The following is a 277,772-nucleotide window of genomic DNA, read 5'->3' on the forward strand; positions in this document are numbered from 1 at the left end:
GTCAGACTCTAAGGTCTTTTCTTATTCTAGTGTTCCTGGATTCTACCCTAAACATGTGGGACAGCTATGTTGCTAAGAATTCAAATGAAAAGTAACTACTGAACAATATTAGAAAAAAGTCTCAATTTGTCCTTGTGTTCAGCTATGATCTTCTCACTCCTGGAATGATGGCTGCTGAGGCAGTCACTCACAGCAATCTTTAAATTTTTGAAGAGTTTTCAAATGTAAGAGGGATTCATTATTTTCTACTTGGTACCAAGAGGAGAACGTGATGAGAGGAAAACTATGTAGGGATATATTTAAGTAGCTATTAGGAAAATTATCCTGACAATTAGAATTATTCAGAAATGTACCATTCTTCCTCCACAGATCTCACTGAAAGTTTTTAAGCAGACACATAAGTTATTTTAGAAGGGATTTATATCCTTGTAAAGTGTTGTGTGTGTATGTATACATATAGTATATATGCATATATATATATATATATATATATATATATAGTGTGTGCATATACATACATACGTATTTGTATATATATATATATATATATATGTATATATATATATATATATTCTATAAATTTCCATCCATCTGTGAAATTCAAACAAGTAAAGATATAGGAGAATTTGCACTGGCAAAAATAATATTATAAAGTGTGTCTCAATTTGTGAATGACTAAAATATACAAAACTACACTTTAAAAATGTATTGATATTATACTTTTACGTTTCAAGCATATTTATAGGAAATTTTATTCATAGGGTTATTTTATTTTTACTTACAGATATTTACAGATTATAGATTACTCCTGATGAGGGCTGGCTGGAAGTGGGGTGTGAGACTCCCACAAAGACTGGGGTACCAGGGGCAGGTTGCCTGGAGAAGAATTTATGGACTCAAGCGTTGCTGAGGTCATAGCAAAGATTTATTATGCTTTTCAGTGGGCAAGAGTTCTTAGGGAACCTACAGGTAAAGTTTATATAGGATAAGATATATGTGCCAAATACGCTACCTAGATGTTTTGGGGTTGGATTAGGGAGTGGATAAGGAGTAGCCAGTTCTTAAAGAACATGCATTTTTGGTATCTACTGCACAGGTATTTTACCCAAAATTCACTGAGAAATAGCCAAAGAGGGAGGCTACATGCAGGTGTAGTTTTAGGCCTGAAATGTCACTAAGTCAACCAATGATCAGGGTTGGCTCAGAAATACCAGGTTGCTGTCATCATTGTCTTGTTAGACAAGACAAATGTAAAGGAGGATAGGTATGTCTAAGTCTAGGATACATATGACTGGCAAGTGAGTAGTAAATGTCTCCATGACCCAGTGCACAGCCCATTCATTCAGCACAAAACTGATTCAAAGTAATAAATTCTGTAGGTGCAGCTGACTGCTGTAATAGGAAGGGAGATAACAGTTGCTCCTGGGACAGGCTGTGTCTTTGGGTCAGGGAGAAAGTGCCTAGGATAGTATATTGAGGCTAGGGAGAAATGTGATTTTTAAAGAGAAATATGATTTTAGAATTGGGGTCCAAGCACATGCACCTAAGCACCCCATCACTCTCACTTCACAGAACATCTCCCATAACAAAATTAAACTAATAATTCAGTGATTTTATTTGAAAATTCATTCAGCACTTAGCATCTGTGCCATCTCTATCTCTCTATTTAAAAAAAAAATAGAAAATCCATTGTCTCTCCTTCTCTCTTCCTAAACTCATTGAAAAAAAGAGAAGATTCCTTTCTCAAATGTGTATAAAAAGCAAAACAAATTCCTTAAAGACAATATGCATAGATCATATATGCGTATACCTGTATATACCTATATATATGTGTATGTATGTGTATACATATGCATATAATTAATACACAATAATTAAAGGACATTCACTGTTTAGCAACTTCTGATAATTTCAAACTGCTTTCCAAAACAGATTTACCCACTTGATGCACCAATTTCCCCACAACCCCCTACTGTTCATTATTTTCTTTGACGCTATGATGAGTGAAGTCGAATCTCAAAATTGCTCTGATTTGCTTTTTTCCTAATTAATAGTGAATTGGAGTTATTTTCATATTATCATAGCTTTTCTGAGTTTCTCCTTTGAGATCTTTCTCTTAATATCTTAGTCCATTTGTCAGTTGAAGAATGCTTTTTTTTTCTTATAAATTTGAATCAATTCTTTAGTTATTTGGAAACTGGAATTTTGTAAACAAACTTATTTAATGAGATAATCTTGCTGTAAATATTTTTTCTTGTTAATTACCTATCAATCTTAGTTTTATGAGATGTACTTGTATATATCTTTTACATTTTATATAATCACAGCTATTCTTGTTATCAACACTCTCTTCCTTGTTTAGTCATGAACTTTATGCATATGACAAATACTTTCCCCCACATTTTTTTCTGATTTGTTTATAGTGTGATCTTTTATAATGTAGGTCATCTAACTATTTGGAGCTTATCTTTGCATATTGTGTGAAGTGCAGGTCTAAATCTAATTTTTTTTATAGTGCTGTTCAATTTTCCCATCAGTGTTGTTGTTCTTAAATAATGAGTTCTCAACTCAGCAGCTAAGTTCTTTGTGTTTCTGGATTTATAGGAGGCAACTAGGTACCTCAGCTGATAGAACACTGGGTTCAGGAACCGGGGAGAACATGTATTCAAATGCAGGCTCAGACACTTACCAACTGTGTTACCCTGGGCAAGTCACATAACCTCTGCTTGCTTTAAACCACTGGGGAAGGAAATGGCAAACAATTCCCATATATTTGAGAAGAAAAGCTCATGGAGAGTGTGCTCCATGGGGTCATGAAGGGTCAGGCATTAGTGAACAACAAGGAATTAGATATATTTGCTTCTCTGTGTTATGTACACAATCTGTTCCACTGATTGCTCTTTCACATTAAAAAAAATAGTGTCAAATTACTTCTAAACTATTTATTTATTTCTGATTAGATTTATCTAAGATTGATAGGACTCAATTGAAATTCCTCCATTATTATCATTTCACTGTTTTTTTCTCCTCTTAAATGCATTTAGATTTTTCTTTAAGCATTTAGAAAATATGGCATTGGATGAATATTTACTGTGTATTGAAATAAATTCATTTTACCTTTCAACAAAATACAGTTTACTTATTTAACTCTCTAAATTAGGTCTACTTTTCTGATGTCTGTCCTGAAATTATAAGGGACACCTCTGCCTTTCTGTGTTCATCTGAGATATAATGGACTTTGCTTCAAACCTTTATTTCAACTGTATATATTCTTTTGTTTAAAATACATTTATTAGAAAATAATTTTTTAAAAAAATTCTTTTCTAATTAATTCTTTTAGTCTTTTTTATTTTATAAGTGAGTTCATTCAAAGTACACTTCCAAGTATGATAATTGTTTACTCCTCTCCATTTTACTCTCTTGAGCTTTTTCATCTCTATATTCATTTCTTCTTGTTTATTTAAAGTTATTACTCTTTTCCCCACTTTAAACCTTCTCCTTACTATCCTCTCTCCAGGCTTAAAGTTTGTTATATTTAAAAACAATTAACTTCCTGATTTATACCTTCCCATTTTTGTTTTTCCTCTCTCTCTTCCTTTTTTTCATTTGTATCCCAGTTCAGTTGAATGTATTTATACACTAAATTCAATCTGTGTTCTGCACTCTTTTGACCAGTTTAGATTAAAGTCTAATTGAAAGGACATTGAATTTCCCCACTCTATCCAATTTATACATATGTCTACTTATAAAAGCTGATGATGTCTTAACAAAGCTACCATTTTTCTACCATTTCCCTGTAATGTACACTCCAACTTTTCTCTTTTTTCTTCCATCTTCAAAGCAAAATTATTTATCACTCTTTGTCTAAGTTGACTTCCTCTGTGATACCTGTGATCATACAGTTCCAAAAGAAATCTTTTAACATTCTCTTCAATCTCCATTAGAATATAAACAGTTCTCTATTTCAAAGTTCTTCAGTTCTATTTTTATCAAGAATATTTGAAAGTCTATTTTGTTCAAAGTCCATTTTTGTTCATAGGATATAATATTTAGTTTTACTGAGTAAGATATTCTTGGTTGTAGATCTTTGTATTTTTCCTCAGAATATTTGACTCTGTATTCTGCATTTCTTTGAAGTGATAGCTCCTAAATCTTGTTCATTCTTGATTTTGATTCTTCAGTATTTTAATTATTTCTTTCTCAGTGCTTGTATTTTTTTTTCTTTTTTCCAGAAGCTCTGGATACTTGCAATAACATATCTGGGAGTTTTCACTTTGGGGTTTCTTTTAGGAAGTCATCCAACTATTCCTTCTATTTTCAATTGTCCCTCTCATTCTTATATATTTGGACATTTTCTTTAATGATTTCTTGAAAAATGATATCTAAATTCCTTTTTTGTTTTGGTGATGAAGTTGAGGTCATCCTGTTGTAACTGGGCTCAAGAAGGATAAGGCAGATTTGAAAAAGAAGGTCCACATTTTTGTGAATCTCAAAAATCACACTGCTACTCTGAGTGAAAAAATATCTCCACACCCACACACAATTGTGGGCTTATCTCCACTAATTTTCTTTGCGAAAAATTATAATAAAGTTATAAATAAAAAATAAATAAATAGATAGATGAATAAATAAATAAATAAATAAATAAATGAAGTTCCAGGGGAACTTAGTGACCCATCAACTACTTTCTTGATAATTGTTGCAAAAAAAGTCTTCAGTTATCTCACCTTGATCTATTTTCTAGTTCAGTTATTTTTTGATATCAAATATCTCACACTTTCTCCAATGTCATTGTTTTAACTTTATTTAAAAAATTCATCTTGCCTCATTGCATCATTAATTTTCTTCATTTTGATTTTTAGTGAATTTTCACTAGAGTGTTTTTTATACCTCTTCTGTTAAACTATGGGGTTTTAATTCCAATTTTTTGCTCCTCTTCTTGAAGGCAACTGGTGGGGTAGTGGGTAAAGCCCTTGGTTTGGAATCAGGAAGCCTTGCGTTCAGATTTGGCATCAAACACTTGCTAGTTCTACAACTCCAGGGAAATCATTTGACTTTTGCTTTGTCTCTGTTTCCTCAACTCAAAATGTGGATAAGCAAAGTATGTATTTCTCAGGGTGTTGAGAGAATCAAATGACATAATATTTGTTAAAAGTGCTTAGCACATGGTAAGCCATGGTAGCCACTAAATATATCCTTATTCCTTTCCTTTCGATAATTCTCATTTCTTTTATAATTTTAAAAAGCAACATTTTTTTCTGAAGAATTCTAATTGTTCTTGTGGGAATACTTTTTTTCTTTGAGTCTTCTGATTACAGAGTATTTTTTTAAATTATTTTTTTGTCTTCTGGGTTGGTGCTTTGATCATTCTTGGAATAATAAAAATCTTTGTTTTTCTCTGATAATTAATTTTTGTTGCTGCAACCTCAGGAGTTGAGTTCTAGATCTCCCTTTGCAGATGGAATCAAGTTGAGTACAGATGGATAGCCAATTGCTATGCCTTTTGCATTGTCACAGTCACCAAAGTTTTCTAGTACAATCAGCCTTAATTGAAGTCCTTTTCTTTGGATGAGGAGAGAGAGTAAGGAGAGGCCTTTTCTTCACTCCTCAGTGAAATCAAAGAAAGGTCTCTTGTGGTATGAGATCTAATTGAGGCCTTTTCATTGCACCTGAAGTCTATCAAATTCATAATAAAAATTAGAATAAGTCTCACTTAGTTACTTGACATCAGAGAGAATAGGCAACCACACTTTCAAATGAATTGTCTCTTAGAATATATCTTGGCAACAAAATTCTGTTCTCAAACCATGGATCTGACATGCTTCTGGCACTTTAAATGTTTCTGTGCTATTCTTTGGACACATTGTGACTTTTCTTCATTAAAAGTCTTCAAGGGGGTGGAGCCAAGATGGGAGAGTAAAAGCAGGGACTTTCTTGATCTCTCCCCCAAACTCTTCCATATACCTGTAGGAATAATTCTAAATAAATTCTAGAGAAGTAGAACCCACAAAATGACAGAGTGAAACAAATTTCCAGTGCAAGACAACCTGAATGTTTGAGAGCAAAGGACTGTTGCAAGTCTGAGAGAGGAAGGTAGTCAAGCCTGGGCTGGATCAGCACAGATGGGGACCTAGCAAAACTGTAGCAGGTCCCAAGGCACTGAATTCCTGGCAGCTGCAGTGGTTTCTAGACTTCTCAACCTACAAACACCAAAGACAACTTAGAAGGTCAATACAAAAGGTCAGTTGGGTCTGGATGAGAGAGGAGCAAGGTCTAGCCCTAGATCTAGCTCTAGGGTATCAGATTTGGTGGCAGCAGCTGCTACTTTTTTGAGCTCTCAGCCTACAGATAGTGGGAGGATTGAGTGGCTGATCAGAGCAGGACTGCAAGAATCTCTTTGCTGTCATCAAGACAGGATTCTTTTGTTTTAGTCTTCTTTAGATCTAGGGCATAGTCTTGCAGTCCTGGGGTGAGGAGGAGCACTTGGTGTGGTGAAATTTGTGGCATCAGTGAAGAGAGAATCCTCCTCACAGTTCCAGGGAAAGAAAGGGTGCTTGTGGTCACTCACACACCAGAGCACAGGGCAGAAGAAGGTTAAATTATAAAACAGTTGTGCAAATCCCCTGAAGCTTAAGACAATATACCCTGCACACTGAAAGCAGAGCTCTGCCTTAAATAAAAGCTAAAATACAAGTAATTTGCTGAAGACATGAGCAAACACTGGGAAAAATCGAATGATAGCTTCTTACTTTGGTGACAAGAAAGATTAAAACATATAACCAGAAAAAGACAACAAAGTCAAAGCTCCCACATCCAAAGCTTCCAAGAAAAATATGAATTGGTCTCAGTCAATGGAAGAGCTCAAAAAGAATTTTGAAAATCAAGGAAGAGAAGTGAGGTAAAAATAGGGAAAAGAAATGGGAGTGATACAAGAAAATCATGAAAGACATCTCAATAGCTTGCTAAAGGAGACCCCAAACAATGATCAAGAAAACAACTTCAAAGATAGGCTAACCAAAACAGCAGAAGAGGTTCAAAAAGCCAATAAGGAGAAGAATGCCTTAAAAAGAAGAAATAAACACATGAAAAAAGAGGTCCAAAAGTTCACTGAAGAAAAAATTCCTTAAAAATTAGAATGGAGCAAATGCAAACTAATAACTCTATGAAAAATCAAAAAGTTATAAAACAGATCCCAGAAAATGAAAAGATAGAAGATGATGTGAAAAACCTCACTGGAAAAACAGCTTAGCTGGAAAATAGATCCAGGAGAGATAATTTAAAAATTATTGGACTATCTTAACTCCATGATAAAAACAAAGAGCCTAAACATCATCTTTCAAGAAATTATTAAGGAATACTGCCATGATATTCTAGAACTGGAAACTAGAATAGAAATTGAAAGAATACACTGATCATCCCCTGAAACAGATCTAAAAAGGAAAACACCTAGGAATATTATAGCCAAATTCCACAGTTCTAAGGTCACAGAGAAAATATTGCAAACAACCAGAAGGAAATTATTCAAATATTGTTGAAATAAAATCAGCATAACACAGTATTTAACAACTTCTATATTAAAGGATCAGAAGACTTTGAATATGATATCCTGAGTTCAAAGGAGTGAGGATTAAAACCAAGAGTCACTTACCCAGCAAAACTGAGTATAATACTTCTAGGGGAAAAATACACATTCAATGAAATAGAGGCCTTTCATGCATTCTTGATGAAAAGACCATTGTTGAATAGAAAATATGACTTTCAAATACAAGACTCAAGAGAAGCATGAAAAGGCAAATAAGAAGAGAAATCATAAGAGTCTTTTAAAAGTTGTACTGTTTACATCCCTGCATGGAAAGATGATTTTTGTAAATCATGAGATCGTTCTCAATATTAGAGTAGTATGAGGGAATTTATCTATCTGTCATTATATTGATATATCAACATCTATGCCTATATATCTATATATTTACACACATACATATATTTACACACACATCTATACATTTACACACACACACACACACATATATATATAAACACATGGAGAGAGACAGAAGGCACAGAGTGAGCTGAATATGAAGGAATGATATCTAAAAAAGTAAAATTAGGGGGTAAGAGAAAGGAATGTACTGGGAGAAGGAGAAAAGGAGAGGTAGAATGGGGTAAAATATCTCACATAAAAGTATCAAGAAAAAACTTTTACAGTGGAGGGGAACAGGGGAGAGGTGAGAAGGAATGAATGAGCCTTACTCATTGGATTTGGCTTAAGGATGGAATAATATACACACTCAATTGAGTACGAAAATCTATCTTACCCGATAGGAAAATAGCGGGAAGGGAAAAAGAGAGGGGAGGATGATTGAAGGGAGGGCAGAGGGGAGGAGGGTCTAATCAGAAGCAAATACTTTTAAGGAGGATTTGGGTTACAGAATAAACAGGGGGATAGGATGAAGGGAAATATAGCTAATCTTTCACAATATGACTTGTATGGACATATTTTTCATGACCACACAAGTGTAACCTATATCAAATTGCTTGCCTCTGAATGAGGGTGAGTGGTGAGGGGGGAAGGGAGAGAATGTGTAAATCAAAGTTTTAAAAATGAATGTTGAAAATTTGTTTTACATGCAACTAGGAAATAAAATATATAGGCAATTTGGCATAGAAATGTAACTTGTCCTACAGAAACTGGAAAGGAAATGGATAAGAGAAGAGGTGGGTGATGGAAGGGAAAGTAGATTGGGAGAAGGGGTGATCAGAATGCCCACTGTCTTGGGTGGAGGCAGAAGAGAAATGGGGAGAAAATTTGGAACTCAAAATTTTGTGGAAGTGAATGCTAAAAACTAAAAATAAATTAATAAAATTTATAAAAAATTAAAAATAATCTTTAAGAAAACATGTAACCAGGGATTTCACTGGTACACCTAAGAGCACATCCTGAGGTCAGGAACATTGCCTCACCGGAGAAATGATGTGTAAACTTGCCCAGGCTGTGATTCTTGTACAAGTTTGTTTCAAAGATATTCTTAAGCCGCTTCCTTAGCTGTATCACTTTGCCAAATGGCCAATTATTTCCTAAGAAATGAACATAACTTATTGAGTGCTACTTTCACATCCTTGTTTCTCAGGGAGTAGATCATAGGATTCAAGGCTGGGGTCACTACGGTGTAAAACACTGAAGCTAGTTTGACTTTGTTCAGAGACAGACCAAAAGCAGGAAGAACATATATATACATTACAGTGCTGTAATACATAATGACCACAGTAAGATGGGAGGAACAAGTTGAAAATGCTTTCTTCTTCCCTTTTTTTGTCCGGATCTTTAAGATGCTGGAGATGATGAAACCGTAGGACACCAGGACCAGTAGAAAATTTAAAAAAGCAAACAACATGCCTGATACAACGACCATTACATCATTGACATTGGTTGAGGAGCAGGAGAGAGGCAACAATGGAGGAATTTCGCAAAAGAAATGATCAATGACATTGGGGCCACAGAAAGGCAAGGGAACAATCATGATGATGTGCACTGTTATATTGGACCCACTGATAGCCCACACTGCAAATGCCATGAGACAGCAAGCTGTCTTGTTCATGATAGTGGTATAGTGGAGGGGCTGGCAGATGGCTGTGTATCGATCATAAGCCATGGCTGTGAAAAGCAAGAGCTCAGCCCCCAAACACCAAGTTAGGAAATACATCTGAGCTATGCATCCACCATAGGAAATGGTGTTCTTGGTTATTAGGTTTTGCAGCAACTTAGGCACCACAGTGGAAGAGAAGAAAATATCCAGGAAGGCCAAATTTGCAAGGAAAAAATACATGGGAGTGTGGAGTCCTGGATTTAGAGTAATCACAGTGATAATGATTGAGTTACCTGTGAACACCATTATAAACAGTCCTAAGAAGAGACCGAAGATAAGAATCTGAACCTGAGGATTTTCAGAGAAACTTTGTAAGATAAACTCAGTCACTGAGGAATGGTTGTTTGATGCCATATGAGAATGTTATCAGGTTTTCTTTTTCAGTGTATGCCCATAATAGCCAACCCACATTAGAACATTTTTCTCACTATAGAAAAGAAAACAAAGATCTGAATTAAAATCAGGCAAGTTGAAATGTTTTGATATTCCAAAATCAATTTTTGACAGTCATATGACTATTACACCAAAATTAGAGAAACCTTATTTGGTTAGTGAAATCTCTTCTCATTGAATTCTTTCTTCCAACAAAGATAAATAAAGCACTCGCCCATCCACCCACCCTCACCCCTCACACATATCATTATTATCATCTTCCTTATGGAAATTCATGCTCTTTTTCATTTGACATTTTCTAGCACCTTCAGTGTTTTAGTTGAAAATTTCCTTTACTACCCCAGGCATGGGGTGAGTCCAAATAACTTTCATTGTGTAATTCATTTATCAGATTCTGGGGTGTGATGAATGGCCATAATTGGGAATTCTCTGAACTATTTCTGTCCAGAACCAAAATTGATGCCCAAAATATAGATAGTGGAGTTACATGCCTGGAAAGTTGTGGAAAGTAGTGTTGTATCTGTAATGGAAAGTGAATAGGAACCAAGTTCAGAAACACAATTGAAGTTTCATACAAAGAGATTTGGCTGAAGGTTAAGTAGTTAAGAGGAACAGTGGATAAAGTTCTGAACCTGGAGTTAGTAATACCTAAGCTCAAATCTAGCATCAAACACTTATCAATTATATTACCTGGGCAAGCCCTTAATGTCTATCTGCTATTACAATCTGCATTTTTATTTAAATACTCAGTTATTTGTAAATATTATTCCCCTTTCTCTTCTCAGTTAAATATACATAGATAAAATGTAATTTTAACCTTGAATTTACTTAGTGTTCTACTCAGGTATTGCATTTTTATGGCTACCCATGTGGGACAAGTTCCCTTTTTCAGTTTCCTCTATGTCACCATAGCTGGATAATAGCTTCTGAAGTCTGAAGTCATCACTATGCATGACAATGGTCCTTTGGAGTGGCAGAAATTTGCATTGGCACTAACCAATCTGAATAACCAAAAAGAGTCTTTAAAATGTAGTTTATTGATATTCATTCTGAAGTAATTGCAAACACGATCTAGGTAAATAAATTAAGTTTTACCGCCCAAGGATTTCCCTATGCCATTTTAGCTCAGGTTGATTAGCTTTCCATTTTTTCTACTTTTTCTTGGTGACGTGCTCAGTGTCTGATGTGACATTGATTTGACATGAAATGAAGTTATCGTTTTACCTGTATAATGGACCCCATTATACATAAAATATTCACATTTCAACTACCTGTCCTGACATCATAAAGACAGAGTTTGTATACAAACTATCTTCTGACAAATCATTAGTTGAAAGAAGGCACCATTTTTTAATTTTTCCTGTAAGCCAAATAGTAATGGGAATGGACTTTAATTATATCAAGGGGATAAATTTCATGTAAGAAAAAGTACATAAACAATATAGATAATTGACCACTGGACAAAAAAACACAGGGAAAAGGGGTGGGATCATATCAAAAATCTGTCAGCCTTTATGTAGAGTCAAGTGAAGTTCTTTCTCATCCTTCAGGGAACTCCTGTAATTGGTCAGAGCTACCTCAACTTTCTATTTCTAGGCAATCTTTCCTTTCAACATTGAAAGAAGATTGACTTCCTGAAGGCTTGAAACCACCAAATTATGATTTTGATCACAAAATTAAGAGAGAATTTTGCCTTTCATCAAATATACTTTTGAAAATTGTTACCAAAAACATACTGATCATTTGTCCATAATTCCGTGTAACCACTTCATAAGATCATTTTTCATATGGGAACATATATATTAAAGGGCTCAGTAGTGCAAAACCTAGTGTAAGATTATTATACCAACCATATTACTACTGATCCTGGATTCTGCTCCACTTGTGGAAAAAATGTTGATATTTAAAGGATTTTTAAAAATTAATAGGGAAGCAGGTGGATAAAGAACTACCTCTAGTAATACCATCTACCACTTTCCCTCCCACTTTTAGTCTTTAAGAAATGTCTACAACATTGATTTGCTCTGGATCACAGTCCTGGTATGTGTCCAAGATAGGACTTAAATTCAGACCTTCTTAGCATTAAGTTCAGGTTTTTACCATTATACCACACAGCCTTTCAATGCCAAAGGAAGTAGAAGTATTAGCAGAACTATAGAATGTGAAAGTTAGAAGAAATTTGAGAGCTCAGAAGTTTACCATTTCCTTTGACAAAGTATTAAACAAGGGAGAGACTTATCCAAGGTCACACAAAAGGTTAGACTGAATAGGAATTAGAACCCAAGGCTTCTGACTGATATTCTGCTGCTTTGTATAGTTCACCAATTAAATGCCAGTTTGGAATGAACATTTTCAAAATCGGAAACCATACCTTGTTGAAAGCAATTCCTGATGTAAAAGAAATTGAAAGGACCCACAAATATTCCTAAGAATAGAAATGCAGCTATTATACCTTATGGAATCTCAAGACAAGAAATAAGTATCTAAAAATATTTTTGGAATCCAACTCCTTTGCTTCTGTTGGAAGAATGTATTGCAAGTTTCAGGCCTCTCTCCTACAAAGACAGAGAGGCAGAGGTGGGTATCTTATTATCAAGAGAATGAGAAAGTGAGACTAGATGATCTCTAATGGGCTTATAGTTCTAAATCCATGAATAAAAATTCTACTTTAGGATAAATATAAAATAGTGATTTTGAATATGGTGCTGAGGACCTTAGGATGTCTTCACACTATCAATCAAATGGCATTTCTTTAGTAAGTCTCATGTACCAGGTTTTGGGCTAGGTGCTGGTGATAAAAAGGCAGAAATTTGAAATAATTAACAATAATAGTAGCTGGTATCTAGATACATAGATACAATACTTATTAAAAACCTACTATGTGCCAGACTCTATGTCAACCTTTGAGGATTGCAAGTAAAAGCAAGACATTCCCTTTTCTCAAGGAGCTTCTAATGAAGAAATCTTACAAATGTTGATGGTGAAAATGGTGGGTTAAGATAGCCAAAAGGGGTCATAACGTAGAAATAACTGGGAAGTTGGTAGAATGATCTGGGCCTTGACAAATTAAGGCCAAACCTCATATAACAGAACCCACAGACCCTGAAGGATAGTTTATATTTCCATCACTGGTAGAATAGGAAGATGTGGACAAAGAGTGGGATCCCAGTATAAGATTCTGAACTTCAGTCCTTAACCTGATTGTGTAGACTCTGTACAAGTCACTTATGTTCTTTGTCCTAAGCACCATTCTAAGGCTATATGAAGATGGATTGATATTCCCTGGTAAAAGAAGTGCTTCATCATGAAATTCTTATGCTTATATTTGTGATGAAATAGAGAAAAAGAGAGAGAAAGAAAGATAGAGAGAGATATAAAGACAGACAGAGATACAGACACAGAGACACCATGTCCCTCTGAGAATCCCTCCAGCTTACCCTCTATATATCAAGTTTATACATAATTGTTACATGTTGCCTTCTTCATTAATATCTGAGTTTCCAGAAGAAAAGGGCTCTTTTTGCCTTTCTTTGCCTTCCCAGCACCTGGTACACAGTGCTTAATGATTACACAATTCAAATGCTTAATATTGGCTGACTGTCTCATGTTAGGATATTTAAAAAATCATTGTCTTATGAGTATTAAAAAAAGCAGTAACTTGAAGAAACATGAAATAATAGCTAAATAACTAGTTTGGGAGCCTGGTAAAATCTGAAAAATCTGGAGCCTGCTGGAAATATGGAAAGCTTGCTTCCATATTTAACTGACTCTGGGAATATTGGTGAGTTTTTTACTTTATCTCTATGAATCTCATTGTCCTTATCTGCATAACGAGGATAAATACCACAGATGCATGGCACAGGAGGCTGTTATAAAACTCCAATGAGAAAATGAATGAAAAATAATTCACAAACTTTATAGTGCTATATATAAAATCAGTTATCATTATAATTATTCAATATAAGAATGATGAAAATAAATTTTAGACCCTTGCAAATGAAGATGATGGTAGAAACTGAGGGAAAGAGAAATAAGAAAAAAGGATTTTGTATACATTATTTCATTTGGTCTGACTAGCAGTACCATGATATTGATAGAACATACGTTATTATTCTCATTTTGAAGCTGAAGATATTTGAGAAACAGGGAAGGTAACTGACAATTTACTGCCTTTTGACCTGAGGCAAGTCACTTGCATTGTTCATCTTTTAACCTCCTCTCCCCACCCCTGCCTCATAAAATGAAAAGGTTGGAGCTATCAGAAGATACAAGGACTTATAGATCCTCTACAAACTCTATTACCACTCCAAATTTTGGACCCTGACCTAATCAAACTCTCATAGCTATCCTATGATAAAGCTGAGCAAATAGGTTTCTTGATTCAGTTTTCCAACTCTTAATTCAGTACATTTTAGATGTCATTGCAGTATGCAGTTTTAGTATTATGATGGTGATTTTCTTGTTTTGTTTTGTTTTTTCCTCAATAAGACATGCCTACAGTTTGTCTTCCCCCATTAGGATACAACTTCCTTGATAGTGGTGGCTTTTTTTTTCTGCTTGTATTCTCAGCTGTTACCATGTCTGGCACATTGTAATCCCTTGAAAATGCTTGTAAACTTGGCTTTTTGACTTGACTTCTATACTATCTGTTCTAGGCAAGCACATCAGCTGTGGCAGCTCCTCTATACCATTAAGACAACAGAATCACAAATATGGTCATGGTGCTTTTATAAATGAGAAGGTTGGTACAGACTATATTCCCATTTGAAAATGACAACTTTCCTGTCCTGAATGTGTTTCTAAAGGTGTATCAATTTCAAGTCATTTCTTACTGATTAGTGAGTCCTAATTCTCTTCCCCTTTACCTTAATACAGACACACACACACACACACACACACACACACACACACACACACACACACACATCACCCTCTGTCTTCATAATCTCTGTCCCCAAAGTGCCAAAGAGGTCAGTTAAGATTAGATACTTGAGCAAAGATTTGAAACTGACAAGGCTGGTGAGTTTCCAAGACAATGGGTTTCCAAAACAAAGAAGTAGGATTCTTTGGTGTCACTTACCCTGTGTGATGAAGCAATGCAAAGAGGGGAGGGGAGAAGGTGGACCAGCAGTAACTGGCATTTTTTTTCACTTCTCACCTCTCACTCTTTATCTGTCCTTTGTGATCCCCATGTCTGGATCCATCTCTTGGCATTTTCCTCATCAAAGAAGACCCAAGGAATTAGGTAAAAGCAAGAGTTGTAACTGCATCAATACAGAAGGGCCCGCTCTAAGCTTCTGGTAGTTGCTAGACTGAAACAAGTTATATTAGGACATTATTGAATGAAAATTTAGGAAGAAAGAGTTAACCAATTCTCTATCAAAACTTCCTAACAAAGACGAAACAAAAAGTTCCTGGAACTGTCGGGTTATCTCTCTGCTAATAAAAGAATCAAGAAGATTCTTTGAAGAAATTTGAATAAATCTATAAGTCTGTATAAAGTACAGTTTTGTACAGCTTTTGTTTTCATCCTCACAAAGTCCTGCAAAACATGGGGCACATGCTATTCACTTTGGAAATAAGAAATCATGCTGACAGAGCTCAACCAATTTCTCTAACAATGGAAATAAATGGCAAAGCTAGATCCTTCTGATTCTAATTTCTAGTCTTATCAGTTTCTACTGTAATTACATGTAATCAGATCTGATCAACTGTAGTTTTAATGAGATCCTTATTTTTCTGAGTTCAATACTCTTCCTACTCTAACAGACAGTTTTTTTCAGAAATAAGGGATTTAAACAGCGGCATGATTGTATAATCCTATCAAGGGGATTCTTTTAACTGCAAAACAGTAATTGCCATTTTCTAAACTTAACTAGATATATTTTTAAATATTATTAATAGAGTATAAATATAATACATAGATATAAATGTATTATGTATTTATCTGTATTTAAGCATAAAAGTATTATCCATATATAATAAAGTGTCTACATGTATCTATCAAATTATTATATTGTGTTGTAATATATACAATCTTTTTCTGTTTTTTATGATGTTCATCTGCATAAAGGAAATTATCAAGTTTTAAAGGAGGAAGATATACCACTTACAATTTATACTAAAACCATATAGAAAAAATATCTTTGATATTTTCAGAATGTTGGGAATTTATAATATATTATTTCCATGAATTCATATATGATGAGGGAGGCAATGCAGAATGGTAGACAGAAGACTACTACTATCAGAAAGAACTGTATTAAATACTACGTCTGACACATACTTGAATAAGTCAGGGACATAATACTTAGTACTCCAGGCACCTAAGACAGCAAGTTACAGCAAGTACCAAACTATATCAGTGAAACTAATTTCCAACCTAAATGCTCTAACTGGCATGAAATTATTAGTCTGGATAGCTGTAGTAGTAGTAATAGTAATAGTAGTAGTGGTAGTACTATTGATAGTGGTGGTGGTGCTGGTGCTTGTGGTTGGTGGTGGTGGTTAACAGCAAATTACAGTTAAAAAAAATGCCAGACAATAATTTCCTGTGCCTGATTCTTTGATTCAGTTATGAACTTTAAGATGGAATTTTAAAAGGAAAACAAAAATCATACTTTTATTTTTATCAATTAAATGATTTCCTATTTTATTGAAAATTCTTTCTCTGCCTCTATATCTCCTGTCTCTTCTTCACCTGTCTCTCTCTCCCTCGCTCTCTTTCTATCTATCTCTATCACTTCTACTTTTGAAAATTTACATGTATATGAAGAGATGTCATAAAAATGCAAACATACTTAAATTTTAAACATGAATTTTTTTCCCTTCCCTGCTCTTATGGTCAGTTTTTTTTTTCATCTTATAACAAAGGAAGCACTATTTCTCATTTCTTAGTCAACTTACCTTGTTCTGCTACAGGGTAATAACTGAAAGATTCTTTTTTTTTCTAGAAAACCTTCAGTGCTCATTAGTTTGTGTATTCATTGGTCTATAAGTAGGAATGGAACAGGGATCCAGTAATGCCCAGTCCTTTTCCAAAGGTCAGCTAAACAGAGCCCTGGGAAATGCTGTCATCTTAGTCTCTAGAGGAACAATTAAACTATGACTTCTCTTGAACTAAGTTGAAGCTAAGACACTATAATTCTAGTCAAAAGAAAATGTAAGTACTAAGTTCTCGTTTGGTTTACATGGCACTAAACAACTAATGAGACTGATGTTGGGGGCGTATTTCTCCATGAATGAATTAACAAAATGAATTGACTATAATAGTAGGATGTCGGAGAATTAAATAGATAAACCTCTAAGACCTGGTAAGTAAACTAACACATATTATGACTTCTTTACACCTTAGAAAATAAAACAAATGCATAACAAAATATAACAACAACAATAAAATTCAGAATCTAGAGAATACCTAAAAAAACTGCTAAGTTGGCCACCAAAAGTTTGCAAAGGAGCCTTTGTAAACCAAGACAAATCTCCTTACTACAAATACAAACCTCAAAACATCCTTGAAAATTCAAGAAATCTGTGATGGAAATGGAGTATCAGTAGAAACAGAAATGTTTCCTACTGCTACCTGAATATAACTGGAATTTGTAAGTACTAAAGAACAAAATTCTTATTAGGTGCTGCTATATCAAATATCCAAAATTTCTGAAGTATTAAAAAGAAACATCTTTCAAAACATGGAGATGAGACTTAGAAGAGATTGAAACTGTACGATCAAAGGGTTGTATGAATGTCATCTATACCATCCCATCTACTCTTGGAGATGTTCTAAAGTTAATTGAACTGAATCTTCAGAAGAGCAGTGTACATTCTAGTAGTATTATTTAATTACAAACGACATTCATTTTATCTGCCTGTACAAAAGTCCAAATTTATTCATTTTTCAGTTGTGTCCAACGTTTTTTGACCTTATTTGGGGTTTTCTTGGCAAAGATAATGGAGTAGTTTGGCATTTCTTCCTCAGTTTGTTTTACATATGAGGAACTGAGTCAAACAGGGTTAAATAATTTGCCCAGGGTCACACAGGTAATAGGTGTATGAAGCCAGATTTGAACTCATGAGTCCTGACTCCAACTCCAGTTCTCTATCCATTTTGCCAGCTAGCTGCATATATATATATATATATATATATGTATGTATGTATGTATATATATATTTATATATATATTTATATATGTATGCATATATGTTTAGGTATGTAGTATAATTAAAATGTATCATTAATATATGGTCAATAAAATGAGATGGGAAGAGGAGAATGCTCTCTTCTCCCCAGTTCTCTCTAGATTTCAATTATACTATAATGAACACAAATGACACCAAAATTTTCTTCCCCCAAGCAACATCAAAATAAAATATTATCCACCTATTTCTTTTGTGATGCACGGTAAATCACCTTTCCTCAAACTCATTTTTATATTTTGTGAAGGGAGACAACTATTTATTCTGCCTATCTCATGGAGTTGTCAGAATAATCAAAGGAACTAAACCATTCTGACATGCATTCCCTTTTATTGAGGGTAAGCAATGTTACAATGAAAGTGCCTGGTCCAATTTTATCAGTGGAAAAATGGAGGCAGAGAGATATTCAATAGCATTCATTAATCTACAAAGTAAATGAATGGTAAAGCTTGGGATTTCATACAGATTTTGTCTCTATATTCTGTAATATGGAGACTGTTCCAGGGTGTCTCCTTTAAAAAGTGAAAATGCTTTAAATACTACACATTTTGTTCATTCTGTGCAAAGACTGTAATTATTTTAAATCATTGTCTTTTCTAGCTTTATAAAGTAATTCTTTGGTAGATCAATTGTCATGGCACAAATTAAGTAAATAGATTTAGGTAGTATAGCATTTTTACTATGTTAGCTTCACCTACCCTTGAGCAATTAAAATTTCCTCAATTTATTTCTATAAATAAAATTTTGTAGTTTTATTCATAAATTCAGGTAGGGAGGATAGCAGGAGAGGTTCAAGTTTCATTCTTTGCAAATAAAATTACAAGTGTTTTACTTTCTGTATTTTAAAGGGAATTTCACTTTCTATCTCCCTCTTCTGGAGTTTTTTGGCAACATATATAAATGCTGATGACATACATAAGTTTATTTTTCCAATCCAATAAATATTGTTTCAACACCTACTATGCACCAGGCACTGTGTTAAGCTCTGGGCATATAATTAATAACAAAGAAAGACAGTCCCTATGCTCAAGGAGCTTACAACTAATGGGAGCAGACAACACAAAAACAGATAGAAAAAGAGTGGGAGGGACATTGAGACCAAGGACATCATTTTCTGTGGAGTTTAAAACCAGGCAGAGCAGCAGATGCAAAGTGAAGAGTGCTAAAAATCCAGTGTCTACCCTCTACAAAGGAAGGCAATGGAAAGGGTTTCAAATCCACCTTGCAGTCCTCCAATCAGACTGGATAGGAAGGTGAGGGACATGGTTTCAATCACAACATGATTTTAGTTGCATGATTATGGGATTATTAATGATGCAGTTATCCTGGGATGAAGATCTAGTTCCAAGGAGTTGGAAAACAGGCAGAATAGCAGATGCCAAGGGAAGTGTAAATACTGAAACTTCCTTGAAATTTTTTATTATTTCTATTACTTTTGGTTCATGATTTTCTAAGTAAATATATCATTTGGAAAAAAGTAATCATTTTATTTCTAATTGCATTTTGCTTATTCTCTTAATTAAAGTTTAATTGAAATTATTTTTTTTTTAATTATATTCACAGATTATATTATGCCCGCTCCAGGGGAACTTGCTTTTTTAGGAGAGGTATCAAGGAAAATTTATTAAAATAGAGTTCAGAGGAGAGAAGACTTTCTATGTTTATTCCCTTGAATCAAGGACTTGCTATGTTTATTCGCTTGAATCCATAGTTTCCAGTAAGTCTACAAGAACAATGGAAGTTTGTATAGTGTTCCGAATTTTGCACTCAGAGTGCTACCATTCCCTGGACATGTAACTTCATGTTCTCCTCTCAGATAGGCTTTCCCTCAAGTAGCTCATCAAGCCTGCGCACAAGTTTCTGACCTTTACCTGACCATGCTAGATCACAATCCTGATCACCTAAAACTGTGGAAACAGAACTTCTCGTTTCCCACGTTTATACTACTTAAAGCTATCAGACAGATATTGTACTTTTCTAAAGGGCTCAGGTTGTAACTTTTTCTCTATTTCCTTTCAAATCACTCAAAAATTAAGTACATTTGTTGAGGTCTAGGGGTGCTAGAACCCCAAAATTCAAGTGTATATGGCTCAAACTTTCTTTCAGCCAGAGACACGGTTTATTAGAACACATCAGGGTTAGCAAGATTTTAAGAATACACTCTTTTTACCAGACTCTTGAGGAATATGAACAATTTAATGGGGGGACAAGATGGACCTCATGTACAGAAGACTGTGGGAAGGATCTAGGGGTGGCCAAGTAGTCTGAGGTGACTGAGAGGGAGCAGAGAATGACCCAGAAGACGCGGCCTGCCCCTAGGAGGAAAACCAGGGACTTGGACCATGGGGGAAAGTTCAGGGGCTTTTCCTTTTCCTGGGGTGTAGATGCTAAAGACATGTCCTTTCCCTTTGAGCTGTTCAGATCCTTTACCACATTCCCTCTTCAAGCAAATGGGCCCAAAATGCTTTTGGGGTAATAGTGAAGGTCTTGGCTTTTTTAAATTGCTTCCTGCTGGCAAGTAGTAGTAGAGCTGTCCCTGCCTGGTGGGGTGGACTTTCCTTTCTCTTCCTTCCTTCCTTCCTTCCTTCCTTCCTTCCTTCCTTCCTTCCTTCCTTCCTTCCTTCCTTCCTTCCTTCCTTCCTTCCTTCCTTCCTTCCTTTCTTTCTTCCTTCCTTCCTTCCTTCCTTCCTTTCTTTCTTTCTTTCTTTCTTTCTTTCTTTCTTTCTTTCTTTCTTCTTTCTTTCTTCTTTCTTTCTTTCTTTCTTTCTTTCTTTCTTTCTTTCTTTCTTTCTTTCTTTCTTTCTTTCCTTCCTTCCTTCCTTCCTTCCTCTCTTTCTTTCTTTCTTTCTTTCTTTCTTTCTTTCTTTCTTTCTTTCTTTCTTTCTTTCCTTCCTTCCTTCCTTCCTTCCTTCCTTCCTTCCTTCCTTTCCTTCCTTCCTTCCTTCCTTCCTTCCTTCCTTCCTTCCTTCCTTCCTTCCTTCCTTCCTTCCTTCCTTTCTTTCTTTCTTTCTTTCTTTCGTTTTCAACATTTATTTTCACAAGGTTTTGAGCTTCAAATTTTCTCCCCATCTCTCCCTTTCCTCCACCCCCAAAACACTTTGCACTTTGATTACTCTTCCCCCAATCTACCCTCCCTTCTATCATCGCCATCCATTCCCTTATCCCCATCTTCTCTCTTTTCTTGTGGGTCAAGATAGATTTCTGTACCCAATTAGCTGTATTTCTTATTTCCCAGTTACATGCTAAAACAATTTTCAACATTTGTTCTGAAAACTTTGAGTTCTAATTTGTGTCCCTCCCTCCCTCCCCACTCATCCCCACTGAGAAGGCAAACAATTCAATATAGGCTACAAATATGTAGTTTTGCTAAAGACTTCCATAATTGTCATGCTATAAAAGACCACCTATATTTCCCTCCATTCTATCCTGCCCCCCTATTTATTCTATTCTCTCTTTTCACCTTATCCCTCCCCAAAAGTGCTTACTTCTAATTATCCCCCTCCTCTCATGTGCCCTCCCTTATGTCATTACCCTCTCATCCCACTTGTCCCCTTCTCCCCTACTTTCCTGTACTGTAAGATAGATTGTCATACCAAATTGAACGTATGTGTTATTCCCTCCATAAGACAAATGTGATGAGAGTAAGTTCACTGGTTCCCTCTCATCTACACCCTTTTCACCTCCATCCAAAAAGCCTTTTCTTGCCTCTTTTATGAGAGATAATTTGCCCCATTCCATTTCTCCCTTTCTTCTCCCAATATAACTCTCTCATCCCTTAATTTTGTTTATTTAGATATCATCTCTTCCTATTCAACTCACCCTGTGCTCTCCATATATATATATATATATATGTATATGTATATATATATGTGTGTGTGTGTGTGTGTGTATAATCCCTCCAACTATCAAAATACTGAGAAAAGTTTCAAGAGTTACAATTATTATCTTTCCATGTACGAATATAAACAATTCAGCTTTAGTAAGTCCCTTCTGATTTCTCTTTCTGTTTACCTTTTCATGCTTCTCTTGATTCCTGTGTTTGAAAGTCAAATTTTCTATTCAGCTCTGGTCTTTTCATCAAGAATGCTTGAAAGTCCTCCATTTCATTGAATGACCATTTTTCCCCCCTTTTTATACCCAGTTTTGCTGGGTAGGTGATTCTTGGTTTTAGTCTTAGTTCCTTTGAATTCTGGAATATCATATCCCAAACCCTTTGATCCCTTAATGTAGAAGCTGCCAGATCCTGTGTTATCTTGATTGTATTTTCACAGTATTCGAATTATTTCTTTCTGGCTGCTTACAATATTTTCTTCTTGACCTGGGAACTCTGGAATTTGGCTCCAATGTTCCTAGGAGTTTTTTTTTTAGGATCTCTTTCAGGAGGTGATTGGTGGATTCTTTCAATATATTTTTTTTTTACCTTCTTGTTCCAGAATATCAGGAGAATTTTCCTTGATAATTTCATGAAAGATGATATCTAGTCTCTGTTTTTGATCATGGTTTTCAGGTAGTCCCAAAGTTTTTAAATTGTCTCTCCTGGGTCTATTTTCCAGGTCAGTTGTTTTTCCAATGAGATATTTCTCATAGTCTTCTATTTTTTCATTGTTTTGATTTTCTTTTGCAATTTTTTTGCTTCTCATAAAGTCATTAGCTTCTGTCTGTTGCATTGTAATACTTAAAGAATTATTTTCTTCAGTGAGCCTTTGAACCTCTTTCTACATTTGACTAATTCTGCTCTTTAAAGCATTCTTCTCCTCATTGGCTTTTTGGGCCTCTTTTGCTATTTGAGTTAGTCTATTTTTAAAGGTGTTAATTTCTTCAGCAGTTTTTTAAGTCTCATTTAGCAAGCTGTTAACTTGCTTTTCTTGCATTGTTCTCATTTCTCTTCCCAATTATTCCTCTACCTCTCTTACTTGATTTTCAAAATACTTTTTAAACTCTTCCATGACCTGAGACTATTGCATATTTATTTTGGAGGGTGTGAATGCAGAAGCCTTGACTTCCTCTGATGGTATGCATTCTTCTTCCTCATCTAAAAGGATGGAAGAATATAACAGTTCACCAAGAAAGTAACCTTCTATTGTACTATTATTTTTCCCTTTTGGGGGCATTTCCTCAGCCAGTTACTTGATTGTTGAGTTGTTTGTCAAGGGGAGAACGTACTCCAGGGACCTGTAAATTCTCAGTTCTTCCAAGGTTGCACAATCAAGGGAGATATGTTTACTCATCTCCTGGCCTATGTTGTGGTCTGTGAGCAGGATTTCCCTCTCCAGAGCTTCCACTAGCTCTACCACCCCAGTCAGCACTGCTCCTCATCCCTGGGGGGCCACTCAGGGCTGAGATTCAGATCAACAGCTAAATTCTCCTGGGGACTTTAGGGCCAGGGCCCCAATAATAGAAGTTACCACTGCCTGGGGCCAGGGCCAGACCACCATGTTCCTTTCTCGTCCTAGTGAAAGAGCTTTCTCACTGACCTTTGAAGCTGTCTTTGGCATTTGTGAGTTGAAGAGTCTGGGACCCACAACAGCTGCTGGTGGCATCCTGAAGACCTCTCCACTCCTGTCACTGCTGTGCCATGCAGCCCAGGCTGTGCTACGCTAGGTTCTGAGCCTGATGTGATAGGCCTTTCCTGTAGGCCTTCCAGGCTGCTTTGGGCTGGAAATCTTTTTCACTCTGTCATTTTGTGACTTCTGCTGCTCTAGAAGTTGTTTGGAGTTATTTTTATCAGGTATTTTATGGGCTGTGGGAGGAGAGCTTCTAGAGTTGCATCCTTCTACTGACTACTTTTCTTAATAATCTTGTTTAGACCCCACCCAAGTGGGGAAGCTAGGGTGTTCTACTCAGGTTTGAACAGTGATAATTCTTTGAATGCATTACCCAAGGCTGAGAGTACCTTAGAAGTAGGGAGCTTGCTTTTAACAGAGTAAAAGAAGTGAAATTAGACATATAGTGCCCTCATAAGAACATATATTCACAATTCCACAACTGTATGATGTGCACCTTATTTTCATTAAATTGTATTTTAATTAACAGAAATTGAGAGAGAGAGGGGGGTGGAGGAGGGAGCAATAATACTTCTACCATACTAGTGACAGCAATTACTCTTCCATGGTGCTCAGCCTCTACAAGATGCCACATCCATGACCTGGAATAAACTCTGATATTTTCTAAGAATTAATACCTGGACAGCATCTTTCCTCATTCACATGATGTTAGGTCCCTCACCCAACAGATAGTATTTTTCTTTATGGTCCCACTTTTCCTTTTCCTTTACTATTTGGTTAAAATATACCCTATCACCAAAATAGTGGAAGTGAAGTAAGCTCCAAACACAGAATCACAGTACCTTGGAGGTGGATGGTACATCAGAGACCATCTGGTCCCCACCCATATCTGAATAACAATTCCCTCTATGATATAGCCAACAAGAACTTATATGATTGAGTCTATCTCTATCCACTCTCCCAGACTTCTTATGAAAGAAAAATTGAAGTTGTAAAAAAGTACCTTAGCCAACACTTGCTTTGTGAAGTATATTGCATAGAACTGATCAGCCTTCTTCCCTGGCATTCCAAGGCTGAGGTGGGCTTCTTCACTGATCGATAAACCCCATCCTTTCTGGCAAATCATAGAGGAAGGTCATCACTAAAATATTCGTTCATTCACTAAGGGCTAAGAGAAAGGAGTAATTCCTTCTCTGCCACATGAGCCTTAGCATTTGGCTACGGAATTTTCTCCCTCTTTATCTATATTGATGTGGCTGTAGTAGTCAAACTCTAAGGTCTCTTCCAATTCTAGTACTTCTGGATTCTACTCTAAACATGTTGGACCACTATGCTGCTAAAGACTCCAATGAAAAACAATTACTGAACAATATTTTCAAAAATCTCATTTTGTTATTGCATTCAGCTATGATCTTTTTACACCTAGAATGATGACTGCTGAGGCAGTCCTTCATAGGAAACTTTAAATTTTTGAAGGGCTGTCAAAAAAAAGAGGGATTAGATTTTTTTCTACTTGATACTCAGAAGACAAAGAGATGGGAGGGAAGCTGTTTAGAAATATATTTAAGTAAACTATAAGAAAAATCTTCCTGACAACTGGAACTCTCCAGAAACATATCAGGCTTCTTCTGGGGAATCTCATTAAAGGTTTTTAAGCAATCAGCTAAGTTGTTTTAGAGAGGATGTTTATGTAGGCACAGTGTGATATACATAATCTATAAATTACCATCCATCTTTGAAATTCAAATTATTAAAAATATAGAACTAATTTCCACCCATGAGACTGCACTGGCACAAACCACCCCCAGTACTGAAGAGTTTGTATCAGATGGTGAATGGCTAAAATATAAAAGATGATTCTCTTTAAAAAAGTTCTTGATATTCTATTTTTGCATTTCAAATATATTTATAGACAATTTTATTCATAGGTTTATTTTTATTATTATTTGCCAATATTTATTGATTACTCTCACTTCATGAAACATTTCCTGTAACAAAATTAAACTAATAATAAAGTGACTTCATATGAAAATTCAGTAGCATTTAGCATCTGTAACATATACACCGCTCTATAAAACAATAATTTAAAAATTCATTGTTTCTCACTCTCTCTGACTAACCTTATTGAAATAAAGAGAATATTCCTTTTAATAACTACATATAGTAAATCAAACAAATTCCCTCAATGCCTGTATACATATATATATATATGTTTATAAATATATACATGTATTTATACAAATAGGCATATAATTAATACAAAATATTCAAAGGATATTTTCTTTTTACTAATGTTTCATAACTTCAAACTGCTTACCAGAATAGTGTTACCCTCTCAAAGGTACACTGTCAATCCACCAATGGACCAATTTTCCCACAACCTTCTCCACTGTTGATAATTTCCTTTTTTATTATCTTTGCTATTATGATGAGTGATGTGGCATTTCAAAATTGCTCTGGTTTTCTCTTTTCCTTATATTGAATTGGAGTACTTTTCATATTACAATTGCTCTCCTGAGTTTCTCCTTCAAAATATGTCTCTTAGTATCTTAGATCATTTATCAGTGGGGGAATGACTCTTTTTTGCAGATTTGAATTATCTTCTGAGTTATTTGAAAATTTGAATTTTTATAAACAAATTAAATTGATGAGATAAACTTACTGTAAATGTTTCTTATTAAACACTTATTCCTTTGTTTTAGTGTTATGAGATTTATTTTTATATATGCACTTTGTGTTTTTATATAATCAATAATATTCCCATTTTCCCCTGTAGCACTGTTGTTGCAGTGATTGGTGTTGATTGGTCATGAACTTTCTTCTATCCATAGATCTCACAGATAATTTTCCCCATGTTTTTCCAGTTTCTTTATAGTGTGACCTTTTATATGTAGGTCATCTACCATTTGGAGTTTATCTTTCTATATGGTATGAGGTGTTAATCTAAATCTTATTTCTTTCATAATGTTATCAAATTTTCACATCAGTGATGCTGTTGTTGTTAGTGTTCTTAAATAATGAGTTCTTATTTCAGCAACTAAGGTCCTCATGTTTCTTCATTTATAAGAGGTAACTAGATGGCTCAGCTGATCAAGCACTGGGCCTAGAGTGAGGAAGATATGAGTTCCAATCCAGCCTCACACACTTACCAGCTGTCTGACCCTGGGCAAGTCACATAACTTCTGTTTGCCTTAATCCACTGGAGAAGAAAATGCTAAACAATTCCAGTATATTTGCCAAGAAAACCCCATGGACAATATCATCCCCAGGGTCATAAAGAATCAGGCATGAATAAACAAAAATAAGGAAATAATACATTTTCTTCTCTGTGTTAGGTACATAATCTGTTCCAATGATAGCTCTTTCTCTTTTTTAAAAAACAGTGCCAAATTTTTTTAATACTTATTTCTGGTTAGATTTGCCTCAGGTTGTTAGGAATCAACTTGCATTCCTCCGTTATTATCACTTCATTGCTGTTTTTTCCCTCTATAATGAATTTAGACTTTTTTTAAAGGAATTTTAGAAAATATGATGGGGGTCAAGTTGGGCAAGTAGAAGCAGAGAACTGTTTCTTGAACTGTCCCCCAAAGCCCTCCAAATACCTGTAAAGGTGACTCTAAATGAATTGCTGAACAGTATAACACAGAAAATGAGAAAGTCAAGCAGATTTCAAGGTCAAAACAGCCTGGAAAGGTGAAAGAAATGGTTTATTGCATAGAACTGTGAGCAGAGCACAGTCCAGGGTGAGCTACACTGGCACATATGTGACCTAAGCAGATCTCAGGGCATGAATCATTGGCAGTTATGGCAGTTTCCATGCTTCTCAACCCCAAAACACCAGTGATATATTAGAATAGTAGGAAAAGTTGTTTGGACCTGCATGGGAGAATAGTGGACTCACGCCCTAGCCCTAGCATGGTGGCCACAGCACCAGCAGCTGTTTCTGGAGCTCTAGGCCCACAGATTGTGGGAGGATTGAGCAGCTGATGAGAGTGGGATTGCAGGTATCTTTTTGACAGTACTAAGGCTGGATTATCTTGCTTTGCTCTGCTTGAATCTGGGTCACAGTCCTGGGTGGTGGCCCTGGTGCAAGGAATGCTAGCACGGTAGAGCTTGTGGCAGTGGTGGAGAGGGAATATTCCTCACAGTTCCCAGGCAGAAAATATTGCTTGAGGTCCCTCACAGAGTAGAGCACAGACCAGGAGACAAGTAAACACCTGTCCTTTGATCTGTAATCTTGGAAGAACTGAACATTTCTACATCCCTATAAGTATCTCTGAAAAGAACTGCACAAACCCTAAAAGCTTCTGAGAGTCAACCATCATGGCCTGACTGGAAGGAGAGACCTACTTTCACAAAGAGCTCAAAAGTCAATTAATTGTGTGTGGAAAATGAATAAACACCAGAAAAAAATTCTGAATGTAGCATCAGATCAAAACATGAAACCAGAAGACAACAAAGTCAAAGCTCCTACATTCAAAGCCCCCAAGACAAATATGAATTGGTTTCAGGTCATTGAAGAACTCAAAAAAGATTTTGAAAATCAAGTAAGAGGAAAAATAGGGAAGAGGAATGAGAGTGATGCAAAGAAATCATGAAAAAATGAGTTAATGACTGACAAAGGAGACCCAAAAAATGCTGAAGGAAACAATACTTTAAAAAATATGGTAAAATTGGTGCAAAAAGTCAATGAGGAGAAGAATACCTTAAAAAGAAAAATTGGTCAAATGGAAAAAGAGGCCCCAAAGATCACTGAAAAAAAGGAATTCTTTTCTAAATTTTTTTTATTTTTCAAAATTCTTTTAAATTTTTAACGTTTATTTATTTATTTTTAGTTTTCAACATTAATTTCCACAAAATTTTGAGTTCCAAAATTTTTCCCCATCTTTTGCCTCCTCCTACCCCAAAATGCTGGGCATTCTGATTACCCCTTCCCCTACCTAACTGGCCCTCTCTTCTATCATACCCCTCCCTTCACTTATCCTCATCTTCTCTCTTGTCTTGTAGAGCAAGATAAATTTCTAAACCCCATTACATGTATTTCTTATTTACCAGTTATATGCAAAACCAGTTCTCAACATTCATTCCTAAAACTTTGAGTTTCAACTTCTCACCCTTCCTCCCTACCTGCCCATCCCCAATGAGAAGGCAAGAAGTTCAGTATAGGCCATACATGTATAGTTTTGCAACTGACTTCCATAATAGTCATGTTGTGTAAGACGATATCTATCTCCATCCTTTCATGACCCTAATTAATTCTATTCTCTCTTGTCCTTCCCCAAAAGTGTTTACTTCTAAATGCTCCCTCCTCCCATTTGTCCTCCCTTCCATCATTCCCCCAACCCCATTTATCCCATTCTCCCCTACTTTCCTAAAGGGTAAGATGGATTTTCATACCAAATTAGAGTGTGCATGCTATTCCTTCCTTAAACCAAATGTGATGAGAGTAAGCTTTATTTTTGCTCTCTCACCTACTCCCTTTTTACCTCCATTGCAAAAGGTTTTTCTTGCTTCTTTTATGAGAGATAATTTGCCCCATTCCATTTCTCCCTTTCTCCTCCCAATATATTACACTCTCACCTTTTAATTTTACTTTTTTAGATATCATCCTTTCCTATTCAACTCACCCTGTGCTCTGTGTGTGTGTGTGTGTGTGTGTGTGTGTGTGTGTGTGTGTGTGTGTGTATATATATATATATATATATATATATATACATATATATATATATACATATATGTGTGTGTGTGTGTGTGTGTGTACAGAGAAAGACCAAGAAAGGGAGACAGAGGGCATAGTGTGAGTAGAGTATGAAGGGATGATATCTAAAAATAAATTAAGGGGTAAGGGAGAAGAATATTCTGGAAGAAGGAGAATTGGAGAGATAGAAAAGGATAAATTCTTTCATACAAAAGAGGCCAGAGAAAACATTTACACTGGAGAGGAATAGGGGGTGGTGAGAGAGAATGAGTGAACCTCACTCTCATCAGATTTGGCTTAAGGAAGGGAAAACATACACACCCAATTAGGTTTCAAAATATATATTACCATACAGTAAAGTGGGGGGAAGGGAATAAGAGACTGGAGGATAATAGAAGGGAGGGCAAATGGGAGAAAGGATCACCACAATCAAAGACTTTAAAGAGGGTTAGTGTCAAAGGATATAATAGAATCAATGTGGGGGAGAGATAGAATGGAGGGAAAGATAGTTCGCCTTTTACAACATGACTGTTATGGATGTGTTTTGCATGACTGCACATGTATAGCCTGTTTCTATTTCTTGCCTTCGCAATGAGGGTATGTGGAGAGTTAAGAATGGAAAGAATGTGGAATTCAAATTTTTAAAAATAAATGTAAAAAATTGTCTTTACATGCAAATAAGAAATAAGACTTATAGGTAATTGGGCATAGAAATGTATCTTGTCATATAGGAAAATAGAAAGAGAGGAGATAAGAGAAAGAGTAGGTGATAAAAAGGAGGGCAGAGTGGAGGAAGGGGTAATCTGAATGTCCACTGTCTTGGAGTAGAAGGAGGGGAGAGATAGTGAGAAGACTTGTAACTGAAAATCTTGTGGAAATGAATGTTGAAAACTAAAAACAAATCAATAAAAATCAGGGAAAAAAATTATGAACAATCTTAAAGAAAATATATAACCAGGGAGTTCAATAACAGCATATCCTGAGTTTAAGAGCATTGACATTCTTGATTGAATTTCCTGAGCTGTATCACTTTGCAAAATGGCTAATTATTTCCTAAGAAATGAACAAAATTTATTGAGTGCTACTTTCACATCCTTGTTTCTCAGAGAGTAGATCATAGGGTTCAAGGCTGGGGTCACTACAGTATAAAACACTGAAACTAGTTTGGTTTTGTTCATAGACTGACCAAAAGCAGGAATAATATATACATATATTATAGTGCTATAATACATAGTGACCACAGTAAGGTGGGAGGAACAAGTGGAAAATGCTCTCTTCTTCCCTTCCTTGGTTTGGATCTTCAAGATAGGATACAAGGACAAGCAGAAAATTCAAAATAGCAAAGAACATGTCTGCCACAACTAACATTATCTTGTTGACATAGGTTGAGGAACATGAAAGAGGCAATAATGGAGGAATCTCACAAAAGAAATGATCAATTACATTGGGGCCACAAGACAAGCAAGAAATCATGAAGGTGTTTAGTGTTGTATTGAGCCCACAGATAGCCCACACTGTAGATGCCATGAGACAGCAGACTGTCTTGCTCATGATAGTGGTATAGTGTAGGGGCTGGCAAATGGCTGCATACCGATCATAGGCCATGACTGTGAAAAGCATGAGCTCTGCCTCCAAACACATAGTTAGGAAATATATCTGAGCTATGCAGCCACCATAAGAAATGATGTTCTTGGTTATTTGGTTCTGCAACAGCTTAGGCACTACAGTGGAGGAGAGGAATATATCCAGCAAGGCCAAATTTGCAAGGAAAAAGTACATGGGAGTATGGAGGCCTGGATTTAGACCAATCACAACAATAATAACTGAGTTACCTATGAATGACACTATATAAACTCCTAAGAAGAGGCAGAAGATAGTCATCTGAACCTGAGGATTTTCAGAGAAACGTTGTAGGATGAACTCAATCACTGAGGAATGATTATTTGAAGCCATATGAAGAGGTTGTCACATTTCCTTTTGTCAGTGTATGCCCACAATATCCAACCCACAATAGAATATTTTGCTCACTAAAGAGAAGAAAAAAAAATCTGAATTAAATTTGGGCAAACTAAAACACTTTGTTAGTTCAAAATCAAATTTTGACAAAGTTATCTAATTTTGTTACATCAGAAACAGGGAAACATTATTTGGTTAGTGAAATCTCTTCTCAATGAATTTTTCTCCCCCAAAATTAAAGAAAACACATATTAACCCACCCTTCCCCTCTTCATATACCATCATCATCATCTTCCTTCAGGAAAGTCATCCTCTTTTTCATCTGACATTTTCTAACACCCTCAGTGTTTTGTTGAATATTCCTCAGCCATGAGGTGAGCCCATTGTATAAATCATTTATCTGATTCTGGGATGTGACGAATGGACATAATTGGGAATTTGCTGAACTGTTACAGGTCAGAACCAAAATTCATGCCCAATATATAGATAATGGAAGTGCGTACCTGGAAAGTGGTGGAAAGCAATGGTGTATGTGTAATGGAAACTGAATAGGAACCAGGATCAGAAACAGAATTGAAAGGTCATAACAAGAGGCTTGACCCAAGGTTAAGTAGCTAGGTGATACAGTGGATAAAGTGGTGGACCTGGATTTAGTAATACCTCAGTTCAAATCTAGCATTAGATACTTAGTTATATAACTTGGATAAGCCATGTAATGTCTGTTTTCTCTTCCAATATTCACTTTCCTTTAAACACTCAGTAACTTCATAAATATTATTCCCTTTCTCAGTTCAATATAAAGATAAAATGTAATTTCAACACAGATTTCACTTAGTGTTCTACTCAGGTTTTGCTATTTTTATGCCTGTCCATGTAGGACCAGCTCTATTTTTCAGTTTCCTCTAATCTCAACATAGCTGGACAGCTGCTTGTAAAGCATTCATTGCTATGCATTACAATGGTTCTTTGGAGTGGCAGAAATTTACATTGGAACAAATCAATCAGAATAATCAAAAGGAGTCTTTAAAATATAGTTTATCAACATTCACTCTGAAGTAGTTGCAAACATGATCTAGATAAACAAATTCAATTTTACCCCCAAGGATTTCTTATGCCATTTAAGTTCAGGTTGATTAGTTTTCCTTTTTCCCTACTTTTTCTTGGTGATTTGTTCATTATCTGAGATGATATTGATTAGACACGACATGAAGTTTTTCTTTAACCTGCAAAATGGGCCTTATTAGATATGAAATATTCACACTTCAATTACCTGTCCTGACGTTATGTAGATAGAACTTCTACACAAACTCTGTTCTAGCAAACCATTAGCTTAAAGAAGGCATCATTTTTATTTTTCTTGTAACCCAAAGAGTAATGGGAATAGGCTCAAATTATTTCAAGGAGGAAAATTTGATGTAAGAAAAAAATATGACCAATATAGATAATTGACCATTGGACAAAAAAAGAAAAAACTGGAAAACAGGTAAGATCATATCAAAAATCTGCCAGTCTTTATGTAGATTTCAATGAAGTTATTTCTAGTCCCTCATGGAACTCATGTAATGACTTATCAGGTTCTCATTCTTCTAAGTCTAAGAAATCTTCCCTTTCCAGCAATGAAAGGATATTAACTTCATGAAGGCTTGAACCCGTCAATTTTATGATTATGACAACAAAATTAAGAGAGAATTTTGCCATTCATCAAATATGCTTCCTAAAATTGTTACCAAAAACATACTGATCATTTGTCCATAATGCTGTATAGCCACTTACTTCATAAGATTAGTTTTCATATGGAACAAAGATATATTAAAGGGCACAGTAGTACACAAACCTAGTGTAAGATTATAATATCAACTATAGCCACTTGGTTCTATCTGTGGCAAAAGTGCTGGAAATTAAAGGTTGTATTTTATTGATGTAGGAAAGTGGTGAGTAATGAAACTGCCTCTACTAATACAGTCTGGTGCCTTCTCTTCCATTTTTAGTCTGTGTTAGTTGCTTAAAATGTTGATTTGCTCTGGATTATAGCCCCTGTATGTGTCCAAGATAAGACTTAAATTCAGGTCTTAGCTTAAGTTCAGTCTTTTACCATTATACCACATAGTTGCTCAATGCTAAAGGAAGTAGAAGTATTCACAGAGCTACAGAATATCAGAGCTGGAAGAAACTTGAGACCTTATTAATTTTTTAATTTCATTTGACAAAGAGGGTATTAAACAGGGAAGGAATTTATCCAAAGTCTCACAAAAGGTTAGGCTGAGTAGGAATTAGAACCCATAGCTCTATATTACTATCCTGCTGTTTTATATACTCCAGCAAATAAATGAAATTTTTAAATGGACATTTTCAAAATCTGAAAAGCAAAACCTGTTTGTCAGATACTATGTCAACCTTTGAGGATTGTAAATACAAGCAAGAGAGTCCCTTTTCTCAAGGAGCTTATAACAGAGAAAACATACAAAGGGATGATGGTGAAAAGGGTGGGTTAAGATAGTCACAAGGGGTCATAATGTAGAAATAACTGGGAAATTGTGAGAATGGTCTGGGCCCTGACAAATTAAGGCCAAAGCTCATATGAAAGAACCTTGAGTTCCATGAGTGTAGTACAAATTCTCATCATTGGTAGGATAGGAGGATGTGTACAAAGAGTTGGCCTTCCAGTACAAGATTTCTTACTTCAGTCCTTACCCTGATTGTGTAGACTCTGCACAATTCACTTATGTTCTTTGTCCCAAACAACTCTTGCTCTCTAAGACTGTTTGAAGATGGATTGATATTCCTTAGTAAAGGAAGTACTGAATCATGAACTCCCTATGCTAAAGAAACCACATGTGCAAAGCAGGAGGGGGGGGAGAGAAAGACAGACAGAGAGAGAGAGAGAGAGAGAGAGAGAGAGAGAGAGAGAGAGACACGCAGACACAGAGGTAAGACAGCATCTCCCTCTGAGATTGTGTCCAGCTCTCCCTCTATATATCATGTTTATATATAATTATTTGCATATTACCTGCCCCTTTAGTATCTGAGCTTCCAAAAGGTAAGGGTTATTTTTGCCTTACTTTGCATTCTCAGCACTTAGCACACAGTACCTGGCACAAAGCAAGTGCATAATATTTGCTGACTGACTCAGGTGAGGATATTTTAAAAATCTTTGGCTTGTGAGTATTAAAAAAGCACTGAATGAAGAAGTACGAAGCAATATTTGGATATGTAGTTTTGGAGCCTACAGAAATCTGCATTTGAGGTTTGTTTCTTCAATTAACTAGCTACGAGTATATTGGTGAGTGTCTTACTTTTTCTCTATGAATTTCATTGTCCTCATCTATAAAAGAGGGATAAATATCAGTGATGCCTGCTACAGGAGGCTGTTATAAAACTCCTATGAGAAAATGAATGAAAAACGATTCACAATCCTTAAAGTACTATATAATATGAGTTATAATTATTGTTATTCAGTGGTAATAATGATGAAAAGAAATTTGAGACCTTTGCAAATGAGGACAATAGAAAAAACTGAGGGAAAGAGAGCGATAAGACTATTTAAAAAATAATTCATATCCATTGTTGCATTTATTTTGGATGACAATACGATGATATAGATAGGACACATATTATTATTCTCACTTTGAAGCTTAAGATGCTTGAGAAACATGGTAGCTAACTGACAAGTTACTGCTTTTTGACCTTAAGCAAGTCACTTGCATTGTTTATTGTCTATCCTCTTCCCCCTCCTATGCCCCTTTAAAGAGAGAAGGTTGAACCTATAAGAAGATATAAGATATCAGCATTTTTAAATAATCTATAAACTGCATTGCCACTCCAAATTTAGGACCTCTTACTTATTCAAACTCTGACAGCTCTCTTATGACAGAGCTGGGCATAGTTCTGGGTTTCTACACTCCCAGCTCTTAATTCAGTGCATTGCAGATGTCCTTGCTGAATGCAATTTAGTATTAAGAAGAGGGTTATCTTGTTTCCTTTAGGTTTTTCTTCAATAAGACATACCTGGAGTTTGTGTTTTTCCTTAGGATTTAAGTTTTTTGTTAGCAGGGGTTTCTTTTTTTTTCTACTTGTCTTTGTATTGTTGGCCCTTAGTATAGTGTCTGAAACATTGTAATCCCTTAAGAGTGCTTGAAAACTTCACTTACTGACTTGACTTACTGTTCTGAGCAAGTACATGAACTATGGTAGCTCCTGTATACCACCAAGAAAACACAAGGACAAATATGTTCATCGTGCTTTTATAAATGAAAATGTTAGTACAGACTATATTCCCATTTGAAAATGACAACTTTCCTGTCCTGAATATGTTTATAAAAGTGTATCAGTGTCAAGTCCTTGCTCACTGACTAGTGAGTTCTAGTTCCCTTCCTCTTCTACCTTAACACCCACATCACTGTCTGTCTTCATATTCTCTGTTCCCATAACCCCAAAATACTAGCAATCAATTGAGAAGAGAGATTGGATACCTGAGGAAAGATTTGAAACTGATAAGCCTGATGAGTTTCCAAGACACTGGGATTCTAAAATGAAGGAGTAGGTTGCTTTGGTGTCACTTACCCTCGGTGATGAAGCAATGCCAAGGCGGGTGGGAGAAGGTAGGCCAGCAGTAATTTTTTTTTATCACTTCTCATCTTTTACTCCTCACCATTCTTTTGTGATCCCTATGTCCAGATTCACCTCTTGCTGTTTTTTCTCACAAAAGAAGACCCAAGGAATTAGATAAAAGCAAGAGTTGTAGACACATAAATGCAGAAAGATCCACTCTATGTTTCTGGAAGTTGCTAGACCGAAACAAATTATATTGGGACTTTATTGAACAATAAGTTAGGAAGGAAAAGTTAATCAGCTTTCTATCACAACATCCTAATAGAATGCAACAGAAAATTCCTGGAGCTCTCAGGTTATCTCTCTGCTAATAAAAGAATCAAGATTTTAAAAAAATCTATAAGTCTGTGTAAAGCACAGTTTTATACAGCATTTGTTTTCATTCTTACACAGTCCTGCAAAACGTGGGACAGATGCAATTATCTTCACTTTGGAAATAAGAAATCATGCTTATAGACCTCAACAAATTTGTCTAACAATAAAAATAAGTGGCAAAGCTAGATCTTTCTGATTCTAATTTCTAATTAGATCAGTTTCTAATCTGATTAGATCTAATTAGATATAATCAACTGTAATTCTAATCAGATCCTTCTTCTTTCTAAGTTCAGTTCTCTTTCTACTATGCCAGTGTATCTTTTTGGAAATAAAGGGTTTAAACACTGTAATGATTCAATGATCTCCAAAAGGGGAATCCTTTAACTGCAAGACAGTCAATGCCTTTATCTGACCTAAGCTACATAAAATAAATTTTAAAAATATTACTAATAACTTAAAAATGCAATATTTAAAGATACAAATATATTATATATTTACACATAATATGTAAGCGGAATACACTTTTATATGTAATATAAATGTCTATGTACATCTATCATAATATTATATTATATTTTGCTATAACATATCCAGTGCAATCCTATACTGTTCTATCCTATTATAATGTATGTTGGTATAAAGGAAATTACCAAGTTTTAAAGGTGAAGTACATAGAACTTACATTTTATACCAGAACACATAGAAAAAAAAATCATCTGATTATTTCAGAATGTTGGGAGTTTTCAATATATTACTACCATGAATTCATATTTGATGAATTCAGAATGGTCAAAGAGTACAGGTCTCATTCTCAGGAAGAACTGAATTGAGGTCTTTCACATATTTGAATGGGTCAGGCAACTAAGACAGAAAGTTAACAGCAGATGCAAAACTACATCAGTGAAGTAAATTTCCAAACTAAATATTCTCTACTCTCATGAAATTATTGTTCTGAACAATAGTAGTAGTAGTAGTGGTAGTAGTAATAGTACTGGTAGTAGAAATAGTAGTAGTAGTAGTAGTAGTAGTAATAGCAGCAATAATAGTAGTAGTAGTAGTAGTAGTAGTAGTAGTAGTAGTAGTAGCAGTAGCAGTGGTGCTAGTGGCAGTGGTTGTGATAGTTGTGGTAGTGGTAGTGTTATTGGTAGTGGTAATAGTAAATTATGCTTAAAGAAAAATCTGATAATAAAGGATTTCCAGAGCCTGATTCTTTGAATCAATCACAACTGTTAAGCCGAATTTTTAAAACTAAAACCAGAAATGGTACTATTTATTCTTATTAACAATTAAATAATTTCCTATTTTATTAAAAATTCTCTCTTTCTCCCTGTCCCTCTTGTTCCTTTCTCCTTCCCTGCCTATTTGCATATCTCTCTTTTATCTGTCTGACTCTCTCACTCTCTTGATCTCTTTCTATCTCTCACTCTTACTTTTGACAATTCACAGATAAAAAGAAATCTATCATAAAAAGATAAAACTTTAATATTAAACATGCATTTTTTCCCTTCATCTTGTGGTCAGTTTTTTCATCTTATGACAAAGGAAGCACTATTTCTCATTCTTTAGCAAACTTACCTTGTTTCTGCTAGAGGGTAATAACTGGAAGATTCTTTTTTTTTTTCTAGAAAACCTTCATTGCTCATTAGTTTGTGTGTTCATTGGTCTATAAGTAGAAATTGGACAGGGTCCAATTATGCCCAGTCATTTTCCAAAGGTCAGCTAGAGAGAGCTTTGGGAAATCCTATCATCTTAGCCCCTAGAAGAACAATTAAATTATGACATCTTGGACTACATTGAATCTATGACACTATAATTTCAAACAAAAGAAATTGCTAGTGATCAGTTCTTCTTTGGTTTACATGGAACTAAGCAACTGATGTGACTGATGTTTGAGGGTGTATTTCTCCACTAGTGACTTAAAATGAATTGACTATAATGACAGGATGTTGGAGTCTTAAATAGATTAGCCTCTAAGGAGTGCTAACAGAACTAACACATATTGTGGCTTCTTTACACCTTAGCAAATAAAACAGAAATATAGTAAAATATAATAGCAACAATAAAAATCAGAATCTACAGGTTCCCTAAAAACATGATAAGTAGGCCATGAGAAGCTTGCAAGTGAGCCTTTATAAACTTAGACAAATCTCCATGCTACAAATGCAAACTGCAAGTCATCTTTGAAAATTCAAGAAATCTGTGACGGAAGTGGAGCATAGGTGGAGACAGAAATGTTCCGAACAACTCCCTGAAAATAACTCTAATTTGCAAGGACTCAAGAACAAGATTCTTAACAGGTGCTGTCCTGTCAGGTATTTGAAATCTCTCAATTATTGGAACAACAACAAAATAACCTTTCAAAGCATGGAGATGTTACCTAGAAGAGACTGAAACCCTATGACAAAAAGGTTATCAACTTTTGATTAGATGCAAGGCTCATGTAATCCTTATAGTTTTTTTAGCCATTTTTTAATGATGTTCAACACTTTATATCTCCTTTTGGGGTTTCCTTGGCAAAGATAATAGAATAATTTGGCATTCCCTTCTCCAGTTTGTTTTACAGATTAGGGACTGAGTCAAACAGGGTTAAATAATTTGCCCCGGGTCACACAGCTAGTAAGTGTCTGAGGTCAGATTTGAACTCATGAAGATGAGTGTTCCGAACTCCAAGTCCAATGCTATATCCACTTTATCACTATATCACTAAAGTGTTACATATGTATAGTATAATTGAAATATATCAGTGGTAGAGTAGAAAGCTCTCTTCTCCCCAGTGCTGTCTGGATTTTAATTATACTATAGATAATGAACACATAGGACACCAAAGTAAGTAGGAAAAGTACCATCCCATAGAAGGCATCAGCCAAGACAACTGTTGCATAATTTATAAAAGAGGTAGTACATGAGAACAATAAGTGATGGAGTGGGTTCAGGGAACTTCACAGAAAATGAGCAAAAGCACTGGGTTAACAATAGGAAAGTTGCATTATCAGAGCACTACTTATTGAATAAATAAAGGCACAGCTGTAGCACACTATAGACACCAAGACAATAGAGTGTATTTCTTAAAAATCATGTTTTTCCATGACAGGGAAAAGAATCAGTTCAGATGATATAGACTATGTAGAGAAGTAGAGAAGGATCATTTATACTTGACTATGCAAAGTGCTATTGTGTATATATGATGGGGTGTAGGTGTGGTTGTGGGTGTGAGTGTTTCTGTGTTTGGTTGTTAGCATGGCTTTATTGGAAAAAAAGTTTACGTTGTTTATCTAGACATTTTGTGACCCTAAACAACATAAAAAAAAATATCAACCACCTATTTCCTAAGTGACCCTGGGCCAATCTCCTTTTCTCAAACTCATGGGCTACAAAATTCCTAGAAGTTTTTCTTTTTTGATCTCTTTCAGGAAGTGATAAGTTGATTTATTCAATATTTATTTTACTCTCTGATTCTAGAATATCAGGGCAGTTTCCTTGATAATTTCATGAAACATGTCTATGCCCTCCCCTCCGTTTTTTTGATCATGGCTTTCAGGTAGTCACATAATTTTTAAATTGCCTCTCCTAGATCTATTTTCCAGGTCAGCTGTTTTTCACATGAGATATTTCACATTTTCGTCTACTTTGTCATTCTTTTGGTTTTGTTTTGTAATTTCTTGGTTTCTCATAAAGTCATTAGCTTCCATCCGCTCCATTCTAATTTTTAAAGAACTTTTTTCCTCAGTGAGATTTTAAACCTCCTTTTCCATTTCACTAATTTTGCTTTTTTACAGCATTCTTCTCCTTATTGGCCTTTTGGACTTCTTTTACCACTTGAGTTAGTCTATTTTTAAAGGCATTATTTTCTTCAGTATTTTTTAGGTCTCCTTTATCAAGATGTTGACTTACTTTTCATGATTTTTTTGCATGGCTCTCATTTCTCTTCCCAGTTTTTCCTTCACCCCTCTTACTTGATTTTCAGAATCCTTGTAGAGCTCTTTCAGGGCCTGAGACCATTGCATACTTATTTTGGAGGTTTTGGATGCACAAGCCTTGAGTTTTGGGTCTTCCTCTGACAGCAATCATTATTCTTCCTCACCTGAAAAAAACAGAAGACAATACCTGTTCACGAAGAAAGTGAATATAATCTTATTTTTTTCCATTTTTGAGGCATTTTCTCAGCCAGTTACTTGATTTTTGAATACTTTTTCAAGATGAGGGTATACTTTGGGTGCCTGTAAGTTCTCAATCCCTCCAAGCTGGCACAATCAAGGGAGAGGTGTTTACTCCTCTCCTGGTCTGTGCTCTAATCTGGGAGCTACCAAAGCTTTTCTTCCCAGGATCTACAAGTAGAATTCCCTTTCCAGATCCTCCACCAGCTCCACCACACCACCACTCTTCCCTTACCCCAGAGCTGCCACTCAGGGCTGAGATCCAAATTAGTGCCTCCATTCACCCAGGGCCTATAGACTGAGGGCTCCAAAAATGAATGCTGCTGCTGCTGTATCTGCCTCGGACTGGGGCTAGGGGAGGACCCTGCTTCCTTCTCACCTAGGTGAGAAAGTTTTCTTACTGACTTAGAAGTTGAATGACATTTCTGAATCGAGGGATCTGGGAACTACAGCTGCTGCTGGGGATTCCATCCCTGAGGCCTCTTCTGGTCCTGTTCCTGCTGGTGTTGCGTGGCCAAGGCTGGGCTGGGCTTGGTGGGCTGTGCTTCACTCAGAATCCCATGTGGTAGGCCTTTCTTGTCAGCCTTCCAGGCTACCTTGGACTGGATACTTTTTTTCCCTCTGTTCTTTTGTGGCTTCTACTGCTCTAGAATTTGTATGGAGTCATTTTGTACAGGTATTTTATGGGTTTTGGAGGAAGAAATAGAGTTGGTGTGTCTTTCTTCTCTGCCATATTGTCTCTGCCCCCCAGTCAAACCTTCTTGGGAAAACTAAGCCCCTGAAAAGGAATTTTTTAAAACTTGCATTTTAATTAATTCTTCAACCCTCTTTCATTTTATAAGTGAAGTCATTCCAAGCTATATACTCATAGCTATGATAATTGTTTCCTGCATTCCATTTTATTCTATTTTCCTTTTTTTCTCTATACTCTTTTCTTCCTATTTTTTTGAAGTTATTACCTTTACTCCATTTTTAACCTTTTCCTTACTGTCCCATCCACAAGCTTCAGGTTTGTTATGTTTAAAAATAGCTTCCTTAATACACCTTCCAACTTATGTTTCTCCTTTACCTCTTCCTTTTTCTTTTTTGTATCCCTGATTAGTTGAATATATTTTTAGATCAAACTTTCTGTGTGTTCAGCCCTTTGGCGAGTCTAAAGTCTAAATCAAGGGACATTCAATTAACTTACTCTATCTTGTTTGTACATTTGTCTACTTATAAAAGCTGATTATGTCTTGACAAACTCTCATTTTACTACCATTTCCTCATAATATAAATCTTCCAACTATCTTTTTTCTCTTTTTTCTTACATTTTTAAAACAAAATTATGTGTCAACCTTTGTCTCACTTGACTTCCTCTATAACTCCTGTGATAATAGGGTTCCAAAAGAAATCTTTTAACATTCTCTTCTATCTGCATTAGAATACGAAAAGTTCTATATCTATATTTCAAAGTTCCTTTACATTTGCATTTTTTCAAGAATATTTAAATATTTGATAAACCCAAGGACCCCAGCTTCTGGGATAAGAACTCATTGTTTGACAAAAATTGCTGGGAAAACTGGATAACAGTGTGGCGGAAATTAGGCATAGACCCATACCTGACACCGTACACAAGAATAAAGTCCAAATGGGTACATGATTTAGGTATAAAGATTGATACCATGAATAAACTGGAGAAGCAAGGAATAGTGTATTTATCAGATCTATGGAGAAGGGAAGAATTCTTTACTAAAGGAGAGATAGAATGCATTATGAAATGCAAAATGGATAAATTTGATTACATTAAACTGAGAAGTTTTTGCACAACCAAACCCAATGCAACCAAAATCCGGAGGGATGTAGTCAATTGGGAAAGAATTTTTACAGCTAAGCTCGGGGATAAAGGCCTCATTTCTAGAATATATAGAGAACTGATCCAAATGTACAATCATACAAGTCATTCCCCAATTGATAAATGGTCAAAGGATATGAACAGGCAATTTTCAGAGGAAGAAATTAAAGCTATCTATAATCATATGAAAAAATGCTCTAAATCACTATTGGTTAGAGAGATGCAAATCAAAACAACTCTGAGGTACCACATCACACCTATAAGATTGGCAAACATGACAGAACAAGAAAATGATAAATGCTGGAGAGGATGTGGGAAAGTTGGAACACTAATTCATTGTTGGTGGAGCTGCGAGCGCATCCAACCATTCTGGAGAGCAATTTGGAACTATGCCCAAAGGGCTACAAAAATGTGCATACCCTTTGACCCAGCAATATCGCTACTAGGACTATATCCCCAAGAGATCATAAAAATGGGAAAGGGTCCCACATGTACAAAAATATTTATAGCAGCACTCTATGTAGTTGCCAAAAACTGGAAGTCAAGGGGATGTCCATCAATTGGGGAATGGCTGAATAAATTATGGTATATGAATGTAATGGAGTACTATTGTGCCATAAGAAATGATGAACAAGAAGACTTCAGAGAGGCCTGGAAGGACTTATATGACCTGATGCTGAGTGAAAGGAGCAGAACCAGGAGAACTTTATGCACAGCAACAACCACAGTGTGTGAGAGTTTTTTCTGGTAGACTTAGATTTTTGTAATAACACAAGAACTTCTTACCAAAAAAAAAAAAAATCCCAATGGAGGATCTCAAGGCAAAATGCCTGCCACACTCAGAGAGAGAAATATGGAAGACACTCACATATTGTAGCAGATCATGTTTGTGTATGTGTATGTGTTTGTGTATCATGTTCTGATTTGTTATACGATTTCTTTCATTTATCTTAGTCTGACTACATAGCATGACTATGGTGAAAATATACTCAATAGGAAAGTATATGTAGAATCTATACAGAATTGTATGCAGTCGTGGGGAGGGAGGGGGGGAGTGGAGGGTAGGTGGGGGGGATAAAATCACAATTGTATGGCAGTGACTGTTAAACATTACAAAATAAAAAAAAAGAATATTTAAATATCTATTTCATTCAAAGTTTATTTTGATTGATAGATATAATATTAAATTTTCCTGGGTAAAATATTCTTGCTTGTAGATCTTTGTATTTTTCCTCAAAGAACATTCCTCATGTTCTCCATTTCTTTGAAGCAATAGCTGCTAAGTTTTGTTCAGTCTTGATTGTGGTTCTTCAATATTTTAATTCTTTCTGGTTGTTTGTAATTTTTCTCTTTTTTTCCAGAAGCTCTGGATACTAGCAATGACATATCTAGGAGTTTTATTTTGGGATTCCTTTTAGGAATTCATCAGTGTATTCTTTTTATTCTCACTTTTCCCTCTGATTCTTATATTTTAGATATTTTCCTTAATGATTTCTTTTTTTTTTTTTAATTTTGTAATGTTTAACAATCACTGCCATACAATTGTGATTTTATCCCCCCCACTTACCCCCCACTCCCCCCCTCCCTCCCCACGACTGCACACAATTCTGTATAGATTCTACATATACTTTCCTATTGAGTACATTTTCACTATAGTCATGCTATGTAGTCAGACTAAGATAAATGAAAGAAATCGTATAACAAATCAGAACATGATACACAAACACATACACATACACAAACATGATCTGCTACAATATGTGAGTGACTTCCATATTTCTCTCTCTGAGTGTGGCAGGCATTTTGCCTTGAGATCCTCCATTGGGATTTTTTTTTTTTTTTTGGTAAGAAGTTCTTGTGTTATTACATAAATCTAAGTCTACCAGAAAAAGCTCTCACACACTGTGGTTGTTGCTGTGCATAAAGTTCTCCTGGTTCTGCTCCTTTCACTCAGCATCAGGTCATATAAGTCCTTCCAGGCCTCTCTGAAGTCTTCTTGTTCATCATTTCTTATGGCACAATAGTACTCCATTACATTCATATACCATAATTTATTCAGCCATTCCCCAATTGATGGACATCCCCTTGACTTCCAGTTTTTGGCAACTACGTAGAGTGCTGCTATAAATATTTTTGTACATGTGGGACCTTTTCCCATTTTTATGATCTCTTGGGGATATAGTCCTAGTAGCGATATTGCTGGGTCAAAGGGTATGCACATTTTTGTAGCCCTTTGGGCATAGTTCCAAATTGCTCTCCAGAATGGTTGGATGCGCTCGCAGCTCCACCAACAATGAATTAGTGTTCCAACTTTCCCACATCCTCTCCAGCATTTATCATTTTCTTGTTCTGTCATGTTTGCCAATCTTATAGGTGTGATGTGGTACCTCAGAGTTGTTTTGATTTGCATCTCTCTAACCAATAGTGATTTAGAGCATTTTTTCATATGATTATAGATAGCTTTAATTTCTTCCTCTGAAAATTGCCTGTTCATATCCTTTGACCATTTATCAATTGGGGAATGACTTGTATGATTGTACATTTGGATCAGTTCTCTATATATTCTAGAAATGAGGCCTTTATCCCCGAGCTTAGCTGTAAAAATTCTTTCCCAATTTACTACATCCCTCCGGATTTTGGTTGCATTGGGTTTGGTTGTGCAAAAACTTCTCAGTTTAATGTAATCAAATTTATCCATTTTGCATTTCATAATGCATTCTATCTCTCCTTTAGTAAAGAATTCTTCCCTTCTCCATAGATCTGATAAATACACTATTCCTTGCTTCTCCAGTTTATTCATGGTATCAATCTTTATACCTAAATCATGTACCCATTTGGACTTTATTCTTGTGTACGGTGTCAGGTATGGGTCTATGCCTAATTTCCGCCACACTGTTATCCAGTTTTCCCAGCAATTTTTGTCAAACAATGAGTTCTTATCCCAGAAGCTGGGGTCCTTGGGTTTATCAAACAGAAGGTTGACATATTCCTTGCCTACTGCATCTTGAGTGCCAAGTCTATTCCACTTGTCTACCTCTCTGTTTCTTAGCCAATACCAAGTGGTTTTGATAATTGCTGCTTTATAGTAGAGTTTGAGGTCTGGTAGCGCTAGGCCACCTTCCCAAGCATTTCTTTTCATTAGTCCCTTTGATATTCTGGACCTTTTGTTTTTCCAAATGAATTTTGATATTATTTTGTCCAGCTCTAGAAAGTAATTGTCTGATAGTTTAATTGGTATGGCACTAAATAAGTATATTAATTTGGGTAGAATTGTCATTTTTATTATATTAGCCCGGCCTACCCATGAGCAACTAATGTTTTTCCACTTACTTAAATCTGACTTTATTTGTGCAAAAAGTGTCTTGTAATTGTGTTCATATAATCCCTGGGTTTGTTTTGGCAGGTAGACTCCTAAGTATTTTATACTGTCTACCCTAACTTTAAATGGGATTTGTCTTTCTATCTCTTGCTGTTGGACTTTGTTGCTAATATATAGGAATGCAGAAGATTTGTGTGGGTTTATTTTGTACCCTGCAACTTTGCCAAAGTTGTTTATTAATTCTAGTAATTATTTACTTGAATCTCTGGGATTCTCTAGGTAGATCATCATATCATCTGCAAAGAGTGATAACTTAGTTTCTTCTTTGGCTATTTTAATTCCTTAGATATCTTTATCTTGTCTAATTGCTTCAGCTAACACTTCTAGTACCATATTAAATAATAGTGGTGATAATGGACAACCTTGTTTCACCCCTGATCTTATTGGGAATGCATCTAGCTTATCCCCATTGCATATAATGCTTGCTGAAGGTTTTAGATAGATACTGCTTATTATTTTATGGAAAGTTCCCTTTATTCCTACATTCTCCAATGTTTTTAGTAGGAATGGATGTTGTATTTTGTCAAAAGCTTTTTCTGCATCTATTGAGATAATCATGTGGTTTTTGTTAGCTTTGTTGTTGATGTGATCGATAATGCTAATAGTTTTCCTAATATTGAACCAGCCCTGTAGTCCTGGTATGAATCCTACCTGATCATAATGTATTAATCTCGTGATAAGATGCTGTATTCGTTTTGCTAGAATCTTATTTAAAATTTTTGCATCTATATTCATTAGGGAAATTGGTCTATAATTTTCTTTCTCTGTTTTGTCTCTTCCTGGTTTGGGTATCAAAACCATATTTGTATCATAGAAAGAATTTGGGAGGACTCCTTCTTCCCCAATTTTCAAGAATAGTGTATGTAGTATTGGAATTAACTGTTCTTTAAATGTTTGATAGAATTCACTTGTGAATCCATCTGGCCCTGGAGATTTTTTCCTAGGGAGTTCATTGATGGCTTGTTCAATTTCTTTTTCTGAGATGGGGTTGTTTAAGTATTCAACTTCCTCTTCTGTTAATCTGGGCAATTTGTATTTTTTAAAATATTCATCCATCTCGTTTAGATTATCGAATTTGTGGGCATAAAGTTGGGCAAAGTAGTTTCTAATTATTGTTTTAATTTCCTCCTCATTGGAGGTGAGTTCACCCCTTTCATTTTTAATATTAGTAATTTGGTTTTCTTCTTTCTTTTTTTTAATCAGATTGACCAAAGGTTTATCAATTTTATTAGTTTTTTCATAAAACCAACTATTGGTTTTATTTATTAATTCAATAGTTTTCTTAATTTCAATTTTATTAATCTCTCCTTTGGTTTTCAGTATTTCTAATTTGGTATTTACTTGGGGTTTTTCAATTTGTTCTTTTTCTAGCTTTTCAACTGCAATCCTAAGTCATTGATCTCCTCTTTCTCTATTTTATTTATGTAAGCATTCAGAGATATAAAACTTCCCCTAATAACTGCTTTTGCAGTATCCCATAAGTTTTGGTATGTTGTCTCACTATTGTCATTCTCTCGAATGAAATTTTTAATTGTTTCTATGATTTCTTCTTTAACCCAACCCTTCTTTAGAATTAGATTATTTAGTTTCCAATTGATTTTTGGTTTCTCTTTCCATGGCCTTTTATTACATGTAATTTTTAATGCATTATGATCTGAAAAGGATGCATTGATTATCTCTACCTTTCTGCACTGGATTGTGAGATTTTTATGTCCTAGTACATGGTCAATTTTTGTAAATGTTCCATGTACCGCTGAGAAAAAAGTATATTCCTTTCTATTCCCATTTAATTTTCTCCAAAGATCTATCATATCTACCTTATCCAGAGTTTTATTTACCTCCTTAACCTCCTTCTTGTTTATTTTGAGGTTGGATTTATCGAGTTCAGAGAGGGGGAGGTTGAGGTCCCCCAGTAGTATAGTTTTGCTATCAATTTCTTCCTTCAACTCCCCCAACCTCTCCTCTAAGAATCTGGATGCTATACCACTTGGAGCATACATGTTTAGTAATGATATTGCTTCATTGTCTATGGTGCCTTTTAGCAGGATATAGTTTCCATCCCTATCCCTTTTGATTAGATCTATTTCTGCTTTTGCTTTGTCTGAGATTAGGATTGCTACTCCTGCCTTTCTTAGATGAGCTGAAGCACAATATATTCTGCTCCATCCTTTGACCTTTATCCTATGTGTATCCCCCCGTTTCAAATGTGTTTCTTGTAAGCAGCATATTGTTGGATTATGGCTTTTAATCCATTCTGCTATCCGTCTCCGTTTTATGGGAGAGTTCATTCCATTCACATTCACAGTTATGATTACAATCTGTGTATTTCCCTCCAACCTCTTTCCCACCATTTGTGCTTTTAGCTCTCCCGTCTCCCTTCCCCTCCTCAATAGTATTCACTTTTCTCCCCCTCCTCTTGCAGCCTTCCCCTCCTTCTTTTGACCCCCCTCCCTTTTAGTCCCCTTTACTCTTATTGCTTCTTTCCTCCCTTTTGGCCACCCTCCCCTTTCTTCCCCCTTCCCCTCCTACTACCTATAGAGCTAGTTAGGCTTATCTACTTAAGATTATTGTTCCCTCCTTTGAACAAATCAGATGAGAGTACCTCTCAAACAATGCTCATCTCCCTCCCCTCCTTCCCTCTACTATAGTTTTGTACTTCTTCCTGTGATATAATTTGCCATTTTCTGCTTCCCCCTTTCCACACCTCCTATTACATTCCCTTCTCATACTTAAATCATATTTTTGCCATGACATCATTTACTTTATGCCCGTTCCCTCTACATATATCCCTTTTATCATAATAGCTGCACAGTTCTCAAGATTAACAGGTATCATCTTCCCTTATAGGGAGGTAAACAGTTTGCCCTAATTGAGTAGCAAGTTTTTGTTTTTGTTTTTTCCCCTCTGTTTACCTTTTTATGATTCTCTGGAGACCTGCATTTGAAGATCAAATTGTCTATTGAGTTCTGGTGTTTTGGTCAGGAAGCTCTGGAAATCCCTTATTTCGTTGAATGACTTTCTCCTTACCTGAAATGTTATGCTGAACTTTGCTGGGTAGTTGATCCTTGGTTGAAGTCCCAACTCCTTTGCCTTACGGAATATTGGGTTCCAGTTCTTTCGATCTTTTAATGTAGAAGCTGCAAGGTCCTGTGTGATCCTGACTGTGTGTCCTTGATATTTGAATTGTTTCTTTCTGGCTGCTTGTAGTATTTTCTCCTTCACTTGATAGCTCTGGAATTTGGCAACTATATTTCTTGGGGTTTTGAGTTTGGGATCCCTTTCGGGAGGGGAACGGTGGATTCTTTCGATGACTATTTTGCCCTCTGAGTCTAGTACTTCTGGACAGTTTTCCTTGATGATTTCCTGGAAGATATTGTCCAGACTCTTTTCTTCATCATGGGTTTCTGGCAGGCCAATAATTCTTAGATTTTCTCTCCTGGATCTATTTTCCAGGTCAGTTGTTTTTCCAATTAAATATTTTACATTTTCTTCTATGTTTTCATTCTTTAGATTTTGTTTGACTGATTCTTGTTGCCTCATTGAGTCATTAGTTTCTACTTGCCCAATTCTAATCTTCATCGTAGTGTTTTCTTCAGTTAGCTTTTCCATCTCCTTTTCCATCTGACCAATTTTTCCCTTTAAGGAGCTATTTTCTCCATTTAATTTTTGTACTTCTTTTTCCATTCGACCAATTTTCCCAGTTAGGTTTTGGGTTTCCTTTTCCATCTGATCAATTTTCCCAATTAGGTTTTGGGTTTCCTTTTCCATTTGATTAGCTCTTCCTTTTAGGGAATTATTCTCTCCATTTAATTTTTGAACTTCCTTTTCCATTTCTTCAATTTTCTTTTTCAGGGTGATGTTCTCATCAGTGAATTCTTTTTTTATAGTTTTAAAATCATTGGCCAGTTTTTCTTTTATATCCTTCTTCAGACGTTCCAGGTAATCTAGTTGTGCTTGCGAGAAATTCATAGTCCCATCTGAGGTTTCAGATGGAAGTACAGTCTCAGCTCTAACCTCTTTGGTGTTTGTGTTTTGGTCCTTATCCCCATAGAAAAATTCTATGGTTTTTTCACTTTTTGTCTGCTTTTTCCGATTCATGATGTTGGCTGAGTGTTGTAGCTTTTGGTTCTTTCAGTCAGAAGGTACAGATCTTTAAGTTGAGCTGATGTGTGTCTAGGCTAAAAGCAGGCTTTTGTTTTTTGTTTCCCCGATCAACCCTGGAGTTAGCTTGTTAGGTATGTGGGAGGGGTGGTCTGTCCTCAGGATATCTCCTCAGCTGACTTGAGGCAAAGGCAAGGTCAGGGGATGGTGATCCCACCTTCCCTATTGTCTTCTCTTTTCTCCTGGAGGGCTGGGGCACGCCTAGAAGCTAACGCGTGTTCCCGCCCCTCCTTGGGCTCGTCTCCCGGCTCTGAGGCTTGCCTGGGCCTCAGTGCGAATTTTCTCTGCCCTGGGTCGTCTGTCCCTCCAGCCGTCTCCGCTACTGTAGGGAGAATCCCCCTTTGCCACTTTTCCAGCCTCTGGTGTTATGAGACCACCCTCCCCCTTCTGCTGTTACCGCTGATCCAGGATTAATCTGGGGAAGAATTTTATGGTTCCCTCACGGTCATCAGGGGGGAGGAGAGAGCACTTACTGATCACTCTGCCATCCCAGTTCCTGGAAGTTCAAGTAGTGACCCACCGAAGTCCGTCTTCAGGCTGAAGATTTCAAAGGCTGCTGCGCTGATGTCTGGCACTCAGCGGCTCTCACCGGCTCGGCCTGGCTTATCTCCTGCACCGCTGGTTTTGCCCGCCACTCTCGGGCTCCTCTGGTCCCCTCCGCCCTGCCGCGCCGACCGCGCTGCGCTGTGCGCCGGGGTCCTACCCCCGCGGAACAGATCCCTCCCGTGGACCCTCCGGTCCAGCCTGGGCTCCGAATCCATCAAAGTCCGTCACCCACTGGATTCTACACCTCCAAAATCTGGTCAGACTCTCCCCCCGGAGATATCCAGAGGAGTTTTTCCAGGAGCTTAGGTGAGTCGTTGCTTTCACTCCACCATCTTGGCTCCGCCCCTCCTTAATGATTTCTTAAGAAATGATATGCAAGTACATTTTTTTTGTCTGTCAAGTTCAGGTCATCCCAGCTCAAGAAATATTAGACAGATTTTTTAAAAAATGCTCACATTTGTGAGAATCCCAAAACTCACACTGTCACTATGAGTGAAAAAAATGTCTCCACCTCCACCCACAACGAAGGGCTCATATCCATTTAATTTGCTTTGTGAAAAACTATAAATTCCAGGGCAATTTTTGACCCATAAATTACTTTTTTTTTTTTTATAAAAGCATTTTCCCAAATTTTAATTGTTTTTTGCATGATTCTTCTTTGGTCTTGTGTTATGATAGTAGGCAATTAGAATGGGTTTTAAGACAGAACCAGGTTGCTTAGGTTCCTGGAAGATGTAGAATTATGTTTAGCTAATTTAATTATTTTTTAGTTTCCAACATTCACTTCCACAAGTTTTTTCATTGAATTATTTTATTTGTTTCCAGTGTTTCATATGCCTTAGATTCTTTTCCACTCCCTCCTTCTTTTCTGCTCTCCCAACCCACTCCCTCCCTGAGACACTGTACAATCTTATATAGGTTCCGCATGTGCATTCCTATTAAAAACATGTTGCATAGAAGAATTAAAATGAATGGGAGAATCCATGAAACAAAACAAAATATAGTACAAAAGTAAACGATCTGTTTCTATCTGCAATCAAATTCCATAATTCTTTCTCTGGATGTGGAAGGCTTTTTGCCTCACGAATCCAATGGAAATTTTTTAAGTCCATGTATTTCAATTAAGTGCTAAGTGTACCAGAAAAATTGCTTGCACACTGTGCTTGTTGCTGGTTACAAAGTTCTCCTGGTTCTGCTCCTTTCACTGAGCATCAGTTCATATAATTATTTCCAGGCTTCTCTGAAGTCTTCCTGTTCATCATTTCTCCTAGCACAATACTATTCTATTGCTTTCATAATACAAAACTTGTTCAATCATTCCCCAATTGATGGGCATACCCTCAGTCTCCAGTTGTTGGTCTCTACAAAAGGAGCAGCTATAAATATTTTTTTGCATTTGAGTCCTTTTCCCATTTTTATGATCTCTTTTTGATACAGATTTAGAAGTGGTCACAGGCTATGCATGTTTTTATCACCTTTTGGGCTTACTTCTACATTGCTCTCCAAGATGGCTGGATCACTTCACAACTCCACAAACAATGAATTAGTGTTCCAATTTTCCTGCATCTTCTCCAATATTTATCATGTTCATGCTTTGTCATGTTAGCCAGTCTGATAGGTGGGATGTGTCTTGATTTGTCTTTCTCTAATCAATAGTGATATGGAGCATTTTATCATATGACTATAGATATCTTTAGTTTCTTATTATGAAAATTGTCTGCTCATATTTTTTGAACATTTATCATTTGGGGAATGACATGTATTCTTATGGATTTGACTCAGTTCTTTCTATATTTTAAAAATGAGGCATTTATCAGAGACACTAGTTGTAAAAATACTTTCCCTGTTTTCTGCTTCCCTCCTAATCTTGGTTGCATTGACTTGGTTTGTGCAAAACCTTTTCAATTTAATGTAATCAAAATGATTCCTTTTGCATTTTATATTGTTCTCTATCTTTTGCTTTGTCATAGATTCCTTCATTCTCCATATACCTGACAGATAAACTATGCCTTGCTTCCCTTCTTTGCTTATAGTATCATCCTTTATATCTAAATTGTGTACTCATTGGACTTTATTATGGTATATAGTGTCAGATATTGGTCTATGCCTAGTTTCTGCCATGCTATTTTCCATTTTCCCAGCAGTTTTTGTCAAATATTGTGTTGTTATCCCAGAAGTCGGGGTCTTTGTGTTTTTCATACACTAGATTATCATAGTCATTAACTACTGTGTTTTGTGAACCTTATCTCTTCCATAGATCTACCCCCTATTTCTCAGCCATTACCAAGTAGATTTTATAATTTCTGCTTTATAATACAATTTAAGAACTGGTGTGGCTAGATTGCTTTGCCTAGCATTTCTTCTAATTAAATCTCTTGATATTCTGGACCTTATGTTGTTTTAGATGAATTTTGATATTATTTTTTCAGGCTCTATAAAATAATTTTGTAGTTTGTTTGGTATGGCACTGAATAATTAAAGTAATTTAGGTAGAATTGTAATTTTTATTATATTAGCTTGGCCTAACCATGAGCAGCAGATGTTTTTCCAATTATTTATACTTGAGTTTAATTGTCTGAAAAGTGTTTTGTAATTGTGGTTATATTGTTCCTGGGTTTGTTTTGGCAAGTAGACTCCCAAACATTTTATAATGTCTTCAGTAACTTTAAATGTAATTTCTCCTACTATCTTTGGCTATTGAGTTCTGTGAATAATATATAGAAATGTCAGTGGTTTGTGTGGTTTCAGTTTATATCCTGCAACTTTGCTAAAGTTATTACTTTCAGTAGTTTTTTCCTTTGTTCTCTAAGTTTATCATCATATCATCTCCAAAGAGTGAGAACTTAGTTCCTCCTTTGCCTATTCTAATTTCTTCAATTACTTTTTCCTCTATTTCTGGTAAATCTAACATTTCTAGTACCATATTGAATAACAATGGTGATAATGACCAACCCTGTTTCACCCTCCATCTCACTGGAAAATGATCTAGCTTATCCCCATGACATATAACGCTTGCTGATGGTTTAGGTAGATGCTCCATATCATTTTAAGGAAGTCTCCACTTACCCCTATGTTCTCTAGAATTATTAATAGAAATGACTGTTGTATTTTGTCAGAGGCTTTTTTTGAGATAATCATATGGTTTCTGTTAGTTTTGTTGTTGATGGACTCAATTATGATGATAGTTTTCATAATATTGAATCAGTCCTGCATTCTTGGCATAAATATTAACCTGATCAAAATGTATTAGTCTCATAATAATGATAAGTTGCTATAATTTTTGCCAGTATTTTATCTAAGCTTTTTGCATCTTTATTCATTAGGGAAATTGATCTATAATTTTCTTTCTCCATTTTTACTTTTCCTGGTTTAGGTATTAATACCATATTTGTATTATGAAAAGGATTTGGTGGGACTCTTTATTTGCCAATTTTCCCAAATAGTCTATTTAGTATTAGAATTATTTGCTCTTCATATGTCTGATAGAATTCACTTGTAAATTCTTCTGACCCTAGAAATATTTTCTTAGTGAATTCATTGATGACTTGTTCAATTTATTTTTCTGAAGTGGGATTCTTTAAGCATTTTATTTCCTTTTCTAGAAATTTGGGCAATTCATATTTTTGTAAATATACATCCATTTCAGTAAGACTGTCAAATTTATTGGCATCTACTTTGGCATAATAGTTTCTAATTATTGTTTTAATTTCCTCTTCCTTGTGGTGAATAAAGCCTTTTCTTTTTGATACTAGTAATTTGATTTTATTTTTTTAAATCAAATTAACCAAAGGTTTATCTATTTTTTTCATAAAACCACTTCCTAGTTTTGTTCACTAGTTCAATAGTTTTCATAATTTCTCTTTTATTCGACCTCTCTTTTGATTTTCAATATTTATAATTTGTTATATTATTGAGGGCTTTTAAATTGTTCTTTTTCTAGCTTTTTCATTTGCATGCTCAATTAGTTGATTTCCCCTTTCTTTATTTTATTAATGTAAGCATTCAGAGATATAAAACTTCCTCTAAGAACCAGTTTTGCTGCATCACTTAAGTTCTGGTATATTGTCTCATTATTGTCATTCTCTAAAATGACATTATTGATTGTTTCTAAGATTTATTGTTTGACCCACTCACTCTTTAGGATTAGATTACTTAGTTCACAATTAATTTTAATATATCTTTCCATGGTTCTTTATTATACATAATTTTTATTGCACCATGATCTGAAAAAAGATGCATTCAATATTTCCATCTTTCTGAATTGGATTATAAGGTTTTTATACCGTAATACATGGTCAATTATTGTGTACATACCATGTGCCACTGAGAGAAAAGTACATTCATTTTTAATCTGATTCAATTTTCTCCAGAAGTCTACCATATCTACCTCTTCTAAAATTCTATTCTCTTCCTTAACCTCTTTCTTGTTTATTTTGAAGTGAGATTTATCAACTTCACAGAGGAGGAGGTTCAGTTCCCCCACAAGTTTAGTTTTGCTGTCTATTTCTTCCTATAGCTCCCTTAACTTCTCTAAAAACTTGGATGCTATACCCCTTGGTGCAAATATGTTTAGTAATGATTTTACCTTATTGTCTATGGTGACTTTCAGCAAGATATAGTTTCCTTCTTTATCTCTTTTAACTAGATCTATTTTTGATTCTGCTTTGTCTGAGATTATGGTTGCTATCCTTTCCTTTTTACTTCAAGTGAAGCATTATATATTTTACTCCAGCTTTTTACCTTTACCCTGTGTTTCTTGTGAACAATATATTGTAGGATTATGCTATTAATCCATTCTACTATCCACTACCATTTTATGGAAGAGTTCATCCCATTCACATTCACAGTTATGATTATAATCTTTGTCTTTCTTTCCATCCTATTTCTCCTCCTTCCCCTTTATACTTTGATTTCTCCCTTCTTCCTTTCCTCCTCAAAAGAGTTTTGCTTTTGATCACCACCTCCCTCCATCTTCTCTCCCTTCTATCAACCCACCTTCCTTTTCTTTCCCTTTTGACTGACAACCTCCATTCTAATGACTTGCTTCCTTTTCCTTCCCCTTTCCTTTCCTCCTGCCTGCAGGGCAAGGCAGATTTCTGTACCTGAGTATGTTATTCTGTACTTGAACCAAATCTGAGAAGATAAAAACTCAAACAATGCTCATTTCTCTCTCTTTTATCCGTCTACTATAATACATTTTTTGTGGCTCTTCATGTGATGTAATTTTCCCTTTCCTACCTCCTCCTTTCCTTTTATCCCATTATAATTTCTTTTCACCCCTTAATTAGGTTATCATCACATCAGTTAGTCCCACATCCTCTGTTTACATATATCCCTTTAAATATCTTTTTTTTTTAAATTTAGTTTTTAACATTCATTTTCACAAAATTTTGGGTTACAAATTTTCTCCCCTTTTATCCCCTCCCCCCCCAAACACCAAGCATTATAATTGCCCCTGTGACCAATCTGCTCTCTCTTCTATCATCCCTCTCTGCCCTTGTCTCCATCTTCTCTTTTGTCCTGTAGGGCCAGATAGCTTTCTATACCCCTTTACCTGTATTTCTTATTTCCTAGTGGCAAGAACATTACTAGACAGTTGATCCTGACACTTTGAGTTCCAACTTCTTTACCTCCCTCCCTCTCCACCCCTTCCTTTTGGAAGGCAAGCAATTCAATATAGGCCAAATCTGTGTAGTTTTGCAAATGACTTCCATAATAGTTGTGTTGTATAGGACTAACTATATTTCCCTCCATCCTATCCTGTCCCCCATTACTTCTATTCTCTTTTGATCCTATCCCTCCCCATGAGTGTCGACCTCAAATTGCACTCTCCTCCCCATGCCCTCCCTTCTATCATCCCCCCCACCCTGCTTATCCCCTTATCCCCCACTTTCCTGTATTGTAAGATAGGTTTTCATACTAAAATGAGTGTGCATTTTATTCTTTCCTTTAGTGGAATGTGATGAGAGTAGACTTCATGTTTTTCTCTCACCTCCCCTTTTTCCCTCCACTAATAAGTCTTTTGCTTGGCTCTTTTATGAGAGATAATTTGCCCCATTCAATTTCTCCCTTCCTCCTCCCAATATCTTTCTCTCTCACTGCTTGATTTCATTTTTTTTAAGATATGATCCCATCCTCTTCAATTCACTCTGTGTACTCTGTCTCTATGTATGTGTGCGTGTGTGCATGTGTGTGTGTGTGTAATCCCACCCAGTACCCAGATACTGAAAACTTTCAAGAGTTACAAATATTGTCTTTCCATGTAGGAATGTAAACAGTTCAACTTTAGTAAGTCCCTTATGTCTTCTCCTTGCTGTTCACCTTTTCATGGTTCTCTTCATTCTTGTGTTTGGAAGTCAAATTTTCTTTTCACCTCTGGTCTTTTCATCAAGAATGCTTGAAAATCCTCTATTTCATTGAAAGACCAATTTTTCCCCTGAAGTATTACACTCAGTTTTGCTGGGTAGGTGATTCTTGGTTTTAGTCCTAGTTCTTTTGACTTCTGGAATATCCTATTCCATTCCCTTCGATCCCTTAACGTAGAAGCTGCTAGATCTTGTGTTATCCTGATTATATTTCCACAATACTTGAATTGTTTCTTTCTAGCTGCTTGCAGTATTTTCTCCTTTACCAGGGACCTCTGGAATTTGGCCACAATGTTCCTAGGAGTTTCTCTTTTGGGATCTCTTTCAAGTGGTGTTCTGTGGATTCCTTGAATACTTATTTTGCCCTCTGGTTCTAGAATCTCCGGGCAGTTTTCCTTGATAATTTCATGAAAGATGATGTCTAGGCTCTTTTTTTGATCATGGCTTTCAGGTAGTCCCATAATTTTTAAATTGTCTCTCCTGGATCTATTTTCCAGGTCAGTTGTTTTTCCCATGAGATATTTCACATTATCTTCCATTTTTCCATTCTTCTGGCTTTGTTCTGTGATTTCTTGCTTTCTCATAAAGTCATTAGCCTCCATCTGTGCCATTCTAATTTTGAAAGAACTATTTTCTTCAGTGAGCTTTTGAATTTCCTTTTCCATTTGGCTAATTCTGCTTTTGAAAGCATTCTTCTCCTCATTGGCTTTTTGAACCTCTTTTGCCAATTGAGTTAGGCTAGTTTTCAAGGTGTTATTTTCTTCAACATTTTTTTGGGTCTCCTTTAGCAGGGAGCTGATTTGCTGTTCATGCTTTGACTTCATGTCTCTCATTTCTCTTCCCAGCTTTTCCTCCACCTCTCTAACTTGATTTTCAAAATTCTTTTTGAGCTCTTCCATGGCCTGAGCCCATTGCGTGGGCTGGGACACAGAAGCCTTGATTTCTGTGTCTTTGCCTGATGGTAAGCATTGTTCTTCCTCATCAGAAAGGAAGGGAGGAAATGCCTGTTCATCAAGAAAGTAACCTTCTATAGTCCTATTTCTTTTCCCTTTTCTGGGCATTTTCCCAGCCAGTGACTTGACCTCTGAATATTTTCCTCACACCCACCTCACCTCCTGATCCTCCCAGCCAGCGTTTGGGGTCTGAGATTCAAATGCTGCTTCCAGCCTCAGGGCTTTTGGCGGGGGCAGAGCTGCTATTCAGTGTGAGATTAAGTTCAGATGCTCAGGTCAGGGCAGGGCCGCCTCTCAGGCTCAGTTCCCTCAGGGAGTTTATGCACAGACCTTCAACAATGGATCCAGGCTCCTGCCTGCTTGGGGAGCCCCTGTCTGCTGCCGCCCCTCAGCTTCTGTCTCCCGAGGGGGCCCGAGCCATGGGGCCACCCCACTCCCCCCTCGACCCGCCAAAAAGACTCTCTCACCAACCTCCATCACCTGTCGCTGGAGGGACTTGTGTGGCTGCTGGAGATCCTGTCCCTGAAGCCCTCTCGGATCTGTTCCTCTTGGTGCCATGGCCGCAGCAGGGCTGTACTCAGCTCCCAGTCCTGACGCCCAGTCCGCAGCATGAAGGACCTTTTGCGAGAGGTTTGCAGGTCTCTCCAGAACAGAAATCTCCCTCGCTCCAATGTTCTGTGGCCTCTGGGTGGAGAATTCTCCGTGAGTTACTTCTTTGTAGTTGTTCTATGGGTTGTGGGTTTGGAGCTATGTGTATGTGCGTCTTTCTACTCCGCCATCTTGGCTCCGCCCCTAAATATCTTAATAAAGATACAGTTCTCAAGATTCATAAGCATCATCTTCTCATGTAGGGATGTAAACAGTTTGCCCTTATTGAATAAAATGATCTTTTTTCCTGTTTCGCTTTTTATGCCTCTCTTGAGTCTTGTGTTTAAATATTCAGTTTTCCATTGAGCTCTGGTCTTTTCCTCAGGAAGTTCTAGAAATTCCCCTTTTCATTGAATGTCAATCTCCTTGCTGAAAAATCATACTTAATTTTGCTCAGTAGTTGATCATTTGTTGCAACCCAAGTTATTTTGCTTGATGTGATCCTGGCTGTATTTCCATGATGTTTGATTTGTTTCTCACTGGCTGCTTGAAGTATTTACTCTTTGATCTAATACTTCTTGAATTTCACAACAAAATTCCTTTGGGATCTCTTTCGGGACGTGATCAGTGGATTCTTTCAATGACTATTTTACCCTCTGGTTCTTGGAAATCAGGGCAGATTTTCTTGATGATTTCTTGGAAGAATACTGTCCAGGTTTCTTTTTCCACCATGATTTTCTGGTAGACCAGTAAGTTTGTAGCTATCTGCTTTGAATCTATTTTGTATGTCAGTTGTTTTTCCAGTGAGGTATTTTATGTTTTTGTCTATTTTTTTCATTCGTTTGAATTTATTTGCCTGATTCTTGATACCACATAGAGTCCTTAGGTTTTACTTCTCCAATTCTAATTTTTAGTCAACTGTTTTTCTTCAGCTACCTTCTATGTCTCCTTTTCCACTTGGCTAATTTTACTTTATAAGGAATTGTTTTCTTTAATGAATTTTTTTTTTCCAATTTGTCAATTGTACTTTTAAGGAAATTGCCCAATTTTTCCTCTGCCTCTCTAATTTGATTTTTAAAATCCTTCTTGAGCTCTTCCAAGAAGGATTTTTGGACTTGAGACCAGTTCATATTCCTCTTTGAGGTTTTAGATTTGGCTATGTTGATAATGCTTTCCCCTTCTGAATTTGTATATTGACCTTCCTTGTCCTCAAAGTAACAATCTCTGGTCTTTGCTTTTATAAATTGCTTTTTTCTTATTGAGTTTGCTTTTTTCCTGGCTTTTAATCTGCTGTTGGGGACCAGGGTGCTCTGTGCCATGCTTTTTGTGCTGCGAACTAGGGGCCTGATTACTGGCTGGGGCCTCTGGTTCTAGCAGCTAGAAGATGTATAATAGTGTAGGTTAACTGGTGCTGAGCTGGAGCTGCCTGGTTTGTGCTGAGTTCAGGTGATGTCTTTCTGCATTTCCCTGGGGTTACAATAAAACTTGAAGCATGAGGTGTGAGGGAAAAGTAGTCTGGCTGCTGGAGTTCTCCCCTTCTCCAAGGGCTGCACAAGATCATATGTAAGTTCAATAGCTGGTGGACACCAGCTATTGTCTATGGTGCAAGTGCTGGTTTTCTATACTGATGTCTCCCAATTTCCCTGATCGTGCAAAATCCCATGAGGACCATGGTGCTGGCACTTACTGGCTCTATCACCCTGGGGCTCAGGATCTCCTGCTGGTTTGTTGAGATGGGGTCTGCTGCTGACTTACCTGGATGCTTCTTGTCCTGTACTCTTTTGCTTCAGCCATAGCAAGAGGGACCTTTCTTATTAATCCCCCAAGTCTCTCAAGCTAAAAAACTGCTGTACCATATCTTTCTGTTAGCTCTACTATTCCAGGTTTTCTCCTGGGGTCATATTTTCACTTTTTTTTTCAAGGTCAGTAAAGGAGAGTGAGAGTGACTTGATGCTTACTCTGCCATAATAGCTCCTAGAAGTCCCCCAACCAACAGCTTTCTCAGTAATTGTTACAGAATAAGCCTTCAGCTATATCACCTTGATCTATTTTCTATGTCAGTTACTTTTTGATACTAAATATATTACAGTTTCTTCAAATTTATTCGTTTGACTTATTTTAAGAATTTATATTGACTCCTAGAATAATTAATTTGGTTCATTCAGATTTTACTAGAGCATAGTTCTGTATCTTTTCAGTTAAACTAAGCCATTTTATTGTCAATTTCCTCCTCTTATTGAAGGCAACTGGTGGAATAGTGTATAGAGCACTATTGGAATCAGGAAACCTGATTCCTTAAGTTCAAATTTGGCCTCAAACACTATCTAGTTCTATGGCCTTGAGCAAATGATTTCACTTCTCTTTCATCTCTGTTTCTTCAGCTGTTAAATGTGAATAATTATAGCATGCATATTCCAGGTTGTTGAAAGAAACAAACTAATTGACACTTGTAAAAAGTGCTTAGTACAGTTCCTAGAAGATAGTAGCTAGTATACAAATGTTCATTACTTTTGCTTCCATAGCTGTCATTTCTTTCATAATTTAAAACATTGCATCATTTTTCTGAAGAATTCTATTTTTCTTGTGGACATACTTTTTTCTTTGAAGGCTCTGATTATTGGGGATTTGGGGCTATTTTTGTTTGTGGGTTGTTTCTTTGATCATTCTTTTCATAATGAAATTCTCTTTTATCTGTTTGATAATTCATTTTTGTTGTTGAAGCGTAAAGAGTTTAGTTCTAGATGGAATCAACTTGAGGACCCATCTTTCATAAAGGTAGCCTTCCCTTAAGCATTTTTTCCATTGCCACCATCACCAAAATTCTCTAGTAGAATCAGCATAGCTGAAGTCCTTTACTTTGGATGAGGATACAGAGAAGGAGAGACCTTTACTTTATGCCAAAGTTAAATCAAAATAAGTTCCCTTGTGGTATAAGAGAATTTACTGAGACCTTTTCCATTGTGCCTGAAGCCCATCAAGTTCATAATAAAAATTTAAATAAGTCTCATGTACGCACCTATACCTTCAAATGAATTATCTTTTGTATTATTTAAATTTTTATTTATTTTCAGTGTTCTACAAACACTACATATTAGCTTTTCTTCCCTCCCTCACCATTTTTCCTCCTTACTTCCCCCTTCCCTCCTTGAGACGGCATACAATTTCATATAAGTTCTACACATAGATTTCAATTAAATACAGTTTTGCCATAGTCATTTTACATAGAAGAATTAAAATAAATGGGAGAAATCATATAACAAACCAAAATCGTAATACAAAAGAAAATGACCTACTACATTCTGTGATTGAATTCCATAGTTCTTTCTCTGGTGTGGAAGGCATTTTGCCTTAACAGACCATTGGGAATTTTTAAAGTCCTTGCATTGCAATGAAGTTCTAAGTCTACCATAAAAAAATCCTAACACACTGTGGTTGTTGCCATGTACAGAGTTCTCCTGGTTCTTCTCCTTTCCCTCAGCATGAGATCATATAAGTCTTTCCAGGCCTCTCTGAAGTCTTCCTGCTCATCATTTCTCATAGCACAAGAGTATTCCATTACATTCATATACCATAATTTACTCAACCATTCCCCAATTGATGGACATCCCTTTGATTTCCAGTTTTTGGCCACAAAGAGAACTGCCACAAATATTTTTGTACATGTGGGACCCTTTCCCATTTTTATGATCTCTTGGGGATACCGTCCTAGAAGTGGTATTGCTGGGTCGAAGGATATATATGAATTATCTCTTTAGAATATGTATTGGCTACAAAATTCTGTTCTGCTCCAACCATGGATCTGACATGGTGTGGCAATTCCAATGTTTCTGTGAAATTCTTTGGACATTTTCTGCCCTTTTCTTCATTACAAGTGTTTGACAAAAAAAATATAACTAGGGAGTTAGCTGGTTTACCTAAGGGTATATTCTGATTTGAGGAGCATTGCCTAGTTGCTGCAGGCTGTGATCCATGAAAACTTTTGTGATTCAAAGATATTCTTAATGCAATTTTTTTGAACCGTAATTATTTCGTAAGAAAGGGACATAACTTATTGAGTGCTATTTTCACATCTTTGTTTCTCAGGGAGTAGATCACAGGGTTCAAGGCTGGGGTCACTACAGTATAAAACACTGAAGCTACTTTGCCTGTCTTCAGAGACTGACCAAAATCAGGAATAATGTACACATAAATGATAGTGCAATAATACATGCTAACCACAATAATGTGGGAGGAACAAGTGGAAAATGCTTTCTTCTTCCCTTCCTTGGTTTGGATCTTCAAGATGGAGGAGATGATGAAACCATAGGACACCAGGATGAAAAGAAAATTGAAAACATCAAAGAATATGTTTGCCACAATTACCAATGCATTGTTGACATCAGTTGAAGAGCAAGAGAGAGGAAATAATAGAGGAATCTCACAAAAGAAATGATCAATGACATTGGGACCACAGAAAGACAAATGAACAGTCATGATGATTTGTATTGTTATATTGACCCCACTGATAGCCCACACTGTAGATGCCATGAGACAACAAACTGTCTTGCTCATGATAGTGGTGTAGTGGAGAGGCTGGCAGATGGCTGCATACCGATCATAGGCCATGACTGTGAAAAGCAAGAGCTCAGCTCCCAAACACAAAGAGAGGAAATATATCTGAGCTATGCAACCACCATAGGAAATGGTGTTCTTAGCTATTAGGTTCTGCAGCAACTTAGGCACCACACATAAGGTGGAGAGAACATCCAGCAAGGCCAAATTTATAAGGAAAAAGTACATGGGAGTATGGAGGCCTGGATTTAGAATAATCACAGTGATAATGAGTGAGTTACCTGTGAACGCCAGTATAAAAAGTCCTAAGAAGAGGCTGAAGATAAGGATTTGCACCAGAGGATTTTCAGAGAAATTTTGTAAGACGAACTCGGCCACTGAGGAATGATTATTTGATGCCATATGAGAAAGCTGTGACATTCTTTTTGTCCATGTGCCCACAAAATCCAACTCACAAGAGATTATTTTATTCACTAAAGAAAAGAAAATCTGAATTAAAATTAGGCAAAGTAAAAATGCTTTGATATTCCAATATCAAATTTTGACAAATTCATCTAATTTTATTGCACCAAAAATAGTGAAATACTGTTTGGTTAGTGTGATCTCATGTCAGTGAATTCCTTCTCCCCACAGGGTTAAATAAAGCACACCTCCACATCCCCAACCACTCACACAAATTATCATCATGATCATGATCATGATCATCATCATCGTCATCATCATCATCATCAAAATCATCTTTTTTCTTCTTCTTCCTTCAGGAAACTCATGCTCTTTTTCATCTGACATTTTATAGCACCTTCAAGGCTTTTGTTCAAAGTTCTCCAAAATACCCCACCCATGAAGTGAGCCCAACTAAGTTTTCTGGTATGATTGATTTAAATGAGTACTTGCAAAGAGAGTATTAAACTGAGGAGGGACTTATCTAATGTTGAACAGAATGTTAGGCTATGTAAGAATTAGAACTCAGGGCTCTTAACTCTCACATTTTGATACATTATATACACTACCAAATAAAAGCTAGTGTGGAATGTACATTTTCAACATCTGAAACCAGACCTTCTTGAAAGCACTTCCTGATGCAAAAGAAATTGAAAGAACTCACATCTTAGAAGCAGAAATGAAACTATTATATCTCAAGGGATCTCACAGTAGGAAAATAGTATCTAAAAATATTCTTGAAATCCAACTCATTTATGTCTGTCAGAGCAATGTGTTGCAAGTTTCAGGTGTCCTTCCTACAAAGGCAGACAGAAATGGATATCTTTTTATCAGCAGAATGAGGGATAGGTGACCTCTGATGAGCTTATATTTCTAAATCCTAGGAAAAAAAATCTAGGTTGGGATAAATAGAAAATGGTGATTTTGAATATGATGCTGAGGAATTTATGGTGTCTTTACACTATCAATGAACTGGAATTTCTTTAGCAAGTCCCATGTCTCAGGTACTGGGCTAGGTGCGGTTGATAAAAAAGACAGATATTTGGAATGATTAACAATAATAGCAGGCAATTGATAGATAGATAGACAGACAGACAGATACATAACATACATACATACACACATACGTAGAAAGTTTACTAAGAATCTCCAATGTGCCAGATATTGTTAAACTTTGAGGAATAAAAATACATGCAAGACAGTCCCTTTTCTCAAAGAGCTTATAATAGAGAAAATACATGAGGGGATGATGGTGAAAATGGCTGGGTAAAGTACACACAAGACACCATAATGTAGAAATAACTGGGAAGTTATGAGAATGGTTTGGTCTCTGACAAATTAAGGCAAATGTTCATATAACAGAACCTAGAGAACAAGAGGTGTAGTACAAATTTTCATTACTGGAATGATAGGAGGATGTGGACAAAGAGCCGGCCTTGGAGTTAGAGAGTCCTGACTTCAGTCCTTCCTCTGAATGTATAAACTCTGTACAAATCACTTATCTTCTTTGTCCCAAGCCACTCTCACTCCAAGATTATTTGAAGATGGATCGATCTTCCTTGTAAAGGAAGTCCTTCATCATGAATTCCCTATGCTCAAGAAACCACATGTATGATTAGAGAGATTGAGAGAGACATAGAGACAGAGATACAAGCAGAGAGTGAAAGAGGTCATCTCCTCCTGAGATTACCACTAGCTCTCCCTCTGTGTATCAGGTTTATACATAATTATTTTCATGTTGCCTCTCCCATTAGTATCTGAGCTTCTAGACAACAAGGAGTATTTTTTTCTTTCTTTTCCTTTCCAACACTTAGCATACAGGGCCTGGCACTAAGAAGATGCTTAATATTTGCTGACTGATTCATGAGGGGATATTTTTAAAAATTATTGACTTATGAGTATTAGAAAGTAATAAATTGAAGAAGTATAAAATAATAACTAGATAACTAGTTTTGGAGCCTGGAGAAATCTGCATTTGAAGTTTGTTTCTGTATTTAACTAGCTCTGGGAACATTGATGAGTCTCTTACTTTGTCTCTATGAATCTCATTGTCCTCATCTGCAAAAGAGGGATAAATACCAGGGATATCTATTGCAGGAGGCTATTATAAAACTCTATGAGCAAATGAATGAAAAATGATTCACAAACCTTAAAGTACTATATAATATCAGTTGTTTTTATGCAAATGTAAGAATTATGAAAATAAATTTTAGACCTTTACAAATGAGGATGATAGAAGAAACTGAGGCCAAGAGAGAGAAGATTATTGAAAAAAGATTTCATATATACTGTTTCATTTTGTCTGAATGACAATACCATGATATAGATAGGACATATATTATTATTCCTTTTTTGAAGCTAATGGTACTTGAGAAACAGGGTAGTTAACTGGTAATACACTGTCTTTTCTAAAGCAAGTCACTTGAACTGGTTATTCTCTATCCTCTTCCCCACAAACTCCCCTCCATGCAAAATGAGAAGGTTGAACCTATATGAAGTTATAAAATATCAGAACTTAACAATAATCTATAAACTCCATTATGACTCCAAATTAAGAATCCCTAACTTACTCAGACTCTCACAGCACACCGAACTGGGCATAGATTCTTGGTTTTTACACTCAGTTTTCCAAATCTTAATTTAGTGCATTCTAAATCTCTTTGCTGAAGGAAATGTAGTATTAACATGGTGTTTTCCTTGTTTTGTTTTGCTTTTTCCTCAGTAGGACATTCCTAGAGTTTGTCTTATCCCATTTGGATAAAAGCTCCTTAATAGTAGTGACTTCTTTTGTTTCTACTTGTCTTTGCATTGTGAGCCCCAATTATAGTGTCAGGCACATTGTAATCCCTTTCAAAATGCTTGTAAATTTGACTTGCTGACTTGACTTCTATACTATCTGTTATGGGCAAGCACATCAGCTATGGTAGCTCCTCTATACCATAAAGACAACATAATCACAAATATATTCACGGTGCTTCTATAAATGAAAAGGTTAGTACAGACTGTGTTCCCTTTTGAAAATGACAGCTTTTCTGTCCTGAATATGTTCCTAAAAGTGTTATCAATGTCAAGTCCTTGCTCACTGAGTAGTGAGTTCTAGTTCCCTTCCTCTTCTCCCTTAACACACACATCACCCTCTGTCTTGTCAATCCCTGTCCTCAAAGTCCCAAAGTATTAGGAGTCAGTTGAGAAGGGAGATTAGATACTTGATAAAAGATTTGAAATTGACCAGCCTGGTGGGTTTCTAAGACAATGGGTTTTAAAAACAAAAGAGTAGGTTTCTTTGGTGTCACTTACCCTCTGTGATGAAGCAATGCAAAGGGAAGGGGTAGAAGGTGGGCAGCAGTAATTGGCATTTTTGTCACTTCTCATCTCTCACTCTCCATCCTTGCTTTATGTTCCACATGTCTGAGTCCACCTCTTGCCATTATTCCCAAAGAGTTAGCTAAAAGAAACAATTGTAGAAGGGTCCACTCTATGCTTCTGGTAGTTGCCACATTGAAACAAATTGGATTAGGAACTTCTTGAACAATAATTGAGGAGGGAAAAGTTAGCCAGTTCTCTATCATAACATCCTAATGCAACATAATGCAACATAAAGTTCCTGAAACTCTCATGCCATTTTTAGCTAATAAAAAATTAAAATTTGAAGAAATCCATGTGCCTGTATAAAGCATAGTTTTATACATCATGCCTTTCCATCCTTACACAGTGCGATAAAACATGAGACAGATGTAATTATCTTCACTTTGGAAATGAGAAATCGGGATTATAGACTTCAACTCACTTGTCTGACAATGGAAATAATACGTGGCAAAGCTAGATCCTTCTGATTCAAATTTCTAATCAGATCAGTTTCTAATCTGATTAAAGCTAATCAGATCTAATCAAGTATAATTCTAATTAGATTCTTCTTTTTCAAGTTCAATTCTCTTTCTAGTCTGTGAGGCTGTCTTTTATACGTAAGTGGTTTAAACCCTGGCATTGTTGTGTGATCCCAAAGAGGGGACTCCTTTAATTGCAAGTCAGTAATCACTATTGCCTTACCTAAACTAGATAAAATTTTTGAAAATATTATGAATAAAGTACAAATATAATATATACATATAAACATGTTATGTCTTCATATATTATAAATATAAATACATTACACAGTTATGTTATATAAAGTCTATATACAACTATCTTATTTTTGTATTATATTATGTTATACATATTCAAAACTATCCTTTCATATTCTATTGAATTATAATGTATACCTGAACAAAGGAAATTACCAAGCTTTAAAGGAGGAGGACCTAGAACTTACACTGTATACCAAAACCAGATTAAAAAATTTCATTTTTGATGATTTCCAAATGTTAGGAGTTTGCTATATAGTATTGCCATGTATCATATATGATGAACAAGGCAGTGCAGAATGGTAGACAGAAGGCAGGTCTTACTCACAGGAAGAAGTGGATTTAAATCCTACCTCTGACACTTACTTGAATAGGTCAGGGACTTAATGCTTAGTACCCCAGGCAACTAAGACAGCAAATTACAGTAGGTGAAGTAAATTACTGAAGTAAATTCCCATACTATAGCTTCCCTGTTGTCATGAAATTATTGCTCTGTACAATAGTAAAATTGCTTATATTGATAGCAGCAGCACCATCAGTGGTAGTAGTAGTAGTAGTAGTAGTAGTAGTAGTAGTAGTAGTAGTAGTAGTAGTACTAGTAGTAGCAGCAGCAGCAGCAGCAGCAATATTATTAGTGGTGGTGATGATGGTGGTGGTAATAGAAAATTATGGTAAAAAGAAATACCTGAAAATAATGAATTCCATGAGCCTGATTCTTTCATTCAGTCACAAACTTTAAGGTGGAATTTTTAAAGGAAAAACAGAAATAATACTTTTCATTCTTATCACAATTACATTTCCTATTTTATTGAAAATTATCTGTCACTGCCTCTGTTTCTCCTGTCCCTCCCTGTTTTGCTCCTTTTTTCTCCATCTCTGTCTCTGTCTCTGTCTCTGTCTGTCTGTCTGTCTGTCTGTCTGTCTCTCTCTCTCTCTCTCTCTCTCTCTCTCTCTCTCTCTCTCTCTCTCTCTCTATATATATATATATATATATATATATATATATATATATATATATATATATATATCTGCCTCTTCATCCCTCATTCTTTTTACAATTTATGTAGATATAAAGATATTTACTGTAACAATGTAAACACATTTAAATTTTAAACAGGCATTTTTTTCCTCCCCTACTCATGATATTGATTTTCATTTTCATTTTATACGAAAGGATGCACTATCTCTTATTTCTTAGGAAACTTACCCTTCTCTGCTAGAAGGCAATAATTGGAAGATTCTTTTTTTCTAGAAAACCTTCCTTTCTCAATAATTTGTGTATTTATTGGTCTGTAAGTGGGAATTGGACAGGGATCCAATTACACCCAGTCCTTTTCCAAAGGGCAGCTAGAGAGAGCCTTGGGAAATGCTGTCATCTTAGCCTCTAGAGGTATAATTAAACTATGACTTATCTTGGACTAAGTTGAAGCCATGACATTAATTCCAGTCAAAAAAAAATGCAAGTGTTAAGTTATTGCTTGCTTTATATGGCACTAAGCAACTGATGTGATTGATGTTTGGAGGTATACTTTTCTACTAGTTAATTAACATGAATTGACTAATAATAGGATGTTGTAGTCTCAAATACACAAGCCTCTAATATTTACAAACAGAACTAAAACTTATAATGAGTTCTTTGTACCTGAGAAAATAAAACAAAACATAGTAGAATATAATAACAACAATAAAAACCAGAATCTGCAGTTTCCCTAAAAAACCTGATAAATAGGCTACCAAAAACTTGCAAGTGAACCTTTTTAAACTATGACAGATTTCTATGCTACAAATGCAAAACTCAAGCCATTCTAGAAAATTCAAGAAATCTGTCATGGAAGTGAAGCAGCAGTAAAGACAGAAATATTGCGTACAACTGCTTAAATAGAATTTCGATGTGTAAGTGCTTAAGAACAAGATTCTAAATAGATGCTGCCATATCAAGTACTGATAATCTCCAAAGTATTTGAAAAAAATACCTTTCAAAACATAGGGATGAGACTGAGAAGAAATTAAAACCCCATGACAAAAGGGTTATAGGAATGTCATCTATATCATCTGAAAGGCTTTTGGAGATGTCCTAAAATTAATTTCATTGAATCCTCACAGGAGAAGTGCACATTCTACTGGTCTTATTAGATTACAAAGGGCATTCATTTCCTCTGCCTGCAGCAAGGTACAAAATGTATTAAATATGAAAGAATAAAAGCAACATAATGCCTTGAACATTTCTGTCTGTATTCCATCAAGAAAGATAATAAGTGATGACAATGATGATGGTGATAAAAACTTTTGATTAGGTGCTAGCCTTATGTAATGCCTATATTTTGTTTAGTTATCTTTCAGTGATGTCCAACTCTAGTGACCCCTTTGCTCTTAGCAAAGGCAATGGAGTGGTTTGACATTTCCTTCTCTAGTTTGTTTTATAGATGAGGGACTAAGCCAAACAGGGTTAAGTAATTTATTCAGAATCACAAAACTCTTAAGTGTCTGAGGCCAGATTTGAAATCATGAAGATGAGTATTACTGACTCCAAGTCCAGTGCTCTATCCACTGTTCCACTTAGCTGCTTAAGTCCGATATATGGGTAGTAAAATTAAAATGTATCAGCAATATATTGATGACACAATAAGATGGGAAAAAGAGAATGCTCTGTTCTTGCCATTGCTGTCTAGATTTTAATTATACTATAGACAATGACTACAGAGGACACAAAAATAAGCAGAATATGTACAACCCCAAAGGAGGTATCTGCCAAGAGAGTTGTAGCATCACTTATAAAGAAGGAAATATATGACAAAAATAAGAAAGCAGTGGGGGCAGGGAATTTCACAGAAGATGAGTAGTGGCATTGGGTTCACAATAGGAAAGTTTTATTATTTTATTATTATTTCCTATTTTATTGAAAATTCTCTGTCTGCCTCTGTCTCTCTGGTCCCTCCCTCTTTCCCTTCCTTTTTTCTACATCTCTCTCTCTCTCTCTTCATGTGTGTATCTGTCTCTTGATTTCTCACTCATCCTTTTGACAATTTACATAGATAGAAAGAGATTTATAATAAAAATGTAAATATGTTTAAATTTTAAACAGGCATTTTTTCCTTCCCAGCTCATGATGTCAGTTTTGATTTCATTTTATAACAAAGGAAGCAGTATTTCTCATTTGTTAGGAAACTTACTCTTTTCTGGTAGAGGATAATAACTGGAAGATTCTTTTATTTCCTAGAAAACCTTCATTGCTCAATAGTTTGTGTGTTCATTGGTCTATAATTAGGAACTGAACAGGGATCCAATTATGCCCAGTTCTTTTCCAAAGGGCAGCTAGAGAGAGCCTTGGGACACCCTGTCATCTTAACCCCTAGAGGAACAATTAAACTATGACTTATCTTGGACTACATTCAAGCTATGACATGGTAATTCCAGTCAAAAGACAATGCGAGTGCTAAATTCTTCTTTGGTTTGCAGGTCACTAAGCAACTGATAAGACTGATGTTTGGGGGTATATTTCTCTACTAGTGAATTAACAAAATGAATTGACTAATAATAGGATATTAGAATCTTAAATAGACAAGCCTCTAAGATGTACTAACAGAACTAACAGATATGATGAGTTCTTTGTACTCGAGAAAATAAAACAAAACATAGTAGAATATAATAACAATATAAACAAGAATCTACATTTTCCTTAAAAAAACTAGATAAATAGGCAACAAAACAGTTGCAAGTGAGCCTTTATGAACTATGACAAATCTCCATGCTACAAATGCAAACTTCAAGCCATTCTAGAAAATTCAAGAAATCTGTCATGGAAGTGGAGCAGCAGTAAAGACAGAAATAGTGCCTACAACCGCCTGGATAGAATTTCAATTTGTAAGCGCTCAAGAACAAGATTCTAAATCAGTGCTGCCATATCAAATATTGAAAATCTCCAAAATGTTTGAAAAAAAACTTTCAAAATATGGAGATAAGAATGAGAAGAAATAAAACCCTATGACAAAAGGGTTATGTGAATGTCATTTATATCATCTGAAAGACTCTTGGAGATGTTCTAAAATTAATTTAATTGAATCCTCACAGGAGAAATGCCCATTCTAGTGGTCTTATTCAATTACAAAATGCATTCATTTAATCTGTCTGCACCAAGGTCCATAATATATTAAATATGAAAGAATAAAAGCAACATAATGCCTTGAACATTTCTATCTGTATTGCATGTAGAAAGATAATGTGATGATAATAACAACTTTTGATTAAATACAAGCCTTATGTTTAGTTATTTTTCAGTGATGCCCAACTCTTGTGACCCCTTTGCGGTGTTCTTTGCAAAGAAAATAGAGTAGCTTGATATTTCCTTCTCTAGTTTGTTTTATAAACAAAGGACTGAGCTAAACAGAGTTAAGTAATTTATCCAGAGTCACAGAACTCTTGAGTGTCTGAGGCTGGATTTGAAATCATGAAGATGAGTATTACTGACTCCAAGTCTGGTACTCTATCCACTGTTCTATCTAGTTGATTAAGCCTGATATATGTATAGTAAAATTAAAATGTATCAGCTATATATGGATGATACAATGAGATGGGAAGAGGAGAATACACTCTTCTCACCAGGGCTGTCTGGATTTTAATTATACTATAGACAATGAACCCATAGGATACCAAAATAAGCAGGAAATATACAATCCCAAAGAAGGTATATGTCAAGAGAGGTGTGGCATGTCTTATACAGAAGGAGATACATGACAACAATAAGAGAGCATTGGGGGCAAGAAATTTCACAGATGAATACTGGCATTGGTTTCACCATGATAAAGTTTCATTTTCAGAACAATACTTACTGAATAAATAAAGACACAGATGTAGCATACTCTAGACACAAAGACAATATAGAGTATTTTGGCCATCATACTTTTCCACATCTGGGAAAAGAAGTACCTCAGGTGATGTTGACTGTGTGAAGAAGAAGGGATGGGTCATATATGCTTGATTGTGTGAAGCACAGTTGTTTGTGTGTGCATGTGTGTGTTAGGGGGTTTTTGTTGGAAAGAAAACTTACTTTCTTTATCTAGACATTATGTGCCTCCAAACAACATCAAAACAAATATGTCAGCCACCTATTTCCTTTGTGATGCAGGGCAAATCACCTTTTCTCAAACTCATTTTTATATTCTGTGAAGGGAGAAAAACATTTATTCTGCTTATCTCATGGAGTTATCAGAAAAATCAAATGAGAGACACCAGTCTGACATGCATTCCTTTTTATTTAGAGTAAGTAATGTTGCAATGAAAATACTTGGTCCCATTTTATCAGTGGAAAAATGGAAACAGAGAGATGTTCAGTAGCGCGCATTAAGATACATATTAGGAGGGTGGAGCCAAGATGGCAGAGTGAGAACTACTACTCACCTAAGCTCTTAGACAAATTCCTTCAGATACCTCTAAAAAGAGAATCTGACCAAATTTTGCAGGTGCAAAATCTAAAAGGAGACAGACTGTGGCAGATTCACAGACCAGGACAGACTAGAAGCTCAACAGGAAGGATCTATTCCATGGGAGTGAGCCCACAGAACACAGCCCAGTGCATCCCTCCACAGCAAAGCCGAGTGGAAACCCCCCAGGGCAACCTGAGGCAGCAACAGCAGGATGGCAGCCCAGGGAAGGAGACCAGAAGGAGCAGAGTGAATAACATCCACTGAGCCCCAAGTATCAGCTGCAGCCACTGCTGAGACTTTCAGCCTGCAGATTAAATGTCTGTAAGTCACCTACTTGAACTTCCAGGAGCCACAATGGCAGAGTGATTGTTAAATAGTCTCTCCGTCTCCCCTTACTGACCTTGAAAGAACCATAAAATATTTCCCCAGAAAAATCCTGAATCAGTGGGATCAGCAGAAGGGGTAAACAGTCTTGTATACCTGAGTTTAGAAAAATCAGTAAAGAATATTCCTTTTACTGTGGCTGACTCAAATAGGAAGGACAAGAGTCTGGGGGGGGTGGAAACTCACACTAGGACCCAAGTGTGCCTAAGCACTACAGAGGAAACAGGAAAACACTACAGCAGTTGGGATCACCAAGGACTGAGCTTCCCTTTGATCGAGCTCCACTGAGGAGATCTCTGGTGACCAGACCACCTCTCCCCTCAGTTTACAAGCTAGCCCCAGGGCTGATCCCCAGAAACACAAAATAAAAAGAAAAAAAGGCACCTGATCTTACTTTTTACACCAGTCAGTTCAACACCAAATTTTCCAGCTTCTAACTGAAAGAACCAGAGGCCACAACACACAAAGCCTCACCATCATGAGCAAGAAACAAAAGAGTAAATAAAAGACCATAGAATCTTTTTATGGGGAAAGGACCAAAACAAGAATACCAGAGAGGTCAGTACTGACACAGTACTCTCATCTGAAACTTCAGAAGGGAATATGAACTCTTCCCATGCACAAAAAGCTCTCCTGGAACAGCTGAAGAAGGAAACAGAAGAAAAACTGGCCAATGACTATAAAAGTATGAAAAAAGAATTCATTGAAGAACACAACTCTTTAAAAAGGAAAATTGGACAAATGGAAAAGGAAGTACAACAACTAACTGGAGAAAATAATTCCTTAAAGGAAATAATTGGACAGATGAAAAAGGAGATGCAAAAGTTAACTGAAGAAAACAATTTGATGAAAATTAGAATGGGGAAAGTAGAAGAGAATGAGTCTATGATACTTCAAGAATCATTCAAATAAAATCTAAAGAGTGAAAAGATAGAAGAAAATGTAAAATATCTAATTGGAAAAACAATTGACATGGAAAATAGATCCAGGAGAGAAAATTTAAGAATTATTGGCCTGCCAGAAAGCCACCATGAAAAAAACAGTCTGGACAATATCTTCCAGGAAATTAACAAGGAAAACTGCCCAAAAGATCCAGAGGGCAAAATAGTCATCGAAAGAATTCACTGTTCACCTCCCAAAAGGAATCCCAAACTCAGAACCCCAAGAAACATCACTGCCAAATTGCAGAACTATCATGTGAAGGAGAAAATACTACAGGCAACCAGAATGAAACCATTCAAATATCGAGGAGCTACAGTCAGGGATCACACAAGACCTTGCAGCTTCTACATTAAAAGATCGAAGGAATTGGAATTCGATATTCCATAAGGCAAAGGAGATAGGACTACAACCAAGGATCAGCTACCCAGCAAAGTTCAGCATAACATTTCAGGCAAGGAGATGGTCATTCAGTGAAGTAAGGGAATTCCAGACCTTCCTGACAAAAATGCCAGAACTTAATACAAAATTCGATCTTCAAATGCAGATCTCAAGAGAGGCATAAAAAGGTGAACAGGGAGAAAAAAACAACAACAACAAAACCTTGTTACTCAATTTGGGCAAGCTGCTTACCTCCCTATAAGGGAAGATGATACCTGTTAATCTTGAGAATTGTATATCTCTTATGAAATATAAAAGAGATATTCATAGAGGGAATGGGTAAAAAGTAAATGATGTCATGTTAAAAATATGATTTTAGCATGTGAAGGAATTGTAACAGGAGGTGTGAAAAGGAGGAAGCAGAAAATGTTAAATTACATCACAGGAAGAAGTGTAAAATTACATTGCAGTAGAAGGAAAGAGGGGAGGGGGCGGAGCCAAGATGGCGTAGTAGAAAGACGCACATACACATAGCTCCGAACACACAACCCATAGAACAACTACAAAGAAGTAACTCACGGCGAATTCTGCACCCAGAGGCCACAGAACATTGGAGCGAGGGAGATTTCTGTTCCGGAGAGACCTGCAAACCTCTCGTAAAAGGTCCTTCGTGCTGCGGACTGGGCTCCGGGACTGGGAGCTGAGTACAGCCCTGCCGTGGCCGCGGCACCGAGAGGAACAGATCCGAGCAGGCTTCAGGGACGGGATCTCCAGCGGCCGCACAAGTACCTCCACCCACAGGTGATGGGGGTCGGTGAGAGAGTCCCTTTGGCGGGTCGAGGGGGGAGTGGGGTGCCCCCTCGGGAGACAGAAGCTGAGGGGCAGCGGCAGACCAGGGCTCTCCAAGCAGGCAGGAGCCTGGATCCATTGTTGAAGGTCTGTGGATAAACTCCCTGAGGGAACTGAGCCTGAGAGGCAGCCCTGCCCTCACCTGAGCATCTGAATTTAATCTCACACTGAATAGCAGCCCTGCCCCCGCCAAAAGCCCTGAGGCTGGAAGCAGCATTTGAATCTCAGACCCCAAACACTGGCTGGGAGGATCAGGAGGTGAGGTGGGTGTGAGGAAAATATTCAGAGGTCAAGTCACTGGCTGGGAAAATGCCCAGAAAAGGGAAAAGAAATAAGACTATAGAAGGTTACTTTCTTGGTGAACAGGCATTTCCTCCCTTCCTTTCTGATGAGGAAGAACAATGCTTACCATCAGGCAAAGACACAGAAATCAAGGCTTCTGTGTCCCAGGCCACTCAATGGCCTCAGGCCATGGAAGAGCTCAAAAAGAATTTTGAAAATCAAGTTAGAGAGGTGGAGGAAAAGCTGGGAAGAGAAATGAGAGACATGAAGTCAAAGCATGAACAGCAAATCAGCTCCCTGCTAAAGGAGACCCAAAAAAATGTTGAAGAAAATAACACCTTGAAAACTAGCCTAACTCAATTGGCAAAAGAGATTCAAAAAGCCAATGAGGAGAAGAATGCTTTCAAAAGCAGAATTAGCCAAATGGAAAAGGAGATTCAAAAGCTCACTGAAGAAAATAGTTCTTTCAAAATTAGAATGGCATAGATGGAGGCTAAGGACTTTATGAGAAAGCAAGAAATCACAGAACAAAGCCAGAGGAATGGAAAAATGGAAGATAATGTGAAATATCTCATTGGAAAAACAACTGACCTTGAAAATAGATCCAGGAGAGACAATTTAAAAATTATGGGACTACCTGAAAGCCATGATCAAAAGAAGAGCCTAGACATCATCTTTCACGAAATTATCAAGGAAAACTGCCCTGAGATTCTAGAACCAGAGGGCAAAATAAATATTCAAGGAATCCACAGAACACCGCCTGAAAGAGATCCAAAAAGAGAAACTCCTAGGAACATTGTGGCCAAATTCCAGAACTCCCAGGTGAAAGAGAAAATATTGCAAGCAGCTAGAAAGAAACAATTCAAGTATTGTGGAAATACAATCAGGATAACACAAGATCTAGCAGCTTCTACATTAAGGGATCGAAGGGCATGGAATAGGATATTCCAGAAGTCAAAGGAACTAGGACTAAAACCAAGAATCACCTACCCAGCAAAACTGAGTATAATACTTCAGGGGAAAAATTGGTCTTTCAATGAAATAGAGGATTTTCAAGCATTCTTGATGAAAAGACCAGAGCTGAAAAGAAAATTTGACTTCCAAACACAAGAATGAAGAGAACCATGAAAAGGTGAACAGCAAAGAGAAGTCATAAGGGACTTACTAAAGTGGAACTGTTTACATTCCTACATGGAAAGACAATATTTGTAACTCTTGAAACATTTCAGTATCTGGGTACTGGATGGGATTACACACACACACATGCACACACGCACACACACATAGAGACAGAGTGCACAGAGTGAATTGAAGAGGATGGGATCATATCTTAAAAAAAAACAAAATCAAGCAGTGAAAGAGAAAGATATTGGGAGGAGAAAGGGAGAATTGAATGGGGCAAATTATCTCTCATAAAAGAGGCAAGCAAAAGACTCATTAGTGGAGGGATAAAGAGGGGAGGTGAGAGAAAAACATGAAGTCTACTCTCATCACATTCCACTAAAGGAAAGAATAAAATGCCTACTCATTTTGGTATGAAAACCTATCTTACAATACAGGAAAGTGGAGGATAAGGGGATAAGCAGAGTGGGGGGGGATGATAGAAGGGAGGGCATGGGGAGGAGAGTGCAATTTGAGGTCAACACTCATGGGGAGGGATAGGATCAAAAGAGAATAGAAGTAATGGGGGACAGGATAGGATGGAGGGAAATATAGTTAGTCCTATACAACACAACTATTATGGAAGTCATTTGCAAAACTACACAGATTTGGCCTGTATTGAATTGCTTGCCTTCCAAAGGGAAGGGGTGGAGAGGGAGGGAGCTAAAGAAGTTGGAACTCAAAGTGTTAGGATCAACTGTAATGTTCTTACCACTAGGAAATAAGAAATACAGGTAAAGGGGTATAGAAAGCTATCTGGCCCTACAGGACAAAAGAGAAGACAGAGACAAGGGCAGAGAGGGATGATAGAAGAGAGAGCAGATTGGTCATAGGGGCAATTATAATGCTTGGTGTTTGGGGGGGGAGGGGAGAAAAGGGGAGAAAATTTGTAACCCAAAATTTTGTGAAAATGAATGTTAAAAGCTAAATAAAAAAAAAAGAGAGAAGGAAAGAGGGGAGGGAGATGAACATTTTTTGAGAGGGACTCTTGTGATTTGGTTTGAAGACTAGAAGGGAGACTGGAGAAGTAAAAGCACAGTGGGAAACAGGATGCAGGGAAAGACACAGATTGTAATCCCAATTGTGGATGTGAATGGAATGAACTCTCCCATACAATGGAGACAGATAGCAGAATGGATTAAAAGCTATAAGCCAACAATATGTTGTTCACAAGAAAAACATTTGAAAAGGGGGGATACACACAGGGTAAAGGTAAAAGGTTGGAGAAGAATACATTGTGCTTAAGCTGATGTAAGAAAAGCAGGGGTAGCAATTCTAATTTCAGACAAAGCAAAAGCAGAAATAGATCTAATCAAAAGAGATAAGGAGGGAAATTATCCTGCTAAAGGACACCATAGACAATGAAGCAATATCATGATTAAACATGTATGCTCCATGTGATATAACATCCAAATTCTTAGAGGAGATGTTGAGGGAGTTGAAGGAAGAAATAGACAGCAAAACTCTACTAGTGGGGGACCTCAACCTCCCCCTCTCTGAACTTGATAAATCTAACCTCAAAATAAACAAAAAAGAAGTTAAGCAGGTGAATAAAAGTTTGGATAAGATAGATATGACAGATCTCTGGAGAAAACTGAATGGAGATAGGAATATATCTTTTTCTCAGTGGTACATGGCACATATACAAAAATTGACCATGTTTTCGGGCACAAAAACCTCACAATCCAGTGTAGAAAGGGAGGGATAGTGAATGCCTCCTTTTCATATCATAATGCAATAAAAATTATATGTAATAAAAGGCCATGGAAAGATAAAACAAAAATTATTTGGAAACTAAATAATCTAAGAAGTGGGTTAAACAACAAATCATAGAAGCAAGCTTCATTCAAGAGAATGACACTAATGAGATAACCTACAAAATCTCATGGAATATTGAAAAAGTGTTGCTTAGGGGAAGTTTTAGATCTCTGAATGCCTACATGGATAAAATCGAGAAAGAGTAGATCAATGACTTGGACATGCAGCTGAAAAAGCTAGAAAAGGAAAAAACTGAAAATCCCCAAGTAAGTTATAAATTAGAAATACTAAAAATCGAGGGACAGATCAATAAAATTGAAATTAATAAAAGTATTGAATTAATAAATAAAACTAATAGTTGGTTTCATGAAAAAACTAAAAAACTTTGGTCAATTTGATTTAAAAAAAAGAAAGAAGAAAACCAAATTACCAATATAAAAAATGAAAGGGATAAACTCACCTCCAATGAGGAGAAAACTAAAACAATAATTGGAAATTACTTTAATCAACTTTATGCCCATAAATTAGACAATCTAAATGAGATGAACGAGTATTTAAAAAAATATATAAATTGCCCAGATTAACAGAAGAGGAAGTTGAATACTTAATTAACCCCACCGTAGAAAAAGACATTGACCAAGCCATCAATGAACTCCCCAAGAAAAAATCTCCAGTGTTGGATGGATTTGAAAGTGAATTCTATCAAATACTTAAAGAACAGTTAATTCCAATATTTTACAGACTATTTTGGAAAATGGGAAGAAGGAGTACTCCCGCATTCTTTTTATGATACAAATACAGTTTTAATATCTAAACTAGGAAAAGACAAAACAGAAAAAGAAAATTTTGGACCAATCTCTCTAATGAATATAAGTGCAAAAAAATTTTAAATCAGATTTTTGCAAAAAGAATACAGTAACTTATCACGAGAATCATACATTATGATCATGTAGAATTCATACCAGGAATGCTTGGCTGGTTCAATATTAGGAAAACTATTAACATTATCGTTCATATGAACAACAAAAGTAACAGAAACCACATAATTATCTCGATACAGAAAAAGCTTTTGACAAAATACAACACCCATTCCTATTAAAACATTGGAGTGCATAGGAATAAATGGTACTTTCCATAAAATAATTAGCGCTACCTACCTAAAACCTGCAGCAAGCATTATATGCAATTGAGATAAGCTAGATGCACTTCCAATAAGATCAGGAGTGAAACAAAGATGGCCATTATCATCATCATTATTCATTATGGTACTAGAAATGTTAGCTGTAGCAATGAGAAGAAAAAGGAATTGAAGAAATTAGAACTGGCAAAGAAGAAACTAAGTTATCACTCTTTCCAGATGATATAATGACATACTTAGAGAATCCCAGAGACTCAAGTAAAAAACTACTTGAAATAAACAACTTTGGCAAAGTTGCAGGTTATAAAATAAACCCACACAAATATTCTGCATTTCTATATATTAGTAACAAAGCTCAACAGCAAGAGATAGAAAGAGAACTGCCATTTAAAGTGAGAGTAGACACTACAAAATATTTGGTAGCTTACCTGTCAAAACAACCCATAGACTATCTGAACACAATTAAAAGACACTTTTCACACAAATAAAGTCAGATCTAACTAGGTGGAAAAGCATCAGTTGCTCATAGGTAGGCTGGGCCAATATAATAAAAATGACACTTCCGCCTAAATTAATTTACTTATTATTTCCATACCAATCAAATTATCAGATAATTATTTTCTAGTACTTGAGAAAATAATATCACAATTCATCTGGAAGAACAAGATGTTCAGAATATCAAGGGGACTAATGAAAAGAAATGTTAGGGAAGGTGGTCTAGAGCTATCAGATCTCAAATTGTATTATAAAGCAGCAATTATCAATACCACTTGGTACTGGCTAAGAAACAGAATGGTACACAAGTTGTATATGCTGGGTACTCAAGACAGTAGGCAATGATTATAGCAATCTACTCTTAGATAAACCCAAGGACCTCAGCTCCTGGCATAAGAACTCACTGTTTGACAAAAATTGTTGGGAATAGTAGATAACAGTGTGGTGGAAACTAGGCATAGACCAATGCCTGACACCACACACAAGAATAAAGTCCAAATGGGTACAAGACCTAGGTATAATGATTGATACTATAGATAAATTGGTGGAGCAATGAATAGTGTATTTATCAGATTTATGGAGAAGGGAAGAATTTTTGACTAAAGAACAGACAGAAAGCATTGTGAAGTGCAAGAGGGATAATTCTGATTACATTAAACTGAAAAGTTATTGCAAAACCGAATGGCATGTAACCAAGATTCAGAGGGATGCAGAAAATTGGGAAAATGTTTTTGCAGCTGCTGTCTGTGATAAAGGCCTCATTTCTAGAATATATAGAGAACTGAGTCAAATGTACAAAAATACAAGTCATTCCCCCACTGATAAATGGTCAAAGGATATGAACAGGCAGTTTTCAGAGGAAGAAATTAAAGATATCTATAGTTACATGAAAAAATGTTTTAAATCACTATTGATTAGCAAGAAACAAATCAAAACAACTCTGAGGTACCACATCACACCTGTCAGATTGGCAAACATGACAGAACAGGAGGATGATAAATGTGAGAGAGGAAGTGGGAGAATTGGAACACTAACTCGTTGGTGGAGCTGTGAGCTGATCCAACCATTCTGGAGGGCAGTTTCAAAATATGCCCAAAGGGCTACGAAAATATGCATACCCTTTGATCCAGTGATATCGCTTCTAGGACTGTATCCCCAACAGATCATAAAAATGAAAAAGGGTCCCAAATGTACAAAAATATTTGTAGCAGCACTCTCTGTGGTGGCCAAGAACTGGAAATCAAGGTAATTCCCATCAGTTGGGGAATGGCTGAATAAGTTACGGTATATGAATGTAATGGAATACTATTGTGGTATAAGAAATGATGAGCAGACTTCAGTGAGGCCTGGAAAGATTTATATGAACTGATTCTGAGTAAAAGGAGCAGAACTAAGAGAACTTTGTACACAACCATGACCACAGGGTGTGAATGTCTTTTCTGGCTGACTTGGAACTTCATTGCAATGCAAAGACTTAAAAAATATTCCCAACGGTCTTTTAAGGCAAAATGCCTTCCACATCCAGAGGAAGAACTATGGAATCCAATTGCAGAATGTAGCAGATCATTTTCTTTTTTATTACTTTTTGGATTGTTAGGTGATTTCTCCCATTCATTTCAAATCTTCTGTAGAGCATGACTGTGGTGAAAATGTATTTAATAGGAATGTATGTGTAGAACCTATGTAAAATTGTATACCATCTCTGGGAGGGAAGTGGAGGGTAGAAGGAAGGGAGGGAAAAAGAAATCTACATTATATGGTAGTGATTGTGGAACATTGAAAATAATTAAAATTAATAAAAAAAGAAGATACACAGTAAATGAATGGCAAATATGGGAATCTGGTATAGGTTTTGTGTTTTCGTATTCTATCAGATTTCCACTGTACTAGTGACACCTTTAAAATTTGAAAATGCTTTAAATACTACACATTGTATTCTTTCTATATAAAGGTTATTATTACCTTTAGAAGTTATTGTATTTTCCAGCTTTTATAAAGTATTCCTTTGGTAGGTCAGTTGGCATGGCTCAGAATAAGTAAATGGATTTAGGTAGTATTGCATATTTATTACATTGGCTTGGCCTACACTGGAACAATTGATATTTCCCCAATTTATTTCTACAAAGAATATTTTGTATATTCATCAGTTCAGGGGCTGAAAGAGAGCTTCAATTTGATTCTTGACAAAGAAATAACTAGAATTTTACTTTCTGTAATTTTCAAGTGAATTACACCTTGACTGGGCATCTCCAGTCATCCTGATGAATATCTGGTCACTGGATTCAGATGGCTCTAGAGGAGAAGTGAGGCTAGTGACCTGCACAGCCCTCCCTTACTCAAAAGAAAGTCAAGTGCAAATCATTATATCATTTCTCTGATGGCATGGTCTTCTTCAGCAACAAATGAAGAACAGAAAAAAATGCTGATGACTTATTTAAGTTTATTTTTCCAATCCAATAAATCTTTATTAAACACCTACTATGTACAGGTCCTGTACTAAGCATTGGGGATATAATTAATAAAAGAGAAAGACAGTCCCTACCCTTGAAGAACTTAGAACTGATCCGAAGAGACAACATAAACAGAGGAAGAAAAGGGTTGGGAGGGACATTGAGAGCAAGGACATCACTCTCTGTGATATTCAAAACCAAGCAGAGCAGGATGTACAAAGTGGAAAGTGATAAAATTTAGTGTGTGCCCTCTACAAAGGAATTCAATGAGAGGGTTTCATATCCACCTTGCAGTCCTCCAATCAGAGAGGTGAGGAAGCTGAGGGAAGTAGCTTCAATCACATCATATAGTTGCATGATGATGACATTATTAGTGATGCAGTTTTCCTGTGAGGAGGATCTTGTTACATGGAGTTGAAAAACAGGAAGAAAAGAGGGTGCCAAATGGAGTGCAAATCCTGAAACTTCACTGGAGATGCTAATTGTGTCAATGATTTTTAGTTCAGAATTTTCTAATTGAATATTGATATCAATTGTAAAAAATAATAATTTTGTTTCTACTTGCCTGTGCTTATTCTCTTAATTAATGGTTAATTGACATTCTTTATTTTTAAATTACAGACATTTACAGATTATGCCCATTGCAGGCACGCTTGCTTTTAGCAGAGGAAAAGAAGTGAAATTTACTGTGCAGTGACCTCACAAGAAGTATATTTACCATTCCACTTCTGTAGCACCTACAAGTTATTTTTTTTTTATTAAGGTGGTTTTGTTAATTAACAAATATTAAGAGGGAAGGGACAGAGAGAAGGAAGTATTACTTCTACCATGCTATTACCCCTAGTCACAGCTGTTACTGTTCCATGATTCCCAAAGTCTACAAGATGTCCTATACAAATGCCTGCAATCAATTCTCAAATTTCCTAAAAATCAATACCTGGGCAGTGCCCTTCCTCATTGCCATGATGTTAGGACTCTCCTCAAGAGGAAATTATTTTTATGGTTCCATTTTTCCTTTTGTTTAACTAACTGGTTATAATTAACCTTTCACCAACAGAGGGGAAGTGAAGTCAGCTCCAAACTGAGAATCACAGAACCTTGCAGTTGGGTGGGACATCAGAGAACATCTAGTTCCCACTTATATCTGAATAAGAATTCCCTCTATAACATAGCTAACAAGTGCTATCTGCTTGACGCTATCTCCATCCACTCTCCCAGGTTTCCTATGGGAGAAAAATTGAGGTTGTAAGAAATACTTTAGCCAACACCTGTTTTGTGAAATATACTTCATTGCACTGTTCAACTGGCTTCCCTGGCATTCCAAGGGTGAGATGAATAATTAAGCTATCCAGATGTATCATTGAACTCTTAACTTCTATACTGACCTGCAAGCCCCATCCTCTCTTGAAAATGATAGAAAGGGTCATCACTAAAATAATGGTTCACTGTCTAAAACTTAAGAGCAAAGTGCAATTCCTCCTCTACCACATAAACCACATGAACCAGAGCACTTTGCTATGGAACTTTCTCTCTCTGTGTTTCCATGTCTTCGTCTATATTGATGTGATTGTACTAATGAGACTCTAAGGTCTCTTCCAATTATAGTATTTCTGGATTGTACCCTAAGCATCTTGGACCACTATGCTGCTAAGAACTCCAATGAAAAATGGTTACTGAGCAATGTTAAAAAAAATCTCATTATGTGATTGCATTCAGCTATGATCTTTTCACACCTCGAATGATTGTTGAAAGTGTAGTCTCTCACAGCAATCTTTGAAGTTTGAAGACCTGTCAAAAATAAGAGGAATTAGATTTTTTTCTACTTGGTACCTGGAGGACAAAGTGAAGAGAAGGAAGTTGTCTAGAGGTATATTTAAGTTAGCTGTAGGGAAATCTTCTCCACAATTTGAATGTCCAGAAATTTACAGGCTTCCCCCACAGATCTCCCTCAAAGTTTTTACCAGACACCTAAGTTGATTTACAGAAGATTTATATGCAGGCACAATATGAAACATAATCTACAAGTTTCCAATCAACTCTAAAATTCAAACTAGTAAAGATATAAAACTCATTTCCCTCTACGAGTTTGCACTGATAAAAAAAATGATTGAAGGATCTGTATCAATTTGTGAAGGACTACAGTGTACAAGACAACTTTTTAAAAAACATTAATAATCTATTTTTACATTTCAAACATTTATAGACAATTTTATTTATATGTTTATTTTATTATTATTTGCATGTTTATAAATTACTCCCATTTTGTGAAACATCTCCTGTAAGTAAATAAAATGAATAATATAGTGACTTCGTATGAAAATTCTTGCAACATTTGGCATCTGTAGGATTACCACCTCTCTATTAAAAAAATTAATAGAAAATCCATTGTCTCTCCCTCTTCACAACCTAATTGAAAAAAAGAACACTTTTCTTTTAACAAATATGTATGGTAAGCAAAACAAATTCCATCAATGGATATTTGCATATATTATACACTTGTACATTTATGCATATAATTAATATACAATATTAATATGTAATATTAAAAAGGCATTTGCTGTTCAGTAACTTTTGATAATTCCAAAATGCTTTCCAGAAGTGTCACCTTCTCACAGGAAAACTGTTAGTCTAACTATGAACCGATTTTCCCACAACCTCATCCCCTATTGATCATTTTCTTTTTTTGTTATATTGGCCACTATGATGAGTGAGGTAGAATCTCAAAATTATTCTGATTTGCTCTGTTCCTAATTAATAGTAAATTGGAGTGATTTTCATATTACCAAAGCTGTCCTGAATTTCTCCTTTGAGATCTGTCTCTTAATATCTTAGGCCTTTTATCAATTAGGGAATGTATTTTATTGTATTAATTTGCATCAGCTCCATAGCTATTTGGAATCAAGAAATTAATTAATTTATTGAGATGAAATTATTATAAAGATTTTTCTGTTAATTGCATCTCAATATTAGTTTTGAGATTTAATTGTATATATTCACTCTCTTATTTGTTTAGGCATGAAATTTCATCTATTTATAGATAAGGCAGATAATGTTCCCCATGTTTTTCTAATTTGTTTATAGTGTGATCTTATACACGTAGGTCATCTATCCATTTGAAGATTATCTTTGTCTGTGGTGTGAGGTGTTAATCTAAATCTAATTTCTTAATTTTTTCATCAGTGCTGTTGTTGTTATTCTTAAATCATGAGTCCTTATCTCAGCATCTAAGGTTTTTGTGCTTATTGATTTATAGGAGGCATCTAGGTGCTTCAGCTGATAGAGCACTGAGCCTGGAGTCAGGAAGAATGTGAGTTCAAATCCAGCCTCAGATACTTACCAGCTATGTGAGGCTGGACAAATCACATAACTTCTGTGTGCCTAAATCTGCTGGACAAGGAAATGGCAAATAATTCCAATATATTTTTCAGGAAAACTCCATGGATGTCATGGTCCGCAAGGTCATGAAGATACAGGAATTAATGAGGAACTGGCTATATTTACTTGTCTGTTCCACTGGTTGGTCTTTCTCTTAAAAAAAAAAAAAACTACAGAAATATATTGCTTTTTAAACCACTCATTTATTTCTGGTGAGACTTACCTAGGGTTGATAGGAATCAATTGAAATTCCTCCATTATTATCATTTTATTGTTTTACCTCCTCTATGATACATTTAGAGTTTGTTTAAGAATTTAGAAAATATGTTGTTGGATGAAAACATATTAAGTTTTGCAAGAAATTCATTTTGATTTTCAACAAAATTCAGCTTACTTGTTTAACTTTTAATGAAGTATATTTTTTCTGATCCCTTTCCTGAAGTTATAATGGACACCCCTGGTTTTCTGTGTTCATCTGAGGCATAATGGATGCTACTCTAATTCTTTATTTTTTCAAGTGTATATATCTCTTAGTTTCAAATATCTTTATTGGAAAAGAATTTTTTTTTTTTATTTTACTAGTAGTTCACTTCATATTTATTTTCTGCAAAGAACTGTACTAAGCATTTTGCATACAAAGATAAAATGAAATCAGCCTGGCTCTCATCCCTTCCTATTCAACTCACCCGGTGCCCTCTGTTTCTCTGTCTCTGTCTGTCTGTCTCTATCTCTCTCTAGTATATATATATGTATGTATGTGTATATATATATATATATATATATATATATATATATATATATATATATATATATATATATATATATATATATATATACACACATATATGTCTCTCTCTCTCTCTCTCTCTCTCTCTCTCTCTCTCTCTCTCTCTCTCTCTCTCTCTCTCTATATATATATATATATATATATATATATATATATATATATATATATATAGTTGGAGGTAGTTGGAGGGAGTATATGTGTATGTATACACATGCATATACTCCCTCCAGCTACCCAACTACTGAGAAAAATTTCAACAGTCACAAATATTATCCTTCCATGTATGAATGTAAACAGTTCACCTTTAGAAAGTCCCTAATGATTTCTCTTTCCTGTTTACCTTTTCATGTTTATCTTGTTTCTTGTCATATTTTCTATTCACCTCTGGTCTTTTCATCAAGAATGCTTGAAAGTCCTCTATTTCATTGAATACCCATTTTTTACCCTATAGTATTATTATACTCAGTTTTGCTGGTAGATGATTCTTTGTTTTAAACCTAGTTCCTTTGACTTCTCTATCATATTTCAAGCCCTTTGATCCCTTAATGTAGAAGCTGCTAGATCTTGAGTTATCCTGATTGTGTTTCAATAATACTCAAATTATTTCTGGCTGCTTACTCCATTTTTACCCTTTTCCTTACTGTCCCCTCCACAAGCCTCAGGTTTGTTATGTTTAAAAATACCTTCCTTAATACATATTCCAACTTATATTTCTTCTTTCCCCCTTTTTCTTTTTTGTATCCCTGATTAGTTGGTTATATTTATAGGTCAAACTCTATGTCTGTTCAGCCCTTTTAACCAATTTAGATTAAAGTCTAAGTCAAGGGACATTCAATTTATTCACTCTATCTTGTTTGCACATATGTCTACTTATAAAAACTGATTGTCTTAATAAAGCTCTCATTTTTCTACCATTTCCTCATGATATATATTTTCCAACTACCTCTTTTCTCTTTTTTCTTACATCTTTAAAACAAAACTATGTACCAGTTCTTGTCTCATTTGATCTACTGGAAAACCCCTGTGGTAATAGGGTTCCAAAAGAAATCTTTTAACATTGTCTTCCATCTACATTAGAATATAAACAGTCCTATATCTATATTTCAAAGTTCCTTTACATTTGCATTTTTAAAGAATATTTAAAAATCTATTTCGTTCAAAGTCCATTTTGATTGATAGATAAAATATTGTTTTTCTGGGTAAAATATTCTTCGTTGTAGATCTTTGTATTTTTTCTCATAGAACAGTCTCCATTTCTTTGAAGTGATAGCTACTAAACCTTTCAGTCTTGACTGTGGTTCTTCAATATTTTACTTCTTTCTGGCTGTTTGTAATTTTTCTCTTTTTTTCCCAGAAGCTCTGGATACTGGCAATGATGTATTTAGGAGTTTTATTTTGGGGTTTCTTTTAGGAAGTCATCAGTGTATTCTTTTGATTTTCAGTTTTCCCTCTCAGTCTTATATTTCTGGACATTTTTTTATGATTTCTTGAAAAATGATATCCAAGTCCCTTTTTTGGCTTTCAGGTTCAGGTCATCCTATTATAACTCAGCTCAAGAAACATTAAACAGGTTTTTAAAAGAATACCCACATTTTTGAGAATCCCAAAACTCGTATTGTCACTGTGAGTGAAAAAAATATCTCTACCCCCACCCACAATTGAGGACTTTTCTTCATTTAGTCTGCTTTGTGAAAAACTGTAAATCCAAGGGAGATTTGGGGCCCACAAACTCTTTTTTTTTTAATAAAAGAATTTTTCCCAGTTTTAATTCTTTTTTTTTGCATGATTCTTCTTTGCTCTTGTGTTATGATACTAGGTAATTAGAGTGGATTTTAAGACAGAGTCAGGTTTCTTAAGTTCCTGGGGGATATAGGGTTTCGTTTAGTTAATTTAATTATTTTTCATTTTCCCAACATTCACTTTCATAAGTTTTTTATTGAATTATATTATGTGTTCAGTGTTTTACAATCTCTTCCATATGACTTAGATTTTTTTTCCACTCCCTTCTCCTTATTCCCCGCTCTCACACCACTCCCTCCCTGAGACAGTGTACAATCTTATATAGGTTCTACATGTGCAATATATATTAATAAATATATGTTGCAAAGAAAAATTAAGTTGAATGGGAAAAACAATGAAACAAAATAAAACATAATACAAAAGAAAGTGGTCTGTTTCTATCTGTGATTCAATTCCATAGTTCTTTCTCTGGATGTGGAATGCATTTTGTCTCAAGAGTCCATTGGAAATTTTTTAAGTCCATGCATTTCAATGAAGTGTTAAGTGTACCAGAAAAATTTCTTGCACACTGTAGTTGTTGCTGTGTACAAAGTTCTCCTGGTTCTGCTCTTTTCACTCAGCATCAGTTCATATAAACCTTTTTGGGCTTCTCTGAAGTCTTCCTGTTCATCATTTCTTCTAGTACAATAGTATTGTACTACATTCATATACTGTAACTGGTTCAGTCATTCCCAAATTGATAAGTACACCCTCAGTCTCCAGTTCTTGATCCCTACAAAAAGAGTTGCTATGAATATTTTTTTACATTTGAGTTCTTTTTCCATTTTTATGATCTCTTTGGGATACAGGATGAGAAGTGGTCACAGGGTTTGCATGTTTTCATCACCCTTTGGGCATACTTCTACATCTCTCTCTAGAATGGTTGGATCACTTTGCAACTCCACCAACAATGAATTAGCGTTGCAATTTTCCCATATCTTCTCCAACATTTATCATTTTCATGTTTTCTCTTGTTAGCCAATCTGATAGTTATGATATGTTTTCATTTGCCTTTCTCTAATCAATAATGATTTAGAGCATTTTATCATATGACTAAGATACCCTTAATGTCTTCCTCGGAAAATTACCTGCTGGTATTTTTTGATTATTTGTCTCTTGGGGAATGACTTGTATTCTTATAAATTTGACTGAATTCTTTCTATATTTTAAAAATGAGGCTTTTATCAGAGACACTGGTTGTAGAAATTCTTTCCCAGTTTCCTCCTTTCCTTCTAATCTTGGTTGCATTGGCTTTGTTTGTGCAAAACCTCTTCAATTTAATGTAATCAAAATTATTTCTTTTGCATTTCATACTGTTCTCTATCTTTTGTTTTGTCATAAATTCCTTCATTCTCCATATATCTGACAGATAAACTATTCCTTGCTGCCTTAATTTACTTATAATATCATCCTTTATATTTAAGTTGTGTACTCATTGGTCTTTATTTTGGTATATGGTGTCAGATATTAGTCGATGCCCAGTTTCTGCCATGCTATTTTCCATTTTCCCAGCAGTTTTTGTCAAATATTGAGTTCTTATCCTGGAAGCCAGGGTCTTTGTGTTTATCAAACAGTAGATTATTTTGTGAATCTCACCTCTTTCCCGGATCCAGCCCCTGTTTCTTAGCCAATACCAAGTAGTTTTGGTAATTGCTGCCTTATAACACAATTTAGGAACTAGTATGGGTAGGCCACCTTCCCTAGCATTTCTTCTAATTAAATATTTTGATATTCTGGATCTTTTGTTCTTTTAGATGAATTTTGATATAATTTTTTCTAGTTCTATAAAATAACTTTTGGTAGTTTGCTTGGTATGGCACTGAATAAGTAAATTATTTTAGGTAGAATTGTTATTTTTATTATATTAGCTTGGCCTAACCAAGCTGATGTTTTTCCAATTACTTATACCTTAATTTCTTTGTATGAGAAGTGTTTTGTAATTGTGCTTATATTGTCCCTGCACTGGTTTTGGCAGGTAGACTCCCAAATATTTAACAATGTCTTCAGTAACTTTAAATGTAATTTCTCTTACTCTCTTTGGATGTTTAGCTTTGTGAATAATATATAGAAATGTCAGTGATTTGTGTGGTTTCATTTTATATCCTGCAACTTTGCTAAAATTATTATTTCATGTAGTTTTTTACTTTATTCTCTAAGTACACAATCATATCATCTGCAAAGAGTGGTAACTTAGTTTCTCCAATGCCTATTCTAATTTCTTCCATTTATTTTTCTTCTATTAAAGTTAAACTAAAATTTCTAGTATCATATTGAATAACAGCGGTGATAATGGCCATCCCTGTTTCACTCTATATTTTGCTGGAAAATCTTCTAGTTTATCCCCATGACATGTAATGTTTGCTGATGGTTTTAGGTAAAGGCTCGATATGATTTTAAGGAAGTCTGCATTTATTCTTATGTTCTCTAGAGTTTTTAATAGAAATAGGGGTTGTATTTTCTCAGAAACTTTTTCTGTATCTATTAAGATAATTATATGTTTTCTGTTAGTTTTGTTTTTGACAGGCTCAATTATGATGATAGTTTTCATGATATTGAACCAGTCTTGCATTCTTGGCAAAAATTTTACCTGATCAAAGTCTATTATTCTTGTGATAAGTTACTACAATTTTTGTTAATATTTTATTTAAGCTTTTTGCATCTTTATTCACTAGGGAAACTGGTCTATAATTTTCTGTTTTTAGTCTTCCTTGTTTACATATTAATACCATTTTTGTATCATGAAAAGAATTTGGTGAGACTCTTTATTTGCCAATTTTCCCAAAGAGACTATTTAGTATTAGAATTATTTGCTCTTTAATGTCTGATAGAATTCACTTGTAAATCCTTCTTACCCTAGAGATATTTTCCTAGTGAATTCAATGATGACTTATTCAATTTAATTTCTGAAATGGAGTCCTTTAAGCATTTTACTTCCTTTTCTAGAAATTTGGGCAACTTACATTTTCGTAAATATTCATCCATTTCAGTAAGATTGTCAAAGTTGTTAGCATCTAGTTTGGCAAAACAGTTTCTAATTATTGTTTTAACTTCCTCTTCCTCGGTGGTGAATAAATCATTTTCATTTTTGATACCAGTGATTTGGTTTCCTTTTTTCTTTTTTTTGAATCTAATTAACCAAAAGTTTATCTGTTTTGTTGTTTTATCATAAAATCAGCTCCTAGTTTTGTTCATTAGTTCAATAGTTTTCTTTACTTCAGTTTTATGGAGCTCTCTTTGGTTTTCAGTATTTCTAACTTGGTATATAATTGAGGATTTTTAATTTTTTTAATGTTCTTTTTCTAGTTTTTTCATTTGCATGCCCAATTAATTGATCTCTTCTCTCTCCATTTTTCATGTAAGCCTTCAGAGATATAAAACTTCCTCTAAGAATCAGTTTTTCTGCATCACATAAGTTTTGGTATGTTGTCTCATTATTATCATTCTCTTAAATGACAATATTTAGTATTTCTATGATTTATTGTTTCACCCACTTATTTTTTAAGTTTAGATTACTTAGTTTCCAATTAATTTTATTTTCTATTTTTTAAAAATTATTTATTTATTTAACTTTTAACATTCATTTTCACAAAATTTTGGGTTCCAAATTCTCTCCTTATTTGTCCCCTCCCCCCACCCCAAAACACCGAGCATTCTAATTGCCCCTATAACCAATCTGCCCTCTCTTCTATCATCCCTCCTTTCCCTTGTCCCCATCTTCTCTTTTGTCCTGTAGGGCCAGATAACTTTCCATATCCCTTTACCTGTATTCCTTATTTCCTAGCAGCAAGAACAGTACTCGACAGTTGTTCCTAAAACTTTGAGTTCCAATTTCTCTTCATTCCTACCTCCCCATCTGTTCCCTTTGGAGAGCAAGCAATTCAATATAGGCCAAATCTGTGTAGTTTTGCAAATGACTTCCATAATAGTGTTGTGTAAGACTAACTATATTTCCCTCCATCCTATCCTGTCCCCCCATTGCTTCTGTTGTCTCTTTGGATCCGGTCCCTCCCCAAGAGTGGTGACTTCAAATTGCTTCCTCCTCCCATTGCCCTCCCTTGCAACCTCCCCCCCACCCTGCTTATCCCCTTCTCCCCCACTTTCCTGTATTGTAAGATAGGTTTTCATGCCAAAATGAGTGTGAATTTTATTCCTTCCTTTAGTGGAATGTGATGAGAGTAAACTTCATGTTTTTCTCTCACCTCCCCTCTTTATCCCTCCACTAATACGTCTTTTGCTTGCCTCTTTTATGAGAGATAATTTGCCCCATTCCACTTCTCCCTTTCTCCTTCCAATATATTTCTCTCTCACTGCTTAATTTCATTTTTTTGAGATATGATCCCATCCTATTCAACTCACTCTGTGCTGTGTGTGTGTGTGTGTGTGTGTGTGTGTGTGTGTGTGTGTAATCCCACCCACTACCCAGATACTGAAAAGTTTCAAGAGTAACAAATATTGTCCTTCCATGTAGGAATGTAAGCAGTTCAACTTCAGTAAGTCCCTTATGCTGTTTACCTTTCCATGCTTCTCTTCATTCTTCTGTTTGAAGGTCAAATTTTCTTTTCAGCTCTGGTATTTTTATCAAGAATACTTGAAAGTCCCCAATTTCATTGAAAGACTATTTTTTTCCCCTGAAGTATTATACTCAGTTTTGCTGGGTAGGTGATCCTTGGTTTTTGTCCTAGTTCCTTTGACTTCTGGAATATCCTATTCCACACCCTTCCATCCCTTAATGTAGAAGCTGCTAGATCTTGTGTTATTCTGATTGTATGCCCACAATACTTGAATTGTTTCTTTCTAGCTGCTTGCAATATTTTCTCCTTGACCAGGGAACTCTGGAATTTGACTACAATGTTCCTAGGAGTTTTTGTTTCTGGATATCTTTCAGGTGGTGATCTGTGGATTCCTTGAATACTTATTTTGCCCTCTGGTTCTAGAATATCAGGGCAGTTTTCCTTGATAATTTCATGAAAGCGGATGTCTAGGCTCTTTTTTTGATCATGGCTTTCAGGTAGTCCCATAATTTTTAAATTGTCTCTCCTGGATTTATTTTCCAGGTCAGTTGTTTTTCCCATGAGATAGTTCACATTATCTTCCATTTTTTCATTCTTTGGTTTTGTTTTGTGATTTCTTGGTTTCTCATAAAGTCATTAGCCTCCATCTATTTCATTCTAATTTTGAAAGAACTGTTTTCTTCAGTGAGCTTTTGAACCTCCTTTTCCATTTGGCTAATTCTGCTTTTGAAAGCATTCTTCTCCTCATTGGCTTTTTGAACCTCTTTTGCCAATTGAGTTAGCCTATTTTTCAAGGTGTTATTTTCTTCAGCATTTTTTGGGTCTCCTTTAGCAAGGTGTTGACCTGCTTTTCATGCTTTTCTTTCATCTCTCTCATTTCTCTTCTCAGTTTTTCCTCCACCTCTCTTACTTGGTTTTTAAAATCCTTTTTGAGCTCTTCCATAGCCTGAGCCCATGGTATATTTATTTTGGATGTGTGGGATACAGAAGCCTTGACTTCTGTGTCTTTCCCTGATGGTAAGCATTGCTCTTCCTCATCAGAAAGGAAGGGAGGAATTATCTGTTCACCAAGAAAGTAACCTTCTATAGTTTTATTTTTTTTTCCCTTTTCCGGGCATTTTTCCAGCCAGTGACTTGACTTCTGAGTTTTCTTTCCACACTCACCACGCCTCCAGTTGCACCCAGCCAGTTCTTGGGGTCTGAGATTCAAATGCTGTTTCCCAGCCTCAGGGCTTTCAGCGGGGGCAAGGCTGCTATTCAGTGTGAGATTAAGTTCAGGTCCTGAGGTGGGGGCAGGGCCGCTTCAAGGGGCTCAGTTCCCTCAGGGGGTTTATGTGGAGACCTTCAAAAATGGATCCAGGCTCCTGCCTGCTTTGGGAAGCCCTGTCCACCGCCACCCCAGCTGCTGCTTCCCAAGGGGGCCTGAGTTATGGGGACACCCCACTCCCCTCTTGACCAGCCAAAGAGACCCTCTTACCGACCCTTGTCACGTGTGGGTGGAGTGACCTGTGTGGCTGCTGGAGATTCTGTCCCTGAAGCCTGCTCGGATCTATTCCCCTCGGTACCGCGTGGCCAAGCAGGGCTGTGCTCTGCTCTGGGTCCGGGGTGTGACGGACCTTTCACATCAGGTTTTCATTTCCCTCTGGAACAGAAATCTTGCCCACTCCATTATTCTGTGACTTCTCCTGCTCCAGAATTTGTTGGGAGTTCTTCTTTACAGATATTTTATGGGCTGTGGGTTAGGAGCTAGCATATGTGTGTCTTTCTACTCTGCCATCTTGTCTCCTCCCCCCTCACTTTTTCTTCTACTTCTACAATTTGATTTTTAAAATCCTTCTTGAGCTCTTCCAAGAAGGATTTTTGGACTTGAGGAAAGTTCATGTTCCACTTTGATGTTTCAGATGTGGTTACAGTGACAATGATGTCCCCTTTTGAATTTATATAATGTTCTTCCTTGTCCCCATAGTAAGAATTTCTGGTCTTTGCTTTTCTAAATTGCTTTTGCTGATTGGGTTTGATTTTTTCTGGCTTTTAATCTGCTGTTGAGGATCAGGGTGCTCTGTGCCATGCTTTTTCTGCTGGGAACTAGAGGCCTGGTTACTGGCTGGGGCCTCTGGTTCTGGCAGCTAGAAGCTGTATAATGCTGTAGGTTAACTGGTGCTGAGCTGGAGCTGGCTGTTGTGTGCTGAGTTCAGGTGGCATCTTTCTTCATTTCCCTGGGGTTACAAAAACTTGAAGCACAAGGTGTGAGGGAAGAGTGGTCTCACTGCTGGAGTTCTCTTCTTCCCCAAGGGCTGCACGAGATCATATGTAAGTTCAATAGCTGGTGGACACCTGTCTATGGTGCAAGTGCTGGTTTTCTATACTGATGTCTCCCAATTTCCCTGATTGTGCAAAATCCCATGAGGACCATGGTGCTGGCACTTACTGGCTCTATCACCCTGGGGCTCAGGATCTCCTGCTGGTTTGTTGAGATGGGGTCTGCTGCTGACTTACCTGGATGCTTCCTGTCCTGTACTCTTTCACTTCAGCCATAGCAAGAGGGACCTTTCTTATTAATCCCCCAAGTCTCTCAAGCTAAAAAACTGCTGTACCATATCTTTCTGCTGGCTCTACTATTCTAGGTTTTCTCCTGGTGTCATATTTTCTCTTTTTTTTCAAGGTCAGTAAAGGAGAGTGAGAGTGATTTGTTGCTTACTCTGCCATATTAGTTCCTAGAAGTCCCCCAACCAACAGCTTTCTCAGTAATTATTACAGCTTCACTTATATCAGCTTGATCTATTTTCTACATCAGTTATATTTTGATATTAAATATATTACACTTTCTTCAATTTCATTCTTTTGACTTTATTTTAAGAATTCATGTTGACTCTCAGAAAAATTAATTTGATCCATTTTGATTTTACTGTAGTTCTGTATCTTTTCAGTTAAAAGGGGTCTTTATTTTCAATTTTCTTCTCTTTGTGAGGGCTACTGGTGGAATAATGGGTGGAGCACTATTGGAATCAGGAAACTTTATGTTCAGATTTGACCTCAAACACTTACTAGTTCTGTGACCCTGAGCAAATAACTTCACTTCTCTTTCATCTCTTTTTACTCTATAAATGCAAATAATCATACCATGTATATTTCAGGTTGTTGAAAGAAACAAAATTAGTGACACTTGTAAAAAGTGCTTAGTACTGTTCCTGGAAGATAGTAGCCACTATACAAATGTTTATTTCTTTCCCTTCCATAGCTCTTATTTTCTTTATAATTTAAAAGATTGCATCATTTTCCTGAAGAATCCTAAATTTTCTTGTGAGCTTACTTTTTTGTTTGAGTGTTCTGATTATTGGGGTTTTGGGGGTATCTTTGTTCTGGGTTATGGCTTTCATAGTTCTTATAATGAAATTCTCTTTTTTTTCTTTTTAATCATTCACTTTTGTTGCTCAGGCCTCAGGACTTTAGGTCTAGATGGAATCAGCTTGAGGGCCCATCTTTCATACTGGTAGCCTTTCATTATGCTTTTTTTTCACTGCCACAGTCACCAAAATTCTCTACCAGAATCAGCATTCATGAAACCCTTTTCTTTGCATGATGAGAGAGAGTAAAGAGAGACCTTTAGTTTGCTACAAATTAAATCAAAAGAAGTTCTTCTGTGGTATAAGGGAATTAACTGTGATCTTTTCCATTGTTCCTGAAGCCTATCAAGTTCATACTAAAAATTCAAATAAGTGTCATGTATGTGGGTATAAATTCAAACGAACTGTTTCTTTAGAATATGACTTGACTACAAAATTCTTGTTTGCCGAAACCACGTATCTGACATAGTATGGCAATTCTCATGTTTCTGTGCCATTCTTTGGACATATCCTGAGTTTTCCTTCATGAAAAATGATCACAAGAAATGTAACTGGGGACTTAGATAGTTTACCTAAGGGCACATTCTGAGTTCAGGAACATTGTCTACCAGGAAAGATAATACATAAACTTGTTCCTGGCTGCGATCCATGAACAATTTTGTGATTCAAAGACATTCTTGAGCCAATTTTTCTGAACTGTATCAGTTTGACAAATGCTCAATTATTTCCTAAGAAAGGGACACAACTTATTGAGTGCTATTTTCACATCCTTGTTTCTCAGGGAATAGATTATAGGGTTCAAGGCTGGGGTCACTACGCTATAAAACACTGAAGCTACCTTGCCTGTCTTCAGAGACTGACCAAAACCAGGAATAATGTATACATAAATGATAGTACAATAATACATGGTAACCACAATAATGTGGGAGGAACAAGTGGAAAAAGCTCTCTTCTTCCCTTCCTTGGTCTGGATCTTCAAGATGCTGGAGATGATGAAACCGTAGGACACCAAGATGAAAAGAAAATTGAAAATAGCAAAGAACATGTCTGCCACAACTACCATTGCATTGTTGACATCAGTTGAGGAGCAGGAGAGAGGCAATAATAGAGGAATTTCACAAAAGAAATGATCAATGATATGGGGGCCACAGAATGACAAGCGAAGAGTCATAATGGTGTTTATTGTTGTATTGGCCCCACTGATAGCCCACACTGCAGTTGCTATGAGACAACAAACTGTCTTGCTCATGATAGTGGTATAGTGGAGGGGCTGGCAGATGGCTGCATACCGATCATAGGCCATGGCTGTGAAAAGCAAGAGCTCAGCTCCTAAACACCAAGACAGGACATATATCTGAGCTATGCAACCACCATAGGAAATGGTGTTCTTGGTTATTATATTTTGCAGCAGCTTAGGCACCACAGATAAGGAGGAGAGAATATCCACCAAGGCCAAATTTATAAGGAAAAAGTACATGGGTATATGGAGGCCTGGATTTTGAATAATCACAGTCATAATGAGTGAGTTACCTGTAAATGCCAGTATAAAAAGTCCTAAGAAGACGCTGAAGATAAGGATCTTAACCTGAGGATTTTCAGAGAAATTTTGTAAGATGAACTCAGCCACTGAGGAGTGATTATTTGATGCCATATGAGAATGTTATCAGATTTCTTTTTGTCCATGTATGCCCACAAAATCCAACCCACAGTAGATTATTTTGTTCACTAAAGAGAAGAAAACAAAGATTTGAATTAAAATTAGGCAAAGTAAAAAGGCTTTGATATTCCAATATCAAATTTTGACAAAATAATCAAATTATATTATACCAAAAATAGGGAAAGATTTTTTGGTTAGTGCAATCCCTTCTCAATGAATTCATTCTCCCCACAGGGTTAAATATAGCATACATCCCCATCCCCAATCATGCACACAAATCATCATCATCACCAATCATCTTCTTTTTTTTCTTCTTCCTTCAGGAAATTCTTGTTCTTTTTCATCTGACATTTTATACCACCTTCAACATTTTTCTTCAAAGTTCTCCAAAATACCCCACCCATGAAGTTAACCCAACTAAGTTTCCTGGCATAAACGATTTAAACGAGTCTTTGCAAAGGGAATATTAAACTGGGGAGGGACTCATCCAAGGTCAAACGTAATGTTAGGCTCTGTAGAAATTAGAATCCATGATTCTTGGCTACCATTTTGGTGCATTATATACACCACCAAATAAAAGCTTGTTTGGAATATGCATTTTCAATATCTGAAACCAGACCTTCTTGAGAGCACTTTATGATGTAAAAGAAATTGAAAGAACTCACAAACAGTCTTAGAAGCAGAAATGAAGCTGTTACATCTCAAGGTAGGAAAACAGTATCTAAAAATATTCTTGAAATCCAACTCATTCATCTCTGTCAGAGCAATGTGTTGCAAGTTTCAGGTGTCCTTCCTACAAAGACAGACAGAAATAGATATCTTTTTATCAACAGAATGAGGGATTGGTGACCTCTGATGAGCTTATATTTCTAAATCCTTGAATAAAAAATCTAGCTTGGGATAAATAGAAAACAGTGATTTTGAATATGATGCTGAGGAAGTTATAGTGTCTTCACACTATCAACGAACTGGAACTTCTTTAGCAAGTCTCATGTCTCAGGTACTGGGCTACGTGCTGTTGATAAAAAAGACAGCGATTTAGGATGATTAACAATAATAGCAGGCGATATCTAGATACATACATACATACATACATATACATACATGTGTACACATATAGAAAGTTTGTTAAGAATCTTCTATGTGCCAGATATTGTTAAACTTTGAGGAATACAAATACATGTCCCATTTCTCAAAGAGGTTATAATGGAGAAAACACATGAAGGGATGATGGTGAAAATGGTGGGGTAAATTACACACAAGATATCATAATGTAGAAATAACTGGAAAGTTGTGAGAATGGTTTGATGTGAGGATGTGGACAAAGAGCTGGCCTTGGAGTTTGAGAGTCCTGACTTCAGTCCTTCCTCTGAATGTGTAAACTCTGCACAAATCACTTATCTTCTTTGTCCCAAGCCATTCTCACTCCAAGATTATTTGAAGATGGATTGATCTTCCTTGTAAAGGAAGTCCTTCATCATGAATTCCCTATGCTCAAGAAACCACATGAATGATTAGAGAGATAGAGAGAGACATAGAGACAGACAGAGATACAGACAGAGAGAGAAAGAGGCTATCCCCTCCTGACATTATCACTAGATATCCCTCTGTGTATCATGTTTATTCATAATTGTTTCCATGTTGCCTCCTCCATTAGCATCTGAGCTTCTAGAAGAAAAGGCGTATTATTTTCTTTCTTTTCATTTCCAGTACTTAGCACACAGGGCCTAGCACTAAGAAGATGCTTAATATTTCCTGACAGATTCATGAGGGGATATTTTAAAAATCATTGACTTATGAGTATTAAAAATTAATAAATTAAGAAGCATAAAATAATAGCTAGATAACTAGCTTTGGAGCCTGGAGAAATCTGGATTTGAATTTCGCTTCCGTATTTAATTAGCTCTGGAAACACTGATGAGTCTCTTAGTTTGCTTCTATGAATATCAATTTCCTAATGTGCAAAAGAGGGATAAATATCAGAGATGCATATTACAGCAGGCTATTATAAAACTCCTAAGAGAAAATGAAAGAAAAATTATTCACAAGCTTTAAAGTACTACGTAATATCGGTTATGATTGTTATTACTCAAAGGTAAGAATTGTAAAAGTAAATTTTAGGCGTTTACAAATGAGGATGATAGAAGAAACTGAGGCCAAGAGAGAGAAGATTATTGAAAAAGGATTTCACTTATACTGTTTCATTTGGTGTGAATGAAAATATGATATAGATAGGACACATATTGTTATTCTCATTTTAAAGCTAACTGTACTTGAGAAACAGTTGTAGTTAACTGGTAATTTACTGGCTTTTCTTATGAGAGTCACTTGCATTGCTTATTCTCTATCTTCCTCCCCACAAACTCCCCTCTTTGTCAAATGAAAAGGCTGGACCTATACAAAGATATAAAATATCATAACTTGACAATAATCTATAAACTCTATTAGGACTCCAAATTAAGAATCCCTTACTTACTCACACTCTCACAGCTCTCTTATAATGGGACTGGGCATAGATTCTGGGTTTCTAGACTCAGTTTCCCAAATCTTAATTTGGTGCATTCTAAATTTCTTTGATGAATGCAATTTAGTGTTAACATGATGGTTTCCTTTTTTGTTTTGCTTTTTCCTCAATAAGATATGCCTAGAGTTTGTCTTAACCCATTAGAATATAAGCTCCTTAATAGAAAGGGCTTCTTTTGTTTCTGCTTGCCTTTGTATTGTGAGCCCAAAGCATAGTGTCAGGTGCATGGTAATCCCTTTAATAATGCTTATGAACTTGACTTCATGACATGATTTCTATACCATCTGTTATGGGCAAGCACATCAGCTATGGCAGCTCCCCTATACCATCAAGACAACACAATCACAAATATATTCATGGTGCTTTTATAAATGAGAAGGTTAGTACAGACTATATTCCCTTTTGAAAATGACAACTTTCCTGTCCTGAATACTTTTCTCAAAGTGCCTCAATGCGTGCTCCTTGCTCACTGATTAGAGACTTCTAGTTCCTTTTCTCTTGTACCTTAACACACCCTCTGTCTTCATAATCCCTGTGCCCAAAGTTCCAAAATATTAGAAGTCAATTGAGAAGGGAGATTAGGTACTTGAGCAAAGATTTGAAATTGACAAGCCTGGTGAGTTTCTAAGACAATGAGTTTTAAAAAGAAAGGAGTAGGTTTCTTTGGTGTCACCAACTGTGATGAAGCAATGCAAAGGGAAGGGAAGGGGGAGAAGGTGAGCCAGAAGTAATTGGCAATTTTTGTCACTTCTTGTCTCTCACTCCCCATCTTTCCTTTGTGGTCCCCATGTCTGAATCCACCTCTTGCCAGTTTTCCCACCAAAGAAGACACAAGGATTTAGATAAAAACAAGAATTGTAGAAGGGCCCACTCTATGCTTCTGGTAGTTGTTAGATTGAAACAAATTAGATTAGGAATTTCTTGAACAATAATTGAAAAGGGAAAAGTTAACCAGTTCTCCATCATAACATCCTAACAAGGATGTAAAAACTCCCAGGTTTTTTTCTGCTAATAAAAAAAATTAAATTTTGAAGAAATCTCTTTGCCGTATAGAGCATAGTTTTATATATCGTTCCTTTTCATGCTCACACAGTGCTGCAAAAAAATGGAGCAGATGTAATTGTCTTCACTTTGGAAATGAGAAATCAGACTTACAGATTTCAAGTCATTTGTCCAACTATGGAAATAGCAAGTGACAAAGTTAGATCCTTCCAATTCAAATTTCTGATCAGTTTCTAATCTAATTAAACCCAATCAGATCTAATCTACTACAATTCTAATTAGATCCTCCTTTTTCAAGTTCAATTCTCTTTCTACTATGTCTGACTGTCTTTTTGGAAAAAGTGGTTTAAAAACTGGCAAGATTGTGTGATCTCAAAGAGGGGAATCCCTTAACTGCAAATCAGTAATCATCATTACCTTACTGAAACTAGATAATTTTTTAAAAAATGTTACTAATAGTATGCAAATGTAATATATACATATAAATATGTTAGGTCTGTTTGTATAGTAAATAAATTTGAATGCATTATGCATTTATATAATATAAATGTCTATATATATTTATCATATTTTTGTATTATATTATGTAATGATATATCCAATCTTGTCCTATTATATTCTATTAAATTATAATGTGTACCTGGATAAAGGAAACTGCAAGTTTTAAAGGAGGACCTAGAACTTATACTTTATACCAAAACCACGTTTAAAAAAATTCATTTTACATGATTTCAAAATGTTGGGAGTTTACTATATAGTATTGCCATGAATTCATATGTGATGAATGAGGCAGTGCAGAGTGGTAGACAGAAGGCAGGTATTTTTCTCAGGAAGAACTAGATTTAAATCCTACCTCTGACATGAGTTTGAAGAGGTCAAGGTTCTAATGCTTGTTACACAAGGCAACTAAGAAGGCAAGTTATAGCAGGTGGCAAACTACATTAGTGAAGTTATTTTCCATATTAAATGTTCCCTACTGCCATGAAATTATTGTTCGGGAAAACAGTACAATTATTTATATTGGTAGAAGCAGCACCATCAATAGTAGCAGCAGTAGTCGTAGGAGTAGCAGTCATAGTAGTAGTAGTGATTGTACTAGTAGTACTAGTAGTAGTAGTAGCAGCAGCAGCAATAGCATTAGTGGTAGTGATGGTGGTGGTAGTATTAGCAAATTATGGTAAAAAGAAATGCCTGATAATAAAGAATTCCATGAGCCTGATTCTTTTATTCAATCACAAACTTTAAGGTGGAATTTTAAAAGGAAAAACAGAGATAATACTTTTCATTCTTATCAACAATTTTATAATGTCTTATTTTATTGAAAATTCTCCTTCTCTGCCTCTATCTCTCCTGTCCCTCTCTCTTTCCCTCTCTTCTCTCTCTCTCTCAATCTCTCTCTCTCTCTCTCTTCTATCTGTGAATCTGATATCTCACTCATCCTTTTGACAATTTACATAGATACAAAGAGATTTATCATAAAAATGTAAACATATATAAATTTTAAATAGGCATTTTTTTCCCTTTCCTACTCATGAGGTCAGTTTTGATTTCATTTTTTAACAAAGGAAGCACTATTTTTCACTTATTAGGAAACTTACCCTTTTCTGGTAGAGGGTAATAACCAGAAGATTCTTTTTTTTCCTAGAAAACCTTTTTTGCTCAATAATTTGTGTGTGCCTTGGTCTGTATGTAGGAGTTGGGCAGGGATGCTATTATGCCCAGTCCTTTTCCAAAGGTCAGCTAGAGAGAGCCTTGGGAAATGCTGTCATCTTAGCCCCTAGAGGTACAATTAAACTATGACTCTTCCTGGACTAAGTTGAAGCTATGACATGATAATTCCAATAAAAAAAAAATGCAAGTACTAAGTTATTCTTTGGTTTACAGGTCACTAAGCAACTGATGTGACTGATGTTTGGGGTATATTTCTCCACTAGTGAATTAACAAAATGAATTGACTAATAATAGGATGCTAGAATCTTAAACAGACAAGCCTCTAAGATGTACCAACATAACTAACATATGTAATGAGCTCTTTGTACCCGAGAAAATAAAACAAAACATAGAAGAATATAATAACAACAATAAAAATCAGAATCTAGTTTCCTTAAAAAATCTGATAAAAAGACCACCGAAAACTTGCAAGTGAGCCTTTATAAACTATGACAAATCTCCATGCTACAAATGCAAACTTCAAGCCATTCTAGAAAATTCAAGAAATCTGTCATGGAAGTAGAGCAGCAGTAAACACAGAAATAGTGCCTACAACTGCCTGGATAGAATTTCAATTTGTAAGTGCTCAAGAACAAGATTCTAAATAGGTGCTGCCATATCAAGTATTGAAAATCTCCAAAGTATTTGGAAAAAGCTTTCAAAACATGGAGACGAGTATGAGAAGAAATTTAAACCCTATGACAAAAGGGTTATGTGAATGTCATCTATATCATTTGAAAGACTCTTGGCGATGTTCTAAATTCTAAATGTTCTAAAATTCATTGAATTAATTCTCCTCACAGGAGAAGTGTACATTCTAGTGGTCTTATTCAATTGCAAAAGGCATTCATTCCATCTGCCTGCACCAAGGTCCATAATATATTAAATGTGTAGGAATAAAAGCAACATAATGCCTTGAACATTTCTATCTGTATTGCATCAAGAAAGATAATGTGATGATAATGATGATAGTGATAGCAACTTTTGATTAGACACAAGCCTTATGTAATGCTTATATTTTGTTTAATTAATTTTAAGTGATGTCCAACTCTTCTGACCCCTTTGGAGTGTTCATTACAAAGATAATGGAGTAGTGTGACATTTCCTTCTCCAGTTTGTTTTATATATGAGGGACTGAGTCAAACAGGGTTAAGTAATGTACCCAAAGTCATACAGCTCTTCAGTGTCTGAAGCTGGATTTGAAATCACGAAGATGAGTGTTACTGACTCCAAGTCTTGTGCTCTATTCACTGTTCCACCTAGTTGATTAAATCTAATATACATATGGTAAAATTAAAGTGTATCAAGAATATATGGATGACACAGTGAGATAGGAAGAGGAGAATGCTCTCTTCTTGCCAGTGCTGTCTAGATTTTAATTATACTGTAGAAAATGAACACATAGGACACCAAAATAAACAGGAAATGTACAATCCCAAAGCAGACATCTGCCAAGAGAGCTTCGATATCACTTATATTGAAGGAAATACATGACAACAATAAGAGAGCACTGGGGGCAAGGAATTTCACAGAAGATGAGTCATGGCTTTGGGTTCACCATAGGAAAGTTTTATTATCAGAATGCTACTTACTGAAAAAATACAGGCACAGATGTGGCATACTGCAGACACCAAGAAAATATAGAGTATTTTTGGCCGTCATGCTTTTCCACATCTGAGAAAAGTACTTTAGGTGATACAGACTGAATGAAGAAGTAGAGAAGTGTCATATATGCTTAATTATGTGACGCACAATTATGTGTGTGTATGTGTGTGTTAAGGGGTCTTTGTTGGAAATGAAGCTTACTTTATCTAGACATATTGTGCCCTCAAACAACATCAAAACGAAAATGTCAGCCACCTATTTCCTTTGTGATGCAGGGCAAATCACCTTTTCTCAAACTCATTTTTGTATTCTGTGAAGGGAGAAAAATATTTATTCTCCTTTTCTCACAGACTTATCAGAATAATCAAATGATAGAAATCATTCTGATGTGCATTCCCTTTTATTTAGGGTAAGCAATGTTAAAATGAATGTACTTGGTCTCATTTTATCAGTGGAAAAATGGAGGCAGTGAGATGTTCATTAGCATGCAACAAGATACACAGTAAATGAATGGTAAAGCTTGGAATTTAGTACAGGTTTTGTGTCTCCATATTCTGTCAAATTTCCACTGACCCAAGCTGCCTCCTTTAAAATGTGAAAATACTTTAAGTATTACACATGTTGTTCCTTCTATATGCAGGCTATCATTACCTTTAAAAATTATATTTTCTAGGTTTTATAAAGTAATCCTTTGGTAGGTCAATTGGCATGGCACAGAATAAGTAAATTGGTTTAGGTAGTATGGCGTATTTATTATGTTGACTTGGCCTACATTGGAACAATTAATATTTCCCCAATTTATTTCTATAAAGAATATTTTGTAGTTTTATTCATCAATTCAGGTAGGGAGGGCTATAGGAGAGCTTCAATTTGATTCTTGACAAATAAAAATCACAAGAATTTTACTTTCTGTAATTTTCAAGTGAATTACACTTTGACTGGTGATCTCCATACATCCTTTTGAATATCTGGCCACTGGGTTCAGATGGCTCAAGAGGAAAATTGAGGCTGCTGACCTGCACAGTCTTCCTTCACTCAAAACAAAGTCAAGTGCAAGTCATGTCATCATTTCTTTGATGGCATAGCCTTCCTCAGCAATCAAGGACAAACACAAACAAATGCTTGTTTATGTTTGTTTTTCCAATCCAATAAATCTTTATTAAACACCTACTATGTACCACATCCTGTGCTAAACATTGCAGATATAACTAATAAAAGAGAAAAATAGTCCCTATCATTGAAGAACTTACAATTGAAGGGGAGAGACAATACAAACACAGGAAGAAAAGGTTTGGGGGAGGGGGCATTGAGAGCAAGGACATCACTTTCTGTGATATTCAAAACCAGGCAGAGCAGCAGGTACAAAGTAGAGAGTGCTAAAAATCCAGCGTGGGCCCTCTACAAAGAAAGGCAATGGGAGAATTTCATATCCACCTTGTAGTCCTCCAATCAGAGAGGAGAGGAAGCTAAGGGAAGGAGTTTCAATCATATAATATAGTTGCGTGATAATGAGATTATTTGTGATGCAGTTTTCCTGGGAGGAGGACCTAGTTACATGGAGTTGAAAAACAGGCAGAAAAGCAGGTGCCAAGTGGAGTGTAAATCCTAAAAGTTCACTGGCAATGTTAATTGTGTCAATGATTTTTAGTTCAGAATTTTCTAATTAAATATTGAAATCAATTTTAAAATACAATAATTCTGTTTCCACTTGTCTGTGCTTATTCTCTTAATTAATGCTTAATTGATATTCTTCATTTTTAAATTATAGACATTTACAGATTAGGCCCATTCCAGGAGCACTTACTTTTAACAGAGGAAAAGAAGTGAAATTTACTGTGCAATGACCTCATAAGAAAGTATATTCACCATTACACATATGTAGCACCTACATGCTATTTTTTTACTAGGCTATTTTTTAATTAACAGAAATTGAGAGGGAAGGGAGAGAGAGAAGGAGGTATTACTTCAGCTATACTAGGACCCCTAGTCACAGTATTGTCTTCCATTGTTCCCAAATTCTACAAGATATCACATCCAAAGACCTGCTATGAATTCTCAGATTTCCTAAGGATCAATATTTGGACAGCATACTTCCTCACTGACGTGATATTTAACTCTCCCCAAGGGATAATGTTTTTAATGGTCCCACTTTTCCTTTTATTTAACTAACTGGTTATAATTACTCTATCACCAACAAAGGGGAAGTGAAGTCAGCTCCAAACACAAAATCACAGTACCTTGGATTTGGATGGGACATCAGAGACCCACCTGTATCTGAATAAGAAATCCCTCTACAATATAGCCAACAAGTGCTCATCTGCTTGATGCTATCTCCATCCACTCTCCCAGGTATCCTATGGGAGAAAAATAGAGGTTGTAAGAAATACTTTAGCAAACAACTCCTTTGTGAAATATATTGCATAGCACTGTCCAACTTTCTTCCCTGGCATTCCATGGGTGAGGTGGATAATGAAGCTATGCAGATGTGTCATTGAAATCTTGACTTCTGTATTGACCTGTAAGCCCCACCTTCTCTGGAAAATGATAGGGAAGGTCCTCACTAAAATGATGGTTCACTCTCTAAGGCTTAAGAGCAAGGAGTAATTCCTCCTCTACCACATGAACTACATGAACCAAAGCACCTGTCTATAAAACTTTGTCTCTCTTGAGTTTCCGTGGCTTCATTTACATTGATGTGGTTGTACTAGTCAGACTCTAAGATTTCTCCTAATTCTAGTTTCTGGGATTCTATTCTAAGCGTACTGGACACTGCTGCTAAAGACTCAATACAAATTTACTAGTGAGAAAGAAAAAGTCTCATGTTGTCACTGCATTCAGCTATGATCTTTTCACACCTGTAATTGCTGCAAGTGCATTCACCGACAGTAATATTTATATTTTGAAAGGTTGTCAAATATAAGAGGGATTAGATTTTTTCTACTTGGTACCCAGAGAGGGAACTATGAGAGAGAAGCTGTCTAAAGATATGTTTAAGTTAACTATTAGGAAAACCTTCCTCACAATTAGAATTGGCCAGAAATGTACCAGGCTTCCTCCAGATGTTTCCCTCAAGATTTTCAACCAGACAACTGTAATGGTAATTTAATGGGAAATTCTTTCTCATTTATTAATATGTCCATGGGACCTAACTGGGTCACAAAGAAGTCTAAGTCACATGGAGCCTGTGGTGGGAGGAGTTTGCTGAATGTCTGGTACAGGAAGGGTGGACCAGGAAGTGGTGGAGCTAGAGAAGAGCTGAGAGGAAGTTAGTTATGAGAGGAGGAAGAGCTAGGAAGGATGCAGGCAAGGAGGCAGCTGACTAGCAAGAGTGAAAAAGTTTGTCTGTGATTTTGTTGAAGGGAGCCTGCTTGTGATTTGTTTAATGGAGTTGATTTGTGGGAAGCCTAGCAGGGGGAAGACTTGGGGATGGTGTTGTTCTCTGCATGGTTATTATGTATAGACTATGATGGGTTTGGCTTTCTGGTGTCCGAATATATGTTTCTGTCCTCTATGTGGTGAATTTGCTGTATTTTGGGATTCAGAATTGTGCCAGGATATTTATGGCCACCACAGACTCTGTAAACATCACGTTGACACTATAACACCTAAGTTTTAGAGGGAATTTATGTGAAGGTACAGTATGCTATACATAATGTATAAGTTTCCTTCCATTTCTGAAATTCTAACTGTTAAGTATGTAGAGTTCATTTACCTCCAGGAAGTTGTACTGCATAAAACAAAAAAAGAAAATTGAGGAGTTTGTATCATTTTATGAAAGACTAAAAAATACAAGACTACCTTTTTTTAAAAGTACTTGGCATTCTATTTTTATCTTTCAAACATATTAAAGCACAATTTTATTTATAGGTTTACTTTATTATCATTTATGTATATTTACAGATTACTCACACTTCATGAATCGTTTCCTATAATAAAACTTATAATATAGTGATTTTAATTTAAAATTCATTCAGCATTTAACATCTTCAACATCTCCATCTATCCATTTAAAAAATTAATTGAAAATCCATTGTCTCTCCATCTCCATAACCTCATTGAATAAAAAGAACATATTGCTTTTAATCAACATGTGCAGTAAGCAAAACATATTCCCTCAATGACAATATACATATGTCATGTATGAGTGTGTACATATATACGTGTGTTTGCATATACACATGCATACAGCTAATATCTAATCTTCAAAGAACATTTGCTGTTTAGTAACTTTTGATAATTCTAAACTGCTTTCCACAATTGTTTTACCCACTAAAAGCAACACTGTCAGTCTCAACAATTTGCCAAATTTCCCACAATCCCATTCACTCTGTATCATTTTCTATTTTTATTCTCTTTCCCGTTGTGATGAGTGAGGTGGAATCTCAAAATTGCTCTCATTTGATGTTGTTCTATTTAATAGTGATTTGGAGTACTTTTCTTATTGCCACAGCCATCATGAATTTCTCCTTTGAGAGCTATCTCTTTATATCTTAGGCTATTCATCAATTGGGGATTGGCTCTTTTTCCTATAAATTTTAATCATCTCCATTATTTGGAAATTAGAGTTTTTTAAACAAATTAATTTAATGAGATAAACTGGTTGTAAAGATTTTTCTTCTTAAGTGTTTATCTCTCAATCTTAGTTTTATGAGATTAACCTTGTATATTATATAATGAAAATATTCATATTATTTTCTGTAAACTCTTCCTTAATGAACCTTCATTAATCCATAGATATGATAGATAATTTCCCCATGTTTTTCTAATTCATTTATAGTGTGTCCTTTTATACGTAGGTCATCTACCCATTTGGAGTTTATCTTTGTCTATGGTGTGAGGTGTTTGTCTAAATCTAAATTCTTTCATGCTACTGTCCAATTTTCCCATCAGTATTGTTGTTTTTGTTCTTCAAAAATGAGTCTTTATCTCAGTACCTAAGGTCCTTGTATTTATTGATTTATTGGAGGCAGCTAGGTGACTCAGCTGATAGAGCACTCAGCCTGGAGTCAGAAATATATAGCCTCAGAAACTTAAGAACTCTATCACACTGGGCAATTCACATTACCTCTGTTTGACTTAATCCACTGGAGAAGGAAATGGCAAACAATTCCAGTTTATTTGCCAAGAAAATCCCATGGATAGTATGGTCCTCAGGATCATGAAGAGTCAGGAATGAATGATAAACAAGGAATTGGATATATTTGCTTCTCTGTGCTATGTACGTAATCAGTTCCACTGTGCTCTTTCTATTTTCTTTTAAAATAGTACCAAATTGTTTTTTAAACTACTTACTGATTTCTGTTTAGATTTATCTAGGAGTGCTAGGAATTAATTGAGCTTCCTCCATTATGATTATTTAATTTTTTCTCTCCTTTGTAAAGCATTTAGATCTTTCTTTAAGAATCTAGAAAAAATTTCAGAACCAAAATGGCAAAGTAGAAGGATGGACCTTTCTAGTTCTATCCCCATAGCCCATAAAATACATGCAAAAAACATATTTCTTAACAAATTCTGATCAGCAGAAGCCACAGAAGGACAGATTGAAAGAGACTGTCAGCCCAAGACAGCCAGGACAGATGATTGGGCTTGGAGCAGAACATAGTCCAGCCTCGGTCATGAGGCACAGCACAGATAGGACTGGAGCAGGTCTCAGGGCAGAGAATCATGAATAACAGCTCCGGTTCCCAGATAACACACAAAAGCCAAAAAGACAGCTTCAAAGATCGGTAAGAATGTTCTTCTACATAGGTGAGAGGGGAGCAGGATTTGGTCCTAACCTGGACCCCAGGGCTGAGGTACCCACCGTTGCAACAGGATGCCTTTTTGGAGCCCTCTGCCCAAAGGATCTGGGGGAATTAAGTGGTGAATCTGGGTCTCAGTTCTGAGTGGTGGCCAAGGGATGAGGAGGAGAATTGTTTTGGTGGAGCTGCTGGAGGCTTTGGAGAGGGAACTCTACTCACAGTTCCTAGGCAGAAAAGGTTGTGGTTGCTTCAAGGTCAGAGTACAGACCATGAGAGGAGTAATTTCTCTCTGTTGACTGTTCCACTTTAGAGGAACTGAGAACTTGCAGATCCCTAGAGTATACCCTTCACTTGACAAAGGTATCAAAAGTCAAGTAACTGAATGGGAAAACATCCAAGGAAGGTAAAATACATAAGACTATACAGAAGGTTGCATTCTTGGCAAGAAGGTCTTTTCTTCCTTACTTTAGGATGAGGAACAGCAAAGCATACCATCAGAGGAAGAGATAAAAGGAAAGGCTACTACATCCAAAACTCCAAAAAAATATACAGTGGTCTCAGGCCAGTGAAGACCTCAAAAAGGATTTTGAAAATCAAGCAAGAGAGATGGAGGAATAATTTGAAAGAGAAATGAGAGTGAGGCAAGAAAATCATGAAAAGTGAGTCAATAACTTGCTAAAGGAGACCCCAAAAATGCTAAAGAAAATAACCCCTTTAAAAACACACTAACCCAAATGGCAAAGAGGTCCAAAAAGCCAATGAGGAGAAGAATGTTTTAAAAAGCAAAATTAACCAAATGGAAAAGGAGGTTCAAAAACTCACTGAAAAAAATATTTATTTAAAAATTAGAATGGAGCAGATGAAAGTTAATGACATTATAAGAAACCAAGAAATTACAAAACAAAACCAAAAAATTGAAAAAATAGAAGCAAATGTGAAGTATCTCAATGGAAAAATAACTGACCTGAAAAATAGATACAGGAGGGACAATTTAAAACTTATGGGACTAACTTCTTTTATAAGTGAATTCATCAGAAGTATTCTCATATCTATAATTAATTGTTTCCTCTCATCTATTTTATTCTCTTGTACTTTTTTCCTCTACATTCTTATCTTCCATCTCCAGTAGAATATAAACAGTTCTATATCTATATTTCAAAGTGCCTTTTCATTTCCGTTGTTTTAATTCAAAGTCCGTTTTTGTTCACAGGATATATACTCAGTTTTAATGGGAAAATTATTTTTGGTAGTAGACCTTTGTATTTTGCCTCACAGGACTTTTCATTCCATGTTTTGCATTTCTTAGAAGTGATAGCTACAAACCTTATTAGGTTCTTCAAAATTTTTATTCTTTCTGGCTGGTTTTATACAGAATGAATGTAAGTACTAAATAGTAATTGCTTCTCTTTTCCCCAGGAACCCAAAGGGTCTTCCCCTCCTACTTTGACTTTTTTCTACATATATATATATATATATATATATATATATATATATATATATATATATATATATATATATATTTTTGTTAAAGAGGCTAGCCCTTGAGTAACTTAAAAAAGCCTATTCATTGAATGGGTGTATCTCACTCAAAGTGGGAATGTGATAAGACTTAACTTGAAAGAGCCAGGGTCTCACATTGCATCCTGGGCAATCTCCAGTCATCCTGATGAATATAAGACCACTGGACCCAGATGACTCAGGAGAAGAAAGGGAGATTATCAACCTTTCACGACATTTCCTCACTCAAATCAAAGTCAGCTACAAGTTCTAACATCATCTTGATGTCATGGTCCTCTTTGAGAATGAAAGACAAACATAACAACAACAAGAAAAACAATCTTTCTGACTGGTTACAATTTTTTTTCTTTATCTCTGGAAGCTCTGGGGACTGGCAATAACATATCTAGGAATTTTCAATTTGGGGTATCTTTTAGGAGGTCATCAGTGTATTCCTCTTATTTTCATTTTTCCTTCTTATCAATCTAATATATTTGCCTTTTTCAAAATCATTTCTTGAAAAATGATCTGCAAGTTTGCGAGTTTTTTTGTTATGAAGTTCATTTCATCGTATTGCAACCTGGCTGAAGAAACGTAAGTCATATTTATAAAATAAGGCCTACATTTTTCAAAGTCCCGATATTCACACCGTCATTGTGAGTGAAAAAAAAAATGCTGGAAAGACCTACCCCCCACACAATCCAGAGCTGATCCCTTTTAGTTTTCTTTGTGGAAAAACTATAAACCCTAGAGGGGAATTTGTGATGCACCAAGAATGTTCTTAGCAAATTTTACCCAAAAATTCTTCAGTTATCTCACCTTGATCTATTTTCTAAGTCTGTTGATTGTGATATCAAGTATCTTACAGTTTTTACAATTTCATGTTGATTTCTAGAATCATTCATTTATTCCATTCTAATTTTAGTGAATTTTGACTAGAGTATGGTTTTATACCACCTCTGTTAAACTGTGGGTCTTTATTTGCAACTTGCTGCTCTACTTCCTGAGACCAGCTGGTGGGATAGTAGGTACTGCACTGGGTTTGGAATCAGGAAGCCTGGAGTACAGATCTGGCCTCAAACACTTGCAAGGTCTACGACCCTGAGCACATCAATTAACTTCCTTTTTCTCTCTGTTTCCTCAACTACAAAATGTGGATAATCATAGGATGTATATTTCAGATTGTTGAGAGGATCAAAGTGCTTAGCACAATGCCTGGTACATAGTAGCCCCTATATAAATGCTTATTCCTTTCTCTTCCATAGATTTCATTTCTTTTATAATTTAAGAAATGTATCATTACTCTGAAGAACTCCAGTTGTTCTGGGGGGCATAATTGTTTCTTTGAGGTTCTGATTATGGGGGGGGGTGGATATCTTTGTCTTCTGTGTTGGTGTTTTGATCATTCCTGGAACAAAAGAAGTCTTTTCCCCCCTTTTTAATTGTTTACTTTTGTTGCTGAGGCCTCAGAAGTTGAGTTCTAGATCTCCTTGACTCAGGAGTTGGAGTTAAGTTGAGGACCTAGCCTTCATACCGGTAGTCAATCTCTATGTCTTATTCATTCCCATAGTCACCAAAATTCTCTAGTATAATCAGCCTGAGTTGAAGTCTTTTCCTTTGGATAAGGAGAAAGAATAAGGAGAGGATTTTTCTTTAATCCATAGTTAAATCAAAGGAAATCTTCTTGTGTTGTAAGAGACCTAATTGAGGTCTTCTCAATAGCACCTGAAGCCTATGAGCTCATAACAAAAATTCCAGTGTCTCACCTCATTATTTGACATCAGACAGTATAGGCAATCACATCATTAAATGAATTATCTCTCAGAATATTTCTTGGCTACAAAATTCTGTTCTGCTTAAACCATGGATCTGACTTGGTGTGGCACTTTGAATGTTTCTGTGCCACTCATTGGACACATTCTGACTTTTCATTCATTAAAAGCTTCAAGAAAAAGTGTAGCCAGGGAGTTTGGTGGTTCACCTAAGAACACAGCCTGAGTTCAGGAGCATTGTCTACCAGGAGAAATGATGTGCTAACTTCTCTGGGCTGTGATACATGCACAAGTTTGTTTCAAAGATATTGTTAATCCCATTTTCTGAGCAGTATTAGTTTGTCAAATAGCCAATCATTTCCTAAGAAATGGACATAATTTCTTGAGTGCTATTTTCACATCCTTGTTTCTCAGGGAATAGATTAGAGGGTTCAAGGCTGGGGTCACTATGGTATAAAACACTGAAGCTACTTTGCCTTTCTTCATAGACTGACCTAAACCAAGAATAATGTATATATAAATTATAGTGCTATAATACAGGGTAACCACAATAATGTGGGAGGAAAAAGTGGAAAATGCTCTCTTTTTCCCTTCCTTGGTACGAATCTTCAAGATACTGGAGATGATGAAGACATAGGATACAAGAATGAGCAGAAAATTGAAAATAGCAAAGAACATGTCTGCCACAACCATCATTGCATTGTTAACATCAGTTGAGGTGCAAGAGAGAGGCAATAATAGAGGAATCTCACAAAAGTAATGATCAATGACGTTGGGACCACAGAATGACAAATGTACAGTCATGGTGGCTTGTATAGCTATATTGATGCCACCGACAGCCCACACTGCAATTGCTATGAGACAGCAAGCTGTCTTGTTCATGATAGTGGTATAGTGAAGGGGCTGGCAGATGGCTGCATACCGATCAAAGGCCATGGCTGTGAAAATCAAGGTCTCAGATCTCAAACACCAAGTTAGGAAAAATATCTGAGCTATGCAACCACCATAGGAAATGGTGTTCTTGGTTATTAGGTTCTGCAGCATCTTAGGCACCACAGTGCAAGTAGAGAGAACATCCAGTAAGGCCAAATTTATAAGGAAAAAGTACATGGGAGTATGGAGGCCTGGATGTAGACTAATCACAATGATAATGAGTGAGTTACCTGTGAATGCCACTACAAAAAGTCCTAAGAAGAGGCTGAAAATAAGGATCTGAACCTGAGGATTTTCAGAGATACTTTGTAAGTGGAACTCAGTCACTAAGGAATGATTATTTGAAGCCATATGAGTAGGTTGTCAGGTTTTCTTTTGTCAGCGTAGAGCCACAAAATCCAACCCACATTAGGTAATTTGGATCACTAAGGAGAAGAAAATGAAGATCTGAATTAAAATTAGACAAGTAAAAATGCTTTAATAATCCAACATCAAATTTTGACTAAGTCATCTAAATGTATTTCACCAGAGACCACAAATAGAGAAACATTTGATTAGTGAGATCTCCTCTCATTTAATTCATTCTCCCTACAGAATCAAATAAAACACAGACACATACATCATAATCATCATCTTCCTCTTCCTTCAAGGAAATCATGGTTTTTTCATCTGACATTTTATGCATTGCACCTTTACTGTTTTGTTGGCAGTTCCTTTACTATGTCATTCATGAAGTGAGCCCACTTAAGTTTAATCGTTTAACTCAGTTCTCTCAGTCTGGGTTGTTAGGGATGGCCATAATTAGGAATTTTCTGAATTATTAGAGGTCATAAAGAAAACTGATGTGCAAGACATAGGTAATGGAGTAGCATGCCTGGAAAGTGGTGGAAAGTAATGTTGTACCTGTAATGGAAACTGTACCAGAACCTGGATCAGAAACAGAATACAATGGTAATTCAAAGAGATTTAGGCCAAGGTTAAGTCATTAGGTAATATAGTTGATAAAGTGCTGGACCAAGAGTAATACTCAAGTTAAAATCTCACATCACATACTTATTAGTTATATGACTTGAGCAAGTCACTTAGGCTCTGAGTGCTATCATGATCTTCACTTTCATTTAAACACTCAGTTCTTTCATTAATATAGTTCCCTTTTCTCTTTTCAGTAGAATATATAAATAAGATGCAATTTCAACATAGAAGTCACTTAGTGTTCTACTTAGGTATTGATTTTTTATGCCTCTCTATGCGGGACCATCTCTCTTTTTCATTTACTTCTAATTTCATCATAGTTTGACAGTTGCTTCTAAAGCACTCATCACTCTTCATCACAATGGCTCCTTAGAGTAGCAGACATGTAGATTGCCTGTAATCAATCTGCATAACAGAAAGGAATCTTTCAAATAGCTTATATGCATTCACTATGAAGTAATTGCAAATGTGATCTAGATAACCCAATTTTACCACCCAAGAATTTTCTTGTGCTATTTAAGCTCAGGTTGATTAGTTTTTCCCTTTTCCTTCTTTTTTCTTGGTGATATACTCAGTGTCTGATATGATATTGATTAGATATAAGGTGAAGCTATTGTCTTACCTCAACACTAGACCCCATTGTACATGAAATGGTCACATTTCAGTTACCATTCCTGACATCATGTGGTTACATCTTCAATATGAACTATCTTCTAAGAAATCATTAGTTCAAAGAAGGCACCATTTTTAATTTTTCCTATAAACCAAAGAGTGGTAGGAATGGACTTAAAATTATACTAAAGATGCAAATATGATCTAAAAATAAATATATTAGCTATATAGGTAACTATCCATTAGACAAAAAACACTGGGAGAATTGGTAGGATCATGTGAAAAATCTGCCAATGTTTAGGGAGCTTTTAGTGGAGTCCTTTCTAGGCCTTCAGTGAATTTGTGTATTAACTGGCCAAAGTCTACTCATCCTTCTAAGTCTAAGAAATCCTCCCTTTCCAATTATCGACTTCTTAAAGGCTTGAAACCACCAATTTTGTGATTATGATTACAAAATTGAGAGAGTATTTTGCCATTCATCAAAATAACTTTCTAAAATTGTTACCAAAATGTACTGATCATTTGACCATATAGCCATTTCCTTCATAAGATCAGTTTTCGTAAGAAACAAGATATATTAAAGGGCACAGTAGAGCACAAACCTAGGGTAAGATTTTAATACAAACTCTATTATGTGCCCAAAGTCATGCTCTGTCTGTGGCAAAACTGCTGATGTTTAAGGGATTTTCTTTATAAACATGGGAAACTGGTGGGTAAAGAAACTACCTCTACTAACAGAGTCTGCTGCCTTCCCTCCCACTTTTAGTCTTTGAAAGTCACCCAGAACATTGACTTGCTCAGCATCTTAGTCCCTGTATGTATCCAAGACAGGACTTAAATTCAGGTCATCTTAGCTTTAAGTTCAGGTTTTTACCATTATACCACACAACCTCTCAAAGGTAAAGGAAATAGAAGTATTCATAGACCCACAGAATTTCAGAGCTGGAATAAACTTGAGAGCTCATTAATTTACTACTTTCATTTGACAAAGAGGGTATTAAACAGAGGAGGAACTTATCCAAGGTAGCACAGAAGGTTATGTAGAAATTAAAATAATTAAAATATCCCCTTCCCTGTAAAATGAGAAGATTGGACCTATAAGAAGATACACAATATCAGAACTTAAAAATAATCTCTACACTCCGTTGTGACTCTAAATTTAGGATCTCTGACTTACTCAAACTCTCACAACTCACTTATGACAGAACTGGGCATAGATTTCTAGACTCAGTTTCCCAAATCATAATTCAGTGCATTCTAAATGTTTTTTTTGAATGCAATTTAATATTAGCATGATGGTTTTCCTGTTTTGTTTTGCTTTTTTCTCAATAAGACATGCCTAAGGTTTGTTTTCTCCCATTAGGATGTCAGCTCCTTAATAACAAGGGATTCTTGTGTTTCTACTTCTCTTTGAATTGTGAGCCCTAAGTGTAGTGCCTGGCATTATTTAATCTCTTAAAAATACTTTTATCCTTGAATTGATGATTTCTATACCATCTGTTATGAGCAAGCACATCAGCTATGGTAGTTCCTCTATACCACTGAGACAACTAAAATATACTGAGGGACTTTTATAAATGAAAAGGTTGGTACACACTATATTCCCATTTGAAAATGAATACTTTCCTATTCTGAATATGTTTCTAAATGTGTATCAGTGTCAAGTCGTTGCTCACTGACTATTGAGTTCTTATTCCCTTCCTCTTCTACCTTAACACACACATCACCTTCTGTCTTCACAATCCCTGTCCCCAAAGTCCCAGAAATATTGACAGTCAATTGTGAAGGGAGATTAGATACTTGAGCAAAAAATTGAAATGGACAAGCCTGATAAGTTTCCAAGACAATAGGTTTTCGAAACAAACGTCTAGGCTGCTTTGGTATCACCATTTGTAATGAAGCAACACAAAGGGGAGTGAGAGAAGGTGGGACAGCAGGAATTGGCATTTTTGTCACTTCTCATATCTCACTACTCATCCTTCCTTTGTGATCCCCATGTCTCAATCCACCTCTTGACATTGCCCCACCAAAGAAGACCCAAGAAATTAGGTTATGCAAGAATTGTAGCCATAGAAATGTCAAAGGGCCAACTCTGTGATTCTGGTAGCTGCTAGACTGGAACAATTTGTATCAGGACCTTCTTGAACAATAATTTAGGAGTGAAAAGTTAACCAGCTCTCTATCATAACATCCTAACAAGGATGCAACAGAAAGTTCTGGCAACGGTCAGGTAATTTCTTTGCTAATAAAAACAAAATTTTGAAGATATCTATATGCCTGTATAAAGAATGGTTTTATTCATCATTCCTTTTCATCCTCACACTGTGCTACAAATGATGGGACAGATGCAATTATCTTCATTTTGGGAATGAGAAATCAGGGTTACAGAGCTCAACTAACTTGTCTGATACTGGAAATAATAAGTGCAAAGCTGGATCCTTCTGGTTCTAATTTCTAATCAGATCTGTTTCTAATCTTATTAGACCTAATCAGATCTAAACAACTACAATCTTAATTAGATTCTTCTTTTTCTAAGTTCAATTGTCTTTCTAATATATCAGGCTTTCTTTTGGAAATAAGTCATTTAAACATAGGCATGATTGTACGATTCCAAGGAGGGCATTCCCTTAACTGCAAGGCAGGAATCAATATTACCTTACCTACTTTAGATAATTTTTTTGCAAATAATACTAATAGTTTTTAAATATAATATATGGACACAAGTGTGTTAAACCTATACATAATATGTAAATATAAATGCATATTGCATTTATATAAAATATGTGTCTATATACATCTGTCATATTATTGTATTTTATTATGTTATACAATATCCAATCCTATCCTATCCTGTTCTATTGAATTATAATGTATATCTGAATAAAGAAAATTACCAAGTCTTAAAGATGGAGAACCTAGAACTTATACTTTATACCCAAGCCACATTAAAAAATTTCATTTTTGATGATTTCAAAACATTGGGCATTTACTATATATTATTGCCATGAATTCATATGTGATGAATGAGGCAGTGTAGAATGGTACACAGAAGGCTGGTCTCACTCTCAGGAAGAATTGAGTTTAAATCCTACCTCTGACATATCCTTGAATAAGTCAGGGACTTAATGCTTTCTACATGAAACAACTAAGAAAGCAAGTTATAGCAGCTGGGAAACTACATTAGTGAAGTTAATTTCCATACTAAATGTTCCCTACTGCCATGAAATTATTGTTCTGGTCTATCATGCAATTACCAGTATCGGTAGCAGCAGCAGCAGCAGCAGCAGCAGTAGTAGTAGTAATAATAGTAGTAACAGCTTCAGGAGTAGTAGTAGTAGTAGTGGTGGTGGTGGTGGTGGTGGTGGTGGTGGTAATCTTGGGAGAGGTAGTGTTGGTAATGGTGGTAATAGTAAATAATGGTTAAAGAAATCCCTGATAATAAAGAATTCCCTGAGCCTCATTCTTTGTTTCAATCACAAACTCTAAGGTGGAATTTTAAAAGGAAACACAGAAATAACCCTTTTCATTCTTATCAATAATTTCATCATTTCCTATTTTACTGAATATTCTTTGTCACTACCTCTGGCCCTCCTGGCCCCCTCCCTCCCTTTCTCTTTCTTTTTCTCTCTCTCTCTCTCTCTCTCTCTCTCTCTCTCTCTCTCTCTCTCTCTCTCTCTCTCTCTCTCTCTCTCTCTCTCATCCTTTTGAATATTTGATAGGTATAAAGAGATTTATCATAAATATATTTAAATTTTAAACAGCCATTTTTTCCTTTCTTTCTCTTGAGCTCAGTTTCTTTTTTCATCTTATAACAAAGGAAGTGCTATTTCTCATTTGTTAGCAAACCTACACTTTTCTGCTAGAGGGGAATGATAGGAAGATTATTTTTTTTCTAGAAAACCTTCCTTGTTCAATATTCTGTGTGTTCATTGGTCCTATAAGTAGGAATTGGACAGGGATCCAGTTATGCCCAGTACTTTTCCAAAGGTAAGCTAGAGAGAGCCTTGGGAAATGCTGTCATCTTAGCCCCTAGAGGAACAATTAAACTATGATTTATCATGGACTATGTTGAAGCTATGCCACTGTAATTCCAGTCAAAAGAAAATTCAACTGCCAAGTTCTTTGATTTACAATGCACTAAAAAACTTATGTGACTGATGTTTGGGGGTGTATTTCTCCACTAGTGAATAAAATGAATGGACTATAATGATAAGATGTTGGAGTCTTAAATAGACAAGCCTCTAAGATGTACTAACAGAACTAACACATATATTATTAAGAGAAATGAAAAAAAAACATAGTAGAATATATTAACAACAATAAAAATCAGAATCTACAAGTTCCCTAAAAATCTTGATAAATAGGCCACCAAAAGCTTACAAGTCAGAATTTATAAACTAAGACAAATCTCCATGCTACAAATGCATCAAATCATCTTTGAAAATTCAAGAAATCTGTGATGGAAGTGGAGCATCAGTAGAGACAGAAATGTTGCCTAGAAATCTCTGAATACAATTTCAATTTGTAAGTGCTCAAGAACAAGATTTTTAATAGGTGCTGCCATATCAAGTATTGGAAATCTCCAAAGTATTTGAAAAAAAAAACTTTCATAATACGGAGATGAGACCTAAAAGGCATTAAAACCCTTTGACAAAAGGGTTATGTGAATGTTATCTACATCATCCTATCAGCTCCTGGAGATGTTCTTAAATTAATTTAACTGAATCCTCACAATAGAAGAGTACATTCTAATAGTCTTATTCAATTACAAAAGGCATTCATTTTATCTACTTGCACCAAGGTCCATAATATATTAAATATGAAAGGAAAATAACAACATAATGCCTTGGACTTTTTTATCTATATTCCATCAAGAAAGGTAATAAATAATGATCATAATAGTGGTGATAACAACTTTGATTAGTTATAAGCTTTATGTAATCCTTATATTTTTTTAGTCATTTTTGAGTGGTGTCCAATTCTTTGTGACCATCCTTGGGGTTTTCTTGGCAAAGATAATGGAGTAGTTTGGTATTTCCTTCTCCAGTTTGTTTTACGTATAAGGGATTGAGCTAAACAGGGTTAAGTAATTTACCCAACATCACACAGTTATTGAGTGTCTGAGACCGGATTTGAACTCATGAACATGAGTGTTCCTGACTCCAAGTTCAGTGCTGTATCTCCTGTGCCATCTAGCTGCTTCAGTCTGATATATGTATAGCAAAATTAAAATGTAGAATGCTCTTTTCTCCCCAATGGTGTCTGAATTTTAATTATGCTATAGCCAATGAACACATAGGACACCAAAGTAAGCAGGAAATGTACAATCCCAAAGAAAGTATCTGTCAAGAGGGTAGTTACATTATTTATACAGGAGGAAAAACATGAGATCAATAAGAGTGTTGGGGCAGGGAATTTTACAGAAAATGGATAATGGCATTGAGTTCACAATAGGAAAGTTTTATTATCAGAATAGTACTTATTGAATAAATAAAGGCAAATACGTAGCATAATCTAAACACCAAGATAATATAGAGTATTTTGGGCCATCATGCTTTTCCATGTCTGAGAAAAGAAGCGATTCAGATGATAGAGACTGTGAGGAAGTAGAGAAGGGTCATATATGCTTGACTGTGTGGGGCACAATTGTGTGTGTTAGGGTGTCTTTGTTGGAAATGAAGCTTACTTTCATTATCTAGATATTTTGTCACCCCAAACAACATCAAAACAAAAATGTCAGCCACCTATTTGCTAAGTGATCCTGGGCAAGTTACATTTTCTCAAACTCATTTTTAAATTTTTTGAAGGGAGGAAAATATTTATTCCATCTTTCTCATGGGTTGTCAGAAGTGTCAAATGAGAGAAACCATTCTGACATTCATTCCCTTTTTGAGGGCAAGCAGTCTTGCAATGAAAACACTTGGTCCCATTTTATCACTTGAAAACTGGAGGCAGAGAGATGTTCAGTAGCATGCATTAAGCTACACAGTAATTGCATGGCAAAACTTGGAATCTTTTAGAAGGTTTGTATCTCCATATTCAGAAAAATTTCCATTGTCCTAAGTTGCCACCATTTAGATATGAAAATGCTTAAAAACACTATTCTTTTGGTTTCTTCTTTATGAAGTTTCTTATAATTTTTATTATGATTTTCTTTTCTATCATTATAAAGTAATCCTTTGGTAGTTCAATTGGCATGACATAGATTAAGTAAATGGGTTTAGGTAGTATTGAATTTTTATTATGTTAACTTGGCCTTCCCTTGAGCAATTAATGTTTCTCCAACTTATTTCTGTAAAGAATATTATGTAGTTTTATTCATAAATTTAGGTAGGGAGGGCTGAGGGATGGGTTCAAGATTCATTCTTGGCAAACAAAATGACAAGCATTTTGTTTTGTGTAATTTTAAGGGAATTTCACTTTCTTTCTCCCCCTGCTGGTGCTTTTTGGCAATGTACATAAATTCTGATTTCTGTAATTTTATTTTTCCAATCGAGTAAATATTGATTCAACAGCTACTATGCACCAGGCACTGTGCTAAACACTGGGGATATAATTAATAATAAAGAAAAACTGTGCCTACACTCAAGGTCCTTACAACTAATGGGAAGAGATGACACAAAACAAGGCAGAAACAAGGTGGGAGGGTACCCAGCAATAGGACATCTTTTTCTGTGCAGTTCAAAACCAAATGGAGCAGCATATGAAAAGTGGAGTATACTTTCTGCACTCTACAAAGGAAGGTAGTGGGAAGGGTTTGGTATTCCATCTTTCAATCCTACAAACGGAGAGGAGAGGATGCTGAGATATATGGTTTCCATCAAGACATGATTTAGTTCCATGTTGATGAGATTATTAGTGATGCAGTTATCCTGAAAGGAGGATCTAGTTCTTTGGAGGTGAAAAACAGGCAGAGTAGCAGTTGCCAAGTGAAGCGTAAATCCTGAAACTTCACTCAAGTTGTTAATTGTTTCGATTATTTTAGTTCAGGATTTTCTAAGTAAATATTTGTATTATTAAAAGAGCAATAATTTTGTTTGTACTTACTTCTACTTATTCTGTTGATTGTAGTTAAATTGACATTCTTTATTTTCAAATTGCATACACTTACATATTAAGCCCAGTCCAGGAGAACGTGCTTTTAACAGCTTAAAAGAAGTAAATTTAACCAGGCAGTGCCTTTATAAAAAAGTATACTCAGCATTTCACATCTGTACCACTGTAATGTTAAGGGGATAGAAGATCTTTCCCACCCATTACAAGGTCTCACACGGAGCTCTGCTGCAGAGCCAATTAGGCTCTGGGCCAAAGAGATTCCCATAATGTCCCAATTAAATTTTGATTTCAAAGCTTCTCAGTACTAAGTCTGAGTACTGAGTCTTTGACTGAAAACTGTATATATTATATTGCTTGGAGGGAAAGGTGTGGGCAGAGAGAGAAGCAGACAGAGAAAGAAACAGGTGGAGGGAAGAACTTCCCTAGGGGAACATACTTAAAATGCCAGTGCTCTCTGGATTGGTGAGGACTATCTTATTAAATCTTGCTTCTGCTATCCCAATAACAATGGTCCAAAAAAAAATTTTGGTTTTGTGTGGGAGGAGGAGAGTTTGTTATATTTTGCAATCCAGTTATGGAGATATGCATGCAAATTCATAGCAGCAACTATGAGTATCACATTGACATTGAAACGACCTACACCCTATTTTTTTGTTAAATTGAATTTTACTTAACAGAAATCTAGAGTGGGAGAAAGAGACAGACAGACAGAGAGAGAGAGAGAGAGAGAGAGAGAGAGAGAGAGAGAGAGACAGAGAGGTAAAATCTCTGCCATACAATATCCTAGTCACAGTAATTCCTCTTCCATGGTTCCTAAACTCCACAAGACCCCACATCCAATGACCTGAAACCAGCTTTCAAATATACTAAGAATCAATACCGGGGGGGCGGAGCCAAGATGGCGGAGTGAAAGCAAGGACTCACCTAAGCTCCTGGAAAAACTCCTCTGATTATATCTGGGGGGAGAGTCTGACCAGACTTTGGAGGTGTAGAATCCAGTGGGAGACGGACTTTGACAGATTCGGAGCCCAGGCTGGACTGGAAGGTCCACGGGAGGGATCTGTTCCGCGGGGGTAAGACCCCGGCGCACAGCGCAGCGCGGTCGGCACGGCAGGGCGGAGGGGACCAGAGGAGCCCGAGAGTGGCGGGCAAGACCAGCGGAGCAGGAGATAAGCCAGGCCGAGCCGGTGAGAGCTGCTGAGAGCCAGACATCAGCGCAGCAGTCCTTGAAATCTTCAGCCTGAAGACGGACTTCGGTGGGTCACTACTTGAACTTCCAGGAACTGGGATGGCAGAGTGATCAGTAAGTGCTCTCTCCTCCCCCCTGATGACCCTGAGGGAACCATAAAATTCTTCCCCAGATTAATCCTGGATCAGCAGGAACAGCAGAAGGGGGCGGGTGGTCTCATAACACCAGAGGCTGGAGAGGTGGCAAAGGGGGATTCTTCCTACCGTGGTGGAGGCTATCTGGAGGGACAGACGACCCAGGGCAGAGAAAAATTCGCACTGAGACCCAAGCAAGCCGCAGCCCGGGAGACGAGCCCCAGGAGGGGCGGGAACACGCATTAGCCTCTAGGCGTGCCCCAGCCCTCCAGGGGAAAGGGAAGACAATAGGGAAGCTGGGATCAGCATCCCCGGACCTTGCCTTTGCCTCAGGCCAGCTGAGGAGATATCCTGAGACCAGACCACACCTCCCACACACCTATCAAGCTAAACCCAGGGTTGATCTGGGAAACAAACAAACAAAAAAAGCCTGCTTTTAGCCTAGACAAACATCAACTCAACTTAAAAGATCTGTATCTTCTGACTGAAAGAACCAAAAGCTACAACACTCAGCCAACATCATGAATCGGAAAAAGCAGACGAAAAGTGAAAAAACCATAGAATCTTTCTATGGGGATAAGGACCAAAACACAAACACCAAAGAGGTCAGAGCTGAGACTGTACTTCCATCTGAAACCTCAGATGGGACTATGAATTTCTCGCAAGCACAACTAGATTACCTGGAACGTCTGAAGAAGGATATAAAAGAAAAACTGGCCAATGATTTTAAAACCATAAAAAAAGAATTCACTGATGAGAACATCAATCTGAAAAAGAAAATTGAAGAAATGGAAAAGGAAGTTCAAAAATTAACTGGAGAGAATAATTCCCTAAAAGGAAGAGTTAATCAAACGGAAAAGGAAACTCAAAACCTAATAGGGAAAATTGATCAGATGGAAAAGGAAACCCAAAACCTAACTGGGAAAATTGGTCGAATGGAAAAAGAAGTACAAAAATTAAATGGAGAAAATAGCTCCTTAAAGGGAAAAATTGGCCAGATGGAAAAGGAGATGCGAAAGCTAACTGAAGAAAACAATACGATCAAGATTAGAATTGGGCAAGTAGAAACTAATGACTCAATGAGGCAACAAGAATCAGTCAAACAAAATCTAAAGAACGAAAAGATAGAAGAAAATCTAAAATATTTAATTGGAAAAACAACTGACCTGGAAAATAGATCCAGGAGAGAAAATCTAAGAATTATTGGCCTGCCAGAAACCCATGATGAAGAAAAGAGTCTGGACAATATCTTCCAGGAAATCATCAAGGAAAACTGCCCAGAAGTACTAGACTCAGAGGGCAAAATAGTCATCGAAAGAATCCACCGTTCCCCACCGGAAAGGGATCCCAAACTCAAAACCCCAAGAAATATAGTTGCCAAATTCCAGAGCTATCAAGTGAAGGAGAAAATACTACAAGCAGCCAGAAAGAAACAATTTAAATATCAAGGTCACACAGTCAGGATCACACAGGACCTTGCAGCTTCTACATTAAAAGATCGAAAGAATTGGAACCCAATATTCCGTAAGGCAAAGGAGTTGGGACTCCAACCGAGGATCAACTACCCAGCAAAGTTCAGCATAACATTTCAGGCAAGGAGAAAGTCATTCAACGAAATAAGGGATTTCCAGAGCTTCCTGACCAAAACACCAGAACTCAATAGACAATTTGATCTTCAAATGCAGGTCTCCAGAGAATCATAAAAAGGTAAACAGAGGGGAAAAAACAAAAACAAAAACTTGCAACTCAATTAGGGCAATCTGTTTACCTCCCTGTAAGGGAAGATGATACCTGTTAATCTTGAGAACTGTGCAGCTATTATGATAAAAGGGATATATGTAGAGGGAACGGGCATAAAGTAAATGATGTCATGGCAAAAATATGATTTAAGTATGAGAAGGGAATGTAATAGGAGGTGTGGAAAGGGGGAAGCAGAAAATGGCAAATTATATCACAGGAAGAAGTACAAAACTATAGTAGAGGGAAGGAGGGGAGGGAGATGAGCATTGTTTGAGAGGTACTCTCATCTGATTTGTTCAAAGGAGGGAACAATAACCTTAAGCAGATAATCCTAACTAGCTCTACAGGTAGTAGGAGGGGAAGGGGGAAGAAAGGGGAGGGTGGCTAAAAGGGAGGAAAGAAGCAATAAGAGTAAAGGGGACTAAAAGGGAGGGGGGCTAAAAGAAGGAGGGGAAGGCTGCAGGAGGAGGGGGAGAAAAGTGAATACTATTGAGGAGGGGAAGGGAGACGGGAGAGTTAAAAGCACAAATGGTGGGAAAGAGGGTGGAGGGAAATACACAGATTGTAATCATAACTGTGAATGTGAATGGGATGAACTCTCCCATAAAACGGAGACGGATAGCAGAATGGATTAAAAGCCATAATCCAACAATATGCTGCTTACAAGAAACACATTTGAAACGGGGGGATACACATAGGATAAAGGTCAAAGGATGGAACAGAATATATTGTGCTTCAGCTCATGTAAGAAAGGCAGGAGTAGCAATCCTAATCTCAGACAAAGCGAAAGCAGAAATAGATCTAATCAAAAGGGATAAGGATGGAAACTATATCCTGCTAAAAGGCACCATAGACAATGAAGCAATATCATTACTAAACATGTATGCTCCAAGTGGTATAGCATCCAGATTCTTAGAGGAGAGGTTGGGGGAGTTGAAGGAAGAAATTGATAGCAAAACTATACTAGTGGGGGACCTCAACCTCCCCCTCTCTGAACTCGATAAATCCAACCTCAAAATAAACAAGAAAGAGGTTAAGGAGGTAAATAAAACTCTGGATAAGGTAGATATGATAGATCTTTGGAGAAAATTAAATGGGAATAGAAAGGAATATACCTTTTTCTCAGCGGTACATGGAACATTTACAAAAATTGACCATGTACTAGGACATAAAAATCTCACAATCCAGTGCAGAAAGGTAGAGATAATCAATGCATCCTTTTCAGATCACAATGCATTAAAAATTACATGTAATAAAAGGCCATGGAAAGAGAAACCAAAAATCAATTGGAAACTAAATAATCTAATTCTAAAGAAGAACTGGGTTAAAGAAGAAATCATAGAAACAATCAACAACTTCATTCAAGAGAATGACAATAGTGAGACAACGTACCAAAACTTATGGGACACTGCAAAAGCAGTTATTAGGGGAAGTTTTATATCTCTGAATGCTTACATAAATAAAATAGAGAAAGAGGAGATCAATGACTTAGGCTTGCAGTTGAAAAAGCTAGAAAAAGAACAAATTGAAAATCCCCAAGTAAATACCAAATTAGAAATACTGAAAACCAAAGGAGAGATTAATAAAATTGAAATAAAGAAAACTATTGAATTAATAAATAAAACCAATAGTTGGTTTTATGAAAAAACTAATAAAATTGATAAACCTTTGGTTAATCTGATCAAAAAAAAGAAAGAAGAAAACCAAATTACTAACATTAAAAATGAAAGGGGTGAACTCACCTCCAATGAGGAGGAAATTAAAACAATAATTAGAAACTACTTTGCCCAACTTTATGCCCACAAATTCGACAATCTAAACGAGATGGATGAATATTTTAAAAAATACAAATTGCCCAGATTAACAGAAGAGGAAGTTGAATACTTAAACAACCCCATCTCAGAAAAAGAAATTGAACAAGCCATCAATGAACTCCCTAGGAAAAAATCTCCAGGGCCAGATGGATTCACAAGTGAATTCTATCAAACATTTAAAGAACAGTTAATTCCAATACTACATACACTATTCTTGAAAATTGGGGAAGAAGGAGTCCTCCCAAATTCTTTCTATGATACAAATATGGTTTTGATACCCAAACCAGGAAGAGACAAAACAGAGAAAGAAAATTATAGACCAATTTCCCTAATGAATATAGATGCAAAAATTTTAAATAAGATTTTAGCAAAACGAATACAGCATCTTATCACGAGATTAATACATTATGATCAGGTAGGATTCATACCAGGACTACAGGGCTGGTTCAATATTAGGAAAACTATTAGCATTATCGATCACATCAACAACAAAGCTAACAAAAACCACATGATTATCTCAATAGATGCAGAAAAAGCTTTTGACAAAATACAACATCCATTCCTACTAAAAACATTGGAGAACGTAGGAATAAAGGGAACTTTCCATAAAATAATAAGCAGTATCTATCTAAAACCTTCAGCAAGCATTATATGCAATGGGGACAAGCTAGATGCATTCCCAATAAGATCAGGGGTGAAACAAGGTTGTCCATTATCACCACTATTATTCAATATGGTACTAGAAATGTTAGCTGTAGCAATTAGACAAGATAAAGATATTCAAGGAATTAGAATAGCCAAAGAAGAAACTAAGTTATCACTCTTTGCAGATGATATGATGATTTACCTAGAGAATCCCAGAGATTCAAGTAAAAAATTACTTGAATTAATAAACAACTTTGGCAAAGTTGCAGGGTACAAAATAAACCCACACAAATCCTCTGCATTCCTATATATTAGCAACAAAGTTCAACAGCAAGAGATAGAAAGAGAAATCCCATTTAAAGTTAGGGTAGACAGTATAAAATACTTAGGAGTCTACCTGCCAAAACAAACCCAGGGACTATATGAACACAATTACAAGACACTTTTTGCACAAATAAAGTCAGATTTAAGTAAGTGGAAAAACATTAGTTGCTCATGGGTAGGCCGTGCTAATATAATAAAAATGACAATTCTACCCAAATTAATATACTTATTTAGTGCCATACCAATTAAACTATCAGACAATTACTTTCTAGAGCTGGATAAAATAATATCAAAATTCATTTGGAAAAACAAAAGGTCCAGAATATCAAAGGGACTAATGAAAAGAAATGCTTGGGAAGGTGGCCTAGCGCTACCAGACCTTAAACTGTACTATAAAGCAGCAATTATCAAAACCACTTGGTATTGGCTAAGAAACAGAGAGGTAGACAAGTGGAATAGACTTGGCACTGAAGATGCAGTAGGCAAGGAATATAGCAACCTTCTGTTTGATAAACCCAAGGACCCCAGCTTCTGGGATAAGAACTCATTGTTTGACAAAAATTGCTGGGAAAACTGGATAACAGTGTGGCGGAAATTAGGCATAGACCCATACCTGACACCGTACACAAGAATAAAGTCCAAATGGGTACATGATTTAGGTATAAAGATTGATACCATGAATAAACTGGAGAAGCAAGGAATAGTGTATTTATCAGATCTATGGAGAAGGGAAGAATTCTTTACTAAAGGAGAGATAGAATGCATTATGAAATGCAAAATGGATAACTTTGAGTACATTAAACTGAGAAGTTTTTGCACAACCAAACCCAATGCAACCAAAATCCGGAGGGATGTAGTAAATTGGGAAAAAATTTTCACAGGTAAGCTCGGGGATAAAGGCCTCATTTCTAGAATATATAGAGAACTGACCCAAATGTATAATCATACAAGTCATTCCCCAATTGATAAATGGTCAAAGGATATGAACAGGCAATTTTCAGAGGAAGAAATTAAAGCTATCTATAATCATATGAAAAAATGCTCTAAATCACTATTGGTTAGAGAGATGCAAATCAAAACAACTCTGAGGTACCACATCACACCTATAAGATTGGCAAACATGACAGAACAAGAAAATGATAAATGCTGGAGAGGATGTGGGAGAGTTGGAACACTAATTCATTGTTGGTGGAGCTGTGAGCGCATCCAACCATTCTGGAGAGCAATTTGGAACTATGCCCAAAGGGCTACAAAAATGTGCATACCCTTTGACCCAGCAATATCGCTACTAGGACTATATCTCCAAGAGATCATAAAAATGGGAAAGGGTCCCACATGTACAAAAATATTTATAGCAGCACTCTATGTAGTTGCCAAAAACTGGAAGTCAAGGGGATGTCCATCAATTGGGGAATGGCTGAATAAATTATGGTATATGAATGTAATGGAGTACTATTGTGCCATAAGAAATGATGAACAAGAAGACTTCAGAGAGGCCTGGAAGGACTTATATGACCTGATGCTGAGTGAAAGGAGCAGAACCAGGAGAACTCTATGCACAGCAACAACCACAGTGTGTGAGAGCTTTTTCTGGTAGACTTAGATTTTTGTAATAACACAAGAACTTCTGAAAAAAAAAAAATCCCAATGGTGGACCTCAAGGCAAAATGCCTTCCACACTCAGAGAGAGAAATATGGAAGTCACTCACATAATGTAGCAGATCATGTTTGTGTATGTGTATCTGTTTGTGTATCATGTTCTGATTTGTTATACGGATTCTTTCATTTATCTTAGTCTGACTACATAGCATGACTATAGTGAAAATATACTCAATAGGAAAGTATATGTAGAATATATACAGAATTGTATGCAGTCGTGGGGAGGGAGGGAGGTAGTGGGGGGTGGGTGGGGAGGGATAAAATCGCAATTGTATGGCAGTGATTGTTAAACATTAAAAAAATAAAAAAAAATAAAAAAATAAATAAATAAATAAATAAAAAGAAAATCAAAAAAAAAAAAAAAAAAAAAGAATCAATACCTTGACAGCATCCTTCCTCATTCACATGATGCTAGGACTGTCACCCAACAGATAATGTGCTTCGTTATGGTTTCACTTTTCCTTTTATTTAAATAATTGATTGCAATGTGCCCTCTCACCAAAACAGGGAAACGGAAGTCAGCTCCAAACACAGAAGCACAGAATCTTGGACTTGGATGGGACTTCAGAGACCTTTTAGTCTCCACCCATATCTGAGTAAGAATTCACTCCATAATACAGCCAACAAGTGCTATTTCACTTGAGCCTCTCTATCCACTCTCCCACCTGTACCATGGGAGAAAAATTGAGGGTGTAAAAAATGCTGTAGCAAACTCCTGCTTTTTGAAATACATTACTTAGCACTGTTCAGCTTGTTCCTGGCATTCCAGTGCTGAGGTGGGCAATGAAACTGTTCAGATGCATCATTGGAATCTGAACTTCTCTACTGACCTGTAAGCTCCATCCTTTCTGGAAAATGATAGGGAAATACAACCAGTGTCTCTGATAAAGTCCTCATTCCTAAAATATATAGAGAACTCAGTCAAATTTATAAGAATACAAATCATTCCCCATTTGGTAAATGGTCAAAGGATATGAACAGGTAGTTTACAGAGGAAGAAGTTAAAGCTATATATAGTCATATGAAAAAATGCATTGAATCACTACTGATTAGAGAAGTGCACATCAAAGCAACTCTGAGGTACCATATCCTACTTATTAGATTGGCTAACATGACAAAACAGGAAAATGATAAATGTTGGAGAAGGCTTTTTCCAATTATAGTTTTCCTGGATTCTACAGTAAGTACATTTGACTATTATGCTGCTAAGGACTCAAATAAAAAATAATTACTGAGCAATAGTAGATAAAGTCTCATTTTGTCATTGCATTCAGTTATGATCTTATCATACCTGCAATGAGTGCTGCAGGGACAGTCACCCACAGCAATCTTTGAATTTTGAAGGGTTGTCAGAGGAAGAAGAATACTTCAAACTCAGAAGACAAAGTGATGAGAGAGAAGATATCTAGAGATATATTTAAGTTAGCTATAAAGAAAATCTTCCTCCCAATTAGAATTTACCAGAAATGTACCAGGTTTCCTCCAGATGTCTCCCTCAAAGTTTTTAACCGGACACCTGTAATGGTAATTTAGTGGGAAGTTCTTTCCCATTCCTTAATAGGCTCATGTGACCTGACTGAGTGATATGGCAGTCTGAGTCACAAGAAGCCTGTGGTGGAAGGAGTTTGCTGAATGGGTGATAAAGGAAGAGTGGACCAGGAAGAGGCGGAGGTAGAGCAGAGCTTAGAGGAAGTTAGTCATGAGAGCAGGCAGAGCTAGGAAGGATGTAGGCAGTTGGGTAGCAGGAGTGAGAGACCTTGCTTGTGTTTTGTTTAAGGGAGTGGTTTGTAGGAAGCTTAGCAGGGGGAGGACATGGGAATAGTGGTGTCCTCTGCATTTTTATTGTGTATAAATTAATATGTATTTGGCTTTCTGATGTCTCAAAAAATATTTTGGTTCTGTCTTCCATATGGTAAGTCTATTGTATTTCATTATTCAGAAATGTACTGGGATATTCGTAGCCACCACTGGTTCTGTGAATATCATGTTGGCACTACATCACCTAAGTTGTTTCAGACAGGATTTATGTGGAGGCATAGTATGATACACATAATCTATAAGTTTCCTTTCATTTCTGAAATTCTAACTAGTAAGGATATAGAGTTCATCAGCCCCTCCATCCCCATGACATTGCACTGGCAAAAACAATATGGAAGGGTCTGTAGCTATTTATGAAAGACTGATATATACAAGACTACACTTTTTAAAAAAAGTTCTTGATAAATTATTTTTATCTTTCCAACATATTAATACACAATTTTGCTTATAGGTTTGTTTTATTATTATTTGTATGTATTTATAGGTTGCTCCCACTTCATGTAACATTTCCTATAACACATAAAACTACTAATACAGTGATTTTACATGAAAATTCATTCAGCATTTAACATCTGTTACATCTCCACCTATTTTAAAAAATTAATTGAAAATTAATTTTCTTTCCCTCTCCCTAACCTCACTGAAAAAGAAGGAACACATTCATTTTAACAAATATGTATAGTAAGGAAAACAAATTACTTCAGTGGCAATATATATGTGTATATATTGTGTGTGTGTGTGTGTGTGTGTGTGTGTGTGTGTGTGTACTTATACACATGCCTATAATTACTGTCTAATGTTCAAAGGATACCTGATGTTTTGTAACTTTTGGCAATTCTAAACTGCTCTCCACAATAGTTTTACCCACTAAAAGAGACACTGTCAGTCTCATCAATCTACCAATTTTCCCACAACCACATACCCTCTGGATCATTTTATTTTTTATTATCTTTGCCACTAGAATGAGTGAGGTAGAATCTCATAATTTCTCTGATTTAATATCTTTCTATTTAATAGTGATTTGGAGTACTTTTCATATTACCATAGCCATCCTGAGTTTCTCCTTTGACACCTATCTCTCTATGTGTTAGGTCATTCATCAATTGGGGATTGGCTCATTATCCTATAAATTTTAATCAGCTCGTTAGTTATCTGGAAATTATAATTTTCTAAACAAATTAATTTAATGAGATAAACTTGTTGCAAAGATTTTTCTGGTTAATTGTTTATCTCTCAATCTTAGCTTTATGAGATTTGCATTTTAAATTTTATTACATTTTAAATTTTATATAATCAAAAATGTTCATGTTATCTTCTATAGAACTCTTCCTTGTTTGGTCATAAGCCTCCATTAACCCATAGATATGTCAGATAATTTTCCCTATTTTTTTCTAATTTATTTATAGTGTGACTTTTCATATATATAGATCATCCACCCATTTAGAGTTTATCTTTGTCAATGGTATGATGTGTTCATCTAAATTTAATTTGTTTCATATTGCTGTCTTATTTTCCCATCAGTGTTGTTGTTGTTCTTCTTCAATAATGAGTCTTTATCTCAGCAGCTAAGGTCTTTGTATTTATTGATTTATAGGAGGCAGCTAGGTGACTCAGCTGATAGAGCACTGGGCCTGGAGTCAGGAATATATAGCCTCAGAAACTTAAATGCTGCATGACCTTGGGCAAATCACATTACTTCTGTTTGCCTTAATCCACTGCACAAGGAAATAGCAAACAATTCCAGTTTATTTGCCAAGAAAATCCCATGGACAGTATGGTCCCCAGGGTCATGAAGAGTCAGGAATGAATGAACAACAAGGAGTTAGATACATTTGCTTCTTTATGTTATGTGCATAATCAGTTCCACTGTGCTGTTTCTCTTCTTTTTAAACACTACCAATTTGCTTATTAAACTGCTTATTCATTTCTGCTTAGATTTAGTCAGGATTGATAGGAATAAATTGAGATTTCTCCATTATGATCACTTTATTTTTTCCCTCCTTTGTAAAGCATTTATAATTTTCTTTACGAATTTAGAAAATATACTATTGGATGAATATATACTAAGTACTGAAATCAATTCATTATGCCTTTCAACAAAATGTAGTGTCCTTGTTTAACTCTTTTAATAAAGTTTATTTTTCTCATAACTTTCTTGAAATTATAATAGAAACCTCTGATTTTCTGTGTTCATCTCAAGCATAATATACTTTAAGCCTTTATTTCAAATGTACATAAGTCTCTTTGTTTCAAGTACATTTGTTGGAAAAGGAATTTCTAAAAACATTTGCTCTCTAGTTATTTCTTCTAATCTCTTTTATAGGTGAGTTCATCACAAGTGTGCTCATAGATATAATTAATTGCTTACTCCCTTGTGTTTTGTTCTCTTGGACTTCTCTTTTCCTATACTCTTTTCTTCCTGTTTCTTTAAAGGTATTACTCTTTTCTCCACTTTTAACCTTTCCTTACTATCCCCTCTCCAAGGTTAATGCTTGCTATATTTAAAAACCAATAACTTCCTGAATATATATTCCCTCTCATATTTCACCTTTCCTTCTTGTTCTTTTTCTTTTTTGTATCACTGTTCAGTTGAATACACACAAAAACACCCCCCCACACACACACACTAAACTCTGTGTGCGTTCTGCTTTATTTTGACCATTTTAGATTAAAGTCTAATTCAAAAGACATTCAATTTCCCCATTCTTTCCATTTTTGTACATATGTCCACTTGGAAAAGCTGATTTTGTCTTAGCAAAGCTCCCATTTTTCTCCCATCTCCCCTTAATGTATATTCTCCAACCATCTCTTTTCTCTTTTTCCTTTCATCTTCAAAATAAAACTATTTATCAGTCTTTTCCTCAGCTGACTTCTTCTATGACCTCTGTGATAATAGGGTTCAAAAATAAATCTGTTGACATTGTTTTCCATCTCCATTATAATATAAACAGTTCTATGTATATATTTCAAAGTTCCTTTTCAATTCTGTTGTTTTCAAGAATATTTGACAATCTATTTCATTCAAATTGCATTTTTGCTCATAGGACATACAAACAATTTTAAGGGTAAAATAGTTTTGGTTGTAGACCTTTGTATTTTGCCTCATAGAATATTTCACTCCATGTTTTCCAATTCTTTGAAGTGATAGCTACTAATCTTGTTCAGTCTTGACTGTAGTTTTTCAATATTTTAAATTCTTTCTTTCTAACTGGTTGTAATTTTTTTTTCTGGAAGCTCTGGTTACTGGCAATAACATATCTAAGAATTTTATTTTGTTCTTTCTTTTAAGAGGTCATCAGTTTATTTTTTCTATTTTCAATTTCCCCTCTTATCATTCATAGGTAATGGCTGTTTTAAAAATCCTTCCTGGAAAAATGATATGCAATTTCCTGTTTTGTTTTTTTTTTATTTTTTTTAATTATGAAGTTTAAGTCATCCTGTTGTAACCTGGTTCAAGAAATTTAAGGCAGATTTATAAAAATAAGGCCCACACTTTTGGGAATCCCCAAACTCACATGGTCAGTGTGAGTTAAAAAAAAATGCCGCCCCCTTCTATCCCAGGCTCCATCTAGAGCAGCACTCATCGCCGCCACCAAGATGTTGATGCCCAAGAAGAACTGAATTGCCATCTATGAACTCTTTTTTAAGAAGGGAGTAATGGTAGCCAAGAAGGATGTCCACATGCCAAAGCATTCTGAGCTGGCAGACAAGAATGTGCCCAATCTCCATGTCATGAAAGCCATGCAGTCTCTAAAGTCTCGTGGCTCTATTAAGGAGCAATTTGCATGGAGGCATTTCTACTGGTACCTCACCAATGAGGGCATTCAGTACCTCCAAGATTACCTTCACCTGCACCCTGAGATCGTGCCTGCCACACTCCAAAGAAGTTGTCCTGAGACAGGAAGGCCAAGGCCCAAAGGTCTGGAGGGTGAGCAACCTGCCTGGCTTACTTGTGGTGAAGCTGACAGAGACACATACAGATGAAGTGGTGCTCCCCCTGGTGCTGACAAGAAGGCCAAGGCTGGGGCTGGGTCAGCAACAGAATTCCAATTTAGAAGTGGATTTGGTCGTGGATGTGGTCAACCTCCTCAATAATAACTGTAGAGATATGTTTCATATTTAATGAAATTTGGGCAAAAAAGCAAAAAAAACAAAAAAACCCCGAAAAAAATGCCTCAAACACCCTCACACTCACACACACACACACACACACACACACACACACACACACACGATTGAGAACTGCTCTCAATTAGTACTTTTTGTTGAAAAAAATATCAATCCCATGGGGGATTTTTGACCCACCAACAACTTCCTTGGCAAATTTTACCCAATAAGTCTCCAGCTATCTCACCTTGATCTATTTTCTAAATCTGTTGTTTTTTGATATCAAATATCTTGCAGTTTTCTCAATTTAATTTTGGTTCCTATAAGCATTAATTTGTTCCATTTTGATTTTAAGTGGATTTTTGCTGCCATATGGTTTTATACCTCTTATGCTAAATTATGGGACTTTAATTCAAATTTTCTCCTCCTCTTCTTGAGAGCAGCTGATGGAGTAGTAATCAGAGCCCTAGGTTTGGAATCAGGAAGGCTTGATTTCAAATTTGGCCTCAAACATTTACTAGTTCCATTACTCTGAGCGCATCACTTACCTTGCATTTTATCTGTTTCCTCAACTACAAAATGTGGATCAGCATAGGGTATATATGTTGCTGAGAGGATCAAATGAGATAATATTTGGAAAAAATGCTTAGCATAGTGACCGGCACATCATTCTTGTTGTATTTATACTTTGTTGCTCAAGAAGACCATGCCATCAGATAAATGATGACATGACTTCTTCTTGACTTCGCTTTGAGTGAGAGAGGGCTATGCAAGGTCACCAGCCTCACTTTATCCTCCTGAGTCACCTGGATCCAGTAACCAGATATTCATCAGGATGAGTGGAGATGGGTCAGGATGCAATGGGAGACCTTGGCCCCTTTAGGCCAAGGTCTATTTGGTACTCACTTAGGGTGAAGTAACACCCATTCATTGAATAGCCCTGTTTAAGGAGTAGTCAAGGGATGTCCCCTTTAATGAGGCAAAGAAAAATAACTTAATTAGGCAACAGTTACTACTGATAATCACTCTTAAACCAGGACAGTTCAGAAAACAGTCTTTAATTGGAGGTGATGAGTTCTAGATGTCCTTTTCTCAGGAGATGGAACAAAGTTGAAGACCTGTCTTTCATAGTGGTAGCCTTTCTCTGTGCCATCTACATTACCAGAGTCTCCAAAAGTATCTAATAATAAAAAGTCTTAGCTGAAGATTTTTCCTTTGGACAAGGAAAGAGAGTAAAGAGAGGGCTTTTCTTTACTCCATACTTTCTTTACTCCGTACTCCATAATTCAATCAAAGAAAATCTTCTTGTGGTGCAAGAGGCTTATGAGACCTTTTCAATTGCACCTGAATCCTATCAAGTTCCTAATAGAAATTCCAGTAAGTTTCACCTAAATATTTCACATTAGAGAATACAGAGAAGCATATCTTCAAATGAATTTTTTCTTAAAATATGTTTTGACCACAAAATTCTATTCTGCTTAAACCATGGATCTGGCATGGAATGGCATTTCAAATGTTTCTGTGCCATTCTTTGGACTCATGCTCAATTTTTCTTTATTACAGACTTCAAGAAACAAATGTAAACAGGAAATTTGCTGGTTCACCTAAGAACACAGTCTGAGTTCAGGAGCATAGTCCACTAGCAGAAATGATATGTAAACTGATCCAGGTCATAAAGCATGTCAAATTTTGTGATTCAAAGATATTCTTAATCCAATTTTTCTAAGCTATATCAGTTTGTCAAATGGCCAATTATTTCCTAACAAATAATTTCCTGAGTATTATTTTCACATCCTTATTTCTCATGGAATAGATCAGTGGGTTCAAGGGTGGGGTCACTAAGGTATAAAGCACTGAAGCTACTTTGCCTTTCTTCAAAGACTGACCTAAACCAGGAAGAATGTACATTTAAATTATAGTGCAATAATACAGGCTAATCACAATAAGGTGAGAGGAACAAGTGGAAAATGCTCTCTTTTTCCCTTCCTTGGTCCAGATCTTTAAGATGTTGGACACGATGAAACCACAAGACACCAGGATGATCAAATAATTGAAAATAGCAAAGAACATGTCTGCCACAATTACTGTTGCATTGTTGACAATGGTTGAGGTGCAAGAGAGAGGCAATAATAGAGGAATCTCACAAAAGAAATGACCAGTGACACTGTGGCCACAGGATGACAAGCGAACTCTCCTGATGTTGTTCATTGTTATGTTGACCCAACTGATTGCCCATATCTCTATAAGACAGCAAACTGCCTTACTCATGGTAGTGGTATAATGGAGGGCTGGCACAAGGCTGTGAAAAGCAAGGTCTCAGCCCCCAAACGCTAAGTTAGGATATATATCTGAGCTATGCAACCACCACAGGAAATAGTGTTCATGGTTATTAGGTTCTGCAACAACTTAGGTACCACAGTGGAGGTGGAAAAGACATCCAGTAAGATAAAATATTATAAGGAAATAGTACATGGGAGTATGGAGGCCTGAATTTAGACTAATCACAATGACAATGAGTGAGATACTTGTAAATGACACTACAGATATTCCTAAGAAGAGGCTGAAGATAAGGATCTGAACCTGAGGATTCTCAGAGAAACTTTGTAAGATGAACTCAGCCACTGTGGAATGACTCTTTGATGCCATATGAGAATGTTGTGAGGTTTCCTTTTGTCAGTGTACACGTGCAAAATAAAACCTACAATAGATTATTTTGTTCACTAAGGAGAAGGAAACAAAGATCTGAAATAGAATTAGGCAAAGAAAAAATGGTTTGATATTACAAAATCAAATTTTGAAAGTCATCTAAATGTATTGCACCACAGACCAAAAATAGAGAAACATTTGGTAAGTGAGACCTCTGCCCATTGAATTCATTCTCCCTACAGAGTTAAATAAAACACAGGCACATTCATAATCATCATCATCTTCCTTCAGGGAAATTATGAACTTTTTCATCTGACATTTTATACATAACATCTTCACTGTTTTGGTGAAAGTTCCCGTCACTACCTCAGACATGAAGTTAGACCACTTAAGTTTAATTGTATAATTCATTTATCTCAATGTGGGGTGTTATGGATGACCATAATTGGGAATTCCCTGAACTATTAGTGCACAGAAAGAAAATTGATGTTCGAGATATGGATAGTGGAGGTACATGCCTGGAAAGTGGTGGAAAGTAGTGCTGTATCTGTAATGGAAACTAGCCCAGAACCAAGATCAGAAACAGAATATAAGGGTAATTCAAAGAGATTTGACCCAGGGTTATATAATTAGGTGGTACATTGGAGAAAGTGCTGGACCAAGAGTTAGTCATACCCAAGAGCAAATCTCACATCACGTAGCTATTAGTTACATGACTTGGGGAAGTCACTTAGTCTCTGTGTGCTATTATGATCTTCACTTTCATTTAAACACTCAATTTCTTCATTAATATAGTTCTCTTTTCCCTTTTCAGTTCAACATATAGATAAAATGCAATTTCAACATAGAATTTACTTAGTGTGTTACTTAGGCATTGCTCTTTTATGCCTCTCTGTGTGGAATCATCTCCCTTTTCAATTTCTTCTAATTTCACCGCAGGTGAACAGCTACTTCTAAAGCATTCACCACTCTTCATCACAATGGTCCCTTGGAGTGATTGGCAATGTCTCTTATCAATCTGCATAACAGAAAGGAATCTTTCAAATATAGTTTATAAATATTCATTTTGAAGCAATTATAAATGTGATCTAGATACCCTAATTTTACCCCTCATGGATTTTCTTGTGCCATTTTGGGTCAAGTTGATTAGTTTTTCCCTTTTCCAACTTTTTCTTGGTGATGTGTTCAGTGTCTGACATGATATTGATTAGACTTGAGATGAAACTATTGTCTTACTGAATAATAATTTTCAATGTTTCATGAAGTGTTCATGTTTCAATTACTTGTCCTGACCTCATGTAGTTACATCTTCAGTACAAACTATCTTCTAAAAAACATTAGTTTAAAGAAGGTATCATTTTTAATTTTTCTTAAAATCAAAAGAGTAGGCAGAATGGACCTTAAATTTTATCAGGGGGTAAATTTAATCTAACAGAAAAGACATTAAATATAAAGGTAATTGACCATTGGACAAAAAGCACTGGCAGAAGGAATAGGATCATAGGAAAAATCTGCCAGACTTTATGGAGTTTTTAGGGAAGTTCTTTCTAGTTCTTCAGTGAACTCATATAATAAATGGCTGGAGACTACTCATACTTCTATGTCTAGAAAATCCTCCCTTTAGAACACTGTATGATGATCAACTACTTGAGGGTTGAAACCGCCACTTCTATGATTATGACCAAAGAATTAAGAGAGAATATTGCCATTCATCAAATACAGTTTCTAAAATTGTTACCAAAAATTTTCTGATCATTTGTCAGTAATGCTGTGTAGACACTTCCTTAATAAGATCAATTTTCACATGGAACAAAGATATATTAAAGGGCACAGTAGAGCACAAAAGTAGTGTAACCAACCATACCACTGGCCTTGAATCATGCTCTGTCTGTGGCAAAAATGTTAATACGTAAGGGATTTTCTTTATTAACTTAGGAAACTGGTGGATAAAGAAACTATACCTACCAACAAAGTCTTCTGCTTTCACTTCCATTTTTAGAGTTGTTTAGAATATTGATTTACTCTGGTTCATAATCCCTGTATTTATCCAAGATAGTACTTGAATTCAGGTCTTATTAGTTTTAAGTTCAGGTTTTTATCATTATACCACACAGCCTCTCAATGCTAAGGGAAGCAGTATTGTTCCCAGAGCTACAGAATGTCAGGGCTGTAATAAACTTGAGAGCTTATTAGTTTACTACTTTCCTTTGACAAGGAGGGTATTAAACAGGGGAGGAACTTATCCAAGGTCTCACAGAATATTAGGTTGAGTAGGAATTAGAACCCACAGCTCTTGACAACTATTCTGCTGCTTTATGTAATCCACCAAATAAATGCCAATTTAGAATAAACACTTTCAAAATCTGAAATCCAACCTTGTTGAAAGCAATTCCTGATCTAAAAGAAATTGAGAGGACTCACAAGCATTTTAAACAAGAGAAATTTAGTTATTGCATCTCATGGAATCTCAAAGTATGAAATTAGTATCTTAACATATTCTCTGAAATTCAAGTCTTTTGTTTCTGTCGTAGGTCTCCCTACTACAAGTTTCAAGCCTCCCTCCTACAAAGTCAGCAGACAGACAGAGATGATTTTTTTTATCAGCAGAATGAGTCAGTGAGACTAGGTGACCTCTACTGGAATTATACTTCTAAATCTATGAATTAAAACTCTAGGTTGGATAAATAGGAAATAATGGTTTTCAACATGGTGTTGAGAAACGTAGGATGACTTCATACCTTCAATCAACTGACATTTCTTTAGCAACTCTCATATACCAAGTACTGGGTTAGCTGCTGGTGATAAAATGATGGACATTTGGAATAATTAACAATAACAGTAGCTGCTCTCTAGCTATATGAATGGATAGATATATAGGACATTAAAAGAACCTACTATGTGCCAGAGATTATATTATCCTTTGAGGCATATGAATACAAGCAAGACAGTCCCTTTTCTCACATAATATCATGGAGAGAACATACAAATGAATGATGATAGGGCAAGGTGCCCACAAACTGTCCTAATGTAAAAATAACTGGGAAATTGTTTCTGAACTTTGACAAAATTAGACCAAAAGCTGAGATAACAGGACATAGACAGTCCATCATTCAGAGAATAGGAGGATGTCGACAAAGAGCTGGGCTTGCAGTTAGAAAGTGTCAAATTAGTTCCATCATCTGATTGTGTAGACTCTATAGAAGTCATTTATCTCATTTGTCCCAAGCAAATCTCACTGTATAAGATGATTTAAAGATGGATTGATCTTCCTTGGTAAAGGAAGTGTTTCATCATGAACTTCCTATACCACATGTATGATTAGAGAGAGAGAGACATACAGAGACAGAGATACAGACACAAAGATGCCATCTCCCTCTGAGATCAACCTCTATATATCATGTTTATATGTATTTATTTCCATGTTGCCTCCCACATTAGTACCTGACCTGCCAGAAGACAAGGATTATTTTCACCTTCCTTTGAATTCCCAGCACTTAGCACACAATGCCTGGCCCAAAGAACATGCTTAAAATTTGCTGACTGATTCATGTGAGCATATTTAAAATCATTCCTTGTGAGTAGGAAAAAGCAATAAATGCATAAAGGTGAAATAGTAGCTAGATATCTAGGTTTGGAGCCTGGATAAATCTGAATTTGAAGCTTTCTTCCATATTTAAGTAGCTCTGGGATCATTGATGAGTCTCTTAATTTTTCTCTATGAGGCTCATTGACCTCATTTGCCAAAGAGGGATAAATATCAGAGATGCCTACTACAGGAGGCAATTATAAAACTCCAATGAGAAAATGAATGAAAAATTATTCACAAATCTTAAGTTATTATGCAATATTAGTTATCATTAATATTACTCAATGGTAAAAGTGATGAAAATAAATTTGATACCTTTATAAATGAGGATGATAGAAGAAACAGGCAAAGAGAAAGAGAGATAAATCTATTGGAAAAGGATTTCACATACACTGTTTCATTTGGTCTGAATGATAATACCATCATACAGATGGAACATATATTATTGTTCTCTTGTTGAAGCTAAAGATACTTAAGAGGGTAGTTAACTGACAATTTACTGCCTTTTCATAATCAAGTCACTTGCACTGCTTATTCTCTATCCTCCTTCCCATATACCACGTCCCCTGTAAAATGAGAAATTTGGACCTACAAGAAGATATACTATATCGGAACTTATAAATAAACTCTAAACTCCATTATGACTCCCAATTTAGAATTTCTGACTTACTCAAACTCTCACAGCTCTCTTATGCCATGTGCATAGATTCTAGATTTCCAGACTCCGCTTCCCAAATCTTACTTCAATGCATTCTAAATGTCTTCGTTGAATGCAATTTGGCTTTAATATGGATGTTCTCCTTATTTTGTTTTATTTTTTCCCCAGTAATACATGCCTAGAGTTTATCTTTCTCCTTTAGGATATAAGCTCCTTAATAGTAAAGTCTTCTTTTATTTCTACTTGTCTTTGTACTGTGAGCCCTAAGTATAATGTTAGATACATTGTTATCTCTTAAAAAATACTTTTAACCTTGACTTACTGACATGACTTCTATACCATCTGTTATGGGCAAGCACATCAGCAGTAGTGGCTCCTTTATACCATTAAGATAACACAATTATAAATATGTTCATGGTGCTTTTATAAATGAAAAGGTCAGTACAGACTCTATTCCCATTTGAAAATGACAACTTTCTTGTCTTGAATATGTTTCTCAAAGTGTATCAGTGTCAACTCCTTTCTCACTGACTAATGAGTTCTAGGTCCCTTCTTCTTCTACTATGCACACACATCACCTTCTGTCTTCATAATCCCTTTCCCCAATGTTCCAAAATATTAGCAGTCAATTAGAAAAGGAGATTAGATACTTGAGGAAAGATTTGAAATTGACAAGCCTGGTGAATTTCCAAGATAATGGGTTTTCCAAACAAAGGAGGAGGTTGCTTTGGTGTCATTTACCATCTGTAATAAAGCAGTGCAAAGTGGGAGAGGGAAATGGTGGGCCACCACTAATTGTTACATCTCTCATTCCTCATCCTTCCTTTGTGATCCCCTTTTCTGAAGCCACATCTTGCCATTGTCTCCAGCAAAGAGGACCCAAGGAATCTGCTACATGCAAGAGTTTTAGTCAAATAATTGTAGAAGGGCTCACTCTACGCTTCTAGTAGTTGCTAGATTGCACCAAATTGAATTAGGACCTTATTGAACAACAATTTAGGAGGGAAAAAGTAACCAGTTCTCTACCATAACATTCTAATATGGATGCAACAGAAAGTTCCTGGAACTCTCATGTTAGTTCTCTGCTAATAGAAAAAAAACCCAAAACTTTGAAGAAATCTATGTGCATGTATAAAGTATAGTTTGATACATCATTCCTTTACATCCTCACACAGTGCTACACAAGATGGGACAGATTTGATTATCCTCACTTTGAACATGAGAAATCAGACTTATAAAGCTCAACTAACTTGCCTGACAGTGGAAATAATAAGTGGCAAAGCTAGATCTTTCTGATTCAAATTTCTAATCAGATCAGTTTCTAATCAAATTACATCTAATTACTTCCATATAGCTTAGATTTTCCCCCTTACTTTCTCCTTCATCTCCCTTCCCTCCCTGCTTCCTCCCCAAGTGAGCAAACAATTTTATATAGGTTCTACCCATATGTTCCTATTAAAATGAATGGGAGAAATCATAAAACAAACAAAAATGTAATACAAAAGAAAATGATCTGCTACATTCTGTGATCAAATTCCATAGTTCTTTCTCTGGATGTGGAAGGCATTTTGCCTTAACAGACCACTGGGAATATTCATTGCAATGAAGTTCTAAGTCTACCAGAAAAAATCCTCACAGACTGTGGTTGTTGCTGCATATAAAGTTCTCCTGTTTCTGCTCCTTTCATTCAACATCACTTCATATAAATCTTTCCAGGCCTCTCTGAAGTCTTCCTGTTCATCATTTCTTACAGCACAACAGTATTCCATTACACTGATATACTACAATTTATTCAGCCATTCCTCAATTAATGGGCTTGATTTCCAGTATTTGGCCACCACAAAGAGTGTCGCTATAAATATTTTTGTGTATATGGGACCCTTTCTCATTTTTATGATCTCTTGGAGATACAGTCCTAGAAGTGGTATTGCTGGGTCAAAGGGTATGCACAATTTTGTAGCCCTTGGGCATAGTTCCAAATTGCCCTCCAGAATGGTTGGATCAGCTCACAGCTCCACCAATAATGAATTAGTGTTCCAACTGTTCCACATCTTCTCCAACATTTATCATCTTCCTGTTTGGCATGTCAGCCAATCTGACCAGTGTGATGTGGTATGTCAAAGTTGTTTTGATTTATATCTGTCTAATCAATAATGATTTAGAGCATTTTTTCATATGAGTTAGAGATAGTTTTGATTTCTTCCTCTGAAAATTGCCTGTTCATTTCCTTTGACCATTATCAATTGGGAAATGACATGCATTCTGGTACAGTTGACTCAGTTCTCTATGTATTTTAGAAATGAGACCTTTATCTGAGATACTGTTTGCAAAAATTCTTTCCCACTTTTCTGCTTCCCTCCTGATCTTGGTGGCACTGGGTTTGTTTGTGCAAAAAGTTTTCAATTTGATGTGTGGAAAATTATTCATTTTGCACTTCATAATGTTTTCTGTCTCTTGTCTAGTCAAAACTTCTTCCATTCTCCATAAATCTGATAAATACATTATTCCTTGCTCTATGGATTTGTTTGTAATATTAGTCTTTATACTTGGATCATGTACCCATTTGGACTTTATTCTTGTGTACTGTGTCAGGCATTGGTCTATGCTTAGTTTCCACCATTCTGTCATCCAGTTTTTCCAGCAATTTTTGTTGAACAGTTAGTTCTTATCCCAGAAGCTGGAGTCCATGGGTTTATCAAACAGCAGATTGCTATATACATTGACTACTGTGTCTTGAGTACCTACCCTATTCCACTGGTCTACCCTTCTAGTTCTTAGGCAATACCACCTGGTTTTGATAATTGCTGATTTGTAATACAGTTTGAGATCTGGTGGAACTAGGCCACCTTCCCTAGCATTTCTTTTCATTAGTTCCCTTGATATTCTGGACCTTTTGTTCTTCCTGATGAATTTTCATATTATATTTTCTAGCTATACAAAGTAATTATCTGATAGTTTCATTGCTATGGCACTGAATAAGTAATTGAATTCAGGTTGAATTGAAGTTTTTATTATATTGGCTCAACCTACCCACGAGCAATTGATGTTTTTTCACTTACTTAGACCTGACTTTATTTGTGTGAAAAGTGTTTTGTAATTGTGTTCATACAGTCCTTGGATTTGTTTTCCCAGGTAGACTCCCAAATATTTTAGAGTGTCTACCTTAGCTTTAAATGGGATTTCTCTTTCTATCTTATGCTGTTGGGCTTTGTTAGTAATATATAGAAGTGCAGAATATTTGTGTGGGTTTATTTTGTAACCTGCAACTTTACCAAAGTTGTTTATTATTTCTAGTTGTTTTTTACTTGATTCTCTGATATTCTCTATTCATCATATCATTATCAAAGAGTGATAACTTAGTTTCTTCTTTGCCTATTCTAATTCCTTCCATTTCTTTTTCTTCTCTTATTGCTACAGCTAACATTTCTAGTACCACATTGAATGATAGTGGTAATAATAGACATCTTTGTTTCATTCCTGATCTTATTGGAAATGCATGCATCTTATCCCCATTGCATATAATGCTTGCTGAAGGTTTTAGGTAGATACTGCTTATTATTTTACGGAAAGTTCTGTTTATTCCTATGTTCTCCAGCGTTTTCAATAGGAATAGGTGTTGTATTTTGCCAAAAGCTTTTTCTGCATCTATTGAGATAATCATGTGGTTTCTGTTAGTTTTTTTTGTTGATATGATCAATAATATTAATAGTTTTCCAAATACTGAACCATCCCTGCATTCCTGCTATAAATTTTACCTGATCATAATGTATTATTCTCAAGATTAGTTCCTGTATTCTTTTTGCTAAAATCTTATCTAAAATTTTTGCATCTATATTCATTACAGAAATTTGTCTATAATTTTCTTTCTTTTGGCTCTTCCTGGTTTAGATATCAGAACCATATTTGGGAGGATTCCTTTTCCCCCAGTTTTCCTAGATAATCTATATAGTATTGGAATTAGATGTTCTTTAAATGTTTGATAGAATTTCCTTTTGAATTTACTTTACTGCTATTGATAGAATTTGATAAACTTCACTTTTGAATCCATCTGGCCCAGGAGATTTTTTCCTAGGGAGTTCACTGATGGCTTGTTCAATTTCTTTTTCTGAGATGGGGTTATTTAAGTATTCAGCATCCTCTTCTGTTAGTCAGGGAAATTTGTATCTTTTAAAATAGTCATCCATCTCATTTAAATTTTCGAATTTATGGGCATACAGTTAGGCAAAGTAATTGCTTATTATTGTTTCAATTTCCTCCTCATTGGAGGTGAATTCACTCTTTTCATTTTTGATATTGGTAATTTGGTTTTCTTCTTTCTTTTTTTAATCTAATTGACCAAAGATTTATTAATTTTATTGTTTTTTCATAAAACCAACTGCTAGCTTTATTTATTAGTTCAATAGTTTTCTTAATTTCAATTTTATTAATCTCTCCTTTGGTTTTCAGTATTTCTAATTTGGTATTTACTTGAGGATTTTCAGTTTGTCCTTTTTCGAGTTCTTTTCAGTTCCACGTCCAATTTATTGATCTCCTCTTTCTGTATTTTATTCATGAAGGCACTCAAAGATATAAAACTTCCTCAAAGAACAGCTTTGGCAGTATCCCATAAAATTTGGTAGGTTGTCTTATTATTGTCATTGTCTTGAATGAAGTTGTTCATAGTTTCTATGAGTTGTTGTTTAACCTGCTCATTCTTTATACTAGTGGTGTTGGCAGTTGCAGGCTTCACCCCCCTGGGGTTCAGGATCCTCACTTGGTTTGTTGAGGTGTGACTGTCTGGGACAGCTCTGATCCTGCACTGTTTACCTTTGGCCACAACAAGAGTAACCCTCCTTAGCGATCTTTCTAGCCTCCTCTGCTTGGAGTCTATTTAATCCTTCTGCTGCTCCCACTGTTCCAGGGCTTTCCCAAGGAAATAATCTCTGGGTTGGTCAAGGTCAACAAGGGGAGGGAGATAACAGTTACCAATCACTCTGTCATCTTGGCTCCCAGAACCGGAAATATATCTTTTTTATCTTAATAAAGAAATTCTTTGGTAGTTCAATTCTCATGGCACTGATGAAGCAAAAGGCCATATTTCTTTTCTTAATTAAATTATTTTACTTGTTTTCAGTGTTCTGTAATCATTTCCATATATCTTTTTTCGTTTAAATTTATTTATTTAAGTTTTCAACATTCATTTCCATGAAATTTTGGGTTCCAAATTTTCTCCCCATTTCTCCCCTCCCCTGTCCCAAAACGCCAAGCATTCTAATTGTCCCTATCACCAATCTGCCCTCCATTATAATAACCCTCCCTTCCCTTATTCCCATCTTCTTTTTTGTCCTGTAGGGCAAGATAACTTTCTGTACCCCATTACCTGTATTTCTTATTTCCTAGTTGCAAGAACAATACTTAAGAGTTGTTCCTAAAACTTTGAGTTCCAACTTCTCTTCATCCCTCCCTCCCCACCCATTCCCTTTGGGAAGTCAAGCAATTCAATATAGGCCATATCTGTGTAGTTTTGCAAATGACTTCCATAATAGTCATGTTGTGTAAGACTAACTATATTTCCCTCCATCCCATCCTGCCCCCCATTGCTTCTAATCTCTCTTTTGATCCTGTCCCTCCCCAAGAGTTTTGACTTCAAATTGCTCCCTCCTCCCACTGCCCTCCCTTCCATCATTCTCCCCACCCTACTTATCCCCTTCTCCCCCACTTTCCTTTGGGGCAGAAGATAGGTTGTAAGATAGGTTTTCATACCAAAATGATTATGCATTTTATTCCTTCCTTTGGTCGAATGTGATGAGAGTAAGCTTCATGTTTTTTCTCTCACCTCCCCTCTTTTTCCCTCCACTGAAAAGTCTTTTACTTGCCTCTTTTCTGAGAGATAATTTGCCCTATTCCATTTCTCCCTTTCTCCTCGCAATATATTTCTCTCTCACCCCTTAATTTCATTTTTTTAAGGTATGATCCCATCCTATTCACTTCACCTTGTGCTCTCTGTCTGTGTTTGTGTGTGTGTGTGTGTGTGTGTGTGTGTGTTCTGTCTTTCACGTGGTGAGTCTGTTATATTTCATGATTGACAATTGTGCCAGTATATTCATGGCCACCGTCTGCTCTGTAAATATCATCTTGGAAATGCAATACTTAAGTTGTTTTAGAGAGCATTTATATAGAGTCACAGTATAATATTCATGACCTATAAGTTTCCTTCCATTTCCGAAATTCTAACTTAGAAGGATATAGAACTCATTCCCCCCAATCCAAGATATTGCACTGGGAAAAAAAAAAAACAACACAATATTGAGGGGTCTGTACATATTTATGAAAGACTGATATATATGAGACTATGCTTTTTTAAAAAAGTATTGGATATTCTTTTTTTATCTTTCACGCATATTAAAACACAATTTTTATTTTCAAGTTTATTTTATTATTATTTATGAATATTTATAAATTATTCCCACTTCATGAAGCATTTCCTATAACAAAACAAAGCTAATAATACAGTGACTTTATATTAAAATTCATTCAGCATTTAACATCTGTAACATTGCTACCTCTCTATTTAAAAAAAGTAATTGGAAATCCATTGTCTCTCCTCTTCTCTAACCTCACTGAATAAAAAACACACACCTTTTAACAAAGATGTATCATAAGGAAAACAAATTCCCTCAACAGTAATATACATATAATATATATAATGTATATATACATATATATGTGTGTGTGTGCATACACACGTGTGTGTACATAAGCACATATATATAAATATATATAATTGATATATAAAGTTCAAAGGACATTTGATTTTAGTAACTTGATAATTCTAAACTGTTTTCCATAGCAGTTTTGTCCACTGAAAGGGATATGATCAGTCTCATTAATCTACCAGTTTTCCAACCACTCCATAGACTCTGGATCCCTTTTTTAAAATTATCTTTGCCACTATGATGAGTGAGGTGGAATCTCAAAATTTCACTGACTTTATCTTTTTCTATTTCATAGTGATTTAGACACATTTTCATATTACCATAACCACCCGGATTTTCTCCTTTGAGATCCCTCTTTTATCTTAGGTCATTCACCACTTAGGGGTTGGTTGTTTTTCCTACAAATTTTAATCAACTCTTTAGTTATTTAGAAACTGCAATTTTCTAAACAAATTAATTTAATGAGATAAACTTGTTGCAAAGATTTTTCTTGTTAATTGTTTATGTCTCAATTTTAGTTTTATGAGATTTACTTGTGTATTACATTTTAAATTTCATATAATCAAAAATATTCATGTTATCTTCTGTAAAGCTTTTCCTTGTTTGGTCATGAACCTCCATTAATCCATAGATATGATGGATAATTTCCCTCATGTTTTTCTAATTTATTTATAGTATGACCTTTTATATGTAGATCATCTACCCATTTGGAGTTTATCTTTGTCAGTAGTGTGATGTGTTCATCTAAATTTAATTTGTTTCATAACTGCTGTCCAGTTTTCCCATCAATGTTGTTATTCTTCTTCAATAATGAGTCTTTATCTCAGCAGCCGAGGTCTTTGTAGTTATTGATTTATAAGAGGCAGCTAGCTGGCTCAACTGATAGAGCAATGGGCTTGGAGTCAGGAAGATATAGCCTCAGAAGCTTAAAAACTGCATGACCCTGGGCAAGTCACATTGCCTCTGTTTGCCTTAATCCATTGGAGAAGGAAAAGGTAAACAATTCCAGCATATTTGCCAAGAAAACCCCATGGACAGTATGTTCCCTAGGGTCATAAAGAGTTATGAATGAATAATGAACAGGGAATTAGATACATTTGGTTATCTGTGTTATGTACATAATCTGTTCCACTGTGTTCTTTCTCTTCTTTATAAACAGTACAAAACTGCTTTTTGAATTACTTATTTATTTCTGTTTAGATTTATCTAGAATTGATGAGAATAAAATGAGATTCCTCCAGTATAATCATTTTATTATTTTTCTCCTCTTTAAAGCATTTAGATTTTTCTGTAGAAATTAGGAAAAAATGCAATTGGATACATAGGTACTAAGTATTGAAATAAATTCATTATACCTTTCAACAAAATGCAGTTTACTTGTTTAGCTCTTTTAATAAAGCCTATTTTTCTGATGCATTTACTGGAATTATAATGGACACTCTTGCTTTTCTGCATTCATCTGAGGAATAATGGACTTTATTCTAAGCTTTTATTTCAAATGTGTATAAGTCTCTCTGTTTCAACTGTATTTACTGGAGAAGGGATTTTTAAAAACATTTGCCTTCTAGTTAATTCTTCTAACCTCTTTTATAGGTGAATTCATTGCAAGTATGCTCATTGGTATGATTAATTGTTTACTTCCTTCTCTTTTGTTCTCTGATACTTTTCCTTGTCTATTCTCTTTTCTTCCTATGTCTTTAAAGTTATTTCTCTTTTCTCCACTTTCAACCTTTTCCTTACAATCCTCTTTCCAAGCTAAAGATTTGTTATATTTAAAAACTAGCAAATTCCTGAATATACTTTCCCACTTATGTTTCTCCTTTTCCTCTTCTTTTTTCTTACAACTATCCCTGCTCAACTGAATATATTTACACAATAAACTCTGTGTGTGTCCCGCTCTCTTTTGAGCAATTTAGATTAACCTTTAATTCAAGGGACATCCAAGTTCCCCACTCTGTCCTTGTTTGCATATATAGGTCTACTTGTAAAAGTTGATGTCTTAACAAAGTTTGCCTTTTTCTCCCAACTCCCCTTAATGTATATTCTCCTACCACCTCGTTTCTCTCTTTTTTTACATCTTCAAAAAAAAAATTGCTGATCAGTCTTTTCCCAGTTGACTTGCTATATGACCCCTGTGATCATAGAGTTCCAAAAGAAATCTTTTAACTTGCTCATCCACCTCCATTGGAATAAAAACATGTTTGTATCTATGTTTCAAAGTTCCTTTTCAGTTCTATTGTTTTCAGTAATACTTAAAATCCAAGCCATTCAAAATTTATCTTTGTTCATACGATTTACATCCAGTTTTAGTGGGGAAAATATTTTTGGTTGTAGACCTTTGCATTTTGTCTCATAGAATATATCACTCCATGTTTTCCGTTTATTTGAAGTGATAGCTGCTAATCTAATTCAGTCTTAATTGTGATTCTTCAATATTTTAATTCTTTCTGACTGGTTAAATTTTTTTTTCTTTTCTCTGGAAGCTCTGGATAATGGCAATAATATATGTAGGAATTTTTAATTTGGGATTTCTTTGAGGAGATCATCAGTGTATTCTTTCTGTTTTCAATTTTCCTTCTTATCGTTCTTATATCTTTGCCTATATTAAATAATCATTTCCTGAAAAATGATATGCAAACTCCTGGATTTTTTGGGGGTTTTCTGTTTACGAAGTTCAAGTCATCCTATTGTAACCTGGCTCAAGAAACATAAGTCATATTTGTAAAATAAGGCCCACATTTTTGAGAATCCCAATTCTCACACTGGAACTGTGAGTGATAATAAATGCTGGAAAGACCTACCTTCTTCCTCACAATCGAAAGATTATCCCTATTAGTTTTCTTTGAGAAATAACTATAAATTGCAAAGGAGAATGTGTGATGCACCAAAAAATTTCTTGGCAAATTTGACCCATTAAGTCTTCAGTTATCTCATCTTGATCTTTTTTCCAAGTCTATCCATTTTGAAATCAAATATCTTATAGTTTTTTCAATTTCATGTTGATTCCTAGAATCGTTAATTTGTTCCATTCTGATTTTTAGTGAATTTTGACTAGAGCACACTTTTATATCTCTCCTGTTAAAATACGAGGCTTTATTTCCAATTTGCTCTTCTTCTTCCCTAGGCCAGCTGGTGAGATAGCAAGCACAACACTGAGTTCTAATTAGGAAGCTTGGAATTCATATCTGACCTCAAACACTTACTAGCTCTATGACCCAGAGGACTTCACTTAACTTCTATTTTCTCTCTGCTTCCTCAACTACAAAATTTGTATAATCACAGCGTGCATATTTCAGGTGGTTGAGAGGATCAAAGTTCTTAGTACAGTGCCTGGCACATAGTAGAGACTGTATAAATGCTTATTCCTTTCCCCTCCACAGCTCTCATTTATTTCATAATTTAAAAAAATGTATCATGACTCTGAAGAAATTCCGTTGCTCCTGTGGGCATACTTGTTTCTTTCAGGTTCTTATTATACGGGGGTTGGATATTTTTCTCTTCTGTGTTGGTGTTTTGATCATTCCTGAAATAATAAGAGTCTTTTTTTCCTTCTTTAATTGTTCATTTTTGTTGCTGAGGCCTCAGTTGAGTTCTAGATTTCTACCTATCCTTCATATTATCAGAATTTCTCTATTCTTTTTCCATTTCCACAATCACCAAAATTCTCTAGTACTATCAGCCTTAGCTGAAGCCTTTGGATGAGGAGAAAGAATAAGGAGAGGGCTTTTCTTTACTTCATAATTAAATCAAAGAAAGTCATCTTGTACTGTAAGAGACCTAATGGAGGCCTTTTCAATTGCACCTGAAGCCTATCAGTTCACAATAAAAATTTCAGTGTCTCACCTAATTATTTGACATCAGAGTATAGGCAACCACATCTTCAAATGAATTATCACTTAGAATACCCCTTGGCTGCAAAATTCTGTTCTGCTTAAACCATGGATCTGACATAATGTGGCACTTTGAAAGTTTCTGTGTGATTCATTGGACACATTGTGACTTTTTCTTCACTAAAATCTTCAAGAAAAAAATGTAATGACTGAATTTGCTGGTTCACCTAAGAAAACATGTTGAGTTCAGGAGCATTGCCTACCAGGAGAAACGATATATGAACTTCTCCAGGTTGTGATACATATACAATTTTGATTCAAAGAGATTCTCAATCCTATTTTCCAGCTGTATCAGTTTGTCAAATGGTCAATTATTTCCTAAGAAAAGGACATAATTTATTGAGTGCTACTTTCACATCCTTATTTCTCAGGGAATAGATTAGAGGGTTTATGGCTGGGGTCACTATGGCATAAATCACTGAGGCTACTTTGCCTTTCTTCAGAGACTGGCCTAAACCAGGAAGAATGTATATATAAATTATAGTGCAGTAATACAGGATAACCACAATAAGGTGGGAGGAACAAGTGGAAAATGCTTTCTTCTTCCCTTCCTTGGTCTGGATCTTCAAGATGCTGGAGATGATGAAGCCATAGGACACCAGGATGAGCAGGAAATTGAAAATAGCAAAGAACATGTCTGCCACAACTACCATTACATTGTTGACATCAGTTGAGGAGCAAGAGAGAGGCAATAGAAGAGGAATCTCACAAAAGTAATGATTAATGACATTGGGGCCACAGAATGACAAACGAACAGTCATGATGGTTTGTATTGTTACGTTGACCCCACTGATAACCCACACTGTACATGCCATTAAAATGCAAGCTGTCTTGCTCATGATAGTGGTATAGTGGAGGGGTTGGCAGATGGCTGCATACTGATCATAGGCCATGGCTGTGAAAAGCAAGTCCTCAGCCCCCAAACACAACGTTAAGAAATATATCTGAGTTAAGCAGCCACTGTAGGAAATGGTGTTCTTGGTCATTAGGTTCTGCAGCAACTTAGGCACCACAGTTAAGGTGGAGAGAACATCCAGCAAGGCCAAATTTATAAGGAAAAAGTACATGGGAGTATGAAGGCCTGGATTTAGGCTAATCACAGTGATAATGAGTGTGTTACCTGTAAATGCCACTACAAAAAGTCCTAAGAAGAGGCTGAAGATAAGGATCTGAACCTGAGGATTTTCAGAGAAACTTTGTAAGATGAACTCTGCCACTGAGGAATGATTCTTTGAAGCCATATGATTTGGTTTTCAGGTTTTCTTCTGTCAGTGTACACCCACAAAATCCAACCCACAATAGATTATATTGTTCGCTAATGGAAGAAAACAAAGGTCTGAATTAAAATTAGGCAAAGTAAAATTGCTTTAATATTCCAATCTGAAATTTTGACAAAGTCCTCTTACTATGGTACTACACACCAAAATTAGGGAAATATTTGGTGAGTGAGATCTCTTCTCATTGAATTCATTTTCCCTAGAGAATTAAATAAAACATAGGCACACATATCATCATCATGATCTGCATCTTCCTTCAGGGAAGTCATGAATTTTTTCATCAGATATTTTATACATAGCACCTTCGTTGCTTTGTTGAAAGTTCCCTTTACTACCTCAGTCTTGAGGTGAGACCAGTTAAATTTAATCATATAATTCATTCATCTCTATCTGGGGTGTTATGGATGGTCATAATTGGGAATTCTCTGAACTATTAGAGGCCAGAAAAAATTGATGTTCAAGATATAGATAGTGAAGAGCATGCCTGGAAAGTGGTTGAGAGTAGTGGTGTATCTGTAATGGAAACTAGCCCAGAATCAGGATGAGAAACAAAATACACGGGTAATTCAAAGAGATTTGGCCCAAGGTTAAGTAATTAGGTGGTACAGTGGAGAAAGTGTTGGACTGAGACTACTCATTCTTCTAAGTCTAGGAAATCCTCCCTTTACAACACTGAATGATGATTGATACCACCAATTTTATGATTATGGCCACAGAATTAAGAGAGAATATTGCCATTCATCAAATATAGTTTCTAAAGTTGTTACCAACAATTTTCTGATCATTTGTCCATAACGCTGTGTAGCCACTTCTTTAATAAAATCAGCTTTCATATGGAATAAAGATAAATTGAAGGACACAGTAGAGCACAAAAGTAGTGCAAGAATATACTACCAACCATACCACTGGCCTTGAATCATTCTCTGTGTGTGGCAAAAGTTCTAATATGTAAGGTACTTTCTTTACTAACTTAGGAAGCTGGTGGGTAAAGAAACTATTTCTACTGACAGTAGATACAGGCATCAGTGGGGTCAGTAGGTATAGGCACCATTTTTAGAGGTGCCTAGAATACTGATTTGCTCTGGATTATAGTCCTTGTATGTGTCCATGATAGGACTTAAATTTAGGGCTTCTTAGCTGTAAATTCAGGCTTTTGCCATTATGCCACACAACCTCTCAATGTTAAAGGAACAGTGGTATTCACAGAGCTACAGAATGTCAGAGTTGGAAGAAACTTAAGAACTCATTAGTTTATTACTTTTCTTTGACAAGGAAAGTATTAAACAATTATGGACCTTATCCAAGGTCTCCCAGAAGGTTAGACTGAGTAGTAATTAGAACCCACATCTCCTGAATTCTATTCTGCTGCTTTATGTACTCCACCAAATAAATGCCAGTTTGGAAAGAACATTTTCAAAATCTTAAACCAGACTTTGTTGAAAGCAATTCCTCATTTAAAAGAAATTGAAAGGACTCACAAACATTCTAAAGAAGAGACATGTAGTTATCACATCTCATGAAATCTCAAAGTATGAAATTAGTATCTTAATATATTCTCTGAAATCCAACTCTTGTTTCTGTCATAGGACTCCCTATTACAAGTTTCAGGCCTCCCTCCTGCAAAGACAGCCAGGTAGACAGAGAGAATTTTTTTATCAGTAGAATGAGGCAGTGAGACTAGGTGACCTCTGATGGACTTATAATTCTAAATACATGAATAAAAATTCTAGGTTGGCATAAATAGAAAATAATGATCTTCAACATGGTGCTTAGGAACTTAGGATGACCTCATACCATCAATCAACTGACATTTTGGTTAACTGCTAGTGATAAAAAGATAGAAATTTGGAATAATTGACAATAATCATAGCTGCTATCTACATATATGGATAGATATATAGATAGATAGATAGATAGATAGATAGATAGATAGATAGATAGATAGATAGATAGATAGATAGGACATTAAAAGAACCTATTATGTGCCAGAGAGTATATTATGCTTTGAGAATTATGAATACAAGCAAGACAGTCCCTTTTCTCACATAATACTATAGAGAAAACACACAAATTGAGAGTGGTAGGGTAAGGTACCCACAAACTGTCATAATGTAAAAATAACTGGGAAATTGTGTCTGAACATTGACAAAATAAGACCAAAGCTCAGATAACAAAACCTAGAGAGCCTGAAAAGTAGTCCACATTTCCATCACTCACAGGATAGGAGAAAGTCGACAAAGAGCTGGCCTTGCAGTTAGAGAGTATCAAATTAGTTCCATCATCTGATTGTGTAAACTCTGTACAAGTCATTTATCTCATTTGTCCCAAGCAACTCTCACTGTCTAGGATGATTTAAAGATGGATTGATCTTCCTTGATAAAGGAAGTGTTTCATCTTGAACTCCCCATACCACATGCATGATTAGAGAGAAAGAGAGAGAGAGAGAGAGAGAGAGAGAGAGAGAGAGAGAGAGAGAGAGAGATACAGAGACAGAGACAGAAATACAGACACAGAGAGAAAGATGCCATATCCCTCTGAGATCAACCTCTGTGTATCTAGTTTATACACAATTATTTCCGTGTTACCTCCCACATTAGTACCTGAGTTGCCAGAAGGCAAGGATTATTTTAATCTTTCTTTGAATTCACAGCACTTAACACACAGTTCCCAACCCAAAGAATGTGCTTAAAATTTGCTGACTGATTCATGTGAGGATATTTAAAAATCATTCCTTATGAGTAGGAAAAAAGCAATAAATGAATAAAGGTGAAATGGTAGCTAGATATCTAGGTTTGGAGCCTGGATAAATCTGAATTTGAAGCTTTCTTCCATATTTAACTAGCTCTGGGATCATTGATGAGTCTCTTAATTTTTCTCTATGAGGTTCATTGACCTCATTTGCCAGAGGGATAAATATCAGAGATGCCTACTACAAGAGGCTGTTATAAAACTCCAGTGAGAAAATGAATGAAAAAATGATTCATAAACCTTAAAAGTATTATACAATATGAGTTATCATTAGTATTACTCAATGATAAAAGTGATGAAAATAAATTTGATACCTTTACAAATGAGGATGATAGAAGAAACAGGCAAAGAGAAAGAGAGATAAATCTATTGGAAAAGGACTTCATTATACACTGCTTCATTTGATCTGAATGATAATACCATACTATATTATTATTCTCATGTTGAAGCTAAAGATACTTGAGAAAGAGGGTAGTTAATTGACAGTTTACTGCCTTTTCATAGTCAAGTCACTTGCATTTCTTTTTCTCTATCCTCTTCCCCTTACACTATGCCTCCTGTAAAACGAGAAAGTTGGACCTACAAGAAGATATACTATATCAGAACTTATAAATAATCTCTAAACTGCATTATGACTCCCAATTTAGAGTGCCTGACTTACTCAAACTCTCACAGCTCTCTTATGACAGAACTGTGCATAGATTCTAGGTTTCCAGACTCAGTTTCCCAAATCTTAATCCAGTGCATTCTAAATTTGTTAACTGAATGCAATTTAGTGTTAACATGATGTTATCCTTGTTTGTTATGCTTTTTCCTCAGTAATACCTGCCTAGAGTTTGTCTTACCCCATTAGGATATGAACTCCTTAACAGTGAAATCTTCTTTTGTTTCTATTTGTCTTTATATTGCGAGCCCTAAGTATAAGGTCAGACACATTGTAGTCCCTTAAAAAATACTTTCAACTTTGACTTACTGACACAACTTCTATACCATCTGTTATGGGAAAGCATATCAGCAGTAGTAGCTCCTTTATACCATTAAGACAACACAATCATAAGTATGTTCATGGTGCTTTTATAAATGAAAAGGTCAGTACAGACTCTATTCCCATTTGAAAATGACAACTTTCCTGTCCTGAATATGTTTCTCAAAGTGTATCAATGTCAAGTCCTTGCTCACTGACTAGTGAGTTCTAGTTCCCTTCCTGTTCTACCTTTACACACATCATCCTCTGTCTTCATAGTCCCTGTCCCCAAAGTACCAAAATATTAGCAGTCAATTGAGAAGGGAGATTAGATGCTCGAGAAAAGATGTGAAATTGACAAGCCTGGTGAATTTCCAAGACAATGGTTTTTCCAAACAAAGGAGGAGGTTGATTTGGTGTCACCTGCCCTCTGTGATAAAGCAATGCAAAGTGGGAGAGGGAAAAGGTGGTCCAGAAGTAATTGTTACTTTGGTCACTTCTCATCTCTCACTCCTCATCCTTCCTTTGTGATCCCTGTGTCTGTATCCACATCTTGCCATTGTCTCCAGCAAAGAAGACCCAAGGAATTTGCTAAATGCAAGAGTGTTAGTCGCATAATTGTAGAAGGGCCTACTCTGTGCTTCTGATAGTTGCTGGATTGAAACAAATTGAATTAGGACCTTATTGAAGAATAATTTAGGAGGGAAAAATTAACCAGTTCTCTAAAATAACACTCTAATAAGCATACAAAAGAAAGTTCCTGGCACTCTCGGGTTATTTCTATAGTAATAGAAAAAAAAAACTACCATTTAAAAGAAATCTATGTGAATGTATAAAGCATAGTTTTGTACATCAATCCTTTTCATCCTCTCACACTGCTCCAAAAGATGGGACAGATGTAATTATTTTCACTTTGGACATGAGAAATCGGGCTTATAGAACTCAACTAACTTGTCTGATGATGGAAAAAATAAGTAGCAAAGCTAGAGCCTTCTGATTCAAATTTCTAATCAGAGCAGTTTCTACATCTAACTAGATCTAATCAGTTATAATTCTAATTTGATTCTCTTTTTTCTAAGTTCAATTCTCTTTCTACTATGTCAAGATGTCTTTTTGAACAAAGTGGTTTAAACACTGGCATGATTGTTCGATCCCAATGAGGAGAATCACTTAACTGCAAGGCAGTAATCATATTACTTTACCTAAGCTAGATAAAGTTTTAGAAAATATTGTTAATAGAGCAAAAATATACTGTGCTAAGATAGATATTTATATATAATATGGAAGTTTAAGTGCATTACAATTTTATATACAATATAAATGTCTATATACATCTAAAATATTATTGTATTATATTATGCTATAATAATCCTATCTTATCCTATTCTGTTGAATTATAATGTGTGTCTGAATAAAGGAAATAATCAAGTTTTAAAAGAGGAGGACTTAGAACTTACGCTTCATACCAAAACTACATTTTAGAATTTTCCCTTTGATGATTCCAAAATGTTAGGACTTTCTTATATTTTATTGCCATGAATTCATATGCAATGAGAAAGGCAGTGCAGAATGGTAGAGAGAAGGCTTGTCTCTCTCTCAGGAAGAACTGGATTTAAGTCCTATCTCTGACGCATACTTACATGATGAGGGACTTAATACTTAGTATCCCAGGCAATTTACAGCAGGTGGCAAACTATATTAGTGAAGTGAATTTCCATACTAAATGTTCCCTAGTACGATGAAATTATTCGTCTGAACAATAGTACATTTATTAGAATTGGAAGCAGCAGCAGCATCAGTAGTAGTAGTAGTAGTAGTAGTAATAGTAGTAATAGTTGTAGTACCAAAAACTGCAGCAGCAGTAATATTAGTGGTGGTGATTGTGGTGGTGGTGATAATGGTGGGTGTGTCAGTGCTGCTGCTTGTGGTAATAGTAAATTATAGTTACAGAAATGATTGACAATAAAGAATTCCCTGAACATAATTCTTTGATTCTATCACATAATTTAAAGTGGAATTTTAAAAGGAAAAACAGACATAGCATTTTTCATTTTTATCAATAATTATATCATTTCCTATTTTATTGACAATTCTCTCTCTTCCTCTGTCTCTCCCTTTCCTCCCTCCCTTTATATGTCCATCATTATCTCTCTTTACCTGTCTGTCTGTTTCTCTTTCTAATTCATTCTTTTAACAAATTACATAGATACAAAGAGACATCATAAAAATGTAAACATTTAAATTTTAAATAGACATTTTTTGTCCTGGTTCTTTAAGTCATTCTTTTCATCTTATAAGAAAGGAACCATTTCTCATTTGTTAGCAAACTTACCCTTTTCTGCTGGAGGGTAATAACTGGAATATTCTGTTTTTCTAGAAAACCTTCCACACTCCATAGTTTGTGTCCATTGGTCTATAAGTAGGAATTGGACAGGTATCCAGTTATGCCAAGTCCTTTTCCAAAGGTCAGCTAGAGAGAGCCCTGGGAAATGCTGTCATTTTATTCCCTAGAGAAACAATTAAACTATGAATTATCTTCGACTATGTTGAAACTAAGACATGATTATCCCGGTCAAAAGAAAATGCATGTGCTAAGTGCTTTGCTTTTGATGGCACTGAGCAACTGATGTGACTGATGTTTGAGGGTATATTTCTCCACTACTAAATTACCAAATGAATTGACTAGAATGATAGGATGTTGGAGTCTTAAATATACAAAACTCTAAAATGTATTAACAGAACTAACATACATTATGAGTTCTTTAAACCTGAGAAATTACAAAAAATATAGTAGAATATAATAACAGAAATAAAAATCAGAATCCACTGGTTCCCTAAAAAACCTGACAGGCCACCAAAAGATTGCACATGAGCCTTTATAAACTAAGACAAATCTCCATGCTACAAGTGCAAATTTCAAGCCATCCTAGAAAATTCAAGAAATCTGTGATGTAAGTGGAGCAGCACCACAGACAGAAATGTTGCTTAATGTTGTCTAAATGTAATTTCCATTTGGAAGTGCTCAAGAACAAGATTCTTAGTAGGTATATCAAATATTGAAAATCTCCAAAGTATTTGAAAAGAAAAAACTTTCAAAACACTTTGATGAGATTGAAACTCTATGGCAAAAGTCATGTTAATGTCATCTGTATCATCCTATTGACTCCTGGAAATGTTCTAAAATTAATTTAGCCGAATCCTCACAAGAGCAGCATACATTCTAGTAGTCATATGTAATTACAAAAGGCATTCATTTTATCTGCCTGCACCAAGGTCCATAATATATTAAATATTAAAAAATAAAAACAACATAGTGCCTTGCACTTTTCTATCTGTATTCCATTAAGAAAGATAATGTGACAACCAAACCCAATGCAACCAAAATCCGGAGGGATGTAGTAAATTGGGAAAGAATTTTTACAGCTAAGCTCGGGGATAAAGGCCTCATTTCTAGAATATATAGAGAACTGATCCAAATGTACAATCATACAAGTCATTCCCCAATTGATAAATGGTCAAAGGATATGAACAGGCAATTTTCAGAGGAAGAAATTAAAGCTATCTATAATCATATGAAAAAATGCTCTAAATCACTATTGGTTAGAGAGATGCAAATCAAAACAACTCTGAGGTACCACATCACACCTATAAGATTGGCAAACATGACAGAACAAGAAAATGATAAATGCTGGAGAGGATGTGGGAAAGTTGGAACACTAATTCATTGTTGGTGGAGCTGCGAGCGCATCCAACCATTCTGGAGAGCAATTTGGAACTATGCCCAAAGGGCTACAAAAATGTGCATATCCTTTGACCCAGCAATATCGCTACTAGGACTATATCCCCAAGAGATCATAAAAATGGGAAAGGGTCCCACATGTACAGAAATATTTATAGCAGCACTCTATGTAGTTGCCAAAAACTGGAAGTCAAGGGGATGTCCATCAATTGGGGAATGGCTGAATAAATTATGGTATATGAATGTAATGGAGTACTATTGTGCCATAAGAAATGATGAACAAGAAGACTTCAGAGAGGCCTGGAAAGACTTATATGACCTGATGCTGAGTGAAAGGAGCAGAACCAGGAGAACTTTATGCACAGCAACAACCACAGTGTGTGAGAGTTTTTTCTGGTAGACTTAGATTTTTGTAATAACACAAGAACTTCTTACCAAAAAAAAAAAAAAATCCCAATGGAGGATCTCAAGGCAAAATGCCTGCCACACTCAGAGAGAGAAATATGGAAGTCACTCACATAATGTAGCAGATCATGTTTGTGTATGTGTATGTGTTTGTGTATCATGTTCTGATTTGTTATACGATTTCTTTCATTTATCTTAGTCTGACTACATAGCATGACTATAGTGAAAATATACTCAATAGGAAAGTATATGTAGAATCTATACAGAATTGTATGCAGTCGTGGGGAGGGAGGGGGGGAGTGGGGGGTAGGTGGGGGGGATAAAATCACAATTGTATGGCAGTGACTGTTAAACATTACAAAATAAAAAAAAAAAAGAAAGATGTGATGATAATTATGATGATGATAATGGTGATAAGAACTTTTGATTAGATACAAGCCTTATGTAATCTGTATATTTTGTTTCATCATTTATGAGTGGTTTTCAACACTTTATGACCCTCCTTGTGGTTTTCTTTGAAAAGATAATGGAGTAGTTTGACATTTCCCTCTCCACTTTGTTTTATAGATGAGGGACTGAGTCAAACAGGGTTGAATAATTTCACCAGGGTCACACAGCTAGTGACTGTTTGAGGCTGGATTTGAACTCATGAAGATGAGTGTTCTTGACTCAAAGTCCAGTGCTCTATCCACTGTGCCACCTAACTGATTCACCCTTATATATGCATGGTAAAATTAAAATGTCTCAGCAATAAGTGGATGACACAATGAGACAGGAAAGGTAGAATGTTTTCATCTCCCCAATGTTGTGTAGATTTTAATTATACTACAGATAATGAACACATAGGACACCAAAGTAAGCAGGAAATGTACAATCCTAAAGAAGGCATCTGCCAAGAGTATCATGGCGTTACTTACATAGGAAACAGTGCGTGAGAACAATAAGAGTGGGCTGGGGCTGGGAATTTCACAGAAGATGAGTAATACCATTGGGTTTACAACAGGAAAGTTTAATTATCAGAATAGTAGCCATTGAATAAGTAAAGGCCCAAATGTAGCATACTCCAGACACCAAGACAATACAGAGTATGTTTGGCCATCATGATTTTCCACAACTGGGAAAGAAGCATTTCAGATGATATAGGTTGTGAAGAAGAAGAGAAGGGTCATATATGCTTGGCTCTGTGAAGCACAATTGTGTGTGTGTGTGTGTGTGTGTGTGTGTGTGTGTGTGTGAGGGTGTCTTTGTTGGAAATCAGGTTTACTTTCTTTATTTACACATTATGTACCCCCAAACAACATCAAAACATAAATGTCAACCACATATTTGCTATGTGACCCTGGGTAAATCAACTTCTTTCAAACTCATTTTTAATTCTGTTTAGGGAGAAAAATTTTTATTCTATCTACAATATGGGGTTGTCAGAAGTATCTACTGAGAGAAACCATTCTGATATGCATTCCCTTTTTTAAAGGCAAGCAACTTTTCTCTTTTTCTGCATATATTTATTTACTTTCGGATTTCAACATTCATTTCCACAAAATTTTGAGTTCCAATTTTTCTCCCCATCACTCCCCTTCCCCACCCCATAATACCTTGCATTCTGATTATCCTTTCCCTCAATGCACCCTCCCTTCTATCATACCCCACCCTTCCCTTATCTCCATCTTCTCTCTTTTTTTGTAGGGCAAGATAAATTTCTATACCCCATTACCTGTGCTTCTTATTTCCTAGTTACATGCAATAATAATTTTCAACATTTGTTTCCAATACTTTTAATTCCAATTTCTCTCCCTCCCTTCCTCCCTACCCATACCCACTGAGAATGCAAGCAGTTCAATACAGGCTATATATGTGCTATTTTGCAAAAGATTTCCATAATAATCATGTTGTGTAATACTAACTATATTGCCCTCTATTCTACCCTGTCCCTCCCTTCTTTTATTCTCTCATTTGACCTTATCCCTTCCCAAAAGTGTTTACTTTTTGTTACTCCTTTGTCCTATTTGCTCTCCCTTCTATCATCCCCCTCACCCCACTTGTCCCCTCTTCCCCTACTTTCCTGTAGTGTAAGATACATTGTCACACCAAATTTAGTGAGCATGTTATTCCCTCCTTAAGCTCTATGTGAAGAGAGTAAGCTTCACTTTTCCCCTCTCAACTTCTCCCTTTTCTCCTCCATTGAACAAGATTTTTCTTGTCTCTTTTATGAATTATAGCTTGCCCCATTCCATTTCTCTTTCCTCCCAGTATTATCCTCCCTCACTCCTTATTTTTTATTTTATTTTTTTATGGATGTCATCTCTTCTGATTCAACACAACCTGTACTCTCTATGTGTGTATGTGTGTGTGTGTGTGTGTGTGTGTGTGTGTGTGATCCTTCCACCTACCCAATACTGAGAAAAGTCTCAAGAGTTACAAAAACTATCTTTCTATGTAGGAATGTAAACAGTTCAGCTTTAGAAAGTCTTTTATGATTTTTCTTTCCTGTTCACTTTTTCATGCTTCTCTTGATTCTTGTGTTTGAATGTCAAATTTTCTCTTCAGTTCTGGTTTTTCATCAAGAATGCTTGAAAGTCCTCTATATCACTGAATGACCATTTATTCCCTTGAAGTATTATATTCAGTTTTGCTGGGTAGGTGATTCTTGGTTTTAATCACAGTTCCTTTGACTTCTGGAATATCCTATTCCAAGTGCTTTGATCCCTCAATGTAGAAGCTGCCAGATACTGTGTTATCCTGATTGCATTTCCATAATAACTAAATTGTTTCTTTCTAGATGCTTACAATATTTTCTCCTAAATCTGGGAACTCTGAAATTTGGCCACAGTACTCCTAGGAGCTTCTCTTTTTGGGTCTCTTTCAAGAGGTGATCAGTGGATTCTTTCAATGTTTGTTTTGGCCTCTGGTTCTAGAATATCAGGGCAATTTTCCTTGATAATTTCATGAAAGATAATGTCTAGGCTCTTTTTTTGATCATGGCTTTAAAGTCTTCCCATAATTTTTAAATTGTCTCTCCTGGATCTATTTTCCAGGTCAGTTGTTTTTCCAAGGTGATATTTCACATTATCTTCTATTTTTTCAATCTTTTGGTTTTGTTTTCTAACTTCTTGGTTTATCTCATAGTCAATAGCTTCCCTGTGCTTGAATCTCTCTTTTAAATAACTATTTTGTTCAGTGAGCTTTTGAACCTTCTTTTCCATTTGATTAATTCTGCTTTTTAAAATCTCGTTCTCTTTTTGGCTTTTTGGACCTCTTTTTCCAATTGAGTTAGCCTCTTTTTAAAGGTGCTATTTTCCTCAGCATTTTTTTTCGTTTTCCTTTAACAGGCTGCTGACATGCTTTTCAAGCTTTTCTATGGCCTGGGCCTATTTTGTATTGATTTTGGAGGTACTGGAGGCAGAAGCATTGACTTCTTCTGACAGTATGCCTTGTTTTTCCTCATCTGCAAGAATGAAAGGAGAAAGTAACCAAGAAAGTAACCTTCTATGGTCTTTTTTCCCCTTTTTTGGGCATTTTCCCAGTCACTTACTTGACTTCTGAATCCTTTGTCAAGAGGAGGGTCCTAGTGCTCTTCCTCTCCCCAGTACTGTGTTCAGGGTTGAGATTCAGATCAGCTGCTCTACTTCCTGAGGGGCTTTGGGTGGAGATGTGGTCAACACTGAGGGCTGAGGTTCAGATCAGCTCCTCAGTTCCACCAGAGGCTTTAAGTTGAGCTGACTGGACAATAGACTCAGGTTGCTTCCATAGCCGCCTGCCACCTATTGCTGCTGCTGTTGCCACGGCCTGGGGCCAGTGCTGTGGGAACCCTGCTCCCCTCTCACCCAGCTGAGAAAGCCCTCCCACAGTGACCTTTGGATCTTTCTTTGTTGCTTGTGGGATGAGGGATCTGGGACTCTCCCTACTGGGAATTCTGCCTCAAAGGTCTTTTCAGGTCCTGTTCGTCCCAGTGCTGCATAGCCAGGGCTGGGTTCTACTCTACTCAGTGTCCCGTGAGATCGACCTTTCCTGTCAGCTTTATAGGTTATCTTTGGCTAGAAACCTCTTTTACTGTGTTGTTCTGTGGCTTATGCTGCTCTAGAATTTGTTGAGAGTCATTTTTTACAGGTATTTTATGGGCTGTGAAAGAAGCTCTAGAGTATACGTATCTTTCTACTGTGTCATATTATGTCTGCCTCTGGCAAGCAACTTTTCAATGAAAGTACTCTGTCTGATCTTCTCATAGGAAAAATGGAGGCAGAGAGATGTAGCATGCATTAAGTTACATAGTATTTGCCTTGCAGAGCTTAGAATCTTTCATGGGATTTATCTGTCCATATTCAGAAAAATTTTCAGTTTCACAACCTTTCTCTTTTAAATTGTGTAAATGCTTTAAAATACCACACATTTTGTTCCTTCTATATGAAGGTTCTTATAATTTTTAATTATGATTTTCTTTTCTATCTTAATAAAGAAATCCTTTGGTAGTTCAATTGACATGGCACTGATGAAGTTAAAGGCCTCATATCAGTTTTAATTAAATTATTTTATTTGTTTTCAGTATTCTATAATCATTTCCATTTTTCCCCTCCCTCTTCCTCCTTCCCCCTGCCACTCTGTCCCTGAGATGGAGTATAGTCTTATATAGGTTCTACACATACATTCTTATTAAAAGCATTTTTAGCTTAGTCATGTGGAATAGAAGAATTAAAATGAATTGGAGAAACCATAAAACAAAACAAAACATAATACAAAAGATATTGGTCTGCTTCATTCTGCAATCCAAGGCCATAGTTCTTTCTCCAGATGTGGAAGGCATTTTGCCTGAAGAGTCCATTGGGAATTTTTTAAGTCCTTGCGTTTTAACGAAGTGCTAAGTTGACCAGAAAAATTCCTTGCATGCTGTGGTTCTTGTTGTGTACAAAGTTCTCCTGGGTATGCTCCTTTCACTAAGCATCAGTTCATACAAGGCTTTCCAGGCTTCTCTGAAGTCTTCCTGTTTATCATTTCTTAAAACAAAATAGTATTCCATTACATTCATATACCACAATTTGTTCAACCATTCCCCAATTGATGGACATCCCCTTGTTTTCCAGTTTTGTGTCACCACAAAGAGAGCTGCTATAAATATTTTTGTACATGTAGACCCTTTCCCACTTTTATCATCTTTTGAGGATACAGTCCTAGAAGTGATATTGCTGGATCAAAGAGTATTCACATTTTTCTAGCCCTTTGGGCATGTCCTTTTGAGTCAAATATAGAAGAATACAAGTCATTCCCCTGTTGATAAATGGTCAAAAGATATGAAGAGGCAATTTTCAGAGGAAGAAATTAAAGTTATCTATCATCATATGAAAAAATGCACTGTACCACTATTGGCTAGAGAGATGCAAACCAAAACAACTCTGAGGTACCACATCACACCAATCAGATTGGCTAACATGACAAAACAAGAGAATGATAAATGTTGGAGAGAATGTGGGAGAATTAGAACACTAATTCAATGTTTGTGGCATTATGAACCCATCCAGCCATTCTGGAGAACAATTTGGAAGGGTGATCAAAGACCTATAAAAGTGTACCTACCTTTTCACCCAGAAATGCTCCTTCTAGGCCTCTATCTCAAAGAGATCATAAAAATGAGAATAGGACACATATATACAAAAATATTTATAACAGCTACTTTTGTGGTGGCTAAGAACTGGAAATTGAGGGGATGACCATCGATTTGGGAATGACTGAGCAAGTTGTGGTATATGAATGTAATGGAATACTATTATGCTATAGGAAAGATTCATATGAACTAACACAGAATGAAGAGAAACAGGAGACCATTGTACAAAGAGCCACAGAGTTCAATGACTGACTATGATAGACATAGCCCTTCTTAGAAATCCAAGGACTTAAAGCAATTCCAAATGACTCATGATATGCTATCAATATCCAGAGACAGGACTGTGGTGTTTGAATGCAAAGGGAATCAGATTTTCTTTTGTTTTTATTTCTTTCTCATTGTTCCTTCCATTCACTCTAATTCTTCAATACAGCATGACTAATGTGAAAATATATTTAATAGGGATGTCCATGTAAATCCTATATCAGACTGCTTGCCATCTTTGGGAGAGGGGAGAGGAAGGAGGATGAGGAAATTTAAAACTTATGGAAGTGAGTGTTGAAAATTAAAAATTAGTATATTATCCAAAAAAGAGAGAAAATTATAGGAAAGTTCATCACTAAAATATTGCTTCAGTCTCAAAGGGTAGCAAGAGCAAGGAGTAATTCTTTCTCTGCCAAAGAAGCCACAGCACTTGGCTATGGAACTTTCTCTCTCTGTTTTTCCATGTATTCATCCATCTTGATGTAGTTGCACTACTCAGAATCTAAAGTCTATTCCAATTCTAGTATTCCTTGATTATACTGTAAGCTTGTTGGACCACTATGCAGCTAAGGACTCAAATGAAAAACAATTACTGAGCAACTGTAGAAAAAGTCTCATTTTGTCATTGCATTCAGCTATGGTCTTATCACACCTGCAATGATTGCTGCATGCACAGTCACTCACAGAAATCTTTGAATTTTGAAGGACTGCCAAAAATAAAACAAATTAGAATTTTTACTCCTAACCCAGAAGACAAAGTGATGAGAGAGAAGGTATCTAGAGATATATTTAAGTTAGCTATAAAGAAAATCTTCCTCAGAATTTGAATTTGCCAGAAATATACCAGGCTTCCTCCAGATATCTCTAGACACCTGTAATGGTAATTTAATTGGAAGTTCTTTCACATTCCTTAATAGGCCCATGTGACCTGCCTGGGTCACATGCCAGTCTGAGTCACATGGAGTGTGTGGTGAGAGGTGTTTGTTGAATGGGTGGTACAGAAAGAGTGGAACAGGAAGAGGCAGAGCTAGAGCAGAGTAGAGAAGAAGTTAGTCATGAAAGAAGTCAGAGCTGGGAAGAATGCAGGCAAGCAGGCAGCTGGCTAGCAAGAGTGAAAGAGCTTTTTTGTGATTTTGTTTAAGGGAATTGGTTTGTGGGAAGTCTAGCAGGGGGATGGCTTGGGAATGGTGGTGTCCTCTGTATTGTTATTGTGTGTAGGTTACTATGCATAATTTTACATAGTTACTGTGATGTATTTGGTTTTCTGGTGTCTGAATGAATGTTTCGATTCTGTTTTCCATGTGGTGAGTATGTTATATTTCGTGATTCACAGTTGTGACAGTATATTCATGGCCACCATACGTTCTGTGAATATCATGTTGGAACTATAACATGTTAAGTTGTTTTTGAGGGAATTTGTGTGGAGTCACAGTATGATATACAAAATCTTTAAGTTTCCTTCCATTTCTAAAATTCTAACTTAAAAGGATATAGAACTCATTCCCCCTACCAAGGCATTGCAGTGGCAAAGAGAAAACAAAACAAAACAAATGCTGAGGAGTCTGTATCTATGAAAGACTGACACATACAAGACTACACTTTTTTTCAAAAGTCCTGGACATTCTTCTTTTATCTTTCAAACATATTAAAACACATTTTTTTGGATTTTTTATTTTATTATTATTTACATATATTTATAAATTATTCCTACTTCATGAAGTATTTCCTATAACAAAATAAAACTAATAATAGAGTGCTTTGTATTAAAATTCATTCAGCATTTGACATTTGTAACATCTCTACCTCTGTATTTAAAAAAAAATAATTGAAAATCCATTGTCTCCCCCCTCCCTAAACTCATTGAATAAAAAGAACACATTCCTTTTAACAAATATGTATACTAAGGAAAGCGAATTCCCTCAATGGTAATATATATATATATATTTTTTTTTTCCCACCACTCCATACACTCTGGATTACTTTCTTTTTTATTATCTTTGCCGTTAGAATGAGTGAGGTGGAATCTCAGAATTTCTCTGATTTGATCTTTTTCTATTTATTACTGATTTGGAGTACTTTTGATACCTATCTCTTTATATTTTAGGTCATTCATCAATTGGGTATTGACTCTTTTTCCTATAAATTTTAATCAGCTCATTAAGCTATTTGGAAATTGGAATTTTCTAAACAAATTAATTTAATGAGATAAACTTGTTGCAAAGATTTTTCTTGTTAATTGTTTATGTCTCAATCTTAGCTTTATGAGATTTACTTGTGTATTACATTTTAAATTTTATATAATCAAAAATATTCATGTTATTTTCTGTAAAGCTCTTCCTTGTTTGGTCATGAACCTCCATTAATCCATAGATATAACAGATAATTTTCCCCAAGTTTTTCTAATTTACTTATAGTGTGACCTTTTATATGTAGATCATCTACCCATTTGGAGTTTATCTTTGTCAATAGTGTGATGTGTTTATCTAAATCTAATTTGTTTCATACTGCTGTACAATTTTTCCATCAGTGTTTTTATTCTTCTTCTTCAATAGTGAGTCTTTATCTCAGCAGCTGAGGTCTTTGTAGTTATTGATTTATAGGAGGCAGCTAGGTGACTCAGTTGATAGAGCACTGGGCCTGGAGTCAGTAAGACATAGCCTCAGAAATTTAAGAACTGCATGACCCTGGGCAAGTCACATTATCTCTGCTTGTCTTAATCCACTGGGGAAGGAAAAGGTAAGCAATTCCAGTATATTTGTCAAGAAAATCTCATGGACAGTATGGTCCCTAGGGTCATAAAGAGTCATGAATGAATGATGAACAGGGAATTAAATACATTTGCTTCTCTGTGTTATGTACATAATCTGTTCCACTGTGCTCTTTCTCTTTGTTTTAAACAGTACCAAATTGCTTTTTAAGCTACTTATTTATGTTTAAATTTATCTAAGATCAATAAGAATACATTGAGATTCCTCCAGTATAATCATTTCATTATTTTCTCCTCGGTAAAGCATTTAGATTTTTCTTTAGGAATTTAGAAAAAAGGCCATTGGATAAATAGGTACTAAGTATTGAAATAAATTCATTATACCTTTCAACAAAATGGAGTTTACTTGTTTAACTCTTTTAATAAGGTCTATTTTTCTGATGCCTTTAATGAAATTGTAATGGACACCCCTGCTTTCCTGTGTTCATCTGAGGAATGAACTTTACTCTACTTCAGAGCTTTACTCTAACGTTTTATTTCAAATGTATATGTGTCTCTGTTTCAACTACATTTACTGGAAAAGGAATTTTTAAAAACATTTGCTTTCTAATTAATTCTTCTAACAACTTTTATAGGTGAATTCATTGCAAGTATGCTCATTGCTACAATTAATTGTTGCTCCCCTCTAATTTATTCTCTTGTACTTTTCCTTTTCTATACTATTTTCTTCCTGTTTATTTAAGGTTTTTTCTCTTTTCTCCACTTTTAAACTTTTCCTTACAATCCTTTCTCCAAGCTAGTTATATTTCAAAACTAATGACTTCCTGAATACACTTTCCTGCTTATGTTTCCCCTTTCCCTCTTCTTTTTTCTTACAAATATCCTTGTTCAGTTGAATATGTTTATACTTTAAACTCTGTGTGTGTCCTGCTCTCTTTTGAGCAGTTTAGATTAAAGTCTAATTCAAGGGACATTCAATTTCCACACTCTGTCCTTATATACGTCTACTTGTAAAAGTTGATTGTCGTAACAAAGTTCCCATTTTTCTCCCATCTCCCCTTAACATATATTCTTTAACCACCTCTTTTCTCTTTTTCCTTACATATTCAAAACAAAACTATCAGTTTTTCCCTAGATGACTTTTTTTATGACCCCTGTGATCATAGGGTTCCAAAAGAAATCTTTTTTTTTTTTATTAATTTTTTTATTTTTTTTAATGTTTAACAATCACTGCCATACAATTGCGATTTTATCCCTCCCCACCCACCCCCCACTACCTCCCTCCCTCCCCACGACTGCATACAATTCTGTATAGATTCTACATAAACTTTCCTATTGAGTATATCTTCACTATAGTCATGCTATGTAGTCAGACTAAGATAAATGAAAGAATCCGTATAACAAATCAGAACATGATACACAAACAGATACACATACACAAACATGATCTGCTACATTATGTGAGTGACTTCCATATTTCTCTCTCTGAGTGTGGAAGGCTTTTTGCCTTGAGGTCCACCATTGGGATTTTTTTTTTTTTTTCAGAAGTTCTTGTGTTATTACAAAAATCTAAGTCTACCAGAAAAAACTCTCACACACTGTGGTTGTTGCTGTGCATAAAGTTCTCCTGGTTCTGCTCCTTTCACTCAGCATCAGGTCATATAAGTCCTTCCAGGCCTCTCTGAAGTCTTCTTGTTCATCATTTCTTATGGCACAATAGTACTCCATTACATTCATATACCATAATTTATTCAGCCATTCCCCAATTGATGGACATCCCCTTGACTTCCAGTTTTTGGCAACTACATAGAGTGCTGCTATAAATATTTTTGTACATGTGGGACCCTTTCCCATTTTTATGATCTCTTGGGGATATAGTCCTAGTAGCGATATTGCTGGGTCAAAGGGTATGCACATTTTTGTAGCCCTTTGGGCATAGTTCCAAATTGCTCTCCAGAATGGTTGGATGCGCTCACAGCTCCACCAACAATGAATTAGTGTTCCAACTCTCCCACATCCTCTCCAGCATTTATCATTTTCTTGTTCTGTCATGTTTGCCAATCTTATAGGTGTGATGTGGTACCTCAGAGTTGTTTTGATTTGCATCTCTCTAACCAATAGTGATTTAGAGCATTTTTTCATATGATTATAGATAGCTTTAATTTCTTCCTCTGAAAATTGCCTGTTCATATCCTTTGACCATTTATCAATTGGGGAATGACTTGTATGATTATACATTTGGGTCAGTTCTCTATATATTCTAGAAATGAGGCCTTTATCCCCGAGCTTAGCTGTAAAAATTTTTTCCCAATTTACGACATCCCTCCGGATTTTGGTTGCATTGGGTTTGGTTGTGCAAAAACTTCTCAGTTTAATGTACTCAAAGTTATCCATTTTGCATTTCATAATGCATTCTATCTCTTCTTTAGTAAAGAATTCTTCCCTTCTCCATAGATCTGATAAATACACTATTCCTTGCTTCTCCAGTTTATTCATGGTATCAATCTTTATACCTAAATCATGTACCCATTTGGACTTTATTCTTGTGTACGGTGTCAGGTATGGGTCTATGCCTAATTTCCGCCACACTGTTATCCAGTTTTCCCAGCAATTTTTGTCAAACAATGAGTTCTTATCCCAGAAGCTGGGGTCCTTGGGTTTATCAAACAGAAGGTTGCTATATTCCTTGCCTACTGCATCTTGAGTGCCAAGTCTATTCCACTTGTCTACCTCTCTGTTTCTTAACCAATACCAAGTGGTTTTGATAATTGCTGCTTTATAGTACAGTTTAAGGTCTGGTAGCGCTAGGCCACCTTCCCAAGCATTTCTTTTCATTAGTCCCTTTGATATTCTGGACCTTTTGTTTTTCCAAATGAATTTTGATATTATTTTATCCAGCTCTAGAAAGTAATTGTCTGATAGTTTAATTGGTATGGCACTAAATAAGTATATTAATTTGGGTAGAATTGTCATTTTTATTATATTAGCACGGCCTACCCATGAGCAACTAATGTTTTTCCACTTACTTAAATCTGACTTTATTTGTGCAAAAAGTGTCTTGTAATTGTGTTCATATAGTCCCTGGGTTTGTTTTGGCAGGTAGACTCCTAAGTATTTTATACTGTCTACCCTAACTTTAAATGGGATTTCTCTTTCTATCTCTTGCTGTTGAACTTTGTTGCTAATATATAGGAATGCAGAGGATTTGTGTGGGTTTATTTTGTACCCTGCAACTTTGCCAAAGTTGTTTATTAATTCAAGTAATTTTTTACTTGAATCTCTGGGATTCTCTAGGTAAATCATCATATCATCTGCAAAGAGTGATAACTTAGTTTCTTCTTTGGCTATTCTAATTCCTTGAATATCTTTATCTTGTCTAATTGCTACAGCTAACATTTCTAGTACCATATTGAATAATAGTGGTGATAATGGACAACCTTGTTTCACCCCTGATCTTATTGGGAATGCATCTAGCTTATCCCCATTGCATATAATGCTTGCTGAAGGTTTTAGATAGATACTGCTTATTATTTTATGGAAAGTTCCCTTTATTCCTACGTTCTCCAATGTTTTTAGTAGGAATGGATGTTGTATTTTGTCAAAAGCTTTTTCTGCATCTATTGAGATAATCATGTGGTTTTTGTTAGCTTTGTTGTTGATGTGGTCGATAATGCTAATAGTTTTCCTAATATTGAACCAGCCCTGTAGTCCTGGTATGAATCCTACCTGATCATAATGTATTAATCTCGTGATTAGATGCTGTATTCGTTTTGCTAAAATCTTATTTAAAATTTTTGCATCTATATTCATTAGGGAAATTGGTCTATAATTTTCTTTCTCTGTTTTGTCTCTTCCTGGTTTGGGTATCAAAACCATATTTGTATCATAGAAAGAATTTGGGAGGACTCCTTCTTCCCCAATTTTCAAGAATAGTGTATGTAGTATTGGAATTAACTGTTCTTTAAATGTTTGATAGAATTCACTTGTGAATCCATCTGGCCCTGGAGATTTTTTCCTAGGGAGTTCATTGATGGCTTGTTCAATTTCTTTTTCTGAGATGGGGTTGTTTAAGTATTCAACTTCCTCTTCTGTTAATCTGGGCAATTTGTATTTTTTAAAATATTCATCCATCTCGTTTAGATTATCGAATTTGTGGGCATAAAGTTGGGCAAAGTAGTTTCTAATTATTGTTTTAATTTCCTCCTCATTGGAGGTGAGTTCACCCCTTTCATTTTTAATGTTAGCAATTTGGTTTTCTTCTTTCTTTTTTTTGATCAGATTAACCAAAGGTTTATCAATTTTATTAGTTTTTTCATAAAACCAACTATTGGTTTTATTTATTAATTCAATAGTTTTCTTTATTTCAATTTTATTAATCTCTCCTTTGGTTTTCAGTATTTCTAATTTGGTATTTACTTGGGGATTTTCAATTTGTTCTTTTTCTAGCTTTTTCAACTGCAAGCCTAAGTCATTGATCTCCTCTTTTCTCTATTTTATTTATGTAAGCATTCAGAGATATAAAACTTCCCCTAATAACTGCTTTTGCAGTGTCCCATAAGTTTTGGTACGTTGTCTCACTATTGTCATTCTCTTGAATGAAGTTGTTGATTGTTTCTATGATTTCTTCTTTAACCCAATCCTTCTTTAGAATTAGATTATTTAGTTTCCAATTGATTTTTGGTTTCTCTTTCCATGGCCTTTCATTACATGTAATTTTTAATGCATTATGATCTGAAAAGGATGCATTGATTATCTCTACCTTTCTGCACTGGATTGTGAGATTTTTATGTCCTAGTACATGGTCAATTTTTGTAAATGTTCCATGTACCGCTGAGAAAAAGGTATATTCCTTTCTATTCCCATTTAATTTTCTCCAAAGATCTATCATATCTACCTTATCCAGAGTTTTATTTACCTCCTTAACCTCTTTCTTGTTTATTTTAAGGTTGGATTTATCTAGTTCAGAGAGGGGGAGGTTGAGGTCCCCCACTAGTATAGTTTTGCTATCAATTTCTTCCTTCAACTCCCCCAACCTCTCCTCTAAGAATCTGGATGCTATACCACTTGGAGCATACATGTTTAGTAATGATATTGCTTCATTGTCTATGGTGCCTTTTAGTAGGATATAGTTTCCATCCTTATCCCTTTTGATTAGATCTATTTCTGCTTTTGCTTTGTCTGAGATTAGGATTGCTACTCCTGCCTTTCTTACATGAGCTGAAGCACAATATATTCTGCTCCATCCTTTGACCTTTATCCTATGTGTATCCCCCCGTTTCAAATGTGTTTCTTGTAAGCAGCATATTGTTGGATTATGGCTTTTAATCCATTCTGCTATCCGTCTCCGTTTTATGGGAGAGTTCATCCCATTCACATTCACAGTTATGATTACAATCTGTGTATTTCCCTCCACCCTCTTTCCCACCATTTGTGCTTTTAACTCTCCCGTCTCCCTTCCCCTCCTCAATAGTATTCACTTTTCTCCCCCTCCTCCTGCAGCCTTCCCCTCCTTCTTTTAGCCCCCCTCCCTTTTAGTCCCCTTTACTCTTATTGCTTCTTTCCTCCCTTTTAGCCACCCTCCCCTTTCTTCCCCCTTCCCCTCCTACTACCTATAGAGCTAGTTAGGATTATCTGCTTAAGGTTATTGTTCCCTCCTTTGAACAAATCAGATGAGAGTACCTCTCAAACAATGCTCATCTCCCTCCCCTCCTTCCCTCTACTATGGTTTTGTACTTCTTCCTGTGATATAATTTGCCATTTTCTGCTTCCCCCTTTCCACACCTCCTATTACATTCCCTTCTCATACTTAAATCATATTTTTGCCATGACATCATTTACTTTATGCCCGTTCCCTCTACATATATCCCTTTTATCATAATAGCTGCACAGTTCTCAAGATTAACAGGTATCATCTTCCCTTACAGGGAGGTAAACAGATTGCCCTAATTGAGTTGCAAGTTTTTGTTTTTGTTTTTTCCCCTCTGTTTACCTTTTTATGATTCTCTGGAGACCTGCATTTGAAGATCAAATTGTCTATTGAGTTCTGGTGTTTTGGTCAGGAAGCTCTGGAAATCCCTTATTTCGTTGAATGACTTTCTCCTTGCCTGAAATGTTATGCTGAACTTTGCTGGGTAGTTGATCCTCGGTTGGAGTCCCAACTCCTTTGCCTTACGGAATATTGGGTTCCAATTCTTTCGATCTTTTAATGTAGAAGCTGCAAGGTCCTGTGTGATCCTGACTGTGTGACCTTGATATTTAAATTGTTTCTTTCTGGCTGCTTGTAGTATTTTCTCCTTCACTTGATAGCTCTGGAATTTGGCAACTATATTTCTTGGGGTTTTGAGTTTGGGATCCCTTTCGGGAGGGGAACGGTGGATTCTTTCGATGACTATTTTGCCCTCTGAGTCTAGTACTTCTGGGCAGTTTTCCTTGATGATTTCCTGGAAGATATTGTCCAGACTCTTTTCTTCATCATGGGTTTCTGGCAGGCCAATAATTCTTAGATTTTCTCTCCTGGATCTATTTTCCAGGTCAGTTGTTTTTCCAATTAAATATTTTAGATTTTCTTCCATCTTTTCATTCTTTAGATTTTGTTTGACTGACTCTTGTTGCCTCATTGAGTCATTAGTTTCTACTTGCCCAATTCTAATCTTGATCGTATTGTTTTCTTCAGTTAGCTTTCGCATCTCCTTTTCCATCTGGCCAATTTTTCCCTTTAAGGAGCTATTTTCTCCATTTAATTTTTGTACTTCTTTTTCCATTCGACCAATTTTCCCAGTTAGGTTTTGGGTTTCCTTTTCCATCTGATCAATTTTCCCTATTAGGTTTTGAGTTTCCTTTTCCATTTGATTAACTCTTCCTTTTAGGGAATTATTCTCTCCAGTTAATTTTTGAACTTCCTTTTCCATTTCTTCAATTTTCTTTTTCAGATTGATGTTCTCATCAGTGAATTCTTTTTTTATGGTTTTAAAATCATTGGCCAGTTTTTCTTTTATATCCTTCTTCAGACGTTCCAGGTAATCTAGTTGTGCTTGCGAGAAATTCATAGTCCCATCTGAGGTTTCAGATGGAAGTACAGTCTCAGCTCTGACCTCTTTGGTGTTTGTGTTTTGGTCCTTATCCCCATAGAAAGATTCTATGGTTTTTTCACTTTTCGTCTGCTTTTTCCGATTCATGATGTTGGCTGAGTGTTGTAGCTTTTGGTTCTTTCAGTCAGAAGATACAGATCTTTTAAGTTGAGTTGATGTTTGTCTAGGCTAAAAGCAGGCTTTTTTTTTTGTTGTTGTTGTTGTTTCCCAGATCAACCCTGGGTTTAGCTTGATAGGTGTGTGGGAGGTGTGGTCTGGTCTCAGGAGATCTCCTCAGCTGGCCTGAGGCAAAGGCAAGGTCCAGGGGGATGGTGATCCCAGCTTCCCTATTGTCTTCCCTTTTCCCCTGGAGGGCTGGGGCACGCCTAGAGGCTAATGCGTGTTCCCGCCCCTCCTGGGGCTCGTCTCCCGGGCTGAGGTTTGCTTGGGTCTCAGTGCGAATTTTTCTCTGCCCTGGGTCGTCTGTCCCTCCAGATAGCCTCCACCACGGTAGGAAGAATACCCCTTTGCCACCTCTCCAGCCTCTGGTGTTACGAGACCACTCGCCCCTTTCTGCTGCTCCCACTGATCCAGGATCAATCTGGGGAAGAATTTTATGGTTCCCTCACGGTCATCGGGGGGGAGGGGAGAGCACTTACTGATCACTCCGGCATCCCAGCTTCTGGATGTTCAAGTAGTGACCCACTGAAGTCCCGTCTTTAGGCTGAAGATTTCAAAGGCTGTTGCGCTGATATCGTTGGCTCGGCCTGGCTTATCTCCTGCTCCGCTGGTCTCGCCCGCCACTCTCGGGCCCCTCGGGTCGCCTCCGCCCTGCCGCGCCGACCGCGCTGCGCTGTGCGCCGGGCTCTTACCCCCGCGGAACAGATCCCTCCCGTGGACCTTCCAGTCCAGCCTGGGCTCCGAATCTGTCAAAGTCCGTCTCCCACTGGATTCTACACCTCCAAAGTCTGGTCAGACTCTCCCCCCAGAAATATCCAAAGGAGTTTTTCCAGGAGCTTAGGTGAGTCGTTGCTTTCACTCCGCCATCTTGGCTCCGCCCCCCCAAAAGAAATCTTTTAACAGCCTCTTCCATCTCCATTAGAATATAAACTGTCTATATCTATATTTCAAAGTATCTTTTTCAGTTCTATTGTTTTCAAGAATACTTGAAAATCTATTTCATTCAAAGTCCATTTTTGTTCATATGATGCATACCCAGTTTTAGTGGGGAAAATGTTTTTGGTTGTAGATTTTTGCATTTTGCCTCATAGAATATATCACTCCATGTTTTCCATTTATTTGAAGTGATAGCTACTAATCTAAATCAGTCTTCATTGTGATTCTTCCATATTTTAATTCTTTTTGTATGGTTACAATTTTTTTTCTTTCTCTGGAACCTCTGGATAGTGGCAATAATATATGTAGAAATTTTTAATTTGGGATTTCTTTTAGGAGGTCATCAATGTATTCTTTCTATTTTCACTTTTCCTTCTTATCATTCTTATATTTTTGCCTATATAAAAAAATCAATCCCTGAAAAATGATATGCAAGTTTCTGGTTTTGGGGGCGGGGTTGGTTATGAAGTTCAAGTCACCCTATTGTAACCTGGCTCCAGAAATATAAGTCAGATATATAAAATAAGGTCCACATTTTTGAGAATCCCAATACTCACACTGTAACTGTGAGTGAAAATAAATGCTGCAAACACCATCCCCCTCCCTCTCAATTGACAGGTTATCCCTACTAGTTTTCTTTGAGAAATAACTATAAATCCCAAAAGGGAATTTATGATGCACCAACAAATTTCTTGGCAAATTTTACCCAATAAGTTTCAGTTATCTCACCTTGGTTTGTTTTCTAAGTCTACGGATTTTGAAATCAAATACATTACAGTTTTTTAAATTTCATGTTGATTTCTAGAATTATTAATTTGTTCCATTCTGATTTTAATGAATTTTGACTAGAATATGGTTTTATATGTCTTCTGTTAAACTACGAGGCTTTATTTCCAATTTGCTTATCTTCTTCAGGCCAGTTGGTGAGGCAGAAATTACAGTACTGGATTTCAAATAAGGAAACTTGGAGTTCAAATCTGACATCTACCATCTGACATCTGACATCTTACTCGGTCTATGATGTAGATCATGTCACTTAACTTCTGTTTTCTTTCTGCTTCTTCCACTACAAAATGTGGCACATAGTAACCACTATATAAATACTTATTCCCTTCCCCTCCACAGCTTTTATTTCTTTTATAATTTAAAAAATGCATTATTACTGTGAAGAAATCCAATTGGTCCAGGGGCATACTTATTTCTTTGAGGTTCTGATTATAGGGGTTTTTATTTTGAATATTTTTCTGTTCTGTGTTGCTGTTTTGATCATTGGTAGAATAATAGAAGTCTTTTTTTTCCCCTGTTTAATTTTTCATTTTTGTTGGTGACACCTCAGAATTTGAGTGCTAGATCTCCTTTACTCAGGAGATGCAGTTCAGTTGAGGGCCTATCCTTCATATTAGCAGAATTTCTCTATTCTTTTTCCATTTCCACTGTCACCAAAATTCTCTAGTACTATCAGCCTTAACTGAAGTCTTCTCCTTTGGATAAAGAGAAAGAAAAAAGAGAGGGCTTTCCTTTACTCCATAGTTAAATTGAAGGAAGTCTTCTTGTGCTGTAAGAGACCTAATTGAGGCCTTTTCAATTGCACCTGAAGCCTATCAGTTTATAATAAACATTCCAGTGTCTCACTTAATTATTTGACATCAGAGAATAAAGGCAACCACAACTTCAAGTGAATTATCTCTTAGAATATGTTTTGGTTGTAAAACTCTGTTCTTCTTAAACCATGGATCTGACATGGTGTGACACTTTGAAAGCTTCTGTGTGATTTACTGGAAACATTGTGACTTTCCCCTCATTAAAGTCTTCAAGAAAAAAATGTAACCAGGGAGTTTGCTGGTTCACCTAAGAAAACATCTTGTGGTCAGGAGCATTGCCTCCCAGGAGAAATGATATGTAAACTTCTCCTGGCTGTGATACACGCACACTTTTGATTCAAAGATTTTCCCAATCTCATTTTCTATCTGTATCAGTTTTTCAAATGGTCAATTATTTCCTAAGATAAGGGCATACTTTATTGAGAGCTATTTTCACATCCTTATTTCTCAGGGAGTAGATCAAAGGGTTCAAGGCTGGGGTCACTATGGCATAAATCACTGAGGCTATTTTGCCTTTCTTCAGAGACTGACCTAAACCTGGAAGAATGTATATGTAAATTATAGTGCTGTAATATAGGGTAACCACAATAAGGTGGGAAGAACAAGTGGAAAATGCTTTCTTCTTCCCCTCCTTTGTCCGGATCTTCAAGATGCTGGAGATGATGAAACCATAGGATATCAGGATGAGCAAGAAATTGAAAATTGCAAAGAACATGTCTGCCACAACTACCATTACATTGTTGACATTGGTTGAAGAGCAAGAGAGAGGCAATAGAAGAGGAATCTCACAAAAGTAATGATCAATGACATTGGGGCCACAGAATGACAAACGAACAGTCATGATGATTTGTATTGTTATGTTGACCCCACTGATAGCCCACACTGTTGATGCCATGAGACAGCAAACTGTCTTGTTCATGATAGTAGTATAGTGGAGGGGCTGGCAGATGGCTGCATACCGATCAAAGGCCATGACTGTGAAAAGCAAGAGCTCCACCCCCATACACAAAGTTAGAAAATATATCTGAGCTAAGCAGCCACCATAGGAAATGGTGTTCTTTGTTATTAGGTTGTGCAGCAACTTAGGCACCACAGTTAAGGTGGAGAGGACATCCAGCAAGGCCAAATTTATAAGGAAAAAGTACATGGGAGTATGGAGGCTTGGATTTAGGCTAATCACAATGATAATGATTGAGTTACTTGTAAATGCCACTACTAAAAGTCCTAAGAAGAGGCTGAAGATAAGGATCTGAACCTGAGGATTTTCAGGAAAACTTTGTAAGATGAACTCAGTCACTGTGGAATGATTGTTTGATGCCATATGAGTTAGTTGTTAAGTTTTCTTTTGTCAGTGTGCACTCACAAAATCCAACCCACAACAGATTATTTTGTTTACTAAAGAGAAGAAAACAAAGATCTGAGTTAAAATTAGGCAAATAAAAGTGTTTTAATATTCCAACCTCAAATTTTGACAAAATCATCTGATTATATTACACTATAGACCAAAAGTAGGGAAATATTTGGTGAGTGAGATCTCCTCTCATTGAATTCATTCTCCCTAGAGAATCAAATAAAACATAGGCACATGTATCATCATCATCTTCTTCATCTTCCTTCAGGGAAATCATAAACGTTTTCATCAGATATTTTATACATAGCACCTTCAGTGTTTTGTTGAAACCTCCTTTTACTACCTTTGTCAAGAGGTAAGCCCACTTTACTTTAATTGTATAAATTATTTATCTCAGTCTGAAGTGATATGGATGGCCATAATTTGGAATTTTTTAAACTATTAGAGGCCAGAAAAATTGAAGTTCAAGATATAGATAGTGGAGGTATATGCCTGGAAAGACGTGGAAAGTAGTGCTGTACCTGTAATGGAAACTAGCCCAGAACCAGGATCAGAAACAATACAAGGGTAATTCAAAGAGATTTGACCCAAGGTTAAATAAGGTTAAGTGGTACAATGGAGAAAGTCCTGCACCAAGAATTAGTAAAACCCAATTGCAAATCTCACATCACACAGTTATTAGTTATATGGATTTTGCAAATCGCTTAGTTGCTGTCTGCTGTTATGATTTTCACTTTCATTCAAACACTCAATTTCATCATTAATATACTTCCCATTTCCCTTTGCCATTCAACATATAGATAAAATGCAATTTCAACATATATTTCATTAATGTCTTACTTAGTTATCGCTCCTTTATGCTTGTCTATGCGGGACCAGCTCCCCTTTCAGTTTCTTCTAATCTCATTATAGTTGGGCAGCTGCTTCTAAAGCATTCATCATGCTTCATCACAATGGTCCCTTGGAATGATTTGCAGTGTCTCTTATCCACCTGCATAACAGACAGGAATCTTTAAAACATAGTTTATAAACATTCACTGTGAAGTAATTTCTAATGTGATCTAGATAACTCAATTTTACCCCCCCCAAGGATTTTCTTCTGCCATTTTATCTCAGGTTGATTAGTTTTCCCCTTTTCCTACTTTTTATTAGTGATGTGCTCAGTGTCTGACATAATATTGATTAGACATAAGATGAAGTTATTGTCTTACCTGAATACTAGACCCCATTATACATGAAATGTTCACATTTCAATTATCAGTCCTGCCATCATGTAGCTACATCTTCAAGACAAACTATCTTCTAAGAAATCAATAGTTCAAAGAAGGCATCATTTTCAATTTTTCCTATAAACAAAAGAGTAGCAGGAATGGGCTTAAAATTATACCAAGGAGGCAAATTTGATCTAAGAAAATATATATTAGCTATATAGGTAATTGTGATTAGTCAAAAACCACTGGGAGAAAGGGTATTATCATGTGAAAAATCTGCCTACCTTTATGGAGGTTTTAGTGGAGTTCTTTCTAGTCTTTCAGTGAACTCATATAATAACTGGCCAAAACCTACTCAATTCTTCTAAGTCTAGGAAATCCTTCCTTTACAACATTGAATGATGATTGACTTCTTGAAGGCTTGAAACCACCAATTTTATGACTATGACCACAAAATTGAGGGAGGATTTTGCCTTTCACAAAATCAATTTTCAAAAACTGTTACCAAAATGTATTTGTCACTTGTCCATAAAGCTGCATAACCTCTTTCTTGGTAAGTTTAGTTTTCACGTGGAGCAAGCTATATTAAAGAGCACAATAGAACACAAACCTGGTGTAAGATTATAATACCAACCATACTACTTTCCCTGAGTCATGCACTGTGTGTGGCAAAACTTCTGATGTTTGAGAGATTTTCTTTATTATCATAGGAAATTAGTGGGTAAAGAAATTGCCTCTACCAACAGAGACTGCTGCCTTCCCTCCCACTTTTAGTCTTTGAGAGCTGCCTAGAAAAATGATTTGCTCAGTATCATAGTCCCTGTATGTGTCCAAGATAGGACTGAGATTCAGGTCTTCTTACTTTTAAGTTCAGTTTTATACCTTTATAACCCCACATACTCTCAAAGCTAAAGGAACTAGAAAGATTTATAGAGTTACAGAATTTCAGATCTGGAAAAAACTTGTGAGCTCGTTAATTTACCACTTTCATTTGAAGAAAAGGGTATTAAACAGGAGATGAACTCATTCAATATCTCACAGAAGGACAGACCATAGAAATTAAAAGAATTAAAAGACTTTCCTCCCTGTAAAATGAGAAGATTGGACCTATATGAGAATATATGATATCAGAACTTATAAATAATCTCTAAACTCCATTATGGCTCCAAATTTAGGATCTTTGACTTACTCAAACTCTTAAAGCTCACTTATAACAGAACTGGGCATAGATTCTAGGTTACTAGACTCAGTTTCACAAATCTTAATTCAGTGCATTCTAACTGTCTTTGCTGAGTAGGATTTAGTATTAGCATGATGATTTCCCTGTTTTGTTTTGCTTTTTCCTCAACAAGACTTGCCAAGAGTTTGTCTTCCCCAGTTAGGATATAAGCTCCTTAATCACAAGGGCTTCCTTTGTTTCTACTTGTCTTTGCATTGTGAGTACTATGTATAGTGTCAGGCACATCGCAATCCCTTAAAAATACTTTTAACCTTGAATTGGTGACTTGACTTTTATACCATCTCTTATGAGCAAGGACATCACCTATGGTAGTTCCTCTATACCATTAAGACAATACAATCAAAATATGTTGATGGGACTTCTATAAATGAAAAGGTTAGTACAGATTATATTCTCTTTTGAAAATGACAACTTTCCTGTCCTGAACATGTTTCTGAAAGTGTATGAGTATGAAGTCCTTGGTCACTGACTCCTGAGTTCTAGTTTTCTTCCTCTTCTACCTTAACACACACACACACACACACACACACACACACACACACACACACACATGCATCACCCCCTGTCTTCATAATCCCTGTCCCCAAAGTCCCAAAATATTAGCAATCAATTGAGAAAGGAGATTAAATACTTGAGCAAATATTTGAAATTGACAAGACAAGTGAGTTTCCAGACAATGGGTTTTGCAAACAAAGGAGTAGGTTGCTTTGGTGTCACTTACCATCTGTGATGAAGCAATGCAAAGTGGAGAGGGAGAAGGTGGGTCCAGCTGTAACTGGCATTTTTGTCACTTCTCATCTCTCCTTTGTGTTCCTCATGTCTCTATCCACCTTTTGCGATTTTCACCACCAAAGAAGACCAAAGAAATTAGCTAAAATCAAGAGCTGTAGCCATAGAAATGTAGAAGGATCCACTCTATGCTTCTGGTAGCTGTTAGATTGAAACAAATTGTATTAGGATATTCTTGAACAACAATTTAGGAGTGAAAAGTTAACCAGTTCTCTATCATAACATACTAACAAGGAAGCAACAGAAAGTTCCTGAAATACTCAGGTTATTTCTCTGCTATTAAGAACAAATTTTGAAGAAATCAATATGCCTGTACAAAGCATGGTTTTGTTCATCATTCCTTTTCATCCTTACACAGTATGGGTCAGATGTAATTGTCTTCACTTTAGAAATGAGAGATCAGGCTTACAGAGTTCAATCAACTTGTCTGACAAGAGAAATAATTAGTGGCAAAGTTAGATCTTTCTGTTCTAATTTCTAATCAGATCTGTTTGTAATTTTATTAGATCTAATCAACTATAATTCTAATTAGATCTTTCTCTTTCAAAGTTCAATTCTCTTTCTACTATGTCAGGCTGTCTTTCTTGAAATAGGTGGTTTAAACACTGGCATGATTGCATGATGCCAATGAGGGGGATCCCTTAACTCTAAGGCAGTAATCACTATTACCTTTCCTAAGCTAGATAATTTTTTAGAAAACAATACTGTATGCTAAAATAGTGAAATATATAAAGTTAAAAATCCTTATTTTTATATAAATATGTAATTATAAGTACATTATACTTTTATATGTAATATACATGCCTGTCTAAATTTATCATATTATTGTATTATATTATGTTTTAAAATATCCAATCATATCCTGTCTTATTATATTGAATTATAATGTATATCTGAATAAAGGAAATTACCAAATTTTAGAAGAGGAGGACCTAGAACTTACACTTTATACCAAAGTCACATTAAAAAATATCATCTTTAATGATTTCAAAATGTTGGCTGTTTACTCTGTGTTATTACAATGAATTCATATATGATGAGAGATGCAGTGCAGAAGGGTGGACAGAATGCTGGCCTCACTCTCAGAAAGGACTGAATTTAAGTGTTCCCTCTGACACATACTTACATGGGTGAGGGACTTAATTCTTAGTATCCCAGGCAACTAGAAGAGCAAATTACAACAGGTGGCAAACTATATTAGTGAACTGAATTTCCTTACTAAATGTTCCCTACTGCCATGAAAGTATTGGTCTGGACAATAGCACAATTACTTGTATTGGTAGCAGCAGAAGCATCAGTAGTAGCAGTAATAGTAGTAGTGGTAGTAGTAGTAATAGTAGTAGCAGCAGCAGAAGCAGTAGTGGTGATGGTGGTGGTGGTGGTGGTGGTGGTAGTGGTGGTAATAGCAAGTAAGGGTTAAAGAAATGCCTGATAATAAAGAAATCCCTGAGCCTGATTCTTTGATTCAATCATAAACTTTAACGTGGAATTTTTAAAGGAAAAACAGAAAGAATTCTTTTCATTCTTATCAACAATTATATCATTTCCTATTTTACTGAAAATTCCCTGTCTCTGCCTCTGCTTTTCCTGACCCTCCCTCCCTTTCTATCTCCATCTCTCTCTCTCTCTCTCTCTCTCTCTCTCTCTCTCTATATATATATATATATATATATATATATATATATATATATATATGTATGTATATATATATATATACATATATATATAATCTGTCTTTTGATCTCTCACTCATCATTTTGACAATTTACATAGGTGTAAAAAGATTTATCATGAAAATGTAAACATATATAAATTTTAGACAGGCATTTTTTTCTTCCCTACTCTTGAGGTCAGATTTTTTCATCTTATAAGAACAGAATTATTATTTCTAATTTGTTAGCAAACTTACCCTTTTCTGCTAGAGAGGAATAACTGGAAGATTCTTTTATTCTAGAAAACCTTATGTGCTCAATAGTTTGTGTGTTCATTGGTCTATAAATAGGAATTGGACAGGGATCCAGTTATGCCTAGTCCTTTTCTAAAGGTCAAAGAGAGAGAGCCCTGGGAAATGCTGTCATCTTAACCCCTAGAGGAACAATTAAACCATGACTTATCTTGGACTATGTTGAAGCTATAACACAATAATTCCAGTCAAAAGAAAATGCAAGCACTAAATTCTTTGGTTTACAATGCAGTAAACAACTGATATGGCTGATGTTTGAGGGTGTATTTCTCCACTAGTGAATAAAATGAATTGACTATAATAATAGGATGTTGGAGTCTTAAATAGACAAGCTTCTAAGAGGTACTAACAGAACTAGCACATATTATGAGTTCCTTATACCTGAGAAATAAAATAAAACATAGTCGAATATAATAACAACAATGAAAACCAGAATCTACAGATTAACTAAAAAACATGATAAATAGGCCACCAAAAGCTTACAAGTGAGGCTTTATAAACTATGACAAAGTGCCATGCCACAAATGCAAACCTTAAACCATCTTTGATAATTCAAGAAATCCATGATGGAAGCAGAACATCAGCAGACACAGAAATGTTGCCTAGGAATGCCTGAATGTAATGTTAATTTGTCAGTGTTCAAGAACAAGATTTTTAATAGGAGGTGCCATATCAAGTATTGAAACTCTCCAAAGTATATGAAAAAAACTTTCAAAACATGGAGATGGGACCTCAAAGAGATTAAAGCCCTGTGACAAAAGGGCTATGTGACTGTCATCTAGTTCAGAGAATTCCCAATTATGACCATCCATAACACCCCAGATAGAGATGAACGAATTATATGTTTAAATTTAACTGTCATCTACATTATCCTATTTACTGCTGGAGAAGTTCTAAAATTAATTTAACTGAGTTCTGACAAAAGAAACCAACATTCTACTAGTCTTATTCAATTACAAGAGACATTCATTATATCTGCTTGCACCAAGGTCCTTAATATGTTGAATATAAAAGGAAAATAACAACAAAATGACATGAACATTTCTATCTGTATTCCATCAAGAAAGACAATAAATGATGAGCATGATAATGCTGACAACTTTTGATTAGATACAAGCCTTATGTAATCCTTCTATTTTGTTTAGTCATTTTCAGTGGTGTCCAACTCTTTGTGACCCCCTTTGGTGTTTTCTTGGCAAAGATAATGGAGTAGGGGGTGGAGCCAAGATGGTGGAGTAGAAACACACACATATGCTAGCTCCAAACCCACAGCCCATAAAAAAATCTGTAAAAAAGAACTTCCAACAAATTCTGAAGAAGCAGAAGCCACAGAACAATAGAGCAGATGAAATTTCTGTTCCAGAGAGCCTGAAAACCTCTTGCAAAAGATTTTTCGTGCTGCAGACCCATAGCCCAGCCCAGCCCTGCGGTGGCCTCGCAGCACCGAGTGGAGCAGATCCAAGCAGGCTTCAGGGACAGAATCTCCACATGCTGCACGGGTCCCTCCACCCACAGGTGACAAGGGTCAGTGAGAGAGTCTCTTTGGCGGGTCGAGAGGGGAGTGGGGTGCCCCATAACTCAGGCCCCCTCAGGAGGCAACAGCAGAGGCGGGAGCAGAACAGGGCTCCCCAAGCAGGCAGGAGCTCCGATCCATTGTTGAAGGTCTCCATGTAAACCCCCTGAGGGAACTGAGCCCTGTAAGGCAGTCCTGCCCCCACCTGAGCACCTGAACTTGATCTCACACTGAATAGCAGCCCTGCCCCCACCCAAAGCCCTGAGGCTGGGAAGCAGCATTTGAATCTCAGACCCCAAGTGCTGGCTGGGTGGATCTGGAGGCTAAGTGGGTGTGAAGAGAATATTCAGAAGTCAAGTCACTGGCTGTGAAAATGGCCGGAAAAGGGAAAAAAATAAGACTATAAAAGGTTACTTTCTTGGGGAACAGGTATTTCCTCCCTTCCTTTCTGATGAGGAAGAACAGCAATGCATACCATCAGGGAAAGACACAGAAGTCAAGGCTTCTCTATCCCAGCCCACTCAATGGGCTCAGGCCATGGAAGAGCTCAAAGAGGATTTTGAAAATCAAGTTAGAGAGGTGGAGGAAAAACTGGGAAGAGCAATGAGAGACATGCAAGCAAAGTATGAAAAACAAGTAAACACCCTGCTAAAGGAGACCCAAAAAAATACTGAAGAAAATAACACCCTGAAAAATAGGCAAACTCAATTGGCAAAAGAGGTTCAAAAAGACAACGAGGAGAAGAGTGCTTTCAAAAGCAAAATTAGCCAAATGGAAAAGGAGGTTCAAAAGCTCACTGAAGAAAATAGTTCTTTCAAAATTAAAATGGAACAGATGGAGGCTAATGACTTTATGAGAAACCAAGAAATCACTAAACAAAACCAAAAGAATGAAAAAATGGAAGATAATGTGAACTATCACATTAGAAAAACAACTGACCTGGAAAATAGATCCAGGAGAGACAATTTTAAAATTATGGGACTACCTGAAAGCCATGATCAAAAAAAGAGCCTAGACATCATCTTTCATGAAATTATCAAGGAAAACTCCCCTGAGATTCTAGAACCAGAGGGCAAAATAAGTCTTCAAGGAATCCACAGAACACTGCCTGAAAGAGATCCAAAAAGAGAAACTCCTAGGAACATTGTGGCCAAATTCCAGAGTTCCCAGGTCAAGGAGAAAATATTGCAAGCAGCTAGAAAGAAACAATTCAAGTATTGTGGAAATACAATCAGGATAACACAAGACTTAGTAGCTTCTACATTAAGGGATAGAAGGGCATGGAATAGGATATTCCAGAAGTCAAAGGAACTAGGACTAAAAACAAAAATCACCTACCCAGCAAAACTGAGTATAATACTTCAGGGGAAAAATTGGTCTTTCAATGAAATAGAGGACTTTCAAGCATTCTTGATGAAAAGACCAGAGCTGAAAAGAAAATCTGACTTTCAAACACAAGAATGAAGAGAAGCATGAAAAGGTAAACAGCAAAGAGAAGTCATAAGGGACTTATAAAAGTTGAACTGTTTACATTCCTACATGGAAAGACAATATTTGTAACTCTTGAAACTTTTCAGTATCTGGGTACTGGGTGGGATTACACATACACACATAAAGACAGAGTGCACAGAGTGAATTGAAGAGTATGGGATCATATCTTAAAAAAATGAAATCAAGCAGTGAGAGAGAAATATATTGTGAGGAGAAAGGAAGAAATGGAATGGGGCAAATAATCTCTCATAAAAGAGGCAAGCAAAAGACAGTGGAGGGAAAAAGAGGGGAGGTGAGGGGAAAACATGAAGTTTACTCTCATCACATTCCACTAAAGTAAGGAATAAAATGCACACTCATTTTGGTATGAAAACCTATCTTACAATACAGGAAAATGGGGGATAAGGGGATAAGCAGGGTGGGGAGGATGGTGGAAGGGAGGGCAAGAGGAGGAGGGAGCAATTTGAGGTCAACACTCATGGGGAGGGACAGGATCAAAAGAGAGAATAGAAGTAATGGGGGGCAGGATAGGAGGGAAGGAAGTATAGTCTTATACAACACGACCACTATGGAAGTCATTTGCAAAACTACACAGATTTGGCCTATATTGAATTGCTTGCCTTCCAAAGGGAAGGGGCGGGGAGGGAGGGAGGAAAAGAAGTTGAACCTCAAAGTTTTAGAAACAACTGTAGAGTACTGTTCTTGCCACTAGGAAATAAGAAATACAGGTAAAGGGGTATAGAAAGTTATTTGTCCCTACAGGACAAAAGAGAAGATGGAGACAAGGGCAGAGAGGGATGATAGAAGAGAGGGCAGATTGGTTATAGGGGCAATTAGAATGCTCGGTGTTTTGCGGTGGGGGGAGGGGACAAAAGGGGAGAAAATTTGGAACCCAAAATTTTGTTAAAATTAATGTTAAAAGTTAAATAAATAAATAAATTTTAAAAAAATAAATAATAAAAAAAAAGAAAAAAAAAGATAATGGAGTAGTTTGGCATTTCCTACTCCAGTTCATTTCATAGATGAGGGACTGAGCCAAACAGGGTTAAGTAATTTACCTAGGTTCATATAGCTATTGAGTGTGTGAGGTTGAATTTGAACTTATGAAGATGAGTGTTTCTGACTCCAAGTCCAGTGCTCTATCCACCTGACTGCTTCAGCCTGATATATGTATAGTAAAATTAAAATGTATCAGCATTTATGGATGACATAGTGAGATGGTTAGAGTAGAAAGGTCTCTTCTCCTCAGTGATGTCTGAATTTTAATTATACTATACCCAATGAACACACAGGACACCAAAGAAGCAGGAAATGTACAATCCCAAAGATAGCATCTGCCAAGAGAGTAGTTGCATTATTTATACAGGAGGAAGAACATGAGATCAATAACAGTGTGTGGTGTAAGGAATTTTATAAAAGATGAATAATATCATTGCATTCACAATGGGAAAGATTCATTATCAGAATGGTACTTATTGAATAAATAAAGGCACAGATGTAGAATACTCTAGACACTAAGATAATATAGAGTGTTTGTAGTAATCATGTTTTTTCCACCTCTGGGAAGAGAAGCACTTCAGGTGATGTAGACTATTTGAAGAAATAGAGAAGGGTCATATATGCTTGACTGTGTGAAGCACAATTGTGTGTGCATGTGTGTGTGTGTGTGTGTGTGTGTGTGTTGGGATGTCTTTGTTGGAAATGAAGTTTACTTTCTTTATCTAGACTTTTTGTGTCTGCAAACAACATCAAAACAAGAATGTCAGCCACCTATTTGCTAAGTGATCCGGGGCAAATCACATTTCCTCAAACTCATTTTTAAATTATTCGAAGGGAGGGAAATATTTATTCCCTCTTTCTCATGGGATTGTCAGAAGTGTCAAATGACCAAATACTTGATGAATTAAGGTTTTAATTGTTAGCACCCTGGGCAACTGAGACAACGAGTTATAGCAGGTGCCAAACTACATCAGTGAAGTGAATTTCTGTAATAAATGTTCTCTACTGTCATAAAATTATTGGTGTGGGCAAGAGTGCTTGGAGTAGTAGTAGTAGTGGTGGTGGTGGTGGTGGTGGTGAAGGTAATAGCAAATTATGGTTAAAGAAATGCCTGACAGTAGAGAATTTCTTTAGCCTGATTCCTTGATTCAATGATAGACTTTAAGGTGAATTTTAAAAGGAAAAACAGAAGTAACACTTTTATTGGTTTAAACAATTATATCTTTTCCTATTTTATTGAAATTCTTTCTGCCTCTGTCTCTCCCTCCCTTTTTATTTCTGCCCCCTTCCCCCTCTCTCCCTCTTTCCTTTCTCACTCTCTTTCTCTGAATTTCTCAGTCTCTCCTTTTCTCTATCTCTCACTCCTATTTTTGACAATTTATATAAATGTATAGAAATCTGTCATAAAAATGTAAACTTAATGAAATTTTAAACATGCATTTTTTTTCCTTCCCTGCTCTTATGGTCAGTTTTTTTCCCCTCTTATAACAAAGGAAGCACTATTTCTCATTTCTTAAAAAACTTACCTTTTTCAGCCAAAGTGTAGCAACTGGAATATGCTTTTCTGTAGAAAACTTCCAGTGCTTAGTGGTTGGTGTGTTCATTGCTATGTAAATAGGGATTGAACAGGGATCCAGTTATACCCAGTTCTTTTCCAAAAGTCAGTTAAAGAGAAACCTAGGAAATTCTTTCATCTTAGCCCCTAGAAGAACAATTAAATTATGACTTATTTTGGACTATGTTGAATCTATGACACAATAATTCCAGTCAAAAGAAACTGCAAATGCTAAGTTCTTCTTTGGTTTACATAGCACTAAGCAACTGATGTGACTGATGTTTGGGGGGGTTTATTTTTTCTTTTTCTTTTTTTTTTTTTTTTTTTGGTAAGAAGTTCTTGTGTTATTACAAAAATCTAAGTCTACCAGAAAAAACTCTCACACACTGTGGTTGTTGCTGTGCATAAAGTTCTCCTGGTTCTGCTCCTTTCACTCAGCATCAGGTCATATAAGTCCTTCCAGGCCTCTCTGAAGTCTTCTTGTTCATCATTTCTTATGGCACAATAGTACTCCATTACATTCATATACCATAATTTATTCAGCCATTCCCCAATTGATGGACATCCCCTTGACTTCCAGTTTTTGGCAACTACATAGAGTGCTGCTATAAATATTTTTGTACATGTGGGACCCTTTCCCATTTTTATGATCTCTTGGGGATATAGTCCTAGTAGCGATATTGCTGGGTCAAAGGGTATGCACATTTTTGTAGCCCTTTGGGCATAGTTCCAAATTGCTCTCCAGAATGGTTGGATGCGCTCACAGCTCCACCAACAATGAATTAGTGTTCCAACTTTCCCACATCCTCTCCAGCATTTATCATTTTCTTGTTCTGTCATGTTTGCCAATCTTATAGGTGTGATGTGGTACCTCAGAGTTGTTTTGATTTGCATCTCTCTAACCAATAGTGATTTAGAGCATTTTTTCATATGATTATAGATAGCTTTAATTTCTTCCTCTGAAAATTGCCTGTTCATATCCTTTGACCATTTATCAATTGGGGAATGACTTGTATGATTGTACATTTGGATCAGTTCTCTATATATTCTAGAAATGAGGCTTTTATCCCGAGCTTAGCTGTAAAAATTCTTTCCCAATTTACTACATCCCTCCGGATTTTGGTTGCATTGGGTTTGGTTGTGTAAAAACTTCTCAGTTTAATGTAATCAAAGTTATCCATTTTGCATTTCATAATGCATTCTATCTCTCCTTTAGTAAAGAATTCTTCCCTTCTCCATAGATCTGATAAATACACTATTCCTTGCTTCTCCAGTTTATTCATGGTATCAATCTTTATACCTAAATCATGTACCCATTTGGACTTTATTCTTGTGTACGGTGTCAGGTATGGGTCTATGCCTAATTTCCGCCACACTGTTATCCAGTTTTCCCAGCAATTTTTGTCAAACAATGAGTTCTTATCCCAGAAGCTGGGGTCCTTGGGTTTATCAAACAGAAGGTTGCTATATTCCTTGCCTACTGCATCTTGAGTGCCAAGTCTATTCCACTTGTCTACCTCTCTGTTTCTTAGCCAATACCAAGTGGTTTTGATAATTGCTGCTTTATAGTACAGTTTGAGGTCTGGTAGCGCTAGGCCACCTTCCCAAGCATTTCTTTTCATTAGTCCCTTTGATATTCTGGACCTTTTGTTTTTCCAAATGAATTTTGATATTATTTTGTCCAGCTCTAGAAAGTAATTGTCTGATAGTTTAATTGGTATGGCACTAAATAAGTATATTAATTTGGGTAGAATTGTCATTTTTATTATATTAGCCCGGCCTACCCATGAGCAACTAATGTTTTTCCACTTACTTAAATCTGACTTTATTTGTGCAAAAAGTGTCTTGTAATTGTGTTCATATAATCCCTGGGGTTTATTTTTTCATTTAGTGAATTAACTAAATGAATTGACTATAGTATTAGAATATTGGAGTCTTAAATAGACAAGCCTCTAAGATGTGCTAAAAGAACTAACACATACTATGTGTTCTTTACACCTTAGAAAATAAAACAAATGCATAGTAGAATATAATAACCACAAAAAAAATCAGAATCCACAGATTCCCTAAAAAACTTGATAAGTAGTCCACCAGGAGCTTGCAGGAGAGACTTTATAAACTAAGACAAATCTCTATGGTAAAAATGCAAACCTCAAGCCACCCTTCAAAATTCAAGAAGTCTGTGATGGAAGTGGAACACCAGTAGAAAAAGAACTGTTGCCTACAGCTGCCTGAATACAACTTTAATTTGAAGTGCTAAAGAAAAAAATGTCTATAAGGTGCTGCCACGTTATGTATTACAAATCTCTAAGTATTTTGGGGAAAAACATTTCAAAACATGGAGATGGGACTTAGAAGAGATTAAAACCCTGTAACATAAGAGTTATGTGAATATCATCTGTATCATCCCATATAATCTACTTAGATGTTCTAAATTTAATAAAACTATATCCTCAGGAAAGTAGCAAACATTCTCATGGTATGATACAATTACAAAAGGCATGCATTTCATCTGCCTACTCCAAGCTCTATAACATATTAAATATGAAAGAATAATAACAGTCTAATGACTTGGACTTTTCTATTTATATTCCATCAAGACAATAATGAAGCAGTGATGATCATGATGATGGTGATAACAACTTTTGATTAGATGTAAGTATTATGTAATCCTTATATTTTATTTAGTTATTTTTCATTTCTGTTCAACTCTTTGTGACCCCATTTGGGGTTAAACAATTTGCCCAGGGTCACACAGTTAGTGTCTGAGGCCAGATTTGAACTCATTGAAGATAAGTATCAGTGACTCCAAATCCAGTACACTATGCACTGTGTCTTCTAGCTGCCTAAGACTTATATTTGTATAGTATAATTAAAATATATCAGTACTATATGAATGACACAATGAGATGGAAAGAGTTGAATGCTCTCTTCTTCTCCAGTATCTGAATTTTAATTATACTATAGATAACAAACACAGAGGACATCAAAGTAAGCAGGAAATATACAATCCCATAGAAGGCACCTACCAAAACAGTCATGGCATTATTGATATAGGAGGCAGTACATCAGAACAATAAGCAATGAGTTGGAGAGAGGAAAAGATGAGTAATGGCATTGGGTTCACAACAGGAAAGTTGCCCTACTAGAATAGTACTTACTGATTAAATAAAAGGCACCCATGTAGCATGCTCTAGACACCAAGACGATACAGAGTATCTTTGGCAATCGTGCTTTTCCATGACTGGAAAAACAAGCAGTTCAGATGATATAGATTATGTGAAGAAGTAGAGAAGGGTCATGTATATTTGACTGTGTGAAGATCAATTGTGAGTGTGTGTATGTGTGTGTCTGTTAGGTTCCTTTGTTTATCTAGGAATTTTTTGCTCCCCAAATAACATAAAACAAAAAAGTCAGCAACATATGTTTAATGTGACCCTGGACAAATCTCCTTCCTCAAACTCATTTTTATATCCTGTGAAAGGAGAAAAATATTTATTCTGTCCATGTCATAGAATTGTCAAAACCATAAAATGAGGGAAAATATTCTGACATACATTCTCATTTTTTTAGGACAAGCAACCTTGCAATGAAAGTACTCGGTTCCATTTTGACAGTGGAAAAATGGAGGCAGAGAGATGTTCAATAGCATGTATTTATACTACACAGTAATTACACTACACAGTGTGGTAAAGCTTGTAATCTTTTACAGGGTTATATCTCTATATTAAGAAAAGTTTCCATTGGCCTTGGCTGTCTCATTTAAAATGCAAAAATGTTTTAAATGCCGTACATTTTATTTCCTCCATATGAAGGTTACTATTCCTTTTAATAATTATTATATTTTCTAGGTTTGCAAAGTAATCCTTTGGTAGTTCAACTGGCATGGCACAGAAAAATTAAATGGATTCTGGTAGTGATGCATTTGCTCTTGAGCAATTAATATTTATCCAATTTGTTGCTATAAAGAATATTTTGTGGGTTTATTCCTAAATTCCTGAAGGTAGGGCTGCAGGAGAGGTTCAAGTTTGATTCTTGGCAAACAAAAATCACAAGTATTTTATTTTCAGTAATTTTTAAGGGAATTTCATTTTCTGTCTCCCACTTCTGAAATTTGTTGGCAACATACATAAATGCTGATGACTTATGTAAGTTTATTTTTTCCAATCCAGTAAATATTTATTCAATACCTACTATGTACCAGACCCTGTGCTAAGCACTGGGGATATAATTAATAAAACGTAAAGACAGTCCCTAATCTCAAGGACCTTACAACTAAGGGGAAGAGACAACACAAAAGGAGGCAGAGAATGGGTAGGAAGGACATTGAGAGGTACTCAGCACAGACATCTCTTTTTGTGCAGCTCAAAATCAGGCAGAGTACCAGGTGCAAATTTCTTTTGTCTTTCATTCTCGAAGAGAACCAAGACATCAGGGAGATGATCATATACGTCTCAGCTGATGAAAAGTGGAGACTGCTAAAAATCCAGTGTCTGTCCTCTACAATGGAAGCCAATGGGAGGAGTTTTGTATCAATCTTCTACTCCTCCAATCAGAGAGGAGAGAAAGCTGAGAGAAGTATTTTCTAAGACAACATGATTTAGTTGCATGCTGATGAGATTATTAGTGATGAAGTTATTCTGGCAGGAGGATCTAGTTCCATGGAGTTGGAAAACAGGCAGAAGTAGCACACTGCAAGTGGAGCATAAATCCTGAAACTTCATTGACATTGTTACTTGTTTCAATTCAATTGTTTTTTAGTTCAGAATTTTCTAAGCAAATATTTATATCTTTTGAAAAGGCAATAATTTTGCTTCTACTTGCCCATGCTTATTTTATTAATGTTTAATTGATTTTTTTCATTTTTAAAATTACAAACATTTACAGATTATGCCCACTCCAAGAGAGGCTGCTTTCAACAGAGTAAAAGAAGTGAAATTAGCCATACAATGATCTTATGAGGAAACATATTCACCATTCCACATCTGTAACAGCTATTCCCCGTTTTTTATTTTTATCAAATTGTATTTGAATTAACAGAAATCAAGAGAGAGAGGAAGAAACAGAGAGAGAATAAGACAGAGAGAGGTAATACTCTTGTCATACTAGTACCCCCTAATCACAGCAATTAGTCTTCCATTGTTCCCAAATTGTGCAAGATGCCACATGCAAAGACCTGGAGTCAATGCTCAAATTTCCTATGAATCAATACCTGGACAGTATCTTTACTGATTCACATGACTTTATGTAAGGGGCGCTGACCTCCACATGAAAGGAGTGTTGGCAGTTTTACAAAATAAAAGGAATTGGCATGGATCCCATGCCTGCCAACCCCAAACATATAGGAGGACTGTTCTGAATGGGCAGAACCAGTCTAAATAAATTATTACTCCATTCGTTTCTTTCCACACATAGTAATCCATTAACAATTTTAGGTTTAGCATTAATAACAGGCAAAGGTAAAAACCTGGTTTTCTAAATAACATAACTTTTCCAACATCTTTTAGTTTCAACAAAATTCAAATTACAAATTGCTTTCTCTAACATCATTTCTGGATTATAGAGTAAAATAAAAATCTTGATGGTTCTAACTTTTACTCAAGAAAATTTCACATCTGTGGCCACTCCTTAAAAATGTTTTTGAAAGAAAAAGTTGTGAAACTGCAAGTGGAAGTGAGGGAGACTCTGGAACAAAGTCCAGCGGCGCCAAGTCTCCTCCTTTTCACCTGGGAGTTTCAAAGCCTTATCTCTGAGGTGTCTTTTCTCTTCCTTCAGTAGGTTTCTCAATTTATCAGTTAACTCTTTAACACTGTCCTGCAAATTCTGCACCATCTGTCTGTTCTTCCATCTCTCTTCTAAGTTTAGATATATGAGTGCTGGCTGCCTTTCTGGGCTATTGTCCCTTGTACTACTCTCTGACTCTGATGGGCTGTCTGTGAGGATGTGATGAATGTTTTCATTTACACTGCGTTGCCACCGTCTTCTATGAACACATTCTTCAGCATGTTATATAGAAAGAATGTGTACTGACCCTGACTCAACTTTTGTGAGCTTTGCCCCATTTCAATCTTACTCACGGTTACACCTCTTCCCACCGAGCTGAATTGGGCACGTCTTCTCCTGCGTCTGCTTCTCGGATCCGCTTTCCGGAGGACTCAGTGAGGCAGACAGGCTACCATCTCTTGTTGCACTCAGGTATCGGCCTTTGACCCTGTCCTGATAGCTCCTGTACACTGTCTAGGCTTCTGGAGAGCCTGACTCACTCAGGGGGGACTGAGGGACCTGATTCCCTCAGCTGAGATTCCTGAGGGATCTAATTTCCCTTGGCTGAGTTTCTTAAGGGACCTAATCTCCCTTGGGTGAGTTTCTTAAGGGACCTAATTTCCTTTGGATGAGCTTCCTGCTCCTTCCCCCCTGCTTGTGGCCCCACGTTGGTGGGCGCCAAGTTGCTATGGTTAGGCATAGCTTACTGAGATGAGCAAGTCTTATGCCTGGCCAGCAGGTTCCTCGTCCTCCTGTGGAGCTCGCGAGTAAGAGAATGAGGCGGGAGAGCGGGTCAGTGAAGCAACTCCGATTTATTCAAGCAACCACTCTGATTATATAGTCTCTGCCAGCTAGCCCAGTGAACCATGGTAACACACCTAAACAAACCCGAAATTATAGAAATGAACACAAGCTGGAACTATAGTGACAACAACAAACCAGGGGTGGTGCCGTCCCTTCCAGCGCCATCTTGTTAACCCTTCCCTGCTCCGGACTCAGTTTACCTGATGTCCGTCAGTGTGGCGTCCCAGATGGTGTGGAGGTCAGCGCCCTTTACAACTTTAGGACTCTCAACCAACACATAATTTGTTTATTTATGGTCCAAATTTTCTTTTCATTTAACTAATTCATTACAATGTACCCTGTCACCAAAACAGGAGAAGTGAAGTCAGTTCCAAACACAGAATCACAGAACCTTGAATTGGATGTGATATCAGAGACCATCTAGTACTCACACATATCTGAATAAGAATTCCCTCTATAATACAGCCAAAAAGTGCTAATCCACTTGAGGCTCTCTATCCACTCTCCCAGGTTTCCTATGGGAGAAAAATTGAGGGTGTAAAAAATACCTTAGCAAACTCCTGCTTTGTGAAATATACTGCATAGAGGAGGAGCCAAGATGGCAGACTAGAAAGACACACTTACGCAGGGCCCTCCCCACAGCCCATAAAATACCTGTAGAGAGGGACTCTCAACAAATTTTGGAGCAGCAGAAGTGGAGAACAACAGAGTGGAGGAGATTTCCAGCCCACGGTGACCTGAAAGGCCCATAGAAATGTCAGTTGCGCTGGATGCAGAGCTGAGCATGAAGCCCAGCCCAGCCTTGGGAGGAGGACACCTCAGGGGTGCAATCTCCAGTCACAGTAGCAGGGCCTCAGATCCCTTGGCCCGCATGTGCCAAAGGTCAGTGACAGGGTTTTATCAGCAGGCCAGGAAGGGAGAAGGGCTTTCCCATAGCTCCGCCAGCAGGCAGTGGCCACAGAGCCTGCATAGCAGCCCATACAGGAGCTCCATTGTTGGAGCGTAAAAAACCCTGGGGGCACTGAAGAGCTGAGTCTTACCTCAGCCCTGAGTGGAGGCCCTGGGCTAGCTGGTCTTTTTCTCAAACTGAATGGTCACCCTGCCCATCCAGCTTATGTGAAAATCAGACTCCAGGGCTGGCTTGGTGGGACTGGAGGCCAAGTGGCTGTGGAGAGGTATCTGCTAAGATTCTGGGCACAAAAATCCCTCTCTGCATCCAGACCAGTACACGCTTGATTGTGCCACCTTGGAGGAACTGAGATCTCACAGATTCCCAGAGTATACCCTACTCTTGACAAAGGACCCAAAAGTCAAGTAACTGGTTGGGAAAATGCCAAAAAAGGGAAAAAGAAAATAAGACCATAGAAGGTTACTTTCTTGGTGAACAGATATCTCCTTCCATCCTTTCAGATGAGGAAGAAAAATGCTTACCATCAGGGAAAGACATAAAAGTCAAGGCTTCTATATCCCAAACACCCAAAATAAATATTCAATGGGCTCAGGCCATGGAAGAGTTCAAAAAGGAATTTGAAGAGGTAGAGGAAAAGCTGGAAAGAGAAATGAGAGAGATGCAAGAAAAGCAGGTCAACACCTTGCTAAAGGAGACCCCCCCCCCCCCAAAAAAAAATGCTGAAGAAATATACTGCATAGAACTGTTCAATTTGCTCCTGGCATTCCAAGGCTGAGGTGGGCAATGAAGCAATCCACATGCATCATGGAAATCTTGACTTCTCCACTGACCTGTGAGCCCCATATTTCCAGAAAATGACAGAGGAAGGTCATCACTCAAATACTGGTTCAGTTCTCTAAGGCCTAAGAGCAAGCAGTAATTCTCTGTATGCCACACGAGCTTAGGGACGTTCTCCTCTTTTATCTGTACTGAAGTGGTTATACTAGTCAGACTCTAAGGTCTCTTACAATTCTAGTATTCCTGGATTCTACTGTAAGTATGTTGGACCATTATATTGCTATGGACTCAAATGAAAAATAATTACTGAGGAATATTAGAAAAAGTCTCATTTTGTAATTGCATTGAGCCATGATCTTTTCACAGCTGGAATGATGGCTGCTGATGCACTCACAGCAATCTTTAAATTTTTGGAAGTGCTGGCAAATATAAGAAGTATTAGATTCTTTTCTACTTGGTACCCAGAGGACAAAGTGATGAGAAGGAAGCTGTCTAGACGTTGCATTTAAGTTAGCTATGAGGAAACTCTTCCTCACTATTCAAGTTGTCCATAAATGTACCAGGCTTCCTCCAGAGATCTCACTCTTCTGGATTTTAACCAGACACCTAAGTTGTTTTAGAGGGGATTTATATGCAGGCACAATGTGATATGCATAACCTATAAATTTTCATCCATCTCTGAAATTCAGCCTAATAAAGACATAGAGATCATTTCCCCCGAGAGGTGGCATTGGCAAAAAACAAAAAAAAAAACAAAAAAAAATATATTGAAGGGTTTGCATCAACTTGTGAATGAATAAAATATACAAGAGTACTCTTTAAAAAAAATAATTGATATTCTGTTTTTACATTTAAACGTATTTGTAGGCAATTTTATTTGTAGATTTATCTTTATTTATAGATATTTATAGATTACTCCCACTTCATGAAACATCCTTGTAACAAAATGAAATTAACAATACGTTGATTTCATATGAAAAGTCATGCAGCATTTCACAACTGTAACATATTCACCTCTCTATTTAAAAAAAAAAAATTAATAGAAAATCCATTGCCTCTCCCTCTCTCTTCCTACACTCATTGAAAAAAAGGACACATTCTATTTAACCAATATGTATATTAAGCAAAACAAATTTCCTCAGCGTCCATTTGTATATATTATAAATGTGTGTATACATATACATATGTGTACGTATATGTGTATAATTAATACATAATATTCAATGGCATGTGTGATTTATTAACTTTTGACAATTCCAAACTTCTTTCAAGAATAGTTTTACCCACTCAAAGGAACGCTGTCAGTCCATCAATGAACCAATTTTCCCACAAACCCGTAATGTTAATCAGTTTCTTTATTATTTTATTTGCCACTATGATGAGTGAGGTGAAATCTCAAAATGCCGTCATTTTTTTTTCCTAATTAGTAGTAAATTGCGGTACTTTTCAGATTACCATTACTATCAGATATCCATTACTATTACCAATTTCTCCTTTGAAATCTATCTCTTAATATCTTACATCATTTATGAATTGAGAAATGGCATTTTTTTTCAAAAATTTGAATCAGCAAAACCACATGATTATCTCAATAGATGCAGAAAAAGCTTTTGACAAAATACAACATCCATTCCTACTAAAAACATTGGAGAACGTAGGAATAAAGGGAACTTTCCATAAAATAATAAGCAGTATCTATCTAAAACCTTCAGCAAGCATTATATGCAATGGGGATAAGCTAGATGCATTCCCAATAAGATCAGGGGTGAAACAAGGTTGTCCATTATCACCACTATTATTCAATATGGTATTAGAAATGTTAGCTGTAGCAATTAGACAAGATAAAGATATTCAAGGAATTAGAATAGCCAAAGAAGAAACTAAGTTATCACTCTTTGCAGATGATATGATGATTTACCTAGAGAATCCAAGAGATTCAAGTAAAAAATTACTTGAATTAATAAACAACTTTGGCAAAGTTGCAGGGTACAAAATAAACCCACACAAATCCTCTGCATTCCTATATATTAGCAACAAAGTTCAACAGCAAGAGATAGAAAGAGAAATCCCATTTAAAGTTAGGGTAGACAGTATAAAATACTTAGGAGTCTACCTGCCAAAACAAACCCAGGGACTATATGAACACAATTACAAGACACTTTTTGCACAAATAAAGTCAGATTTAAGTAAGTGGAAAAACATTAGTTGCTCATGGGTAGGCCGTGCTAATATAATAAAAATGACAATTCTACCCAAATTAATATACTTATTTAGTGCCATACCAATTAAACTATCAGACAATTACTTTCTAGAGCTGGATAAAATAATATCAAAATTCATTTGGAAAAACAAAAGGTCCAGAATATCAAAGGGACTAATGAAAAGAAATGCTTGGGAAGGTGGCCTAGCGCTACCAGACCTTAAACTGTACTATAAAGCAGCAATTATCAAAACCACTTGGTATTGGCTAAGAAACAGAGAGGTAGACAAGTGGAATAGACTTGGCACTCAAGATGCAGTAGGCAAGGAATATAGCAACCTTCTGTTTGATAAACCCAAGGACCCCAGCTTCTGGGATAAGAACTCATTGTTTGACAAAAATTGCTGGGAAAACTGGATAACAGTGTGGCGGAAATTAGGCATAGACCCATACCTGACACCGTACACAAGAATAAAGTCCAAATGGGTACATGATTTAGGTATAAAGATTGATACCATGAATAAACTGGAGAAGCAAGGAATAGTGTATTTATCAGATCTATGGAGAAGGGAAGAATTCTTTACTAAAGGAGAGATAGAATGCATTATGAAATGCAAAATGGATAACTTTGAGTACATTAAACTGAGAAGTTTTTGCACAACCAAACCCAATGCAACCAAAATCCGGAGGGATGTAGTAAATTGGGAAAAAATTTTTACAGCTAAGCTCGGGGATAAAGGCCTCATTTCTAGAATATATAGAGAACTGACCCAAATGTATAATCATACAAGTCATTCCCCAATTGATAAATGGTCAAAGGATATGAACAGGCAATTTTCAGAGGAAGAAATTAAAGCTATCTATAATCATATGAAAAAATGCTCTAAATCACTATTGGTTAGAGAGATGCAAATCAAAACAACTCTGAGGTACCACATCACACCTATAAGATTGGCAAACATGACAGAACAAGAAAATGATAAATGCTGGAGAGGATGTGGGAGAGTTGGAACACTAATTCATTGTTGGTGGAGCTGCGAGCGCATCCAACCATTCTGGAGAGCAATTTGGAACTATGCCCAAAGGGCTACAAAAATGTGCATACCCTTTGACCCAGCAATATCGCTACTAGGACTATATCCCCAAGAGATCATAAAAATGGGAAAGGGTCCCACATGTACAAAAATATTTATAGCAGCACTCTATGTAGTTGCCAAAAACTGGAAGTCAGGGGGATGTCCATCAATTTGGGAATGGCTGAATAAATTATGGTATATGAATGTAATGGAGTACTATTGTGCCATAAGAAATGATGAACAAGAAGACTTCAGAGAGGCCTGGAAGGACTTATATGACCTGATGCTGAATGAAAGGAGCAGAACCAGGAGAACTTTATGCACAGCAACAACCACAGTGTGTGAGAGCTTTTTCTGGTAGACTTAGATTTTTGTAATAACACAAGAACTTCTGAAAAAAAAAAAATCCCAATGGTGGACCTCAAGGCAAAATGCCTTCCACACTCAGAGAGAGAAATATGGAAGTCACTCACATAATGTAGCAGATCATGTTTGTGTATGTGTATCTGTTTGTGTATCATGTTCTGATTTGTTATACGGATTCTTTCATTTATCTTAGTCTGACTACATAGCATGACTATAGTGAAAATATACTCAATAGGAAAGTATATGTAGAATCTATACAGAATTGTATGCAGTCGTGGGGAGGGAGGGAGGTAGTGGGGGGTGGGTGGGGAGGGATAAAATCGCAATTGTATGGCAGTGATTGTTAAACATTAAAAAAATAAAAAAATTAAAAATAAAAATAAAAAAAAAATTTGAATCAGCTCCTTAGTTATTTGGAAATTGGAATTTTATAAACAAATCAATTTAAGGAGATAAGTTGTCTGTAAAGATTTTTCTTGTTAATTATTTATCTCTCAATCATAGTTTTATGAGACTTACTTGTATATATACTTTTAAATTTTTATGTTATCAAAAATATTCATGTGAACTTTTATAAAGATGTCTTCCTTGTTGGATCATGAACTTTTATTTATCTATAGATCTAACAGATATTTTTTCCCATGTTTTCTATTTTTTTATACTTTGTCCTTTTATATGTAGGTCACCTACCCATTTGTAGTTATTTTTTGTATATTATGTGAGGTGTTAGTCTAATTCCTTTCATACTGCTATCCAGTTTTTCGATCACTTTTGTTCTTAAATAATGAGTACTTCGCTCAAGTAGCTAAGGTCCTTGTGTTTATTGAATTATACGTGGCAGCTAGGTGGGCCAGCTGATAGAGGACTGGACTTGGAGTCTGAATATGAGTTCAAATGAGTCCAAATGCAGCCTCAGGCACTTATTAGCTGTGTGACCCCTAGGCAAGTCATGTTATCTTTGTTTTCCTTAATCTACTGCAGAAGGAAATGGAAAACAATTCCAGTACGTTTGGCTAGAAAACCTATGGAAAGAATAATTCCCAGGGTCATGAAGAGTCATGCATGAATGAACAACAAAGAATTTCATACATTTTTTGGTCTGTTCCATTGATTACTTTTTCTTTTTTTTAAAACAGTACCAAATTGCTTTTTAAACTACTTATTTATTTTAGTTTTGATTTATCTAAAGTTGATAGGAATAAATTGAGACTCCATTATCATTTTACTCTTTTTTCTCCTCCATAATGCATTTAGATTTTTCTTTAAGAATATAAAAAAATATGCCATTGCATGAGTACATGGTGAATATTTAAATAAATTCACTTTACCTTTCAACAAAATGAAGTTAATTTATTTAACTCTTTCAATAAAGTCTATTTTTCTGATATCTTTCATGAAATTATAATGCACACCACTGCTTTTCTGTGTCCATCTGAGACATAATAGAGTTTGCTGCAAGCCTTTATTTCAACTATATATAAATCTCTTTGTTTCAAGTATATTTATTGGAAAAGAATTTTTTAAAATTACTTCATAATTAATTCCACTAACCACTTTAATTGTATAGGTGAAGTCAACCTGATGAGGACTGAAAGGGAGGTGTGAGATTCCTACAAAGACTGGGGTAACAGGGGCAGGTCATCTGGAGAAGAATTCATGGACTCGAGCATTGTTGAGGTCAAGGTAAAGATTAGGGAATATGCAACCTTAAAGGGGTACAGGGAAAGTTTATATAGGATTTTCTATAGTACCACTTGAGCCAGATAAGCTAACTAGGTGTTTTGGAGTGGGATAGGGAGTGGTTAAAGAGTAGTCAGTTCTTAAAGGAACATGCATTTTTGGTATCTACTGCTCAGGAATTTTACCCAAAATTCATTGAGAAATAGCCCAAGAGGGGGCTACATGGAGGTGTGGTTTTTGGCCTGAAATGTCACTAAGTCAACCAAAGGTCAGGGTTCAGGGAAAACCAGGTTGCTCTCATCAATATCTTGTTAGACAAGACAAATGTAAGGGAGTATAGGAATGTCTAAGTCTAGGATACATATGATTGGTCAGTGAGTAATAAATGTCCTTATGACCCAGTACACAGCCAGTTCAGTCAATATGCAGCTGACTCTAAGTGACAAATTCTAGAGGTGAAGCTGGCTTCTGTAGCAAGAAGAGAGATAACGGTTGTTGCTAGGACAGACCATGTCCTTGGACTGAGGAGAAACTGCCTAATATAGTATTTTGAGGGTAGGGAGAAATGTGATTTTTAAAGAGAAATGTGATTTTAGAATTGGGGCCCAAGGACATGCACCTAAGAACCCCATCAAACTCAAATACGCTAAGGGCTATGATAATTAATTGTTTACTCCACTCTACTTTATTCTCTTGCATTTTCCTTCTCTATACTTTTCCTATTTATTTGAAGTTATTACTCTTTTTCCCACTTTTAATCTTTTCCTTAGTATTCCCACTCCAAACTTAAAGCAAATAACTTCCTGAATACACTTTCCCACTTAAATTTCTCCTTTCCCTCTTTTTTTCTTATTTGTATCCCTCTTTACTTGAATATATTTTTTCATTAAAATCCATCTGTGTTCTGCACTCTTTTGACCAGTTTAGATTAAAGTTTAATTCAAGGGACATTGAATTTCCCCACTCTATCCATGCGTGTGTGTGTGTGTGTGTGTGTGTATGTCTACTTGTAAAAGCTAATTATGTCTTAACAAAACTCCCATTTTTCTACCATCTCTCTGTAATGTATATTCTCCAACTACCACTTTTCTCTGTTTTCTTACATCTTCAAAACAAAAACTATTTATCAGTCTTTGTCTCAGTTGACTTCCTCTATCAATCTCTGTTCCAAAAGAAATATTTTAGCATTATCTTCCATTTCCCTTAGAATGTAAACAGTTCTATATATTTCCAAATTCCTTTACAATTCTGTTTTTTCAAGAATATTTGAAAATCCTTTTTATTTAAAGTCTATTTTTATGCATAGATATAATATTCAATTTTACTAGGGAAGATATCCTTGGTTGTAGCCCTTTGCATTTTCCCTCATACTATATTTCACTCCATGTTCTCCATTTCTTGAAGTGAAAGCTAAAAATTCTTGTTTGGTCTTGATTGTAGTTCTTCAGCATTTTAATTCTTTGTTTCTGGTTGTTCTTAATTTTTTTTTTCTTTTCTTGTAGAAGCACTGGATATTGGCAACAACATATATAAGAGCTTTATTTTGGGGTTTCTTTTAGGAGGTCATCAGTGTATTCTTTCCATTATCAATTTTCCCTCTCATTTTTATATGTTTGGATATTTTCTTTGATGATGTCTTGAAAAATGACATCCAAGTTCCTTTTTTTAAATACTTGAAGACTTTTAATAGATATATTCAATATACAAAAAGAAATAAAATATTGCTAACCAAAATGTTCATAAATGAGCTATATTGGTTAATCACATGTAATTACCAAATGTAATATACCAAATGTAATACATTAATGATATTGATTCTCAAAACAATTAGACTAATGAAGTATATAATTAATGCTAAAATTATTTAGGAGAAAATTAAGTTTTTAATTTATTCAAACTTCAATTTGGATGAAAATTTTCCTTATATAAATAAAACCCAAAAATCTGAAATATCAAAACTTTGTAAGAATAATCAATGTAATAGATAATAATAATAATATATGATTTTTTACTAGTTCTGCTTTTCAAGGATAAGCAATTTTTAAAAGAACATTTATTTTTAAAAATCTGAAAGGCAAAATTGGATAAATTTTGACAAAATTCATATTAAGGCCTAAAAATCTTTTTTCTAACCAAAATTTTATTTTATTTATTATTATCATTATTATTATTTTATTTGTTTTCAATGTTCTACAGTCACTTCTATATAAATTAGATTTTTCCCCTCCTCCCCCTTTCCCTATCTCCCCACTCCCTCCCTGAGACATCATATAATTTTATATACCTTCTAAACATACATTCCTATTAAATACATTTTGACCTTAATCATGTTGCATAGAATTAAAATGAATGGGAGAAATCTTTTAAAAAAGCAAAATATAGTACAAAAGAGAATGATCTTCATTCTATGATCAAATTCCACAGTTCTTTCCCTGGATGTGGAAGGCATTTTGCCTGAAGAAACCATTGGGAATTATTTAAGTCCTTGTATTGCAATCAAGTACAAAGTCTACCAGAAAAATTCTTTGCACACTGTGGTTGTTGCTGTCTACAAAGTTCTCCTGGTTCTCCTCGTTAGTCTCAGCATCAGTTAATATAAGTCTTTTCAGACCTCTCTGAAGTCCTCCTGCTCATCATTTCTTATAGCACAATAGTATTCCATTACATTCATATACCACAATTTATTAGATCATTCCCTAATTGATGGGCATTCCCTTTATTTCCAGTTTTTGGAAACCACAAAGAGAGCTACTATAAATATTTTTGTACATGGAAGACCCTTTCCCATTTTTGTGATCTCTTGGGGATCCAAGCTTCTTTTTTTGTTTTGAAATACATGTCATCCTATTATAATATAAGGCAGATTTATAAAATAAGACAGAAATTTTTGGGAATCTGAAAACTCACACTGTCAATGTGAGTGAAAAAAAAGTCTCTCCCTCCACCCATAATTGAGATCTGATTCCAATTAGTTTTCTTTGTGAAAAACTATTAATCCCAGAGGGCAGGGGGATTTGTGACCCACCAACTATTCCTTGTAATTGTTACACAGTAAGTATTCACTTATCTCACCTTGATCTATTTTCTAGGTTATTTTTTCATATCAAATATCATGCTCTTTCTTCAGTTTCATTCTTTTGACTTATTTGAAAAATTCATGTTGACTCTTAGAAACATTGATTTGAAACATTCTGATTTCTAGAGAATTTTTACTACAATATAAATCTTTTGTTAAACTATGGGGCTTTATTTTCAATTTTCTGCTCCTTTTCTTCAGGGCAGCTTGTGGGGAGGTGAATAGAATATGAGATTTGAAATCTGGAAGCCTTGAATTCAAATTGGGCCACAGAGGCTTACTAGCTCTATGACCCTGAGCAAATCACTGTAACTTCTGTTTGATCTCAGTTTCTTCAACTGTAAAAGGTACATAATCATAGCATGTATTTTCCAGATTGATGAGAGAATCAAATGAGATCGTATTTGTAAAAAGTGCTTAGCACAGTGCCTGGCAATAGTAGTACCTATCTAAATGCTTATTCCTTTTCCTTCCATAGCTCTCATTTGTTTTTTAATTTTTTAAATGCATTGCTTTTCTGAACAATTCTAATTGTTCTCATGGGCATGCTTTTTTTCTTTGAGGGTTTGGATTACAGATTGTTCGGGGGTATTTTTGGAAATTTTTGAATTCTGGATTTGTTCTTTGATCATTCCTGGCACAATAAAAATCTTTTTTTTTCTGTTTGATCATTCATTTTTGTTGCTGAGACCTCAAGGGTTGAGTTCTAGATGGAATCATACTGGTAGCCTTTTCTTTTGCTTTTTCTGTTGCCACAGTTACCAAAGTTTTCTAGTACAATCAGCCTTAGTTGAAGCCCTTTCCCTTGGATAAGGAGAGTAAGGAGAAAGCTTTTCTTTACTTCATAGTTATATCAAAGGAAGTCCTCTTATAGTGTAACAGACCTAATCGAGGCCTTTTCCATTGCATCTGAAGCCTATCAAGTTCATAATAAAAATTCCAATAAGGCTCACCTAAGTATTTGACATCAGAGAGAATAGGCAACCATACTTCAAATGAATTATCTCTTAGAATATGACTTTACAACAAATTCTTTTCTGCTTAAACCATGAATCTGACATGCTAGGGCCCTTCAAATGCTTTTGTGTCATTCTTTGGATACATTCTGATTTTTCCTTCATTAAAAATCTTCAAGAAAAAATGTAAACAGGGAGTTAAACTGGTTCACATAGGACCATATCCTGAGTTCAGGAGCATTGCCTACCAAGAGAAATGATATGCAAACTTGTCCAGGCTGTGATCCATGTACAATTTTGTGATTCAAAAATATTCCTAAACTCATTTTTCTAAGCTGTATCATTTTGCCAAGAGGCCAGCTATTTCCTAAGAAAGGAACATAACTTGTTGAGGGCTATTTTCACATCCTTGTTTCTCAGGGAGTAGATCAGAGGATTCAATGCTGGGGTCACTACAGTATAAAACACTGAAGCTACTTTGCTTTTATTCAGAGACTGACCAAAAGCAGGAATAATGTATATATAAATTACAGTGCTATAATACAAGATAACCACTACAAGGTGAGAGGAACAAGTGGAAAATGTTTTCTTCTTTCCTTCCTTGGTCCGGATCTTCAAGATGCTGGAGATGATGAAACCATAGGACACCAGGATGAGCAGAAAATTGAAAAGAGCAAAGAATATGTCTGCCATAACTACCAGTACCTTGTTGACATAGGTTGAAGAGCAGGCAAGAGGCAGTATTGGATGAATCTCACAAAAAAATTGTCAATAACATTGGGGCCACAGAAAGACAAGCGAGCAGTTATGATGATGTGGATTGTTATATTGATCCCACTGACAGCTCACACTGTAGATGCCATGAGGTAGCAAGCTGTCTTGCTCATTATAGTGGTATAATTGAGGGGCTGGCAGATGGCTACATAATGATCATAGGCCATGGCTGTGAAAAGCATGTCCTCATCCCCCAAACACAAAGTTAGGAAATATATCTGAGCTATGCAGCCACCATAGGAAATGGTGTTCTTGGTTATTAGGTTCTGCAGCAACTTTGGTACTATAGTGGATGTAGAGAGAACATCCAACAAGGCCAAATTTATAAGGAAAAAGTACATGGGAGTATGGAGGCCTGGACTTAAACTAATGACAGTGATAATGAGTGAGTTGCCTATGAATGCCACTATAAAAAGTACTAAGAAGAAGCTGAAGATAATGATCTGAACCTGTGGATTTTCAGAGAAACTTTGTAAGATGAACTCAGTCACTGATGAATGATTATATTTTGTAGCCATATGAGTAGGTTTTTAGGTTTTCTTTTGAGAGTGTACACCCACAAAATTCAACTAATTATATTGTTGTTATATTGTTCACTAAAAAGACAAAAAGCAAAGATTTGAATTAAAATTAAGCAAAGTAAAAGTGTTTTGATATTCCAAGATCAAATTTTGACAGTCATCACACTATATTATATGAAAGAGCAAAAAAAAGTGAAGTATTATTTGCTTAGTTAGATGTTTTCTCAAAGAATTAATTTTCCTCACAGAGTTAAATAAAACAGAAACTCAAATACATACACACACACACACACACACACACACACACACACAAACACACATACATCCAATCTTTCTCCAGAGAAATCATGTTCTCTTTGATCTGACATTTTATAGCACCTTCCAAACTATTGTTGAAAGTTCCCCATACTACCCCAGTTCTGAGGTGAGACCAAACAAGTTACAAGATACAATTCATTTATCTGTGTCTGGGGTGTGAAGGATGGTCATAACTGGGAATTCTCTGAACTATTATAGGCCAGAACCAAAATTGATGCCCAAGATATATACTTGAGGTAAATGTCTGTAAAGTGGTGGAAAGCATTACTGTATCTGCAATGGAAAATGGGACAGAACTAGGATCAGAAACAAAATGCAAGGGTCATACAGAGAGATTTGGCCCAAAGGTAAGTAGTTAGGTGGTACATTGGATAAAGTCCTGGACATGGAGTTAGTAATCACATATCAGACACACTAATTATGTGATGTGGGCAAGTCACTTAATCTCTGCTGTTACAAACTGCACTTTACTTTAAACACTCAGTTTCTTCATAAATATAGTTCCCTTTCCCCTTCACAGTTCAACATATAGATTAAATGCAACTTCCACATAGAATTCACTTAGTATTCTACTGTGCTATTGCTATTTTTATGACTGTAGATGTGGGACCAGGTCTCTTTCAGTTTCCTCTAATCTCGTCACAGATAGACAGCTGTATCTAAAACACCCATCACTATGTATGACAATGGTCCTTCTAAATATCAGAAATTTACATGTCATTCTGAATAATGGAAATGAATCTTTAATAGAAGATTTATCAAGTTCACTCTGAGGTTATTGCAAACATGATTGAGATAAGCAAATTCAATCTTACCCCCAAGGATTTTCTTGTTCCATTTTGGCTCAGGTTGTTTAGTTTACCTTTTTTCCTACGTTTTCTTGATAATGTCCTCAGTGTCTGACAAGATATTGCTTAAACTTAAGATGAAACTATTATTTACCTATAAAATGGACCCCATTATACATGAATTGTTCACATTTCAATTATTGGTCCTGACATCAGGAAAATAGAACTTCTATACAAACTCTCTTCTAGCAAATTTTAGTTTAAAGAGGGCACAATTTTTTTTTTATTTTTCATATAAATCAAAGAATAGCGGTAATTGGCTTAAATTACACCAAGGGGGGGGGGTAAATTTGATCAAAGGAAAAATATATTACCAGTATAGATAATTGTCCATTGAACAAAATTCACTGGGAGAAGGGGTACGATCATATCAAAAATCTGCCAGCCTTTATCTACACTTTAATGGAGTTCTTTCTTGTCTTTCAGAGAACTCATATAATAAATGGTCAGAGCTTTCTCATTCTTCCAAATCTAGGAAATCCTTGTTTCCATCATTGAAAAACTGACTTCTTGAATTTTATGATTATGACCACAAAATTAAAAGAAAATTTTGCCATTCATCAAATATACTTTCTAAACTTGTTAAAAAAAATGTACTGATCATTTGTCCATAATGTGTATAGCCACTTCCTTCATAAAATCAGTTTTCATATGGATCATAGATATATTAAAGGGCACAGTAGAGCTCAAATTTAGAGTAAGATAATAATACCAACCACACTACTGGCTCTGAATCATGCTCTGTCTTGTGGCAAAAGTGCTGTTCTTTAAGGAATTTTCTTTATTAATATAAGACACTAATGGGCAAAGAAATTGTGTCTACTAATACAGTCTGTTGCCTTCTCTTCCACTTTTAGTCTCTGAGAGCTGCCTAGAACATTGATTTGCTCAGCCTCATGGTCCCTCTGTGTATCCAAGATAGATTTAAATTTAAGTTTTCTTAAATTTCAGTTCAGGTTTTTAGCATTATACTATACAGCTTCATAATGCTAAAGGAAGTACAAGTATTCACAGAGCTACAGAACGTCAGAGGTAGAAGAAATTTGAGAGTTCATCAATTTGCCAACTTAGTTTGACAAAGAGGGTTTTAAATAAGGGCGTGTCATATCCAAGGTCACACAGAAGGTTAGGCTGAGTAGGAATCAGAACCCAAGGCTTCCGACTATTATTTTGGTGCTTTATATACTCCACAAAACAAATGCCAGTTTGGAATGAACATTTAAAAAATCTGAAACCAGACCTTGTTGAAAGTAATTCTTGATCTAAAAGAAATTGAAAAGACTCAAAAACATTTTTAAGAACACAAATACAGTTATCACAGTCATGGGATCTCAAGGTAGGAAATTAGTATATAAACATATTCTTTGAAATCTAACTCTTTTGTTTCTGTCAGAAGAATGTGTTGTAAGTTTCAGGCTTCCCTTCTACACAGATAGACCAACAGACAGAGAAGGATATTTTTTATCAGCAGAATGAGGGAGTTAGACTAGGTGACCTCTAATGAGTTTGTTGTTCTAAATCCATGAATAAAAATTTTAAGTTGGGATAAGTAGAAAATAGTGATTTTGAACACTATGATGAGGAACTTAGAATGTCTTCACACCATCAATCAACTGGCATTTCTTTAGCAGCATTCATGTACCAGGTATTGGGGCTAGGTACTGGTGATAAAAAGACAGAAATTTGAAATAATTAAAAATAATAGTAACTGGTATAGAGAGAGATAGACGCATAGATAGATGAGAGAGAGAGAAAGAGAGAGAGAGAGAGAGAGAGAGAGAGAGAGAGAGAGAGAGAGAGAGAGAGAGAGACTGAGGACCAACTATGTGCCAAACACTCTGTTGAGCTTTGAGAAATATGAATACAAGTATGACAGTCCATCATCTCAAGGAGTTAATAATAGGGAAAGTACACAAAGGGATGATGGTGAAAATGGTGGGGAAGGTACACACAAGGGGTCATAATGTAGAAATAACTGAAAAGTTGTGAGCATGATCTGGATCTTGCAAAATAAGGCCAGAGCTCGTGTAACAGAACCTGAAGACCCAGAAGAGTAGTTCAAATTTCCATCATTTATGTGATAGGAGGATGTGGATATAGAGACAGTCTTACAGTTAGACAGTCCTAACTTCAGTCTTTCCTCTGATTGTGTACACTCTGTACAAGTCACCTATCTCCTTTATCTCAAGCAACTCTCACTCTTTAGGACTATTTGAAGATGGATTGATCTTCCTTTGTGAAGGATGTGCTTCATTATGAACTCTCTATGCTCAAGAAGCCACATGTATGATTAGAGAGAGACATGCAGAGGTAGAGACACAGAGAGAAAGATGCTATCTACCTCTCAGATTAACTATTGTTCACCCTCTACTTATCTTGTTCATACATATTATTTTTTTGCATATTACCTCCCTCATTATTATCTGAGCTTCCAGAAAGCAAAGGCTATTTTTGCCTTTCTTTGCATTCCCAGCACTTAGCACACAGTGCCTGGGAGAAAGCAAGTGTTTAAAATTTGTTGACTGACTTGTGAGGATATTTAACAATCATTGCCTTATGAGTATTAAAAAAGCAATAAATGAAGAAATATGAAATAAAAGCTAGATGTTTAAGTTTGGAGCCTGGAGAAATCTGGATTTGAAGCTTGCTTCCATATTTTATTACCAGTGGTGATACTGGTGAATCTCTTACTTTACTTCTATGAATCTCATTGTCTTCATCTGCAAAAGGGGGATAAATATCACAGATGCTTGAGGAAATGAATGAAAAATGATTCACAAAGCTTAAAGTACTATATTGTATCAGCTGTCTTTGTTATTATTCAATAGTAAGAATAATGAAAATAAATTTAAAACCTTTGCAAATGAGGATGATAGAAGACACTGAGGCAAAGAGAGAGATAAGAGTATTGAAAAATGATTTAGGATACATTATTTCATTTGGTCTGATAATACTATGATAAAGATAAAATATATATTATTATTCTCATTTTAAAGCTAAAGATAACTGAGAAACCAGGTAGTTAATTGACAAATTACTGCTTTTTGACCTTAAGCAAGTAACTTTCATTGCTTATCCTCTTCCCACCCCGACTCCTGTAAAATAAGAAGATTGTATTGATAAGAAGATATAAGAGCTTATAGATAGTCTATAAACCCCAATATTACTCTAAATTTAGTGCCCTTGACTTATTCTAACTCAAAGCAAATGACAGAGCTGGACACAGATTCTAGGTTTCTAGACTCGGTTTCGCAGTTCTGAATCCAGTCCATTCTAAATGTCTTTACTGGATGCAATGTAGTATTGAAATGATGGTTTCCCTGTTTTGCTTTGCTTTTTCCTCAATAAGACATGTATAAGACAAACTATACAACGTCCTCGACAGTGGGACTTCTTTTTTTTTATACTTGTCTTTGTATTGTCAGCCCTTAGTATACTGTCTGACACATTGTAATCCCTTAAAAAAAGTACTTATCAACTTGACTTGCTGACTTGACTTCTATACCATATGTTATGGGCAAGCACATCAGCTATGGCAGCTCTTCTATACCATCAAGACAACAGAATCAAAAATATGGTCATGGTGTTTTTATAAATGAAAAGGTTAGTAGAGACTAAATTCCTTTCTGAAAATGACAGCTTTCTTGTCCTGAAAATGTTTCTAAAATTGCATCAATGTCAAGTCATTGCTCACTGATGAGTAAGTCCTAGTTCCCTTCCTCTTATATTTTAACACATATATCACTATTAGCAGTCAGTAGAGAAGAGAGTTAGGTACTTGAGCAAAGATTTGAAATTAACAAGCCTGGTGAGTTTCCAAGACAAAGGAGTAGGTAGCTTTGGTGTCACCATCTGGGACGAAGCAATGCAATGAGTGGGGGTGGGAGGACAAGGTGAGCCATCAGTAAATGTCTGGGTTTTGCTGTGTTGTTTTTTTGGGTTTTTTTTTTGCCACTTCTCATTTCTCAGTCTTCATCCTTTCTATTATTATCCCCATGCATGGATCCAGCTCTTGCCATTGTCCCCACCAAAGAAGATTCAAGGAATTAGGTAAAATCAAGAGCTGTAGCCATATAAATGCTGAACGGCCCACTCTATGAGTCTGGCAATTGTTAGATTAAAATAAATTATATTAGGACCCTATTGAGTAATAATTTAGGAAGGAAAAGTTAACTAGCTCTCCATTATAACATCCTAACAAAGATGCCACAGAAAGTTCCTGAAACTCTCAGGTTATCTCTCTTCTAAATAAAAGAACTAAGATTTTGAAGAACTCGATAAGCCTGTATGAAGCAAAGTGTTCTGTGTTTTTTTTTTTTTACAACCTTTCTTTTCATCCTCCCACAGTTCATCAAAACATAGGAAAGAAGTAATTATCTTCTCTTTCAAAATGAGAAATCAGGCTTATAGAGCTCACCTGTCTTGTCTTATAATGGAAATAAGAAGTGGAAAAGCTAAATTCTTCTGATTCTAATTTCTGATCAGATCAATTTCTAATCTTATTGCAGTCAATCAGATCAAATCAACTGTATTTCTAAACAGATCCTTCTTTTTCTAAGTTTAATTCTCTTTCTACTATGCCACATTGCGTTTTTGAAATAAGGGGTTTAAACACTGGCATGATTGCATGATCCCAAAAAAGGAATCACTTAACTGAAAGGGAGAAATCACTATTTTCTGACCTAATCTAGATGAATTTTTAAAAATTATTATTAATAGAATATAAATTTAACATATGAAGTTATAAATGTGATACACATTTAAATATAATATGTTAGTATAGGTGCATCACACATTTATATACAACATAAATATCTACATACATCTATCATATAATTATCCTATATCCTATTCTATTCTATTCTAATGTGTGCTTGCATAAAGGAAATTATCCAGTGGTAAAGGAGGAGGAGGTAGAGCTTACTCTTTATACTAAAAGAACATACAACAAAATTTCATCTTTGATGATTTTAAAATGTTAGAAGTTTACAATATATTATTGCCATGAATTCAAATATGATGTGAGAGGCAGTGTATAATGATAGACAGAAGACTGACCTCACCATCAGGAAAAACTGAATATAAGTCTTATGTCTGATACATACTTGAATGAGTCAGAGACTTTATGCTTAGTACCCCAGGCAGCTGAAACAGTAAATTACAGCAGTTGCCAAACTTCATCAGTGAAGCAAATATCTGTACTAAATGTTCCCCACCACCATGAAATTATTAGTGTGGGTAATAGTAGTAGTAGTAGTAATGGTGGTAGTGGTGGTGGTGGTCATAGTCATGGTAGTGGTCCTGGTTGTGGTCATGGTGATGGTGGTGGTAATAGCAAATTATGGTTGAAGAAATGCCTGATAATATCATATCATATCATATAAATAATGTAATGTAATGCAATGTAATATAATATAACATATTTCCTGAGCCTGATTTTTTGATTCAATTATCAACTTTAAGATAAAATTTTAAAAGTAAAAACAAAAGTTGCACCTTTTACTTTTATCAACAATTATATAATTCCTATTCTATTGAAAATTCTCTGTCTCTGTCTCTGTCTCCCCTGTTCATTCCTCCCTCCCTTTCTATCTCCATCTCTAGCTTTCTATCTATCTGATTATCTTTTTTTCTCTTTCAATCTCTTAGTCCTACTTTTGCCAATTTACATAGATATAAAGAGATCTGTCTTAAAAATATTAACATGCTTAAATTTTAAACGCACATTTTTTTCTTTCCCTCCTCTTGTGGTCAGTTTTTTTCATCTTAAAACAAAGAAATCACTATTTCTCATTTGTTATCAAACTTACCTTTTTCTGCTAGAGGATAATAACTTGGAAGATTCCTTTTTTCTAGAAAATATTCAGTGCTCATTAGATTGTGTGTCCATTGATCTATAAGTAGGGATGGAACAGGCATCCAGTTATGCCCAGTCGTTTTCCAAAGGTCACCTAGAGAGAGCCCTGGGAAATGCTGTCAACTTAGCCCCTAGAGAAACAATTAACTATGACTTATCTTGGACTACGTTGAAGCTATGACACTATAAATCCAGTCGAAAGAAAAAGCAAGTGCTAAGTTCTTCTTTGGTTTACGTGACACTAAGGAACTGATGTGACTGATGTTTGAGGGTTTATTTTTACACTAGCGAATTAACAAAAATGAATTGACTATAGTGATAGGATGTTTGAGTTTGAAATAGACAAACCTCTAAAGTGTGCTAACAGAACTAACACATATTATGACTTCTTTGCACCTTAGAAATTAAACAAAACTAACAAAACATACTAGAATATAAAAACAACAAACTGCAGGATACCTAAAACACCTGATAAATAGTCCAGTAGAAGCTTGAAAGTGAGCCTTTACAAACTAGGACAAACGTCTAATCTACAAACACAAACCTCAAAATATCTTTGAAAATTCAAGAAATCTATGATGGAAATTGAGTGAGCATAGAAACAGAGCTGTTGCCTACAACTCTCTAAATATAACTTTAATTTGTAAATGCTCGAGCAAAAGATTCTTAATAGGTGCTGCCATAACAAGTACTCCTAATCTCCAAAGTATTTGAAAAAGAAAAAAAAAACTTTCAAAACATGGAGATGAGACTTAGAAGAGATTTAAACCCTGTGACACATTTACGTCATCCTATCTACTCTACTTAAGATGTTCTAAAGCTAATTTAACTGAATCCTCAGAAGAACAGTGTACATTCCAGTAGAAATATTTAATTACAAAAGGCATTGATTTTTCTGCCTACACAAAGGTCCATAACATACTAAATATGAAAGAATAACAACAACACAATTACTTGGACTGAATATTTATATTGCATCAATAAAGATAATAAAGCGATGATGATGATGATGATAACAACTTTTAATTAGATGAAAGCTTTATTTAATCCTTAAATTTTGGTTTCTCATTTGTCAGCTGTATCTTTGTGACCCCATTTGGAGTTTTCTTGGCAAAGATAATGCAGTAGTTTGGCATTTCCTTCTTCAGTTTGTTTTACAGATGAGGAACTGAGTCAAACAAGGTTAAATTATTTGCCCAGGGTGACACAGCTAGGGAGTGTCTGAAGCCAAATTTAAGCTCGTCAAGATGATTGTTCCTGACTCCAAGTCCAATGGTGTATCCACTTTGCCACCTAGTTACCTAGGCCTTACATATGTAGAGTGAAATTAAAATATATCAATAGCACATGTGTGACACAATGAGATGGGAAGAGTAGAATGCTCTCTTCTCCCCAGTGCTATCTGTATTTTAATTGTACTGTAGATAATGAACATGTTACAGTAAGCAGGAAATGTATAATCCCATAGAAGACATCTTCCAAGAGTCATGGCATTATTTATATAGATGGAAGTACATGAAAATAATAAGAGAGGGGTGAGGAGAGGGAATTCTGCAGAAGATGAGATGGCATTGGGTTCACAATAGGAAAATTATGTTATCAGAATAGTACTTATTGAATAAAAAAGGTCGCTGATGTAGCATACTCTATACACCAAGAAAATGCAAAATATTTTTGCCAGTCATGCTTTTTTGCATGAGTGGAAAAAGAAGGAAGCAGATCAGATGAGGTACACAACATGAAGAAATAGAGAGGGGTCATAAGCACTTGACGGCATGAAATGCAAATGTGTGTGTGTGTGCATGTGTGTGTGTATGTGTGTCTTTCATCCTTTTACCACTTCAGATGATAGTGAAGTTAAAATATCAACTCTTCCTCCCTCCCCTCCTTGTTTGAATAGATGGGTACTTGTGTATCCTCATTGAGTAAGATCCTTTTCTCTTATCTTGCTTTCACTCTATTTCTGCTCCTAAGTACTAATTCCCCTTCTCTTTCTATTCTTCTAAGATCATCAATACATAACAGAAGCTCTCAGGCTTTCAGACTAGACTACCTCTATGAGCACCGATAACGATAAGGGACAGAAGAAATATAAGTGTTATTCCTCCATATTTTTATCTAAGTACCTTTTCCTTCTTTTGCTTCATGTATATATATATATATATATATATATATATATATATATATATATATATATATATATATATATATATATATATATATATATATATATGTATGTATGTATGTATGTATGTATATCTTTTTTCCAACTTGTATATTTGACCTTTTTAAGATTTCCCATGGCTATTTTTTCACTAGGAATCCAAATTTTTCAAATTTAGTATTATATTTTTCTGGGTACCTTTTTTTGTCAAAAAAGTAAGATATATCTAGATATAGATATATTTTAAAAAGAGAGAGAAGAAAATCAAATAAGTAGTATCAAAAATGAAAAGGGGAATATACTTCTAGCAAAGATTAAATTAAAGTAATTATAAGGAGTCATTTTATCAATTATATGCCAAGAAAATCAACAATTTAAGTGAAATGGAAAAATATTTACAAAAATATAAGTAGCCTAATTAGCTGAAAGGAAAATAGAACATCTAAACAATCATATATTAGAAAAGGAAATTTAATAGGCCATAATGAGCTCTGTAAGAAAAAAAAGACCAGGACTAAAGAGATTTACAAATGAATTCTATCAAACATTTAAAGATCAACTAATTCCAATATTAAATAAGCCATTTGGAATAATAGACAAAAAAGGGATCCTGCCAAATTCTTTTTATAAAACAAATAGGATACTAATATCTAAACCAGAAAGAGTAAAAAAGAAAAAGAAAATTATAGACCAATTTCTTTAATGAATATGGATACTGGAATTCTAACACAACACTAGCTAAAAGAAAAGTATGATTTCCACCAGAAATGCAGGGATGGTACAATATAAGGAAAACTATTAACATAATTGATTACATCAGCTATAAAAGTTAAAAAATCATATGATTATATCAATAGGTGCAGAAAAGGTTTTTGATAGAATTTCATCTTCAACTTAATAAAAAAAAACCTTGAAATTGTTGGTATAAATTAATTTTTCCTTAAATTCATTTTAAAAATTTCCTAATTACATCAGCAAGCATTATTTGTAATAGTGATAAAGTATAAGCCACCTCAGTAAGATCAGGTGTGAAACAAGGATGCAGACTGTCACTAGTGTTATTCAATATTGTATTAGAAATACTGGCAATAACAATCAGAGAAGAGAAGGAAATAGATGAAATCAGAATAGGGAGTGAAATAATAAGGTCATGTCTTTTTGCCGGTAATATGGATTTCTCTTTTTTTTTTTTTAATGTTTATTTGTTTATTTTTAGTTTTCAACATTCATTTTCCCTCCCCCCACCCTATAACACCTTGCATTCTGATTACACCTTCCCTCAATACACCCTCCCTTCTTTCACACCCCTCCCTTCCCTTATCCCCATCTTCTCTCTTTTCTTGTAGGGCATGATAGATTTCTATACTCCTTTACCTGTATTTCTTATTTCCCAGTTGTATGCAAAAACAGTTCTCAACATTCGCTCCTAAAGCTTTGAGTTCCAGCTTCTCTCCCTCCCTCCCTCCCCACCTGTCCCCACTGAGAAGGCAAGCAATTCAATATAGTCTTTATGTGTGTAGTTTTGCAAAAGGCTTTCCACCCCACTTGTCCTCTTCTCCCCTTCTTTCCTGTAGTGTAAGATAGATTTTCATACCAAATTTAGTGAGTATGCTATTCCATCCTTAAGCCAAATGTGAAGAGAGGAAGCTTCACTTTTTGCCTTTCACCTCCCTTTTCTCCTCCACTGAAAAAGCTTTTTCTTCTCTCTTTTATGAGAGATAATTTGCCCCATTTCATTTCTCCCTTTCTCCTCCATTTTTTTTAGATATCATCCCTTCTTATTCAACTCACCCTGTACTTCTCTCTCTCTCTCTCTCTCTCTCTCTCTCTCTCTCTCTCTCTCTCTCTCTCTCTCTCTCTCTCTCTCTCTCTCTCTCTCTCTCTCTTTCTCCATATATATATACACACATATATATGTGTGTGTGTGTGTGTGTGCGTGTGTGTGTGTGTGTTTGTGTGTGTGTGTGTGCATAGTCTCTCCAAGTACCCAAGTACTGAAAAAAGTCTCAAGAGCTGCAAATATTGTCTTCAGATGTAGGAATTTAAACAGTTGAAATTTAGTAAGTCCTTTATGATTTCTCTTTCCTATTTACCTTTTCATGCTTCTCTTGATCTTGTGTTTGAGAGATTCTGGCCAGAAAAGTTTGTGGTCATGACCAGATCAGAGTGCAGGCCTTGACTGTGCCACCTTGGAGGAAATGAGAATTGGCAGATCCCCAGAGTACACCCTCCTTTTACGGGCAATCTGACAATATATTTGGAAAATTCCATAGATTCAACTAAAATGTTAGCTGAAACAATGAATAATTTTAACAAATTAGCAGAATATAAAGTTAATCCACACAGGTAATCAGCATTACTATATGTTACAAACAAAACTGTGCAATATGAGGTAGTAAAAAAAAAAATACCCCATTTAAAATAACTCTGGTTAGTATAAAATAATTGGGAGCACTCCTGTCAAAAAAAATCCAGGAGTTGTATAAACAAAATTATCTTTAAAATGTACAAATAAAATCAGATGTAAATAACTGGAGAACTATTCATTTTTCCTATCAAGGCAGGAACAATAAAACAAAAATTACAATTTTACCTAACTAATTTATATCTTCAATGCAATCCAAATTATACTACCATTTTTGTTCAATTAAATTCATTTGCAATAAAATTTCTTTGGAAAAACAAAAAGTCAAGAATGTCAAAAGGAATATTTTTTCTTTTTTTTTCTTTTTAACATAAACATAGTTCATATCACATAACACAATTCCAACTTTTTGTCAGGTGATATTCTTTTAAAGCATTTACAATATAGACCACAAACAGATTTTTTTTTTAACATTAACCAATTTAGACACAAATAATAACTATGTATGCTAACTTCATAAGCCCTTGACATAATTGTCTCCACACTATTACTAAGAATTAAATGACCCTAACTTATTATTGTTGGTCTTAAGTCCTAAGCCTAATAGCTTAATTTTAGACTTGTCCTCAGATGTTCCCCTACCAGCAATCTCTAATTTAATAGATCTGGCATTAAGCTTTTGACTATAGGAAATTGCCACTAAGAGTAGAAACATTGCAGGGAAACAATATCTCCCCAACTTCATGTCAGTTCCAAGCAGGAGTATTTTGTCAACTTGCATTCAGTGAGGCTTAGAGTCTGCCATGTGCCAGTGGGGAAACTGAGACAGGAGAATTTTTTCTCAGCCCAGGCCGAACAGCCGCTCTCCCACCCTTCCCATGAGGTCATCTTTTTCAGTTCACACCAGCATCTCACAGACTTACTGGCATCATGGATTGAGGGCTCAGATCGCCTTTCTTGCTATCCCTGAAGTTAGATTCAGAAGAACAGTCACTTAATAGTCCCATAGTATCTTAAAATGGCAAGTTCCAATAACCAGGTTTCAGATATGACTATAATTTCACATTGGCTAAGGAACATCTTTTGAGGCAAGTCTTAAGTGGCTTACATGCCTTTCTCTACCTGTTCTAGTTCCTGCTCAAATAACAATCATAAAACCAAATTTACCATTAAAACCTTAACTTTTTCATCAATGCTAAATTTTACTCAAAGTTATCTGTCTCTAGGAGACTTAGACTAAAATTCATTTTCCCACACTTAAGTTGTTTCTGATTTAGTCTCAGTAATTAATTCAGTCAATCGTTTTAATACTAATTACTTTTACATCACTTTGTAACATGTCCAATTTTTCTCCCCATCTCTTCCCTCTCACCACCCCCTAATACCTTGCATTCTGATTACCCCTTCCCTCAATGAGCCCTCCCTTCTATCACACCTCACCCTTCCCTTATTCCCACCTTCTCTTTTCTTGTAGAACAAGATAAATTTCTGTACCCCATTACCTGTGTTTTTTATTTCCCAGTTATATGCAATAATAATTCTCAACATTCGTTTCTAATAGTTTGAATACTACCTTCTTTCCCTCCCTGCCTCCCTACCCATCCTCATTGAGAAGGCAAGCAATTCAATACAAGCTATATGTTTCGTTTTGCAAAAGACTTCCATAATAATCATATTGTGTAATATGAACTAGATTACCCTTTATCCTACTCTATCCCCCCTTATTTTTTTATTCCCTCCTTTAATCCTTTATTCCCTCCCTTCTATCATTCCCCTCACCCTACTTGTCATCTCCTCCCTTACTTTCCAGTAGTATAAGATAGGTTTTCATACCAAATATAGTGAACTTGTTATTCTCTCCTTAGGCCACTTTCCCCCCTCCCCTTCTCCCTTTTCTCCTTCATTGAACAAGATTTTTGTTTATCTCTTTTATGAGGTATAGCCTGCCCCATTGCATTTCTCCATTTCTCCTCCCAGTATTTTCCTCCCTCACCCCTTAGTTTTTATTTCATATCTTTTTTGTGGATATTATCTTTTCTGATTCAACACAGTCTGTACTCTCTGTCTATATGTGTGTGTGTGTTTGTGTGTGTCTGTGTGTGTGCATGTGTATGTACAATCCCTCCACCTACGCAAATACTGAAAAAAGTCTCATGAGTTATAAATAGTTTCTTTCCATGTAGGATTATAAACAGTTCAGTTTTAGAAAGTCTTTTATGATTTTTCTTTCCTGTTTAGCTTTTCAAGCTTCTCTTGATTCTAGTGTTTGAAAGTCAAATTTTCTATACGGTTCTGGTCTTTTCAACATGAATGCTTGACAGTCCTCTACGTCATTGAATGACCATTTATTCCCTTGAAGTATTATACTCAGTTTTGCTGGTCAGATGATTCTTGGTTTTAATCCCAGTTCCTTTAAATTCTGGAATATCCTATTCCAAGCCCTTCAGTCGCTTAATGTAGAAGCTGCCAGATCCTGTGTTATGCTGTTTGTATTTCCACCATACTTGCATTGTTTCTTTCTAGTTGCTTGCAATATTTTGTCCTTGACTTTGGAACTCTGAAATTTGGCCACAATATTCCTATAAGTTTCTCTTTTCGGGACTCTTTCAGGAGGTGATCAGGGGATTCTTTCAATATGTATTTTGCCCTCTGGTTATAGAATATCAGGATGGTTTTCCTCGATATTTTCATGAAAGATAATGTAAAGGCTCTTTATTTGATCATTACTTTCAGGTAGTCTCATGATTTTTAAATTGTCTCTCCTGGATCTATTTTCCAGGTCAGTTGTTTTTCCAATGAGATGTTTCACATTTTCTTCTATTTTTTCAAACTTTTCATTTTGTTCTCTACCTGCTTGATTTATCTCATAGTCATTCATTTCCCTGAACTCAATTCTTTCGTTCAGAGAACTGCTTTGCTCAGTGAGCTTTTGAACCTTCCCTTCCATTTGGTTAATTATGCTTTTTAATGCCTCCTTCTCCTCATTGGCTTCTTGGACCTCCTTTTCCAAATGAGTTAGCCTCTTTTTAAAGGTGTTATTTTCCTCAGCATTTTTTTGGATCTCCTTTAGAAAGCTGCTAACTCGCTTTTCAACCTCTTCTACTGACTCAGTCCAGTTAAGTTCACTTTGGAAGCCCTGGAGGCAGGTGTTTTAACTCCCAGTTACAGTAAACCCTGCTCTTTCTCATCTGAAAGAATGTGAGGAGACACCTGTTCACCAAGAAAGTAACCTTCTATGGTCTTATTTTTTTCCCCATTTTGGGGCATTTTCCCAGCCAGTTACTTGACTTCTGAATCCTTTGTCAAGAGATTAGGCTCAGCTGCTGGGTTCTTCTGGGCTTTGAGTCAGGGAAGGGTCTTCACTGAGGGCTGGGGTTTAGATCAACTGCTCCCTACCACCAGAGGCTTTACGCTGAGCTGCCTGAACAATGGATCCAGGTTGCTTACCAGTCTCTGTAGCTACCTAAAGTCTGTTGCCTTAGCCTCTGCCATCACCTGGGGCCATTGCTGGAGAAACCCCCATTCCCTCTTGCCCAGCTGGGAAAGCCTTCCCCCACTGATCTTTGGAGCTTTCTTTGTTTGCTTGTCAGTTGAGGTATCATGGACCTTCCTTGCTAGGAACTCTGCCAGGAGGTCTGTTCAGGTTCTGTTCCTCCCAGTGAGCATGGCCAGGTCTGTGCTCTGCTCTGTTTAGTGTCCTGTGAGATAGACTTTTCCTATCGGACTTCCAGGTTACCTTTGGCTGGAAACCACTTTTTCTCTGTTGGTCTGTGGTTTCTGCTGCTCTAGACTTTATTGAGAGTCCTTTTTACAGGTAATTTTTGGGCTGTGGGGGAAGCGCTAGAGTATATGTGTCTTTCTACTCCATTGTTTTGGCTCCACCAGAATAATTTTTAAAAATGTAAAGGAAGGAGGTTATCTTTACCAGATCTTAGAGTATATTACAAGGCAATAATTATTAAAACTCTGGTACTAGCTAAGAAATAGAAATATAGATAAATAAACTAGAATAGGCATACAATTTACAGCAGCAAATAAATATAGTAACCTTGTATTTGAGAGGTGTGAAGACTTAAGTTGTGGGAGTGAGAATTGATAATTTGGTTTAAAAATTTTTGGAAAAACTGGAAATAGTAGAAACTGGGAATAGACCAATATCTTGCACCATTTACCAAGATAAGGTCAAAATGGATACATGGCCTAGATATAAAGAAAGATTTTTATAAGACATTTAGAAAAATATGGAACATATTACTTATCATACTTATGGTCTGGTGAATAAACAAGGTATAAAGAGCAAAATTAGGTGCAAAATGGATAATTTTGATTATACTAAATAAAAAATGCTTTGGACAAATAAAACAAATGTAGCCAAGATGAGACAGAAAACCTAAATTAGGGGAAATGTTTATAGCCAACTTCAGATAATGGTTTCATTTCTAAACTATATAAAGAACTTTATCAATTCCATAAGAATATGAATCATTCTCCAATTGAAAAATGGTCAAAGGATATGAATGTGAAATTTTCCAGTGAAGAAAAGTCACACAAAAATTCTCCAAATTACTATTGATTAGAGACATATGAAAAAAAACAACCTTGGCTAAAACGATAAAATAAGCAGGTGACAAATGGATGGGATGTGGAAGAATTATGACACTAATGCATTGTTGGTGGAACTGTGAACTGATTTAGCCATTTTTGAGAGCAGTGAAATTATAACCCATTATTAAACTACCTTTACCCCTTGACCCAGAAATACAATTTTTTGGTCTAGCACAAGAACCTGTAGGTTCTAAACTGTCTTTAGCAGCTCTCCTTGTGGTTTCAAAGAACTGGAAATTGAAGAGATTCCCATCAACTGGTGAATGGCTGAATAAGTTGTATAATGTGATTGTGATAGAATGCTACTGTTCTATAAGAAATGAGGAGCACAATGATTATAGAAAAAAGCATGGAAAAACTTGCACTAAATAATGAGAAGCAAAATTATCAGAACTAAAAGAACACTGTAGACATTAATAGTAATATTGTTTTAAGAATGACTTTGAGCAAATAAGTTATTTTGACTATTATAATGCACAAATTAACTATGAAGGAAATATGAAGAAAGATACTATAGACATCCAGAGAAAGAACTGATAAATAGAAGTCTGTATAGAATAATTTTATATGTATGTGTATGTATACGTATATATATACATACATACATATGTGTGTATATTGTATTGTCTAAGCTTAGCCATCTCTAGGGCTGGATGTGGGGGTGAGGGCAGGAAAAGAAAAGAAATTCGCATGATACTTTTGCTGTAAATAATAGTAAGCTGTGCATTAGTATATTTGCAGTTTCATGTGCAGTCATCTTTTTAATTGTACTGTATGTAAATGTTTGTTTTATTTCATAAATTAAATATAAAATTAAAAAAGAGTAGCATGAAATATTTTATCAAATATATCTTTTGCTTTATAGAATATTGCTTTCCAAGGTCCCTTTTTCTTTAGAGTGGTAGGTGCTAAATTGTGTGTAATCCTGAAGATGGCTCCTTGGTACTTAAATTCTTTCATTTTGTTTGCTAACAATATTTTTAATTGATCTGGAAACTTTGTCTTTTGGGCTGCAATGTTCCTTGGAGTTTTTATTTTCATACTTCTTCAAAGATGTGATATGACTTTTTTCTATTTCAGTTTTGCCTTCTGGTCCTACAGAATACGGGCAATTTTCTTTAAAGATTCCTTAAAATATGATGTTTAGGGTTGGATTGTTTTGTTCTGTCTTGTTTTTTGATCCAGATTTTCAAGTGTTTTAGTGATTGAAATTTCTTTTTTCCCAATCTGTTTTTCAGTTCAGCTATTTTTGCTAGGAAATACTTTGTATTTTCTTCTATTTTTCAGTATTCTGGTTTTATTTTTAAATCATTATTGTCTTATTGATGCATCAGCTTATATAGAATCTATTATAATTTTCAGAGAGTTATTTTCTTGGAAAAAGCTTGTGCCAAAGATTGCCACCATTTTGCAAAATTGTAAATTCCCTTTCCAGTTCCTTTGTTCCCACTCCTTTTCCCATATTTATCTCTAATATTCTGATTTCATTTATTAAAAAATAATTAATTCTTAAACAAACTTGCTTCACATTTTTCTAGGAATTCTGGTTAAAGGTGTGCCCCTTATGTGTTTGTCTTTCAATTTTTGATTGTAGATATTTAAGCCACTTTATTCTTAGTTTATGTATTGAGTATCCTTATCACTACAATATTTTCATGAGAGAGTCTCCTCTGGTTCTCTTATTGTTCTTACATATTTAGTAGTTTGCTTTGTGGTTTTAGAGTTGGTTCTCCACACTTCTGGAAGGTCAGGGTCAGGACTGCTCCTGCTTTAATTTTTTTTTTTTTTTTGGCATTGAATTTAAAACTATTCTAAAATCGCAGAGATAATTTAGGCTGGTTAACTAAAAGATTTCAGTGTCTCCCAAATTTCTCCTGTCCTGTGCAAACTCTTTTCATTAAATCTTGGTCTGAACTCTGCAAGTTTCTGACATGTAACTGAACAACCGAAGACTGCTACTATACTTGGTTGTTGTCACCTTGCTAGCAAAGTTTTTGCTAGCAAACTTTGCTGGTTGAGAGTAAGGGGACTATAACCTCCCTTTCATTCTTGCATCTCTTCCCAGGTTTTTCTTCTGAAAGCTAGAATTGAAGATGAAACTGAGACTGCTCAGCCAAGCCACATAGAAGCTGTTTAATTCTCTCCTTGATCCTTTCTAGATATGTCATTTGGGGGCTGGGACAATGCCACGTCTCAGAACACTACCCCTAGATACAGAAAACTTTCTCAGTCTGCGCTGGATCTATAATGAAGAACTGAGGACTGGGTGACAAAGCAGCCAGTTGATACCTTTTCCTGAACTTTGGAGGTTCCCCATAAGTCTATGGGTTTGGGACTTCTTTTTATTTTCTTTTTTTCAATTACAAATAAACAAAAAAATTAATATTTGTGGGGTTTTTTGAAATTTTTCTTGCAAAGGCAAGTAATTTTATATAGATTATACATGTGCAGTCATACAAAACATTTCCATATTAGTCATATTACAAAAAATATGCAGAAAAACCTAGAATTATAAAGTTTTAAAAGCAGGTTTCAACCTGCATTCAAACTCCATCAATTATTTCTCTGGATGTAGATAGCATTTTTCATCATAAGCCCTTAAGAACTGTATTGGAGCAAATAAAGAATCTCAGTAAAACTGGTTGCATTATTTAGGTTTGCATTGTTCATATTAATCAGGACTTCTGTCTCAATCCTTTGTTTTAAACTGCATATTCTGGCCACCAAGGGCATTGTCCTCCTCAGGTATTTTTGTCTCACTTAAGTTGAGAAAATTCATAGGACTTCCTGTTTAACTTATTAAATTATTTTCAAATATCTTTGTTTTGAAATAATTGTGTGGAAAGGGAAGGGGAGATACTCCCAAGTTATAGTTTTGAATGGAAGCTGATCCACAGAGTATTTTAATCCTGGAGTTGACTTTATTGGGGCACTAATTCTCTGAGACAGGAGGTGCCTTCAGGTTCTGCAAAACAAAAATCTTTATTATACTGAATTGATTTCACTTGGGTACATCACTTATTTGTTCATTTTTTTCCCAGAACAGACTTTATATGAATGAGATGAATAAAAAGTCCTGTCTTTATGACAGCCTTATGAGAAAGAAGAGCAGGAAATCTGCTTACCCTCAAGTAATTTCTAATGAAATGGAGAAGCAAATTCAGAAACAATGTCATAGTTAGGGAACAAGGTTGTATGTAAGCACACACTAATGCATTTAGCTCAGCTTCTGCACGTATCAAACTAATAATAATATCTCAAACTCATGACATACTTTAAGACTGACAAAGAATTTTCCTTTCTACAACGTTGTGAGATAGGTAGTACAAGCATCATGACCTCCATTTTGATAATGATAAATAACAATAATAACAATAAGAGTAATAGTAATAATAAATGAAATTGAGATGGAATTTTTATATTTGCAAAGTAGGGAGAGCAGACTATCCCATTTAATGATCACAATAATTCTGTGTGGTAAGAACTGTGTCATCATCCTCATTTTATAGATGGGGAAATTGAGGTTCCAAGAGTTTAAATGAATGTTCTATGTTCAGATACCTATTAACTGCCAGAAGTAAGATAAGAACTAGCTTTATTTTCTGTTTAATATTAGGTTGTAGTTTCTTTTTATTCCACTAAGGGGCAAATTAAAATTATGTATGGAATCCAAGTATAGTTCAGAAGATTTAGGATATATTTTGAACCTAGATCACTTAAGAACAGAGAGGAGAATAGGAGGAAAGAGGAGAGAAGATAGAGAGGAAAAGAGACAGAGACAGAGGAAGGGAGCAAGGTAGATAAAGACAAGTGAGAGAGGGAGAATGAAGTATTTTACCCATCAGATTTATAAGTAAAGGGAAGATTTAATGATCAAATGGAATAGAAGATGTAAAAAGTATAACAATACCCCAATCATTACACTTAACAAAGTTGAAAAATATATTTTTAGATTACCTTAAAAAGACGGAAAATCAGAGCCAAGAGCAATAATTCTTATCCTTGTTGACAACATTGTTACTTTAAATGAAATATAGAATATATAATTTCATTAATAATTATAAAATGAACATATTGCTTTTAATATCATCATAATTGCACATCAATATAATTTATTTTTTTCATTTTACTTTTACTTTGTGCATATAAAAACATTATTCTGAGATGATATTTATAGGTGCTACATGACAGTAAAATAGGATCCATGACACATAAAAAAGCTAAGAATCTATAGTCTAGAGAAAACCTAGACTCCGGTGACTTGAGAATAAGCTCCAGAACACACAAAGTCCTAGTGCGAAATCCAGTGCAACCTTTGGAGGAATGTCTTGTTCCATGAAGAGTTTAAGATGATGTGCTTTATTGTATTGTGATGACAAATCCAGCATTCAATTAGGGACTGTTGACTGATACTCAACCCTCTTTGAGTCTTACTTTGTTGCACTGTCCAGTCGTGGCAGCAACCCTGGAGTACTAACAGGTGAAGGGACTTACTATGAGCTACAAAGCCTGTATGTGTAAGAGATTGGAATTGTCTAGGTTTTTTGACTCCAAGATGGAATTAAGTCTCTGTCAAGAATGTCACATTTTTTGATAGGTAAATAGATGATAGACAGACAGACAGACAGACAGACAGACGGATGGATGGATGGATGGATGGATGGATGGATGGATAGATGAAGAGAGAGAGACTGAGAGATGATAAATTGATAGATAGATGGTTAGACTTAGAGATACCACAAAAAAGATTACATATAGACATTGAAGAGAAAAGCTCAATATAATCTGAAAGGTCATTCTCTTGATCTTGTAAGGGGGAAAATTTTCAGACATAAAGTTATAATCCAGGTAAAAATATGATGCTGGTAGCAACTGTTTCAAATTGAAATAATGCTTAAAAGAAAATCAACAACCCATCAATCTGAGCATTGTAACCTCAAACATATAAGAATATTGTAAGCATCAAACGATATTGCCAATACGGATCATTAAAAATGTTGCATAAATAGGCTTATACCTCAACCCACTTTGAAGAGGTATGAAAATCCCTACTGAATTTCTAAATAATGGGAAGAGCTTCCTAAGAGCCATTTTGACATCCTTGTTCCTTAGGGTATAGATCAAAGGATTCAAAGTTGGGCTCAACATAGAATACAACACACCAGCCAGTTTACCCCTCTCTGGAATATAACTACAAACAGGACTTAAATAGGCATAAAAAACAGCTGTATAATACATAGACAACCCAATAAGATGGGATGAACAGGTAGAGAATGCGCTCTTCTTTCCCTCTGATGTCTGAATTTCAAGATTCTAGAGATAATGAACCCATAGGACACCAAAGTTAGAAAAAAAATGTATGAAGTCATAGAAGGCATCAGTCAAGACAGTCATGACACTGTTAATGTAGGAAGATGTACAGGAGAGCAACAAGAGAGCAAGGATCTCACAGAAGAATTGAGCAATTACATTGGGTCCACAGAAGGACAGTTGTGTCACCAGAAAAGTACTTACGGAGGAATTGAAGACAAAGATGATCCACACGCCAGCTGCCAAAGTGTTGCAGAGGGTCTTGATCATCATAGTGCTGTAATGCTGTGGGTGGCAGATGACCACATAATGGTTATTAGCCATGACTATGAAAAGAAGCAGTTCTGATGAAGCAGACCAAGTGAGGAAGAAGAGTTGGGTCATGTAGCCCCGATAGGAGATGGTGTTCTCCTCTGAGAGCATCCTCTTCAGGCCTTTGGGCAGAATAGAGGATGTCCATTTGATGTTCACTCTAGCCAAGTTGAACACAAATATACGTGGGGCTGTGGAGGCTTGAGTTTAGTATGATGGCTGTGAAGATCAGGAGATTGCCTGTGAGGGTCACCATATACAAGGAGAGGAAATAGCCAAATAATTGAAGCCTGAGTTTGGGGTGTTCTGAGAATCCCTGGAGGATGAACTCTGTCACCTGTGAGTGGTTGCTAATGGCCATTAAGCTGGGAGGGTTTTCTGGATCACATAGGATCAGACTGGCCTTTCAAATCAACGAAACAGAATGACTGTGATTGGGGATAACATCTAGAAAATGAGAAGAAGTTTGGTAAGTGTGTGTGTGTGTGTGTGTGTGTGTGTGTGTGTGTGTGCATGATTTAAAACTCATGCCACACAAACTATGGACTTTTACAATGAAAGCAAAAGAGCAAGTAGAGAACATTAAAGCTTCCCCATAAACGCATTGCACAATCAGATTCTTTAAAACCAATCGAGAATTAATCCATATTAACAATTTCATCTTCCACTACGTTCACTTGCTTTGAATATTCTTTTCATTAATTTCTGGCATCTCTCCATATGAACCAGTTTCTTCTACTTTAACCTCTCTATATCCTGTTTGCACATTACTTACATTCTAAATCCATCCCAATGTATGTATTTCTGTAAAATTATATATGATATACACATATTTGTGTACATCTTTGTAAATATCTACATCCACACATATGTATGTAAAATCAAATGTGGGATACATGATCAGAAATATGGTGCAAGAATCAAAAGTGCACATAAGATATTCTATCCCTTTCAAAAGTTCATAGGCTAGTGACTTTTCCACATTTATTTATTTTATTTTTCTATTCTTAAGACAGTTTATAACAGATAAAGCAATTTCAACTTTTGGTAAGGTGATACTTATTTTTAATACATTTACAATATAGACCACAAAAGAATTTTTTTTTAAACACTAACCAACTAGACACAAGTAACATTTATGTTGCTAACTTCACAAGCTCTTGACCTAATTGTCTCCACAGTATTACTGAGAATTAAAGGACCTTAACTTGTTGTTGGTGGTCTAAAGTCATATGCCTAGTAGCTTAATTTTAGACAACCTCGGATGTTCCCCTACCCATAGTCCATAATTGAATAGACCTGGTATTAAACTTACAAACCTTTTGACTATAGGAAATTGACACCAATAGTAAGGACATTGCAGGGATACAATATCTCCCCAACTTCATGTCAATTCCAGGCAGGATTAAATTATCGACTTGCATTCAGTTAGGCTTAAAGCCTGCCAGGTGTCAGTGGGGAAACTGAGTCAGGAGAATGCCACCTCAGCCCATGCTGAACAGCTGCTCTCCCAACCTTCCCTTGAGATCACCTAAGCAGTTCATACCAGTATCTCATCAGCTTACTGGCATCATGTATTGGAGGCTCAGATAGCCTTTCTTGCTTCCCATACCTGGAGTTAGACTCAGAAGAACAGTCACTTAATAGCCCCATAGCATCTAAAAATGGCAAGTTCCAATAACTAGGTTTCAAATATGATTATAGTTTCACTTTGGCTAAGGAATCTCTTTGGAGGTAAATCTTAAGTGGCTTACATGCCTTTCTATATATGTTCTAGTTCCTGATTAAATGGCAATCATAAAATCAAATTTACCATTAAAATCTTGACTTTTCCATCAATGCCAAATTTTACCCGAGGTTACTTTCCTCTAGGAAATTTTTTTCTCCAAACAAAAGATGTCATTGATTTATTCTAAGTAATTAATTCAGTCTATTGTTTTAATACTAATTGCTTTTGCCTCACTTTGTGACATGTCTAATTTTTCTCCCCATCACTCCCCTCCCCCTGCTTCCTAATACCTTGCATTTTGATTACTCCTCCCCTCAATGTACCCTCCCCTCCATCGCACCCCACCCCTCTCCTATCCCCATCTTCTCTCTTTTCTTGTAAGGCAAGATAAATTTCCATACCTCTATCCCTGTAGTTCTTATTTCCCGATTATATGCAATAAAAATCTCAACATTCATTTCTAATACTTTGAATTTCAACTTCTCTCTCTCCCCTCTCCCTTCCCAGCCCTACTGAGACGGCAAGCAATTCAATACAGACTAAATATTTGTTGTTTTGCAAAAGGCTTCCATAATAATCATGTTGTGTAATATTAATTATATTGCCCTCTGTCTTACTCTATCCCTCCTCTTTTTCCCTCACAATTGACCTTGTCCCTTCTTGAAAGTGTTTATTTCTAATGACTCCCTTCTCCCATTTGCCCTCCCTTCTAACATTCCCCTCACTCCACTTGTCACCTCCTCTCATACTTTCCTGTGGTGTGATGTAAATTTCCATATCAAATTTAGTGAGCATGTTATTCCCTCCTTCAGCCACATGTGGGGAGATTAGCTTTATTTCCGCCCCCCCCATCCCCTTCTCCCTTATCTCCTCCTTTGAATAAGACTTTTCTTAACTCTTTTATGAGTTATAGCCTGCTCCATTCCTTTACTCCTATTTCTCTTTCCGGAATTTTCCTCCTTCACCCCTTAATTTTTATTTTATTTAATTTGTGTGTGTGTGTGTGTGTGTATGTGGATATCATATCTTCTGATATAACACACCCTTTACTCTCTATCTATGTGCATGTATGTGTGTGTGTATGTGTATGTACAATGTCTCCAACTACCCAAATACTGAGAAAAGATTCAAGAGTTAAAAATATTTTCTTTCCATGTAGTAATGTAAACAATTCAGCTTTGGAGAGTCTTTTATGATTTTTCTTTTCTGTTTACCTTTTCATGATTCTCTTGATTCTTGTCTTGGGAAGTCAAATTTTTAAATACTGATCTAGTCTTTTCCTCAACATGAAATCTTGAAATTCGACTGTATCACTGAATGACCATTTTTTCCCTTGAAGAATTATATTCAGATTTGCTGGGTAGGTGATTCTTGGCTTCAATCCCAGTTCCTTTGACTTCTGAAATATCCCACTCCAAGCTCTTCCATCCCTTAATGTCGAAGCTGCCAGATCCTGTGTTACCCTGACTGTATTTCCATAGTACTCAAATTGTCTCATTCTAACTGCTTACTGTATTTTTTCTTTGATCTGGGAACTCTGAAATTTGACCACAATATTCCTAGGAATTTCTCTATTCAGGTTTCTTTCAGGAGGTGAATGATGAATTCTTTCAATATCCATTTTACCTTCTAATTCTATAACATCAGGGAAATTTTCCTTGATAATTTCATGGTAAATAATGTCTAGGCTCTTTTTTTGATCATGGCTTTCAGGTAGTCCAATAATTTTTCCTGGATCTATTTTCCAGGTCAATTGTTTTTCCAATGAGTTGTGCCACATTATCTTCCATTTTTTTCAATTTTTTTTTTTTACTAACTTCTTAGTTTAACTCATAGTCATTCATTTCCCTGAACTTAATTCTCTCTTTCAACAAACTATTTTGTTCAGTGAGCTTTTGAACCTTCTCCTCCAGTTGGCTAATTCTGATTTTTAAAACCTCCTTCTCCTAGTGGCTTTTTGGACTTCTTTTTCCAGTTGAGTTAGCCTGTTTTTAAAGGTGTTATTTTGTTCAGCATTTTTCTTTTGATTCTCTTTTGGTAAGCTGCTAATTTGTTTTTTAAGGTCTTCTATTGCCTGAGCCCATTTTAAGTTCCCTTTGGAGGCAGAGGCCTTGACTTCCTCTGACAGTATGCCTTGTTCTTCCTCATCTGAAAGGATGGGGGGAAGACACCTGTTCCTCAAGAAAGTAACCTTCTATGGTCTTATTTTTTTCCCTTTTTTTGGGTATTTTCCCAGCCAGTTTCTTGACTTCTGAGTTTCTTTTCCACAACCACCTGGCCTCCAGTTCCACCCAGCCAGCGCTTGGGGGCTGAGATTCAAATGCTGCTCCCAAGCCATAGGGGTTTTTGGCAGGGAGTGAAGCTGCTATTCAGTGTGAGATTAAGTTCAGGTGCTTGGGTGGGGACCGGGCTGCCACTCAGGGCTTAGTTCCCTCAGGGGGTTTACAATGAGACCTTCAATGATGGGTGTGGGCCATTACCTGCTTTGGGAGCCCTTGTCTGCTGCTGCCTCTGCTGCTGCCTCCTGAGGGGGCCTGAGTTATGGGGACACCTAGCTTCTCTCTCAGCCAGCCTAAAAGACCCTCTCACTGACCTTTGGTGCCTGAGGTTTGAGGGATCTGCTCTGCTGCTGGAGATTCCGTCCCTGAAGCCTGCTCAGATCTGTTCCCCTCAGTGCTGCATGGCCAAGGCAGAGCTGGGCTCTGCTTCGAGTCTGGTGAGCGCTAGACCTTTCCCGTCTGTTTTTCAGGTCTTTCTAGAACAGAAATCTCCTCCATTCCGTTGTTATGTGGCTTCTGCTGCTCTAGAATTTGTTGAAAGTTCTTCTTTACAGGTATTTTATAGGCTGTGGGGTAAGAGCTAAGCATATCTTTCCCACATTTATTTTAAGATTTCTAAGTATTTTTTAGCTCAATCATCTTATGAAAAAGGTAGTATCAGCATCACAATTCTTCGTTTATGGAGAAAACAAGGGTTAAGAGACAGACAATGACGTTCTCTGACTACCTAAACACATTAGCAGTTCTAGCAGGGTGTCACAGGGCATGATTTACATGTCTTTTATGATCCCCTTTGTACCTTTCAATGTACTATTCCACAAAAGGTGCTCAGGAAAAATTATTCTATGCATTTCCTTTCTCTCCCTCTCTCTCTCTCTCTGTCTCTCTCTGTCTCTGTCTGTCTCTCTTCTCTCTCTCTCTCTCTTTCTCTCTCTCTCTCTCTCTCTCTCTCTCTCTCTTTCTCTCTCTCTCTCTCTCTCGCACACACACACACATACACACACAAATCTTTTTCATTCTCTCTTGCTCTTTCTCGTTTATGATTTGAGATTTGTTTCCCCCTAACTGTAACTATAATACTGTCCCCATGAAATTAATTTTTTTTCTGTGCTTCATGCAGTCCTAGCTGGCTAGTTAAATACATGATATAATGACATAATAATAGTGATGTGACATTTAATGCCCTAATGTGGTCATCAACCATTCATAGTTGTCACTTTGAAAATATTATGAACTATATGGAAACATTCAATGATTAAAGTCAGCTACTCTTATCTAATAAAGTTGTCAAACTTTACTTGACAAAGGATTTTCTTCTCTTCCCCTCAGCTGTTGCTAGAAAGCTAGACCTGAAATTAAGAAGACCTGAGTTCAAATGAAAACTCAGACACTTTACCACATGCATGATCTTGGCAAGTAGTTTGATCCCAGTTTCCTCAAATGAAAAATGCAGAAATAATAGCACCTACATTACATGGTTGTTGTGAGGAGTAGATGAAAAAGTATCCATAAATGTCCTTAGCAGTAGGCAAAATTGCAGTGGCAAAAGCAGCAACAGCAGCGAAAAATGACAGCCCAGAGATGGTAAGGATGTCACATAACAGGTCAGAAAAAAGATTACAAGGGAACTTTTGCTGGCATTGTATGCAGCTAATTCTGATAGTTACTTCCAATACTGATACTCAGATCTGGCTTGAGTTCCTGGGTAGTTAGGAGTGCTGGTGGTCAGTCATGAGGGAGTATTGATACTAGTCAGAGTTCCAAGATATGGAGGAGTAAACAAGGCAGCTGCAGAGAGCAGGGACCTGATCACTTTTCCAGGCCCAAGAAGAGCACTACCATTTGCAGCTACAGGGAAACAAGGGACATTCCCGAGTAAAAATGAGATTGCAGAAGAAAAGTCTAGTGAGCATATCTCTCTCCACATTACAACACCTTGGAAGCATCAAAAATTCGTAGACCACCAGAGCTAGGTATACCAAAAAAGCCTGAAATTTGGCACAGTGCCTCTCCTCCAACAGGTGAAAAGAACCCCAACTGAAGATAAAGTGTGAAATTAGGAAACAGGCTAGAAAAAATGAGGAAACAACCAAAAGGAAAACTTGACCATAAATTGCTACTACAGTGGGAGAAAAGACCAAGACAAAAAAAAAAAAAAAATTTAGAGGTTAACAATATGAAAATAGTCAAAACCAAGCCTCAAAGAAAAATGCTAATTGCATCCAATCCCAACAAGAATGTTTAGAAGAATTAAAGAGATAGGAGGAAAAATGGGAAAAGATATGCAAGTGGTGTAAGAAAATTATTAAAAAAGAATTAATGGTCCAGAAGCCAAAATGGTGGAGTGATCAGAAATTGCTGTCTCCCTCGCTTTGTTGACTTTGACTAGCCCAGAGAATATCTCCCTGGGATAAGTCCTGAAACAATGGGAGCAGCAGAAGGGGTAAAGTGACTCATCCCGTGAGGCTAGGAAGATCGCTAAGGAGGGTCCCTCTTGCTTTAGCTGAAGGGGACCAGCATAGAAACAGAGCTATCCCAGACAGCCTCATCTCAGAAAACGTGGAGAAGATCCTGAGCCTGCAACCACCAGCACCACGACCCCAGGTGTGCCTCAGCACGCCAGGGGAATTGGGAAAACACTAGCACAGAAGGGATCACCAAACGCTGAGTCTATGCTGTAGCTCAACCCAGGAGACCTGTTGTGGCCAGACCACCCCTCCCCAACACTTAACAAGCTGCCTCCATGGAAACTGAGGGAAAACTCAACAAACCTCGCCTTGCCTCTGATTTCCAATACCAATCAACTAAGCACTAAGCTGCAGCATTTTAGCTTTTAGCTGAAAGAACCAGAGACCACAACCCACAAAGACTCAAGTTTTAAGTACAAGAAATGTGGGACAGAGCTCTCTGTGCCACAGACACAGAGATCAACTTTAAAGGCCAGGGAAAATGGTTATTATCATGAGTAAGAAGCAAAGCAGAAAAGAAAAGACATAGAATCTTTCTATGGAGATAAGCACCAAAACACGAATGTCAAAGAGGTTAGGATTGAGACTGTACTTCCATCTGAAACTTCAGAAGGGAATACCACCTGGTTGCAAGGACAAAGAGCCTTCTTGGAAGAGCTCAGGAAAGATTTTAAAAGTCAAAGTAGAGGAACAGAAGAAAAATTGACCAATGACTTTAAAAATATGAAAAAAGAAATCACAGAAAAATTTAAAAAGAAAAATTGACAAAGGGAAAAGGAAGTACAAATCCTAACTGGAGAAATAACTCCTTAAAAGAAATAATTGGATAGATGAGAAAGGAGATGCAAAAGGTAACTGAAGAAATTATTGGATAAAAAATAGCATTGAACAAGTAGAAGCTAATGAATCTATGAGACATCAAGAATCAGTCAAACAGAATCTAAAGAATGAAAAGTTGGGGAAAAAAGTTAAATATCTAATTGGAAAAACAACTGACCTAGAAAATAGCTCCAGGAGAGAAAAATCTGAAGATTATTGGTCTACCAGAAAGCCATGATGAAAAAAAGAGCCTGGAAAATATCATCCAAAAAATCATCCAGGAAAATTGCCCAGAATTTCTAGACCTAGTGGACAAAATAGTCATCGAATGAATCCACTATTCACCTTACGAAAGGGATCCCAAACTGAAAGCACTAAGGAATATTGTTGCCAAATTCCAGAACTATCAAGCGAAAGAGAAAATACTGCATGTAGCAATAAAGAAACAATTCAAACACCAAGGACCTACAGTTGGGATCACACAGGATCTTGCAGCTTCTACGGTAAAAGATCAAATGAATTGGAGTACGATATCCCTTAAGGCAAAGGACCTGGGACTACAACCAAGGATAAATTATCCAGCAAAGCTGAGCATAATATATTAGGCAAGGTGATGGACATTCAATGAAATAAGAGATTTCCAGATCTTCCTGATGAAAAGGCCAGAATTCATTAGAAAATTTGATCTTCAAACACAGGTCTCAAGAAAGGCAAAAAGATAAACAGGGGGAAAAAATAGTTACCACATATGGACAAGCTGTTTGCATACCTATAAGGGAAGAAGATGTTTGTTAATCTTGAGAGTTATAAATTTACTATGAAATGTAAAAGGGATATACATAGATATATAGAGAGGGTATAAATTAAGTGATGTGATGATAAAAATGTGATTTAAAGGTAGGAAGGGATTGTAATGGGAGATGTACAAAGGAGGAAGCAAAAAAAAAATAAATTCCATCACAGGAAGAGACACAAAAATATATTACAGTAGAGTACAAAAATATATTACAAGAGAGGGGAGCATTATTTGAGAAGTACACTCATCTGATTGAATTCAAGGAGGGTCCAACAAACTCATTTAAGTAAGGAAATACAATTAGCTCTATAGGCAGTAGGAGGGGAAGAGGGAAAGAAAAGGGAGGAGAGGCTAAAAGGGAGGGAAGAATTAGTGAGGGAAAAGGGGATTAAAATGTAGGAGGGAGGGAAGACTGAGGGCAGTGGTGGTCAAAAATTAAAACTCTGTTGTGGAGCAGAAAGGAGAAGGAAGAACTAAAAGTATAAAGAAGGGGAAAAGGGATGGAGGGAAAGACATAAATAGTAATCATAACTGTGAATGTGAATGGGATGAATTCTCCCATAAACCAAGATGAATAGCAGAATGGATTAAAAACCATAATCCTGTGATATGTTGCTTACAAGAAACATATTTGAAAAGGAGAGATACACATAGGGCAAAGGTAAAAGGTTGGAGAAGAATTTCTTGTACTTCAGCTGAAGTGTGTGTTCCTCTTCCATTGCCAAAGAAGACCATGCCATCAGAGAAACAATGACATGACTTGCACTTGACTTTGTTTTTGAGTGAGGGAGGGCTGTGCAAGTCACCAACCTTACCTTTTCCAGAGCCATCTGAATCTAGTGACCAGATATTCATCAGGATGATTGGAGAGGACCCAGGATGAGGCAATTGGGTTTAAGTGACTTGCCCAAGGTCACACACCTAGTGAGTGTCAAGTATCCAAGGTGAGATTTGAAGTCAGGACCTTCTGACTTCTGCATTGGTGCTCTATCCACTGCTCCACCTAGCTGCCCTTCCTTGAGCTGATATAAATAAAAATGAGTAGCAGTCCTAATCTCAGAGAATGCAAAAGCAGAAATAGATCTAACCAAAAGAGATAAGGCAAGAAACTATATCTTGCTAAAAGGGACCATAGACAACCACACAATTTCATCACTAAAGATATATGCTCCAAGTGGTATAGCATCCAAATTCTTAGAGGAGAAGTTAAGGAAGTTACAGGAAGAAAGAAACAGTAAAACTATCCTAGTGGGGGCCTCAAACTCCCACTCTCTGAACTTGAAAATCTAACCTCAAAATAAACATGAAAGGAGTTAAGGAAGGTGAATAGAACTCTGGATAAGATAGATATGATAGATCTCAGAAGAAAACTGAATTTAGATAGAAGGGAATACACCTTTTTGTCAGTGGTACGTGGCACATATGTAAAAACTGACCATGCACTAGGCCATAAAAACCTCACAATTCAGTGCAGAAAGTCAGAGATAGTCAATGCACCCTTCTCAGATCATAATGTGATAAAACTTATAGGTAATCAAGGGCCATAGAAAAATAAACCAAAAACTAATTGGTAACTGAACAATCTAATCCTAAAGAATGAGTGGATTAAACAACAAATTATAGAAACAATCATCAACTTCATTCAGGAGAATGATAATAATGAGACAGCATACCAAATCTAATGGGACACTGCAAAAGCTGTTCTTAAGGGAAGCTTTATATTTTTGAATGCCTACATGAATAAAATAAAGAGGAAATCAATAAATTGAACATGCAGCTGAGAAAGCTCAAAATACAACAAATTGAAAACCCCCAAATGTCAAATTGGAAATACTGAAAACCAAAGGAGAGACTAATGAAATTGAAAGTAGGAAAACTATTGAACTAACAAATAAAATTAAGAGTTGTTTTTTTGGAAAAAAAAATCAGTAAAATTGACAGCCCTTTGGCCAATTTGATTTAAAAAAAAGAACAAAACCAAATTACCAATATCAAAAATGAAAAGGGTGAACTCGCCTCCAGTGAGGAGGAAATTAAAACCGTAATTAGAAATTATCTTGCCCAACTGTATGCCCATAAATTCGACAATCTAAATGAGATGGATGATTATTTTTATTTATGTATCTATTTGTTTATTTATTCATTCATTTATATATTTAATTATTTATTTATTTTAAGTTTTCAACATTCATTTCCATAAAATTTCAAGTTCCAAATTTTCTCCTGATCTCTCCCCTCACTCCACCCCAAAACTCCGAGGATTCTGATTACCCCTTCCACCAATCTGCCCTACTTTCTAACACCCCTCCCTTCCCTAATACCCATCTTCTCTTTTGTTCAGTAGGACAAGATAAATTTCTATAGCTATTATCTGTATTTCTTATTTCCCAGTTTTATGAAAAAACAATTCTCAACATTTGCTCCTGAAAGTATGAGTTTCAGCTTCTCTTCCTTCTTCCCTCCCCACCCATCCCCACTGAGAAAGCAAGCAATTCAATATAGTCTTTATATGTGTAATTTTGCAAAAGACTTCCATTGCACTCATGTTGTGTAAGACTACCTATATTTCCCACTATCCCATCTTGACCCTCATTTCTTCCATTCTCTCTTTTGACCTTGTCCCACCGCAAGAGTGTTTACTTCTAGTTACTTCCTACTCCCATTTGCCCTCCCTTCCATAATCACCTTCTCTCTGCTTATCCCCTTCTCTCCTCCTTTCCTGTAATGTAAAATAGGTTTTCATACCAAACTGAATGTGCATGTTATTCCTTCTTTGAGACAAATATGTGGGAGTAGGGTTCACTTTTTTCTTCTCACTGCCCCCCTTTCCCCTCCATTGAAAAATCTTTTTCTTGCCTCTTTTATGAGAGATAATTTGCCCCATACCATTTCTCCCTTTCCCCTTCCAATATATCCCTCTCTCACCCCTTAATTTTATTTTTTAGATATGATATCTTCCTGTACAACTTTCACCCTGTGCTCTCTATTTCTATTTGTCTGTCTGTCTCTCTCGATCTATCTATCTGTCTGTCTGTGTGTGTGTGTGTATAATCCCACCAACTACACATACACTGAGAGAAGTTTCAAGAGTTACAAATATTTTTTTTCCATGTAAAAATGTAAACAGTTCAACTTTAGTAAGTCCCTTATGATTTCTCTTTACTGTTTACCTTTTCATGCTTCTCTTGATTCTTGGGTTTGAAAATCAAATTTTATTTTCTGCTCTGGTCTTTTCATCAAGAATATTTGAAAGTTCTCTATTTCATTGAATGACCATTTTTCCCCTAAGGTATTGTACTCAGTTTTCCTGGGTAGGTGATTCTTGCTTTTAATCCTAATTTTTTTTGACTTCTGAAATATCATATTCCATGTTCTTCAATCCCTTAATGCACAAGATGCTAGATCTTGTGTTACCGTGATTGTATTTCCACAATACTCGAATTGTTTCTTTCTAACTGCTGGTAATATTTTCTCCTTGACCTGAGAACTCTGCAATTTGGCTACAATGTTTCTGGGAGTTTCTCTTTCTGGATCTTTTCCAGAAGGTTATCAGTGGTTTCTTTCAATATTAATTTTGCCCTCTGGTTCTTGAATATCAGGGCAGTTTTCCTTGATAATTGCATGAAAGATGATGTCTAGGCTCTTTTTTCACCATGGCTTTCAGGTAGTCTCATAATTTTTAAATTGTCTCTCCTGGATCTAGTTTCCTGGTCAGTAGTTCTTCCAGTGAAAACATTACATTATTGTCCGTTTTTTCATACTTTTGGCTTTGTTCTGTAATTTCTTGGTTTCTCATAATGTCATTAGCTTCCATCTGTTCCATTCTAATTTTTAAAGTAGTATTTTCTTCAGTGAGCTTTTGAACCTCTTTTTCCATTTAGCTAATTCTGCTTTTTAAAGCATTCTTAATTGAGTTTGCCCGTTTTTAAAGGTGTTATTTTCTTCAGCATTTTTTTGGTACTCCTTAAGGAAGCTGTTGACTCACTTTTCATGATTTCCTTGCATCACTCTCGTTTCTCTTCCCAATTTGCACTCCACCAATCTTTCTTGATTTTCAAAATCCTTTCTGAGCTCCTCCCTGGCTTGAAACCATTGCATATTTATTTGGGTATTTGGGAAGCAGAAACTTTGCCTTTTATGTCTTTCTCTGATGGTCAGCATTGTTCTTCCTCATCCAAAATGATGCAAGAAAATACCTGCTCATCAAGAAAGTAAACTTCTATAGTCTTTTTTTCCCCTTTCTGGGGCTTTTTCCCAACCAGTTTCTTGACTTTGGGGTCCTTTGTCAGGAGTTGTGTATATTCTGGCGACCTGTAAGATCTTAGCTCCCCCAAAGTGGCACAATCAAGCTTGAACACTGGTCTGGGAGCAAGAAGAAACTTTTCTGCCCGGAATTTGTGAGTAGTAGAATTCCTTCTCCACAACCACCTTGAGTTCCACCACGTGAGCACTCAGGGCTGAGATTGAGAGCAGCTGCTCAATTCCTACAGGGGCTTTTGGTAGAGGGCAGGGCTGCCACTGAGGGCTGAGGTTCCAGTCAGTTGCTCCATTCCCCCAGGGGCTTTAAGCTGAGTCCTCCAACAAAGGATGCTAGTTGCTGCCTGGTACAGCCACCACAGCTGCCATTGCCTGCTGCTGGTGCTGCCTCTGCCACCACTGCTTGTGGCTGGAGCTAGAGTGGCACCCTGGTCCCTTCTTGCCTATTTGAAAAAGCCCTCTCACTGACCTTTTAAGTTGCCTTTGTCACCTGTGGGTTGAGGGATCTATGAACCTCCACTACTGCTGGAGATTCCACCCCAAAGGCCTGCTCTGGTCCTGCTCCTCCTGGTGCTGCATGGCCTTCAGCTGCATGGGCTGAACTTTGCTCTGTGTCCAGGGGTGTGGACTTTTCCTGTTGGCCTTCCAGGTCATTCTGGGCTGGAAATCTCCTTCACTCCATCGTTCTGTGGCTTCTGCTGCTCTAGAATTTTCTGGATGAGTATATTAAAAAAATATAACTTGCCCAGACTAACAGAAGAGGAAATTGAGTACTTAAATAACCCCATCACAGAAAAGGAAGTTGATCAAGCAATCAATGAATTTGCTAGGAAAAAAATGTCCGGGGCCTGGTGGATTTACAAATAACTTCTATCAAACATTTAAAGAACAGTTAATTCCAATACCATGTAGACTACTTGGAAAAATTCCCAAAGAAGGAGTCCTACTAAACTCTTTTTAGGATGCAAATATTGTTCTGATACTTAAACAAGGAAGAGACACGACAGAGACAGATAATAATAGACCAATTTCTCTAATGAATATAGATGCAAAAAAAATTTAAATAAGATGCTAGCAAAAAGAATACAGAAACTTATCACCAGAATATTATATTATGATCAGGTAAGATTAGTACCAAGAATGCGGGACTGGTTCAATATTAGAAAAACTATTAGCATTATTAATCATATCCACAATAAAACCAACAGAAACCACATTAATATCTCAATAGATGCAGAAAAAGCTTTTGGCAAAATACAATACCCATTCCTATTGAAAACACTGGAAAGCACTGCACTGGAATAAATGGAACTTTTCATAAAATAATAAGTGGTATCTACCTAAAATCATCACCAAGCATTAAATGCAATGTGAATAAGTGAGATGCATTTCCAATAAAATCAGGGGGGAAACAAGGATGTCCATTATCACCACTGTTACTCAATATGGTATTAGAAATGCTAGCTGTAGCAATAAAAAAAGAAAAAGAAATTGAAGGAATTAGAATAAGCAAAGAAGAAACTATGTTATCATATTTTGCAGATGTTATGGTGATATACTCAGAGAATCTCAGAGAATCAAGTAAAAAACTACTCGAAATAATAAACAACTTTGGCAAAGTAGCAGATTACAAAATAAACCCACATAAATCATCTGCATTTCTATATATTATTAACAAAGCCCAACAGCAGGTGATAGCAAGAGAAGTGCCGTTCAAAACTATGGTAAACACTATAAAATATCTCAGAATTTGCATGTCAAAACAAAGCCAGGGACTAAATGAACACAGTTACAAAACACTATTCTCACAAGTACAGTCAGATATAAGTAAGTGGAAAAATATCAGTTGCTCATGGGTAGCCCAGGATAATATAATAAAAATGACAATTCTCCCTCATTAATTTACTTATTTAGCATCATACCAAACTACCAGATAATTATTTTCGAGAGGTAAAACAAATAATATCAAAATTCATCTGGAAGAAAAGATCCAGAATATCAAAGTAACTAATGAAAAGAAATGCCAGAGAAGGTGGCCTAGCCATACCAGATCTCATATTGCATTATAAAGCAGTAATCATCAAAACCACTTGGTACTGGCTAAGAAAGAGAGGGGTAGACCAGTGAAATAGTTTAGGTACCCAAGACAGAGCAGTCAAGGAATAAGCAATCTACTGTTTGATAAACCCAAGGACCCCAGTTTCTGGGATAAGCACTGACTGTTTGCCAAAAAACTGGGGAAGCTGGATAACAGTGTGGCAGAAACAGATCATAGATGAACATCTGACACCACATACAAGAATAAAGTTTAAATGGATACATGATCTCGGTATAAAGACTGATACTATAAACAAATTAGAGGAACAAGATATAGTGCATTTGTAAGATTTATGGAGAAATTTAGGACCAAATCAGAAATAGAGGACATTATAAAGTACAAAATGGATAATTGTGATTACCTTAAATTGAAAAGTTTTTGCAGAAACAAATCAAATGCGCTCAAGATTAGGAGGGAAGCAGAAAACTTGGAAAGAATTTTTGCTGCTAGTGTCTGTGATAAAGTCCCCATTTCTAAAATATATATAGTGAACTCAGTCAAATGTACAAGAAGACAAGTCATTCCCCAATTGATAAATAGTCAAAGAATATGAACAAGGAATTTTCAGAGGAAGAAATTAAATTTATCTATAATCACATGAAAAAATGCTTTAAATCACTATTGATTTGAGAGATGCCAATCAAAACAACTCTGAGGTAGCATTAGATTGGCTAACCTGACAAAACAGGAAGTTGATAAATCTTGGAGAAGATGTAGGAGAGTTGGAACACTAATTCATCATTGGTGGAGCTGTGAGATGATTCAGTCATTCTGGAGAGCAATTTGGAAATATGCCCAAAGGGCTAAAAAATATGCATACCTTTTGGCCCAGCAATATCGTTTCTGAGAGTCTATTCCAAAGAAATCATAGAAATGGGAAAAGGTCCCATGTGTACAAAAATATTTATGGCAACTCTATTTGTGGTGGCCAAAAACTGGAAATCAAGGAGATGTCCCTCAATTGGTGAATGGCTGAATAAATTGTGGTATATGAATGTAGTGGAATACTATTATGCTATATGAAATGATGAACAGGAAGACTTCAGAAAAGCCTGGAAAGACTTATGTGAACTTATGGTGAAAGGAGCTGAACCAGGAGAACTTTGTACACAGCAACAACCACGGTGTGTGAGAAAATTTTCTGGTAAACTTTGTACATCTTTCAAATACGTAGATTTAAAAAAATTACCTATGTGTTCTTGATGCAGAACACCAGAGAAAGAAGTATGAAATTGGATCACAGACAGAAATAGACCATTTCTTTTTGTATCATGTTATGTTTCCTTTTGTTTTTTGGTTTCCTCATTCATTTTAATTATTTTATGCAACATGCATTTAATAGGAATGTATGTGTAAAACCTCTATAAGATTGTACACTGTCTCAGTGAGGAAATGGGCAGCTGGGGGGAATAAGATGGCAGGAGTGGAAAAAAATATGAGATATATGGATGTGTATGTGTCAGATATATTTCCTTTGAACACTGAAAACAAATAAAATAATTCAATTAAAATTTAAAAAAAAATGAAACAACTTAGGTGTCGTAGTGCCAGCATGATGTTTACAGAGCCTACAATGGAATTCTGAGTCATGAAGTATAACAGACTCTCCACATAGAAGACAGAACCAAAACATTTCTTTAGACACCAGAAAGCTAATCCCATCATAATCTATACACAATAATAATGCAGATGACAACACCATCCTTATGTCTTCCCCCTCCTGAGCTTCCCCCTAACCAGCTCCATTAAACAAATCACAAACAAGCTCTTTCACTCCTGCTGTTCAGCTGCCTCCTTGTCTGAATCCTTCCTAGCTCTGATTCATCTCATGACTAACTTCCTCTCAGCTCTGCTCCAGCTCTGCCTCTTCCTATTTCACTCTTCCTATTCCATCCATTCAGCAGACTCCTCCCATCACAAGTTCCCTGTGACTCAGACCTCCATGTGACCCAGACAAGAATGGGAAAGATCTTCTCAATGAAATTACCATTACAGGTGTCTGGCTAAAAATCCTGAGGGAGACATCTGGAGGAAGTCTGGTACATTTCTGGCTAATTCTAATTGTGAAGAAAATTTTCCTGATAACTAACTTAAACATACCTCTAGAAAGCTTTCCTCTCATCACTTTGTTCTCTGGGTAGCAAGAAGAAAAAAAATCTAATCCCCTTCATTTTTGATAACTTTTCAATATTCAAAGATTGCTGTGAACTACTGTGTCAGAAGTAATCATAATATTTTTCCAATATTGTTCAATAATTATTTTTCATTTCAGTCCTTAGTAGCATAAAGATCCAACATACTTAGTGTAGAATGCACTAACACAAAAATTGGAAGAGACCTTAGATACTGATTGGTAAATCACATCAATATAAATGAAGACATGGAAATTCAGAGAGAGAAAGTTCCATAACCACGTGCTTTGATTCATTTGGCAGAAAATGAATTACTCCTTGTTCTTAGTTTTTAGAGATTGAACCAGTACTTTAATGATGAAAGTGACTGTTGAAAGGTAAAAATAAATGAATTGAGCAAAAAGAGTGAAAATTATAAGGAAGCTCATCATTAAAGAACCTGCATAAAGAAGAAACAAAATGTATTGTATTTTAAAACATTTTCATATTGGTGGTGCAACCAAGATGGTGGAGTAGAAAGATGTACATACTGTAACTCGTCCAACACAGCCCATAAAATACCTGTAAGAATGACTCTCAACAAATTCTAGAGCAGCAAAAGGCACAGAACGGCAGAGTGGAGGAGATTTTTAGCCCAGGGTGACCTGGAAGGCCAATGAGAAAGTCTGTCACACCAGATGCTGAGCAGAGCCGAGCCCAGCCTGGGTCATGCAGCACCTGGAGGAGCAGTATCAGATCAGGCCTAGGGGGTGGAATCTCCAGCAGCAGCAGTGGTTCTCAGATTCCTCAACCCAAAGGTCAATGAGAGGGCTTTTTCACCTCAGTGACAAGGGAGGAGAGTCCTCATCTAGTTCTCACCCCAGGCAGCAGCAGTGGTGGCTTGTTGGTGGCAGTTGCAGCTAGCAGACATCAGTGGCAGTGCTGGTGGCTGGCTGCAGCACGCAGCAACCAGCGTCCACTTTTGGATAAAGTCCCTGGGGGAATTGAGCTGCTGCTCTGAATCTCAGCCCTGAGTGGTGGCCCTGCCACCGCCTAAAGCTCCTAGTGGAATTGAGTAGTTGATCTGAATCTCACACAGGAATCCTGCCAGGGAGTAAACTCCTCTCCCTTGATTGTGCCACTTTGGAAGAACCCAGAGTATACCCTACTCTTGACAAAGTACCCAAAAGTCAAGTAACTGGTTAGGAAAATGCCCAAAATAGGGGGGGAAATAAGATAATATAAGGTTACTTTCTTGATGAACAGGCATTTCCTCTCATCCTTTCAGATGAGGAAGACCAATGCTTACCATCAGGGGAATACATAAAAGTCAAGTCTCTTGTTTCCTAAACATCCAAAATAAGTATGCACTGGGCTCAGGCCATGGAAGAACTCAAAAAGGATTTTGAAAATCAAATAAGAGAGGTGGAGGAAAAATTGGAAAGAGAAATTAAAGTGATGCAAGAAAATAATGAAAAGAGAGTCAACAACTTGCTAAAGGAGTCCTAAACAATTGCTGATGAAAATAGCAACTTTAATAACAGGCTAATTTAATTGGCAAAAGAGGTCCAAAAAGCGAATGAGGAGAACATTTTAAAAAGAAGAATTAGACAAATAGAAAAGGAGATTCAAAATCTCTCTGAAGAAAATAGTTATTTAAAAATTAGAATGGAAGAGATGGAAGCTAATAATGAAATGAGAAACCAAGAAATTACTAAATGAAGCCAAAAGAATGAAAAAATGAAAGATAATGTGAAATACCTCATTACTAAAACAACTGAACTAGAAATAGATTCAGGAGGGACAATTTAAAAATTATGGGACTACCTGAAAGCTATGATCTAAAAAAGAGCCTAGACATCATCTTTCATGAAAGTAGCAAAGAAAATTTCCCTGATATTCTAGAATCAGAGGGCAAATAAATATTTGGCAATTTGCCAATTGTCTCCTGAAAGAGATACAAAAAGAGAAACCTCTAGGAGTATTGGTAGCCAAATTGCAGAGTTCCCAGGTCAAAGAGAAAATAGTGAAAGCAGTTAGTAATAAATAACTCAAGTATTGTGGAAATACAATCAGGATAACACAACATCTAGCAACTTTTACATTAATGGATCAAAGGGCATGGAATATGATATTTCAGAAATCAAAGAAACTAGGATTAAAACCAAGAATCACCTACCCAGCAAAACTGAGCATAATACTTCAGGGGAAAATGATTATTCAATGAAATAGAGGATTTTCAAGCACTCTTGATGAAAGGAAGAGAACCAAAAAGAAAATTTGACTTTCAATCACAAGAATCAAAACAGATATGAAAGGTAAACAGGAAAGAGAAATCACAAGGAACTTACTAAAGTTGAACTGTTTATATTCCTGCACGGAAAGATATATTTGTAACTCTTGAAACATTTCACAGTATCTGGGAATTTGGAGGGATTATACACACACACACACACACACACACACACACACACACACAAACACGTAAAGAGAGAGACAGAGAGCACAGGGTGAGTTCAATAGGGAGGGATCATATCTAAAAAAGTAAAATTAAGTGGTAAGAGAGGAATATACTGGACAGAGAAAGGGAGAAATGGACTGGGGCAAAATATCATGAAAAAAGGCAAAAAAAAAACTTTTACAAAGCAGGGGAAAAGGGGGAGGTGAGAGGGAAAAATGAAGCTTGCTCTTATCACATTTCACTAAAGGAAGGAATAACATGCATTTTCAATTTGGTATGAAATTGTATTTTACACTACTGGAAACAAGGGGAGAAGGGGATAAATAGGGAGGGGGAGATAATGGAAGGGAGGGCAAATGGGAGAAAGGAGCAATTAGAAGTAAACACTCTTGGTATACACTCTTCATTTCCAACAGATACCCCAACACACACACATACACACACACACACACACACAATTGTTCTTTACAATCAAACATATACAATCCTTCTCTGCTTCTTCAAATAGTCTATATCATTAGAAGTGATTTTTTTCTCAGACATGGAAAAGCATGATTACTAAAAATCCTCTATATTTTCTTAGTGTCTAGAATATGCTACATTTGTGAGTTTATTTATTCAATAAGTACTCTTCTCATAATGAAACTTTCCTATTATGAACCCAATGCTATTACTCATCTTCTGTAAAATTCCCTGCCCCTGCACTCTTATTCATCTCATGCTCTTCCTCCTGTATAAATAATGGAACTACTCTCTTGGTAAATACCTTCTTTGCAATTGTACATTTCCTGCTTTTTTTGGTGTCCTATGTGTTCATTGTCTATAGTATAATTAAAATTAAGACACCACTGGGGAGATAAGAGCATTCTGCTCTAAACATCTCATTGTGTTATTCATATATTGCTGATACATTTTAATTTTACTATACATATATCAGGCTTAAGCAGCTAGATAACATAGTGGATAGAGCACTGGACTCAGAGACAGGAGAACTCATCTTCATGAGTTCAAATCCGGGCCTGTGACGCTCAATAGTTGTATGACCATGGGAAATTTCTTAACCTTCTTTGGTTCAGTTCCTCATCTGTAAAACAATCCAGAGAAAGAAATGTGAAACTACTCCATTATCATTGCCAAGAAAACCCCAGAAGTGGTCAGAAGGAGTTGAACACCACTGAAAATGACTAAACAAAATATAAGCAATACATAAAGCTTTTATCTAATCAAAAGTTATTATCACCATCATCGTCATCATCACTTATTATGTTTCTTGATGTAATGCAGATAGAAATGTTCAAGGAAATAGATTGTTATTTTTCTTTCATATTAATATATTATGGACCATGGTGCAAGCAAATAAAATGAATGCCTTTTGTAATTGAAGAAGGCTACTAGAATGTAAGCTGCTGTTGTGATTATTTAATTCAATTTATTTAAGAAAATCTGCAGGAGTTGATAGGATGACATAGATGACACGCACATAACTCATGTCACAAGGCTTTAATCTCTTATAGGTCTCATCTCCATGTTTTGAAAGTTTTCTTTCAAATACTTTGGAGATTTTCAACACTTGATCTAGCAACACCTATTAAAATCTTTTTTCTTGAGCACTTAACAATTTGAAAATGTTCAGGCATTTCTAGGCAAAATTTCTATCGCTACTGAGGCTCCACTTCCAGCACAGATTTCTTGAATTTTCAAAGACAGTTTGAGGTTTGCATTTGTAGCATGGAGCTTTGTAGTGGTTTATAAAGCCTCACTTCTAAGCTTTTGGGGCCTATATTAGGTTTTGTAGGAAACCCATAGATCCTGGTTTTTATTGTTGCTGTTATATTCAACTTTTGTTTCTGTTTTATTTCTCAGGTATTAAGAACTCAATATGTGTTAGTTTTGTTAGTATGTCTTAGAGGCTTGTCTATTTAAGACTCATTTTATTAATTCACTGGTGGAAAAATACACCTCCAAACATCAGACGCATCTGTTTTTTAATGCATTGAAATCCTAAGTACTTGGCACTTGCACTTTCTTTTGATTGCTAATATAGTGGCATAGATTCAACACAGTCCAAGATAAGTCATAACTTAATTGCTCCTCTAGGGACTAAGATGACAGCATTTCCCAGGACTCTCTGTAGCTGACCTTTAGAAAAGGACTAGTCTTAATTTGATCCCAGTCCAATTCCTACTTGTAGACCAATGTACACACAGACTATTGAGTATGGAAGGCTTTCTGGAATAATAGAATCTTCCAGTATTCCCTTCTAGCAGTAAAGAGTAAGTTTGCTAACAAATGAGAAATAATACTTCCTTTCCTATAAGATGAAGAAAAGTTACCTCAAGTGCAGGGAAGGAAAAAATGCCTGTTTAAAATTTAAATACGTTTATATTTCTACGATAAATCTCTTTATACCTAAGTAAATTGTCAAAAGGATGAGTGAGAGAGAGAAAGAAAGAGAGAGAGAAAGTGTGTGTGTGTGTGTGAGAGAGAGAGAGAAAGAGAGAGAGAGAGAGAGAGAGAGAGAGAGAGAGAGAGAGAGAGAGAGAGAGAGAGAGAGAGAGAGAGAGTTGGAGATAGAAGAGACAGAGGCAGAGACAGAATTTTCAATAAAATAAAAAATGATGTAGTTGTTGATAAGAATGAAAAGGGTTATTTCTGTTTTCACTTTTAAAATTCTATCTTAAAGTTTTTGATTGAATAAAAGAATCAAGTTCAGGGAATATTTATTACCAGGCATTTCTTTAATCATTATTTGCTATTACCACCACTACCAGCACCACTATTACTATTACTCCTGCTGTTGTTACTGCTATTACTGATACTACTACTACTGCTGCTGCTGCTGCTGCTGTTGCTGCTGCTGCCGCTGTTGCTGCTCCCAATACAAGTAATTGTACTACTGCCCAGACCAATACTTTCATGACAGTAGGGAACATTTAGTATGGAAATTCATTTCACTACTGTAGTTTGCCACCTGTTGTAACTTGCTGCCTAGTTGTCTAGTGTACTAACCAAGTCCCTGACTTATGCAAGTGTATGTCAGAGGTAAGACTTAAATCCAGTTCTTCCTGAGAGTGAGGCCAGCCTTCTCTCTACAATTCTGCACAGCCTCTCTCATCATATATGAAGTCATTGTAATAATATGTAATAAACACTCAAATCAATAAAGATGATTTTTTAATGTGGTTTTGGTATAAAGTACAAGTTCTATGTCCTCCTTTAAAATTTGGTAATTTCCTTTATTCAGATACACATTATAATTCAATAGAATAGAATAATATAGGATTGGATTATTATAACATAATAAAATACAATAATATTCCAGATGTATATATACATTAATATTGCATATTAATGTGTAATGCATTTATACTTACATATTTATATAAAGTCCTGATATATTTTTAGCTTTGTATATTATGTTTATATACTACTAGTATTATTCTGTAAGAAATTGTCTTGCTTAGGTAAGGTAACAATGATGCATGCCTTGCAGTTAAGGGATTCCTCTCACTGGGATCATACAGTTTTGTCAGGGTTTAAACCTTTTGTTTCAAGAAAGACAACCTGATGTAGTAGAAAGAGAATTAAACTTAGAAAAAGAAGGATCTAATTAGAACTATATTGATTAGATCTGATTAGATCTAAAAAGATTAGAAACAGATCTGTTTAGAAATTAGAATAAGAAGGATCTAGCTTTTCCACTAATTATTTCCCTTTTCAGACAAGATGGTTGAACTCTGCAAGCTTGATCTCTCACTTTCGAAGTGAAGATAATCACATCTGTCCCATTTTTTGTAGCAAAGTATGAGGATGAAAAGGAATGATGAACAAAACCATGCTTTGTACATGTATATAGATTTCTTCAAAATTTGAATTGTTTTTATCAGCAGAGAAATAACCTCAGAGTGCCAGAAACTTTCTGTTGCATCCTTGTTAGGATATTATGATAGAGAACTGGTTAGATTTCACTCCTAATTTTTTGTTCAAGAAGGTCCTAATACAATTTGTTTCAATCTAGCAGCTACCAGAATCCTAGAGTGGGCCCTAAACTCTTGCTTTTAGCTAATTTCTTTGGTGTTCTTTGGTGGGGAAAATGTCGAGAGACGGATCAAGAGACAGGGATCACAAAAGAAGGATGAGGAATGAGAAATGAGAAGTGCAAAAATGCCAATTATTACCAGGCCCGCCTTCTCCTCCCGTTTGCATTGCTTTATCACAGAGGGTAAGTGACACCAAAGCAATCTACTCCTTTTTTTGGAAAACTCATTGTCTTGGAAACTCACTTGGCTTGTAAATTTCAAATATTTGCTCAAGTATGTGATCTCCCTTCTCAACTGACTGATAATATATTGAGACTTTGCGACAGGGATTATGAGAACAAAGGATGGTGTGTGTGTGTGTGTGTGTGTGTGTGTGTGTGTGTGTGTGTGTGTGTGTGTGTGTGTGTGTTAAGGTAGAAGAGGAAGAGAACTAGAATTCACTAGTCAGTGAGGAAGGATTTGTCATTGATACACATTTAGAAACATATTCAGAACAGGAAAGTTGTCATTTTCAAATGGGAATATAGTCTGTACTAACCTTTCCATTTACAAAATCCCAATCAATATGTTTTGATTGTGTTGCCTTAATGGTACAAAGGAACTACTATAGTTGATGTGCTTGCCTGTAAGAGATGGTATTTAAGTCAAGTCATCAGCTCAAGGTAAAAAGTATTTTTTAAAGGATTACAATGTGCCTGACCCTATATTTAGGGTTCACTATACAAAGACAAGTTGAAATAAACCCACTGGCCTGTTATTAAGAAGCTTACATCCTAACTGGGAAAGGAAAACTCTAGGCATGTCTTATTGAGAAAAATGTAAAACAAAACAGGGAAACCATCATGTTAATACTACATGCATTCAGCAAAGACATTTAGAATGCACTGAATAAAAGTTTGCTAAATTTAGTGTAGAAACCTAGAATCTATGCCCAGTTCTGTCATCAGTGAGCTGTAAAAGTTTGAGTAACTCAGGGATCCTAAATTTGGAGTCATAATGGAGTTTAGAGATTATTTATAAGTTCTGATATCATCTCTCTTCTCACGGATCCCATCTTCTATTTTTACAGGTACTGAGGTGTTTTAATTGTTTTAATTTCTACTCAGCCTAACCTTCTATGAGACATTGGCTAAGTTCTTCCTCTGTTTAATAGCCTCTTTTTCAAAGGAAAGTATTAAATTAATGATCTCTCAAGTTATTTTCCAGATCTGAAATTATGTACCTCTATGAATGTTTCTGCTTCCTTTCTCTTGGAGAGGTTGTGTGGTATAATGGTAAAAACTTGAATTTAAAGCTAAGAAGATATGAATTTAAGTCTTATCTTGGACACAAACAGGGACTATGATGCTGAGCAAATCAATGTTCTAGGCAACTTTCAAAGACTAAAAGTTGGAGGGAAGGCAGCAGACTCTGTAAGTAGAGGCAGTTTCTTTACCCACCAGTTTCCCATATTAATAATGAAAATGTCTCAACTCCAAGCAGTTTTGCCACAGACAGAGCATGACTCAGGGCCAGTAGTATGGTTGGTATTATAATCTTACACTAGGTTTGTGCTCTACTGTACCATTTAATGTGTCTTGTTCTATATGAAACCTAATCTGATGAAGGAAGTGGCTATGCAGGTTTATGGACAAGTGATGAGTACATTTTGACAACAATTTTAGAAAGTTCATTTGATGAATAGGAAAATCCTCTCTCAATTTTGTGGTCATAATCCTAAAATTGGTGGATTCAAGCCTTCAAGAAGTCAATCATCATTCAGTGTTGGAAAGGGACGATTTCCTAGACTTAGAAGAGTGAGTAGACTCTGGTCAGTTATTATATGAATTCAAGGAAGGACGAGAAAGAATGCCACTAAAACCTTTATAAAGACTGGCAGATTTTTCACATGATACTACTCCTTCTCCCAGTGGTTTTTGTCCAATCACAATTACCTATATAGCTTATATATTTTTTCTTAGGTCAAATTTGCCTCCTTGGTATAATTTTAAGCCTATTCCTGTTATTCCTTGCTTTATAGCAAAAAATGAAAATGGTGTCTTTTTTGAACTAATCATTTGTTAGAAGATAGTTTGTATTGAAGATGTAACTACATGATGTCAAGACTGTTAATTGAAATGTGAATATCTCATGGATAGTGGGGTCTAGTATTCAGAAAAGACAATAGTTTCATCTTATGTCTAATCAATATCATGTCAGACACTGAGTATCAAGAAAAGTAGGAAAAGGGGAAAACTAACTAACCTGAGTCAAAATGGCACAAGAAAATCCTTGAGGGTAAAATTGAGTTACCTAGATCAAATTTGCAATTACTTCATAGTAAATGATTTTAAACTGTACTTGAAAAATTCCTTTCTGTTATGCAGATTGATAAGAGACATTGTCAATCACTTCAAGGGACCATTGTGATGAAGAGTAATGAATGCTTTTGAAGCAGCTGTCCAAGTACTGTGAGATTAGTAGTAACTGAAAAGAAAGTTGGTTCCACATAGACAGGCATCAAAGAACAATATCTATGAAACACACCAAGTAAATTTTATATTGAAATGGCATTTTATCTATACGTTGGACTGAGAAGGGAAAGGGAACTACATTAATGAAGAAACTGAGTGTTTAAATGAAAGTGAAGATCTTAATAGCAGACAGCAACTAAGTGACTTGTCCAAGACATATAACTAACATAATATCTTAACATATCATATCATATCAAGATATGGTATGATATGACATGATACGATATAATATGATATGATATAATGTGATGTAAAGTAATGTAAAATAATATGATATGATATGAAATGAAATGATATAACATAATATGATATAATAAAATATGATATGACACGATATAATATATAATATAACATGATGTGATATGATGTATGATATGGTATGATACGATATGATATAATATATGATATGATGTGATATGATATGATATAATATAATACAGTAAAATATAATGTAACAATATAACATAGTATGACATAATATACTACAATATGATGCAATACAAGAAAACACAATACAAAACAATGTAATACAATGCAATACAATACAATGCAACAATTATTTGTCTAATTTTAATTCAGATCTTTGTTTTCTTCTGTTTAGTGAGCAAAATAATGTATTGTGGATTGGATTTTGTGAGTGTGCACTGACAAAAGGAAACCTGACAATCAAGTCATATGGCATCAAACAATCATTCCACAGTGACTGAGTTCATCTTACAAAGCTTCTCTGAAAATCCTCAGATTCAGATCCTTATCTTCAGCCTCTTCTTAGGACTGTTTGTAGTGGCATTTACAAGTAACTTACTGATTACCATTGTGATCATTCTAAATCCAGACCTCCATACTCCCATGTACTTTTTCCTTATAAATTTGGCCTTTCTGGATGTTCTCTCCACCTTAACTGTGGTGCCTAAGTTGCTGCAGAACCTAATAACCAAGAACACCATCTCCTATGGTGGCTGCTTAGCTCAGATATATTTCCTAACTTGGTGTTTGGGGGCTGAGCTCTTGCTTTGCACAGTCATGGCCTATGATCGGTATGCAGCCATCTGCCAACCCCTCCACTATACCACTATCATGAGCAAGACAGTTTGCTGTCTCATGGCATCTATAGTGTGGGTTATCAGTGGGGTCAATACAATAATACAAACTGATGTCACTGCTCGCTTGTCATTCTGTGGCCCCAATGTCATTGATCATTACTTTTGTGAGATTCCTCCTCTATTGCCTCTCTCTTGCTCCTCAACCAATGTCAACAATGTGATGGCAGTAGTGGCAGACATGATCTATGCTATCTTCAATTTCTTGCTTATCCTGGTGTCCTATGGTTTCATCATCTCCAGCATCTTGAAGATCTGGACCAAGGAAGGGAAGAAGAGAGCATTTTCCACTTGTTCCTCCCACATTATTGTTGTTTCCCTGTATTATTGTGCTGTAATTTATATATACATTCTTCCTGGTTTAGGTCAGTCTCCGAAGAAAGGCAAAGTAGCCTCAGTAATTTATGCCATAGTGACCCCCACCTTAAACCCTTTGATCTACTCCCTGAGAAATAAGGATGTGAAATTAGCACTGAATAAATTATGTCTATTGCTTAGGAAATAATTGGCCATTTGACCAGCTGCTAAAGCTAGAAAATGGGATTGAAAATATTTTTGAAACAAAATTTTGTATCATACCCTGGATAAGTTTACATATCATTTCTCCTTATAGGCAATGCTCCTGAATTCAGGATGTGTTCTTAGATCAACCAGCAAACTTTCTGGTTACATTTTTTTTTTCAAGATTTTAATGAAGGAAAATTTACAAAGTTTCCAATGAATGACACAGAAACATTCAAAGTGCCACACCATGTCAGATACGTTGTTTAAGTGGAACAGAATTTTGTAGCCAAGAAATATTCTAAGAGATATTTCATTTGAAGATGTGATTGCCTATACTCTGTCATGTTAAACACTTAGGTGAGGCACTGGAATTTTTGTTATGAACTGATAGGTTTCAGGTGCAATTCAAAAGACTTCAATTAGACCTCTTACAAGACAAGAAGTCCTACTTTGATTTAACTATGGAGTAAAGAAAGGCCCTCTCCTTATTTTTTCTCCTCATCCAAAAGAAAAGACTTCAACTCAGGCTGATTTTAGCAGAGCATTTTAGTGACTGTGGAAATGGAAAAAGAATAGAAAAATGCCGCAGTTTTGAAAGATAGGTCCTCAACTTAACTCCATCTCCTGATTGATGGAGATCTATAACTCAACTCCTCAGACCTCAGCAGCAAAAATGAATGATCAGACAGGAAAAAAAAAGACTTTATTATGGCAAGAATGATCAATGCACCAACCTAGAAGAGAAAAATATTCAAAATAACCCCCCCCCTCAAAAGCAGAACCTCAAAGAAACAAGTATCCCCACCAGAAAAATTAGAATTCTTCAAAATAATGATACATTTTGTTAAATTATAAAAGTGAGGAGATCTATGGAGGGGAAAGGAATAAGCATTTATTTTTTAAATTAATTTGATTTATTTTCTACAGTGTTCTACAACCACTACCATATGCCTTAGATTATTATTTTTCCCTCCCTCTTCCCTGCCTCCCCCCTCTCTGCCCAAGATGGCATACAGTTTTATATAAGTTCAATATATACTTTCCTATTAAATACATTATCACTATAGTCATGCTATGTAGAAGAATTAAAATGAATGGGAGAAATCATAAAACAAACTAAAACATAATATACACACAAAAAGAATGATCTGCTACATTCTATAATTGATTTCCATACTTTTTTTCTCAGGATGTGGAAGGCATTTTGCCTTAGAAGACCACTGGGAATTTTTTTTAAGTCCTCGCATTGCTACAAATTGCCAAGTCAACCAGAAAACACTCTTACACACTGCGGTCATTGCTGTGCACAAAGTTCTCGTGGTGGTTCTGCTCCTTTCGCTAAGCATCAGATCATCTAAATCTTTCCAGGCCTCTCAAGTCCTCGTGTTCATCATTTCTTATAGCGCAATAGTATTCCATTACTTTCATATACCATAAGGAATAAACATATATATATTGGCTATGCTAAGTACTTTGATCCTCTAAACAACCTGAAATACACACCCTATTATTATCCACATTTTGTCGTTGAGGAAACAGAGAGAAAACAGAAGGTAAGTGATGTGTTCAGGGTCATAGATGTAGTAATTGTCTGAGGCCAGATTTGAACTCCAGGCTTCCTAATTTGAAACCCAGTACTGTATGTCTACCCCACCAGGTGTCCTCAGGAAGAAGAGGAGCAAATTGGAAATAAAGTCTCATAGTTTAAGAGAAGAGGTATAAAATCCTACTCGAGTCAAAATTCACTAAAAATCAGAATTGTACACATCAATGCTTGAAAGAATCAGCATGAAATCGAAAAAAAAAACTGTAAGATATTTGATAACAAATTTGATAGACTTAGAATATAGATCAAGGTGAGATAGCTGAAGACTTTTTGGGTAAAATTTGCCAAGAAAGTTGTTGGTGCATCACAAATTCCCCTTTGGAATTTATAGTTATTTCACAAAGAAAACTAATAGGATAAACTCTTAATTTGAGGAGAGGGGAATGGAGGAGTTTGCAGCATTTGTTTTCACTCACAGTTATAGTGTGAGTACTGGGATTCTCAAAAATGTGGGCCTTATTTTTCAAATCTCACTTATGTTTCTTGAGCCAGGTTACAATAGGACAATCTGATCTCCTGAAAAAAAAAAAAAGGAACTTGCATATCATTTTTCAGGATTTTTAAAAATAGGCAAATATATGAGAATGATAAGTAAGAAAATTGAAAATAGAAATAATACACTAATGATCTCCTAAAACAAACTCCAAATTTAAAATTCCTGGATATATTATTGCCTGTATCCAGAGCATCCAGAGAAAAGAAAAAAACTGCAACTAGACAGAAAAAATTAAAATATTGAAGAATCACAATAAAGACTGAATAAGATTAGTAGCTATCACTTCAAAGAAATGAAAAACGTGGAATGAAATACTCTATGAGGCAAAATACAAAGGTCTACAACCAAAAATATATTCCCCATTAAAATTCGGTATACATTGGGGCGGAGCCAAGATGGCGGAGTAGAAAGATGCATATACACTAGCTCCAAACCCACAGCCCATAGAACATCTGTAAAAAAGAACTCCCAGCGAATTCTGGAGCAGCAGAGGCCACAGAACAGTGGAGCAGAGGAGATTTCTGTTCGAGAGAGCCCTGCAAACCTCTTGCAAAAGGTCCACTGTGCTGCGGACCAGGAGCCGAGCCCAGCCCTACCTCGGCTGCATGGCACCGAGAGGAGCAGATCCCACGGGCTTCAGGGATGGAATCTCCAGTGGCCTCGTGGGTCCCTCCACCCACAGGTGATGGGGGTTGATAAGAGAGTCTCTTTCGCGGGTCGAGAGGGGAGTGGGGTGGCCCAATAACTCAGGGCCCCTTGGGAGGAACAATGGAGGTGGGAGAGAGGGATGATAGAAGAGAGAGCAGATTGGTGTTAGGGGCAATTAGAATGCTCAGTGTTTTGGGGTGGGGAGAGGGGACAAAAGGGGAGAAAATTTGGAACCCAAAATTTTGTTAAAATGAATGTTAAAAGTTAAATAAAAAAATAAATAAAAGAAAGAAAAAAATACTAAAAGATACAACAGAAATGAGAAATTTCATGTACAATCCTTTTTTCTGTCTTGTGTATGTGCAAATTACATTCTATTTGGTAATTGGTTAGTTCAGAAAAGTGAAAAATTAATTAGAAAGCGAAAATACTCAAAGCAACCCATTGAGATTCTGTCATAGTAGAGTTTTGGAGATCAACAAATAAAGAAGAGGACATAGAGCTGGGAAGACCTAAGTTGAAATCTGGTCTCAGGCACTTCCTAGATGTGAGAGACCTTGTGTGAATCTGTGTTCAGTTACTTTATCTATAAAATTCATATATCAATAGCATCCACTAGCTATAGTTCTCAGGAGGCTAAAAAACAATAATATTTTTAAGATACTTTGCCAAACTGAAGCATCATGTGTTACATAGCTTAAAGTCCTATATACAAATGCTAGCTATCATTATCTTTATTATTAATAAGGACATAAATTTCATGCAGTGAGTTTAATCACAATAATGGAACAAGAGAGTCAGGAAATGATTTTAAGTTTTTCAGAAAAAATGAAAATCTCATACCTTTTCTTAAAAAAAAGAAGCAAATAAAAACTTATGATGATGAAGTTGTTTTGAGGGAGTGAATCACGTTTTTATGTCCCATTTTTTTCACTCTATGATATACAAAAAACCAAGGCTCTGGAACTGAATTAGAGCAATGAAGAGGGAGTCAGAACACTGAAAGTTTTCTGAGGCTGCCATGAGAAGTACCAGTAGAGTAGAAGACAGTCCTTGTTAGCTTTGAAGGATTTTGCAAATGTAGAGCATGTCATGCTTGGGATGGGAATAAAGATGAAAAAGATGACAATGATGATGATGAGCATGAGCATGATGATCATGAAGATGACGAAAATTTGAGTTAGGAACTCGATCATAGTAAGAATGTCCAGAGTTGTAGCCACAGAGGCATCCCATTTACCAAATCATTATGAGGTCTCTGCATTAATAGGCTCCCATCCTTTCCTGAGGAAAGACTGTGTTTTGCTACCAAATCACAATCTTATCCTCTGAAAGTATATACACTTGGTTGCATATACAAGGCCAGAGGCTTCTCTAAATAAGAAAAGGGTAGCTAGATGTTAATCAGAGAATTCCAACATTTCTGAGATGGAAGAGGAATCAGAGTTTATTCCACCCTAAGGTTTTATCCTTTATACACCTTCCCCAACAAGGGGCCATTAAGCCTCTTTGGAAGACCTAAAATTAGGAGGAAAACTCATCCTAATGTGTTCTTAGATTTCGGGACTAAGAACTTATTTTTTGTCAAAATTATTTTAATAAGTGGATCTAAACATAGTTTCCTTTGTTATTTTATGATCTTCTTTTAAAAATATCTTGAAAAGGAATGCATAAGCTTCACCAGATACCCACAGAGGTCTATAATAGAAAAAGAAGGTGAAAAACCCCTGATCAACCTGCTGCTGCCACCTACGTCACTTTCCCAAGTACAGAGAGTTATAGCCTGATTTGAACAGCAGGAAAAGAGAGTTCTGTAGTGGATGAATTAGAGACTCATTTTAACTGCCCCTTTCCCCTACAATGGAAAGACATTTTTTGTACCAAGTTCATGCTTGTTATGGAGTCAAAGAACGTAAAGTGAAAATTTGACTGAAGGAAAATGGAAAGACATATCATTTTATAAGAGAGCTGCATTGCATTTCCAGTCAGGAACTGGACTTGAGAAAGTTGCATGAGAAAGACAATTGAGAGAATACATTCAGGTTGAAAAAATCTTTAATTCATGGGAAGTTTTCTTTATATTGATCTGAGTGCAGATGTACTAGAACTTCTCTTGAAATTGAAGAAAAGGAATATTCTCTGTTTTAAAATTTGATCTGAAATCTCTATCCTTGTAACTTACACCTTGTTTTCCTCTCTAGGTTAAAGTCTTGTTTCTCTTTTACATCTTTGACTGTGGTTCAAATATTTGAAGACATTTTTGTCCCAATTACATGCTTTTAACATGGAAACACCCCTGGGTCATTCAGTTGACTTTTGTGCTAATTTTTTTATCTACTCATCCTGGTTCCCTTTTTCTGTATGAATTTCAAGTTGTTAATATTGTTCCAAAATTGTGATACTAAGAAATAGCTGCAATATGTTAGATACTCAGATTTCATTATGACTATAATTTCCATTACTCTGGATATTTTATCTCTCTAAATGAAACCTAAGGAAACATTCATAGTTTTGGTTCTCATGTCCTACTGTTGACATTGATGGACTGATCAATCTACTAAAATCTCCATTTTCCCAACTACAGATTAAATGTTGTCTACGCATGAGTCATGTTCTTACTTGTGAAATTTGTTTTTATAATTCATGTTCAATTCTCTAAATTTGTACACATTATATTTTACCCTACTTATGTCCAAGCATAAGAAAAGAGATGGAGTCCCATCCAAAATCTGAATATATTGTGACAGAAATGGCCACAGTCATAATCCATTGTCAACCTCAGAGCAAAAACACAATTAAAATATAGTCTGATTAGAGTAAAAAGAAATTGAAGAATAAAAAAAAACCTATATTTAAAAACTATTTTATTTCATATTTTACTTGACAGAGTTGTCTGCATGACTGATTTTATTTATGTGAAGATCAAATTATCCCAAGGGGATATATTGAAGGACCAGGTGTCATTGTGAGAGACATCATCATGATTTTGAAAATTGATGGAATAGGAGTCCAGTGATGTCTAGTTCTCCTTTTAGCTCTCTGATTAGGCAATTTATTGGCACTCTTGATCTTAGTTTCCTGAATGTTAAGAGTTAGATTCATTGTTTTACAAAGTTTTTTTTTTTTTAAATTCGAGGAAAAGAACTTGCTTGTTTCAATTTTTTTTTAATGTTGAGCTCATAAATATTCTAAATAAATAAATTTTGTTCTAATATATGTTTCTTTTTTTTCCTAGTAGATCAATTTACCCCTGTTGACTTCTTTTTTTAGATAATTCTTTTTTTAAATTTATTTTTAGATTACAACATTCATTTTCACAAAATTTTGAGTTCGAATTTTTCTCCCCATCTCTCCCCTTCTCCCACCCCATAACACCTTGCATTCTGATTACTCCTTCCATCAATATGCCCTCCCTTCTATCACACTTTACCTTTCCCTTATTCCCATCTTCTCTTTTCTTGTAGGGCAAGATTGATTTCTATACCCCATTACCTGTATTTCTTATTTCCCAGTTATATGCAATAACAATTCTCAACATTCGTTCGAAGGCTTTAAACTGCAACTTCTCTCCCTTCTTCCCTCCCCAGCCAACCCAACTGAGAAGGCAAGCAATTCAATACAGGCCATATATGTATCATTTTGCAAAAGACTCCCATAATAGTCATGTTGTGTAAGACTAACTATATTTCCCTCCATCCTAACCCGTCCCCCCTTTATTCTATTCTCTCATTTGACCTTGTCCCTTCCCAAAAGTGTTTACTTGTAGTTACGTCCTTCTCCCATTTGCCTTCCCTTCTATCATCCTCCTCACACCACTTGTCCCCTTCTCCCCTACTTTCCTCTAGTGTAAGACACATTTTCATACCAACTTTAGTAAGCATGTTATTCCCTCCTTAAGCATATCAGAAGAGAGTAAGCTTCACTTTCCCCCTCTCACCTCCTCCTTTTTGTTTCCATTGAAAAAGATTTTTTCTTATCTCTTTTATGAGTGACAATTTGCCCCATTCCATTTCTCCCTTAACTCCTCCCCATATATTCCCCTCTCACCCCTTAATTTTATTTTTTATAGGTATCATCCCTTCTGATTCAACTCAACCTGTGCTCTCTGTTTATGTGTGTGTGTGTGTGTGTGTGTGTGTGTGTGATCCCTCCACCTACCCAAATACTGAGAAAAGTCTCAAGAGTTACAAATATTCTTTTTTCATGTAGGAGTGTTAACAGTTCAGCTTTAGAAAGTCCTTTATGATTTCACTTTGCTGTTTACCTTTTCATGCTTCTCTTCTTTCTTGTGTTTGAAAGTCAAATTTTCTTTTCACCTCTGGTCTTTTCTTCAAGAATGCTTGAAAGTCCTCTATTTCATTGAATGATCATTTTTCCCCTGAAGTATTGTACTCAGTTTTGTTCGGTAGGTGATTCTTGATTTTAATCCCAGTTCCATTGACTTCTGGAGTATACTATTCCAAGCCCTTTGATCCCTTAATGTAGAAGGTGCCAGATCTGTGTTATCCTGATTGTATTTCCACAGTACTTGAATTGTGTCTTTCTATTTGCTTGCAATGTTTTCTCCTTGACCTGAGAACTCTGAAATTTGGCCAAAATATTCCTAGGAATTTCTTATTTTGGATCTCTTTCAAGAGGTGATCTGTGGATTCTTTCAATATTTATTTTGCCCTCTAGTTCTCGAATGTCAGGGCAGTTTTCCTTGATAATTTCATGAAAGATAACGTCTAGGCTCTTTTTATCATCATGGCTTTCAGGTAGTTCCATAATTTTTAAACTGTCTCTCCTGAATCTATTTTCTAGGTGAGTTGTTTTTCTTTTTCTTTTTCTTTTTATTTATTTATTTTTTATTTAACTTTTAACATTCATTTTAACAAAATTTTGGGTTCCAAATTTTCTCCCCTTTTGTCCCTTCCTCCCACCCCAAAAGAGTGAGCATTCTAATTGCCCCTAACACCAATTTGCTCTCTCTTCTATTATCCCTCTCTGTCCTAGTCTCCATCTTCTCTTTTGTCCTGTAGTGCCAGATAACTTTCTACACCCCTTTACCCGTATTTCTTATTTCCTAGTGGCAAGGAGAGTATTCGACAATTGTTCCTAAAACTTTGAGTTCCAACTTTTTTACCTCCCTCCCTCCCCACCCCTTCCCCTTGGAAGTCAAGCAATTCAATATAGGCCAAATCTGTGTAGTTTTGCAGATGATTTCCATAATAGTCGTGTTGTATAAGACTAACTATATTTCCCTCCATCCTATCCTGTCCCCCATTACTTCTATTCTCTCTTTTGATCCGGTCCTTCCCCATGAGTGTCGACCTCAAATTGCTTCTTCCTCCCCATGCCCTCCCTTCCATCATTCCCCCCCACCCTGCTTATCCCCTTATCCCCCACTTTCCTGTATTATAAGATAGGTTTTCATACCAAAATGAGTGTACATTTTATTCCTTCCTTTAGTGTAATGTGATGAGAGTAAACTTCATGTTTTTCTCTCACCTCCCCTTTTTCCCTCCACTAATAAGTCTTTTGCTTGCCTCTTTTATGAGAGATAATTTGCCCCACTCAATTTCTCCCTTTCTCCTCCCAATATATTTCTCTCTCACTGCTTGATTTCATTTTTTTAAGATATGATCCCATCCTCTTCAATTCACTCTGTGCACTCTGTCTCTATGTGTGTATGTGCATGTGTGTGTGGATGTGTGTGTGTGTAATCCCACCCAGTCCCAGATACTGAAAAGTTTCAAGAGTTACAAATATTGTCTTTCCATGTAGGAATATAAAGAGTTCGACTTTAGTAAGTCCCTCATGACTTCTCTTTGCTGTTCACCTTTTCATGCTTCTCTTCATTCTTGTGTTTGAAAGGCAAATTTTCTTTTCAGCTCTGGTCTTTACATCAAGAATGCTCCAAAGTCCTCTATTTCATTGAAAGACCAATTTTTCCCCTCAAGTATTATACTCAGTTTTGCTGGGTAGGTGATTCTTGGTTTTAGTCCTAGTTCCTTTGACTTCTGGAATATCCTATTCCATGCCCTTCGATCCCTTCATGTAGAAGCTGCTAGATCTTGTGTTATCCTGATTGTATTCCCACAATACTTGAATTGTTTCTTTCTAGCTGCTTGCAATATTTTCTCCTTGACCTGGGAACTCTGGAATTTGGCCACAATGTTCCTAGGAGTTTCTCTTTTTGAATCTCTTTCAGGCAGTGTTCTGTGGATTCCTTGAATATTTATTTTGCCCTCTGGTTCTAGAATCTCAGGGCAGTTTTCCTTGATAATTTCATGAAAGATGATGTCTAGGCTCTTTTTTTGATCATGGCTTTCAGGTAGTCCCCTAATTTTTAAATTGTCTCTCCTGGATCTATTTTCCAGGTCAGTTGTTTTTCCGATGAGATATTTCACATTATCTTCCATTTTTTCATTCTTTTGGTTTTGTTTTGTGATTTCTTGGTTTCTCATAAAGTCATTAGCCTCCATCTGTTCCATTCTAATTTTTTTTATTTAACTTTTAACATTCGTTTTCATAAAATTTTGGGTTACAAATTTTCTCCCCTTTTATCCTCTCCCCCCCAAACCCAAGCATTCTAATTGCCCCTAACACCAATATGCTCTCTCTTCTATCATCCCTCTCTGCCCTTGTCTCCATCTTCTCTTTTGTCCTGTAGTGCCAGATAGCTTTCTTTACCCCTTTACCTGTATTTCTTATTTCCTAGTGGTAAGAACATTACAGTTGATCTTAACACTTTGAGTTCCAACTTCTTTACCTCCCTCCCTCTCCACCCCTTCCCTTTGGAAGGCAAGCAATTCAATATAGGCCAAATCTGTGTAGTTTTGCAAATGATTTCCATAATAGTCGTGTTGTATAAGACTAACTATATTTCCCTCCATCCTATCCTGTCCCCCATTACTTCTATTCTCTTTTGATCCTATCCCTCCCCAAGCGTGTTGACCTCGAATTGCATTCTCCTTCCCATGCCCTCCCTTCTATCATCCCCCCCACCATGCTTGTTCCCTTGTCCCCCACTTTCCTGTATTGTGAGATAGGTTTTCCTACCAAAATGAGTGTGCATTTTATTCTTTCCTTTAGTGGAATGTGATGAGAGTAGACTTCATGTTTTTCTCTCACCTCCCCTCTTTATCCCTCCACTAATGAGTCTTTTGCTTGCCTCTTTTATGAGAGATAATTTGCCCCATTCAATTTCTCCCTTTCTCCTCCCAATATATTTCTCTCTCACTGCTTGATTTCATTTTTTTTTTAGGATATGATCCCATCCTCTTCAATTCGCTCTGTGCACTCTGTCTCTATGTATGTGTGCGTGTGTGCATGTGTATGTGTGTACTCCCACCCAGTACCCAGATACTGAAATGTTTCAAGAGTTACAAATATTGTCTTTCCATGTAGGAATGTAAACAGTTCAACTTTAGTAAGTCCCTTATGACTTCTCTTTGCTGTTCACCTTTTCATGCTTCTCTTCATTCTTGTGTTTGAAAGTCAAATTTTCTTTTCAGCTCTGGTCTTTTCATCAAGAAAATTTGAAAATCCTCTATTTCATTGAAAGACCATTTTGCCCCTCAAGTATTATACTCAGTTTTGCTGGGTAGGTGATTCTTGGTTTTAGTCCTAGTTCCTTTGACTTCTGGAATATCCTATTCCATGCCCTTCGATCCCTTAATATAGAGGCTGCTAGATCTTGTGTTATCCTGATTGTATTTCCACAGTACTTGAATTGTTTCTTTCTAGCTGCTTGCAATAATTTCTCCTTGACCTGGGAACTCTGGAATTTGGCCACAATGATCCTAGGAGTTTCTCTTTTTGGATCTCTTTCATGCGGTGTTCTGTGGATTCCTTGAATATTTATTTTGCCCTCTGGTTCTAGAATCTCAGGGCAGTTTTCCTTGATAATTTCATGGAAGATGATGTTTAGGCTCTTTTTTTGATCATGGATTTCAGGTAGTCCCAAAATTTTTAATTTGTCTCTCCTGAATCTATTTTCCAGGTCAGTTGTTTTTCCAATGACATATTCCACATTATGTTCCATTTTTCCACTCTTTTGGTTTTATATTTTGATATCATGCTTTCTCACAAAGTCCTTAGCCTCCATCTGTGCCATTCTAGTTTTGAAAGAACTATTTTCTTCAGTGAGTTTTTGAATCTCCTTTTCCATTTGGCTAATTCTGCTTTTGAAAACATTCTTCTCCTCATTGGCTTTTTGAACCTCTTTTGCCAATTGAGTTAGGCTAGTTTTCAAGGTGTTAAATTCTTCAACATTTTTTTGGTTCTCCTTTAGCAGGGAGCTGGTCTGCTTTTCATGCTTTTCTTTCATGTCTCTCATTTCTCTTCCCAGTTTTTCCTCCACCTCTCTAACTTGATTTTCAAAATTCCTTTTGAGCTCTTCCATGGCCTGAGCCCATTGAGTGGGCTGGGACACAGAAGCCTTGATTTCTGTGTCTTTGCCTGATGGTAAGCATTGTTCTTCCTCATCAGAAAGGAAGGGAGGAAATGTCTGTTCTCCAAGAAAGTAGCCTTCAATAGTCTTGTTTCTTTTCCCTTTTCTGGGCATTTTCCCAGCCAGTGACTTGACCTCTGAATGTTCTCCTCACACCCACCTCGCCTCCTGGTCCTCCCAGCCAGCACTTGGGGTCTGAGATTCAAATTCTGCTTCCCAGCCTCATGGCTTTGGGTGGGGGCAGGGCTGCTATTCAGTGTGAGATTAAGTTCAGGTGCTCAGGTGGGGGCATGACCGCCTCACGGGGCTCAGTTCCCTCAGGGGGTTTATGCAGAGACCTTCAACAATGGATCAAGGCTCCTGCCTGCTTGGGGAGCTCTGGTCTGCCGCTGCCTCCACTGCTGCCTCCCGAGAGGGCCTGAGTTATGGGGGCACCCCACTCCCCTCTTGATCTGCCAAAGAGAACCTCTCACCAACCCCTGTCACCCATGGGTGGAGGGACCCATGTGGCCACTGGAGATTCTGTCCCCGAAACCCACTCGAATCTGCTCCTCTCGGTGCCACGTGGGCACGGCAGGGCTGAGCTTGGCTCTGCATCTGCAGTGTAGAGGCCCTTTTGTGAGAGGTTTGCAGGGCTCTCTCGAACAGAAATCTCCTCTGCTCCACTGTTCTGTGGCCTCTGCTGCTCCAGAATTCTCTGGGAGTTCTTTTTTTACAGATGTTCTGTGGGCTGTGGGTTTGGAGCTAGTGTATGTGCGTCTTTCTACTCCGCCATCTTGGCTCCGCCCCCAGATAAAACTATTCTTCAAAGCAGATTGGAATTATCAAGAATTAATAAACAACACATGTCCTTTGAATTTTTTATATTAACTATGCACATATATATATATACATACACATATATATGGATACACAGATATGTAATTAATATGCATAAACATTGAGGGAATTTGTTTTGCTTACTGTACACTTTTGTTAAAGAGAATGTGTCTTTTTTTTCCAATGAGTGTAGGAAGAGAGAGGGAGATACTATGGATTTTCTACTAATTTTTTTTAATAGAGAGGTGGCTATGTTACAAATGTTAAATGCTGCATCAATTTTCATATGAAGTCAATGTATTGTTAGTCTTATTTTGTTACAGATGCTTCATAAAGTGGGAGCAATTTTTAAATATCTGTAAATAAAAATAAAACGATGAATAAAATTGCTTACAAATATGTTTCAATGTAAAAATAGAATATCAATAAGTTTTTTTAAAGACTGCTCTTGCATATTTTATTCATTCACAGGTTGATACAAATCTTTCAATATACATTTTCTTTTTTCACCAATGCAACTTCTTGGGGGAAATGATCTCTATGTCTTTATTAGGTTGAATTTCAGAGATGGATGGAAACCTGTTGATTACGAATATCACACTGGGCCTTCATATAAATCTCCTCTAAAACAACTTAGATGTCTGGTTAAATGCCATAAGTGAGATCTCTGAAGGAATTCTGGTACATTTCTGGACAATTTTAATTGTGAGGAAGATTTTCCTCATAGCTAACTTAAATATAACATCTAGACAGCTTCTGTCTCATCACTTTGTTCCCTGGGAACTATGTAGAAAAAAATCTAATACTTCTTGTATTTGCCAGCTCTTCAAAAATTTAAAGATTGCTGTTAGTGTACCAGCAGCCATCATTCCAGGTGTGAAAATATCATGGCTCAATGCAATTACAAAATGAGACTTTTTATGATATTGTTCAGTAATTATTTCTCATTTCAGTCCTTAACAACATAATGGTCCAATATGCTTAGAGTAGAATCCAGGAATACTAGAATTGGAGGAGACCTTAGAGTCTGACTTGTACAACCAATTCAGTATAGATAGAAGAGGAGAAAGTTCCATAGCTCATGTGGCAGACAGAGAATTACTCCTTGCTCTTAGGCTATAGAGAACTGAACCAGTGTTTAAGTGATGACCTTCCTCTATCATTTTCTGAAAATATGGGAGTCACAGGTCAGTGGAGAAGTCAAGATTTCCATGATGAATCTGGATCACTTCATTGCCCACCTTAGCTTTGGAATATTAGGAGCAAATGGAGCAGTTCTATGCAGTATATTTCACAAAACAGGAATTTATAAGGTATTTTTTACACCCTCAATTTTTCTCCAATAGGAAGCCTGAGAGAATGGATAGAGAGTCTCAAATGGATTAGCACTTGTTGACTGCATTATGGAGGGAATTCTTATTTAGATATGAGTGGGTGCTAGATGGTCTCTGATGTTCCATCCAATTCAAGGTCCTGTGATTGTGTGTTTGGAGATGACTTCACTTCTCCTGTTTTGATGAAAGGGTACATTGTAATGAATTAGTTAAATAAAAAGAAAATTGGATCCACAAAAAAACACATTACATGTTGCTTGAGAGTCCTAAAATCATGTGAATGAGTAAAGATGCTGTCCAAGTATTGATTAGTTGGAAATTCTAGAATTGATTCCAGGTATTTGCATGTGCAATCTTGTAAAATTTGGGAACCATGGAAGAGTAATTGCTGTGATTAGAGGGTACCAGTATGGCAAGAGTATTACTGCCCCCCTCTTGATTTCTGTTAATTAAAATAGAATTTAAGAAACAAAACAGGGTATAATTGCTACAGATGTGGAATGGTGAATATGGTTTCTCATAAGGCCATTGTATGGTCAATTTCACTTCTTTTGCTCTGTTAAAAGCAAACACTCCTGGAGTGAGCATAATTTGTAAATGCTTTTGATTTTAAAAATAACAAATTCAACTAAACATTAATTAATAGAATAAGCATGGGCAAGTAGAAACAAAATTATTGCTTTTTCAATTGATATGAATGTTTACTTAGAAAATCCTGAACTAAAAAGCAATTGAATTGAAACCAGTAACAACGTGAATGAAGTTTCAGGATTTGCACTCCACTTGGAATGTGCTACATCTGCCTGTTTTCCAACTCCATGGAACTAGATGCTCCTCCCAGAATAGATGCATTGCTCGTAATCTCACCAGCAAGCAACTAAATTATCTTCTGTTAGAAACCACTTCTCTCAGCGTTCTCTCCTCTATGACTGGAGGAGTGGAAAATTGATACAAAACCCCTGCCATTTCCTTCCTTTGTAGAAGGCATGCACTGGATTTTTAGCACTCTCCACTTTTCATCAACTGAGACTCATATCATCATCTCCCTGACATCTTGGTTCTCTTCGAGAATGAAAGACAAATACAGTTTTGCACCTGGTGCTCTGCTTGATTTTGAAGTACACAAAAAGAGATATCTTTGTGCTGAGAACCTCTCAATGTCCCTCCTACCCTTTTTCTTTTCCTTTTTTTTTTTAATGTTTAACAATCACTACCATAAAATTGAGATTTTATCCCCCCCACACCTACCCCCCACTACCCCCCTCTCTCCCCACGACTGCATACAATTCTGTGTAGGTTCTACATATACTTTCCTACTGAGTACATTTTCACTATAGTCATGCTATGTAGTCGGACTAAAATAAATGGAAGAAATCATATAACTAGTCAAAACATGATACACAAAAACATACACATACACAAACATGGTCTGCTACATTCTGTGAATGACTTCCATATTTCTTTCTCTGAGTGTGGAAGGCATTTTGCCTTAGAAAACCACCATTGGGATATATTTTTTTAAGAAGTTCTTGCGTTATTACGAAATTCCAAGTCTACCAGAAAAAACTCTCGCACACTGTGGTCGTTGCTGTGCACAAAGTTCTCCTGGTTCTGCTCCTTTCACTCAGCATCAGGTCATATAAGTCCTTCCAGGCCTCTCTGAAGTCTTCTTGTTCATCATTTCTTATGGCACAATAGTACTCCATTACATTCATATACCATAATTTATTCAGCCATTCCCCAATTGATGGACATCCCCTTGACTTCCAGTTTTTGGCAACTACATAGAGTGCTGCTATAAATATTTTTGTACATGTGGGATCCTTTCCCATTTTTATGATCTCTTGGGGATATAGTCCTAGCAGCGATATTGCTGGGTCAAAGGATATGCACATTTTTGTAGCCCTTTGGGCATAGTTCCAAATTGCTCTCCAGAATGGTTGGATGCTCTCGCAGCTCCACCAACAATGATTAAGTGTTCCAACTCTCCCACATCCTCTCCAGCATTTATCATTTTCTTGTTCTGTCATGTTTGCCAATCTTATAGGTGTGATGTGGTACCTCAGAGTTGTTTTGATTTGCATCTCTCTAATCAATAGTGATTTAGAGCATTTTTTCATATGATTATAGATATCTTTAATTTCTTCTTCTGAAAATTGCCTGTTCATATCCTTTGGCCATTTATCAATTGGGGAATGACTTGTATGATTATACATTTAAGTCAGTTCTCTATATATTCTAGAAATGAGGCCTTTATCCCCGAGCTTAGCTGTAAAAATTCTTTCCCAATTGACTACATCCCTCCGGATTTTGGTTGCATTGGGTTTGGTTGTGCAAAAACTTTTCAGTTTAATGTAATCAAAGTTATCCATTTTGCATTTCATAATGCTTTCTATCTCTTCTTTAGTAAAAAATTCTTCCCTTCTCCATAAATCTGATAAATACACTATTCCTTGCTTCTCCAGTTTATTCATGGTATCAATCTTTATACCTAAATCATGTACCCATTTGGACTTTATTCTTGTGTACGGTGTCA

The 277,772-nt window shown here is 36.1% G+C and overlaps 4 protein-coding genes and 5 pseudogenes across 14 annotated transcripts; 2 read left to right on the top strand and 7 right to left on the bottom strand.

Annotated features, from left to right (window-relative positions):
* Positions 1-9,068: 9,068 nt before the first annotated feature.
* On the bottom strand, positions 9,069-10,108 carry LOC140524857 (olfactory receptor 13A1-like). The gene has a single exon (XM_072639713.1). The coding sequence runs from the start codon at positions 9,996-9,998 to the stop codon at positions 9,069-9,071; it is 930 nt and encodes a 309-aa protein (XP_072495814.1). The 5' UTR covers positions 9,999-10,108.
* Positions 10,109-30,365: 20,257 nt separating this feature from the next.
* LOC140524860 (olfactory receptor 13A1-like) lies at positions 30,366-31,610 on the bottom strand (annotated as a pseudogene).
* Positions 31,611-61,408: 29,798 nt separating this feature from the next.
* LOC140517305 (olfactory receptor 13A1-like) lies at positions 61,409-85,572 on the bottom strand. Of its 2 annotated transcripts, XM_072628441.1 has the most exons (3): positions 79,739-85,572; positions 66,584-66,731; positions 61,409-63,318 (listed from the first exon to the last, which is right to left on the bottom strand). In XM_072628441.1, the coding sequence occupies exon 3, from the start codon at positions 63,263-63,265 to the stop codon at positions 62,318-62,320; it is 948 nt and encodes a 315-aa protein (XP_072484542.1). In that variant the 5' UTR covers positions 63,266-63,318; positions 66,584-66,731; positions 79,739-85,572; the 3' UTR covers positions 61,409-62,317. The 2 variants fall into 2 exon arrangements, with proteins under 2 accessions (XP_072484542.1, XP_072484543.1); XM_072628442.1 differs by lacking the exon at positions 79,739-85,572 and having other exon boundaries at positions 66,584-67,331.
* Positions 85,573-92,736: 7,164 nt separating this feature from the next.
* On the bottom strand, positions 92,737-200,606 carry LOC140517308 (olfactory receptor 13A1-like). Of its 10 annotated transcripts, none has more exons than XM_072628448.1 (8): positions 200,510-200,606; positions 186,451-186,659; positions 184,490-184,624; positions 184,119-184,269; positions 161,768-161,942; positions 107,227-107,312; positions 98,783-98,910; positions 92,737-98,185 (listed from the first exon to the last, which is right to left on the bottom strand). In XM_072628448.1, exon 8 carries the CDS (start codon positions 98,109-98,111, stop codon positions 97,182-97,184), a length of 930 nt encoding a protein of 309 aa, XP_072484549.1. In that variant the 5' UTR covers positions 98,112-98,185; positions 98,783-98,910; positions 107,227-107,312; positions 161,768-161,942; positions 184,119-184,269; positions 184,490-184,624; positions 186,451-186,659; positions 200,510-200,606; the 3' UTR covers positions 92,737-97,181. The 10 variants fall into 10 exon arrangements, 6 of the variants coding, with proteins under 6 accessions (XP_072484549.1, XP_072484547.1, XP_072484544.1 ...); XM_072628446.1 differs by having other exon boundaries at positions 161,768-161,848; positions 200,117-200,606; XM_072628443.1 differs by having other exon boundaries at positions 200,117-200,606.
* LOC140517306 (olfactory receptor 13A1-like) lies at positions 112,267-119,668 on the bottom strand (annotated as a pseudogene).
* On the top strand, positions 136,462-137,039 carry LOC140517307 (small ribosomal subunit protein eS10-like; annotated as a pseudogene).
* An 11,401-nt stretch (positions 200,607-212,007) lies between the features above and the next one.
* On the bottom strand, positions 212,008-212,939 carry LOC140524872 (olfactory receptor 13A1-like; annotated as a pseudogene).
* Positions 212,940-234,061: 21,122 nt separating this feature from the next.
* LOC140514473 (olfactory receptor 13A1-like) lies at positions 234,062-235,083 on the bottom strand (annotated as a pseudogene).
* Positions 235,084-260,913: 25,830 nt separating this feature from the next.
* Positions 260,914-261,897, top strand: LOC140524881 (olfactory receptor 13A1-like). Its single transcript, XM_072639741.1, has one exon. The coding sequence runs from the start codon at positions 260,968-260,970 to the stop codon at positions 261,895-261,897; it is 930 nt and encodes a 309-aa protein (XP_072495842.1). The 5' UTR covers positions 260,914-260,967.
* Positions 261,898-277,772: the final 15,875 nt, after the last annotated feature.

The sequence above is a fragment of the Notamacropus eugenii genome, chromosome 1 (genome assembly GCF_028372415.1).
Source record: "Notamacropus eugenii isolate mMacEug1 chromosome 1, mMacEug1.pri_v2, whole genome shotgun sequence".
NCBI classification, from domain to species: Eukaryota; Metazoa; Chordata; class Mammalia; order Diprotodontia; family Macropodidae; genus Notamacropus; species Notamacropus eugenii.

Bases quoted from the DNA above. Each gene is read 5' to 3' on its own strand.
- LOC140517305 (XM_072628441.1), bottom strand. From the start codon at position 63,265: ATGTCACAGCTTTCTCATATGGCATCAAATAATCATTCCTCAGTGGCC.
- LOC140524857 (XM_072639713.1), bottom strand. From the start codon at position 9,998: ATGGCATCAAACAACCATTCCTCAGTGACTGAGTTTATCTTACAAAGT.
- LOC140517308 (XM_072628448.1), bottom strand. From the start codon at position 98,111: ATGGCATCAAATAATCACTCCTCAGTGGCTGAGTTCATCTTACAAAAT.
- LOC140524881 (XM_072639741.1), top strand. From the start codon at position 260,968: ATGGCATCAAACAATCATTCCACAGTGACTGAGTTCATCTTACAAAGC.